General features: G+C 34.3%; 11 protein-coding genes and 2 long non-coding RNA genes across 22 annotated transcripts; 7 read left to right on the forward strand and 6 right to left on the reverse strand.

The window, feature by feature from the left end:
* The first annotated feature begins 513 nt into the window (after nt 1-513).
* Nucleotides 514-57,863, forward strand: LOC120338473 (uncharacterized). Its single transcript, XM_039406492.2, has 21 exons — nt 514-3,401; nt 4,388-4,467; nt 16,657-16,704; nt 17,955-18,075; nt 18,691-18,891; nt 23,444-23,631; nt 24,391-24,542; nt 25,393-25,477; nt 26,199-26,259; nt 26,651-26,727; nt 52,143-52,289; nt 53,252-53,441; nt 53,564-53,847; nt 53,933-54,018; nt 54,108-54,291; nt 54,374-54,556; nt 54,784-54,909; nt 55,076-55,254; nt 55,676-55,817; nt 56,264-56,416; nt 56,549-57,863. Exons 1-21 carry the CDS (start codon nt 626-628, stop codon nt 56,729-56,731), a joined length of 5,646 nt encoding a protein of 1,881 aa, XP_039262426.2. The 5' UTR covers nt 514-625; the 3' UTR covers nt 56,732-57,863.
* Nucleotides 39,580-108,702, forward strand: LOC120347319 (protein DD3-3-like). Its single transcript, XM_039417241.2, has 15 exons — nt 39,580-39,589; nt 99,404-99,576; nt 100,230-100,307; nt 100,754-100,937; nt 101,436-101,618; nt 101,706-101,880; nt 102,264-102,447; nt 103,492-103,617; nt 104,198-104,319; nt 104,430-104,480; nt 105,251-105,393; nt 105,763-105,933; nt 106,311-106,445; nt 106,977-107,064; nt 107,391-108,702. Exons 2-15 carry the CDS (start codon nt 99,427-99,429, stop codon nt 107,584-107,586), a joined length of 1,986 nt encoding a protein of 661 aa, XP_039273175.2. The 5' UTR covers nt 39,580-39,589; nt 99,404-99,426; the 3' UTR covers nt 107,587-108,702.
* Nucleotides 62,949-66,576, reverse strand: LOC144424552 (uncharacterized). The gene is made up of 4 exons (XR_013476755.1): nt 66,428-66,576; nt 66,032-66,124; nt 65,343-65,423; nt 62,949-63,902 (listed from the first exon to the last, which is right to left on the reverse strand). It is a non-coding gene; the product is annotated as an uncharacterized LOC144424552 (long non-coding RNA).
* LOC120348135 (uncharacterized) lies at nt 71,558-74,205 on the reverse strand. The gene is made up of 4 exons (XR_005570174.2): nt 74,052-74,205; nt 73,715-73,801; nt 73,223-73,285; nt 71,558-72,272 (listed from the first exon to the last, which is right to left on the reverse strand). It is a non-coding gene; the product is annotated as an uncharacterized LOC120348135 (long non-coding RNA).
* On the forward strand, nt 83,779-94,956 carry LOC120341230 (uncharacterized). The gene is made up of 18 exons (XM_078113994.1): nt 83,779-84,192; nt 84,525-84,674; nt 84,919-85,035; nt 85,822-85,913; nt 86,232-86,418; nt 86,928-87,016; nt 87,482-87,575; nt 88,394-88,495; nt 88,856-88,994; nt 89,200-89,353; nt 89,708-89,881; nt 90,296-90,428; nt 91,136-91,179; nt 91,599-91,689; nt 92,164-92,207; nt 92,580-92,689; nt 92,928-93,067; nt 93,844-94,956. The coding sequence occupies exons 1-18, from the start codon at nt 84,094-84,096 to the stop codon at nt 93,925-93,927; spliced, it is 2,043 nt and encodes a 680-aa protein (XP_077970120.1). The 5' UTR covers nt 83,779-84,093; the 3' UTR covers nt 93,928-94,956.
* A 2,633-nt stretch (nt 108,703-111,335) lies between the features above and the next one.
* On the forward strand, nt 111,336-149,858 carry LOC120325374 (RNA-binding motif, single-stranded-interacting protein 1-like). Of its 5 annotated transcripts, XR_013478806.1 has the most exons (15): nt 111,339-111,358; nt 115,161-115,264; nt 115,523-115,685; nt 137,427-137,529; nt 138,449-138,522; nt 138,784-138,923; nt 142,871-143,021; nt 143,289-143,517; nt 143,974-144,112; nt 144,205-144,340; nt 144,581-144,706; nt 146,942-147,010; nt 147,243-147,324; nt 147,774-148,461; nt 148,496-149,858. XR_013478806.1 is itself a non-coding variant. In XM_039391479.2 (14 exons), exons 3-13 carry the CDS (start codon nt 115,539-115,541, stop codon nt 147,315-147,317), a joined length of 1,383 nt encoding a protein of 460 aa, XP_039247413.1. In that variant the 5' UTR covers nt 111,336-111,358; nt 115,161-115,264; nt 115,523-115,538; the 3' UTR covers nt 147,318-147,324; nt 147,774-149,858. The 5 variants fall into 5 exon arrangements, 4 of the variants coding, with proteins under 4 accessions (XP_039247413.1, XP_039247411.1, XP_039247412.1 ...); XM_039391479.2 differs by having other exon boundaries at nt 111,336-111,358; nt 143,289-143,511; nt 147,774-149,858; XM_039391477.2 differs by having other exon boundaries at nt 147,774-149,858.
* A 3,022-nt stretch (nt 149,859-152,880) lies between these two features.
* On the forward strand, nt 152,881-155,199 carry LOC120345634 (uncharacterized). The gene is made up of 4 exons (XM_039415166.2): nt 152,881-153,038; nt 153,316-153,416; nt 153,652-153,819; nt 154,157-155,199. Exons 1-4 carry the CDS (start codon nt 152,966-152,968, stop codon nt 154,181-154,183), a joined length of 369 nt encoding a protein of 122 aa, XP_039271100.2. The 5' UTR covers nt 152,881-152,965; the 3' UTR covers nt 154,184-155,199.
* A 1,829-nt stretch (nt 155,200-157,028) lies between these two features.
* Nucleotides 157,029-167,541, reverse strand: LOC120343927 (uncharacterized). 4 transcript variants are annotated; one of them, XM_078117553.1, is made up of 7 exons: nt 165,931-167,525; nt 165,509-165,713; nt 161,448-161,479; nt 160,157-160,237; nt 159,820-159,907; nt 158,957-159,094; nt 157,029-158,155 (listed from the first exon to the last, which is right to left on the reverse strand). In XM_078117553.1, the coding sequence occupies exons 1-7, from the start codon at nt 167,355-167,357 to the stop codon at nt 158,144-158,146; spliced, it is 1,983 nt and encodes a 660-aa protein (XP_077973679.1). In that variant the 5' UTR covers nt 167,358-167,525; the 3' UTR covers nt 157,029-158,143. The 4 variants fall into 4 exon arrangements, 3 of the variants coding, with proteins under 3 accessions (XP_077973679.1, XP_077973680.1, XP_077973681.1); XM_078117554.1 differs by lacking the exons at nt 157,029-158,155; nt 158,957-159,094; nt 159,820-159,907 and adding an exon at nt 161,173-161,255 and having other exon boundaries at nt 165,931-167,541; XR_005569660.2 differs by lacking the exons at nt 157,029-158,155; nt 158,957-159,094; nt 159,820-159,907; nt 161,448-161,479 and adding an exon at nt 161,173-161,255 and having other exon boundaries at nt 165,931-167,541.
* A 14,918-nt stretch (nt 167,542-182,459) lies between these two features.
* On the reverse strand, nt 182,460-192,751 carry LOC120348296 (chloride channel protein C-like). Its single transcript, XM_039418416.2, has 19 exons — nt 192,436-192,751; nt 192,278-192,362; nt 191,878-191,949; nt 191,516-191,645; nt 191,237-191,314; nt 190,293-190,468; nt 189,729-189,821; nt 189,395-189,638; nt 188,634-188,828; nt 187,980-188,086; nt 187,603-187,739; nt 186,887-187,058; nt 186,044-186,230; nt 185,097-185,266; nt 184,599-184,784; nt 184,164-184,269; nt 183,751-183,846; nt 183,535-183,674; nt 182,460-182,654 (listed from the first exon to the last, which is right to left on the reverse strand). Exons 1-19 carry the CDS (start codon nt 192,659-192,661, stop codon nt 182,555-182,557), a joined length of 2,700 nt encoding a protein of 899 aa, XP_039274350.2. The 5' UTR covers nt 192,662-192,751; the 3' UTR covers nt 182,460-182,554.
* Nucleotides 192,752-194,573: 1,822 nt separating this feature from the next.
* On the forward strand, nt 194,574-203,355 carry LOC120342264 (uncharacterized). 3 transcript variants are annotated; one of them, XM_078117556.1, is made up of 7 exons: nt 194,574-195,031; nt 195,815-195,938; nt 197,041-197,298; nt 197,861-197,944; nt 198,615-198,704; nt 199,626-199,682; nt 200,361-203,355. In XM_078117556.1, exons 2-7 carry the CDS (start codon nt 195,854-195,856, stop codon nt 202,631-202,633), a joined length of 2,847 nt encoding a protein of 948 aa, XP_077973682.1. In that variant the 5' UTR covers nt 194,574-195,031; nt 195,815-195,853; the 3' UTR covers nt 202,634-203,355. The 3 variants fall into 3 exon arrangements, with proteins under 3 accessions (XP_077973682.1, XP_039266963.2, XP_077973683.1); XM_039411029.2 differs by having other exon boundaries at nt 194,576-195,031; nt 197,041-197,292; XM_078117557.1 differs by lacking the exon at nt 194,574-195,031 and adding an exon at nt 195,099-195,569.
* An 8,864-nt stretch (nt 203,356-212,219) lies between these two features.
* On the forward strand, nt 212,220-216,166 carry LOC120348446 (uncharacterized). Its single transcript, XM_039418566.2, has 3 exons — nt 212,220-212,464; nt 213,465-213,608; nt 214,361-216,166. Exons 1-3 carry the CDS (start codon nt 212,407-212,409, stop codon nt 214,876-214,878), a joined length of 720 nt encoding a protein of 239 aa, XP_039274500.2. The 5' UTR covers nt 212,220-212,406; the 3' UTR covers nt 214,879-216,166.
* A 1,945-nt stretch (nt 216,167-218,111) lies between these two features.
* On the reverse strand, nt 218,112-274,475 carry LOC120337276 (utrophin-like). Its single transcript, XM_039405014.2, has 74 exons — nt 274,322-274,475; nt 273,993-274,054; nt 273,280-273,369; nt 272,777-272,854; nt 272,094-272,186; nt 263,362-263,534; nt 262,628-262,805; nt 262,348-262,419; nt 261,553-261,738; nt 260,477-260,694; nt 259,947-260,097; nt 259,420-259,553; nt 258,482-258,569; nt 258,051-258,209; nt 257,386-257,483; nt 256,889-256,988; nt 256,256-256,373; nt 255,986-256,127; nt 255,496-255,649; nt 255,291-255,417; nt 255,042-255,174; nt 254,097-254,180; nt 253,550-253,667; nt 252,784-253,017; nt 252,179-252,346; nt 251,550-251,726; nt 250,996-251,127; nt 250,341-250,484; nt 249,762-249,916; nt 249,172-249,316; nt 248,473-248,649; nt 247,696-247,864; nt 246,869-247,065; nt 245,782-245,946; nt 245,041-245,169; nt 244,667-244,765; nt 243,926-244,017; nt 242,226-242,364; nt 241,691-241,813; nt 240,698-240,907; nt 240,176-240,348; nt 239,814-239,955; nt 239,301-239,476; nt 238,731-238,845; nt 238,433-238,543; nt 237,965-238,064; nt 237,561-237,664; nt 236,991-237,150; nt 236,453-236,658; nt 235,883-236,037; nt 234,911-235,100; nt 231,958-232,115; nt 229,883-230,042; nt 229,497-229,627; nt 229,194-229,335; nt 228,566-228,739; nt 227,934-228,017; nt 227,326-227,431; nt 226,908-226,968; nt 226,380-226,516; nt 225,648-225,843; nt 225,139-225,224; nt 224,502-224,659; nt 223,545-223,711; nt 223,198-223,309; nt 222,816-222,907; nt 222,549-222,722; nt 222,163-222,207; nt 221,238-221,310; nt 220,932-221,047; nt 220,256-220,349; nt 220,014-220,097; nt 219,724-219,772; nt 218,112-219,408 (listed from the first exon to the last, which is right to left on the reverse strand). The coding sequence occupies exons 1-74, from the start codon at nt 274,404-274,406 to the stop codon at nt 219,404-219,406; spliced, it is 9,732 nt and encodes a 3,243-aa protein (XP_039260948.2). The 5' UTR covers nt 274,407-274,475; the 3' UTR covers nt 218,112-219,403.
* Nucleotides 274,476-283,147: 8,672 nt separating this feature from the next.
* On the reverse strand, nt 283,148-287,292 carry LOC120347032 (ras-related protein Rab-18-B-like). Its single transcript, XM_039416841.2, has 5 exons — nt 286,721-287,292; nt 286,195-286,264; nt 285,829-285,949; nt 285,125-285,243; nt 283,148-284,772 (listed from the first exon to the last, which is right to left on the reverse strand). The coding sequence occupies exons 1-5, from the start codon at nt 286,786-286,788 to the stop codon at nt 284,545-284,547; spliced, it is 606 nt and encodes a 201-aa protein (XP_039272775.1). The 5' UTR covers nt 286,789-287,292; the 3' UTR covers nt 283,148-284,544.
* Nucleotides 287,293-288,358: the final 1,066 nt, after the last annotated feature.

A 288,358-nucleotide genomic window follows, 5' to 3' on the forward strand; every position in this document is an offset into this window, starting at 1 on the left:
GTAACATAATTGACAATATAAACCTGAAGCCAGGACACTTAGTTCAAACGTTGGAACAAAAATGCTTATTGATTATTAAAATGACGTAATGATACAGGAAGGTGGTGTCACGAGGCAGGTTTCTAAAGATCTTCTGTTATTTAACGTTCTTAGTCATCGTTGAAGTGATGTATAATATCTGCTTATAGTTTATGTATTCATCTGCTCAACCAGTGATATGCCTTACAGCAAATTAGTACGTGATAAAAGTGTGAGCGTAAGGAAGCTGAAATTTATAAAAAAAATATTGTGTAATTCCTATTGTTTAGGCGAAAAACAAATATTTTTATATCGATGAGAAAAGGAGCCTTTAGAAACCGCTATTAGGAGTCATGTTGCAATATGTAGAGCCTTATAATAAGAATGTCTTCTCGGGAAATATTATTTTCATAATGTAAACTGAAATCCTAATAAATATCGCTGCAGAATTTCCACCAGCCTTCTTGTTTAAAGCGGCTTTGCTAATTGTACCTTTTGCCTTAGCAATTATATAGTTGTAAAGTAATTTGATTGTTCCATGTTAAATTATTACCAACGTAATTAACTCGCTGAATATTACATAAGATTTTGGAATACAAACTTGGATATGACAGCTATGCCCACAAGTGGGCGGCACCATGTCGCTAATGGCAACAGTGCGATACCTGCTCACCCCTTTGACCGTGCAATAGAGAGCAAAAATGTCATGGCTACAAGCCGACCGTTTTCTGAAGAGAGAAGAGCTACTTCTCCAGATGCACAGATTGATATATTCTGCGGGGGATGGGACGATGACGACGACGATGACGATGATGATTATTGTGATATGGCACCCGTTCAACCGCAACGGCCTCGCTCCGCTACACATAGCCCATTATCAGTTGCAGTGCCACATAATCTGCGCGGTAAAGTAAGCAGCGCTTCCAATTCCCCACTGCGCTTCGGGATAACTGATGAAAACCCCGCAGTTGTTATAGTACCGGCTAGTCCATACGGATCCATAACAAGCAATGCGTCAGCTAGAGGTAACTCGCGTTCTCCATCCCCGATCGCATCAACGGATTCCGATTCAGCGCTAGAGACTGATGAAAATTCTGACAGTGAATTTACCGATGGACGTATTAGCAGCATCACGTCAGAAACTTTTGACATAGAACCACCGAAGCCCAATCCTTCCTCCAGAACAAGTATTCCCTCCGAAAGTGTAGTAATATCACCCCCTCCACATGCTCCTAAACGCCAACCTAGCAGTGCGGGTCAGGCTGCAAGAAAATACTTACAAATGCAACAGTCTACAAGGAGACAAGATCCGGATTCTCCACGACAAAAAATCGGTTTAGCACGATCTTCTTCAAGGGTTGGTTCTGGTGGCGTACTAAATCGTATAAGCAAAAATCGAGCTCAAAACAACTCCGCTCCCGCGAGATCAAAATCCGAGGACCGACTCGAATCTAGTGAAAGCTTTCAACGAGAAAAGGTTTTATCTGAATTCACTCATATGTCGGATACTAACATAAATGAAGCTAAGCGTAAAAGTAGAACTCTCGATCGAGGTCTTAGTGGCCTCACAAACGCAGATCAAGATTTTGAAAACGACGATGCAGAACTAGGCGATAGAACCAAGGGTCGAGATGGCGCCGCAGTGATGAAAATGATAACTGATCGCCATAGTAAAAGTCATAGCTTAGATTCAAAATATTTACAATATCTTGAAGGAATATCAAAGCACGCGTCTTCCCCGAATCTGGAATCTCCCGGTGCAATTTCAGATAAAGTTTTCTCAGGAGATAAAAAGAAAAAACAAGAAAAGAAAGAATCGATATATAAAAAGAAATCGACCAATGAACAAAATGACGAAGCGGATGACGAAGAAGAATTTAGAAAGTATGCTGCAACAATGGCGTCAAAAACAAGAACTTCATCAACATCGCCACATAGGTCACCTCTAAAATCTTCAACTCCGCCACGTACTGCCGTGACGACAGGTCCTAGTTTGGGTGACTTTGCAAGTTTGAGATCAATAGAGAAGGCAAAGATGGACAAACTTACCAAGAAGAAAAATCATGGAAGTTTATCCCATAAATTTTCGATCAGAAAATCAAAAACGCTTGGAAGGACTTCCATAGCTCCAAAAGCACAAGATAGTTTTGCGAATGCTGCGGAAGCATTTCACTTACAATTGGCAAATCAAGGAAGTGGGACACTACCAGGAAAAGTAGATCATGGTCAACGACAAGAGCCCGTTAAATCGAATAGCTTGAAAAGAGAAAAACGTAAAAGCTGGAAAAAGAAACATGGCCTTTCAATAAAGTCTCGTTCGAAAGAGAGACTAAATATGGGATCGTCGGATGATCTGCGTGCAAAATCGGCCCCTACGTCGCCGCACATTCAACCTACTATCGAATCAGTTAGTAGAAATACTCGTTCACCGCCTCTTATAAAACAATCATTGGGTTATAAAGCAAAAAATAGTTCAAACTTTCGAGTACTCAAGAATGCTTATAGTGGTGCACCAAGAGAGCGTACAACATCTTTTGAGCTTGATACGCCTCACAGTCCTAAAATAATGAGCCCAGCATCAACTCGGAGTATGACGTTGGACAATAGGAGAACCGGTCGTGATGGTAGAACTCTTGTAAGAGCTGGTAGTAGTGGGCAACTTGGAACACATCCAAAATTGAAGCATGTCAATAGTCTGAACTCTGAAAATTCAGGTTCAAATTCCGATATTAGTCTTATTTTAGATGACGAATTTGATGATTTCAAGGGGAAAATCGGACAGAAAGCTGGCACATTGTCCCGCTTATTAGGTCGCAAGATGAAAGAACGAAAATTCGATATCTTAGAGTTTGAAAGCGATGAGCAACGATCGGAATCGTACAGCACTTCAAGTTTAGGCAGGCGTCGACATAAGCGAGGAAAGTCTGCAACTCTTGGTTCGCCGTCAATGACTCTCCGTTCTCGTTACTCTAACAGTAGAGAAGCTCTTGCAGAAATAGAAGCTATGTCAGAAGCTGATTTATTCTTTGGATCTAAAAGATTTGTCCGTGGATTTATGGTGGAGGCTGACGAAAGCGATGAAGACTATGATGACACAGCAGCTGAAAATGACGACATAGCGTTACAGTTTGAGTCGGCCAGAGTTAATAAATATGCCACCATAACAGGTGTTAGATCCGGGTCAAACGGACGCTACGAAATGGGAAGTTTAAAGAAGCGCAGGTCTGACACTCTTCTGGAAACATCGAGTCGTAACAAGGAAGATTCTTCTCCTGTGCTCAGTCGCAGAAATCTAAGTTTACCGGTGATGGACGGTCAACAGAAATCGAAGACGACAAAAAATAAAGGGCTCGGATCCGCATTTTCTCGCACTATGCAGAAAGGTTATATAGATTTAAACTCTAAATTATTTACTAATAAAATCCTATTCATAAAAAATTTTATCGTCAATAAAATCACCCTCCCAATGTCTGACAAAATTCCACCAAATCGCGGGTCGAAGAAAAAAGTTTTACTTACGGTCGCCTGGTGTCGGTAGGGGCCGAGGAAGTTTGGTATTCAAAAATCTGTCATTCGATCGATAATATTTTAGTAATATAATACACATCTATATACACACTATACTTCAGGAATTCATTTCATTATCTTCTTAAATAAAAAATTTTCCATCCCGTCCAATAAACTATTTTTCGATTATTGAATCCTGTATTTATATGGAGTGGAATTGAACATATAGTTTTATTCATTTAAATGCCTTTACTCGAGGAGAGCTTCCATACAGACAGCAGGTTTGATATTCAGGGAAGTACTGCCAACCGAGTGGATTATTGGACACGTTTAGTGGACATAACGATCGTTTTGTTGTTATGTTGTTCTTGTTCTTGTTGTTCTTTGACACTTTTCGGACACCTAGTGGAAATATTAAAAAAACGCTTTTCTCTTGGATCAATGGACCAATTGCTTTGAAATTTTTAGTGGTTAAAGTTAAAATTTTTCCCCAGAAGGCTATTACTTTTATTCATTTTATATATTTCTGTTAGCTTTGTGAGATTTGTTTTTGTTTGCTATGACGTCATTAAATATTCTGCGGATATCGGACGCCATTTTGTGTCCTACTGAACTGCTTCGCTTGGTGTGAATATATTTGTAGACTGTGATCTGACGGTACGGTAAACCGTACTGTACTGCGAACAGACGTGTCCATATATTTGGGCGTAGCTCTCTTGTTTACATTAAAAATCGTTCCATATAAACTTACAACTCACTTTTGGATTCAAATCCTAATTGACTTGATTTCATCTAAGTCACGCGATCCGGATTAATTGCAATGTCATATTAGAAAAAACTTATTTTATTTCATATTTTTCAGGTCCGTCCAGTCATCTTGCTTTCAGTGAAGTTTTGACGGAGAATGAAGTTGTTGGGAATTCAACAGAACGACTTACAGCTGTGAGTTTTTTGCATGTGTTTCGTAAGCGTTTGAAAGTCTGTACTATTGCAACTAATGAGCTTCATTTATTTATCACACCACATACCATAGTTGTCAAAACAAATTACCGGTATTTACGATAAAAATAGTGAATCATATGTGAGAACGTCGTTTTTGAGAAAATGTCAGCTACAGGCATATGGCAGGCCAAACGCGAACTCATTAGTTAGATAGTTGTGTTTGATGAAATCATGACGGAAACTTAGTCGTTACAACAATTCCGCCTGTTATTATATTTTTATTTATTCTTTTGGTATCAAATGCTTCAAATATTAAACCCATTTACTTCCAATAATATGCCAGTAATCGGGCGGCAAAAGTTACAGTAAATGAGATCGAAACGAAATTCCCAGAATGCTACCGTGATGTTGCCAGTTTTTCTGCAGTATCAAGTAATTGCCAGTTTTCACGTTTTGAGAAAGATATACCATATTTGCATATTTTTAAAGGTAAATCGGTCAGCGGTTTCGATTTTAATATCTTGAATGCAATTAACGCAATAACGTGATTTATATTTGTCGCCGCAGACCAACTTCTAGAGGCTATCCATAGACATATTTCATTAAATGCCACTGAATGTTCTTGTCCCTGGAAGACCGGGTCTACTAAAAAAAATCGAAAAGTTCAAAAGAGTTTATCCCGGTGGTAGCAATTCCTATGATATGTCAACCATGTAAACGTGCTATGTTAGTAAACTAGTAGGAAAACGGAACGTATGACTCTGTGTTGAGTCAAATATGATCTATAGATTAGTCCCGGAATAAACACACATTTTCCTTTACCATTGAAACCAAAAGTAGATCCACCCTGAACCCGGAAATGGCAAGTTTCCGTTCAAAAGCCAATCTGCGTAGATGTTGATATTTCGTTAACGAAACCATATGGATTAAGTTAGGGTGTAAGATTTCGCATGCCCGTTGTGTTACGTCATCTCTCAACGTTGCATGGCGTGTTACCTTCCGTGACGTAAGCGATCCAGGAAGAGTGGTCGTTTATAATGTGACGCTCAATGGAATAGATTCAACGTAACGCGTGGGTTTAACCCAACACTTGTCTCATATTCGTACCCCGGTGTTTTTTTCATATATTCTCTACTTTGTGATCCACGGGTTAACCCATGGGTTTGTTAAACGTTTGTCACGCCGCATTAAATTAGTCACCGTTAGCCATAATAACATGAATTTACTAGACCATTACCCCATTTCACCCAAGCGATATTTATAGGGTTTGATTTTTTTATAAGATTTCGAAGTTTTTTGGAATGCCTCATAGCGTAGCAAGAGAACGGACAGACGGAATGTATTCGATTAGAGAACCTTTTTAACTATAATGAAAAGTTGGGGATAAATGTTAAATTCGTTTCAGGCGTTTCCGGTCTAGGGTCCAAGTCAAATCTAAAAATGAAATTCATTCTTGCAGATCATACATGTGAGATTAGAAACGTTATTTTGTACATTGTATCATTTCAGTTTTTTTTCTACGCGAGGTCCTCAAGACAATAAATCTTCTCGTTAGGCGGATTTTAGGCTTATGCACTTATATCGAGTTTTCTCGAAGCAAAGTCGTAGATAGTCAGTGTCTTGAGTCGCGCTTACTTAATTGAAAGTTAAAATTACAGAATGTTTTTGAATTGATTTCATGTGTTTATGCTCCATTTTTAAGAAATACGTTGTGAAAGTGCTTGAGAATACTAAAATTTAGAATAAAATACAGTAGATCTTTTTGATCCGGTATATTCTACCAATTCGTGGACAGCGGTCATGGTAACTTTGGTGACTAAATATGAAGCCTGAAAAAAGATCTCAAATAAGCAATTCAAAATCGTAATATTTTCCTATTATCGTACATTTTGTGTGTATTGGATTTTTCAGACCATTTTTATATTGAGATGTTATGATCTATCGACTTTTGACGATTACGTAATGTAATGTGTCTTAATGGGGCTATTTACGCTATGTTTAGAATCATATCAAATGACGTATATGAATTCAACCATGACAGTCTACGAAAAGAATAGTCTTTCCTATCGAACCATATTTGACCAAATGCAATTTAATGATGTGCTAGAATCATCATCATCATATGATTTAGCAATACATCATTGTCAATACATCAAGTCGGTATTTAATAATTGAAGAAGTGTTTTTTCTGGCTTTTAGGGAAATTCTCCCGTTTTAAAGCTTTTCGGTTGATTTATTGTATATACCGTAACATGACATTTGGAATAACTTCGGCTTCCTATTCATAAAATAATTTACAAATTTGAATTTCCCAAACATGGATTGTAAAAAAAATAGGTTGATTATACACGAATTATCAACGGCCCATAATTGTAAAACGCAACATTTTTAAATTTTGACGGACTATCAAAAGTTCGCAATAATTCCTTTTGATGAGATTAATTATGTCAATTTAAATCTACTCATAAATAAATATTTTATGGGTGAGGTACATAATTAAACAGACAGAATATAACACTTAATCAGTTTGAAGCTAATCTTTTTACACGCGCTGAAAATTATTTTAAGAAATATCTGAGGCATAGACGAATATAGAGAAAAGTTTTTGTGAAACAGAGTTATTTTATCAGATTTTCGTAACAGAAAAATATAATTCTGAATATAATGATGTATGTGAATAATGGAATGAGCTACAAAGGCATCTAATTAGTCATTTGGATTTATATAGCAAGAGATATCAACAAAGTTTTGTTGGCAAATGGCTTCAGGAACTAAATTTTATTAATTTGAATTTGACTAACACTAATAGACACAAGTGTTTAAAAATTGGATACAAAACAAAAAATAAGCAAACTCGAAACAAAAAATTTAATTTTACTCGCCTGCTAAAGTTTGTTTTCGATAATCGTGGGCAACCCTCTTTCTGTGACTGCTTATTGAGCGCTTAATCATATGTCATTGAATATAAATTAATAATTGATTTAAGTCTTCAAAATCTATAAAATCGGTTACGATCGGTTTACAGTCATCAATTTATGAAGGACATTTTAATCGTCTTCCAATTAAGTTTATTTTATTATCATAGTGCAGGTTCAAAAGAAAGTTCCTAATGGATTTTTTATTTTATATGTTTTACTAAGGCTCTTTAATAGCACAGTATTAATTTGAAATAGATAAGCTTGCGGTCAACTTTCATTGAGCATTTGAAATAAACACTCCAAACAAGGTTCCAGTCAAGCAAGAAAATAAGAAATCAAGACAGTTCTTTTCACAGGTGATTCATGAAAGATCTGTGCAGAAGTAGTTTAAATTTGCGCAAGGCAATCTCAATAACACTTGAACTATCGAAATTTTCAAAATCCCGGTAGCATATTATGCTTTATTAAGCATGAAGCAAAAACAAACTTCGCTCTTTTTTGGTGAATTGCCCAACTGGGAATGTATTGTTTGTCACAATTCTTAATCATCTTTAGCTGAGTTATAAATTGTCAAGTTATGATGGAGCAATAATTTTAAAGCTATAGTTACGTCATAAAGTGTGGATCGCTTTTGAGTCAAAATTGTTCTTCCTATAGTGAATGGAGTGCGATAACTAGGCAACATTTCTAATCACTCTCAAATCTCAGTTAATTATTTCAATTTTTGCAATTACGTATTGTTTTTATTCTAACATGGATAGAAAATACATTGGGCCATGTATGATATGACATAAAGCACGAAAGCGTTTGTTGGAACGATAAACAGATTTCCGTTCAGGTGGTCGGTGTCACGAGCACACTTGAGGCGTCGCTTGAGAAATAGAAGATAACAAAAGCCAGGAAACGTCTGGAAATTGAATTATTGATAAATTACTGAAATTCTGAAGTTTAAATGCTTTCAAAATTATTTAACGGTGATGGTAGGACTTCAGAACAAGAAATGATACAAACATTGGGACGTTTAAAAAAAGACAAGTAGCCTCCGTCAAGTAGTTTTCGAATCTATTTTGATCATAGTGAAGTCTAGACTTATATGATGTTTTCTGAGACAGAATGAAAGTAAAACTATAGGCATATAGGCAATCGTTAGGATAAGAATATGCATATGAACGGTAAAGTCAGTAATCATGGCAGAACAGATTACAAGCGCAAAAGAACTAATATTTTGTATCAAGCGAATTCAATACAGACAATATTAGATGTCGGAAGGATTTTTAGTGTGAGTAAATATAAAATGACATACGGCGGTACGTTTGTGTTTGAACTGAGCCCATAAAATGTATCGATTTAATAAATTTGCTGCCGTTCATATAACTGACTGTATTTGTGTTTTGTAAATATAACCATACGCAACAATCCTTGTTTGTGTAGGTAAAACATAGTTTTATAGTTCCCATCAGACTCTATTACAGGCAGGAGGTAAAATAAAACAGGTCATGTAGAATGAGCCATGGTCGTAGATTTTAATAATATGTTATTTTGTGCGGGATTCGCATTTTCACTTCTAGCTAGGCTTCGTACGAGAAGCAAACTTGATAGGATATTTCTAGCGGGTTAAAATAGTTGGATTGTTGAATTTCAGTAATTCCAATATACGAGTATGAACGGCAGGATCAGCTCCACAACAGCAGCTTCGGTGTGCAAGCTGGGGAAACATGAAATTTCATGCCAACCGTCAATTTATAGTAAAGCCTTTTAAAATGGCCTTTTTTATGTGATTGTGGTTCTCAAACAGCCAACTAATTTCAACCAAAAATTAATCGATCATAGAATAATATGCGATCACACCTACGCCGTATTTGATATGAATGTAAGAAAAACCCTCGAATGAGAAGTACCCTGAGTCAAATTAAGATTTATTATTACCTCTTGAGAAGTTAATAAACAAGTTTTCATTAACCAAAGGAGATTGCACAATGGCTCGCCAATAAATGTAGTCGATAGAGCAGTAGTTTGTAGGTTGTTGCAATGTATACGCTAGAGATTACGAAGTAGAATTTGTTTATCCGAGTGTGTCACCTGACACAGACTGTAGCAAGTTGTCAGCTTTGTATAACTCGGAAGATAAGTATTCTTACAAACTCATTAGGAGCTTGTACGAACTACTGCAAAGACTGGTTGGGAACGTCAAAATCATATTGTTATTTGACTATTTACAGAATTATTTGTATAAACTTTACTATAACTTGTTAATAATTTAGCGAGAAAAATGTAACGAAAAAATGAAACGACGTCTTAAAAAAAGTTAGACTTTGTTACAAAAATTGTTGTATGCAATATCCGGAAACGGAAATCCAATTTTATTGCAACCATTATCGTAACCAATCATGAGACATAGATTGCCTGGTAGTTTGGTTAAATGCTGGCTTTTAGCTTAAGCAAGGCATTACATTACAACCAAATGACAGGAAGTTGATTGAACACATGTGATAAATGACTAAATAATTGAGTTTACAAAACAGATTAATTTGTGGTGTTAGCATTGTTTTTGCTTTAGGCCTCTAACATAGCACAACAGATCCAGGTAAAAATACTTGCTTTTATCGACAGGTGAGTACGAGCTGAACCTTTTTAATTCCATTAACGCTATAGAATTTTTTTATAGTAACATGGGCATTTTGAAGCGCCAATTTATGCTTATTTATGTTTTTAACTGCTAAGAACGGTAGACGTTGCTCAATGTAATTAGTTATCCATCAACATCAATCGTTGTGTGTTCCATGTTATTGACAAAACGTATTTTAGCTTTGTTTCAATTTTTTGAATTTCATTCTCGCTACCATACGAGATGAATAGACCTTTAAGTTTCTTAATTTTCGAAATAGATCCTATACTAAAGGAATTATAGTAAGTTATATAGTAAGAAATAGCAATAAGAGGACATTATTGCCTAATGGTGATGCAAGACGTCATGCGGTGTAAAGTTGTAACGGCAATATAATTAGCATTTTACCCTGATAAAATCGAGAGTGTTTGCGAAAACACGATTGTTTATGAATGCAGACATAAAAATACAGATAGTTACAGTATTGTAGTTAAGTTTAGTTGCAATTTTGCAAAGTCGTCAATTATGAAATATTTAGTCACCAAAATTAAGTGTAAAATTTCCGGAGTGGGTGTATTTCGGCTTCACTTGGGAGACACTTGTATATATATCTCAATTACAAGGTATTTTTAAGTTTTTCTACTTAGTTTATTCACGCTACATGCGATCGAAAATAGATATATAAATCATTTACTTGCCGCCATATTACACGAATGTGGCCGTGATTTTCAAAGCCGCTAAACCAATATTGACAATGTCTGCTGGGTTGTATAGAATTTTGAAAGCTTTTGGGACTGATTGCACCATTCTGATTTTCGAACTAAAGACCGTAAAACTGGCAGCTGTTGTGATTTGTCATAAGTTTATGGTTCGAATATTTATATTTCATTTTCGACTTCTGAGTTCAGAAAGAATTATTTTCTCAAAATATCACACGCGGAAGAATTAGTGTAATCTTACTCGTCCGTTATCGTAAAATAATCGAGTCTTTGTTTGCTGATTCAAACCTTTACAAAGACACATCGCCACCAAATTAATCATGATAAGCTCTATAAATCATACAGGTTTAATACAGTGATTCCAAACTTATTCCTGCCATATTCAAGTGAAGTGTCCAATCGTTCCCTACTATGACTGCTATAAAGTGAGCAATTTCTAATAGTCATAACCGACGTGATGTAATCCCATTGTTCTGTCGCAATGATTATTTCTATTATATTCTGTATGTGGAACATTACACTAATATTATTACAGTATAGTTGAATGGCTAATATAAACAAATTGAAATAAGCACTTTCAAATATAGAAAAAACAAGACCCGAATTTCCCATGTTCAAGTCATGGGGCTGTGAGTAGTTGTTTGTTCCAAAAAAGGGTCACATAGACTAAACGGGTTTCTGCACTGTGGTATATGTAAAGAATACTTTATGTAAGTAAATAATATATTTCAAATGAAATTAAGCTAATGCGATAAGTTAGTATTTAATAAAACAGCTACCCTGACATAAATTTCGTAAAATTTAAAAAGTACCATGACAAATTGAAAAATTTGTAAAATTCAAACCGCCGCAGGAAGCATGCAACGTTGCAAATTTGCATATAAATAAACAAAAATTTGATTGTTTAAAATTATATTTAAGTTGCAGCTAGAGATCGTTATGTGTTTGAGATGAAATGTCGTATTTTCGTAATTTGCTCTTAATGAGTCTTTAAACGAGTTTGGACATTAGAAACTTGGGTAATCGGCTTGACTTTTTGGTTGTGCATGATATATTTTGAGTCAATATTATCTGATATTTACCGGATTTAGACATGTCATGGTCATTTACGCATGAGCATCTGAAAGTTAAATTAACCGCGATTTATACCATGCCTAACATAAATTCCATCATAATACGATTACCAGACCGTGAAATTAACAGCCTGGCCCATCGCGGGCCTTTGATATTTGCTATTTTATTATGTTGGATTTATCTTCAAACATGCTTGGTATGGTATTTCAGTAAATTGTCCGCGGGCAGATTCCAGAATAACTATATGGACCGTAAACTTGAGAAAATTAATTTCTTAATATCGCAATACAAGGTGGATTTATGGCTTAGTTTTTAGAATGGTTTTGACCTGGTCGTCCCGGAGGCAGTTTATTACTCATTTACCCCGGAATAAACTATAAACAATCTGATCTCATCATTTTGACTTGTGATGTAGGTAGCGTGCTGTGGAAAGATATGACTATAGGTTGCAAACAAGTTTTAGTTATGCTTCTATTATTTGGAATTTTTCATTGCAGCTTTAAGAGTATGATTCCTGGTCATTAAAAGAACACTTGCTAATGGTTAAAAAAGCATATTCGATGGCTTTCAAATTTTTATTTTCTATTTTGAGAATAGCGAGGGAGTAGTAAGTAGAGGAGTAAATTTTTTGATTTGAAGTAAAACTTATTTTTGAATAAAGTTGAAACATATTCTGTTACGAAAACGTACCAGTTTTTTAAAATTATTTTAGATCAGCGACCAGCTATTTTATTCATGTCTTCGTCTTGTTTGTAGAAGGCTACATAAAGCTTTATCTTTGTAGAGTTCACTTTTATTAAAAATGTCGGCATTTTAGACAGAAATTTTTTTGCGAAATGCTGGTAAGCATAGCAAAACTTCATTTTAAATTAGAAGTTTACATATGAGTATGTAGTAAACTAAAAGCAGTAACTCAAATCGTTTTGTCATGTAGGAATGTTGAAGCTATTACGTAAAATAATTATTCAGTATTTGCTTTGGCATAGCGTGCGGAATTTGACATCATGGTAGAAACAATATGTTGCGTTATGATGCGGTGTCGTTGAAAGTCCGCCAAACAGGGACTTTTTACTCAAAGGTATTTTTTTACGTTTCTACGCTATTGAACATCAAAAGCATTGTTTATTCTTTTTTGCTGTAGAAAAAAAAAATATGGTTCGTTTTTTTAAAATTTTTACTGGGATAAACTATGGTCAGTTTTGTCGAAGAAATAAACACTGACAGTCAACGATGTTCGGATCTTGTGATCCAGTTCAAAAACGAACTTGCACAATTTTTGTCCGCAAGTTGGCGTGCGTGCTTGATACTATCACTAAGCACAGAACAGATGGATTACCTGCGTCTAATGATCACCCTATGGTTCGAGGAATAAAATGGGTAAGATGAAATGTAACTTATTGATTCATGCATATGGAATCCAAATTAGTATAATTTTCGATATGCATTTGCTGAGCTTTAGTTAGCTTTCTGCTTGCTGTATGTTGCATATCGAATATATTTTCCAGCATTCTGGTATTCATATATGATTTTTGAAATATTCTATAGCGTTATTAGCTTTCGCTTTCAAATTACACTTGTGCTGAGAGAAAGTAACTCGGAGACTGTTTCATATCCGAAAAATTGTTTTCGAATAGAAATTTAGCTTAGGTTCGTAAAATTGAAATGTTGCGGTCCGAAGCAACAGCAATAGTTTTCGTGTTTTATCATATAAAATTAGCAAATCATTGCCATCTAGTTAGAGGGAACAAATCTCTAAATAAGCAGACATTTAGAACTGAAGGCTGCTATTTCATTGGAAAGATACTAGTCGTTATTGTTTGTCATAGAATAGATAATTTCTTCAACGATGGTCGTCGCCGAGAAATAATTGTTTGGGTTGATATGTCAGAGAGACTTCCACTTGGCGCAACTATTTTCAATGAGCCAGGATGTGCCATCCCACCATAGAGTAAAGAACAAAATAAAAGCATTTCAAGTTATACAATCGAAAATGACTTTTCCATGGTCATTACGATTCCCAGTGGACAGACGAAATGTACAACAGAGGAAATGCCTATGACGTCATAGTTCCAGTAAATTCTTGTCGTAGTTTCGTCATCGAAATTTTCGTTGCAATGAAATAAGCGATAAAAATAAATAAGGAAGATTTCCTCAGATAAAATTTTTTCGATAGAGCGATTACCGTTTTCAAATACGAGCGATTTCTACAATAAAGTAAGAAATTAGAATTAAAATGACATCTTACTGGATTGCTAACCGACACTGTGATATCAGACAAATAAAAGTTTTTCCATATTATAAATCTTATTTTGCAAATGTAATTAACATGCGAACGAGTGTTAACCATAGACTGACCATCCTTGGCAAACAAATATTTCGGCAGAAAATTTATGTATGATCCACGCCTAATCTGGGGAAAGAAATTTTCCAAAATCCGTTATAAGATGCGTGATATAGTATCGTGTGCAGGTGTCGTTGGCCTGGCATTGATTTCCAGTCCAGTTCCCTATTCGAGGTCTCAAAACTGCGTAGTATCGATCGAAAATGCATTAAGCATTACACTTTTAACAAAAGTGACTGAAATCACTTCAAAATCATTGAATTTTTCATTTCCATTGCTAAATTACACTCAATATCTAGAATAAGCCACTTGGATGACTTTATTTCGATCGGGACACTTTTCCAATTACGCGGAAAAATGTACAATTTGCTGATATTTTTACCGCGTGGAACTAAAAATTCGCAAAACCGCCATTTGTATATTGCCTCTCTCGTTAGACCACGGGACTTTGATCTCTTGAGACCGTTATGCTTAAAGCTATATATATTTCTTTCATTTTGTGTTTAAATCAGTCGTAGTATCGTAGAAGTTGCGTTTCCGTTTATATAATTCGCGTATCAAGCTACGATCGTTAATACGTGTGAAATACGGGATTCTGATGTTTTTGCACGTAAAAAGGTGAATAGTGCAAAAGAGAGACTGGCCTGTATGGAAAATTGTAACAGTTCGACAAAAGTATTAATATGTAATAATAGGAATCAGTTTTAGTAAAGAAAAAATATGGTTAGATTTTTAGAAAATATCCTAAAGTATGGAATATTTGGTAAACCGTCGAAATAATTTGATAAGTCTTTGAAAAATTCTTATTACCTAAATATTGATGGATATCAATAACTATGTTAAGATTATGATGTAAATCCCCCATTCCTTCTAAGTATTGATATTCTCATTTAATTTTCACAAACATAATCATATGCTAGCAATTTTAAAATGACACCTAGAAAATTAAAGCCGGTACCTAAGTCAGATGATCGCGATACAAGAGTAGATTTAGAGGGCGGTCACACTCATAGGTTCGGTCGAACTGGGTCGTTTTTCTGGAATACAATACCGAGAAGAAGCACAAGAAGGAAAAAGAGTGTTAATGTTAGTATTTGATAAATGACCCTCGGTTTCAACATTTGTATTTTTGTTTACTGCAACACGCGTCCTGCAATTTTAACAGTTTCATTTTTTTGAATGAAAATTTACGGATCTCCAAAATCCAAATGCTTTACATCAAAGTAATTGGTTGCGTTTGTACAGTATATTGTTCCGAGTAAAAATGTGACGCGCTTCATAAAAATAATGTTAATTAAAGTATGTTGTGGCCCTTTGGCCCGCCAAACTACAATAACCCGATCCCCATTTACCTTGCTTCCCCGAATTCAAAAACATGTATTTTACCCCATTTCGCTTTTTGTAATATTATTTCAACTTTATTTGTTTTAATTCGTGATAGACAGCTTCATTTCTAGATATGTGAACAAAAAAAAACTTTCGTAAACTACTTTTGTGCAAAGTCGTACAAATTACGATTATAAATCGCAACAGTTAGACGAGGTAATCATCATTTGTCATAGATAGCGAAATAATACTTGAATTGAACCGTCTTCAAATCCCACTTGGCCTTTCTGTATCATTACTTTGAATAGATTGTATTGATGTTTTGTAAAATAGCGTGTTATCGACTAAGTATTGTTACATAACATCTTATTTAGGCGGGAGGGCGTAGATGTGCTAACACCCGAAAACTATTCCCTTGTGTAGTGGTTATCTAATAGGCTGATTATTTGCGCCTTCAACTGTCACAAATATGCTACTACTATATGTATACTAGTAAGCCTTATTGTATAGTCTAAAAAAGAAGCGGTCTCGATTAAAAAGTCTGTGTTGTGCTATTCTATCTATACGAATATTTATATTGAATAAATAACCAACATATGTTTGATCTATTCATGTTGTAGTCTTGAATTTTCGAATTATGATCTTTTTTAGTTTTACGTGTGTTATCATAACCGTATGTTAAGAATTCATTGATGTTTTTAGTTTACGTTTGGAATTAGGTATACCAAAATCATATGATATCAATCTTGAACAGGGGTTTGGTTAATGTTAGGATGACCATATTTGGCCACGCTTAATAAGCGCTAATTCCCTATTTCAATTCAAACGCGTTCTGAGACTTTTTTTGCCTCAAATGCGGTGAGGAGTAGGGTGAACTAATGGTGTTCTCAATTAGCATGGAATAGTCCTTCTCTAAAATTGAAAAAAAAGTGTTCCGAATTACAATAGTAAAAATATTTCCAGTTTTGTATTATGGAATTCGATACCTTGCATTACCAAATGCAGTCATGTTGCCAGAAATTCCCAATTTCGGTTACGTAAACGTCATCACTCGGCATGATTTTTGATGTCTCGTCTGCCTGCCAAAGTTAAACAGAGTTGCTGCATGGTAATACCCGAATACAACTTATACTGGTGATGACCCCTGTAACTGTGTGTTTTATATACTTTTTTTTTTATTAATATTTTTTGTGATTTGTTTTACAGAGTCCACTACGAACCCGAAAGCTTCAACCAGTCGACCCTTTGAATGAGGTAAGAGTAATTTTAAGTGAAACGCAATTTTGAAGTGAAAATAAAACATTGAAAATTATTTTAAAACTCAACACTCGATTTTATCATCTATACCTACTATGCAATGAGCGCATGAATATATATCATCAAAATAAGCCACATTACAGTGAGAATTTCCATTTCGATATATTGTATGTTAACTTGCCTTGGGCTTACAATTAATTAGCTAATGGACTCAAACAAATGACAGACCTGTCATTTCTTGGTTAACCTATATCGATAAGAAAGGAACCATGTCAAGATTTGATTGCGAGTAAAGTTCATCATATTATCTTTGGTCGGGCTATAGTTACTATGAAAGGTTTCATCTCCTTAATGATGCAAAACTATTAATTCCATCTAGAGATGATATTTCAATCAATATTTAGCGATTTTTATTAGCATTGTCGTATATCACGTTCCAAAAGGACGTACTTGTATATCTGTCTTTTGTGACGCAATGGTCTGATGTAGGTCGTTCATTACGTGCCCCGTAACATTAATGTTGGCAAATTCCAATTCCCAATTATTAGATTGTGTAAAATGTGAAAAGTATGACCAATAAATTAATTATAATTAATTAATTAGTTGACTGTGCTTTTATTTCCTCTGAGTATTTTTATAGCAAAATTTATCATTTGTTTAGTTTGATTTAATGAGATATAAACCATTGAAGTTTTAGAACCATATATATATAGAAAATATATTGTTAAACAAGAATTCTAATATTATTTTGCTTAGTTTCTTTTACTTCTTAATGATTGCGTTCGATCTTATATAAAATTTATTTCTTAAAAATATCCTCTGAAACAGAAACTTGCCGAGAATACAAATTTTACTCACATTTCTTTTTAGTTGTACTTACTAATGATGAAGCAAGTCTAGACCAAAATTCTGTACGATTTTTTTTAATTATGTATATACATGCCAGACAATCATCAAAATTTCAATCTTATCTTAAATTAAAACATAATAAGAAGCATGAGTCCCAATTATACCGTTATTGCAAAATATCGCTCATACAAAATTTATAAGTTTGCCTATTAGTCATTAGTTTTGATATATTTTAACTGGCCATCGATCCCATTGCCATTTAATGTAGATAACATACATTTGGTGATGAAGCCTGGTTATTAACTACTTGTACTCTTTCGCTATCCGTCTTGATTATTACACATATATATCATTACTATACCGAAATTTCTTATTGTAATATGTGTTTCGTTTCACAGGAGCCTTCGCCTAAAATTCTGTCGTCAGCCAAGGTACTTCATCGACACCTAGTGGCGATTAGACCAGACTTGTTTTGTACACACAACGCAGAAGATGAACGAGATGGATATGGATCATACGGTAAATAGATGACATCATTATTTCCCGTATATGGAACAAAACTGAATTAAATATTTAGCTTTAGTGGGTGGTTTTTAACCGCTATAAGTAGTTTGCCTGCTGTTAGCCTAGTGATTTCGAATTTGTAGCTATTGTGTTTACGTCGCATGCTACAACATCGACCATGTTTGTGGTTAGCAAACCTAGGTCTTAGTTTTATAAGATACACCTTATAACAAAGAAGCTTTTCTAAATGTTTCAATAGCTACCCCCTGCTTTAATGGGGGGGAGGGGGGGGTGCAAATCATGACCCATTGTTTGTATTGCTTGAGTGTTCCACTATATTTTGTATTATCGTATTTACTCGCGCCAATCGGCATTGGTTTGGCACGTTATACACCATCATAAATATATATATAGTTTCAGCAGCTTTTAGCATTTGAGTAGTCTACCACAGCTTTGCTCAGAGCTTAGTCTTTTGTCTTTACGAGTTGGTGCACGTGTTCTCACTTTGATCCGATTCTCCTAAAAATATACTTTATTATCGCTTTTAATGTGATCACTTCACTTGATTTACCATCCCGAAATGAGTCGTTGCAACTTTTCTCTGTCATTACGTATTCCATTTTTGTACAGAATCTACAGCCCGAGACCAAGAGGTTCGATCGTATCCAAATAGCATTTTTGGACAAGACCTTGTCACGTGGTTAGTGACGTATTCAGCTACATCATCTAGTGCTCACGATTCCGATCTTTCGCCATCAACTACGCAGGAAAAGCGTAAAGATGCGTGCGGGATGTTACAAGCTCTACTAGAAGAAGGAGCGATATTTCATGGTAAGAGCTTCTCATACAAAAAAGTTTCCAGTCGGGCTGAGACAAGACTGGGGTCGATTGCCTTCATTTCATAACATTCAACGTACAGCAACCAACTCAATAATAAAGTTTGATAAATGCATACACGCACATATGGTATAAAAAATACAAAGGGTGTTTTGTCACAATAGACACACTGATTTCAACAAACACTAAAATTAGTCTGTCGTTGTTGGCATTAGTGAGCTTATTTTTCTGGTTGTCTTGCGGCTACATCCCAACCACCAGTCGTATTAGTCCAGCTCTGAGATTAAAAGTGCCTCTGTAAAATAGTAGTTACAATTAAGCGCCTTAACCATTTAAAGTTTTCCATTCTCACCATATATATCAAATTAAAAGGGAATTCATTTGCAAATCACACCGCACTAGAATTCATGACGAAGTTAAGTTATGCCTATTTTCCGAGCATTGCAGGGTTGCATCGGTTAATATGTGATCATTCACCCAAACAATATTATACGTTAGTCTTCACAATACCCGTCAATGAACAATAAAACCGGCAACTTCTAAGGATTATCACCGGATTATCCGGTGCGGCGCGAATTTCCGCGGCACAAATCTGACATTTTATTTGTAAAGTGAAGCCAAAAATGTCGCGCCACCACGCTAATTACGTCGCGTTGGTTGACATGCATAGGAGAGAAGCTGAACGAACAGAACGCACAGTAGAACATGTTTTGACTGTTAATTTAATCATGAAATCGGAAATGACAATTCTTCCTTATTCGATCGATATTCGAACGATTTTCATCATCATTGACTCATTTATCATAGAATTTGATACGATTCTTAATGAATTGCTTTCTTATCATCTAAGGATTCCAAACTAATGTAAATAATTTTTATTCCGGGTATTTGGATTTTGATTATCCGTCTGCGACATTGTTACGATTTAAACTAAAATAAAATTTAATATTGCATCTCCGAAACTTCGTCATTTTCAACATATTTGGATGAAAAATTGTTGAGGGAATTTCCCTTTAACGTCATAAACTGCTTCTCCCTGGAACAAGTGCAAACAATTCAATTTGGTGAATTGAGCGACTTGGGCACCTGATTTCCGAAGCGGAAATATTCATTGTCTCTTTTCAAGTTCTCTCGTTTCCCAATTTAATTCTCTCGCTTTGTTGACAACCTTGCAGCCTGAAATTGCCATCGTCGACAATTTTGTCAAAACCCTTGACCAAGCAGAAATCGCATGCACTTGGACTTCGAAACGTCATTTATGCGGGTTTACTTACTAGAATAGAAATCAGTGGATGAGTAATCGAACAGTGTAGTATGTTTATAAACAGACGAGATTGTAGTTTTTCAGAAATAGATAAGTTGAATGAAAATACTGGCGGATACATAAAATAAAATAATAAAAAACGATCTAAGCATCTGGCAGTTTTTATAGGGATCTAATTTAGGCAAAGATTCTTTAATTGCATTTCATGGCATTGAAGCTATCCTTGAATTACACTCAACGCATTGTGTAGGTTTATCTGAATAGCAATGGTATTGGACCAATTGGATCAATATTGGACTATGAACTCCGAATGATTATTGCAGAATATCAGTATTTTACTATTACTCATTTTTATTTTAACGGATGTCAGATTTAACAAGATAACTATTGATTGTCGAAAGGTTTTCTGCAAATGTACAAAATAGTAAAAATGAGGTAAATTACTTGCATTTGATAGTATTTGAAGCACATTTTCAGCGTCTTTGAGGATATAATTAAGTGAGTTGAAGTGTCACTATCCTTATCTATTAACCCACCGTGGTTAGTGAAAGATGTCTGTGAGCCGTTTTTTTTTTGGAGAACGGTTGTTAATTTTTTGACTTTTTGTATTATCAGTATTGAGCGTTCTACTAAAGTATGAAAATCTACTTCTCTAGCCCAGTTTTTTCTTCGCTTTACGATAACAGAAGGTGAATAATCGAATCTTCCTATAGATATAAAGGTTCAGGGCATAAGCAGTATGGTTTGTGTGAAGAGTGTTTTGTTGAACAATAGCTTAATATTCAATGATATGCAGCAGAGCCAAGTAGCAGTGAGTCTTAAATAGCAAATCATAAAAATGCAAAACTTTCAGTTTACGCAACGAATAATGCGTCCGTAGAAAGGGAATTAGATCACAGCATAAGCAGACGATTCTGCTCATCTGAGATGCTCTGCTCATCCATCGGTGGTAGGTGACGATGGTGCTCTAAAAATATTCAAAATATTTAATAACATGCTTGCTTACAAATGCAAGAAAATGTGTCAATTGTCTAAAAAAGTGCGTGAAAGTTTTTGAACGGTTTAAGATATCATTTTTATGATTAAAAATCTGGAGATAAACTTGTTCTTTCAATTCCTCCATGTTCTCTAGTTCTCATGAAACTAGTATTCTAGTTGCTTACCAAGTAACTGATACACAATCATTTTTTAAATTAGAAATTACATAACACCAATAATAGTTTGAAGTGGTTGTATGCGCGCTTACCCACTATTTACCTATTGATAAAAATATTTAGTTCATCCGGCCAGGCATTATCTAGGCTTAAAATTATAGCATGATCACACCGAATAAGCGTGCACATATCGTGCATCTCGAACTCGGTTTGCAGTGAAGTTAGATTAGTCGACAAGATCAACAATTCTTTGTAGACAATGCGCAATTAACACCAGGACATTGTGTTCATAATTAACAAACTTGTCAGAGCCAGCATCTCATTGCATTGTTTGTGCAACTCAAACAGATAGATCAAGGACAAAAAATGAGATAGCATTGTTGTGTTGTTAAGCTGTAGCATCGTAGATGTACAGAGAGTGAATGTAAGATAATTTTAATATGTCACGAAAGAATAGAAAATTTGGAGATATATGCATGATTTTATGATTGAAGCAATAAGACATTCACAGATAGCAGAAGTGTCGAATGTAGAAATATTATATATTAGTAATTGCGCTCACTTGGATTTGTAAAGCTGATTGATGACTTTCATAAAATGATTATGAAAAGTTCGATTCAACCCCAAGTTCCAACTTCAAGGAATCCATATCTATGTTTTATTCAAGTCACTTGTGTATTGTACATGGCTATATATCGTAGTTCTATTATCCCAAGAGCGAGATGGATCTATCTTTTCTTAGCTTGACGTCAATAATTTAATAATATAATCTAACTTTTTGTGTACTTTGGAATGATGTAATAATTTATTTAATGGGACTTTGTGTGGAACCCAGAAATGCAAAACCAACAGCAGGATAGATATTTTGGATGCGTGTATTACTTGACTTGAAAACTAGGTCTTTTATAGATTTATTAATACTAGGTTTGACAAGCTGAGTAAAATGGGGTTATTTACAACAGAATAGTACATATTATAGTAAACTCTCAATGTCGATTCATTTATTAAGACAGATTTCGAATTCAAAATCGAGAAATTGACGACATGCAGTTACATAGAAAGAGAGAGAGGGATCTTTTGACGGAAAGCTCAGTTTGTTATGCCCGATTTCCGCATTTTGCGGGCTCTGAATTTATCTAGATTTTGCCTTACTTGCATTGCATTAATGTTTCTTGTCGGTATGAAAAGCCCTGAAAGTGTCTGCAAAGTGTAAATGAATATCTTTTGATTGTCAAGTTGGGTTAAATTTTAGATAATAAACTTTATTCAAATAAATGACAACATGGTTGAATAACACTTGGAATACTCCAATGAATCTCTCCGAAGCCGCATATTTTTGGAAGGAGAGTAGAATGTGGAAGGATTTAATATCGTCTGCTAACGAGAAGAAAAAACGTTTGCGTCGTCGATCTATGCCGGTGATATTCCCGTTACGAATACCAAAGTTTACTTTTACCGACTCGTCCACTATTATCCCAACCGTTCCGGAAATATACGTCCCTCCTATCCTGGTAACTTGCGTCAAAGTCCGAATTTGTAAGTACACGCTAATACTGAGTTGGCAAACAATCGCTAAGATACACGTTGCGTCACGTTGCACCTCATTCGTCACTTTTTGCGTCAAAATTGGACAGACCATAAATCGCCATTTTCTCATGCTTCTGTGTGATCCAACGTGACCATATCTTATTATGTATATTTGGCACTTCCATGCTAACAGTCTAACACTTCTTTATGTGTTTAAAGTTGGCAATCCGCAATGTTGCAAGACATATTTATTACATGGCTTTCCTAATATTTTCTCCAAGTATGCGCGGATGGACGAGTTTATGGTTTGAGTAGAACAATATAAATGCGTTTAATTCAATTTTGCCCAAAAAGAGCCCCGGTATAATGATTCATTTGAATGTAGAAAACTACTACGATTTTAGGAATTACGAAATTTGGACACAAAATAGGCTTTTCAATTTATTTTGCCTCAATTAGAGATATTTGCTGAGAAATTAACACTGCATTTTAATATACTGCTTCGAGCATACATTTTGACAAAAACAAAATTATCTGCACGGACATTTTTCCACATTCAGTTTTACATAATTCCTAATAGTCCACATCATGTTCGTTTCAGTACGAAGAGAACATCATTTCCAAGACACGTATCTTTTGTACCAATTCCATGAAGCTGTTTCAAAAGCTGGCGAGAGTTCAAAGGTTAATGGTCGCCCTGTATCGACAGAAAGCACTTTCTCTTCCTCAACGATAAGCAGTGATTTCAATTCGACAACTAGCACCGAAACAAATGATACTGAAATTCAGGTAAATATAATGTATACTTTTTAATATATTCTAGTAAATAATTAATTAGCGTAGACCGCAGAGTCAAATTTATTCAGTGAAGGTGATACAGAAACCCACCCACGCGATGCAACAGAAACAGAGGCTTTTATAAAAGACTAATATTCAAAACCCCGGCAAATATATATGAACAGATGGCACAATTATCAATATTTTCATTTGAGATAGATATACTTGAAATCATCAATTTAACGATTCTCCATCTAAAACACTGCGACCACGTTCTTATTCCTAACTATCTTTTTATATAACTATAATTGGGTCTTCATTTACAAATTGGTTATCAATGAATAATGGGCCAAACATCAACCTAAAAGAGGAAACATCCTTGACCCTGCTGGATCTAAACCCAATAGCCGTATGTAATAACATATTCTTGTGCAAATTCTTATGCTAAATGAATAAGGGCAATGCCTTACAAAGCTGCATAATACTGAAATATTTCTCTTCTGTCAATAATCATAACTATACGTAATGAAGGGCTGATTATGCAGGGCCTTGCGCTGAGCAAAATTGAAAAAAAAATGATATTATAACTTTTTTTATGCGACTACAATGCAATATTAATAATGATTCAAAGTTTCCAAAATTCTTGGAGTAATAAGTCTATCATGTCATTTATACATATAAATATCGTAATTTCCTAACATAATATGATGTTATATTTTAAATGATTAATATTTCTTGTAATATTTTCAATATTTTCATACTTATTATCAGAATGATGACCCGGCCCCCCGACCACCAAGGCGACATAACGACACAGAACACTGGGTACCTTCATCTGTTGATGAACTAGAATTGAAGGAAGTGCTTTCTCATCTTCAGAATGTCGCACCTGATGCCATGTTTAGAATGGTGCTTCGAAAGCTGTAAGTATGATAGTTGTATGTACAATGGGCTGACTTTCCAGGTCCGCAATTAAAACACTTTGAATTGAAAATAACTTGAAAATTAATAAATTGTATGTGTGTATAGAAACTAATACGTTTGAGGTGTTCCATCTGAAAGCAGAGCCAATTCGAATATTTTCAAACACTTGAAAATTTTTCAAATTCCAAATACCAAAAAATAACCACAAATCCTATACTAATAGGATTTTTAAAGTATATCGATTGAAAAAATTTCATTAATAAATAATGAATGTTGTCACATCGAATGATATATAAACTTGGTGTGATTACAGCCCAAGCGAAATAATCGATACCCACGTACTACTTTCCAATACACCTTCGAGTTCAATTTTTGAACGAGCCAAAATTTTTTTAGTGAGTTTAAATAGTACATTTTGTTAAATATTAGATTTGAGTTTGGGTGTATCCATCTTAAAATTCTTTTCATTTGCGCTCTAGAATTTTTTTGGAATTGCCCTAAAAGTATTCCTCGTTTAGTTAGTGTTATACATGGTCTAAAACACCACATACTACAGTTTTGTCCTATATAACAAAATTTTAAACTTTACCATCCTTTTTATAAATTTTGTCTCTCGACGTTTAGAAGTTGCAATTCCCTTGCATATAATCTGAAAGTAAAAATTCGTCTCCCTTGCTAGTAGAATTCCCACTGCTATAATGCAATGAAATCTCCAACATTTTGGTTTTGAATTGATTGAAAAAAGAAATGTAATCAGTCTGTGTCGTGACAAAAGTAGGTTTGCTTATGTATGCATAGTTCTGTCCATGTTTGGTCGGATAACTATGTGTTAACCCTGTACATTTTTAGGCCAGAAGACAGAACGGCAGAAGAACTGATGATGATATATGAAGAAATTTTGCACATCAAGGCATTAGCACATCTCAGTGACTCCGTGAGTATAGTAGTTGTATTATTACTTATCGATCTTAAGATCGGTAAGTATGTTGATAGGTATTTGTCTGTCTGTCTGTTTGTCTGTTTGTTTGTCTGTTAGATGAACGCGATATCTCAAGAGAGCGAATCTGCTCCAAATTTTGCATGTGCATTCATCATATCTCGAACCAGAAGCCTATTGATTTTGGATGAATTATGTCGTATAATTAGCGAGTTATTATTTAATTAGTGATCGGACACGCGGTGTCACTATTGAGTCGTAAATCGAAACCGCACTTTCGATCGATAAGTCTTCGGTCTCCGATCGATATTCTCGTTTTCAATATTTAATGGGATAAGCGTTAACTCACTCAACTCAATATACGAGTATGTAAATTATCACTCTCAAAATCCTTCATTTATAATAAGGAACACATAGTCACATATACGATAATTTTAAAATATGTGTCCAATATGGTGACGTCTGAATTTTTTGACGTCATTTTCCTTTTGTGAGAATTTATTCTCTATTGTACGATCTCTATGTATAATCTACCGTGATGTGGCCATTTGACGATGGGCGTGCTTGAATTTTATGCAGTTAATATCTACATTTGGCAAACTGACTAATGTACTACCATGTGGAAACCTCGTTTCTATTACCGGGGAGAATTTCCGGTCACGTACAGCTGTATCTGTGACATAATTGTCCATTTGTCTAATTCTGTTTTCTTTTGCAGGTAAAAAGAGAGCTTGCTGGCGTTCTCAAATTTGAATTCCACAGAAATCGCGGCAAAACACGTAAGTACAATTTCCGCTAGGTTGTGATCGAGAGCCCTAAATTTTATCATCTGAACCATATACATGGCATAACAAAGACCCATCTCTAGTAATAAGTCAAAAAATCGATTCCCCGACTGATTTCTTTTAATCCACCAATATTGTTTATTATTACACAAAAAATTCAGAAAAATACAAGATAGGATTCGTGCTTTTAATGATATATCAAGTTTTGCGGTTAGGTTGATTGGAAGTAAATAATGACGAAATCGACATAGTACTAACCCGGACCAAATTATTGCACAATTACTTTCTGCCAAGTATGCACTATCTAAGGCACATGCTCGACCATGCAACTTTTTACCTAATATTTTAACAGATTTTAGACTATTATTATTGTTTTTGTGTTTAGTGTTCAGTCAAGGCGACGAAGGACGTTCGTGGTACATCATTGTAAAGGGTGCTGTTGACGTCGATATACAAGGACAGGTAAGTCAACATCCTTCTTTATAGAATACACTTAGGTGTCAATGACGTCAGAGCCTAGTTACGTCATCATCAGGAAATAATTGAAATGTTATTTGACGGATCCACAACAAAGGAATGTAGTGTTTACTTTGATAACACGGAAACAATTAAATACACATTCGCTAGCAAATTGAATTTAAAATCGATCAAGCATGGCTCGAAGTTAATCTATGTCTCAAAATGTTAAATTACAAACCGCCCATGTTTCACGAATCTAAAATAAGTCGCTGGATAGATTAAAATTTATGACATACAGACAGTGTCTAAGTTGAAAAGTACAATGTATGTAGAAGTCTGACGCCGGTACCGAGTTTTATTACCGTTGTTTTACGGTTTTCGGTAATCCGATGTTTTCCGCGGTATATTTTGACGCATATCATTTTAACAGTTTTTTTGAAAATACAATGACTAATGTAACTTGAATTTTAAAAACGCGGAACATTGTTGTAAATACTACACAAAACACATTATATTTGTGAACTGGTATTAGTAAGCCTGGTTTGGATTTTTACAGGCATAAGTCAACGAGTACAGTATTGTTGTATCTTTAATTAAAAGTATAAGATTGTAGTATTTAACAAAATATTAGTTAATGAGTATATGCACTTCCACTCGTTGCAAATATACTCCATGGGGCAGCACAATAACCCGCTTACCCTTTGGAGAAGAATAAAATGCCAGTTGGGGCCGTATTTCTATAATTCCTCCTAGCATATTTACACATTGTGAAGCCAAACTTCAGTGAACTCCAGTTTTTTTTCTTAGCGAAAAACATAATAAAGATCATATATTTCCTATTGCGTCATAATAGGGTAACTCATTACTCATCGTCCATTGTCTAAATGTCGTCTGCAAAAACTAAAATTTCGAAAGATAAATCCATGTAATGTCAAGACCACAGTTTGAATGCCAATCCTAGTTTTATAAATTATTGAGACAAATTAGGGCAAAAATTGTATTAATCAAACAAAATAACTTCATTTTCATCCAAATTTTAAAAGTTTCAACTTTTAGTAGTTTCTGCATTATTACAATATAATTATTTCCCTTGATAAAAAGTTGTGCCACTTCTTTTTTAATATTTTTCACATCTACTATATAAAATGTATACAAATATTATTACACATGAATCATCTATGTTTATGTATGAGAGTACTTTGGGTTTAAAAACCAGAACAATGAATAGGATTCCAGAACTTAAAATTTGTATGAATGAACCATTAAGCTCTTTATTGCGTCATCAGACGCAATATGGTTGCACGACTTCCTTATGTTATACGGGTACGTTCTGATCACAAAGGTTCACAATTTGGCAAACTTAGTCTTTGTGTTATTCATTGTACAAACTTGCATGCCTAATTGTCTTTATCGTGTCTTTAAATGCTCTGTTTTAAATAAAAATTTGCTAAATTGCCAAGCGTCATTATTCCTGAAATTTTTTAACGTGCGACGTCGTTTTTTGTTTCGAAACTGTCTAGCCAATTGAAGGATCTTGCTTTTTTGGAATCTAAAATAAGATAAAGTGTCTCATTGGCTATTCCGTATATCTATTAACGACCTGTCTTTGCGATTCGTAGGTCTCAAACTTTTGTATTTTATTGTCATGCAACCTACTCTACCAGACACCATTTTCAGTTCTATACTATACACTTACTCGGGTTGAAATTTGTTGGATTCATAGCTCGGAATTATAATTTTACTTCATATAGTCACACCACCAAATTGCAGCTTCTAATGTTATCAATGCTGCTTGTACATAACTTTATTAGCAGTGATGATGCGACAACAACTCATAATAAAGTGAATAACGTAATTCAAAAGAATCTAATTTTTGTGTTTTTTTTTAATTTGAGAGGGTAGAGATTTGGAGTTTGTATTTTACAAGTGAACCCACTTATAACCGACTTAACCTTTTTCATAAAATAAATATTAAATTTGTCGCGATATTCCAAATAGTAAGATAGTAGAAATGGTAGAAAGATTTCAGTTTTTTTATGTGTGTGATATATACTGCCTGCTATACTATCGTACATTAGGCCTTTGTCTTGAGCTGGTAGGAACTTTTGTGACCGTTTTACGTTTACAGTAAAAGTCTCTTTACAATTTAAAAAAAATTTGTAATTTGATTTTATGATAAATTTTGAGAATTGTGACGAGACTATGGGCACTCTGTATATTTATGTAACACTTAATTCTATTATTTGTCTGACAAATCACTCGTCACGTCATATTCCCTAATATATTTATGTTAACTTTTCACAAAAACACGTTTTGGTCATTATTTGTATAGACATAATCGGTCTAGTTATTAGTCATCAAATTATCAATAATCCTCGATCATGTGTGGACCAAAAAATATCTTTATTTTAAAATGTTATTACATCCTTCATTCGAACTTACTTCCGACAGGGATATTGCTGTTAGACATCGACAGTAATTTTATTTAGTTTTAATAGTCATTAATTTAATTTTTATCTCGGTCCTTATATGAAATGGATAATTTTGACATGTTTAAATGGTTGGATGTTTGTGAATTACGCTTTAATTCCGTTACATTGACAATTTTCTTTACATTAAAATTTGTTATTTCTACAAAATTCATAGCTTATTAAATCCATCCGGACTGGCCACGATGTCCAGTCCGATGTACATCCGGTCACGTATATTTTCAATCGGTTTTGTTAAAGTGTCATAAAGACTTCCTGGCCCTTTGTGTCGTCACAAACCCCTAACCACACCCAACCAATATCCAGGTACTTAAACACGTACTATTGGTCACAATGTTTATTTGCCGAAATCGAACGTGTTTCTATGAATTTACCCTGGACCATGTATGGCCAAATTTTACCTATCCCATTTTTGGGGACTATCCCACAATACTCATCTCGTGGGAAATATAAACTCACTCTATTTGTGTCTAAGGAAATTCATTGTGATTGCGATTGATGTGCCGCATAGTATCGTAAAGCTAAAATTTACCTTAGTTTAGGTAATATCCGTTAAAATTGAATAGACTGTTTGAAAACATTTTAAACGATTGAACATTGCAACGATTGAAACTTGCTTGCAACAAGATTTCTATCACCTTGTTAAATGTATAACCACGGTCATCTCAGTGCCATTGTATTTGTCGTAGTCCTACAATCCCACTTTCTATATGACATTCAAATAGGGAAGAGACTATTCAAATGACAATTGTGATCATATACACATCCCAATTCCAACTTTTGATGTAAGCAAATGGCTGCGCTGCAATGCTATATATTTCTATATTATTATATTCTAATTCGATACAAGCGATTTTGGACGTAAACATTCTTAGTATAATCAAATCTTTCGGTGCTCCCGAAGTATGAGAACCAAGATGGCGGACATCGGAACGTAACATGGGTAACAGGTTAGGGTCAGGCGATAATTTTTTTCCAATTTTCCCTATTTTAGTCCTATTATCAGTTCGAAGACTAGCCAAGAGCCCTCCGTAGTATTTATACCTAAAATTATGGCCTAACCCTAACCTAGTACACATATTACATTCCGATGTCCGCCATCTTGGTTCGCATACTTCGGGAGCCCCAATCTCTCAATACGAATGTGTGTTGCCATGCCATTTTTTCCAATATAAAAGAGTTTAGCTAGTTTACAACAGAATTTCAAATCAGCTATTCCGAGCTAGGGAGAAAAAATGCTGGCGGTGAGCTTTGTTTAGAGAGTCGTAAATAGAATTAATTTCGGGGAAAACTAAAGCTGAAATTATTATTTTTTTGTTATTCTTAACAATATGGCCATAATTATAACTATTAATATGTGTATGCAAAATACATGGATATGTTGTCTCGTTTCGTTTTCCATACGTCTCACTATAGCGCCCTCTGATATTAATCAAGCATGTGCCATTGATGGACCGCACCTTGACAGCGCGATCCATCAACAAACCATACTTGATTGAATATAAATCATCTATCGAAGCAAAGCACAAAAATTAACTGAAATGAACTCTATACCAGAGATAGACAGTTATATGAATTCAGACAATTCCATTACTTGAAATTTGATTATATATTAAAATATTTCCGGGTCAAAACATTCTTAATTTATATCCGGCTTAATTATTTACATAAATCGGAAACAAATTTGTTGGTAGATATCTTTGGCCGTACATAAAGCTTGGATTGCAATTATAGGAAGCATTTAATTAAAATGGAATCAGAATTTGTACCTCATTTGAAAAAGGTATTAATCTTTGCAATAGTCAATGTCTTATTTGACACGGAACATAACAAATTTTACTGTTAAAATACTGTAAGAAATGCTATTTTATTGGTGTTTATGAATGTGATTTTGATTAAAAAAAACTGCCTTTTGACAAAAATTTACCGTTTTTTTCAGTGACAGTAAAATGGCCATAAAACTTCCGGGTTTAAAAATTTTATTCTATGTTTAGGATAAAAGGGGAGTGGTTCCATGACCCCGCCCCCATCTGTAACATAGTGAATCATAATATTGCGTAGGTGAGACATGTTCCTACTTTCTTGTAAATAAGGATGTCTATTCGTCAGTTATGTCGCCGCCTATACTATGTTGTTTTCGGATAAGGTGTTATCATTAAATACTAATATTGCATCAATAAGCAGTGTTGGGCATGTCATAGGTGCCCATAAATTAGTAGTATTATTGGTACTAATTTTGACATTTCTGCCTAAACTTTTTTTAAATTATCAGAAAAATCAAACATTTTGGCACTTTTATGTACTTTAATGATTCATCCACACAATTTTTTTGCAAAAAATCACACAATTAACGTATTTTCGGTTATTTAGGCTCACGTTTTCGCACCTTGATTAATGGCCTAGTTTCTCATTCCTGTACTATATGATGTCACAATGCACATATATGAGCATATAACTCGATGGCAATGGTCGATCTTTCTCAGAAAAACATTGCTTTTACGATTTCCGAAAAACCAATGCAATCGCCAATCACTCTTATTCATATTTTTATTATGAAACTCAGTTTTTCTGTTATGGATTCAACTAGTATGAAGGTTATAGTAACAGGTTACATTTAAAATTTACCCTCTTCGGAATAGAATGCCTCCAGTCTCACTTTGCAAATTCGGCTTCAAATACCATCACCTCAACCTATTCCAGGGTATAATGAATCGGGTAGGCTATTTCGAACCAGAATGACACCGATCCTTTCAAATATAAAATTTCAGTGTGTGTTAACGTGGCTTATTCAGTGCCCTGTTTCGAGAAAAAATGATGTTATACTGTGTAAATGACTAAGCGGTGATTTATATACCCGTATGGTAACGACGATATCCAGAACAGTATTTACCCTAGAATTACCCATTTCCGATCAAAACTTATTTCGTCAAATCAAGCTCTGAGTTCCCTCATAGAAAGAAATGAAATCTCAAACCCCGTCAAAACATAGACAGGTCAACATAGAGCTGTGTTAGTTTACCGCCGGATGATAAAATCATTATTTGTCGTTAACCAAATACGGAAAATTTTCTTTTCATAAAAAATAGATATTTGAATCGATTACGAAGTAATTTTTGTCAAATCTGTACAGCTGTTCAAATATGGATAATATAAATATCGTTTTGATAAGAATTGTTCAAAAATCGTTTTTCCATATTAAAGTATGTTTAATTATTTTGACTTTTTACGTCGGTATACGGATGTTAGCGTGAAGATCAACACAGCACTGAATAGAAATGACCGGATTGTTCTTTTGCAAAATGGACTTTACATAAAACCATGAAAAAAACACAAAAAAATTGCAAACTCAAATTTCTAGGTCAATTCAAATTAAAAAATATACCTGAATATAGGGGTGCAGTAGTGTCGTCAAAAACGTGACTATGTCGTCACAAATACTTCAATATCAATTGTCCAATTTCAAATCCGATTAACTTCGCAAGTTAACCTTCTTTGTGACGTATGTTTAACTACAACAACATACTTAAAACTGTGACTGGACGCGTGCAATGGAATTTGTTTTTGGGTCGTTAAACCATACGTAATGAAAAAGGAAGGAGTCATTACTTCTCAACGTGAGACAAATGAGAATTGTTGATTTTAACAATAAGAGTAACGTTATGCTACGTGCTTGGAATTCTGTCAAATTGTAATTCGACAAATTAATGGCGGCGCTTCAAAGTTGCGCAACGTATTATTAATTTTCCAAGGCAATAATTTGGATAATTTCAATTATCGAGTTCTCAAACAACGTTTTAATTGTGCGAATGCAGATGGTATGAATAACATGTATTTCATATAAATCAAAAATTGGACTGTTTATCACATGAAACGATTCGATACAATCCAATTTTTTAATTGTATAAGTATTTCGGATAAAAAACAGCGAAAATTTGGGGAATTTACACTTCTATATCGTCACATTAGAAAGGTTGCAAGTGAAGATGGATTTACAATACTCAAATCAAAATTGGAATGTCTTATTGAAATATTTTTCAGTTAGGTTGCTATCTCTGGAACCTATGTATTATTAGATGTCTAAAAATTGGGCAATAATATTATAATTAAAATGTGGTTAAAATTAACTATTCATTTTTATTGCAAATATTGCGATCAAAATTTAAACTTTTAATTCTGGAGTTTATTGTTATTACAAGGAAAAAATTACATTCATGGAAGTGAAGTTTTTATTTCTTTCCTTTTTTTCTTCGCTCCATTTCACACTTTGCTTTTGTTGCAGTCATCAATCAAATGAGCGTACAAATTTTACATTGTCTTTAATCATTGTTCATTTGAACTTCGACACCTGCGAGAGAGTCGCAAGCGAGTCACACCTGTGTCGTCTGCTGAAGCTTTGCTGCTCGAGTGCAGAAGAGCCTTCAGGGTGTGCCATAAACTTTTTTATCACCGCGATGCCGTCACGCTAATTTTCGTGATACTGTTATCTTTATATCAAAATATTTTCGCGAGGAAAAGTTCGAAGTTAATCTAGTCATCGTCAAGGGGTTAAAATTTTTGTGTTTTACTACTTAGACGCGCCTTAGCAACAGAATAGTAAATTTTATGTCCTAAGCAACACTTTTTAGCTCTGTTTGTTGTATTTTATTGCTACAAATTACTGGTGATTTGGAAGTGCTCACTCCTTTTTTCCGTGTGGGAATAAATTCCCTTCATTTTTTAATTAATTGATAAACTAACCCGGTACGATTTTATACAGATTGTATATATCAAATACCAAGAAAATATAAAGTCATATCGCAGAACAAAAAATGATTCTTTGCTTTTTTTATGGGTCAAAGGGAACACTCATTTTCTGCAAGTTTATGACATTTCATAATCGCGTGTCCGATGTTAATTGCCATTCTTCAAGCAATTCATCATTTATTTTATTTGCGTCGTCCAAACACGTTGCTATCCCACTTCTACATCACGCACACCTGCATCATAATTGTGACGTCACAAAAAGGTGAAAAAGTCCATCATGGAGGCGTTGTCACCTATCTTTGTCTTTGACTATCTATTATTCACAAGTAAAATTCGCAAAATAAGAGCAAAATATTAATTGCCTCATTAAGATTGAAGGGTATGTATTGACAAAGGTCTTTTGCGTTGTTGTGTCGTTATTTTTGACATTTTTTCTTAGAAATAAGCAACTTGTCCTTCAATTTAACTTTTAGTTTATTGACTGTTTACTCTTGAGGTAGATTAGAGCTAGACAAGGCTTATTATGTAAGCAGATTGTGTATACAAGTTAGTTGAGCGTACATCTGTGCGGGCGATATTTGTCGGTTATATTTACATTGTTTGTATCACTAGGTTATCAATGGCCGTGTTTATATGGGTGATAAGTCTGGCCTATTCGAGGTAGATATACAGGAGTCCGGTTTACAACTCCGGAAGACAAATTAGCTTAGCGCTTGTGCGGTCTTTAACCCGGAAGAATTGTTACCGATAACTTCCTGCTGAGGATTTGTGTTTTAGCTACGATACAAGTAAATACTATGAATAATATGAGTAATTTTATTGATATTTTACTATTAATAAGCTATTTTGCATGTTGAGAAATGATCATATTATGAATTTTACAAATGTAACCCATAATGGTCAAATGTTTTGGAAGACATTTTTCAACGGTTTTTCCCAGTACCACTATTAGCATAAAAGCATATTTTTTTGCTGATGCATTTATTATAATAAATAAACTCATACTCGATTGAGTATGTTCCATGGATATATCGTACTGTTAAGGCACGACTCATCTATGGCTTCTGTTTGGCAGTGACAATTTTTATCTATCATTGTGCACGTATATATATATAATTTCCCAAATAAATACCCGAAGCGTTTTCCATGTGAAATTGAAAATAACATCAATTACAACGGTATTGGTTGTCAATTAGCAAATAAATGAAACCAAAAATATTGAATTTAAATTCCTACTTTCTGTTTTGATCAAACATATTTACATAATCAAAAATGATTTTCAGGAATAAAATGTATAGATAATACCGAACTAATTACGCTTCTATAAAATATAACGAAGCATTAATTAAATACTATAAGCTTAATTATTCAAGGCGATTTGTGATAAATTCTCGTTTCAAAAATATATTTCCAAAAATTTGACACACAGCAGGTTACAAATTTAATCACGCGAAATGTCAATCCATCAAAATATTCTAAAAATTATTGGTGTCGTAATGTTTTCACTTTTGATTATAATTTTTGCATTTTGAAAGATATTTCATATTGAATGTCACTTGATTTGGTTTTATTTGAAATATTTTACGTGTAATATTTTATTTTGTGGTGGTATGCGGACGTTATTGGAACTTATTTTCGGTGTGTCACAAAAATCTTCAAAAATAGGTAAATTTGATTTATCTGAATAACTATGCAAAAAAAAACTTGGATTTAAGAGTTTTGACGACATTTTCAAATGTTGATATTCAAATTGTATTTATTAAAAAGCGTTTATTTGCGAATATTCTAAAAATTGTATACACTTTCGGTTCACTTTTCGTGTACTAAAGTCACAATTTCGCTAATATCATACAGCAATAGAATATTCTCGGTATTTTTTTTAAATAAATTGTTTGTATTTCATTATTCTACAAAAAAACGACCATAGCTTCTAGAACTTGCTGATTCATCGTTAAAAAAACATCTTTATCTTAAAGAGGGATTATCATTGAAATTCGCGTTTCACTTCTATCTATCTTTTCAAGCATATATTTAAAAATTAAAAAGTATACATTAATGAAGTTACAATGCTGGGTACATCCATAAAGCTCGAACTTCAAAAACTACATTAGATTACATAAAGATATATCGACAAAAAAATGTGATTGAAATGCTCTGCCATTGTAAATCATACTTCATTTTTTACATCACCCACTTTTGCATTAAGATGATTCATATTCATCATGCATAATTCATAATTTTGAACGAAAATTGAAAATATTTTCAAAACTTTCCTTGATCTTGGTGTAAATTGAGGATTAAAACTGACAAGTAAATGTAAATCGTTACTGCCTATATCTCGAGTCTTGTTTTGAGCGAATATACAAAAAATTTTCATTTTTCCGTTTTTATTTTTGTCGCATCATTGTTTCGCTATAAATCCAGATTTCGTTTTGTATAATGACTATCATCTGACTACTTTTTGCCTTCGTCCTCATTATTTTTGTTCTTCAGGTACTACTATGACGTCACAATTATGTCATATGTCAAAAATAAACGGTGTTGCTAATTTAAAAGAAATTGTAGTAACATTTTACTAAGAAAAATATTTTTATAAATTAGGCTGAAACTATCTATTTTGCTGTAACATAATTTAACACAATTTAACGTAAAAACTCAAAAAAATAACTAATAAAATTTTCATTAAGGTATCGATTTAGTCATTTTTAACGTACCGCAGTTTTAAATAAAAAATCAAGTATGTGCAATGCATAAATCAATACAAAAATACTAAAGTTATCTACCCACCATGCATGATCACGTTTTTTCTATTATAAAAGGTTTCATTAGGGTAGTATCTCGCGGGTAATCGTGTTAGGCCAAATTAGCCCAAAATGTCGACGCGAAAATCGATAGGTAATTTGCGAGAAGCAAAAATAGCGTAACCACCGCAGTTATTAAACTACGGCAAAGAGAAAGGGGGTTCTATGCAGAAAATCGTGTTTTACGCTGTAATTTAGTTGTTAACCAGATTTAGTATTAGTTTTAAAAATAGATTTAAGAATTGGGTATCTGAGACCAAAACTGCGAAAATCCCGCGAATGCGCGGTAAGGTATACCTGTGTGGATTTCTCATATTATGTAACTTGTTGTTTTGTTTCACTGTTTAATTTGTTTCAAATTTTATGCTATATACATCCATTTTTCTTTGTAATATTCCTCCGAATAAGCAACCGAGGTGAATTTTGTTCAAATCGCTGTATTCACTATCCGGCATAGCGTATCCAATTTGTTGCACTTTTGTAAGGCGGTGGCATATATATACACATGTTTTATTTGAATCACTGCCTAAAACATGGCTCAGGACGAGCGGCATTTTAAATGTGGGTAAAGAAAGGCTGAGATCATTTTCAATGATATTAATATTATCCGCTTGTAATAGCTTACTCTAAACAATATACTGAACCCGGAGTAAAGCTTGGAATAAAACGACAATTTCCAATCTACACTATCAACATAGTAAAGCTAGCATAAGGCCACAAATCCGAATAAATTTTGTTGACGGTTTTCGAAATTGCGGCCGTGCGACCATTTCTTGCTGCGATTCTCATGGTTTATACCGTACTATAGGTTATATAATTCCTATGATGGTTTAAATTTAAACAGCATTTGATAAAGCGTGGCACATCTATAACCCGCGTTCAAATATCACGATTATCATTGTTTCATGCTTGATGACACGCGCTCAATTTACGACAACAGAACGGAAATCTTTATTTGCTGATCTATTCCTAAATATGTTAACAGAGGTCTTTGGTAGTGCGGTTTCGCGTTTGTCTTCGTGCTATAGGTAAACACTGTAGTCCGTTTACTATAAAACTAAAAAACAGGTTATGGGCGGAAGTGAGTTTAGATTGTATCCGGGTTTAGTGTGATTTATCTGTGGTTCATGTTAGGACGTTGTAACCCGATCTTCAGCATGGTTTGTAATTTGAAACGGAATAGCTGTAGCTAATCCAAATTGCAAAAAGGATTTCCGATTTCAATGCTACCTGAGTAAATACTTCAGGTGACCTTCCGAAGATTTAAAGTTGAGGATGTTAAGAAAAAACTTCCGTTCCCATTTTTTCAAGGACGTCCAAGGTTAGAGGTGCGCGGAATAAAAAAAGAATTTATTTTAAATGTAGTTTAAAAACTGTTCAGACCAAGTTGTATATAGAAGTATACTGAGAATAAAGAAAATAAGCTTTTTCAAAATTGTTGAGGTTTTGTTGAAAACTGCATTTTTGAATTAAAATGCACTCATTTTAACCCTCTATTACTGGATGCGGACAAAATTAGTGTTGTACCAGTCGGGTTAATGCATGCATAACCACCACGCGATGAAAATTAGATTAATCGTCACGGTACTCATAACTTAGTAGGTAGATCGTACTCGCTTACATCCATTTGCAGAAACGATATCTCGAAGGTTGGTCGATTTCGGCAAAGTTAAAATTACCGATTTTGAAACTTTGGGCCATGTATGGTCAAACATATTTTATCATTTTCCATGCGAAATTGGTGTTTTATTGAAATTTACATTTTTTGCCGAAAGATCTGATAAGGTAGCTGTAACATCAATGGGAATAGCCGCGGTAAGCCCAAGGCGAGCTACTTAAATATTTATATATATATATGTCATGTAGTATTGTATCCTTTAGTTGTTGACAAGCATAAGTAAACAGTGTTTGCAAAGAAAGTGTACTGCAGTACAGTCAGATTGGAATTTCGACGACATGAGAACTGAATTTAAAGCAAAGTACCGTAGGCGTAGACTATCGATAACGGGAGCTGAGTTTACCATTTCTCATATTATTTTCTCACTAAATTTACGATACTCGATATTTCAACTTTTATTGTTTTATAAAAATTACCACAATTAAAAATCATTTTTGAATTTTTGCAAAATTTCTAAATTGAACTTCTGTTTTGCCTGTATATTTTATCGTTTCCGTGCATTACCCCAGCGCACTTAGTATTGTGTGAAATGCGATAAAGAAGACGCTTTTAAAATAGAATATATAACAAGAAACGCAAATGGTGTTCTACGTCGTTTGGTCTGAAAAACTAGATTTCATCATTATTATTATATTGAATTAATTTAATTAAAGGGAGTTATTTCAATACATAATCCGTAAAACCAGAATACAAGTCTATCAGCGAGAGACTGCAATAGCACATAGGATGGGACATCAAATGGCGATTGATACTACACATTCAACCATATTCCTAATTGTTTTATACGATTATCAATATAAAATGAACTCAAGAAGGTATATTTAAACGACCAAGCTATAACGTAGTCAGCGTTATTAAAACAGTGCAATTAAGAACTCAATTGACCATTGGTCAGTTTGTCCACGTCTGGAGATTTCTTGTCGTCTTCATGGACATCTGATGCAGCAAATTTATTACAATACTAGTTGTAATAAATTCCAGGTCAATTGCGCGAAATATTTTCCCAATCAAATTGTACTTTGGACGGCATGCAATAAATGTCATGTGGTTTCGTTTTTCCAAAGGCAATTATTTATGATGTCATTAGTGAATTACGTCATAGAAACAACGGTGGAACATCCGAACTTGAATAAAAATGACGGTGTGTTGTATTAATACTATTGAAACTCTGATATTGTGAACGATAATATTATGTCTTATATAAACATCTTATAAATAAAGGAGTTACATTAAACTAAATCTATACGGTTTCATCATATGGCAGACGCAGAAAATCGCATTATCATACTCGATTAAGCATAGAAATCATATATTTCCAACTTAAAATTGCCAATATCGCACGAGAAAGGTACTTTCGAACTCTATATAGCGTAGAGGAAGAATTTGGTTCCGATATAATCTATATCGGCATATATCGTGTTGTATTTTGCTCGTTCGATTTCTCGAAACGTTATGACGTTTTCGCGCATACACGTGACCCGTATTGTGACGTTTATCCCAGAAGCCGTGAGCATAAGCGAAAACTTATTCTATTCTGAACTGTTTGTAACATTTCCATGATAATATGTAGGTCAATCATTTTTTACATATACATCATCTATTTTATGGAGTTTTGTTATATCAAGCATGAATTTGACTTATTCTCGCAATGTTTCAATCGCACATGCTTGATTTGGGATATTTTTCAGGGTTGTTAGTATTAAACTTGTCACCTTTTGGCAATTTGTCCTTGTTAATTTAAAATAACCCAGTCGCTCCTTATATGGAAAGAGGTCAAAACCAAATATGAAATATATTTCCTAAATGCTACCTCCATGTAGAATATCAAATAATCTTTTGAAAGTATGATTTTTAATAGTTTATTTAAAAAACGAATGCAAAAACGAAATATTTCGGAAAATTTTGCGTGTGAAGAATCGTGTCTTATAGTTATGAATCTCTTACTACTTCATGATAAGTTACGGTGACCGGCAATTACAGTTTTTTTGATATTTCAATTTGTTGCAAAAAATTCAAGATCATGGAGGGTCGTTTTTTTAATTTTTGGTCTTGCTCTCCAAGCTGTACCTATCCGTCACGAATGTGTCCCGACGTCGGTGACGTCATAACCGACCTCTATCTAATTAGTCTTTGATTCGTTGGCTCCAAAATCGAATTTATACATTTGGGGTGAAATTTGAACCAGACATTCGTCTTTGCCAGTACGGTACTGCTACTGCTACGGACTTGACGAAAGCACTGTTTTCTAAACTTGAATAGTAAAGCTGTATGTAAAAATGTAGTATCAAGAATAAACTGAAAGTGCGATCGGAAATTGATTAATATAATACACATCAGATGAAATATTATTGTCTGCTGACCGACGCTTTGTAATATATTCCATGAATAACAGTGTTCGTGATGGATTTAGTATTTTCGAAACGATAGACGAAGCCAGACGCTCATTAGGATTGCAATGTCGTTTCATAATGTTTCGATCGCCAAGCTGGTAGCATGACTTTCTAGTTGTAGCTGAAGGGCACATGTTTGTATATTTGATTTAGTGATATGTTTCGCGTATTGTTTGATGTATATTTTGGTATTGAACGAGTAAGGAGGCAGGTGTTAAGTAGCTGGCAGGGAATAGAGTAGAAATGAGATGTATTTAGATTTATGTTTTGCCATTTTGAGTAAGTTTGAGTAGAAATTTGTGAACAAAACCCGGAATTCTTAAAACAAAATTGTAAAAAAGTGAAAATTTGATATTGTGCTGTAATTGTCCTAGTAGTACCAAATTTTAATCATTGAAATTCCTAAAACATTTTTTGAAAAAAAAGCTCCAAAAATTTCAGAAACCAGCCCTCTGCAAAATTACGTAATAAGTGTCAGCCAAGGTTCAGGACTAAGACCTACATTTAAATCGAACGTACACAATGGGATATTTGTATTTTATATCAGTGAAAGGCTTCATGTCGGAAGTAGAAAATAACACATTTTACTGTTTCAAATTACAAAACAGAACATGCATTTTTCATTTGTTTCGTGAAATTTTCTCCAAACAAAACATGATAATTTGTGATAAGTGGCACTTCGCTACAACTTAACATAAAATCCTCAAAGGTTGGAATTCGACGCTTTAGTGTCGTTCAATAGTTTGAAAGCTAACCATATACCGGTAACTTATCATTATCATTGTTTTAAACATAGACTAAACACAATGCATTTTATATGGAACCTCTGTAATAGGCCAAGAATAATAACAGTTTTCTAATGAACCATGATTTGTAGATTTAAATTTGATTTTCCGGAATAAAAAAATAAAAAGAAACATCGCAAGGTGCGAATCAAATTTTCGGGAGACGAATCGTCTGTTGCAATCTTTAGGCGTCCTAGAATTACCGCATTCGACTATTATTATACCGTATATGTCGCATATTTGTGTGGATATACCATTCGGTGCTCTCGCAAAGCGCTAAACCGTGATACAAGCTATTTAAAAGAGATTATGACTTTTGTTTAACGTTCAATTATTATTATTATTAAATGAAAGCTCACTAGTAATTAGCTTGTAAATTATTTGTCGGATGTGTGACACGTCTGATGAGGCTTTGTGCTAATATAAATCCATAATCCGCTAAAAATATCCTTTTAATATCATTGATATGGATTTTGTCTACATTGATAGAATAAAGCTGACACTCGTCAAAATGAAAAAAAATATATATTAAGTTTTGAACACGTTTTACAGTAATGAAGATTGAAAATTAGATGTATATATAAAGGCGATCTTTGTCTATGAGTTGATTTTTTACAAAAAAATTTTTTTAATATGTATGTAAATAATTTATATTCATTACATATTTTCAGCATAACAACTATAATTCTGTTTTGCGGTATTTTAATATCGAAACTATGAATCAACTTTATATCTTTTTTATGTAAATCCGCTCAGAAAATTTGTTACTTGTGGAAATGATAATCTGCTTTATGTTTCGGTGAGAAACGCATCGGGAAAAATTTTGTCTACGTCATCATACGTCATATTTAAAAATTAGCGATGAATGCATAATATTTTTTGAAGTCGCGATATTCCTAGTCCTTGTTTTTCACCATATGTGATTTATCGACCTTTTTCGAATTTTGTTTATTGTTTACATGAATATGTTTATAATAAACATATCAAATTGTCGTAAACAGGCGTCAACGCACCTGAAACTATTTTCGATTGACGGGGTGATAATTTTAATACGATGTTTTCAAGTTTGGATTATTTTACGTAACAACTGTATGCCATAGATAAATCAAGTATAAATAATTTGATACACAGATTATTTTGAGCGATAAAAATCTACATCTAATCACTCTGTGTCAGTATTTGTTGCCAAATTCCCGACTTAGAGTGTCATTGCCTTCGGGCTTTTGTGTGTACCCGCAATTTATATCCGCTTCTCAAGCCTTTTTGTCGGTAAATTGTACAAATATCCCCCCAAATCTGATTCTTTAGTGTGTAATTTTTGATTACGAAACCAAAATTAAACCTCAATACAGGATTTACGGATGGGTTCTCATCTGTACCGTTTTTTAGGTCGTTTTATAGCAATTCAAGCGGCGTAAAATTATACATTTGTTTGCAATTGTCGGAAATTAGAGAGCCAACTTTGTCACATTATCTGAGAATCAAAGCGATTTCCAAATGTCTAATGTAGTTCGATTTGATGTGATGTCATAGCATTATTTACAATAAATTTAATATTAGGACAGTTATGATTAGTTACTTCTAATATTACGTACCAAGTCCACATAGGGAATTACTGCAATGTACAGTATTTCTAAAAACAAAATTTAATATATTGAAATTTTCGATGATAAACACACGTAAAAGTGTCGAAACAAATAGAAAAATGAAATTGATTATTTTATTGAGTGTAATTATTATTTTATTATTTCATTTTTGGGGCAAAATCATCATTTTTACCGAATTTTACGAGATGTAAATGTATAAAGCGTTGTATGGTCCTTCATAACATAATTACGGTATAAAGACAATTTACAAAGTTTTTAACACCTGTTAAGAAATTTCACAAGGTGAAAGAAAATCAAAAACAAATCCGATTTTAATGATTGTACTAATTAATTCGGTCTCTTATAGCAGTGAGGATAAACGCTCTATATAATTTTTAGTTTTTGTAACATTTTCAAGTGTTTTATTAGATTTTGCCAAAATAAAGTGATGTAATCTGTAATTTTCTACCAAAATTCACAACACAAGCGTGAGAGAATATTCCTATTTAAATTGGTCGACCGAACACGCTTCATCAAGCATGAACAATAAATGAATCGCGCTTTTCAGTTGTAGTTTAAGTACAGGCTATGCTTAAACGAATACGATAATATCGTCTCCCTCATTCAAACAAGCATTAATCTTAAATTATAAGGTTTTGAAGATAAATTATATGCTTTTTGCTTATTGAGCTTTGTTGGCTAAATTCCAAAATCGGTTTGATTGTGGGAACCTCGTTAAATCGTTATTCAATTTTGAATGTAACCGGTATAAAGTTATTGGGCCTGTGTCGGATATGATTCACCTCCGTTGACCCCAACGTGACGTAACCTTTGTAACCCAAGTCCAGACCAGATGTCTGTTATGCGGGGGCTATAAGTGTTCTGTTTGTGGGAAATATACGATTTTCGCAGATTTTGTCCCTAATTTGAGTATTATCCCATAAAAAGTGTTTTAAATTGTGACTCATAATGCAACCCATGAAAATGGGTTAGCTTCTGCGCTATTGTTGTCTCAATGCCCACGTGAGATTTGAATTCTTTCTCACTTTTCCCACAATTCAAATATTTTAGGGTGGTCATGTGTAAAAATCCAATAATTATAATAAAAAAAAACATTGCACAAACTCTAACATTCATTTTCCATTCCAATGGTTTAAATTGATAGGTCTAAAATTAGAGAAATATACAAGATTTATGAATAAATTTCGCAAAAATAATGCATGGCACTTACTATACTTTTGAAATGTTAATTTATCACCATTAGAGGATCTAGAACGACAGCTATTGAATATTTTAGGCATATCTCTTTAAAATATCTAGGTAAAGTTATAATTTTTTCTGTAAAGCCCAACTTTTTAAAAAAACACAAGTTTCAAATATTCCCAATCTATTTAGGATGAATTTTTTTGTAAAATTACATTTTTTGTAAAATTCCCCCGAACACCTTTTAAAGTTACTCATTCACAGTTATCTGGTATCTCAAAATCTAATGTTTTGACCAATTCCAATTTTGAGTAGATATCACCGTTTGGCCACTTTGAAAAATGATCAAAATTCACCCAAATTTTTAAATTATTCTCATTAATGAAACATTACAATACCGACTATAGTACTATCACTGTCTAATGCACGCGAATTACTGTAGATTTTTTACATTGAAGGAACGTTTTGCGGATATGACTAATCTACGATTTAATGTAAATAGTCCATTATCTCCCATTGTTATGCTATTTTTGTGTGAAATTATACCAAAAATAAAACAATAATATTCATACAAATTACGAAAATTTATATTAAAATAATTTTTATCAGATATTGTGCCATTTTGATACTATTCAATGCTTAAAATCACGATTGATTTTAATGACATTCCATGGGAAATGAAATATTTAGTTTGGATAAAATTGAGGTAAAAAATTATAGCTTGCCATTTATTGTAAATTGGTCCCAAATTTTGTTGTTGGAAAAATTGAAAATTGCGTTTGAAAGTTTGGATTTTGGGTCAAATATACAAGTGAGACAGACATTTTTTATATCTTATTTTTTTTTGTTTTTTTTTAACTGTCTGAGACAAGAGACAAGTCTTTCTTGCACATCGCACGATTTTGAAATTGATATTGAGGTTGGCTCTGTTGTATTTAAATTTAATTTGACAATAAAAATAGACCTAATCATATCGATAGTAATAAAACATCGATATTAGATACAGTTTAGGATAAACAATAATGCCAGTCTATTTTAAGTGAACGTACACACGAGTTTCGGTGTTTTTAATTTGCTAATATTTTTTGCAAAAAATAATAAAAATGATGTAATTGGTAATTCAAAAACAATAAAATTACGGTTGGACCATGCATAAAAAAGTAAAAAAACACGCTGGTAATTTAACCGTGGGTTGGACATGTTCAGTTCGAAACCTGTTCAATCCATCCTATCGAATCATTTATGAAGTGGCAATCCAACCCGAAACTAATTCAAAATCTAATAGTGCTTATAGTTATAGGGATTTCTTGTTCAAAGTCTTGTTTAAAGGACAATTGTAAAATATTTTTATATGTTCAACTTAGGGATGGTTCCAATCTCCATTGGGATGGCCTCCCCTTGTTGCGGCATATTTGAGCTGCCCAATACAAGCTATTTTATTTTCAAGTGCTACTAAACTAGAATATGATTCCGATATTCCTTAATCAAATAATTGTTTAATAATCTTCAACCCGAGTAAAAACGTGATAAGATAATAACTGCGTTTTCAAAGTTAACCATGTTCAAATATTTTAATTATGGTATAACGATTAAATATCAATTATTCGATCCGTGAGAATGACTTAACTTGATATTATTAATTTAATTTCAAACGAGGGACTGTTTGTATGAACGGATTGTTACGATGTATGCAAATATGCACGTTATAAACTATGGAGTTTGGATTGGATTTCATTGAAATTTACGTTAATTTCCTGAATATTGTTTGTAATAATTTTGGTTTTGTCAAATTCACAAGCTACCGCTGCGAGAATTTTGAAATTAGTTATGTGAATCTTGCACATTGAAGTATTCCCAAAATCACACCAATCTTTGTGATGTAATAGAGTCTTTGTTTGTCATGTGGTGTGATCGTTTGTGACATCACATACGATTAAAATAAGTTTTCACCTTCTATTTCATTGAGGTGTTTAGATTTTACTTTATTTAAAATTTTATTTACTCAAAAATATTAATACTTGTTTATTTTTAATCATGCCGTGTTAATTAAGGTTTACAATCAAATTCTAATTTAAAGTAAAATGTCACACAATTGTTACGTTGCATTAGCCTTTAATTCATAAGGTTAATGTAAAATAAATTATATCGCTTTATATCTCGCGGCTCTTGTGATCAGGCAATCAAAGTACTAACGCGACATCGCATTCTCGCTTATCTTCACCACGGTGCAAAATACCTTCGCTGATGAGAATCCCACGTGAGCACCTCGAATTATTTTAAAACCTGCTAAATACCGGCGCCATGTTTGAAGATAGGCTCACATAATAATATTTTTCTTATGGCAAATAAAAAAATTATATTTTAATCCCGTAAACTAAACAAACGTAATCTATATATTAGTAGGTGATATACAGTAAATATACCAAAAAATAACAAATTGATTCATAAAACACGAGCCATTTGTCTTTAAACAAATTATCACAGACCACGCATGAAACGATAAAAATAATTCCTATTTATCTATACATTAGGCTAGAATAGTATTTAACTTATTCAACATAGATCTATGGATTTAACTTTGATAAACAAACATATAAGCGTGTGTGTCTCTTTTATATAGTGACATATCTCAGATAATATGGGATTATAAGGCGACAGTCTCTCTATTATAATTACCTAATATAAACATTATTTTATTAAAAATGAAATTTGATTATTTAAATAAACAAACTGTTTCATTTGCTTGCATGTTGTCTCGTTTAGGCAAAGGGGTAATAAAATCCCTTGAATAATGATTTTACGTTATTTTTCGTAGTATTTCAGCGATCTTCTGCGTTTTAGTAGAACTTCATTCTAATTTACTTATTGTATGCAGTTAGGTTTGTTAACCTTCTTAACTATTACACGTTGTGGTGTGCCTTAAGTGCGTGGTTTTGTGGTCGCAATTAAGCCGTCACCAGCACCTGCCACCAGCTTTTACGCCGCCGGATCACGATTTTTAGTTAATTTTCTTCACGAAGCCGCGATTTTCAGCGAATTACATCGATTGCTTAATTCTTGTAATAACCATTATTAATTAACTTAGTCTGTGCTGTAGACATTATCGGTTTTCGAATTGTTTTTTGTACCTTTAGTTACATTTAGCTAAGCGTATAACGTAAATGCATCATAATATGCTTATAAGCAAGTGATAACAGCATTTATGCCTAATCATAGATGATCTAACCCCAATTGAGACCTTAAAAAATCAATTGTGACTGTTGCGATTCTGGGTCCGTAGGGATTTTTGATGCGTGTTTTGAAATCTACTGCACTTTGTTTACTTACTTTTGAAAGTGCGCGCGTTCAAAGGTTATACGGGAGCTTTGAAATCAAATACATATCGGTCAGGTACTTTGTTGATTACACTTCTCTTTATCTTAAAATGCAATTTTTGATATGATAGCAAATGGACTTTGATATTTGCTTGTTCTTACTTTACTTTGTTGTTGTTCACTTTATTTGCAACAAAGCAAAATGCCAATTTGTATTGCAAAAGCGGTATGATTGAAGTAAAAAATATCTCATCATAGATGTTGACATCAAAAAATACAGTAAACGCTTCAATTTAACGAATATTTAGTGATGCATCCTTATTTCCATATTCATTAAAATCGGGTATATCCTTACTTTCTATGACTCTTGTTTTTAACGAGACATCCATAATAAAAACATGAATAATGTTTTGAAACTACTAATATTTTCAATCGCATCACAGTCTAGACAATTTTCCTCGATGTATTTTTTTCGTTTTTATATTTTCATGTTTTGGATAGGTTTATGCATTTAGGCATAAATCGATCGATAAACAGAATGCTTATTGCTGAGGGACGCTTTAATCAGGCTTTTGGCGACGCAGCAAAACATATGTCGCGATTTGATTTAGCTTGAATCAATTTGCACGCTCTGTCTTCGAATGGTGCATATCTCCTCAAGGGACTTGAAGTACTTTTCTGTATGTGTCTAGGAGAATGTATTTTTGTATATATTTTGATATATCATTTATAATGGTTTGTAGTTGCCAATGTAGTCAATTTTAGGTCTTTATATGACATTCGTATTGGGCATACATTGATTTATGTTTAAATAAGTAAATGCGCAATCAAAAAATGTTGTTTCAAAGATGTTCAAACTGTGCAAAAATTAAAACCCGACTAGACCGAAATAAATATTGTTTGATAGTTATAATATAGCCTATCATAAATTAAAATTCAAAAGCTGGCGCGTATCCTGGGGAGTATGCATATTTAGTTTATAATTTATATGAATAAACGTTTGATTTGTCGCGAGTCTTGTAAAAATATTGATAAACAGCATCAGGCCGCCCGCTGATATGATATAATTTGTCTATCAGTTGTATATCTTGAAATAAAAACAGCTCCGCGCTGCTGGAAACTTTCATGACGGCAGAAGATACGAACGATAAGGCGGCGACACTGACGATTCTTACGTCACAGTCGCTTGTAAGACGAGAGAAGTTGATAAATCATTTTTTCTCTCTCTTATTTCCAAGATAGTAAAATTAAACATCGTAATAAATTTGTCGACATTATGTTGTGGGATTCGAATAAGCAGCAAGCGGATTCACCGCGTTTTGCCAGAAGTGTTAAAATTAAGCGAAGTGATATATCGGACAGTACTTTCACTGCTAACGAACTTGCGAGATTGGATTTACGTGACAGAAAGAAAAGTTTAAAGCTATTTAGCTGGGATAGATACTTTTTTGGAAATATGGTTATATCCACTTTCGACAGTCCGGTGCCACGACACCGCGACAAGGACGCCAGAGTCCGTCGGTCGAAATCTTTGCCGAAAAGGAACTCGGGCTTGCACAGAAGAAATAGCCTTGTTGGTGAATGTCACCCAAAACGATTCCGACAAGTAAATCAGGTGTGTAGTACATTCATTACTGCATTATGGAGATGTCAACATTCGATTTTCAATAAAAGGGCGATTTTTCTACTAAAAATTACTGAATAAATTCGATATTCTATTTTGATTATTCAATATTGAAATTTTTGGAGACGGGACGCCAATTTTTAACAAACTGACATGTTCCAATTTGAATAATCTTGGAGTTGTCAATCTGTCAATGGACTCGGCGTAGCTTGTTTTCTGGGATGACTGATTCACTGGAACTGAGAATCAGTAATGCGGGAATGTTAATTGCCATTTATTTCATGAATGTGACAGCCAAACTTGGCGAAAGCCATTAGTTCATTGAACATGTAGATTCAGTAGATTCAGATTTTCAATTGCGGCTACGACTCAAGTTAACTCTTTGCATGCATCGTGAAAATTTACATTAACATTTCTCGACCACAATGCAAAACGAGTTAAACAAACTTCAGCATAGGCGACAATATGGCTGTAGCCTAACCGCGTGAATTAGGCAGTTTGGTTTATAAATTTGCCTAATTAAAATTCAAAATTGGCTTATCCAATTTTAAATGGTCCTATGACACAATTCCCACACGGTTTTGCATTCACTGTCCAGTCTGTTGATATCTTATTAAGTTTGACAATTCGTATGAATAATTTGACTCTTATTTTGCGTTTTCCATCCCTTGGTCAATGATATTACGTGCGAAAACCTGGATTAATCTTTGCAGATAACGAAATTGTATTTTTGTAACACTCCGATAATGTTATTTGCCTTTCACCTGTAAACCTATGTACTTTATCTTAAGTCTGATATAAGCTGATTTATAATCTCGTACGTTAGTCCTAGTTAAGCCGCTTTAATCCCTGATAACAAAAAGGGAAATTTTATGGATATGACTGCATACTGTGATAATATTGTATGCATACCGTTATCTTAAACCGGATTAATGAAATTATTAGTAATGTTACGCACGAGTCTTGGAGGATTTTTGAAAGGCATCCCAGTGTGTATGATTTTGTCGATTTGCGATAACGCTGGACTTTGTTGACTGGAATCAGTTTGATAAGTGTCGCAAGATTATTTCAAGTCAACTTGAATATCAATCCTATTACGCAATTTTGAATGAATAATTCTTCCATGTTAAATCCACCTTCATTAGGAATTTGACCTTCGTAGTTTTTTACGCTTCCCTAATTCTTAGATATTTTTTGTTAATTTATGTCAAATGCCACTCTACCGGCATTTAAGGTTTATCGACTTTTTGGCAATTTACGCTTTTATGTCCGGTCCCACGACGCCGTTGTTTACAACGCATTTGTGATTTCATGCACTTCGATGTCATGATTCATTTTTGCCGCGGTAAATTTTTTAAATTCCATCTTCTATCGCCCTGACTTGGCTAGTATGTTTAATCGCGCTATCAAAGTGATACTTTACAACTGGCCAAACGTGGTTAATTATCTATGTTATACGATATTCCTAAGTATTTAAGAGCTCTTAAAAGTTGCTTAATATCAGTAAAAATACGATAAGGTGTTCGGTAATGGAAACACCCCTCCCGCCGGCCCATTTAATGTGACGTCACTATTATAAGGTCGGCGTCTTCTTCACTGTATATTTCCACACAATAATCAAAATCTTTGATGTTGAAATCTAAACTCAAGCTGCGTATAGAAAATCATATTTGTGCGATTTACGTCAAAGTATTTAGGTTTATGTCGAAGCAGAAAAGTAGTAAAAGAACTCCCATAGTGCCAAACCACCAGGGATGAAATTTAAACCCGTTACTTTTCTTTACCGTCGGTTTCAGAACTTTGATATTAACACCAAACCCTGTTGAGTCCACAGCGGGTTAGCTTCGCTCCTTCAGAAGTCTGGTAGTTTCCGAATCTCGCCAATTTTCCCGTGTCAGGATTTTAACTCGTAAATAACATTTTAGTGGCCATTAAAAAGTTTCATTCACAAAAACAGCTGCTTTATCCATTTTCCCATGCAGTTATTGATGATTAATACCAAATTGGGTCGACTCACTCCTTTTGGCCCGATTTAGAGATCAGGGAGGCGGCGAGTAACTTTCAAAAGAACTTTTTGCAAATTTGGCGGGAATATTTAGTAAGTGATTCCACTTAACAAAAATCGCCTTTTTTGCTAATCGTTTCAACATGGCAGCAATTTGGCTTAGTCAATAAGTCTGACGTATGTAAATACACAGATAATTTATAAAACATATCCTGTATGTAGTCATTTCACTGCGATAAGAGACCCAGATTTAGTAACTCACAATAAACAGATCCCTATTTTCCCCCACTTAAGCGCACGACTACTTTATAACATCACAATATGCCGCGCTCAAAAAGCTACAATAGTAACCCCATATCTATTGTCTTGAACGTGCGACGTCACTTACCCATTGTAATATCGAATTTTATATAAACATATCAAAATAGTTATTGCTGACGCTTTAGAGCGAATGTTATTTTGTTGACATACATGGCGCCTAAGGTCTTGTAATAACTTTTTTATCTAATGTTTAGTGGCATGGATTTATGTACGAAAAATGCTTGGTAAAGTTCAATATTGTTATTATTTGTTATGTCGATAGATTGTTACTTAAGTGGATTGTTTCGAGTGAAAAAAAATCGATGTGCGCCTGCGTCGCACATGCGCGCTTGATGGTATTTGCGTTACCAAGTCAAACGATTTTTTTGTTGTTTCTCCGTCAAATTTCACTCATTTTGGAATAATACTTCAATATTTGCGCAGAATTCTATATCAACATTCAACTAAATACTAAATATGGATCCTATTGTTATTTGCAGGGTGTGGTGTGTACTCTACACGAAGGAGATGACTTCGGAAATCTAGCGATCATCAATGACGCACCCAGAGCAGCTACCATAGTTCTAGCAGAAGACAATTGTCAGCTCTTGCGAGTAGACAAACACGATTTTGTTCGGATTTTAAAGGTACATGATCATGTATATTCAATCAAAGAAATTTCATTACCAAGCATGACTCAAACATGATCAGTAATATGTATATATATTTCCAAATAATCTTTCCATGAAATCAAGAAAAATGTCCAAAAACCACAACAAACACATCGGGTAACCATTTCAACTATATTTGCTGTTTGTATACCATGGAAGCGCCTTGAACAAATACTATTAAATTGTATTTAACATTAGGAAGATTTACAATGTTTGTTATCAACCGAAAATCTATTGTTTCCGTCGTTAAAAACTGTTGCTAAACCTAAAGCAAACTTTGAAAATTACCCTTTATAATTAACCGAGCTTTTATATGACCATTTGTACAAGATTTTGGTCTACACGATTCAGCAAACATTCAACATCACATATCGACATATCACAGTATCGACATATCCCAATTTTTTAATCAGCCTATTTCCTAATCAAAGTATACCATCTTTCAATACCATATGCCAGCTTAGTCAAACTGGGGTCAACTTAGTTGAACTGGGGTCAAAATTTTTAATTTGGCGATGTTTGCATATTGATGGCTAAGATGACAAATGCAATCTGATTGGTATTGGAACGTTAATTTTGAATAAGTCAGTTGATTCAAACACCGCAAAATATCAGTTAAATGTCACATTTTTTCAAGTGTACTTTGTTCTATAATAGAATAATCCCACAAGCATTTGACGACTAAGTCCCCCAATCAACAGTTGGCAAAACAAAGCATTGTTTACTATACTATCCGATCTTGATTACGGATACGGTACTCCCATGGGTGGAAATAACGTCACATGACCTAAAGTGGCGATGTGTAATGGGATATCGAAATTAGCTACACTCAGGGAAAGGCTAATTAGTGACCTAATTGCTAATAGCCATATGAATACGGGAACATCTGGAAGTTCTTAAATTATCCTTTTCATTGTATATGTTTATTTCGATTTTAGGACGTGGAAGCGAACACTGTGCGACTCAAGGAACACGAAAAAGACGTTCTAATTCTTCAAAAAATACACGCAAGATCTTCTTCACAAAACGGCAGAGAGAAATATATTAATAACAACACAAAGCCTAATAATAGAATACCGGTAGCAGCCACACCAACGAGACATAATCACCGATATGCTATTTCAGCAGGTAAGGATTTTTAGTCCAATTTCTTTTTATTTAGTTATGTATTATTTTAAAAGTAGTTTAAATATCAAACATTTGAATTATTTTTTGATTTAATTAAACATTTTTTAAACGTTTTCGCATAGGAACATCTTCAAAAATCGTCGAACATGTCGTGAAATCGTTACGTCCATGGGGAACAGCCCGACAAAGCGACGAAGCAATGGAAGACGTTATATTGATGTACCAGGTTTTTATGTCAACACAAGAACTCTGCAAGCAGTTGATGAACATTTACCAATCAGAAACATCAGAACAAATCGATGCCACAAAATCCATAAAACGAAAAGTGGTTTATTTCGTCGTTAGATGGAGCCATATCGCAACGCATATTTTCTACGACCAGCCCGCTGTGGGACCGTTTCTGAAGGTTTGTTATCAATAATTTGTCAATTATTAATGTTTTCTAAAATGCGTTATGATTGTTTTTGCTAACTTTTGTGATTTTCGTACAGGAATTGAAACAAGCGGTGACAGATGATAGCAAAATTTATCCAAACCTGAAGGAAGATTTCGCTCGAATTTATGAAATTGAGTCAGTGTAAGTTAATATTAACTGATCGGACTTCTTTCATTGTACGCCACAACAATAAATATCCCAAAATTAAAACGATTTTTCTATTTTTACAGTCCTGTTGATAGTCCAACACATCGTGGATGGATCACAGTGGAGTCCACAACAATACATAGGTACCCTCAGTCAGAAACAGCACGCAAGCCGCACCAAGCTGTTAAAGCAAGCGACGATGTTATGCTTAAAGTGTACAACGCAAACCGAACATACACCACTGTACGACTACCAGTCATATCGACGGTAAGGATTTTTTAATATGAAACTTGAAATTTTATTGTCATTTTCGACTAGATTATGACGTCATACTTTCTTGCATCTTCAGGTGAACGAAATTGTCAGTGCGGTTGCGGAAAAGCAAGGTCGAGAATCGGAGAATCTCCTACTTATCCAAGTGCAATCTGATGGTGATATGTACGTCCTACCCAAAAATATGACGTCAGCTGCAACGACAGTGGGCGTCAATGGCAGACTGTTTGTCTGCTCAGCCGACGAAAAAGACGATATAGTACGTATACAACTTCACTTATTGATAAAGCATAATACAATTTTCAAATACGAGAAATTTACAAATCTCAAAATCCTTTTGCATTCACGGTGCCTTGTCCGAGGCGACATTGTAAAAAATATCAACCTTTTTTATATATAATAGTATAATACTTCCTGGGTTAAATTAATATACTCACCATACCTACCAGTGAGGCAATCATTTATATTTTTCCATTCTGCTTTCAGGAACCATTGGCCGAACAACAAGTGGTACCATCCAACAATAGCACTGTTTTAGAACTTGTGGGATCTCAAGAAATTGCTGAGCACATCACACAACTTGACTGGGAACTTATAAACAGTATTCACGTGGTGCGTTCAATTAATTCATTAATTCATGTTCTATATGATTCAACATTAACAATATTCCGAAAAAATGCTAAAATATTTCAATTTGGAATAACGTAAGCATATTTTCTGTCTTAGTGATTTAAATCAAGCTAAAATTCATTTTTTTAAACAATATTTCACATTTCAGATGGAATTCGTTCACAAAGTTTTCGGTTCTCACAAGTTCCACAGTGTGACTTCAAATATTGATGTGTTTGCACGAAGATTCAATCAGTTGGCATATTGGGCACCTACTGAGATATGTGCTTGCAATAATTTGAACAAACGAGTCCACTTGCTAAGAAAATTCATCAAGATTGCCCAACAGTAAGTAGTTATTTATATATAATTCAATTTTCCACAAAAGCGTTCTTTACAGTTATTTAGGGAAGGCCTGCCATACCCCAAAGTTTTTGTTGTCAAAACTTGATTTTCCCGGAGCTGAAGTTGGAGTCAAAATCTTTTACAATCCGAATCAGCATAATAAGGAATATTTTTTGTAAATTTCGTCAAAAATGGACCGTTTGTGCAATTTTTCGTAGAAATCATTACATACAAAACACGGGGAATCGGAAAACGTACTAATAATAGCCGCGTTGGCCTTCGTACTTCGCACAGCGTTAAACTTGCCTATTCCCCTTCCCAGCCTTATTTTATTCTGTTGGCGTGTAGACCGATCCAACTTGGCAAAAACATAGTCAATAATCAATAAAATTGGCATTTCATGTAATTCTATTTGTATTTTTAGCCTCAAAGAACTTCAAAATATGAATGGATTCATGGCGGTAATGATCGGCCTTGGAAATCAAGCTTTGAGTCGTTTGCACGGAACTTGGGATAAACTACCAACGAAATACAAAAAAATGATGACTGAATTTGAAGCTATATTGGTAAATATATTTATTGAGTCGGTAAAGTTGAGTTATGCAAGCAGTTTCAAAACGTTATTGTGAAATGAAACCAAAACTTTGAAAATGTTATTTTTCATGTTTTTCACATTGGGAAAATCGTATAGTATAAGTTGTCTGTATTGCATTGATTACAATGAATTATGGTCAGTTTTACATTGGTATTATATTCATAATACATATGTTACTAAGATGATATCAATTTTTGGATACGAGATAATAAAAGATGATGACGTGTTTTATCAATCGGTATCGTATCATGTTGTCAAATTTGGATACTCGGGGACGTTTTTCCGCTTCGATACTTGGTTGTCGATTTTTTATCTTTGTCCGCTCGCTAGTGGTCTTATGCCCACTTGACAGTGGTACTTTCATGTCCATATATTTGAGAATTTTTCTCTTTTTAAAACTACATTATTTCAACGTAGGATCCCTCAAGAAATCATCGTGCGTACCGACTCCACGTCGCCGGCTTGCGGCCACCATTAATTCCGTACCTACCGCTTCTTATGAAAGATATGACGTTCCAACACGAAGGAAACGACAGTACCAGAAATGGACTCATCAACTTCGAAAAAATGGTAAATTTTTCAAACAATATATTCCTAACTAATACATGCTGTCTTGAAATCTTCATCCCAGAGTGGCTCGTTTTCTACTTCGTTTAAACCGAATCTTTCGTTAACTAATTATTTGTGTTTCTTTTGTTTCAGCATATGATGAGTAACAGCATTCGTGGTGTTGTACAAGCGTGCTCCAAACCCTTCGAAATGACCAATAATATCATCACTTCAAAAACATTCGACGAAACGCGACAGTATACAAGAAACTTTGGCGTCATGACAGACCAGAAACAACTAAATCAGCTGTCCGGCAGAGTTGAAACAAAACGTTGAGAGGTAACGTCATCATAATGACGTCATAATACTGGAGCATTCCGCCCAAAAAGTCGACTAAGCGAGTCGTGGCTGAGAGGAGTTGACGAATGAACAGAAGTGGCGACGGAGTATGCGAGAGAAAATTAGAGAGAAAGGCAAAACTTATATATTCGAGAGAAATATGTCGCGAAATTATGTCGTAACAAACAAACACTTGTGATTGACAGATTCAAAATTCTGTCAATTTGTGAACAAATGATTTCAATGTGCAATGGATTATTTATTATTCCTTCTCATTTTGTTTATCTATATTAATAAAAAATAAAAATAAAAACTTCATCAATTGCCCAGATGTTTCGCGAGATGAAATACTATACTATAATGTCACACTGTGTACATCGTGCATATTATTTAATTTCATCTAAAACTGAGCGAAATTATTATTTCAAGCTAATCTGGCAGGCTGCTTTATTTATGAAATTGCTTTATTCAATTTATCCAGCTTTGGATACCCAGAATGTCAACGAAATATGGCTTGATCTGTCTTTCAAATGGCTAAAATTCAAGCAAATCCATTGGTTTGTGTCATAGTATATTTGCTTTAATTCTTTGTTTCCCGGTTGTTCCGAATGAGTTTCTAGTTGTTGTTGTTTTTTTCGCTTTTTTCATTTTCATTAGACTAACTTGTTCCCCTTTAAACTGATGGCTAATAAATCACAAGGCAGATCTATAACAAAAAACTTGGCCATATATAAATTCAAATGTTTTTGAAATGGTCTTCTTCCATGATCAATAGCAACCCAAACTTGGACCGTTTAAAATTTGACGAGTGTTTTTTCAAATGCTTTATGTTCACTTTGGAAAACCCTCGACGTCCTTTTCGAGTAGCCATAACTCTATTTTATCACCAAATTTTACGTCAACGTTCAGATGCTGCTGATTTATAAAGAAAAAAATGATTTCAAGCAAATTTATTAAATGTTATTAATAATATTATTATCATTATATTTTTTGTTTTAATAATTTTTTACTTGTTTTATTTTTTATTTTTACTTGATTTCAATTTCTTCGTAAAAGTTTATTTCACTGATTTTTATCGGATTCGACTATTTCTGATTAGCAATAAAATGCCTTCGTCCTCAACAGTGAATTTGGTTTTGTTTGTTCAAAGTATGCAGATTTAGTTTGAGTGGAATTTCTTCATCCTCAACAGTGATCTCTGTTGATTCATTCAAAGTATGAAGATTTAGTTTGAGTGGAATTTCTTCATCCTCAACAGTGATCTCTGTTGATTCATTCAAAGTATGCAGATTTAGTTTGAGTGGAATTCCTTCATTCTCAACAGTAATCTTTGTTTGGTTTATTCAAAGTATGTAAATTTAGTTTGAGTGGAACTCCTTCATCCTCAACGGTAATCTTTGTTTGGTTTATTCAAAGTATGCAGATTTAGTTTTGTGTGGATTGCATTCATCCTCAACAGTAATCTTTGTTTGGTTTATTCAAAGTATGCAGATTTAGTTTGAGTGGAATTCCTTCATCCTCAACAGTAATCTCTATTGGGTTGATTCAAAGTATGCATATTAAGTTTGAGTGCAATAGCATCATCAACAGTGATCTCTGTGTGATTTATTTAAAGTATGCAGATTTAGTTTGAGTGGAATTCCTTCATCCTTAACAGTATTCTCTGTTGATTCTTTAAAAGTATGAATATTTAGTTTAAATGGAATACTTCATTCTCAATAGTAATCTTCGTTAGGTTTATTCGAAGTATGTAAATTTAGTTTGAGTGGAATTCCTTCATCCTCAACAGTAATCTCTGTTGATTCTTTAAAAGTATGAATATTTAGTTTAAATGGAATGCATCATTCTAAACTGTAATCTTCGTTAGGTTTATTCAAAGTATGTAAATTTAGTTTGAGTGGAACTCCTTCATCCTCAACGGTAATCTTTGTTTGGTTTATTCAAAGTATGCAGATTTGACTTGAGTGGAATGCCTTGATCTTCAACAGTAATATCTGTTGATTCATTCAAAGTATATATATTGAGTTTGAGTGGAATGCCCTCATCCTCAACAGTGATCGATGTTTGACTTATCCTAAGATTTAGTTTTTGAGTGTAACGTGTGAGCTAATTTGTGATTCATATCAACGCCTTCTTTTTCAACGGTGACCCCTTTTTTCTTCCTCAAAAGTATGTGCAGATTCATTTTGAGTGTAAACATGTAGGCTAATTTGTTTACAACAACCAGTCAATAGTCCAAAAATTTCCAGCCTATATTCAATAACTATAGGCAAGGTTTCAATCAGTTAGAATCTATAATCAAGGACGGTTGTATATTTATCGGTATACAATTTCTCATTGTTCAAATCAATTTTGAACAATTCCTAATCATTTTCCTTGCGACTCAAGCCCAGATTCAATTTTACTTGCAGGAGATATTGGCGGTTCAGGAGGTATTGTGGTGTAATTATCACCGTGTAGTTATTGGGTGCGCAATGTACACCTAATTACCCTAGTTCTGACGTACTGCATACTTTACTGATTACGCGTTATTGTACTGTTTACGTTTGTTATGTCGTGGTAACGGTGTTCTCATGTTCAATAAAGCTTGATGCATGAGCCAAACACATTGGAAAATGTCTTAAAGCTCGAGAAACAAGATGCAGATACCTCTAGCGCGGATGATAAATGGCTTCATTGGCGAAAAATGTTTAAAAATCTTTACCCACTGTAGAACTGGATAAATTGCGAGTAATGATGAACTATTTGTCTCCGAGGACTTCTAGATATATTAGAAATATCACAACTTCAATGAAGCGTAGAAAGGTATTTTTGCCAGAGAATGAAATATATACGGTCATGTGTTGCGCACGCGACCTCAACAAGTTTATGAATCAGTTACTGAATATTTGAGAGCATTGACGTAATTGAACAAAAACTGTAACTTTCAGAACGTAACGACGAATGGATACGCCAACGACTACGGGAGAATAAAAACAGACAATGGACGAAATGGTCGATCAAGACAGATCATTGGAAATCGCTTTTCAAAATTCACAATCTTATCGTGTTAACGAAAACAATTGGCCCCGGAGCAGCACCTTAAGTAATACAGCATTCTAACAGTTTCGACGTCTGATTTTTGCCAAGTAGTGCAGCTATGACTAGCAGAGGTAAATGTTTTTTCGCGGTAATAATAGACGTAGCTCAAAAATAATGAAACTTTTTACAAATAAGAAGGGTATGGAAGCCTGGACTATAGGTAAATATTGATACGCGAAAGAAAATTTGCGAATTGGAACATAATTTCTCAATGTAGTCAAATAGTACTATTTTTTGCATTCCCACAACGCAAGCCCCAAGAGGGTTGAAGTATGTTTTGCATACTTTGCATTATCAAATGAAACATAGCAAAAATATCACATCGAACTGAAACTTCCTATTCGTTTTCGGAATTTTCAAAAACGCACAGATGAAAATTTTTATTGTATATTCCTGTGTAATTTTTTTTATGAAAATTTCCAGGAAATTGCTTAGTTTCAGTTTCTAGTAAATGCACTGAAATGAACTGAATTTGCCACTTTGTATAGCAAAATTTGAATAGTTCTGAAACTACCCAACAAGTGTTACCAACACAATGAACTTTTTCAGAATTTTCCCCGACACTATTTGGATCAAAATACTCGTAATAAAATTTTGCAGTTTTTGAGACGATATTCATTTACTCAGGTAAATATTTAATTATGTTTGGTTGTTAATTATGGCCATAACATCCTGATTTATAGTTCTGAATGATTTTCACTTAAATTTGCGTGGTATATTTAAGCTTAGGCCTCACACATATCGCTTCAACTGCTTTATTTTTTAGTTTCCAGACACGATATGTATGGATCGTTTTGTTAATAACTACCGGACCAAGTGCTTTAAAGTTTTCTGTCGCTAGAAGGCTATTTTATTTATTTCCTAATTTTTTTGTGGTATCTAGTGTGCGAAAGTATCATCAAAATTAAAAATTGCGCACCTTGTGGCGGATCCGCGTTCGCGTTAGTGGTCAGGCCAAGTCGGTAAAACTGCAGTACCCGGTAGTCTACTGTGACAGATTGCATACCCGTACTACTTCGCTTTGGTCGTGTCCAAATATTTGAGCATCTCTCTCTTGTAAATTACTGAAAAATCGGCTGTCTTCATATTGAGTTATGCAGGCTTCTATTAATAAGTACTATACAGACGAACAAAAATTTCCAATACTTGAAAACGAGCAAGAGTGGTAGAATGACCCCATATAGGATTATCGGAAAATTTAATTTACAATTCAATGAAAAGGAAACACATTTGGATTGTGCAGTATTCCGTCCACAATAAAATATACTGACAGAGTCTTATTTTATTTTGAACAGATGAAAATGTTTTCCGAAAGTAGCACTACGCACGTAACGGGGGTATTTTGATTTTCAAAGAAAGAAATACCATGTCGACAAAAAACTGTCTACGTATTTTTATGACGTTTTCTGTGAAAGATTCCAGAAATCTAAACAATGAATAAAAATGACAGAGCATCATTTAATGGTACTCCCGGAGTATGTGAATCAAGATGGCGGACAGTATGTTCAGGTGTCCGCCATCTCGGTGCACATACTACGGGAGCGCTTATTTAATAACAACATGGAATTTCCAACATTTATTTTTTTCAAATGAAACTGCCAGTTGAAAGCTGGGTCGAGTAATAACGCAATTGTTTAAATGTTACCACATCTGATAAATTAACCGTTAAGAAACTTAAGATATAGAAAGAAACATAATATCAATGCCACAGTATATGGTCCCGTTAACGTAAGCCGTTAGTTGGGTGCTAGATTTCTGCCATCCGGCGAAGAAAAGGCGCATTTATTTTAAAAACCAGACGGAACTTTTAGATATATCCTATATATACGTCTTTTTTAAAATATATATATAAATTTCTCTGCTTCTATTGGAATCCGTTATTTTACCCCAAATATTGATTCCGAAATTTAAAAGTAAAAGTAACTATGTGTCCTAAAACGATAACATTATTTACGTATATCATATTTCAATTTTTCGGAAATAAAATCCAACTGTTTTCTGATACATTTAAGTAATATTTCATACCAATGTGATATTCAAAAATTTCATAATGACCGAGGACACGGCAAAATGTGTTGTGATCAAAAACAACAATGACATCATTAACCATGATTAAAATGCCAATATAAATAAAAAGGCTAAACCAGAGTTTTCGAATACCAAGGTGCAATTTGGATTCCATTATTTTTAAGGCCAATTTCATATTTAAAAGTTTACAGATGGACTGAATGTTGAAATGAAGAAATGCATTCGATAAATATCCCACTTCCTACATGTCACACTCAAAACAGCACGAATTGCGTTACTTTCTAAGTTGTCTGTATTTACTCCCCAAGTGTTAAAACTAGTGGGTGGTATGGTCAAGTGGACTGTTCGTTTCAAATGTGTTTGTGTCGCATGCTTTATATCTCTGGTGTAAATTTCAAACAGGGCGATAATGTGGATCTGAATTAAGTAATTATCAATTTCAAAATAAAAGTAAATAAAAGATCGATAACGTCACGAGAAGGCTATAACTTAGACATCTAATTCTTATGGAACTCTATGTTCCTTCCACCTAAATTCTGCAGTTTCATTTTAATAAATGATCACACCTTTTATGAAATTCGGGAACACTTCATTCAGTCACGCTTGTCCGCTGAATTTTTTCACCAAACACGGTGCTCAGCTAAGGCCTTGCAGTACCGGTGCCCATGAGCAACTTTATTGTTCAAATATTGGGTCATTGCTCTTTGCAACAGTACCGAAAAAAAATCGTAGAAAACTTAAAGGAATGAAGTATTCTCATACGCCTTAAAAAATTGCAACTATAAATTGGAGGATTTTGAAAAAGGGAATAGTCTTTTAACGACTTCTTCCATCACTAAGTAGGCTACTATAAGTTACTTAAGAAATCAATTGTTCCATTGGTTTCAGAGAAAAGCGATTTCTTCCTAACGACTACAATCACCCAACAACATAGGCTTATTTTGGATCGCTAAAACTTTTTAGTGTAACTCATTGAAAAGTAGAGCGAAGTTATGATATATATGCTGAAGTTTCTCCAAAAATATGAATCGTATTCTATATAGGTCATGTTCTCCTTGGCTCTAAGACACAAACCCAACAAATAAAAATACTGAAATACAGGAAACAGTTTATTTAAAATTATAATTTGGCATCCGTTATACATAACATCATCAATAGTACAATTTTTACAAATAAACTGTTCTCTGAATATTACATAAGACAAAAATTCAAAATTCAGGTTCGAAAATTCAAAATCTAAACTCTATTTTAGGACTTGAAATTTAAATTCCTGCCCAAAATATAAAAAAAATGGCTTTAACGATCTTGGTAAATAAACCTTTTATGTGTCATCGCTGCTATGAGCGGCCAGTCTTAACCAACTGAAAAGACACATTGCCCTTCTGCAATACCATACATTGCAAAAGTGAAAAAATATGTTGAATTTTGTGCATTGTCAAAATGTTTAAAGCGCGATACAACTTTTTGTCAAAAATTGGTAGGGTGACTAAAGAATAGAACCCTAGTCATTTTGTTTCTAGAGAAAAAATAACTTTCGTCAAAAGCGTCCTACTGAATTACTGAAGCTTTTGGGTACAATCACATCCAACAAAGATTTGAGTGTTGAATAATTTTTTTTCATTTTCTCAAAGGTAATTAAAAATTTCATGGGTTCTATTTTCGGGCCACCCTTCAATACTATATTGTAAAGTTGAACGAATATTACAGTTTCAAATCGGCTAAAGACATACCTACATATAATTTGTTGACTTTTACTTAATAATAACGGTCTAATAAAAGGCCATATAGTTAATTATATCCAAGTTTAGTTGTAAGAAATCATTTCAAACTTGTTTACTGATAAGAAAAAAAATGAATAATTTGAAATTGCAATTAATTTGACAAGCTTTTTGGTAAAATTTATATAGAATAATACAGTTTTTACAGAGTACAAATTCTACTATCTAAAAAATAAATGTGGTAACGACGAGACAGATGGTGGATCCGACAAGGATGCTTGCTTTTGTGGTCCCAGCACCACTTCGTGGACCATGTGGACCCCCACTTGGTGAACTTCCTCCTAGAGAAAAAAAAAATTTGAAATAATTTCAAACACAGGGACAACATGAAAATATATAGACATAAAATTCTCCGTTAGTGAAAGTAGGCCGTTTTTGCCGAAATCGGCAAATTGAAAATCCTCGATGTGGCGTAGTTTTGCTAAACTCTTAAAAGTCAATTCCATTTATCATCCATTGAACATGTGCAAGAAAAAAATGTTTTCCTAACCCCTGACCCCAGAATAATTTCAAATTTCCTATGCCTATTTTGAGAATGTGTACTTCTAAAGCTTTATATTTTCTGTTCTTAACCATCTTATTTATTCAGAATATTTGACCATCGGCCAGTTCAAAATACTGGTATGTAATTTTATTTTACTCTTCCGCAGCTTTTTCGGGACCAATTTTCAAAGCAACTTTAACAAAACTTCCCAGAAGACCAAATGACCATTGAATTAATTTTTATTTACACCAAAACCTTGGGGGGGGGGGGTGATAAAAGAGCGCCAAATCACATAATAAATAATCACAACCCCGTTATCAAATCTGTCTGTGTGAAGAATGTCTGCGAGGCCGCACAATTTTTAATTTTGAAATCACCGTTAACTTATTGTTAATTGGTCATTGTTAATGGAACAAACAAATAAATCGGTGCTCGGGGAAACATCCAAATTGACGGTACTTAAAGATGAATGAAGTCGTCAAAAAGCTATCATTATCATTTTCTTTTTTCAAATTTCCCCAGAATCATTTATGTTATTCGATATTTCATTGCAAATTTTGCTGTTTTTATTTTAAGTAATGAAACACTTCACATGTACCTATCTCGCTGATAATTGAAGCCCTCAAGCGCCTTCGGAATTTTAATTATCGACTTAGTTGACGAGAAATTGGAAATTTCCGAACGATGGGCGCATATTATCGCTGTTGCCACGGAAAAGAAACATCAACCTGGACTTACGTTGAAACGCACATTACTAAGGTGAAAAGACAACGGTAACTAGGGTGTTTTGAATACGATAACTGCTGTCAACTTCGTAGCCCAGGTGGACTCCAAATTCATATATTAATGTGTCAGTTCTCTTACACATGAGCAACCTTAATAGATTACATAAAACATCGGTATTTTGTTGCACGCCGTCACAATGTGATAAAACATGAAAGACAGTGTCAGGATGTCATAAAAACGTGTTCCGATAAATATAAAAAATAGCGAAATTTTAGATGAAATATCAGATCTCATAGGAAATTTAAGAAAAATAAACAAAGGTAATAATCGCCTTCTAGCAAACAATACAATCTTTAAGTACTGAAAATTTATAAGTAATTAGTCTGGTTTTTTCATGCGGCAACAACAAAAAGAAAACGACGAACAACAACATAATAACAAAACAATCCACATTTCGTGTCCAAAAATTAGTAATGTAGCAATATAGATTATAGTTTTAATGTAACGTTACCGACAGCAGAAGCGGCCGCGCCCAATAAATCCTTCACCATGCCACCTCCTAGTAAATCGATGAAAGCTTCGCTGCATTTATCTGAATGGAAAATGTATGGGATAATAATATATGACCTACTAGTCATAATATTGGTTGTCATATGTTTGCCCATTAGTCAATTCTTCATTAATTCAGGGTAATATAGATCTTATATGGCGAATAAGGTTCATCTAAATGCTGTAGTTAGGTATACCAATTGTAGCATATATTTCAAAATGCCTTGACATAGTAGAATTATTTACGTATGCGACCCACTGCCCATAAATTTGTAAAAAGAAATTTGCACTCAATGATTTTGTGTCTCGTAGAGGATTAAGCGCTAATTATAGCTAATTACTCCTAGTCTTAATGTTTTCTTGTGTAATTTAAAAAAAAAAGAACACCGAAACTGTTAATATATATAGCTAAAATTGTTGAAATTCACCATTGTATTTTAAGGAATTTGCAAATTCAGGAATTCGCTTGATAATTTCAATTATGTCACGTTCTAATTATTACTGCACAAAAGCTTCATAATGCGACGGATGTAATTATTCCCGATGATAAAGGCGCAACAAGTCAGAAAAACCTTAGAATCCAGTCTTGTTTTGAATTAATTATAATATATATAGCTATTAGTAGCTGAAAAAAGTTGTGAATCGCCCTACATAAAGATGCCAGCATTACAGCAAGGAATATAATTTTCAGCATCTTCATGTTCGTTGATAATTTTATTTCTGATGACAAAGATAATATTTGTTCTGAAAAGTATAGAAAAAATTATGAAACTTTATAAATTTTCAAGAGTAATGTTAAAGTATCCCATTTGAGAATAAAATAAAAACATTTTTTGATAGTTTTAAGGATATTTTAAAAAAAATCAGTACAGTAGCGTCTTCAAAAATTATTCATAGAATCTAAAATGAACTTCTTAATTTTGATTCCTTCGCTATCAATAACACTTTCATAATCATCGAATTTTGACACTTCTTTTCAAAAATATGGACATGATAATATATATTTAGTAAATATAGAAAATTTGTAAAGACACTTAATTCGTATACCTGAACACAAAACCAGCTTTCTTTGTGCGATACCTTGTATGCATGCACCAAACAGCGACCAATAACGCCTTTTTATTGCTCCATGTTATTTTACCACATTCTATTTTCTTGAAGAAATACCCGATAAAAGAGTAATCAGAAAAAGATTCCCGCATTATGTGACAATAAATAAAAGAACTCGTGTGCAAATGACTAATTGCTCATACGAGGAGAAAACAAGAAACAAAAAGCGAGTAAAAATGTGCAAAAAATGAGCAACATTGCTCTGATTACAATAGTGATAAATAAAAAACAAATGAAAAAACAAACAAACTAAAATTGAATTGAATGTGGGAAATCCATCATTAAAGAATGGTATTTTTCATATTTAGTTCATATCTAATAAAAACTGAAAAGTGGTAACTTATAGTTATACGGAGACGATACAGTATATTTAAAAAAAACGTAAATATGTGTTAAACAACAAAGACTACCCCAAATTTTTATAATCTGGGCTTCTGGACACCACAGAGGCCCACGTTTTTGGGGGGCTACGAAATCCTCCATTGAGTACCATTAGCAATTACTGCTTTGATTTTTAGTAAAGTGACGATGATTTCTTTAATTCTCTAAGGGTTGAGAGTCTCAAGAGAAAAACCGAAGGTCTTAAAAGTTTGAGAATCACTGGCCTGCACCAATCATTACATGAGGGTGGGATACAGGGTTTGTAACCGAAATCTACGTAGTTGAAACCAACACTCTCATATTCCATGTCACGCCATAATTTCGCAAATAAGATTTGGAGATGTATATCCGACATTTTCACATTCAAATTCGATATTGCAGATGTGTGATTCATAGCGAATCCATATTTTCTCAGCTTAATTAGTAAAAGTGCAATCGATATTATAGCAATGATAAATAGTTTGTATCACTATCGTTTCAGATCACATTCGTTGATAAAGTGTTTGGCGAATTCTGCTATATTTCAGTCATTACTAAATTGATATAATGTATTATTTTGGTACCAATAGTTACTATGAAAATTTCTGGATATTTTATAAAATAAAACTGAAATTAAAATTGAAAAAAAAATATTTTTGTTTTTGGACATATGGTAGGACAAATGAATCGATTCGTTAAAGTAGTTTTTGGGACGAAATACTTTTTATTATCTCTTTAAGTGCGATGTTTTCTCCATAATTTTATTAATTTTGAAAAAAAAGAAGGATATTTTTCGCTTCAAGCTTCTATTCGCCGCCTTGTTGGCGAACGGGTTTTCAACAAAACGGCGAATGTTCAGAGTAATGATGCATTGGAAACTTCATTGCAATGGGAAGTTATTGCCGAAATGTGCCGTTATGCATATTTGTTCATCATTTGATTATTATGAATTTTCCATAAAAAAAATTTCGTAATATACGTTGTTGACAGTTTTTATTCTGCAGGGTGATTTTAAATTTGGAAATAAAAAATTCCACTTTATATACATGGTATTTACATGATTTTATATATATGTAAACATAAAGAAGTTATGTAAATTTATTTTATTTTATGATGTGCGAACAATTGTGAAGCCCAAAAGTGTTTTGAAATTTGATTTTTCAAAATTTTTTCCAGTATTTGTCATTGTCAATTTATCACAAAAATTTTGAACGAATTCGAGGTTCGGGCGAAATCTTCAAGAATATCATGGTATTGGTTGTTTCATATTTGTATAAGGTTGGCTGCGCCCATATGCTGTTAAGGTAAAGAGTTCATTTGTACCGAGAATGTGCTTTGAGCAGAATCTGCAAGCGCGCAATTGTATGGAAAGTTTTAGGAAAATGTCCACAGAAGTACACAATTAACGCATTCAAAATTTACTTTACTCATTTTTATAACATGGATATACTCGATTGTTTCAAACCATATGTTTTTTGTTCTTAATATTTTTGATCTTACGCTTTCTTTCTGAACAACTAGAACGAGTTTTAACTTAATATTTTGCAAAAATATTTAGCAGAGTATAAAACGCAACGTAACACACGAAAATAAAATGAATCCAATGATTATTGCAAACTCCATATTCCAAATTAGGTATTTTTAATATTTTCCATGAGCACAAAATAGGGTAGTTCTACCACTGATTATGTTTTTTTAGTAGTTTTGCTCTTCATTGCAATTCTTATTCCACGCTTATTAAAATCATCCCTTCGCTTTATCTTTTGTGAAATTTTCTTGATTTTGTCTAATGTATAGTTGAATGATCGTCTCTGGTAGTCGACGGTTGGCTCGAGTGCACTACAAGAGCCATTCGATGACTTGCAAATTTCAAGGCATCCTTCAAGTTGAGGACTCCAACCAATGCATAAAATATCGAATCAGAAGTTATTATATAAATTATATAAATCGATCAAATACTTCGAATACTATTGAAATATTGTGCTATAAAAAAGGGTATGAACAACTGTAAAATTTGTATTCCAGATATCGGGATATGTAAATATCATAGAAAAAAAAGGTCGATTTGTAAGTAGACCATTAGCCACAGACATGAGACGTAACCTTGTATTCGCTCTGCAAAGAATAGTGAACGGTCGCCAATATTGAGTTTATAGGTACTTTAAATTCTACTAAATGAGTGCTAAGATTAATTCCGAAGTGTATATGACAGGGTAATGATTCAGTGAACTGTACTAATTACTGTACGGTCGTATATTAATTCATGAATAACTGCTATCTGTTCAGTTTTGTTCGATCAATCAATCTCGATATTTCCCAAAGTATCGTACACTTCCTCACAACCTACTACGTTTTGTTGAGTCTCTCTATGTTTCTTCAAAGAACTCGGCGTTCTGTTAATATTCCAAATCTCGAGATTTCTACATTGAGGTCTTCATAAGATGTCATGTGTTATCAAATCTTCTGACGATTCCCCGTTTCCGGAGCATCGCCTGTCGCGTTTGTATATTTTCAAATCTTGGGCCAATATTCATTATCCACTTGATGGTGAAGGTAATATTGATTCCAATCAACCGTATGTATAGGCTAACTTAACTTAGTGTTTTGTGATTTTTTTATGTTCGCATTGGAGCATTGTGCTTTGGCAAACGTTTATTTATTTTGTTTCCCCGGGTCAAAAAGGTTGGGAGGCACTGAACTACACAGTTACGCAGGCCTACAACAAAGTTAACGTCACACCAACGTCCCCCAAACTAACAATCGACATAAAGGCACATTGTTCCCAAGATAATTAAATAGAATTTAAATTGATTTTTGAAACTGCTGTTCTTATCTCGTTGCGGGGTCACGAGTATGTGTAGCCTTTGATTTTACGAAACTTGGGGTCGCGAAAAAAAGTTAGGGAACCACTGTCCTAGACCAACGTTTGATTCTCAAATATTTTTCTGCCAGTCTGCACACTCGTTTCACCCAAATTGGCAGATTTTAACAAATGCACTGTTTAAAAAAATTGACATATTGAAAAAGGACCCTACTGCAGTGCTCGTCAACCATTGTATAGAAAACCTCAGCAGGCACCAAAATTATTAGAGGGTAGATCACATGTATAGCATGTATTTTGGGATATAACTTTAATTCTTATACACGATGCGTTAGTTTAAAATTCATTTAGAAAAAATTGGCAGATTGTAATATAAAGAGCACAACGTATGTGTTTGAACTTATGCAAAACGTACGTCAATTTCGTTTATGCCAAATAGTGATGTGTTAGAATTTTTTGGGTGTTACACGGAACAATGAACGTCCGATTTCGTTTAAGCAAAATAATGACGCAATAAAAATTCCACCAAAAATAAGTGCTGTTATGCATTTTTATTCTTTCATTCAAACACCCCGAATATGAGCAAGGTAATTTTCAATAAAATTCAAATTATAGTTCGAAAATTTGGACTGGAATCGGCAGTTATAGTTTATGCAAAATAATGACGTGTTAGAAATTATATTGCCGTGTTACCGAAAATAAGTGCTGTTATGCATTTTTATTCTTCCATTCAAACACCCCGAATATGAGCAAGATAATTTTCGATGAAATTCAAATTATAGATCAAAAATTTGGACTGGTATCGGCAGTTATAGTTACTGAATTTTATACATTGTTGGGGAAATTCGATTCATTCCTATTTAAAAATAAATAATAGATATAAGTGAATTTTGGAAAAAAGGAGAGTAAAAAACATTCGAAAGGTAAAGAAGTACTAAGGCTAACTCTGACGTATTCAAAGTGCTATGATATAGCTACTGTCCCGGGGGTAATACAAAGGTGTGCCATCCCATCCCATCGTACTCCAACGTTAGAAGTAACGTATATATTCAAATAATGCAGATTTAGTAGTGCAATTCCTGATTTTTTTTTCTATGTGTCGAGTCCAACCGAGGTCTCGAGTCCTTTTGTGTATTTGCGGGATTTTTCCATCACAATGAACGTAACTTGAATATATTCATTTCGACATCATCTGTTCCCTTATTGGGGGCCGCTGCCAACCCTGTTATAATGCATTCATCAGACCAATAATTGTGCTAGCTTGACGCAGCTATATGCTGCGGTGTGCGCGGTAACAAATACCAAATAATTTTTATAGGACACGGGGTGGACCCATAGTTTGTTTTGTTAAATTTTTCTTTTGTATTTTGGCATTGTACTTCGCAACACTACCGAGAATATCGTAGAAAACTTGAAGTAATGAAATTTTCTTCTACGTCCTAAAAAGTTCTACTGTAAATTAAAATAAAATAGAGCAAAAATTCGGCTGAAATATCGGGTCCAATAAAACTCGAAAAGAATTTGCAAACGGTAATAGCGTCCTAGCGACTTCTCCCATCGTTAAGTAGGCTACTAATAGTTTGAAATCAATTTGCTCATTGGTTTCGAAGAAAAGCGATTTCTTCCTAACGACAACAACCTCCCTAACAACAACAATTTGGCATAGCGAGACGTATGCTCACTTTGTGATGGATTAAACTTTTTAGTGTAATTCATTGAAAAGTAGACCGTGCGACCCCCTGTACGTGACCCCACTTTTTCGGAGTTATGATATGTTGCAGTTTCTCCAAAAATATAAATCATATTTAATAGAGTTCATGTTCTCCTTGAGTCTAAGACACAAACACAAATAAAAATACCGAAGTACAGAAAACAGTTTATTCAAAACCATACTTTAATTAAGCATCCGTCATATAAAACATCATCAATAGTACAATTTTTACTAATAAACTGTTCTCTGAAAATTACATAATAAGAAAACACAAACTTAAAATTCAAATTCGGAAATTCAAAAATTTATATCCCATTTTAGGGCTTGAAATTTGAATTCCTGCCCAAAAGACAAAATGGCTTTAACGATCTTGGTTAAATAAACTTCTATATGTCATCGCTGCTATGAGGGCCAGTCTCACCAACTGGAAGGACATATAACCCTTCAGCAACACCAAACAGTGCCAAATTGAAAAAATATGTTGAATTTCATAGACTGCCAAAAAGTTTGAAGTGCGATACAAATTTTTGTCAAAAATTAGTAGGGGTGACCAAAAAATAGAACTCAATCACTTGGAATATATTCTAGAGAGAAAATAACTTTTGTCCAAAGCGCCTATAAATTACTGAAACTTTTGGGTACACTCACACACAAACAAAAGTATAAATGCTAAATAAATTTTCTTCATTTTCGTAAAAGTAATAATAAAATTTTGTAATAATAATTTGAGATTGCAATTAATTTGACAAGCTTTTTGGTAAAATTTATATTGAGTATACAGTTTTTACAGAGTACAAATTCTACTATCTAAAAAATAAATGTGGTAACAACGAGACAGATGATGGATCCGACAAGGATGCTTGCTTGTATGGTTCCAGCCCCATTTATTCCTAGAGAAAGAAATTGGAGAGATTTTAAACACAAGAACAACTTGAAAATATTTATATTGACCTGAAATTCTTCGTTAGGGAAAATAGGCCGTCTTTGCTGAAATCGGCAAACGAAAAAACCTCTATGTGGCGTAGTTTTAACAAATCAGCATAAATTTGGGATATATGGAACGACCACAGACAAAAAACAAACAGCAAATAAAATTGATGAATAGTGCACAAAATCAGAAAATGACCAAATAATCACCCCTCCTCCCCCGTTAAAAAATCTGTCTGTATGGAGAGTGAGTGTGCGACCGCACAATTTTTGATTTTTAAATAACCGTTAACTTATTGTTAATTGGTCATTGGTCCCAAAATAACCAAGGTAATCGGTAGACGGTGAAACATCCATTGATCCAATAGGTGAAAACCAAATATTTTTTTTTTACCTCACAACAAGTTCCTTCTATTTATAATTTTATAATTTTTAATGTATTATATTTTCAATTTATTGTGTTCTACAAACAGGAGCAAACCATTATTTCAACAATAAGTCTATTACACTGATTCGAGTTTTATTCTAGAATGTCAAAGGTCGGACAATAGTTCATAAATCCTCTTATTAAGTTATGCATTTTGATTCTCTGTACTCGGGAAGTCTCGGTATTTTGTTATGTGCGGCAAGTTGCGTGCCAATCGGCATTTACTGTCAGTTCTGATATGTCGAGCCCATAATCAGATCTTAAAAAGGACTCCTCATTCTATTTGTTTTTTGTTAAGAGCTCAAGATATTTTTCACCAACATATAAATTTACATTAATTCACATTAATAAATAATATTTACTATTTCACCACAATTTCTGTTTTGCATTCCAAAGATGAAAGACGCATTCCACTCTAAAGTGCTGTTAAACAGTTAACAAATTTCTGGAAGTAATATAGATAATAATTTTAAATTTTGAAGTTACCAAAGCCCATGCCGCCCGCTGCTCTCATTGCATCATCATACAGGTTAGCTTCGCAGCATTTATCTGAAAACAAAAATTCATGACGACACGCTTGATTTCAGTACGACGAGATGTTCACCTATAGTAGTTAAACCGTTAAAATTAACTATGTTGGTTTAGCATGTAAAAGTCTCCGGTTCAAGCTTATGCCAACTGCCTCAATCATGATGTCGGTGATTGGGTAGACAATGCCGACCTGAAAGATTCTGGTCCTTTTAAAATACAATATATGTAGCTGCTCGCACAGAGCTTTGTTTGCGTAAAAGCAGTTAAAAACGTTGCATAACAAATTTTTGATTTTGGTTTTGAGAATATTTTTTAATTGCAAAGGTTTTGTGAAATAAATTTGAGTTGGGGTTGCGCGAGACTAACTTCCTATTCTTAATACATTTGTGTTAGTGTGCAGCTGGACTCTTTAATTGTATAGTTTTGTGAAATGTTGGCATCACTTACATAGGGCCGCTATCACTACAACAGTGAATAGGATAGTCAGAGTCTTCATTATTGTTGATGTTCTTTTCCAATTTAAAAGACAATATTCTGAAAAATGAAATAAAAGAAATCGTTAAATATATAAAAAATAAAGTTGAAAATTATCCTTGATTTGATATGAAATATATTTTGAAAATATAGTTTTTCACTATTTTTGAGTTAAGTAAAAAAATCGTCCAATTGAACTTTTCAACACGACCGTTATTGAATAAATTCAAATCTTTGTTTAAACAAAGATTTTTACATAATAATGCTTTCTAGTCAATATAAAGTTGTAATTAGCTAAATAATTCCGAACCTTAACATAAAATCCAGTTGGATCGATCCTGCTGTGGTTTCTTTTGGATATTGAGCGTAGATGCACCGGACAACGACTAATAAAATTAATTCGCTCGTACCGCCTTTTGAATGCTTCAGATGATCTCATTTTTTTTTAAATGTAGGCCTCGACCCACCGATACTTACCTTTTTTCATGCTTACATTTTTTCATACTTGCGTTTTTTCAGGGAGAGGCTGTCAGATGCTTTTTCTTTTTCTATAAAACAAAATAAAGAGTTAACAAAAGTCCCGGTCCCAACAAAACATTCCCGTCATTGGGAAGACTCGGAGAAGTGCACCTTGATGCATACTCATTGAGCCCTCCAGTAACGAGTATTTCGTCTTTGCCAGGTAAGGAGAAAATAAGGAGTAAAAAGCCAAGATGACGTTGTGAAAGTATAGAAAGAGAGATGGAAAGACCTATAAGGAAGAAGAAAGAGAAGAAATACTTAACAAATAATAGAGAAAACAAATTTTACTAATCCAAAAGTTACCATATTCTTGGTGTATTTGGCGTTAATTTGTTGAATAGTGTTATTTGTCTTGCTATTATAATTTACTATGTTAATGAATAAATTATGTATTACAAGTTGTTTTATTTATTATATACAGGCAGATTTAGTGCTAATATTTGCGAATTAAATAGTTGACTCGGGGAGGTTATAGATCGTTATAACGGCGGCTAAATATTATTTTTCACAACGATGTAATTGTTTTAGGTGTAGGTTAATTGCTCGACTGTGGCTTCAGTGGGAATACCACGCACTCTAATGCGGGTTTTCTACAGTACTAAATAGATCAAAAAATTCCGAAACAGGCGAGATGTCTTTGGTTGTCATTATCGATCGACTCGACTGCTGAATTCCACACATTTTACGTTGGCTACCTTAGGAAATGAGGCAGCGACGTTAGAAAAAAGAGCCCTAAATGTTGAAGGCTGTGTAGTCGGCATGGCAGATGTTGCAATAGGAACCTGCATCGCGATTACACTCTTAACGCGAGTCATTGCCGAGAGGCATGTGTGTCCTGGCAGACATAAAAGAATATTTATAACTACGAAGTAAAATATTTTCTATTACAATGGGGTGTTACTATACAAGAAGATGTACCTATTTAAACTACCTTTTATGGTAGTACAAGAGAGTGGGGTTGGTAACGTGATATACATATACAGCCAAAAATATACATATAGCGCCAACTAAATATACATATAGCGCCAACTTAATATCCATATACAGCCAAGGTGATATCCATATACAGCCAATTAATATCCAAATACAGCCATTTAAGTTATGTACAAATACTGCCAAGTCATATGCATGTACAGCCAATTGAATATACATATGATATAATATGTGTGTTAGGGTTAGGGTTTTAAAAATACCTCTCAGAAACTCCAAAACGGCTTTTGATGAAGCTACTTACAATAAGTGTAAAATATATGTAATAAAATATTGTGATATTAGCATGATTTAGTCTCTAGTGACAAGTAAGTCTCTACATGTTATTTGTTCGAAGCTTACAATGCCAGCCTCTCGTGGTGCATGAATACATACAATAGGTTGCAATCCATAATGCCATAAGATAAAGCCCCACAACAGCTGATTGTGATAACATGCGAATTGTGTCGCTGCCAACGAAGACATTGAAAATCTCTTTTGGTTATTCGTTTTTTTTATTATTTGGTTTTTTTGGTTATTTTGTCAACAAACTAAGCATATTAAAGTTTGGTGCAAACTATCATTACTCACATTACATATTGATTATTCAAGAGAGCATCGCCAGATTTATGTTTATATGAGGAGACCATACTCGTTGACGCATTGGAGTAGTCTGCTTACGTTCACAGAAACTCCATAAAGGCTATTGATTGAAATATAAAAAATGACTTGCAACTAGCGTAAAGTAGATATAATATTGATATGAGCATTATTCCATGATATGAGAACATTACTCAGCGGTAAGCCGTTACAATTTGCCTGTGCATAATAAGACATGAAGTTGCCGGTGCATGTGGTATCTAGCTTATCCGGCTCCAAAATTAAAATTATGAATTTGTCCAGGTCGATTTTATACGTAACGCCCGTCGAAATTTTGGATGTGTTGCCGCTTAATTTGCAATATGTTTCATTGGAAACACATTCAATTTTATTGTCACCAGTGGGCAAGGAGAGATCCAAATGAAGACATTCCAACCAATGGTTACTAAGAAATGGATTTTTTTCCAACAGAGAATCCTCTGGGGGTTTATCTAATTTTGTGCGGTCAAATCCGTTATCGATGAAATTTAATAAATGTTTTTTAGTTGGTCTTCCTGTTCGTTTAGTTTCACCCAAAAGACTATCGTCGTCTGTTGAGTACATTTTTGTGTTGTTTTCAACTTCGTGTTTTTCTTGCTCGGTTGGAGACACATCGAATACACTGTTTGTCTTTTCCCGTGAAAGTTGTTTTCCTACTGCAACGTTCAAATATATGTCGTTAAATTGGTCATTTTTATCTTGTGACAACGAAAAATCCTCCATTGTGTTATCCGTAGATTGTGTCAAATTTGCCGTATTCAATCTAGATATATACATTTTGTAATATTTTTTCCTCATTGGTTTCAGTCGAAATTTTTTTTCCGTCACTTGCCATTTTTGCTTAATTCCAGCTTGATTTGATGTAATGTTATCATTTCTAAATGGGCACGTGTCATCTGTTTTTATTTTCGATTTCGTTTGACCGCTTCCACATGTATCGACAGTCTGGAGATACCATCTACCCAGACTATCCACATGTAAATCAATCTTGCTGTGTTTTTTCAAGCTGTTGGCCAATTTCATATTTATCAAATGATTATGGTTATCAATAATCGAACGGAACAGGTAAATATGATTCACCGGCTCCATTTGATTTAAAAATCTATTATCCTTATTAAATATCGCATTTAATTGTTCCACAACTTGTGTATTAATTAAGGAAACCATTCAGTTCCGGAACGAAGGTTATTCTACGTAATATTTCTTTCTTTTTAGTTACATTTTTTTCGTGCAGTCTGTCATATAAACACATATAGAGAGATTTACCACTAACAGGGTGCACGCCTTCGGTATTTTGCTCTTTTTGTGCACTGAGGCGTTGTGGGGTATTATGACATCATAGATTGGCGCCTATTGGATATTTCTCAAGAACTACACGAACTACACAGGCAGTTTTATGTTTCATATATTCCACCAAACATCAATTTGATTATTTTGTGGACAGATAATTGCCAATAGCCGAAGAATAGTTCTTTCAAATAAGATTTTCAGCCATCATATTTCTCGTATTATTAACGATCAGCTGTTGTGGGGCACTATGACATCATAGATTGGCGCCTATTGGATATTTCTGAAGAACTAAGTTGGGGCCTATTGGATATTTCTCAAAACTGCGCACCGGCGGTTATATGTCTTATGTTAAATGATGCTCATATCATGGTATTTTATTCCTTGTACTTTACGCGTGTCACAAGTCATTTCTCATATTTCAATCAAAAGTTGTTTTCGAGTTTCTGTAAGTGTAACGGTAGTAGTCTCATCCTACTAAATACAATGACGATTCATCTTAAATCGAAAAAATTGCGAGATGTGTAACGATAGTTTCCGCCAAACGTTAATTTGATTAATTTTTAGGCAGTTTATTGCCAATAGCCAAAGAATAGTTCACCGAAAAAAGATTTTCAGCCAGCACATTTCTCACGCTATCCAAGATGAGCAGCTGTGGGGTATTATGACATCATAGATTGGCGCCTATTGGATATTTATCAAGAACTACGTGCAGTGGCAGTTTTATGTTTCATATATTCCACCAAACATTAATTTGATTATTTTGTGGACAGAATATTGCCAATAGCCGAAGAATAGTTTTTTCAAATAAGATTTTCAGCCATCACATTTCTCGTATTATCCACGATCAGCTGTTGTGGGGCACTGTGACATCATAGATTAGCGCCTATTGGATATTTCTGAAGAGCTTAGTTGGGGCCTATTGGATATTTCTCAAAAACTCCTCACCGGCAGTTTTATGTCTTATGTTAAATGATGCTCATATCATGATATTTTATTCCTTATACTTCACGCTTGTTATAAGTCATTTCTCATGTTTTAATCAAAAGTTGTTTTCGAGTTTCTGTACGCGTAACGGTAGTAGTCTCATCCTACTAAATACAATGACGATTCGTCTTGAATTAAACAAACTGCAAGGTGTGCAATAATAGTTTTGGCCAAACGTTAATTTGATTAATTTCTATGCAGTTTATTGTCAATAGCCAAAGCATAATTCACCAAAAGAAGAATTTCAGCGAGCACATTTCTCACGCTATCCAAGATGAGCAGCTGTGGGGTATTATGACATCATAGATTGGCGCCTATTGGATATTTATCAAGAACTACGTGCACAGGCAGTTCTATGTTTCATATATTCCACCAAACATTGATTTGATTATTTTGTGGACAGATTATTGCCAATAGCCGAAGAATAGTTTTTTCAAATAAGATTTTCAGCCATCACATTTCTCATATTATCAACGATCAGCTGTTGTGGAGCACTGTGACATCATAGATTGACGCCTATTGGATATTTCTGAAGAGCCAAGTTGGGGCCTATTGGATATTTCTGAATGAACCAAGTTGGTGCCCATTGGATATTTCTGAGGAACTAAGTTGGCGCCTATTGGATATTTCTGAAGAATCAAGTTGGCGCCTATTGGATATTTCTTGAGAACTAAGTTGGCGCCTATTGGATATTTCTTAAGAACTAAGTTGGCGCTTATTGAATATTTCTGAAGAACTGAGTTGGCGCCTATTGGATATTTCTGAAGAACCAAGTTGGCGCTTATTGGATATTTCTGAAGAACTAGCGCACTGGCTTATGTTTATATTTCTTACCATGCGTTTATTTGATTATTTTGTGGACAATTTATTGCCAATAGCCAAAGAATAGTTCTCTAAAAATAGATTTTTATGCAGCATATTTCTTGTGTTTTCAACGATAAGCTGTCGTGTGGGGTATTGTGACATTATAAATTTAGCGCTTATTGGATATTTCTGAAGAACTGAGTTGGTGCATATTGGATATTTCTCAAGAACTACGCACATTGGCAGTTTTATATGTTTTATTTTCCACCAAGCGTTAATTCGATTAGGTGGCGAACAGTTTATTGCCATTAACCAAAGAATAGTTCACTGAAGAGCGATTTTCAGCCAGCACATTTCTTGTGTAATCAATGACCAGCTATTGTGGGGTATATATTATGATATTAACACTGGCAGTTTATGCGGGTGACTCATCGTACTAAGCGTTAGGAATACGCTCGCCACCGCATCTCTGATTAATGTGCGTGGGTTCGCAGTTTCGAATCCAAAGCAGGGATGGTTATGTGCGAAAGAATTTCTGGCCTCCTTGCTGCCGTAGGGTGGTTCAAGTAACCGCTTGTCGGTTACAGCTTCCTCTACCATCAAGTTCATGCTTCCGAAAACAAATAACTAGCTAATCCCATACTCGACATGAAATGGTAACCGGACGAGCGGCCGTGGTTCGCCATATGGTTAGGTCGTCTTATCGGCTTTCTTCTCTCCCGGTATCAATAGGTAAATCTATCTTATTTTGATTTTTTTTTTATATATTGATTTGGCTATATATGCATATGACTTGGCAGTAATTGTACATCACCAAAATGGCTGTATTTGGATATTAATTGGCTGTATATGGATATAACATTGGCTGTATATGGATATTCAGTTGGCGCTATATGTATGTTTTTGGCAGTATATGTATGGCACGTTACCAACCCTATCGGTACAAGACAGCAAAAAAAACTCAGGACTATATAAGTTAAATAATACAACACAAAGCTAGAACAAACAACAGCGGTAACGATTTGTAAAAGAAACGAAATAGAAATAGAAAAAAAATTGGACTGAAATCGGCAGTTATAGTTTATGCAAAATAATAGGGTGTTAGAAATTTATGGTGTGACATGGAACAATAAACGTCCAATTTCGCTTAAGCAAAATAATGACGCATTAGAAATTCCACAGAAAATAATTGTTGTTATGCAATTTTATTCATTCATTCAAAAACCTCAAATATGAGCAAGTTAATTTTTAATGGAATTCAAATTATTGATCGAAAACTTAAACAGTGTTGTCGATTCGTTTAAAAGTAGTTTTTAGTTACACAAATGTCTTCCTAACGTGATATTTCGTTTTTCCAGACTCCAGAGTAATGATGCATTGAAAACTTCATTGCATTTGAAAGTTATTGCTGAAAAGTGTCGTTATGCATTTTTGTTCATCATTTAATTTTTTTCAGGATTTTCCATAAAAAAATTTCCGTTTTCATTCTGCAAGGTGTTTATAAATTTGAAAATAAAAATTCCACTTTGTATACAAGGTATTTACATGATATTATATATATACAACATAAAATTGTTATGTAAATTTAGTTTATTTTATGATGAGCGAACTATTGTAGAGTTCGAAAGTATGTATTGCTTATCATTGAATTGTAAATTAAAATTTTCGAGGTTTCAAAAGTTTAAATTCTTTCATCTGTAATTTTCCTTGCCGTTAATGACCACAATAAAAATGCTAATATTTGATTTTCAAAAATATTTCCAGTATTTGTCATTGTCAATTTATCACAAAAATTTTGAATGAATTCTGTTTGGGGGAAATCTTCAAAAATATCATAGTATTGGTTGTTTCATATCTGTATGAGGTTGGCTTCGCCATTATGCTGTTAGTGTGAAGAGTTCATTTATGTGTTTGGGTAAAATCTGCAAGTGCTCAATTTTATGGGAAGTTTTATGAAAAGTTTCACAGAAATGCACAATCGACTCATTCAAAATTTACATTAATCATTTTTATAACAGCACCCTTGCGTTTTTGCACGCCTACATGAATGCACTCGATTGTTTCAACTCATATGTTCTTTGATGTTAATATTTTTGGTCCTACGCTTTCGTTCTCAATAACTAAAACAAATTTCAACTTAAAATTTCGCAAAAATCGTTAGCAGAATATAAAACGCAACGTGACACATGGAAACAAAAAGAGTCCAATGATTGTTACAAACTTCATATTTCATATCAAGTAATTTTAATATTTTCCGTGAGCACAAAATAGGGTAGTTCTACCAAAAGTTATGTCCTTTAGGAGTATTGTTCTGCGCAGCAATTCCTATTCCACGCATGAAATCATCCCTTCGCTTTATTGGATCTCCGCTCTATAGGAGACCCTTATTATCAGTCGTTCTGTCTGTCTGTCTGTCTGTCTGTCTGTCTGTCTGTCTGTCTGTCTGTCTGTCTGTCTGTCTGTCTGTCTGTCTGTCTGTCTGTCTGTCTGTCTGTCTGTCTGTCTGTCTGTCTGTCTGTCTGTCTGTCTGTCTGTCTGTCTGTCTGTCTGTCTGTCTGTCTGTCTGTCTGTCTGTCTGTCTGTCTGTCTGTCTGTCTGTTTAGATGTAGCGTCTTAATGGCTGGACCAATCTGGATGAAATTTTTCACATGGGTTATCCTGTCACCCTAGTAATGTGCGTTTTATAGAAAGTCCAGATAAATGTTTCGTTTCCATGGTAACAACGAAAAACGCTCTGATCGTTGTGAAATTTCTATTTTTTTCACAGTTTATCGCCGTTTTCTCGCCAACCAAGTCGAAAATTAAAATTCCAAGAGCGCTTCCTTCCGCATGGCAAAGTACTCTTTCCAATAAGTCGTCTTTGGTCTCGATACTTCATAAACTGGAGAAGCCTTAGGGATTTCAGTGAACATAATTTCCACATTTAGTCACAGTATATCAGTCACGTGAGTATGTCAACGGAACGCGCAGCGTTTGAAATGAACTCAACGGAACTGGTGAGCCGGTGCAGGTGTTCTTGATATACGGAATTATTATTTGCTTGAGATTTGATGTACTTCTCGCTGTTAGTGAGTGGTTCACCTAAACGCTGGCTACAGTTTCTTTAACTATTTAAGTCTATAAATTAGGATTGCTATATCCGAATCAAACTGGTAAGCAGACATCGTTGTATAAATATGATAAATAAATAATCCTATTAAACCGTAAAGTACCGAGAAAATGTTGAGTCTTGCATGTATATATGTTCCTTCAGCTTAAGTTGTAATAATCATAATGCCTAGGGGATTTCAGTGAACATCATTTTTTCATTCAGTCACGGTATATCAGTCACGTGAGTATGTCAACGGAACGCGCAGCGTTCGAAATGAACTCAACGGAACTGGTGAGCCGGTGCAGGTGTTCTTGATATACGGAATTATTATTTGCTTGAGATTTGATGTACTTCTCGCTGTTAGTGGGTGGTTCACCTAAACGCTGGCTACAGTTTTTTTTAACTATTTAAGTCTATAAATTAGGATTGCTATATCCGAATCAAACTGGTAAGCAGATATCGTTGTATAAATATGATAAATAAATAATCCTATGGACCTTTCCCCGAGCATCGACTTCCTTGTTTACTTCGTGACATTGGCCAATCAGCAAGATGAAAAAAGTGACGTAACAATGCCCCCTTTTTGCATCCGCTCAGACACTTTTCTCACTCAGACAGATTTTCAAGCGTGGTTGTAAACATTACCTCGTTTTCGCGTTTTTGAACTCTATTCGTTAGTTTTCAGTTGTGTTTCGGAAACTTAAATAAAAATCAGATAATTCAATGATTACTCTGTCTTCCTAGGAGTTTTAATTTAATTGTAGTAATATAAATTAGTGTAGAAATAGCTGTGATAGACTAGCCTGAAATTCTTTACCGGTACTTTGAAAAAACCGATTGTTGTGTGCAATGAATCATAATGATGGTTTGAAACACATACCCCATTTTACAGGCGCCAACTCGCAAAAGCACTCCTAAAATAGCACTGAAAATTTTGCAATGGTAAAGTATATGAAGAATTTTCCGGGGGTCAAAGGTCGGGGAAAGGTCCATTAAACCGTGAAGTACCGGGAAAAATGTTGAGTCTTGCATGTATATATGTTCCTTCAGCTTAAGTTGTAATCATAATGCCTAGGCGAAAGAAAACTATTAAGCGATTATTGGAAGCACAAACAAGCCAAACTCGCCTCTCGCCTATTTCTTGCGAGGAAATTTTCATGAATTCACTTCCAAGCGCACAAATTAAAGAGATTTAAATCTGAACGAAGTTAGGCCGACCACTAAAGTGCTACAGAGACTAAAATGGATTGGATCCTCGCGATATACTGTATGCCGCGGGCCTGGGTGTCAGCGGAGATCCTGGACGCCTACCGGCTTGTCTTTTAGGAAATTACCATGATTTTATCTAATGTATAATTAAATGGCCTTTCGGGTAGTCGACGGTTGGCTCGAGTGCACTACAAAAGCGATTCGATGACTTGCCAATTTCAAAGCATCTTTCAAGTTGAGGACTCCAACCAATCCATAAAATATTGAATCAGGCGTTATTAGATAATTAGTTTAAATACTTCAAGTAGTACTGAAATATCCTCCGATAAAAAAAGGGTATAAACAACCGTGAAATTTGTATTACAGATGTCGGAAATCATATGTAAATATGATAGGAAAAATAAATAAATAAAGCCGATTTGTAGGTAGACCATTAGCCATAGCCATTAGACATAATCTTATACTCTCTCGCAAAGAATAGTGGCCGGTCGCTAATATTGAGTTTATAGATACTTTAAATTTTACTAAATAAGTGATAAGGGTAATTCTGAAGAGTATATGACAGGGTAATGATTCAGTGAACTGTATTAATTATTGTACGGTCGTGTATTAATTCATCTATGGCTATCTGTTCAGTCTTGTTCGTAATGAAACAGAATTCAACACATTGTCATGCCTCGTAATCTGAATTTAAACTGGAAAATTGTCGATCTATATTTTAAATTTATTCTAAAACGTATTGATATATCAATATTTTGTACCGCTCAAAATTTTGAATATAAAAGCGGTAAGATATAGGTGTCATTGTAGTGTATGTAACATCTCAATTGATATAATAGTCGGTATGTCTGAATTAGAGTTTGCGGAAGCAAAAGTGACTTTAGATGCCAGAAATGGACATTCTCTCACAACGAAATATTACTGCCAAGTTACTAATAGTAAGGTAACATGATTGTTCATTCATACATATACATGTTGTTGTTGAAAGGTGGAAGTGCCTCCTAGAAGACCATTACAGCTAGTTTGGTCAAATCTTTTTAAGCCACTTGTGGCCCGTAAACTTTTGAAAAATCAAAAACGCGAGCCACCATTTTTTGCAAACTTATTTGCATTTAAAAGAATTTACCTTTTTAAGATATATATAATTAATTTATTCTTAGAACTTCAATGGCGCACAAGGTGGAAACATAAGTTTCTCAAGTCTATATCATTAATGAGTGAAAAATTAAGTGTTTTCGATAATATGTGTCGTTCAGTATTCTAATTCTTTTTCAGGCTGTTGAGGTTGTTATGGAATTATCCTCATTAGAGAAGACAAGGACACATCGTCTTCCCTTAAGATATGTTCTGGTGATTGATGTTAGTGGTAGCATGGATTGTAGCGTTGGGCATACCTGCTCTATATCACTGCTAGATAGAATCAAAGTAAGCAAAGCATAGTGAATTTTGAAAACAAAAAACGCAAATTTTTCAATGATATTCTGAAATTCCTTTCGGTTTTTGCTGCCGTGAGCAATAGCAATATGCAAAAAAAGCAATTGTCTGACGAGTCACTCTGCGTACGAGTTATACGGTTACAGCAGATATTTCTTAGCAACGACTTATTTTTGCGGAATTTGCCAATTTAATCGATCGTAAAGTGCTGACAAATATCAAATTTTCTCAACAGATATTTGCGAATCTTGTTGTACAAAAGATGATGAAACAAGATTTCCTAGCTATTGTAAGCTTTGCATGTGATGTTGTTGTAGATATGCCGTTGACTTTAATGGATGACAATGGGAAGGTAAAACGACCCTTACTCTTTAAAAATCTATATTAATATGAAGAAACTCACTTCAGCAAACTGAAAATCATATCCCAGTACGATAGTCCAATCAATAAAATTTATTCACACATAACCTTATAAACAGTCAGATTATATAAGCTAATTGAGACATGAGGTCTAAACCAAGGTATCTATTTCAAAATAACGGCTAGTTGCATAGTGTTAAATAAAAAAATGAATGTAAAAGTAAATCACCTTGTACATGACATAAATGTCTAGATTCTAGAATAAACCATCAAGTTGAAGAACTTTAAGGAGAAATTGCTGGATATATTTATGCCTAAAAACATAATTTTTGCAAATGCCCGGAATCTCAAAAAAGCGACTAATTTCTGATTTTGACAAAAAAAAATCTCTTTGTGTAGATTATTTATTCGTAGCCTCAATCTCGCCACAAGCTTTTTTCATATTTCATTTTGGGCGTAAAACCACCTTTTCAAACGTGCTTTTCAAAAAGTATTTTGGTATTCCCGTATTGTGTGTACCAGGTTAGGGTTAGGCCATAATTTCATTCCGATTTTCCTTATTTTAGTTCTATCACGAATTCGAGGACTGTCTGTTTTAGCCAAGTGAATGTCCCCCTGCCAATAGGTTTCAGTCCCTTCACACAACCTGATGTGAAGTAGGCGAACAAAATTTGTTACCTCCATATTGGTACACACACTTCTGGAGCGCCGGTATTTGAATAAGAAGATACAGACTGGGCAGTTTTAGTTATGCAAAGGTAACAAAGCCTTTATTTAGAACAATGCAACATACATCATCGAAAACCTCTACACAAGAGGAAGAACCGACTTGGGACTTGGATTGATGGAAGGACTTAGTGTATTGAACGAGTATGTTTGGATTTTTACGTATAATTTGATATAAGCAAAACGCTTCTTATTATGTCACGCCGGTGTTCTAACTCGACTCCAAGGTTTTTAGCTTAATTTTTTTGTTTTCCATTTATGTCGTGCCCGTCTCACTTTTCTCACTCATTTTCTCCTTCTCGCTGAACTTATTGAACACAAAGTAGACTTTTAGATCGCTTCAACATCAATCTTTACTGCAAAGCAAACTTGAAGCTAAAATGCTTTACCGCACGGATGCCGAAGCATTGTCTTCATATTTGAGCCTTGTTTTTATACTCTTTATAATTCTCTTTATACAAGCAAAGACAACAAACAATATCGGGATATGATTTTAATATTTACGGATGGAGAAGTGAATGAAGGAGAGAGAAATGCTTCGAAACTGGTAGAGAAATACAACGAGGCGACAAAGTCTCCAAATAGAGCCTCTTGTGTACCTATTGCTGCTTTCACTATAGGACAATACGTTCCAGATTTTCTCAGAGAAGTATTTTATTTTTAATATTGAAGACGCTTATTTAATGGTGTAGAATGATAAAAGTGTAACGTATATATATATATGAACGAATTTAATTATACCATACTGTTAAGCACAATCATATCAAATGCCTATCATCTCAAACGCGTCACACTGTCTAACCCAGTGGTTCTCAACATTTTTTCTTTCATGGCTCACTTTTGTTGCATAAAACAATCTGTGGCCCGTTAACTTTCTCATGCAAAGAAAAAGCTACGTAAAAAATCCTCCGTAAAAATAGACACTTGAAATGAGAATTACCAATTAGTAGCAAAAACAGCATCATCATTTGATGTTATTGCAACCAGAAGCTAATTCATCAATATTTATAACATTTTAATGTGTTTGTGGCTCAAAAATATTTTCCAATACACACATTTAAATCGATGGGTTTGTCAATTTTAGGAGATAAAATTTATGAAATGAGTAATAATCTACACGTAGATTACATTCTATAAAGTGTTTCTTTTTTCTCAAAGCTTTCTAGTCATCTTGGAAGTGATGCGTTTTATTGGTTAAATGAAGAAGAGGATTTTGAATCTGACATGCTGTTGCCGATCTTTCTCAGGTTTTTCGTATTGATATCGAATTAAAACATGGGGTTGTTAAAACCATTTAAAGTTTTACCATTTCATGCTCATTGTTTGCCTATTCTCCTCAATAAATATAATATTGGTACCTATATACATATATTGCTCAAAATCTGGCAACTTTATTGATAATATTAACGATTTGTGTCGACTATGTTACAATATATCTATCTAGAACACTAATGACGGGGTTTCGATTTTAAGATCCAATCACAACTGCCATAAAACACATGATTCAGGGCTAGATTTGACATACTGAACACTGAACATTAACTTCCAAATTGTAACATGAGGTCTGTCGTATATGCAGAAAGCGAAAATCAAGAAAATAAAACACTTTTAATAAATTCCAACTAAATCTTTCGTTTTCATAAAAATCTAAAGTAAATCTGTATTTATAACATGAATGTTATTTGTATAAAATGTCTTTCCTATAATTCCAGAGAGTCGACCCATGTTACTGACATTGCAATAAACATGGAAACACTAAACGGCGTTACGTTTAATCAACGTAGTCTATCCAGACCTCATATGAAGGTAGAAATGCTGTAAATTAATTCAGTAATTATAGCTATAGCTATTATTGAGTTAAAATTTCGAATGGGTGTGTGTACCAGGTTAAGGTTAGGCCATAATTTCATTCCGATTTTCCTCATTTTAGTTCTATTACAAGTTCGGGAACGTCTGTGTTAGCCATGTGAATATACCCCTTGCCCATAGGCTTCCGTTCCTTCACACAACTGGATGTGAAGTAGACGAACAAAATTAGTTACCTCCATATTAGTATACACACTTCTGGAGCGCCAAAAATTTCATCTACTGGTATATTGTTTAGAAAAATTCACTCAAAGCTAGGCCACGCGCACTCACTCAAAAATAAAGAAGGCTAATCTATGATCGAAGTTACGGATGACCACACTAAAGTACCAAAAAATTATAAAGATTTATATTAGCGGATCGGGCGTTAAGAGTTAGTAGTACAGTCCAATGCGATTGCAAATTCAGCTATGAAGTAGTGAATTCCATATAATTGAAGTTCTTAGAAAAGCCTTTCGGCATAAAAATTTATTTGACTGGTGAGCATTGATGAGTTCGCATTTGTTTTCGATACTATAAACCTAATTCTGCCGTAGATTACCGTTATTCGGATAATTTGTACATTTTTGAGTGGAAACATTTGTAAAAAATCACAATTCATGACAGTGTTTGATTTGCTGGAGAATATAATTTGATGTAGGTCAAGCGACATATAGTGCCGTTCATGCATTATTCAATTCCCATGTTAATAGATGTAAAATTATTTTCATGGATAAAAAAAATATTGTATGGAATATAAACTTAATTGTTTTTAATAGGAATCCTCTGACACAAACTTGAAGTATTTTATCCACGGACTGCCAGTTGCAATCAGAAAACATATTACGTTCTCTCTGATGTTGCCGCAGGACGATGTTGAGGTTATTGATAATAGTTAATTGCCCCGATTAAATATGTACGCCCCTTAAAATTAATCTTGATACGCCTAATTTTTACCACGCCGAAATTAAAACTTCACAAAACTATTTCACATTATACTAGATATAATTTTTTCAACGATTTCATTTTGTTCTATTGATTGCATTCGCTGATGAATATATTTCACAAAATCCTTAGATGTCATACAATTTGAGTATAACTTTTTTTAATTCGAGATAGAGTAACATAGATTCAAATATAACATGGTCATAGCTCTCTTAGTGCATTTCCATTCTGAAAGCTCCATTTTTTGCATTATATTTCTTACACACATTCAAGATTATTTTCATTATTTTTAACAGAATTTGCTTGGTCAAAAGATTTTGCACATTGAAGTAACATACTTGAATGAAAACATGAAATTTCAACAATTTAATGATTATATCAATTTATCGAACATCACGCTGAATGAATGTAAAATGGGACCTAAATATGGAAATGGTAAATCAAGATATCGAATTAATTGTGGCTATTTGTAATTCTGATTGATTCCTCTACTCCAATCTTTTTCCTAGGCATAGATGTTATCAATTTAGACATTGCACTGAAGTCGTTGAATCGTTGTTACAAACAAGACTATATACATTCATTAGGTATAGCTCATATGTCCAAATAAGAATAAATACCTACAAACAATGTTTATCAGACGAGCCAATGAATGAAATATCTGCGTATATGGTGGTTCAAGATACCATTTATCGAGTATGGGAGGACTCTCAGAGTGCCCTAATTGCCGTAGCGGATGAGAAATATAGAAGGGCAACTTTAAATGGAATCGACAACGCGGAGATTAAATTGAGGTATATATTGTCTCTAGATATTTCAATATGTATATGTTCCCATGTAATTTTAAAGTGTGCATTCATTTCTGAATGGGTGCTGTGTAAGAAGTAACATATCGGATAAAAACCCTTCTTAAAAGAATAGAGATTTGAATAGTTTTTTTTTAGATAAACGACTAATATTACTTTCCGTATACTTATTAGAGTCATATGTTTGCTACCACAAGAGTATTGACTTTGGATTTTGGAGATTTTACACAAATTTTGCGTTTTTGGACATACATTAAACGAAAAATACAAAAACAGCGACCCTGAATTTTAGAATCAGACGCTAAAAATGTTTAGTTTATGTCTGTTTATTTTCTTTTTCAGAAACGACGATCGAGAAGGACAAAAAATGGTGATTTTCCATGCTACAAATGAAATCGTTTCCATCAGAAAGACTTACATTGTATTGGTCAAGATTGATAGTTTTTATTCAAAACATTTGAGAGATGGAGCCAAACACTGGATTGCAAAACTTAATACAGTGGGAACATTAGAAAGGTAAATATTTTAATCCTTATCAAAATTTGTACATAAGATTAATGAAAATGGCACTCTAAATCAGATCTATGAAGTAGGGGAAATTACACTCAACTCTGACTCAAAACTTTCTAAAACAACTTCGACTCTCGACTCCGGGAGTTTGAGAGCACGACTTCTGCTTTGGATTGACTTCTGATCAAAACACCCTGATTCCGCCTCTTTCAGTTACATGAGTATTCACCATGATACAGTGTCAATTGATACCTATACTTTAAAACGAAATATTGATGAATGAAGAGGATATCGCACTAATTTTGAAATGGTTCTGTGATAACCTTCAAAATTGTATACGTTGCTTAATGACCAGAACAATTGTATGTAATGATATTTTGAACGACGGTAAAGGTGATACCTTTTACGAAATATTTTTAGTCTTGGACGCATTTTTGCTCTGAAATCATCGATAGAAACCGAAATGCCAACTTCAAAAGGAGTTTTTGAAGACGTGGAAAACCAGCTATATTTACCTGAGCAGATCGAAGAAAAACTAACTGAGATTGAATCGGTATACACAACTTTTTTAATTGAAATTATGCATCGGAAACATCGGTAAAGTTTTCAATTTGTTATCGTTGCTCACACGGGTGTCTCCAAAATGTCATGTTCCACGTGTCCCACTTGTACCACGTGTCCCACCTGAACCATGTGTCCCACTTGCCCCACGTGGCCCGCTTGTCCCACTTCCCCAACGTGTCCTATTTGTACCACGTGTCTTACTTGTCCCACTTGCCCAACGTGTCCCACTTGTACCACGTGTCTTACTTGTCCCACGTGCCCCACTTGTACTTGTCCAACGTGTTCCACTTGTACCACCTGTCCCACATGTGCCCCGGGACAGTGGGACAAGTGGGACACGACATTTTGAAGACACCGTTGCTCACACTACCATCCACGATCAGATATCTAACTATAGATAAAAATCAAATTCATCAAATTTGAATGTGTTTTGCTTGTGACAGCCAACAGAGCATGAAGTGAACCCAAATATTTCGATTTTTCGTTAGGACATCATATTTTTACAATATATATTTATTATAGTCAAAATAACTCATTACTGCTGGCCCCACTTTACATTCTGGTAATGCCAATAAAAATCCCTTAGGCTCCTTAAAGATCGAAAAGCATTTCAAAAATATGTATAATTCATTAAACATACAAACCTACTTTCAAATCATTTTGAAACCCATTATCAAATAAACTATCGCTTTTCAGGATGTCAAAGAAGAGAAGAAGAAAAGACAACTGAAGGGGAAAAAGTATTTGCATTCTGAAATATTTCAGTTGAAACCTACCATTCACAGAAATGATAGTTTGGTTTCACTCCTATCTTAGAATCCATGACATAATTTTCCTCAAGTTTCAAATATAACTTGACTTTAGAGCATTTTTCTTCTTACAAGTGAGTGTGTAGCCTTAACTATATGCTGGTGGAAAACTCGATTAAAAAAAATTTGTTGGTTATTACTTATTATAGGTTAGTTATACTCACAGCAACAATTTTACATACCTCCCCTCATAGCATTTTTACGATAAACTTAGTCTACCAAATTTTGTATACCTTGAATTATTAGATGACGAGGCGCTCACACGTAATAACTTTCCGACATTATCTACACTATTCATTACCACGCGAAAGAAGTTGTTGGCATGAAGGTTAAAGTGACGTTTTTTGCAGACTGTTTTCTTCAAAAGTTTCTCCTGGAGATGATCAAAATACTGAACACATTCTATCTCCACTTATCAACAACGCCCCAGAAGGTGTCAAGGTTAGATTGAGTAGCTTAAAATTACAATTAATTCAAGGATTTATGGTTTTGGAAAAATAATGTTTAAAGAAAATCTGAAAGTTGAACATACAAGTGCCGAATAATAATTTATTTATTGGAAAAAATCTTTCCGTACTGTTTTTGAGTGCATCGGTAAATAGTTTCGGTTTCAAGGTAATACATTCAGACGCCAGGTGGATCTTATCCAATCAAACGTCAAATTTGTCCAACAAGGTTTGTAATAAACCCGAAAATCAGAATAGATTTGTTTTGTGTATCTCAAATCTAGATTGAAATATTGTAGGTAACCCAATAATATAGTCATATTTATGTTGCATATAAAACCATGGCAGCAGCCCGTTTTGATTTGCGTACAATTGTTGTTCACTCGGCTTTAAAGGACTTTGAAATAAGATCATGTCTACTCATAACATAACCTATCCCAAATTGAGCTAATAACATATTTTTGTCAAGGTTACAAAGAAAATAAAGACGAAAGAACATTTTGGAACATCAAGGTTATTAGGAAATTTAAACATAATTTTACTTTCAACTTATTTTTTAATATTAATAGATCAAATCGAATATCGAATTTAAGAAATTTTTCAAATGTCAGCCCTTGGGATACGTTTGAAAAAAATCTCTTAATAGAAAAATCAAAATTTAATTGTGAAATAAAATTATTAATAAAATTATTAATAAAATTATTAACCCAGTTTTTCTTTGTGCGTTCTATGTGTTTTTCAAAAACGTTTCCAGCCTCAACCTCATTGTTTTTAATATATAAGATAGATAAAAATTTGTTAAGCATAAGTCGAATCATACTTACCTGGATATACATAACTATTACATCTTTAAACTCCTTGTTTCACAACAATACTTTATGACAGGGTATTTGAAGGCAAGACATTGGTTATATCCGAAGCATTGCGAGCTCACAAAGTCGGAGCATTGCAAGAATCCTACTCGGAAATAATAATCAGATGTGGCGGACGACCATGTATGTAAATATAGGACACAAAAATAGAATTTGTATGCATTGCAGGTTGGATGTGTACTGACATCAGATAATCTGGCTTGCTCCAGAAACGGTTGTAATTACATTATTTGATTGTCGACACTATTTATCAATTTGACATCAGATCATAATACGACAGGATTTAAGCTCAGACTCGCAGATACAATCAGTTCTTACAATTTTTGACTAACCTCCAAATACTCATTCTTCCTTTTTTAAGCTTACTTCATTATCACAAATCCATATGAGAAGCGACCGAAATGGTATGTCGATAAAACATTTGATGATCACGTTCTCATCTGTGGAAAGAAAGACTTCAAGAAGGACTCGTTGTCAGTTCATGAAGCTAAGAAAACACAGGTAGCCTATATTATTGAAGTTTTAAATTCATTACAATTGAAATCGTCAACCAATCAATAATAAAGCATTACAAACTAGGCTCGGATTAAACAGCCACGTAACCATAGAAAGCTTCCAGTCTCCAAAAACATAGATTTATACCGTTCGACATAGCTACCAATATTACCGGACCCTGGGTGGATTGGTAGCATTAAGGCTGGAACATGAAGAGTTCACTTCCTATGTTATCATATTCAAAACAGTTACTATCCTAACATGGGCAAAACTACGCCCGCGGGCCAATTCCTGCCCGTTAGGTAATTCAATATGGCCCTCCTGATGCTGCCTCAATCAAACTAAAACCAACTTTCGATGTTGTAGTATATAGCTCAAAAAATTTGTTAAGATTGCTATTAAATTTGGTTTGTCACGAGGCTTATTTCCACTCTTGCTGTTGGAACACTGTCAATATTGTTCATAGAGTGTTATTAATTTTTACGTCAAACTTACATGGCCCGCCAGCCTAGGTGGGCAAAATTATGGCCCCTCCTCCAAAAACCTTGTCCATCCCTGCATAGATCCTCAAGACCAAAATTTTTTTTAAAAATCACCGAAGTGAAATAACGCCGGCAATATTTTACGAAAAAAGCTATATATTAGCTTAATACAATTGTTCTGTGTGCATGTATGTAACCTATTAAATTTTGCTTACGAACTGAAGCTGTATCTCATTTTAAATAAAGTAAATAATTCTTGTTTTGTGAACAATAACTTGATTTATCATTCTATATTCTCAGATTCCGATAGTTCGTACGAAGTTTATGTTTGACTGCATCAGGAAGAAAGAATTTCTCAAAGTGGAAAATTATTCATTTACATAAATTTTATCAAGATCGTAGCAGAGTTGTAGACTGACATAAGTACATTTTTATAGCACTGTTGCTTCAAATTTCCTCACTACACTGCACATATAAAAATTGTGTAAATTTATAATGACAATTTTATATTCAATGCAAATTAGACTATATATTCAATTATTGCATCAGTGGCGTTTTCCCTAGCGCTTGCCACTTCATTCAACTACGTTTCTTTTCACCAATTAGATTTTCTGTTCAGGTGTGAGAATTAGCAGTCTGGCGTGCGGGTCCAGTCGCGAATTGAGTTGGTTACTCAAAAAAACTCGAAACTCAAAAACTTGAGACCCGAGTCCAGTCAATGAACTTTGCAGTCACATTTTAAATTGAGTCGCTACCGTTTCGAATTCTACCTATACAAAATATATATTAAACATCTGTGAAATGAAAAAATATGAGCCATATTGACACTAAGACTTGAAACTTCTATTTTGTATTAAACCAACGTTATGTTGAAAGTCAAACTAAGAATTTTTCAGGTATTGACAACATTCACATGGGTAGCATTTCAACCTATTTCGGTATATTTTTAATGCAACATTAATCGACGTGACTATCGTATTTTATGTGTGTTTTTCGAAGACTCATTCAAAATTATCTTCGAGTGTCCAGTCATTCACTGATGGTTAGTCGGGTCATTTAGTTCAGATGACTCTAGTCAATTCGAGTTTCTGCAATTTGTACTTGAGCTTTGGGTATGGACTCGCAAACTCATTCAAAATTGTCTTTGACTGACGCTTAGTCGAGTCAATTCGAGTCTCTGGAAATTTGTTCAGGTTTGAATTTGAAATCAGATGTACAAACAGTTTGAAACATCTTTCCAGGACAGAGATTTCAGCCTTGAGTGCATGCGCCTTCTAGTGGCATATTTAGTCCCATCGATGCATTGCAGTGTACAAGACCTGGATGGATTGATCATCCGTTACTATACATAAGTGTTATTCAGATTTTCACTAAATAAATAACATACACTGATTGTGCCAGAAAATGAAAGCAATGTATGATTTATAAATAACCCTACGCCAGTAGGCAGCGCACATGAGTAGTCATTTTAAGTGTCAAATCAGGTTTAATCGCCAAAACACAGGGTTAGGTGAAGTTTATAGTTTAGTTTTCGTTTCAATGTCATTCATATCGATACTACATTTTTGGTCAAGAACCAAAGTCTTGAAATTTCTCACATTTGATTTATTTATGCAACTTTCAGACACGTTTCCATATGTACTAAATGGAAAATCGTGCATACAACTTTATCATAAGCCGGGTGGTGGCCAACTAGTAGTTATCTGTACCAATACCAAAAAGATCAGCAATCTTTTTTAACGCAACCATCTCTTACAGGATTATATGTGGGCTTAAATGGCTTCTTGTGCACTGTAACCTATTATAATGGCATCATAACCTACCAACTAGCCCCCATTATTGTGTCTAAATGTTGCTCAAGGCCTAATGAGAACCAAATTGCCTATTACAAAAATATGCAATTTTTTGGAATCTCTCGAGAACACGGAATAGATTTAAGTTTCAAATTTGTGGAGGCGTCATAAAGTGTTTGGAACGACGTAGAAAAATGTTTGTTCAAATTTTTCAATAATAACCTTGCTTCATATTACACACACATAAGCATAAAAATTCTTCTGACTGAGACAGGATACAGATTTACGCATGAAAGCGACAACTATCACAAAGTAGGGATTTCCTTTAGTGAAGATATCTCAAGATATTTCAATAATTGTAGAATCCATTAGTAGCATTTTGAAATAGAGCGTCTTCAAATGACGTCCAACTGACTAAAACGCGGCGTACGTGAATACGCTATTAATTTTAGTCAGTTGCCTATTTTTATGCATTTAATTTATCACACATACTTATGTAAGATCGATTACGTAACATGTAACTCATTTTTAGTTCCATTCAATTTAGCATTACTGACTTTATGTGTCCATTTCCGTCTTAAATTTACGGTATATGAATAGCTAAGAGGACGTGAATTGCACAAACGAACATGGCCATGCATGGCAGAGGAATAATCTCTACCTAAACGACATATGTTATTCATTGCCCAAGTATGCCTATGTGTTATTTTGTAGTATCATATAACGCGTATATATTTTTAAAATCTAGCTTTGTGACAAATCATCCACAACTTAACGAATTGGCGGATATCTTTATGTTATAAAACGGGCGTGTAAAATTGTTATAAAGCCTTTTTTGCATTAATTTATACCATATACAAATATGATAAATATAATTCTAAATATTAAAGTCCTTATGAATACACTGCTCGGATCTTTAATTATGCAATTTCCAATTTCCGGCAATTGTGCTTGTGTTTTATTAAAGAGCTCTAATGTATTTATGAGTGTCGATTGTTTATTCAGATATATTCTGATGTGTATTTACGGATAAATATAAAACTAGGCGTGAAGTGGACACGTCACATTAAGACCCTTTTCCGCATTGCTATATAATATGTTTAAAAATAATTATGATAATATATAAAATTTGTCAAATGATATAATTTGAAAAAAATTAAGAAAATCTAATGTATGAGTTATAATTTATTGGAATATCACGACAAATGAGGCAATTTTCCATCATTGCATATTATAAATCACATAAAATATATCTTATATATTGATCAGGACCAATGAACTGTAACTACTTTCGATAGTTGTGTTCTTTCATTTGTTCTTAGATTGCCAATTTGTTACAAGTAGATTGTGAAAAAAAAGTTAAATCAAATGCATTTTATTTCAATTCAGTTGCACTCGTCTCTTAAATTCATATTTATTCCCAGATAAGCATTAACACCAACAACTTATATCACAATTGGGGCCTTATCCAACGTCAGCTTATTTGTCGTTCTACACGATCACCAATAAATATCAGTTGAGTTTCTGCTGATTTCTATCAATCATTGTATTGCATGTAATACTTGGTCACGAACTGAGTTTGAAAAAATGACGTCACGTTTAAGATCTCTGAAACGGGACAGCATTACAGCAACGCACAATGACACATCGTTCATATCAAGCTGAATAAGTTACCTCTGTGGCAGGTAAAGCAAGCTGACACAATTTGTTGAATTCGAGCAAAGCTTGGAGTGTTAGACATGAGAAGGTTTAAAGCGAATATAATGCGAAATAGAGTAATCAGTTTTTCGAATGTGACTGTAGGAATAACGAGTATTAAAATGTTTGAAGCTCAGGATATATATCTAGAAATCTTTTTGTTACAGACAAATACTGTTAAAGCGTTGCCTTCCAGGTATGAGCTCCCAATGAGCGTTTCAGCCACGCTATTTTGCTTGAACTCGGCCTGGGAATTTGTCACTTGAAATCATTCAAACAATCTCGAGTCTTTTTATGGCTTTAAGTTTGGGCTATGATCTGTAAAGTTCTATTTTGGATTTTAAATTATACCCCCTTTGGAAATTTGAGACTTTAGCTGTGAAGCGTTGTGTTTAGGGTTTTTAGGTTTTCAAAATCCATCCAGGTGGTGTTTGTAGACAGTCACGCCAAATGCCCTGATCGGTATTCGCCATTATGGTAACCGGCGTAGGGGGAAGGAAAAAATAAAATAGTCTGAGTAAATGTCAAAAATGATTTGAAGGACCATTGGCGAACCACAAAGACTTGACACTTCCGACAACCCCATGCTGGTGATTCGTTTCGTGACCCTACACAAATGTTGCGGGGCGCATATGCTTCCAGCGTAATGTTTTCGCCTGTTTTGAATAGTCCGTGGGTTTGGCGTATTATTAAACGTAAACCTTGCTGGTCATTTATACATATTAGCATCTAAATAATGATGATACTAATAAAAAAAAATTAAAAAAAATGGGCGATTAGGTGACACGATCCAGTACGAATATAAATCATACGCATGTCGATATCCTTAAATGGATTGGCTTGTGTTCAAACATTGACTTAATGTCAATATTATTTTTATGGCTCGACTGTATGGTGGTGTGTATACAGTGTCGTAATGGAGAAGGCTCATATGTAAAGCTACACATCGCATTACACAACTGTTTAAGAGGTAAAATTTAGATTATTCCGTTGCTTTTGTGTGCAGGCTTCTGTTTAGTCTCGTCCGATTTACACGTGTAAGAAAAGACATTTTACAGCGTTCAGTCATAGCTTAAGAACGAGTAAGCCAACCAATTTTGGCTTCCTAATTTGCCGGAAATAACCAGCAAATCAGCTAATCGGTGAGTTATAACTGTAATAAACCAGATATGTTTGCGACTTGAAACGGAAAGACATAGCTTGCGTATTAGTATAAAATGTATTGATCTCCATAAGTATATTTAGTTCAGTCTGGCCAATTTGGCAGACTGTGAATTGGTTCGCTTGGAAGATAGGATTTAGCCGAAATACAGATATACACTTTATATTCATCAGTGACAAATACAACAAAGCTTTCTGGTTATTAAAAACGCCAAACAACTGATGAACCAACTTAGCGTTAGTTGTTATGTCTATAGATAAGATATAACGTACGCTTGCCTCCTGAGACAGTAGTGTTGTAGAGCCTCAATGGACTTGTGCCTTGAATAATTCAATAAATAGTGTCTATGTGAGCCATTTTGTGCCATTGTGGCGCTGTGCGTTTCTTGCTTGAAGTCTGACTAAGCCTTAATTACTTAACAATGCCATCAAAACAACAATGTCAGTATTATTTCGACTTCCAGGCAATGAATTACTCAACCGTTTAATTTAGCCCGGAGCGATATGACGTACAGTTCACTCGTGATACGATGGCTCATTCAAAATGACGTTTTTATGCCTGGCACTTTGTACGAGTTATAATGATAAGCTACACAGAACAGTACTTTATTAAAAATGTAAAGCTATTTCCGTATTTGGCAACGCGTGAGAAACTTGAGTTGTGGGCTAACATAGCCTGCTATTAGTTCAGGTCATATGGCTTTACCAAGCTTTTTGTCACATTGTTTACCATTTGAATTTGATATCGCGCGTGAGGGACAAATGGCATGCCCAGCTTCGGCCTTCAATAACTTCAACTCAGTCGAGGAAAATCCAAATTGTGGAAATTGGTATCAAATTGTCGCTAAAATGTTGAGCCCGCAAGTATTGTGTGCACGTTTTCACGCTCTTATAACAGCGATAATGGCAGAGTTCATCAAATATAGAGCTGTCAACGACAAACAGGTCATTTTGCCAATTCAGCAATAATACGATACAGCGCTATATGGATCACTAATTTTTTTGTGAAAAATAAGTTTCTGAGAGAAGCCCCAAGTTATATTGAATTGAAGTACCCACAAGCCACGCATCAATTTTTTCATGATTGTTTTAAGTTTTTTTTTGATCCATATTGACTTACGATTCAGTAAGTGAGGAACTCGGGTAGTTCAAATTTCAGGTTAAGTTTATAACACTTTAATGTTTCATTCAAGTTATTGTGTATTTGCAGTGTAAAATACTAGAATAAACTATGCAATTGGCTTACTTTTTTACCCTGCTGTTGTGCATCGGCCGGTTGTGCAATGGAGACATGTATATGCATAATCCCAGAGGATGCAACAATCGACTAAACGAAGAGAGCGCGACTAGAACGAATAATAACAGAATATTTAACAGTCAGGTATGTGGATTTCTATGCAAACGCTAGGAAACTCAGGTTATTATATAGCTATTTGAAACTAACATTCAAGTCTTCCACAACTGCTATCAAAAGCAAAAAAAATATAAAAGTGTACCGTTGGGGAATGTAGTACAATGATAATGAACGCTTGTATTTCAGGATTTTAATCGTCCATATATGGTTAAAGCAATATTGAAAATCCACAGTTCTGCGTTGAATAAAATAGCATTCACTCTTTTTGCTTTTCTTTTTATAAAATGATTATTGAGAACAATGTTATCTAATCAAGGTGGAATTTCTCCCCGGGGATCAATTTTGCTCTGTATTTGCTTTGGTGTAACGGCACTAATATTATTTAATTATCCATTAATTAACTTGTTATAAACCACTCAAATGGTACAAAAGCGGGATTGCGTCTTGCGCATAACACTAGCTAGGTAAAATTTAGGATTGAACAAATGATGAAAAAATAGTTTTTACGGAGGGGGAAGGGGAGCTCAGGGAATGAAGTGATCCAAATAAGAGAAAAGGGGGATTTAACGAAAATGGTTGGGAACCACTGTGTTAGAATACCGATGGGTGATAAAATTTCATTTACACTGCGATATTACTATTGTATAATCACTTCAATAAGGAGATTTTCGATATTTTAGAACAACAACAGAGGTGGTTACAATGTTGGAGACAAAAATCCCGAAGCAGCTACCAATCAGGAACAACAATATAGTATGGTACGAATTTGTTATGTGTGAATACTAAATCATAAAGTTTACAATTGTTACGATTTGTTAAAATGCTGAAGATGGGTCGGTCGATGACGATTCGAGATGTATTCTTAACCATAGTGATATTTGCAAGATGTTTTTGATTTTGTCATAATTATTTGAATAGATTTTCATAGATAGAAAATAATTGACGCGGTTGTCGCGCATTCGATTCTTATATGAGTTAACTCTTCAAAATATAAAATAATTTGGTCCTAGTGTGGCCATTTCAATTCTAAGACCACCTACAGAAAGCCCACTTTTAGTCACGTCCTGTTTTTGTTTTTGTTTTTTTATGTCAGACGCGTCTCCTTAGATTTGCTTTTAAGGACTAGATATTTTTACTATCACAAAATAGCTTCCAAAAGAATGAGAATAACAATACTAACTTAGTCTTTTCCGAAAATTTTCAGGAATATTTTCAAAGTAGTGCAAATGTACGCCCGGGGACAGATTCACTGAGCGGGAGAAGTGAGCTAGTAGTTCAATGGACTAATCAACATGGTTGCGGAGGGAACGAAGACACTGATCCCCACAAGTTGAACTGCAATATTGTGCTTCAATATTTGTGTCAAGACGATGTCGACTCTGCGGCGCGTAAGTTCTTCATGTTTTTAAATATGAAAGTATTCTAACTACCCTTTGTGGGTTTGCAGGTTCGAATACTGTGGGGATAATTATTTGATTGGATTGCTAGACTCCTCACCCCTGTAGGGTGGTTACACCTGAAACAAATATCTGCTAACAAACACAATGCATAGAATAGCAAGCAGACAGAGGTCCGTGGTTCGCCATTCGATTATGCTGTCTTGTCGTCTTTCTTCTATTCTTAGGATGGGAGAAAAAGACTGGAGGATCGTATTTATCTTATTAAATTCAGTAAAATTTTATGTTTTGGTGACTCGATGTACTGAAGTTCTAAAATCTAAATATTGGCCCAGTATGGTGTATGTAATACATTGAACTGTAAGTGATTTTCTACACTTTTGGGTGAGTATTTATGCTTTTATTTCACATGGTTTTTCATTATAATATAAGATAATACAGCTAAAAATTGATTAACCATAAATCTATATTGGTATTTTTATTACACAGTTGATGATGGTTTTACGTTACGAAACGGAATCTCAACAGACAGTCAGAATTATAATAATATTGCCAGTACGTCAACCAAAGCTGATTTCGACGCCCGTAAAAATCAAGATGCAAAAGTCAACCGTGCCGTTCACGAACCATGGTGGTCGTATGACGCATGCAATAAGCGGGAAAGGAATAAGGGTAAGTAAGGTCATTTTTTTCTTCTTGCTCCCAGTTTCACTCATTTTCTCCTCAATCTCTCGAATTATTTTGCTCCTATATTCACAGGCCTGTTCGTCGCAACCCAGAATCTAGAACAACGTGGTGCCGTTTCAACAAGACAAAATCCAGGTGGAGATCGTTCGGGATGGGAATGTCCAGAAGATAGAGATTATTTTCCGTATTGGCACCCAACAGTTTTCACAGATGCTGCTATTTTGGCTCAAAATGAGTCGATGTGCGAGTGAGTAGTAAACAATATTGTGGAGTCAACTTGTAAAAGGTAGTTGGAGTCAAGTTAAATGTTGCCCTGTCAAACGCGTCCAGACTGATCCGTAGTTATTTTTTTATACCTGAAGTCGAAAACCGGAGTAAATCCGAAAATTTATTTCGACTTGAATCCGGGGCCGGAGTCCTGATTTTGAGTTACTCTGGGTAAAGAAAGACCAATGGAACTTCTTCAGGTAATCTAATGCTTCGCTAATCAAAATATGATATATTATTTCATCAAAATGGGCCACTTGAGTCAGGTGTGTATTTTACTTTGAAATAGCAAAAAAAAAATTATTTTTTTAAATAAGTAAACTTCTGCGAAACATCAAATATTCACGATTTATCCGTTTTCAGATATTACAAGCAACACAGCTTTAATCGTGCACCAAAGTCTCTGTGTGTAGAGGAATTCTCAGCTGGTGTACGAAAACATTTTTCAGACTACAGTACTAAAGAATCGTGTGAAGCAAACAGCCACTCTTGGGTAGAATATTATCAAATGCTGGAATTAGCTCCCAAATATACATCACAGGGAGACGTAAGTTGAAAATAATGTAAAATATATATATTTGAAAGTTATAATATGTAAATACCGATGGACTTTTTTAAAATTTTAGCAATCGTTTTTGGTCAGAATTAGGGGAAATGTGTGTTTCCCCTAAACATCTGCACACGGAGAGTAACGGCCAGTTTATTGCCAACAAACTAGAAAGACAAGTGATTTATTATTTTGCGTCCAGCAATGGATTTCAAATATACATGGTGATCCAAAAAGCATACCCAAAATTTTTTTTAAATACTCATACAAAAATGAAGAACGTTTTTTTAACCATTGCACCTCTGTTTTTGGGATGATTGTGCCCAAAAGTTCCAGTAACCCTTTGCACAAAATTTACGTTTTTCTAGTCCAGGATTTCCCAAACTCGGGTCCGTGATAACTGCACAGGGAGTCCACAACGATATGAAAATAGTCTGATCGATATTCAATGATTGATTTCAATTTTCAATCAAAACGAAATTGCATATTTTTGATTGAGAGTCGCGGACGAATATCCATTGCTGCCAGAAAAGGCAATTAAAAATTTTATTGCTTTCTGCAACGTTCATGTGTGAGGCAGCATTTTCAGCTCTTACCAATATGATGACAAAATACAGGTCGAGACTTGCCGTAGAGTCGGACTTACGAGTTTGCTTGTCACAAATTGCTCCGAGAATCGTTAAATTATGCAGTGAAAAGAACTTCATCCAACACATTGATGTCGTTGTGTTGTAAATGAAACATTAACCTTACTCGTTGGTTTGGAACAGAAATTGATACAACATAGGTCCGTCAAAACTCAGATTCACAAATAGGGGTCCGCGGCCTAAAAATTGTGGGAAACTCTGCTCTAAATCTAGACTAAATGTTCCGATTGACCTGCTTTCTATTTATGTTCGTGTCACTTTGTGCATATATGAAACATTATGCTATTGACTGACTCAAAACTTACTTTGTAATATTATCGACCACATAAGCTTTCTTGATTTTAAAAAATTCACCAGATTGGGATCAAACTGGAATTAAATCCCAAATATATTTCAGTGCGAAAAAGATCACGGTGATGGATTGTCATACAAGTGGGGCAAACCCTTCGATCCAAATAAAATTGAAAATCATCAACCTATTGTAGATACCTGCTTTGTTCAACCACCTGAGATTGACTGCAAGGTAAAACTATTTAAAAAAGTGTATTATTAATCATATATTTCATGGTATATATCTAATAGATTATATGTACTAGAAACTAGGTGAAATACTTACCATTATTATATGGATAATATAGCCACCCTCACTAGGAAAAAATGCAGTTAAATTACCTGTATGCAGACTTTTTGTAGTTCTTTATTCCAGCATATATATGAGTATATTACCTCATGTACAAAAAGATAAAGATAGAAGCTTTTAATCGGAAACCGTGGGCTGTTTGTTTAATGACTATAGTTTCCGTAAAACAATATTTATTCAACATGTTCAAACCAAAATAATAAAAAAATTTAAGTTTAATAAAGAAAATCATCCATATAAAATGCTTTCACACGCATGTAAAACACTTTGTAAAAATTGTAAATTCCACAGATGAATGGCTCATAATTTTGACAGTTTTATGTTCTTAGCGTCTCTGTGTTTACGCTGTAGTTATTCTCGATGATTTTAAAAGTTTGCAGCTTTTCTTTGACCTTGAAAGTAACAAAATTAGTTACAAAATAATTTCATAAATTTTAATATTTAATTAATTTACTTTGTTTAGGCTGCTGATTGGTCTCGTGTGAATCATCTTGGCAATGGAAGAGCGGGTCATCCATTAAATTACACTTGGGTCCTTCCTCATTACCCCAGTGGAAACAAGAAAAGATGCATACTTAGAGCAAGGTACAATTAGGCTTATTATTTATTTAATTTTTTTGAGGGGGGGGGGATTAATTTGGTTTTTATTTAAAATTATCTAAACCTGAATATTTCATATTGATTTTAATTTTCAGATACAACATTACCACTGATGACTACGATCCATGGAACACATTTGCATCCAAGTAATTTTTTCATTTTCTTTTGGATGGTCCTATTAATTTTGCTTCGCGTGCTTTTTGAAAGCAAACATGTTAGCGCAGATTATAATACTGAGTCTGGGAAAACTACAATATTTTTAGTTTGGAATATACTACACAATTCCTTACACGCTGGACGAGTTGGCAGGCTCGAATATCTAGAAGGCTCGATTAAACTTTCTAAACTCATAAAAAAAACGTTAGTGGCAATGCTTTGTATTATAATAGATCAATACATACATGGGCGGTCAATAAAACAGGTTATATTTTCTATGGCCGTGCTTAATATGTGATGGTGTGTAATGTGTATATTCACTTTCAATTTTATTTCATTTTACATTTCAATATTATTTTAGCAAAATCTACTCATTGAATAAACATCCGTTTGCGTCCCGTATCATTGTTATAATTGAGATACAGTATTACGCATTACGTAACCTGAAAATACGTTGCGTAAGTTTGTTACGCCGGTATTTAAATGGAATATAAGACCATAAAACGCCATTGAAAATGATTAATAGTTTCAATCGGTGTCCAATTATAAATAATTTTTTTTTTATTGTATTAAAGTAATTGCAATTAACAAACACAATCATAGTTACTTTATATACTTTTAAGAAAATAAAAAATAAAAACTCATAAAGTAAACATTACTCCAATAAAGAAAACACAGTTTTAACAAGATGGCTTGAAAGAGTTCCACAATATGCACTTGCATATATCGTCTTATATTTGTTCTCTTTTTTTAAATTCAGCGGCGAAGATAAAATTCAACAGAATCCGCTTGTGGATGTCGCCGAAGGGGCACAATCTTTACGATTGGCAATCAACACGGCACAATTCGGGAGAACATTCCAAGATCGCACTCATGTCTTCAAATTGGCACCTCGACCTTCAAGTAAGTTAGTTACCATTAAATTGCTATAAGTCATCTGGTGAATTTCAGGTAATATAGGTCAGGTAATATGATTAGGTAATTCAAGAAAGCTACTTCTTTTATTTGTCTTCAAATAGTTTTCGTATCTATGATTCGTTCTAACTTCTACCCCAATCAATGCTGATTTTGAGAAATTGCGCCTCCGAGCGGGGTTCATACTGCACGATTAAGGCTCGCTAGATGGCGCTATTCCAGTAATAAACTATGCGTGGTGGTGACTATTTGTCTCTAAATTTGTGATTTGTTTTCTTGTTATCATTAAAAACCTTTATCAGGCATCTTACCGGTGCTGAATTGTTTATTCAATACAATTTTATTTTCTATTGGCAGATTTCAACGCGGATGCCCGAGTTCTTAATCTAAATGTGAGAGGAAAACGCGGTAATATTGTTCAGACCTTCCCTGCTGTTGAATACGATTTCTATCCTACTCGTTTCAGTATAAGAAAGGGTCTAGATTATCTTCACGTTCAATGGACCGGATCTAACACACATAAGAATGGTAAGTTATAATCTCAAAATCGTAATTTTCGACTGAAAAGATACCGTGCTTTAATACAGTACAAAAATTTTCGTGGACCATTTTTTTTATACTTGGATAGAGTCAAATATTTTCTGATCCGGAGTCGAGTTTGGAAGTCGTGATTTTGTTCTGGATTGGTAATTTAGAGTCAAATATTTTTCTGATCAGTCGTGATTTCGTTGAGCGGGAGTTGGAGTCAACATATCTTTCAATCTGGAATTGAAGTTTGGTAGCAGCTCTTGGCACTTCCATGTGCTCTCCGTAACTTTACTCTAAAGTCCATTTTCTTCCATTTTTTTTATAAGAAATTTTTTATAAAAAATTGGACGTGAAAATATCACATATTTTGCGTTTAGGTGGGCCTGGTGGTGACGGACAAACTGGCAGTGCGGGAGAAGGAAAGGCAAACACAGATCGACATAATTTACTCCAAACTATAGACACAGATGTCAATTACCCTCTTCCTTGGGAAACAATGACCATGTTCAAAGGTTGGTTATGAATGGGACTCCAAGTCCATTATTACATCACAAACCAAACTTTTATTTCAATACTAGTACATCTTAGCGCATTTTATAGTTTAAAGGACTGTATTCTAATTTGGTTTTGGAATCGTCATAAAAGTGTAGTTACATTTTATTTGGTAGAAAAACTTTCAGACATTAAGCGGTCTCTTTTTGCGAAAACTGTTTGCGCGAATAGTGTTTGTGAAGCTTGATCCTCGACATTAAATAAGATTCGTTGGTATAATTTGAGTTAGTAAATATATGACGAATTTGAGAGTGGGAATTGTGCTTTGTTGCTAAAGTAATTTATTTATCGCGCTAATAGTTTTCTCACAAAGACTTCAAATTGCACTTAGTTATATCTTTAGCATTTATCATTTAAGCAAGACGGTGTAATTCGAAAACTGATATTGTATCAATAACCTTTAAATTATACGATAAGTAAATGCACTATCTATAGACTAGCACACTGGCATTTGCCTCTTCACTTAGGTTAGTATGCTATATGTTTTATAGATGCAACGGTTATGTGGGTTGATCACGGCGATATCACACTTGCTCAATCCAATATCGAAGTATTTTTGGCGACTGCGGGTTACTATCAGTAAGTACATTTTTCTTCAACTTGCCCCTATTTGCACGGACTTTTTTACTTTTTCTGTTTGTTCTTTTGCTAACAGTATATATGTAAGCTCTATATACCGACATATCGATTGCAAGGATACTTCTCAACCCAATCAGTTTCTCTATACTTTTAATTGAGATCGCTTTATCTTGCTTTTGAAATTGTGTAAAAAATAAAACCGAAGTTTAAATGTGACTGAGTGTCCAATTTATCATCAGTAAGAAAGCCTAAAAGCGAACGTTGCACATCAATGATGGACAACTCTCCATATAACCTAACTAACTCAAAGCATTTATACTATTTAGTTGCCTTGACGGTTGCTCTAAATCTTTGGACGGTGTGGGGACACCTCTTCAGCGTACACTTGACAACGCTAATCCATCATTCCATGGTATAGTCGTAAAATTCGAGTCAACTGGCGAATATTACTACATATGTACTCGCAACAACAATTTTACAAACCGCAGTCAGAAGGGAAAACTCACGATTAAAGAAGCCTGAATTTCCAGTCACCAATTAGAAAACATCAACTAACGACACAGAAATGTAAACACTGTATATTTGATATATATATATATATATATATGTTACTCTTTAGCCTGCTTTAATCAAGTATACACGTCAAATTTTATGTTGAATATAACCCATTTACTTATTTGAATGTTTCTGATTTGCTCGTAGTCATGTACGTTGACTTGAAGTTCTGTTTTATTTCAGTCAGAAACGGTTTGTCAAGTTATGATTAACAGATCACATCATTAAGTTTATATTGGTAACATGCGTTTTCAGCAGGACTAACCATTTTCTTCATACGCATTTCAACAATATAAAAGTATCGTTATATATTGCTTGTTCAAACCAACTTCGCAGGTACCCTGGCGAAATATGACATCAGTTCATATGACACCCGGATAATACTTCGTCAATCATAACTACAGAATTTTGCTGCATTTATCACGCTTGTATCATAAAATATTCCTCGCTGACTCTGTATTAACAACCTACATATATATATATATACCTACAGTACTCCATATTGTTAGTCTGCTAAATGTACCTATACTTACATCTTTTTACGTTTTTCATAATTTCACATAATCAGCACAGTGAAATCAAAGTAACTCGTGTCACATTTTCCAGAAATGGACTTTTTGGTCTTCTGTTATTATAGACCGGGGGTCATCCTTCGGTCTTGGTTTCATAACTGTACCTGTTTTGGCTTAAATTTCAGGCAGTGCCTGGTGTCCGTTTTTAGGTTTGGCTGTTCAGACTTAAAATTTACAAAAAATCTATTCTCTCAAAATCTTAAAAATGTGACAAAAGCTAATTCGGTTTTACTGCGACGATATATAGCCTTGAACTTGCTGAGATCATTTAGCTTTCGGGCAATGACTACAGTTGTAATGTTAACTCTCGTAAAATGAATATTCCGAGAGGTAGTGTGTCACGGAAGAAATATATTTCATTTCAAAAATATTTCAGTGAAAATTATGCAGTTGTGGGTCACTGAATTTCCTTTTACATGAAAGCCTAACTCTTCAAATATTATTGTAAATGTTGTTTTGTGCTACGTTTATGTCTCAGAATTTGACATAAATAAAGGAAACTTGTATCTCAGTTTGTTTTCTTTTATTCAAACCACTAAGACAGGAATGAGCAACCTTATTCGGCTCGCGTGCCAAAATCGGCTAAATTAACGACAAAATTCTTCCACGTGCAGAACAAAATTAAAAACATTTGCTACTTGCAAAGCAAAAATACACAATAATAAACCTTTTAAACATGTACAGACAGATTCACTATTCGAAAAAATATTATTGAGACTTCTGCTGTTGCATTACCGCTGATAGAGATTTTACATTGGGTTTATATTTTGTAACTGTCAAAAAATACACAAAATACTGGTTTCATCTTTCCAAATCACGCAATAGTTCGTTTTCTGCACTCCTCTCTTGTATTCCCTTCCCTATCGCCCTATTCCTTTCAAAATCAATTCATAACAGTAAGTTAGCAAGTAACTTTAACCAACATGAGCTTTACAACTTCATAAATCAAGCAGAAAAGAAGAAAAAGGGTGGCACAGATTATCTATATTCAGGGATTCCACACCGTCCTTATTTCTAGGATTTGTCCTTATTTTTGGCTTCGGTGTCCATATTTTGTCTTTTTTAAACTTCAAAAAGGAAGCTTTGTGTTGTTTGTTTTATCGCCAAAGCTTTATTGTGGCATCATAAAAGCAACACAAAGAGGCATGGCACAAATAGGCATGAAGCATTTTAGTGTGGCGATCTTTAGGTTTTGTCGTGGTGGTAGTTATTTTAGCCTAAATTAAAAAATGAGCAAATTTAAGAACGTTTTTTGTGATGAGTACGGGAAAGAATTCAAAGTTAAACGAAGCTTGAAGGGTGAGTGCTTCGCACACTGTGACGTCTGGTATTGTTACATTAACCCGGAGGCCATAGGAAAGCCAGCTATTTCTTCTCACAATGCAGACATTTTTCCAGTTATCCTTATTTTGGGTTCCAGATCGATGGAATCCCTGTCTATATTATATAAAAATGTAGCCAAATGAATGCTGTGCTCCTCTCGACAGCTCACTCATTTGTTACGTCATAATATATTTCTTTGTAGCCACATGTCATGAAAGGACTAAAAGAGTTTAAATAAATAACGGATTGTTAAACGATAATGAATAAATGAACACCGTTTTATTACATAATTCAGAGTCTTGAAACTTTTTATCAGAAGGAGAATGATCTCGTTTCCGAGTCCTCGCCCGCGTGCCAAGTTCGGCACGCGTGCCAGGGGTTGCCCACCCCTGCTCTAAGAGAAGGGTAACTGCTGGCAGATTAGAATTTTTTGGCGCTGCAATATTTTCGAAAACAAACGGGTCAACCACCACTATATATTGCTATTTGCATGTATGTAAGACTACCCATTTTCTTTAATGGGTAGAAATTATACGAACTCACTGTTAATAATCTCCACTAACTTCGCATTCGCGGTAATTCAAGTATTGAGAATATTCCTAGGAAAACTTTTTATTTAGGAGAAGAAATGGTGGCATAATTTCAATCGTCTTTATGTCTCGTCATGTATAAGTTCGCTCTCTGCCCATTTAGGCATTTAACGGTTCCAAACATACATGAATTTGTTTTGGATGGGTTCTCAATATTTATCATCAGAAATCATTTTTCTGAAGTTCCTTTAAGTGGTCCATTTTACCCAAGTTTGATAGAAGTGAGAGGAAAACGAAGGTTTGAACATAAACGCGTACTTAAAAAAGTTACCTTTTCCACGTTTATGGAGATTCAGAATAAAAATTATCGCAAGGACCAGGTGCCGATAAACCTCTTTGTCACTTAGAAATAAAAACACACTAAATTGTTTTGTTCTTGAAACCGCAGTGCTGGGAATCTGATATAGTTTGTAAATCAGATTGCTATTTAAAATTCAATCATATTTATTATCTGGTCAAATTTTTACCATCGTTGAATAATTTTTATGTAATCGCAAATGTAACGTTGTTCTTGATGACCAGGCATACTCAATTTCCATTCTGCTTGATTGTCTGTATCTTAGATTAGGTTAGATTATTTACCAACCCTGCTACGCTATCGCTGATTCTGTAGGAAATCAAACAGATCGGAAAATTTGTAGTAAATTAGTGGTGGGGTAATAACAGATTAGAATCACGAGTTTGTTCTACTGAACGTTCAGACTCGGTCTCTCAAATAAGAATTTCAATTCGTCATACTCTGCTGTCTGTCCGCTACAGAGATATTTTACACAACCCAAATTATGCAAAAATAAATACGGTTTACCTGGTTTGCTGATCATATTGATTTGAAATGCTCCAATATATGCGTAAACTTGCATCTACTGTTACGCAATACTGTACACCACAATAATTCCGTATGATTTCAGTAGCTTTTGATAATTTAGTGATAGACTCAAGGTTAGAGCTTCATTACTTCTGAGTTAGTGAGCGTGAACTTGGTTCGATAAATTCCTCATAAAAAAACGCTAAACCATCTTTTTCAATCTTCAGATTAAACGATTACAAAACTCTTTTAGCCAAAAAGTACATACAGTATTTCTGTCATTCAACCTATGGATGGTAGGTTGTATGATGACACCCGCTTGTTGGAGCTAGAGTGCATTTTGTTGTCATCCGGAACCAACCGAAGCTCCTGGGAACGCCCCTTGAGGGACGGGCTGAGCTTTTCTTGGGCCATTCGAATTGTTTTCTGCAATTGCAAATTTGCTGTGGGTGAGTATGGAAATGTTTTGACTTAAACTCTGTAATTATAAAGGGAGGATTTAATTTGGGTGTTTCCTGTCGGCGCTGGTTACTGGTATAGGCCTATGGCGAAGCTCAGATGTTTTGATTGTGTGGTTTTGATTTCGAATAGGAAAGGATTTTCATGTTTATTTCCATAAAAAATCTGGAAAGACCATATGGCTGTCGATTATGATTAGTCGGCAAACCAAGGCTTTCAGGTTTCTCATCGGTGCTGTCAACTAACGTCTGAACGTCATGGCAATATGGGGATATCAATACCGGTACGGTACTGAATCATTTTGCATGAACCAGCAGACCATGAACAGATACCGGTACAGAGATTAGGTCCATACCTCCGTTAGAAACCACTTTGCAGCGGCTATGTGCGCCGAAAAAGTAATCACAGAATCATTGCCCCTAGTCTATTGAAGATGATCATCTTACAATACTGCAATGTCTAGAATATCTGCACCATGCGTTGACTGCTCACTGCTGGACTGCCTGATAACAATCAGCAAGTTATATCAATGATATCTCTTATACCTGTATACTGAATACAGCACTATGATTTCTATCACACGCTGTGATTAGATATCGGTACCAGTAGGGGTTTAAATTTATTCTTTTAGCAAAACTGATTTACCTCCACTGCTGCTATGCTATAGTCTTTTTCACTATGCAGTTACAGAAGGTTCTGCCTAGGTACTCTGGTATCTTCTGAATTATGAAATGAATTTCACATAGTCTAATTATGTAAATTGGGCATCACAGAGTCAAAACTGCAATAACATTATTTTAACCATTCTCCTTCTATTATTCATGAAGTTCGAATTAGACTATATTGACATTTTTGTCACTTTCCTTAATTCACAAAAAGGACCTAAATAGTCGGATGAAGGAATATGGCTCAAATTCCAGAGCAATACTCCCTACCAGAATGATTTGATTTATAATACCTTCTGTGCGCAATAGAAACAAAAAACCTTATCATTGGATAGATAACATGGAGTAAATTCAAGAATACTTTAATACTATGGGTTGCATCTAAGTGGTGATTCAGCAGCTTAACAAGATCTTTTACTGCTAATCACTGAATCAAGTGCAATATTCCAATATGCTCTAAAAGTCTGGGTCTGTCATTTGCCATCTGTTAACTGAAAATGAACATGGAATGTAACACATATATACATCATAGCTGCGTTGCTTTCTAAATTTGCATTTTATAGATGAAATGAACGATTTTGTAATTAATAGTAGCAAAGTATCAAGGTATTCAAATGTCATATTTTTTAATTTGTTAGATTCTTTATGTTGCCCATACTGTAGTTAGGTATTGAGATGCATTATTGCTGCATTTGTCTGTGTTTACTCACCGGTAGTATTTTATTCAACATTGGCTCATTGTTTACCAAGTACTAAAATTGAAGAGATCTTGATAAAAAAACAATTTTTACCTCAAATTACTTTCAATTTGGTCTTCACAATATTTCATAATATGAATTATTGAGGTGTGTGATAGAGCGTTGTCATATGATTAAATTTCATACGTCAACTGTTTTAAGCAGTCTTGACTAAACAAGTATGAGTTAAACATTGCAATTTAAATATACAGTGGGTATAATGATTCAATACTTATTATTCAATACAAGTACGGTATATATTTACTATGAACATAAATCTGCATTGCATTCATTCTTTACCCCCTGTTATATTTATTTTTGTGGGGTCAATCAGAAAACATAATTTTTTATAAACGATTTTTTTAAATTGAATCACCTGATATTAGAGTAAATATTGAACTAAATTTGGTGGCTTTGTATGCATTACGTCGGAATTTCTTCCTTTTATGGGCAGATGTTTATCTACAGCATTGTATGCACAGCTTTATATTGTTTGATAATCCAGACTTGGGTCCAGCGTTATTATATATACTGCGATGATATCATTTACACCTAATTCAATTAATATTTTCTTAATGTGTGCAGTTGCTGCTTGTTTTAGCCATCGTTTATGTCAATTATAAGTAAGTAGGCTGACTACCTTTGTAATATGGGGAGGATTGTATGATAATTAAGATATTTAAAGATAAAAAAATGAATTAAAGTAATATTCACAAGTATCATAACAGTTCTTTTAAATGTAGAGATTTTTACATGAATAAGAGAGATACATTTGAATTTTTATATTTTGTCGAGTAACGTATTTAATAAATGTTTAAGCTTACTGGAGGGATATTCAACCATCCATGATCTTTTTTGTATTTTTAGATGAATGATTTCTCATTATTCATTGTTTGCAATAGAGAAAGATTCACTGATATTTTGCCATTGTTACTGATTACCTTTAATATGGTGGTTTCTAGTTACAATCTGGTTAATTTATATATTTTTTATACCACCCAAGTATGGTATTTTGATAATTTAATTTTATTAGTATCATTCAACAAAAGCCCATGTATGATCAACCATTAATTAACGCTGTTCCAAATCCACATCCTATGTTCGATATCACTTCCTTTTTTTAATAAGCATATTTTGATGATAGTTCTACCTTATGCTGGGCTACCGCTGATAATATTTACCGTACTGTATAACGTAAAGGACCGGGATATCCTTTTACGTATGCACACTCGTCAGATACTCATGAACTGTATGGTTTGTGATTGTGGGCGTGCTGTTGGCCTTTAGTTAGAAATTACTTGTTAGGCTGTTACTCATCCTAAATTCATCATTGGCTTATATATGTAATGTATATTAATAAAGGGACATTTACTGGCTCTGGATTCGGAAAAATTATATCTGATTAGGTCTTAGTGGAGTGAATTTTTTTGAAACCATAAGATTCTGGTTATTATCATTTAGGATCAAGGTTGGATCTAGATTTGAAATTGGATATTGCTTCCATTGTAATTTATGATAAGCATGCATCTTAAATTTGTCTTAAATAAAGGAGTGTCTGAGTATAAATTGTGTGAAGTACAGATTAATAATAAATTAATCCAAATCAAGCTTCTGAAATAACTTATCAAAGATTTTGCAGTTTTACAGAGATGTATTTTAGTTTTTCAAATAAATGAGTGTGAGGGGAATATTTGAGTATATTATTGGAAAATTTAGATTATCAGAAAATGAACAATTAGTCCATAATATACATTGAACACACAAATTGCACAATTAATAGCAATCATCGTAATAATATGGCTTAGTACGAACAACTCAAGTTTGAAATATTATTTATTCAAAATAGCAAATGTTCAGGTTATACTTTCCCAATTATGCCATAAGAAAGGAGATTTTCTCTATAAGTTATAAAGCGGCATACTTTTTTACAATAGATGCTTCAAGTTTGATAAGGGCTTAAAGTGGCTCTTGTGGGTAGAAAACGCCATCTGAAGCACTCTGATGGCCTCTCATCTGGAGCCTCAAATTAGCGCTCACTGGGTCACAAGCAGCTCGTTGAGGAGTTTAAAAGGCGAATAATATTGTTGAGTGGAAGTACTGAGCCTTCATTATGTTTGATGCTTTATTTTGAATAGCTCCGATTTGTCATTGGAACAATGTAGTATCAACTTTTCAATGCCAAATGATTTATTTGTTTCAATATTGGTCAACCAACCCTGGTTCATATTCTTTAGTCTTCGTTTGTTTGAACTTTGAATATATATTCAAATCAGATCTGTTTATTTGGATATATAAAATTCTGAAAGTTTTTTTTAATCTTATTATTTCCTCAATACATTTTTCCATAAACTTCATTCTGATGACTATACTATTATTATTTATTGTTGCAGGGGCAAGTAGCATAATCTAAATATTATCTATAGGACCCATCTCAAAAGAAGCATACCACCTACCTGACAAAATCAGCAAGGTCATCACTGTTGATAACTTGAAGGTGAGAGATATTTTTTAATCTGCATTTTTGATCTCACCACTGAGTTTCCCTCATTTTTACACAGAGAAATTTTTTTTTTCTGATTCTACCACTAATCCTGTGAAACAGCTATTCTGGGCCATCCATTTCATTGCAGGCCTTGGCCAGAGCCAGAGACTTAGTATTATATTAGTTTTGTGAAAATAGACTTCTCTGATAAATAGTCTTACGAATGAAATAATCACATTTACTTCTATTTATTTTTCATTTAAATTCCAGCCAAAGTGAAAAAGTGATGCCAAGCGTTCATCCACAATGGTCTGCTGGTTCCACCAGTGTTCAGCCTCACTTCCAGGCATACTCAATCATGCCACCGGGAATGAGGTTTCCAGTTTCACCTCCACTCATACCAATACCTCAACAACTTCATTGTGCTGTACCTGTGAGTTTTATTTATATTTTATTATAGCCAAGAACTATAGCCAATCTACCAATATTATCACCATTGGTGGATGGGTCATGTTTCACATTATCAGCTAAAGCTTGTGTGGATCCTTGTTTGGAGGGAAGTCATGAACCGCTCATAAAAAATATCTTCATGTATATATGCCTAACCATGAATGCAACAGCAATGGGTCGGGAAGCAAACTACCCAAAGTATCAATATTCTATAATGCTCTGAGATGGAGTATGAATATTTCTACACAACCTCAACTCATGGGAAAAGAGGTGTCTATTGTAAAACATACAAAATTGCATGCTTTTTGACCATTTTCTCGGTGAAAATTTTAACGATCTTGGAGCAATATATTAAAACTATTTAAACAGATGCAATTCCAGGAAAGAAAACTTTTTCAACGGGTTAATTACACTACTCAACTTGCCTTTCATTCAATCAAACAGTTATCTTATGCTTCTATCTCAGTCTAGACGAATTTAATCACCTTGAACTAGTGTAATAAAGCGAAAAAGAATATCATATTTCATCTACTTAACCATAGACTGGTTTCCCACTCTCACACATGACCTATAGTTGCTGACTGTCATTATGTGCATAATACATCTCCATTTGGTATTGATTCCTTTGAATCCCAATCCTGTGTGAATTGCTCACTGATAATAATGATAACGTAGTTACTTACTGCCCAATGTAAATATCCGGCTCCTTATTATCAATGCCACTTGACTTAATATTTGCAAATGTGCATAGCTTTTTATGGTAGCAAGGAATTACCTTACCAATTTTCGGAATATTTGTTTCCAAGTTATTGTATGAGGATAAAAAATGATGTCTCCAGGATAATAACGAACATTTTTTTTTTACAAGATTATAAGTCAATATTTGTATACCTGCCTTATAATGCAAGGAACTGTTCACTCTTATTCGCTCACGGTTTTTGGGGCTGTTTCAGAGATGAAAAAGCAATTCTTGAACTATTTTGTTCAGACTAAAATTTTTCTCTGTAATATCGAGGTTTTTTTTGAAATTTTAAAAAGTATCATGAGTTTGCTTCAAACATAAATCCATTTTGAACCCTTGAGATTTAAATTTTCATTTACAAATATATTGCTTGAAAATCTCATATATCAAATGATAATATTTTCGCAAGCCATATGAACAGTTTGGCCAATTCTCAATATGTTAGTAACCACTAAATGTACTAATATGTCATGGTATGTTACATTAAAGCAAGTATTTGTAATCTTACTATACAGTATACACACTTTGAATAGTAGGGCTTATTCAATATTAGTTGGTACATGTAACCAAGCCTTCGGATACAAGTTGACCAAAACCACACTTTTCACCATTACTCAACCACAACCCACAAAGTAATCAACGCCCTAGTACTGACATGCCCATGTAAATTATTGAGGAAATCTGAGACATGCTTGGGCCACAAGTAGCTCCAGACTTTCTTGCATGGTCTATCTATTCCTCATGTCCCCATAAAGCAACGGCAAAAATTATGATAGTAACGCTTGGATAGTTAATAAGTTGACGCCCAGTAGTAATATTTTCTTTACTTATCAAAAAACTCAATGGAATGCTGCCAATTGTCAAGAAGGGCGGACAGATATTGTCAGAATTTGTGTTCTGTATTTGCTTAGTCCCTAACGGATGTCCTGTCGTCAAAATATGAATTTATTGAGTTGTAATTAAAGGAGCTGACAGATAAATAACATCTTCTTGTGTAGTTGTACAGTGCCTTAGATTAAAATATTTCTGACATATTGAAAAAATATGTTATTCTTTCATTTAGCCCGATTTTCTCACTAATTGGTTGGGAGAAAGAAGACGCTTTTGTGGCGTGAAACACAGGCACCGGTTCGGAAAATGGCTAAATTTCAGCGCAGACACAGCCCATAGCGAGTCCAAATTGCCGGGCCCTTGATTTAAGCGTTTTCGTCTCGTTCTGCTCATACGCCCTGTTTTACGGTCACTTTGAAGCTTGCGGATAAATCGTCGCTTTAAGCAAAACAAAACTTTGTTGATTTAGTCGTACGTACGACCAACGGATTTTTCTCTTCACGTTGTCGTCGTCAAGGATTTTGCGTCGTTCTCTCAAACTTACGATCCTTATCTTACGTTTTGTTGATTTAGCCGGTTTATGTACGATTCTCCACGATATGCCCGTCAGTTGGTTTGTCCAAATGGCACCGTTTGAAAAAAAACGACTCATTCACTAACAATTTTGTGGCAATTTCGAGCGCTAAGTCACTGCAATATAAAAATCAAAGGAGGCGTAGATCTTAAAGGAAATGATTCCGGAGAGCAGTTTTCATTTGCTCTTTTCTTCAATGTTGTAATTTATGGCGGATGTTCTGGTACTTAGTATCAGAAGACAAGTCACTTCTGTGTTTTTTTAATAGTATACCTGCTTGGCAAAAAGTACGTTTTCGCTGGTCTAAGTTAACTTCACGACGTCAACCGCATTCTTTACTTTGGGTGTCGCCATTGCTATTGGGAGTCTCTTCTCCGCACTTATAATATGGATCGTAACCGTCATGTGTACCATGCAAACATGTCCGTTTTAAGACTATAAGATTTCCACAATGTTTGCAGTAAGGACATTTACGTTACTTTCAATTTGGTAAATATAGTATTTTGTGTGTGCTTTCGTACTAAAAAGGGAATTTCAAACGGGCGAATAAAGCGGTCGGAATTTAAATGTCTGATTTACGACCGAAGTAAGCAATGGACGTTGGCTCGTAATAGTATGAAATTTCTGAAATAATTTAGGTTTTTTCTAAAGGTATTATGTAACATTATAGGCAGTTATTTATTTAGCATATGATTTTTACATAAAGGAATCAAAAAACGACGAGAGGAAAAGGGCAGTTAGATTGTTTGAAGTCTTCGACGGACGGAATATTGATATTCAGCTGTTTTAAAAGTTTTGCGAAACTTTTAACCGATTTATTTTTTTAATAACCGATCTTTATTGCGATATTCTAGCAAATATGTTGTCATCAATATTGATGAATATTGCTTCTGAAAATTATGCCAGTCTCGCTTAGAATTTATAGGTAGCCAAGGTTAAGACGGTTAGATAAAATTGTTTCCCTACGACAGGGATATTTAGTATTGGGTTTTGTTACGCAATGAAAGTAAATAATAATGGAGTGCCGTAGTAAGACTTGGTATTACGACGGTCTCACTTGAGACAGAAGGGCAAATATTAATATTTTGAGAAATAGTTTTAATTTGGGTATTTCTGTTCAAATTTGGCTTCTTGTTGTGAAATTTTAACATCAGTCGTTATGAAAAGTTACAAAAACCCGTGAGGGAAAAAAATAAAACATTTCTTGAAATAGCTTTAAATTTTGCTGTTTTGGGTTAGCCCTCGACGTTCCTGTTTCAGGCCCAAATCAGGCTACAAATTGTAATTTTGTTTAAGCTAGTCGGCGTTAGGGCTTAGGATAGAGATAGAGCATTATAGTTACCATTTTACACCAAGATAAAGGAATATATTTTTCTTTAGGGTTGTTGAGAAAAGATTACATAAGTGCATATTGAATCACGGGGAAATAACTCATAAGTTCAAATAAAATACAAGGTATTGTAAATAGCATGAACACATACGCCCACATTTGTTCTATTCAATATCTGCTTCGAGAATATCACTTTTATGCCGCATGAATCTCGTATCAATAGAGAATTATATCTATTCTAGCCGTGCTTGGTGAGTAATCAGTGTGAGTATCACTTATTCAAGACGCTACAATTGAAGTTAATATTTTGTTTTTTATTGCTTGGGTTGGTTATTAGTCACGTATGATTTTACGGGTAATTTCTTTCGATTATTTGGCTAGACTTGAATTTGGTTAACCTCGTTTACTCGGCGAAATCTGAAACAAAAAATTGAATCACGACTGTGGTTAAACGTGATGGAATGCAACAACAACTACTAATGGGTAAACATAATATTACAAGATTTATCATCGTTCCTTTACAGTTAGTTATCAGCTTTCTTATACCCAAAACTACGAGAGGCTCTGGTTGTTTTAGTAAAACCTTTCTGGCGTCCATAATTTCATGGGATATGAATTGTATATCAAAAATTTCGCTATGTGTGGTGGAAAATGAACCTGTGTTTATTTGCCTCAAAATTTTACAATTTGCATAATAAGTAGGAAAAAATTATAACAGTGACAGGATACATATACAAGACCTTGCTTACACAAGACAGGATACACAGAAATGCTATGTTATAATAGGAAAATATAATAAGTATATGCAAGTAAAAATACTCTGCCAACTTAGATTGGGAAGTTCCAATCTGCATTCCCATCAGTGCATGTGTTGTCAAATTGTCTTTTTCTTAAACAGGGGAATTTCAGGAGTATTTAGTGATAACTTACTGATTTTTGGAATCAAAATTTTCCGTTTGACTAAAACTTACCGCGCGATGAATTTCAGTCCTGTGCGGGCACGAACGCACGCAGCGGAACTTGATGACGCATTGTACCCCGATCCTATTTCCCAAGTGAACCTAATGCGTACAATAGTCATGTTTATGTTGTAAATATTGAAAAGGCGAATTCTTTAATTCGTCACGATATAGTTGTTCATTTGATTGATAATTTTTAGGTAGGGAAGTGCCAAATTGGTCTTGACCTACAATCTTCCATTATAGCGAAGTTATATATATATTGCTATGATATAGTTTCCAAATGCAAAATAAGATTCCGAATATATATTTCACTCACAAATACAATACGATTAATTTTGTGGTTGGTATGGGATAATATAGGACTTTTTATATTCATTATGGGGAAGAAAAGCCGCCAAGTCGACCTAGTCACAAGACAAGTCGCAGCCACCACGGTTAACAGACCTGCGGCATTGGGGCGCATAAGAACAGCAAACCAGTTTATAGTTCCAGATTATTATATGTTTGGTTAATGTAATTACCTATATCCAAAATTGCAGGCAACATAAGTTAACTAAATTGCATTCAAATATCCACTCGGCATCTAACCACATAGTACAATTCCTTCATTCAATCAATACCGTATTTTTTCCGCATGGGTTAAAATTTCTTTCTCTTTGTTTACTCAAGTGCGATTCATCCAAGTGTGAAAACTCTTTCCCGGAATTCATATTAAACACTCTAATAACACTATAATCTTGTTGCTAGACTACACGATTCTAATTGAATAAGGTTTTCTTTACCTAGGCCACAAGGCTTAGACAGTATGCCAATAAATCTTGATTTTGCTTTTGATAAGCGATTCACATGATAGGTGGACCGTGATATTGTGGTGAAACTTCGAACAAATGTCGTGATCCGGCTTCTGTCACACTTCTCATCGTCAGCTTTGGAAGTTTAAATCCATAAAATTAATCGGTTCTAGAAATCTATATGGTAATGTCCAACAAATTAGCTACGGTAATTTAAATTTTGCCTTTAGGTGGTACTGTCGTTAAATTATCTATGAAACCTTTTTGTATTGCGTTACCCGGCTTGTGCCCTTATTTTGGACACGCCGAAAGAACGGAATCTTCTGGTTCTGCATAGCCTTCTATTTTCGAGGGGAAGCAGTGGGCATCGACTTTCAATTACCGTTGTGCAAACGGAAAATACCGTTGCTTTTTAGTCCGAGAAATTGCAGATCGAAAGACTTGCAGTAACCAGTTAATTTGACGCATAACAGAGCTACTATTCCATCCACGTATATTGTATAGGAATCGTTTGCGTCGTTAAATTTGCGAATTTTTGAACATTACCTATTTGTTTCGCCCGGAGATCGTCGGAGAGCAAAAAATTTTCTAGGCGTTCTTTTCAGTCAATTAAATGACTTGAAAACGCCAAAATTTTCGTTATTAAAAGTGTGATTTTTTTCAAGTCGTAGTCGAATCACAGACGTGTTCTCAAGTTGTTCAGTTCGTATTGGTGTGTATGTGTATTTCTCTCATTCGACTGGACGATTGCTTAAAGGTACACTCGGTGGCATCACGGGGTCAAATTCGTACGATTTTCATATGACATAGATTTTCACTCTCTCGAGTTTCGACTGCCCGTCGCATCGAGCATTGAATTTTTGAGTACACTAATCATATGAGAATTCTCTTCAGTCATTCTTACACTCTTTGTACTATGGAGCTAACGCACGTACCAGCTGTGTATTTGAACTCTCTTTGTCTCACATATCTCTTGTTGGTATTTGTTAATTGGATGCGGTTTGGACATGTTGGTTTGTATTGTCATTATTGAAATATTTTCAGAGGAAATATTTACATTTCAAGTGAATTTATATTTTGAGGATGATGACACAGTAACCCAGAAAGAAACTAAAATTGACTAAAAAAAAACATACTATTAGTTTTGTATCATTTGTTTTCGATTAATTAACTTTCAAAATTGGTGTGTGTTTTACCTTCTTCGTTATATTCTGTTTTCGCTTTTTCGTCTATTTACCATAAATGCCATATATCATTTTTTCATGTGTTAAATTCTTGATTGGCCCATTGATAATTACCATCTCGTGCTCTTTCTCATTATTCGATGAAGATTGTGAATAGATGGGGAAGTACCAGTCTTGTAACAATGGTACTAACTTGGAACTAGTTTTAGTTTAAATCCTTATTTGGGCATAATATTAAACTTTAAGAATAATAGAATACCATTGTTTCCCATGAAAAGTTTCCCATGTGGCATTACTCCTGGCTAAGCTGGTTCTTATGCAACAATGCAATATCCTATTTAAAGAACACAATCATGGACAAATAAGTCATCGATCGAGACCGACTAGATGTGAAAATGGTAAAGAAATGCATAGTTATATAAATGTAATAGATATTAATTAAAGTCTTCGGTCATTTTTAACATCCATTTTAGTTTATCGCAGAATCTTAATTTCTTTGTTCGCAATTATGAAGCCTATTTAACGCGGTAAACGCTGTACGTGTATATGTAAAATGCGTGTTCTTGTTGTGAATGTATGTAAATATATATCTTATCTCGCTGTCATTTGTGTGAAAGCCCTCCGCGCTATCAGAACTCTGATTTGGCAATTATATTCATACATAGTAAATCCCATGAATATTCAATCTTACCTAATACCAAGTAGCGTTCAAACTTCATTGTCATGTACATTGCTACTGTGTTTCATATTTTGAGTCATCGTCGATAATTTGGTCCTGATTCGTCCCACAGACATCCAGTCACATATCGAAGGGTTTTTACCAAGTATATTCATAGTAACGCATGCACAATTGCTTAGAAACAGACGATATAGTTTAGCCAATGGTCTCGATGTATATTTCATCAGGGTAATGAATAGAATATACAGTTGTGTATGTATATATCGTGAATTTTTTTTTTATTTATTGGCCCGATGAAATTTGTCTATATATAAATTCGAAACGTATTTTGTTTGTATTTCACCAGTACATACAATATTATTTATTATTAGGTCTTACAATTCACTCCCGCTAGACTAATATACTCCTGTAAACTCCATATTTAATGAATATTTATGTTTGATCTATCCTTGTATTTTTCTGCCTTCAAGCGTCATTTTTTCCCATGGCTCGCGAGCGACGTGGCCGTGTCTTCTATCTGACGTAGATCTCGAGAATCTCGATCTATAATTAATTATTTAGACTGCACAAGCGGGGAAATTCCTACATCAGGTCGCTCGAATGAAATATATAGCTTTACGTCATTGTTTTCCTCATAAGAAAAATAGCTTGGTTTATAAATATACTACTCCAAGAGGTATTAGCCTCACAAACGTGGCTGAAAAATGTTTGCCTTTGAAAGTTCACAGCTTTGAATTTCAATCGATGTTCGTATCAGAATATAACCAAAAATATATTCAAATACGGTACATCGCTTTTATTTTTGTAAATTTCCTTTCGTTTCATTGAGACTAAAATAGGAGATCCAGTGAAATATTCCATGGCCTTTGTGATTCCAATAAAAGCCTTTTAAATGGACATAATACCTGACCTATATAAGTATTCGATATCATATGCTCCCGATTTCATACAATTATTCCCATTTTTTAGTGGTCGGTAAACAGAAAATTTATTAGTATTAGAATTAATGACGTAATATATGGTATTTTAATACATTGCGGAAGTTTCACTCTCGAGTTAACCCTGGCTTGGACTTATTCCGGGGTTGAAATTCGAAGTTTTTCGTTGGATTTTTTTATCACGTATGTCTTTGTTGTACATTTATTCCTTTACCATACGATCGTACTTGATGTGCTGATAGATAGTGAATAACTAGTTCCATAATTAAACATTTGACAAATGGATATTGCTCTTCACGTTGGAAATTAGTGCCGACCCAAAACCTCAATAATCCATCCAATATCGATTCCTGCTTTCTTCTGCGGTATCGAGTCACGAGTTCGATGCCCTGAGCTTTGTCGTATGCAAATACTTGGCCCATTGGTCCTGGGGAAAAGGATTCGTTTGCTTTGTCCGGGAAATGAACCTATTTTCTACAAAATGTTTTGACCGTTCTGTCGATTGTACCTAACCCCGCGTAAATATTTTGCTGGCTTCTGTGATTTTTTATTAGACAGGTATTATTAGGGTTCTATAAGGGAAAATCCTACCTTTCCTATTTGAATACGAAGCGCTTGAAGATTCCGTCAATGTAAGTGCGAAAATTAGTTATAGATATCGATTGTGCCAAATAGCCTTCATCTTGCGTTCGATATTCCAATTAATATTTTTATCGATTAGTGTGAAGTTGCCAAGCGAGAGCGATAACTTCTGTTATCAAAGGCAACATATTTATCGAACAGAAAAAAAAATCGAATTGATGTTACTTTATGTTACATACATCCAAAAAAATGTGATAAATATATAAAATCTTCGCGTTATTAATGCTGAATTTTTTTAAATGGTTGCAACTTTTCTTTCAAATTGACCATTTTTGTAGCAGTGTCAAATCTAATACCGAAATTGCAAAAATGTAATCGATATCCAAGGACACGAGACTGACGTAATTGTCTTGCTTTTCGGTTTATATAGTAACACAAGTCATGTGCTTATGTTTGGTGATCCAAATACACTAACTCACGCGCATTACGTAATCAACAATTGGTGTCAGAATTTATATTTATTGCTTTATCTTTATATTAATTTACTAAAAGTAAGATGTTTTTAATGGAGACTAAAATGCACGAAGGTGGATTTTGAAACCACAAATAGAAAAAGAGGTGTTTATTTATGGAATACCGTGATATTTACTAGCCACCTTACAACAACCATCCATCAATATTTCTGAGAAAACAGACAGGAAAGCGATTGCGGTCTTTAAGATGTCATACTTGAGATTTAAAGAAGTACTTTCACCTAAATTTGGATATTTTTTATTTAGTCAATGGCGCTCTTACGAATTTATAGTATAGTACAGAGTGTATTTATTGCTTTCTTCATGTGTTGAGGCGTTCTCTTTTATTGACCTATACGTAAATCAATTTCCATTTTATGTATTTGGAAATTATGTTTAAATAGCATCAAATTGCATCGTTATCCCAAAACACTGAAATTTACGGTATATGTAGATATGTGAAACCCATAATGACGTTAAAATAGTTCCTTCACTACAAACTCAGCTTACACCTCTACCGCCATTTACGCAAAGAAAGCATTATTTAGTTTATATTAGAGATTGGTTTCGGGTTGTATACGAAATAAACTTTTCCATTTTTTTTCGTGGCGATCTTAAATAGAATAGTCAAGATATTGCCGTCACCGCCCCAAATTCAATTACCAATGATCGCAAGACGCACACGACGCGTTGTGCAGGAGCAATGCAAATTTTTGAAAATATTTTCACTTACGCCTAATCAAATGCCAATTTGCCACAAGGATCTTTCTAATAGGATTTGATCAGTGTGTTTTCGTTGTTCCCTTCCAAGCGTTTTGACTTTTTTTCTGCTTGTACTTTTTAGAGAGAGGTTCGTTTTTCTTTCTCATGTACTTGGAAAAAATGGAAGTAATATTCAACTTGTTAACTTTTTGCGACGGAAAAGGATGATGTCGACGCATATCTATATAAAATCGTGCGTTAACTAAGTCAATTTTAGTGAAAGTTGCTAGGAAAACGTGCCTGCCGGATGGATATGACGCGGAGTTGTCAAATGTCTATTATAGTTTAGTGAGATTTGCCTAAAACGTGATTTTAGCGCATCATGTTCGTTGGTGCTTTTTAGCGTCACAAGTTAGAAAATTTCTGCCATTGTGCCCATCGCCATTCAAGAGACTGCTTCGTGGAGGGATATTGGACTGTCATTTAGACAGCTGGTTTGATTTTAAGCGCAGATACTATATGTGTGAAATGGAAAGCCTATATTTCGCAAGAGTAGTGGAATGAAGTTGAGGAATTTATTTCAGGCTTCGATCTAGTTGATTTCGGGTAGTTTTTATATATGATAGTGCAGTGTTCTTTTTGTTAATTGTCTTCATTATTTCTAATCCTGACTAGTACAACTTAATATCGAACATCGAGATTGTTTATATTCATTAAAAGAAAATTGGTTGCTACCATGGGTTTGTTATATTACTACAACATGTGCGTTCGATCAAACTTCGTTGAAAAAACTCTCAAAGTAATCTTAACTGTCGATTTCAGATAGTTTACTTTGTGCCTTAGTCGGATATACACGGTTCATGTTTGGGCCTGCCTCCGAACTTCTTTATATTAGTTGTAATATCTTGTAGCATGTACAACTTTGCTCCGCCAGCCTCGAAATGCGTTGAACGCTTGCTATCCAGGAAACCCTTGGGCTTCGCACTCGACTACTGATTTCCGCTGCCGGTCCATATTCAATCCTATACAGCTGCTACTCGATTTGAATTGACCCAACAGGATATTTTTAGGCCATAACGATTTTGAAATGCTATTTTTCTATTCAAAATTAGAGCGACGACGATTATTGCACTTGGCACGGACGAGCTACGCGCCTATTCTATAATAGTGCAATGAATTAGAAAAAATGACGTTACAGTTTGAAAACTTACTGAGTGATTTTTTCCCACTTTGGATCTTGCAATATTGCAACATTATCGCCGAATTTTTAACCATTTTCAAACACCATGTGACTTCATTTTACGGCCAAAACGACTTTGTGTTTAAATATAAGTTTGCCGTTTATTTTAGTACAGTGGTTTCTGAAATCAGTTTCACCATGTTACTCGAATTCGTTTCTTCTTTGTTCGTGACCGATCGAAAACAAAATTCATTGTACTCCCATATAAAATATGAAAATTAAACATTGTGTCGTGTTTTACTAGTTTGCCTCGTAACAATAACGGTTGTATTCAAACTTTTATTTCCAAGCTTTGAGATAAAAATAAATTATGTTCACAAACCCATTGTCACATTCTGGTTTAGTGACTACGGAATAGTTCTAAATTTTACCCGATTTGTCAAATTGTATCAACAACGAGATGATTACGTCATGTCTCGAGCAACCTTTTAGGAGCAAAACCTGAAAATCCTCCCTTGCTACACGAATAAGACGAGGCGCCCGGCTTCTTCTATTGATTACTTGATGGATTTTTCTTTCAGGAAAATATAATTTTTATTTTCGCTTTTCATTTTATTTTACCACCGGGCGAAATTGCGCGTCAATTTAGGCAATTTGGAGTCTTTGTTCTCAGAACGCGTCGCGTATAGTCACACTATAAATGTTGGTACGTTTGCCGTTACCTCGGTTTTTAGTATCAGATATGTATGATATTAGGTTGTCATTGAGTAGTCGCATACCCCATCATCCCAACCCCAAGTACGCTCAATGTACAATCTAACCAGAGAAGATTCACTGGCGTATATCGTTTCCTACGCTCCCCGTACATTGCATGTACAGTCACAGATAACCAAGCCGTTATTAAAATATTTTAAATCTATGTTGCAATGCTCTAATTGTTCTTTCGATTATTGTGTAGTGCTTTTCCGACTTTACCGGGTTGGCACTGGCAGTACAGGTTGAGAGAACGTTTTATTAACAATGCATTTAAATTTAGATCGTTGCACCGATTCGTTTTAAATTTAAAAGCCATTAAATCGTCTCTCACGTTTGTAGTTTCGTACTCGATAGTATTGTTAATTTTAATAGCCGCTTTCTCGTGTTCAATGACTTGGATAGACTGAACTATATTGGAGAATATTGCCCCAGGGCCCGGTGTTGGCGCTGTAATGTAGTACACGTTATTTTCGACCATAATCTGGCATTTCACATCGATGCAGTACCGCTTTCTTGATTGAGTAGACTAGAGGAATTTTGCGTAGTAAGCTGTTTCAGATCAATTGTTTTGCCCAATTGCGAGGTCGTTCATGAGGTATAAATGAATGTTTCTGTTAGAATAGATGGTCAGCATTTCACGATGAAACTGAATAACTGCGAAAATTATCAGAAAAAGGCGGCAGCATTCGCCATGACGATTTTCGCATATGCCTTTCGGAGCAATGACGCGGTTGCATTAATTATTGTTTTTGTCTTCCTGACGTAAATTGTCTGAGATACGAGAATGTCAAATCCAGTTAAAATCAGATTTACTGAGGATATTCTTCACATATTGGATCTTTCAGGACCGCAGATAGTTACCAGGCCATACTGAAGTGTAGATAAATATGGAGTTCTGCTGTTTGGGGCACATTTCTTCAACGATTCTTGCGTAGCTATGATTATTAAATTTCTGGCAAAGATAGCAGACATGGTAAGAATACTCTCTTCGAAGTGACGTATGTACGTGCCGGCATGCGGCCCTCGTTCAGCTCTTACTACGCCACACAGCTGTCTGGCTTTCGGAGATTGTTGTAGACTAGCAGAACCGCCGACAGTTGTTTCGTTGCGAATTGTAGCGAAAGCATTGTCACAAATGAACCGCTGGGGAAAGAAAGAACAGCACTTAGAGATTTTAGCTCAGACGAGAGTAAGATTTTGACTGAAGCCATTAGAGGCCTTATTAAAGCAGCACTACAATATTGAAAATCTATACTATTCAGACAATCTCCTTCTTGAGAAATAAAACTTGCATATATTTAGATAAAAGTTGTACATTTTATTAATGCATTACATAGCCTCCGTCAATAAATATTGTCGAAAGTACTTCATACTATTCACCGACAGTTTTTGAAATTAATGAGAAAAGGGATTTATTGTATATTTTTTATAACATTCTACACTCGACACGTTGATATAATCTGATAAAATTTTCACGGGTTCCGATTACGTTTTAATAACATTTGATGAAATTTTTGACTGGTTTCATAAAGAGCTTCGATATTCAAAATCCCAGTCATTGATTATTTGTTGAAAGCTTGTTTTTTAGCACAGTGGTCCTTATTTTTTCTTTAATATAATTATCTAGGGATTTTATGCCTTTGCTTTGATTAAATTTACCGTAAAAGGTCGATGTGTTTTAACATATGTGGATGCCAGCTAGGTGTGATCATAATCTCTCATCGCATAAAAAAAAACTAAAAACAATGTCTTGCCGCGATTTTAGGGCTTTATAACTATAGGCTGGCCGAAGTGTAATAAAGCATTTTCATAGTGATTTTCATACAATCGCTTTGTCTTTGATTAATTATCTAATACCCGACTTGGAGTGGGGGCGTCAACCATCTCGGTTTCTGCAGATATCTAATGAAATTGGAGAGGTTTTTATTTTTTATATCTACCAAGTCCACAATCGTGAGAAAACGCTAATATGTCGTCGCGCCAGTCAATGTGACTTCTTGCGTCTTATATTTTTATGTGTAAGTGTCATTGTGTGAATGTCCATGATTGATTAAAAGTAATTTTCCCTTTTTCAACTTGTCTGAAAATCTATTGTAAAGTTCTTTTAGTGCTTTTCAAGATTTATTCATATTTTTAAAGCACTGTGAAATGAAAGTGGACTAGATAACAGTACAAATGTATTTCGAATGCGTGGGCACCAACCGTTAACCAAATAATAAAAAACTTCAGCACTTTTTGTTGTGTTTCATTACTTGTGTTATCTTAAAATATCAAATCATTGTTTGGTCAGCGTGTGTTGTGATTTGGTTTGCCAAACTTTAAAGCTCCTTCGTTTATAGTTTCATTACAAATTGCGGTTGGTCGAGTGTAACAATAACATAACTAAGAACAACACATCCTATTTCTAGCTCAGCGAATCCTTGTCCGATGAAACTTGTTTTCGTGACCTGTGACCCGTTCCAATGCGTGTCAAAATATAATAACAGTTATTACAGCGTTTTACTCTCTACGATATCAAGATCAACTGGCGTTAACAAGACCTTGGTGATACTAATCGCTAGCGCATTTTCGACCCGTTTTTCATATACGTTCTACGGCATTGTCGTAAAATTGGGAGGTTACTTTTCTTACTTTTGCGATCTAGATGGTTCCATTATAAGCAATAATATGTCTTGTTCGCCAAAAGTTCATCTGTGTATTTATGAATGTGTCGTGAATATGTCGAGAATTTTTGAAAACCAATGTAAGATTTGACAAGGCAATGATAAGATATCACATTGATCAATCGAAAACTTTTTGCATATATATTTTAATTTAAATTCTACTGTATACTCAAAGATGTGTTGTTTCACAACCCACTGCCTTACAACACACCGGAAATAAGACCCGGAAGTGACTCACAGGTCGCATTGAGACTAATGTTATGCAAAATAAATGCCACCCGTAAGAGCCTGAACGAGGTATCAATACTTTTGCATCGAGTTGGGCCTGGCCATGTTAGAAGCATGTGTTGGAGTGTTGCTTTTCTATATGCATTGATCATCTTGGCGTGGCTGTGTTCCAGACTAAAACCGTTCCTGCGTGGTGCTTGAGAAACGCAATTAAGTGCGAGATATCAATCGAGTTACACTCTGTACCTGTTTTACTGTTGATTCATCGCTAGCTCGTTCGGCAATCAGATCCGACAGGCAGTGCCTTGCACCGCTGCAAATCTAGTTTTTTTAATAAAAACATACATAACTAAAAATCCTGCAATGTTGTCATAATCACATGCCTTTCGCATGAACCATGCGTAGTCATCAAATAAAAAATCATACGCTTCTCCAAATAGGGAATGTTTGCTGCTCTACCGCGACATGCCATAGTAAGGGATTTAAATTCGACTCAGTATGCAAAGCATTGTTGTATCGGCATTTTTATTTAGTCAACGTTTATGATATGTACTCTACTCAAATTGTAGCGGTTATAGTATTTTGTAGGTTACGTAATTAAATAATGCAACAACACTACTTCACTACTTCAAAATTTCAGTCCTGGCGTCAGAATGAGCCTACGAATGGCAGTGTGAAATCTTTACATTTGGTTTTGTTGATATTGAATTTATTTATATATACATTTAGTTCAAATGTAATTTTGTATTCTTTCAGGTTTCATTTTGACGAGTATACTGCCTTTATTCACGAAAGGTCATATGCTAATTAGCTGTATATGCGCAACCCAAATTCACCAAATTTTGTTGAGGATAATAATTTCGTATTACTTGTGTAACATATAGGTATTGACGATTATGGTCAAATATAACGCGGAACTATATGGAAAGATATATTAGACGTTGTTTTATATTCCATTTGTACCCAAATTGCGGCTTTGCATGCTTGTACAATGTCGTATATTTTACACAAGTTTCATTTCTAATGGCATACGCTAATCTCCATTTGCGTTAACGTATGTGTCATTGTCTTGATATGCTAAGTTTAATAGCAATTTCTCCTCCGCTATTTCGTTTCTCTCAATTCCAATACGTATCTATGCGTCAATTTATACCAAGCACCCCGATTATCCCTGATTTGTTTGCCTCATAATACGGAAAAGATTATTTATATTTATAAAATAGATTTCCTAAGCTGGATGTTCTTTAACTTTAAGATTTCCCTTTCCCACTTTATTTTTTCAACCGGTTACTATATCTCAGATTACAATATTTCCAGCTTTTCCTGCCGGCAGGTTTGTATGTAGTTGAAATAAATGTGTTACTTTCTTTGGACTTTTGTGGTAGTTTGAGTTTTTCTTTCCGAATTTAACCATATCCTGAAAACGTCCACTCCGTTTATACCGCATTACCTAGTCATTACTTACTTATTTGTCGTAAGCGTACCCATTACCGTGCGTTATTATTTACTGTGTAGTTTTATGTTAATTTATTTTCATTTTTGGGGACTTGCATTCTGGGTGTGTTAAGTGCATTCTGGGTGTGTTAAATATATAACTTGTTGAATTAATCGCCACACTTGTACATTAGTATAATTTTCGTGTTTTTTGCCTGGGCCAGGCTTGACTCTGTGATATTTACTCCACGTAAATATTTAATTACATGTTGTCAGCAATGCGATTTCAAGTGATCTCTTGCCCTTTTCTGCAGTTTTGGGAAAACGAACTGTGATTCAAATTGATAGTGGTCGCCTCGGGCTAGGTATCGCACTGCCGCTCACGAGTGTTGTTATTTAAATTTAAAAAAGTTTGAAACGGTTCTAACCTTTAGTCATACGCACGAGTAAGTCACAGGAAGCATTGCTTACTTGGCCTGCCTTTTTCTTTTTTTCTCTTTCTTTTATCAAAATTTATAAGCTACACCTTAAGAAGTGATTTTCTCGGCTTTTGTAGTTTTTTATTATGTGCGTTGTTTTTGGTTGTAGTCGTTTCCTGATAGCTCTGACCACCTTATGACGAATAGGATTCAGTCATTTTTGGTAGTGTTGCCACAGTGGTTTTATGTACTTTTGAATATAAGTGCCGGGACGTAGTATTCAAACGGTTTAGTGAAGTAGGAAAGATACTATAAAATAACTGCACGGTTTGGGATATTTTCGTAATTTTGTGCGTCGAATTGGAATAGTTTTGGGCCAACTTTTGGTAAATGGGAACTCTGGTTATGGTCTCCGATCATGAGCTGCGTAATATCATCGCGTGTCGATCCCCGACCGATCATCCGTGTAACGTGCGTTCAACTTGGCTGCCTTCTCAGCCGCCCACAAATTTGCTCAGAACAAGCGTAGTTGTATTTTATTCAAGTTAGTTGATCCCACGTAGCCGAGATACGATTTACTATTTCGTGTTTTTAGGTTTAGATTTAGGCGTTTCCTATATAAAGTTAAATACTTTGGGACATATTGACTGTGTGTACTTTTTGTAACTAGATCGTTTTTAGGGATGGACCGTACATGAAGTATGAGTTTTTCTGACTGTGCTTTCCATTGTTTACTAAAGATATCTATGTTGGTTTTAGTAAGGAGATTTTCGCTTTTGGTATCTCGAGTGTGCGGTACGTAAAACGAGCTTTCAAATTGGGTGTGGCCGTCATCTGGGCAAATGGCGAAATTTGCCTCGTCTTTTAGTCTTTTCTGCCTTAGTTTCTTAGAGTGTGCTAAAAGGTTAGAACAAATTGCGTAGCTTTATTCCTAATCCGCGCTATTTGTTAGCCGAACGGCGTTGGGGATTAAAATATCTCACGTCAAAATTTTATATCTTTTATTTTTAATTAGACGTTTCAAAAGCGAAAGAAATCAGCGAGAGTAACAAATGGTTTCGCGAGTCCGACTGATACATTATATTATTAATTTATTTCATTAGCCATAAGATGAAATAAGCATTCTCTACTTTTGTCAATTTGTGATTGGATTTCTTCGGCGTCATCGATCATAAAGTATCGTCGATGCCGTTCCTTTTTCGCTTCCCAGATGACACAAACTTGACATGTTGTGTCTCGTTCTATCGCAGAGTTGTTATTTCGCTCTTGAAGTCTGATGGAATTGGTGGGTTGCTGCGTGTGACTCAGAAGTTTTCGTGAACGATAGCCTTCCCAGACGAACTATTGTACTGTTGGCTACTGATGGATGAATTTGTCATACGCTGATGATACGTTATGCCTCGGGACGTTTAGCAAGTAAAAATTTATATCTCGTGATATTTTAAAAACGGAACCAATGTCTGTACTTTGATTTAGAAAGTGTTAAGTGTATACACAGCTTGGACCAGCCGAATGTACGAGCTCTAATAAGATAAGTAAACATTTGAAGCGTAGGCGAATTTAAATTTTGTTGGTGGTTTGCCGTGTGTAAACTTTCGCTATGCAACCTTGTGTCTCCATACTCCATTGATGCTTTACCTAGAAATGACTAATACAGGCCTAAAGCAAGAGTCGACTTAGGTAAATATTTCATAATATTTTAGATATATGTTTGACTGTATAGGCAAGATGTGAATTATGATTGATTTGATGAAAGCCTTCTTCGTTTGCGTGGCGTGTTTCTCCGGAAGAATGTCACTTCCTTGATTTCAGATTGATTCGTGTAAACTGTCTTTCTATAGCATCAAGCATCGCGTGAAGAAGCACCGGCTTAGCTTGTTTAGCGCTTAGGGTTGCGTCGGTTGCTGTTTAAATGCCCAACCGGCCCGCGTATTTATTATTTCACAAATGCAATGTTTGTCCAGCGTAAGCCGCGAAGTCACGCGGCGCTCGCCCGCTCATAACAAAAGCCGTATGTAGCAACTGGTTATTGTTAAGTTTATTTCTCCGTGTGGTACGAGAAAGCGCAAACATTAAATCTAGTAAGCTGTGGTGAAGCACATACATGATGATATTTCGTTATTTCGACGACCGCCTCAATTGTATTCCTATTGTGTTTTAGTTTACAAAGGCGTTGTTGCTACGTTTTTCCTTTTGTTTTACGCAAGGCAATGTATCAAATATTGTATCTAAGTTTATAGGCAGACAATAGGCAGATATTGTAGCACACAGGTTGGATCATCGAGTACATATGTTTCATTATGTTTGATCTATATTAGCTTTATATGAAAAAGAAAAGTATAGGATAGAGTCGGTATATGCAGCTGTCAGTGACGTTTATCGTATTGCCTATTTTTGGTTTCAGTTTATATGTAATTTTTCCCAGACTCCTAATCTTGTCTTTATTTACTACTCTTTGCTGAACAATAATTTCAAAATTTTCACATATTTTGCAGCTTATATATTCTACATATATATACATATATTATATATATTCTGTATAGCCTAATCAGTATTTAACCGCTTATAACCAAAATTAACTTGGAGTTATAGAAACACGCAACTCTTCGCCTGCCTATTATTATATTCTATCATTAAACGCCCTCGTTGGAATTTCCAAGGAAGTGTATCATATATACATATTCATAGTGTGTCGCGTATCGTTCCCATATCTACTCATACTTTTACCAATCAGCGTGAAAATTGTATCTTGTACTCGAAAGACATAATCTGCCATAACGTAATCAAGGCAGATCAATTTACCCAAGAAAAAAGACGAAAAAAAACTGCTCTAGCTTCCATCTCATTGAAGATATATCATTGACTGGTGCTACTAATATTTTCCACTCCGGAACGCTCAAATATTACATACGAAGTTTTTCAAAGCATGTACGTCTGGGCATCCAATCCTCTCCCAGTTTGGGTAAGTTTATGAATTCTCTTATTAGCCAAGAATAGCCAATTTCGTACTGGGTGAGTCAAAGTGGTTGAAGATTGCCGTTTTTCATAGGGGAACCACGTATGTCCCGCGTTTACTTGAAACCATCGGGCATCGAATGACGTCTTTTTGACGCGAAATATATATTTAGATGCCGAGCCAGACAGAAGGAAGAATTCTTTACGTGCCGTAGGGTCGATAATCGAGATATATAAATGACACACAACTAATTAATTCATATCTGCATTACATCTTAAAGAGGCGCTATTTAATAGAATGATTTTTGACTATAGTTATTGACTCAACTATAGAAATTTATTAAATATGTGTAGTAAAAAAAATGCACATTAAATTTCGATATTTGGAAAAATTTAGAGAAAGAATTAGTGAACACAAGTCTTTAGATGTAATATTCGTAATTTTGGACTGCGCATTTCGATCAAACTGCCGTACGTGCGGTCATTTCGCGTTATCTGACCCTTTTCTTTGTTTAAAAGATTATGTTTGCATCCACAGATTACATATTTGATGCTTCTGGTTTGATCTTTGACCTATTGTGGCTATAATGTAATGATAGTTTGATATGCATTATTACAGTAAATTAAATTTTGACTAGAGGATGATAATTAGGTATAATCTTACTTGGACCGCTTCTGAAATACACCACTCTAAGCTAGTTCTTGCTTGTAAATAGCGTTCTCTGTGCAAACGAAAATTTATTGGTGTTTTTTTGTTTTAGCAAACAGTAATCGGAATGTTAGAATGTAATATTAGTTTACAGAAGAGAAACGCACATTTAAATGGCATATAATAATGTTTTATATCCCATCTAAGAATATTATTTTTCATTAAATTTACAGGTCGAATATAATATATATGCAATTCACTGTTTTACTACTGATATCGTTTTATTGTGAATGCCACCCGGCTGTTTTTTTTTTTTTTTTTCTTCAATAAACTATTTTAAAAATTATTTTCCTGGTTAGAATTTCGGTTCTTTCCATCAATACATGTTCATCTGATAAAAAAATTGAAACTATTTTCACACAACATTGAAAGCCACTGTCGTGAGGCAGTTAGTTGGATGCGAGAAATTACTTATTGGTGGATTGAAGAAAAATATTGACAAAAATTGTCATTTTGTAAGAAAATTATATAGTTGCGGCAGAAGTTGAATTTTTTTTTTACAAACTCTGGGTTTAAAAAAGTTCCACAGATGTTAAAACTTCCAGTTTTTTGTTTATCGAAAGAGACTTAATTCTGATATCATCTTGTATGACCAAATGTGGCTACTACAAAACAGCACGTCTCCATGTTGCGAAGTGTAATTAGTCGCCCCCATTTGTTACAATTGTCTGTTTCGCGTCAGACAACTCGGTGTGAAACTTTTCTCGCCGTATGTTCACACTATCCAGATTGCCGTAAGCGTAGATGTGTGGGAAAACGAAAATGAGAAATGCTTCCTAATTAACACAGATTTGGCACTGATCGTGATTATTTTATCTAGACACTTAAGGTGACGAAGTTTAAGCCAAATGTCTACTTTCCTCATTAGTCGATGCAAGTATTGAAAAAAATCCTATCTTTAAATACTTTTAAATCTATATTTTGTTCCCCGGGTAAACTCGGCTCTAATAATATGTTTCGTAATATAGTCATAGAGGTACTAAATTCGTCATATCTCTTCCTTGTATTGTATATGTGGATCTCACACCGGCTGAATGACGGTATCCGGTGATTATATATCGTTCTATCCGTATAATATCTAGATAATAATAATTAACGCTGTAATGCGGGATTAAAACTATTCCTGCTTCACTTCATTTTGCATAACAGTACTTAGTAAGCTTATATTTTTCAACACTATAGTTCTCTTTATCATATAGTTTTATGCATTGGGTGACTTAGTTGAAAACATATGCGTGAACGATTTTTACCGTTGGGTAGAATTTAGAAGTGTTTATACGCTGTTACATTCAGTAAAGTATGTTCCATAGTTGGTACATACATTTCATCATTTTTATATTTTTTTTTATATATAAGTTAAACTTGCAATGTGACACCGGAAAGGCTCTTACATCATAACATCCTGGCTGCCATCATTTCCGTAATACTTTGAAATCTTAGTCAAGAGTAAATTTGCATATTTAAATTTCACTTTGATGAGGTCATCTTTTGCCCTGGTCAATAAAATGTGGTCACGTAGTCATTTATAGTAATCATTTTCTTTTCTTTTTCAGCCTTACGCTCACGCTACTGCCCCTCATCACGGTCGTAACATGCCTCCCCCATCTCCTTCTACCGTTAGTAACACATCATCTTCGCAACATTCCAACAGCACAGGTAATAATAACATTGAGATTTTCATAACAATGTAACTTCAACAGATCAACATTTGCTTTATAGATTTTAGGCAAATTGTAATGGTGCTCACTGATACGTTTTTGTGTATTTTGGGGCATAGCGAATTTTGGAATAAATCCAGACGCCATTATAAGCAATTTTCTGTTCATTATTCTTGTTCGCTCTCTGCTGTTCACTGTTTGACTGTATATTCGATTGACACATTTTTGTTTATGTCACTGTCAAAATGACGGAAAAGTCTTGCTTGTATTTTTTATGAAGTTATTTTTATAAAGTTGTTGCGAGATTATTGGCTTTATTGACTGCCAAATGAAAGTATTTTACTGTCAAATGTTCGATACAAAAATACGACATATGGAGGGCACGCGTTCTTGTTTTACTATCACGCTCTGTACAAGAATTTTCTTTGGAAAAACGAACTACTTAGTCTAGCTTATCTACGGTTTATGCATGTTTAAATCACCATATTCAACGTCATTTTAATGTCACTAATGTGTGCACTGTGCAGGAATGCCCGTCACGGTATTCCACATTAATATTTTAAGACGAGGGCGGCCTTGATCGCCTTCTTAACCGCGCCAACATGGTCGGACTTTACGATTTAGAGTTAAATCAATTAGTGAGACGCTAGTCCCCCGTTCGCCCGCACTATTTGGCGTAACCGTCCGGAAAAGATTATATTATATAAAAAATAATATTATTGGCAGCGCATATGAAACCATTAAAGTCAAAGCTGTTCCGCAAAATTGAGATTTCATGTCTCCGCTAATCAAAATTATCGATTTTATGTCTTTAGTCGTACTTTTCGCCGAACTTATTTGAATATGGTTGGAGCAGTTGTCTCTGACTTTTATAGCATCGCACATTTACTAAATTGTTGTTTGTTTCATTTTTTCAGGTAGCCCGTCCAGTGGCTCAGGAAGTCCACAGAACATGACCCTCCAAGGTCCAATACTTCAGTCGATGCCACAGGTAAATTACACTTCTTTGTGGTTACCGTCGAGACAAAGTTTTCCTACTGCTTGATTCGGGACACACGGATTAGATATGCCACTTGGCAAGCAATGTACTACTTTATTCTGGTTAACATACCTTCCAAGAGTTTGCTTGCGAAAGCAGTTAGGCCTAAACATAAATAGCTTTAACAATTATGTCCATTTTTGTAGGCTCGTTGATATTCCAAGCGACATGTAGGTATGGCAATATGTATGACTCCAATTTTTTGCATTTTAGGGTATCTTGATCAACAACCCTGCGCCAACCCAGACGATGAACGGTCACTCCGGATCGGGCGATCTTAGCAAAACAAACTTATACATTCGAGGACTGACTCCAAACACCACCGACGAAGATCTCGTCGAGCTATGCAAATCGTAAGTCAAGAAACCATTCAGCAGTTTTCGATTAGTGTATGCCCATCTTGATCCTATTTCCGGTCCCACAACCTTTCTTCCAGTTTTAATACTTGATCAGTGACCTCGACTAATTAGCTGGGAGATATTCAACCATTCATTTTTCATTTCCGTATACCAATAATTCAAATACAAATATTAAATGGACTAAAATATATTACTGATACAATCAAGTTGACATTATCTTGCGGTTTACTTGATTTTCATCAGAGTTCCGCAATTCAAATGCATTTTTGTTGGATTATTACTGCATTTTCACGGTCACGGAACGTTATGAGTTCTATCATAAAGTCAGTGAATTATGGAATAACTAGTTCTACAAAATTTCTAAATATGACCTTTGCGTGGTTAACCAATATCTCAACGAAGGATTTCCTACGCAAAGTTTTGGTTTCAATTCTTCGGTCCCTTTCTGAGGATATAACAGACTTGAAGACTTTGATTGAAACTTTTGATTTTGACTTTTGATTGAAGTCATGCACTTGACTTTGGTATTAGTCATACCATTTTTATCATCGTTTCAATTATTTTTTTCAATATCGGTTTCCGTGTTTTTGGAAAGCTCAAGTCCAAATTTCCCATCAATAACATGGCTCATGTCTGGATTTCATATATTTGTTATGATATAACCTTACCCGTGTTTGTTCGAAGATATTATTCTTTGATTGTTGTGGTTTGAAATAAATATTTACCACTGCTTTATTGACTTCAGTACTTCATGTCCCACGCCAAATAGAACGAATCATATTTGAATAAGGTATGGCAGAAGTCAAAATTTGAATCACATTTTACCAGTTGGGATTCGACTATTATCTTCGCGTATGAATAATCTTTATCAGGCATAGTATATTATTGCATTCCAATTACGTATTTTCACGTCATGTCCAAGATTAGCGAATGGTTATGTAATTAGAGCGTGAATGGCATTATAAGTCTGGAAATTTTGTGAATAAACAAAGTTGATGATTTTGATCTGGACTAATGTAGCCACAAATGCTAATGAAAACGCCTGTCGAACTTTCACTTTGGTGTTTCTACTAGACGGGATATTTTGATGTCGACTAATCTAGCCACAAATGCTAATAAAAACGTCTTTCGGATTTACCCTTTGGGAAGTATGTTATAAATATACATTTATGCGTAAAACAAGAATCGATGTAAACAATTCACAGGTAAATTAAATTTGTATAAGAACTGCGCACCTCGGAAGCCTCCCTCGACCGCGCAAGTTTCTCGGGGATTTCAGACGAACGACATTCAGTCAATTTCAAAAACCACAGTTTGTGGCGTAGACTCGACCTGACGTGTTTAGTCAATGGCTCATTGTTGTCACTAAAAATACCTACTCAAACTAAAATAAGCATTCACCTTACGATTTAAAGGCTAAAATTGATTCGAGTTTGCCTTGAAGAAAAATTCTTATCGCGATCCGCCGGAATTTACACCGCATTGTATTGAAGCCAACACAGGGTGTCTTGTTACAGGACAAAAGTAAACGTTGGTCTGAAAGGTTTTCAGTAGGTCGTGGAATAACTGTGGCCCACAGATGGCCAAAAATGTCCATATTATTGAAAGGACACGCGTTGAAGCGAGGTAAAACATATGTTTTTTCATGTTTTTCGACTGTTGGGATGGACAATTTGAATTCGCCTTTTTGACAATCATTTTTTAGCATTGTCGTAATCTTTAAATGACCCCACAACGACAATAGATACATATTCTTTTTTTAGCTGTATGTTGCATCTTTATTGTTGAAATACATTCTGGATATTTTCCTGGTCTCAGAAATCCTTAAAAATTCATTGGATATTAAATTCGGTTCATTCGTAATAAGAAAGCATTATTGCTTTCGATACGTTTCTGCGTCATATAAAAATAACTTTGCCAGATGGTGACTTTCCAAAACGCGTGTTGAATATCGTCTTGAGACTATATCGATACCGTTTTATTATCTTTTTATGGCCTCTCACAAAATACCATAAAATTAGCCTCGACGGCCTTATACGTCGTTAATTACGCATGAACTTTGTAGGTTTTTGTTAAATATCATCCCCGCAGAATTCACAATAGCTGTTTATAACGCTAAAAAATACCAATCACATCGTGTCATTATTTATGCTACTGACTTTAGTTTCTACTTGGCCCGTGATAGGGCATATCCTGATATTGCGTATTCGTAATTTGACTACCCCAAGGGCGTGTCTTGGCCCACTGCTATTCATATATATAATATATCGGGAATCTGGATTATTAATTATAGGTATTCATGCCTTGTCTTTCCTCAACCAACATTATTGGCAGGGCAGCACCATTTTATTCACAGCCTATTTTGTACCAGGATTCTATATGAAAAATATATTTTTTAAGTTAACTAATAAAAACAATACTTCTTTTATCTGTGCATTGTCATTTCTTAACTGGGTGGTGTCCTTTTAATTATTGACACAAAATCAAGATCTTTCATGCTTGGTATATTTATAACAATGAAATTATAGGCAATTTCAAATCAGAGGCCACTGGGATTGTTCCCTATAATCATATAATACCACCACAGCCACCCTCTATTATACTTAGATTTTGACTTCATCCTGTTTATGCATTGTCAACCAAGCGTATAAATTGATACACGCCTTCTCCAGAACTGTACTTAGTTACTTACATTTTTTATTTTTCATTTTGAAACCTGAATAGACCTTTTAGGTGTGGTATATTGTTGCTTGGTTACCATAAATATTATAGAGTTGTCATGCTACCTAATGTGCCATGCAAAAATAAGTCCATAAGAAGAGAAGACTTTCTGTGGATTTATTTCATCAATATTGTAGAATGAAATCCAACAAACCAATTAAGATGATTGGTATTGTTACTGTTAAAATGGTGATTGTGTTGTATTTGTTTTTTTGGTCAATTTTTTATACAATCTTTTGCCAGCCCATATGGACTTTTGTCATATTTTTGGGTTTTAGTTCAAGAAATGAAACCTTGGTTCTAAACTTTGGTTCTCAAGTCTCAAATCTATTGTGTCAGTTATATTGCTAAAGTAGGCTTAGTATTTATCTCCCTAACTTTCTTCGAACAACATAGAAGTCACGTTTTACCCACAGTGGGTATGAAATAATCTGATTAAAATATTTGAGGCCTTGTAACTAACTCATGCATGAGAACTCCATCCAATTATGAAATAAGATGCATGTGATTGAATGAAATGACCTTATGAGCCTACTATAGATAAAGATAAATGAAGTGATACCCCAATCTATCTCTATGTTTTGTACACAAAGTTCGGCGATTTGTATTTACCAGTCAAATATGATGATTATATAACTAGTACAACACAGTATTAATAGATGTAAAATATTCGGATTCAGAAAATAAAATATTATGATTGGTTTGAAAAGCTGTAATACTCCGATAATAGGTGTTCCACTGAGCTACTAGCCTTTGTAGAAAAATTTGCCAAATTATATTGTTTACATAGTAAGTAGTTAGATTGTTGTCATTTCTCTGTCTTGAGGAATGATATAGTTCCAAACGGTATGAAAGCACTTGTTCACTCCTCTACTTTTATTTACTTTGTCAAGGACCCAAACACAATAGATAGTCGTTCGTCAATTGCATCTTACTAAAACCAACAACGCTAACACAGATCCATTGTCCTTAGTCTTATTGTATCAAATTCCATTTAAAGAAGATTAATAAAGTGTTTGCGTTGTGCGTCTACTCGGAATGTAAAAGGGCAGAATCTGTTTACTTTCAAGTGAATTTGAATACTCGAATAAATTTGTGCCCGTGCCATTTATCAAGCTGGATGAGATTGTGAAAGCTCTGCGTTTTACACATCAGAAAATTTGTTCAAATATATTCCGCAAAATACTATTTTCTCATTTTGAATTTCCTATTTTTTTCAGTTACGGCAAAATTGTATCAACGAAAGCTATCATTGATCCACAAACTAATTTATGTAAAGGATATGGATTTGTAGATTTTGATAGATTTGACTCAGCAAATCATGCAGTCCAACAATTAAAAGCAAAGGGGATTCAAGCTCAAATGGCAAAGGTAAAAAGAACATACACGACCATAAACAGAATAGGTCTAAATTTTTTTCCTGTAAATAAAAATTCTAGATATTTAGATGAATATATGAGCTTTTATACTTGTTACTATAATATCAAGATCTTTCTAGCCAAACTGACCTTGTCTTCCTGGGATACTTAGTTGTGTTCATTAGTTTATCGTGACTGAATGTTCCTATAAAAGTTATCAAAACGTGACCAAATACACTTACTTTCTATTATTTATCAAAACAATTTATGTTTTTTTTAGCAACAAGAGCAAGATCCAACTAATCTATATCTTTCAAACCTCCCTCCTAACTTCAATGAACACGATTTGGAACAAATGCTGCTACCTTTCGGACAAGTGATCTCCACAAGAATTTTGCGAGATAATAATGGCGTCAGCAAGGGTGTTGGTTTCGCCAGGATGGAATCAAAAGAAAAATGCGAGCTCATTATAGAAAAATTCAATGGAAAATATCTCGCTAATGGTACTAGTAAGTATATATTAGTAATTTAACAATGGAAAGTAGTGAATATATAGAAAACGCGTTTCACTTTGTTTGTCTGTATAATACCATTGTTTTCACCCTGTTGCAGCTAAGAATTTTGAACTGAACAGAATATGAAATAATTGGGCCACCATAGGATGCTGTTTATTTTTTCCACTCCTTTCAAAATACCATTTTACGTATATCACAAGTTTGTGTGAATTCACACCCGCTTGTATATTTAGAAGATAATTTCCTGTTTCACCAAACAGGATGAAGAAATTTCTACTTTTCTCTACCTAATGTTATTGTGTATATAGTCGTATTTACTATTCGGAGATGTGTATGTAAATTTTGAAAATCCTATGTGTATATATAAAATAGTTGGGGAAAAAAGATTTGTTCCCAGTATTTATATTTTTTACGATATGGTTTTTTATAAATGGTTATATTTCATTTCAGATCATAGCAGTGATCCTCTGCTGTGCAAATTTGCAGATGGAGGCCCAAAGAAAAACAAACAACATCAAAAATTCATGGGTAACGGTCGAAGCTGGGGTAATGACCTGCCATTTCAGTATGACCCCATCACCCACAATGGGTAAGTTATCGAGTATTATCATTTATATTCCATAAGGCATTTTCGTTTGTACTGACGATTTCTTTGAATAATATTATTATGTATTTTTTCAGGATGGGTGTTAGCCCCAACAGAATAATGATGCAGCCTTACTTAGCTGGACCAGGAAACCCAGCGTACCAAATTCAAGCCCCACCGGCATGGGTACAACCCCCGCCTTATGTGGTTCAATCCCATGCCACCAATTCTGTAAGTAAAATATTGAATGATATGTGAACAGCCTGTGTGTGTGAGTGATTGTAAAAGCAAATTGATATAATATTTTTCCCTACTATTCTTATAACGAAACCAGATGTAAAAATCATGGTTTTGTATATCATCTTATATTATTATTACTGCTTTATAAACTATTCTGGGTTCGGCCACATTTTTTTGCTGTGTAGATTTAATATGAACAGTCACAGTCATGTTTTTTTATTCTATCTACAGGGCACTGTGATATCATCAGTAGATCCCAACGCAATGCACATGCACCCAAGTGTGATGCCTCAACTTGGACATCTTACAGCTCAAATGACGCAGCTTCAACTTTCACACAATCCTGGCGCCGTTTCGGTAAATACAATCAATGAAAATTCGGCTGTTATTGTACATGCAGTCCAAAATATTTCTCCAGTTTTACAAGACACTCCGAGAGCAGAAAGTGCCCCACAAGGACAGATTATGAGCGAAACTCCGAAAAGCAGTAGACCCAGTAAAACAGAAGTAGTACAGCAAGTTATATATCCCACACAACCTGTTTGTACCATACCAATCACCAATTCTCCTGACGACCTTTCCCCTCCACCACCCCCAGGATTTACCCTCGCTGATAAAATACACCCAGTTGAGAGTTTTCCTTTGAAAAAGATTCCGTTCGAAGTTGAACCGTGTTTCCCACCTGCCATACACAAACAGGGAGCACCGCAATGCGAATTGTGTGAACTGTCTATGAAGTGTATTCCCCCGCCTGACACTCTTCAACCAGTACCTACAGCCCCAATACAGTATGGGGTTCCATATGTAACGACTTATTCTGATACTAATTGCCCTGCTCCTTTTCAAGGGGTTTTCCCCATTCCCTTTTCTAACAGCTTCAGTGGTAGTATAGTGCTAAACCCCATATCAGCGAATCAAATTCAAGGATGAGAAATTTTTGGAATATAGCCTTCATCCAGAGATAGCAAGCACACGTTATACAGGAAGTTGGTTAAAATGAATATTTGTGGAGTTAGTTAGCAATTTTTCAAAAAATAATGTGGTAAGGTCAACATGGTGGAGTTTACATCCAGTTGAGTTATACAGTAGACTTCTTGAGGGTTTCTAGTCAAAGCGATCAATTTTGATAGATACTAGTGTTTTTGTGGAAAATGATATCTGTAACTTTACCTATGATAGTGATGCAGTTTGTAATCTTTCTTATCAGTGGATCCCAACTTAATGTTGTCGGAATGTCCAGTTGTATATTTTTCACCATTTACATTCAAAAAGTCGTTTTTAGCAGGTGGATAGACATCCCATTGGTACTTTACCATACCCACATCCTGATTATGCAGGGCATCGATGTCGTTCTTAAGTGAGGTGACTCATTTACGTGGGATAGTGCAGGGTTCACCCATGTCGCCTTAAATTTAATATTGTTGATCAGATTTCAGTTAGTAAATAAATATTAACGAAATTGCCTTCGAAATAGTTTTATATAGTATTCTGTCAGAATATACGTGAAATTACCTTATTTTTGCCTGATAGCAGTCACAACCTAGAAAATAAATATTTTACAAAAATTTTATGGAATGGAATTGCGTTTATTCCACACAATTCTGTATGCTTTGTTTAAAAATCGAATGTTTATGGGGAAAATGAGAATTACATACTTCACATATCTACTGACAGTATACATACCTTTTTGCCTAATGAAATGCAAATATTACACCTAATGAAATGTGTTCAATTTAACTTCAATTATTTTTTTAATTTTTGTTGTTCAATCTAATGGAATTCGTTAATTGTTACAAGTTTTTATTAGTTCGATTTCTTTGGTTTTGAAAGTTTTTTTTTAGCATTTGCGTTCTTGGTATTGTATATAAGTTTGTTTGAGTTTAGTTCAGTTTGGTTTTCTTTGTTCTTAACAGTTAGCTTGAGTTCAATGTTGAGGTTTTGAAAATAAATTGGAGTTTGTTATTGTAATAATGGTATGCGATTTCCATGAATAGGAGACAGTGAGATTGTCAGATCCAGCAGTCTTTCAGTTTGATTCTAACCAGAAAGTTAAAATAAAGAACCTTAGACAGTCGTTAGGTGAGCAAATGAGTGAGTAAATTGAGACAAAAATTGCTACGAGACTTCTGCAGATTACATTTCCTAATTCCTATTGTAGGGGTTAGTTTTTTTTCATGAAATGAAGTGAGTGGAAAAGTCAGTTATGGGCTTAAGGCTATTGGATTGCTAAATCGGGCGAAGACGTAACATATACAAAGGAAGACTGTACAAGATTTTCAGTAAAGTTTTACTGGAAAAGGAAAGTGAAATTTCGTGTGAGTGATACTCATCAAAAGATAGGTTGATGCTATGTTGTAAAATGTACATACTTGTATGAGTGCAGCTTACAGGTAAATATTTACGACATATTTCAGTAGCAAACAGTTTACAGCGTAGTTCAAGTTCTCAATATTCCTATACAGTATACACCACACCATTCATGTACTTTGCCATATTTTTCTAAATTTTCTACTATTATTCAAACTAATCATCTAAGCCTATTCTGAGACATTTTTGTTCTCTGTGTGTAATTGTACAACTCTTTGTTTTCAGTATGGACCCAATGGAGTGCCCGGATCATACATTCCTCATTATACTGCAGCTCCAAATATGCCTTTGCAGGTAACTGAGATGATATGATATATTTAAATTCTAATTTAATCTATACAGACATAGGAACCTTTGACGATTGTAGTAAGAACATTCAAGTTGACTGCCTTGTCATAGTTATCTTACTAAATTGCATGAATCTTCTGATGTAGCACAGAAACATAATAAACTTTTCTGTCGTACACCGTTTTATTGTAGGCTAAAATTACTCTATAGTTAATGAATATACCAAATTCTTTGCCAGATTGAAGAAGCTCTAGGTCATGGAGTCAACCATCAACCAGTTGTTAGTGCAAATGAGGAGCAGTATAGCACATAAAAGTAAGGTAATGAAATACTACTGTCCTCATTCGTTAAACATTTTCATCTGGTGCAAGTCCCACTAGCATAACTTTTATGTATACATTGAATAATACTGTTTGCACAGTAGGAACACAAATTAAACTACCGTTACCGGTAGTATGTACCGATTCTTCCCGCTATTTGTTGACCACGAGCTTGGTGAAATATTCACGCAGTAGCTCACCTATTTTATCCAATTAGCATAATGGGTCAAACGATCGGTACCAGATAATACAAAAGCAATAAACCAAGCACCTCGCGAGACATATATTCTATATTCAACTACTGACGATTCGAAAGCCATCGGTTCGATGATTAAAGAGAAAGGCGATTCTTTGTTCCTTCATATTAATCAAAATGTTGCGTTGACGTATCAGTATGTTTTCAGTTTCTGTTTGATTCAAACATTCATTTATATTTATATCATTTACAGGGTGTTTGTGCAATGTTGTTGAGAGCCACATCGTTCAACAATGATGTTGCTGATTCCAGTGACAATAGATTCGAGGAAAAAAGACTGATTCAAATTGATTTTGATAGAATTAAATAACAAACAGAAGTGATCTTCACCAGAGTTTTGTTTTAACGAAATACGTCACGGTGGGGATCCATCGTTGGCTTTCGTGTCGATATTTCAAGAAGCGTTTCTCGATTTTTGCGTTTCAAATGAAAAGAGAAAAATTATTGTTTGTTCGATTCTTTTCATGCCTTTTTCTTTTTTTTTTACAAAATGTTTGTGCCGTTTTCAAGTGATGGTTGTTTATATATGTTTTTCGTCAAATGTCTTTGTCTCGTCACTTCATTAGGTTTTTTTTATGATGGGAGACAATCCCACTTGTAAATAGTAAAGTTTTATCTGAAAATATGAAAGAAATAGAAAAATAGTATAGGATTATGTTTTTGTTTATGATGAATGATAAAGCAATAATAAGATTGATTTTTGATAGAGTTACGATTACTCTAATAATCATTTTGCAAAATTTTTTAAATTTGAGATATTGGTCTGTTACAATGTGATGATCAAATTTTTCCTGTTTTTGAGTTTTTTCTATAAAGTTTAGACGTTATTTAAATTACCAGAGAAGTTTTATCAAAATCTAAAATCGTTTGTGTTGACTTAGGCTACTTATTTTTTTGTTGAATGCCGAAACTTAGATAGATATTTTTTTACTGTTTATTCAATAATGATTTTGACTTGGATTTTATTTGTTATTAAAGAAATTGATTCTCTCACCCTGTAATAAGAGTAAAATATTTATTTTGCTACCGTAATTTTACTCATAAAGCGTTTTGGGGGTATTGTGACTGGATGGGGAACGCAAGTTCAATTATGATACATTGCGCCGGCACCTATTGTCTCTTTCTCCTTCAGGTCATAATCCTATAACATTCGCTCTTGTAAATAATAACTTACTTGATTAACACTTGAAAATAATTTTTATTAAAAAGGAATATAAAGTGTTTATATTTTAGTAAAGATGTTTTCAGTGATAAAATTTGTTATGATGATGAAACGTTTTTTTTTCTTTATTTCCTTGTTTTAATTATTTGTCTTAATTGTTGAAAGTCTACTCCACTCCCCAACTAATGTTAATAGTTTAACATTTCCGTCCTTTCAACTGCTTACCGACATCAAAACTATAGAGGAATATTAACCATCCAAAGTGCTAAATTTTTGTTTAATGAAACTGTGTTCAAGTAATCGCATTACTATTTCTACGTCATTCGGTGCTTTGTGACGTCATATTTGCATGTGCTGCTTAAAATCGTATAGGTAATGCGCGAATAATTTCGAATTTCGACAAAAAAAAATTAAAATGACCAAACTTCTGTGTATGGCGATTTTGTTTTTATTACGCGCCCTTTTTACAGCCTAGAGTTATATATTATGCACTTTAAATCAAGTGTACGTTCATACCGTTTTGGTGTTTACGAAGTTGAATGATTTCTTTATGAGTGTTCGTTCGTAAGTGATTGCTTGCCAAATTGAACAAAAGTCTTCAAATTTGTTACTCTATAGTCAGTTTTGTGCTTTTACTTTGTAAAATACCAAATTTCAGACTGTTTTAAATGTGAATTATGCTTTTCAGACACTAATTCGTACATATATTAATAATAGACTTTTGTCAACTTATGCGCCTCATTTGAAAAATGTGATCTTCCCTTTTTATATGAAAAAAACGTGTAAATTCCGATTTTTACAAAAATTACGACATTTTTACTGTGATTTTATCCATATTCTGTGACTAAATCTTCACAGGCGCAAAACTGTTCTTACCGGCATTCCCGACGAGAGATCTCTCCCGCCCTTCTTGGCCGAGAAAAACGGATAGAAGAGAAAATCTCGTTGGGCGTGGTTTTTATTCTCCCCCAATCAATTACAATTATCTCGTCACAGATTCTCTCTTTTTACTTCTTTTTGTTGCTTTTAATAGCAATCACGGACGACGGTTTTGAAAGCCATCTCCGTCCGTAAAAATGTTGGTTTTCATTTGTAAATAAATGAAAGCAATCTTGAGGTGTTTGTGTTGGTCATCCGAAGAGTGCCAGCGAGCTTTAGAAAATGTTATGTGGGATATGTGCGATATTGTGTGGGCACATAAGTGGAAAAAGATGAGCGTAAACAAAATCTCTGAACTGGGAGTTATTTGAAAGGAATTCTCATGAGCGTGATGAAGACACAAATCTCACAAAAAGGACGCCATTAAAAGCTACCTAGTCGCTTCAAGTAGGCTACAGATCGAGAAAATCGGGCGTGGATTCGTATAGTAAACTTGATTTGCGAATAGTTGGTTAGTTGCCTTTGTGACAGGACTTGTCTTTTACCGTTTTGCCTGTTTATACCATCTTAATTAAGATCGTGAACACGGTACTGGAGATGTTCCGATACCACTTTTTCCGACGATATCGATACGCCGATATTTCAAAAACCGGATGGGATTCCATCCTACCTTTTTGATCAATCCCAAAAATCATGCATGCGCTGTTTCAATGACGTCTCCATATTGAGAATACTATTTAATAATTACGACAGCTCGTTCAGTTTAATTGAGAAATATATTTTTATCGGGCATCGCCAGAATAATGAAGTTCAAACTTGAAATTCTAATTCTATAATTATTTCTTTAATATATTTACTTTAACATTAAATATGGAGAGGGTGCGAATTCATACTTCCTTTTATTAGTAGTTTGAAATTAAAAGAAAGATCCTCACTAATTTTGTCAGTGATCATCAGATTAGATGTTTGGGCCGTGTATATCGAAATGATTACTAGAGCATAGTTTGACAAGAAAAAGTTTCATATCTACTATGCAATTCAATGTAAAAATTTCGATAATTTCAATACGGCGATTTGAGCTCAATTTGTGGAATTCCGCATAAAGCAATTAAACTAATTTAGCCACATCAGTCGTTTCATTAATCAAATAAAACGTCGCGAGAAATTTTCTAGAAGTGTTGTGATCCCAGTTCCCATGAAATTAGTTCAATATAATATATACAATATATAGAAGCACCTAAACTCCTTTGTTATAATCCCTATTATCTAAATCGATTAATCACATTACAATGAGAGATTAAACATGGAAATAATATAAATATTGGTATTTTGCAAAGCTGTATTCAGTTATAAGCAGTAATCAGTAGTTTTTTTTTTACCGCCATATCAAAACAACAGGAAAGTATATAAATAACACAATTCATAACACAAAAAACGATTCTAGAAAATCAAATGTGGTTATCCAATGATGACATCCAGATTTGCACAAACAAAATAAATGCCATCTATATATATATTACGATTTATTTTAAAAAATTTGTACTCTACGCAAAATCAAAACATCTTGCTCGGATGTCAAAAACCTCACCCAAACGCAGCTCACAGGGACAGAGGTATGTAAATTTGTACTCAAAGTAAAGTCAAAATACCTCGAACAGAAGTCGAACAAAATCACTAAAAAGCAGTAACTCACAGCTCACAAGTACCGATATCAAAGAGGTTAATCAACATTTTGAAAATATACGCTCCATAATTCATATTTATTCTTCTCTTTGCGTCAATGCAGAGTTTTATCGTTGAGAATTAGATAGTTGAATAATATTTCATTTTTTAAGTGGTTTTAAGAAACTTCACCTTTTGTGGTCTTCTCTGTAAATACAATTACCGGTAATCTATTTTTGCCCATCAATTCTCGGAATTCATTATTCTTACATCCTTTTAAGTACGATTTATATTGTACCAAAATAACCATTGTCTGAAACATATCAATTATAGGCTACCTAAATTTATTTGAACTGGTGATCACCATTTATTTCTAATTACTAATGAAATCAGTTTGAGTTTCTAAATCGGAAAATTCTAGAAATTGGTAAAGACAGTCTGGCGATTTTGTAACGTTTTTGGTCGTTTATAAATCCCTGGTGACAAAATTTTAAATTAGAATTGCCCGGTGTAAGAAATTAGAGTCAAAACTTTGAATTTGATGGAGTCAAACAAAATATTTCGGAGTCAGTACTCCGATTTAAGGTCAGACTGGTTCACAGCGTTAAATTAATCCTAAATGATCAAAGTCACAACATTATATGCACTCGCACTGTTTTTGCCACACGACTCTCTGAAATTGCCTTAAATATGTATATATGGTAATATCAAATGATGAAAAGCTCGTACGATATCTTGTTGGTGACATCCTGAAGTAACAATATTTTAACGAGATAGCGATCAGAGACCGCCGACCGATCGATCTAGCGGTGTTTATCCTTCACTCTAACTCAATAGCGACACCACGTGCCCCATCACCAATTAATTAATAACTCGCTAATTATACGACACAGTTCATCTAAAATTAATAGGCTTCTGGTTCGAGATATGATGAATGCACATGCAAAATTTGGAGCAGATTCAACCACGCTTTCGTGAGATATCGCGTGTATCTAACAGACAGACAGACAAATAAACAAACAAACAGACCGATAAACATCGATAAGTATTGTTGTTAGTTTCTTAAATTCAACTTCTGATTCCACATTTTAAACTGTACAATGGCCAGGATGTAAATTGAGTGTAATACTATCTAAGCATCCTCCAAAGATTGAACAAATAACGGAAATATAATTTATAAGCATAGTGAAGGAGGAATGTGAAAAAAATCGGAAATATAGATAACGAGAGGAATATGTCAAAAAAGGTTGGGAAACACATAGACAGACATTAAATTGATATATCGCCAGTTTCCAATCGAACCAAATTAATTTCCTGGCAATTACAATTTAATCCTTTCTTTGGGCATTGTTAGGAGAAATAATTTGAACCTATGCATTTGTCGTGTTTGGCCGAAGAAAATAATCTGCGTGAGGTTCAACATTTTTTTCGAAATTATAAAAAAATTTATGTAAGTATTTAAATACTAGACTTATCAAATGTCATGCGTTCTATGATATGTCCGTTATTATATCAAAGTTATTAATTTCATAATTATAGCCTGACTAAAAAATAATGAACAATTGAATTAAAACCGATCGTATAAAAACGGAATAAAATGATATTTTGGTTACTTGGTTACTGGCCTTCAATAGGAACAGAACTTGTGATACATAGACCTTTTAAAGGTTTGTTGAATCAAAATGGAGTTCTACAACATGAAATATGGAATCATACTTTTCCTGATGCTGAGTTCCGGTATACCTTCATGTATAGGTAACACAGAATTTATGAGTAACAATTATCATAACTCGTTGATATTCTACTCGTTGATTATCATACTTTGTTGATAAAATTGGATTTAAAGATGTTCGAAAAGTCGAATATTCTTCAGTATACTGGATACTCACGAATTTCGTCGTTGGTAGTCTTAATCTTCGAGTAAATGGTAAACTAGCATGTTATACAACTAAAATGACAAGTCATTGTGCACTAAATGCTCATTAACTAATAATTATTACATGCGAATTCTATTTATAATTTCATTTTGCAGGTTGCCATTCTCCAATACCACCAAGTGGCGGTCACTCTCATTTATTATCGCAGCTTCTCGGACTGACAACGTCTTACATCGATTATTGTTCGAAATACGCAGTAAGTCATTTTAGTACCGGTATCTTCAGCTCTTCCGTGATTCACCTTACGATAATAAGGAGTAATAGCAACAGAATTCGAACCTGAAAACGACTTGCCAGGATAGCCAGAGGCATGAGCGTTGTTTCTGACACTTAGTCCGATGAACCAAGCATCCAATTTTTAATTGTTTCGGCCATTTTGTAACGTTGGGTTATTTATAACAGCTAATATCATATAAAAATGATTTGTTTAGTTGGATTTTGATGATGAGTTACTGTATGAAATTGCCGAAAATGATCCGGAACTGGTGGAAACATTGGAAGCAGGACAAAATCAATGGTACGCAATAATGTTGGACAATTTATGGGAAACAGAGACCTGCCAAGATCCTTCACTTGAGGATTTTTGCGAAAAGTTTGAGGTGAGAATAATCCGTTGCTAAAATTAACTATATATATTATATATATTATTTACAAATTTTGTACTCTATCTGTATATTAGTTGGATTCGAACTCAAAGTCTATAATCACTCACCAAATGTTCGATACAGAGTTTCACAGAGAGGTTAGCAGTTACCAATTAATAATTTGATTAATTAATTTAATTTCTGTTAACCTCATTCTGTCCATTCTGCAAATTTTCAAGGCAACGGGTTACATGAGTAAAAATCAACAATACATGATATGTTACAGTTCGTAACTTTACTCTAGATTTATTAATAATCTTTATTAAATACTGATTTTCATTTTATTTTTCAGGAATGTATAATCGATTTAAATACGTGATTTCAAATGGTATGAAATGACAATGATGAAATATCTATAATTTTCTTTATTGAAATATGTACTTCAAAATCAGAAAATCTCTGCTGCAGAGAGAAATGACACCTGTTCCGCGAGTTCACGATTGTTTTCAACAAATTGGGAAACTATAATCGACAAACTCGAGCGATTTATGTCAGTTTTGTGGTGCTTTGTATGCTGGTAAACAATGCAATGCTTTTAAACACGTAATGATTCAACAGCCTAATATCACAAAATGAAATTTAAAATTTCTGTGTGGTTGCGGAAACACGGTGAAAAAATAAAATTACAGACCAATTTGTTGGTTGGATTAATTAAATTTCGCTATCCCAAAGATACGCTGTGATTGATTATTTCTATCCAATGAACCCCAAGAAAACATAAATATTCGAAATTTTCACCGTAAAGCAAGACAGCATATATTCTGTAATAAGTGGACTTATCTGACGACGAAGCAGTCCGTCTATTGAAGCAAATCTGTTATTTGAAAAAATATTAAAATATCATGAATCGGAAAAAAGACACTAGAACGCTATTACTTTTACCTACGGGCCAAATTTTTTATTCGTAAATTTTTCTATTTTTTTTTATAATTCATTGGCACACTTTTAAATAACATCTGGTACATTCATTTAATATTTAATTGGAATTACTGACATCGCGGGTGTTATTTGACCTCCGTTGCCATATATTTAAGAATTTCTTTATTGTAATTCTATATTATTTACACTTATTGACTTTTATCTAACTATCTAATTTATTTGAAACTGTATGTTCAGCTAATACTTCACTGTGCTTTATTTAAATAAAATAATTTATGTGAAAATGGTCGACTACTCATTTACTAAAACTTTTTTAAAAAAATTTGGGGAAATCGAATCTTGGTTAGAACAATCAACTGAAATTGAGATTATAAGACGACGTGAGAGTTCAATACACAACCAATTAATTAGAAACGTTGGCGCCACAAACGCGCATATCCGTTGACGTTTTTCAGAGAAGACTTTGTGACTAATGTAATTAGAAGGTAGTTAGTAAATATATAATGGGATATACTGTATTGTACTGGTTACGTCACGAGGGTGAAATAGATAGAAGTCACAACTTCCGTTACAAATTTAGTGAAACGCAATCGAATATCGTGAAAAACATTGAAATTGTTTCAAACGTTCTTAACAGTCGTTTAGTAAGTGATGGTGTTGGGGAATACAGAGCTATCGTTTTTAAAAAAGTAAGGGGCAACAAAAATCCTTAGTTGAGACATGAGGAGTTATTGTTTATTTGTTTTATGATTCTACACTACAGGGTTGCATAATATGTTGTCTTCTACAAATGGATTTCTGACGCAATAATGATGAACTGTGACGCGTCGCTTGAATTCTCTTGCGCGATGTTCTTGCTGTATACTTTTTGATTTATAAATGGCATTTGTTCAGCTCATAATTATTTGGATCAGATTTATTGTGAATTTGTAACATTGGCTTGACAAGATCAACTTACTTTGATAGTTATTTGAGAAAGTACGTTGAACAGAATGTAATTTTATATGGAAATGATAAGGGTTTGATAAGCCAATGGGCACTTTTTAATTGAAATTATTTGTCGGGTCAGCTCGATTAGTGGAAATAATCAGGCGATAATTAACTTTATATAATGATAGGGTATTAGAAAATTTAATTTGAAAGAAACCAAATTCAAATAACATTAAAATAATTGATTCTAAGAAACAGAATTGATAACTAACGGGCACGTGCGGACTGGTAAATTTGCCAAAACAATTTACCCGATCGTAGAAGTCTTGGTTCGAAAACGGGCTCCAACTAGGTCGCATTCTCTTGATTTACACTCAATATACCAGAGCCGTGATCTCGAGGGGAATTTACAATCGTCGTCTGGCTGAAAACAAGTTTGCTACTCCCGTAGTGTATGTACAAGGTTACGGTTAGGCCATAATTTTATTCCGATTTTAGTTCTATTACGAGTTTCGGAGACTGGCTGTGTTAGCCAAGTGAATATACCCCCTCTCCATAGGTTTCGGTCACTTTATACAACTTGATGTAAAGTGGGCGAACAAAATAAAACTAGTTACATTCATATTGGTACATTTTTGTGGCGCCGAAATTTCAACCTCCCGCGGAAATCAAGAGTACAAAAACTTTGGCGTAAGCAAGCACTATTTAATAGAATGTCCGAACCGCTAAGTCGACTTAATATCTGAAGATTATCACAATTAAAGATCTGAAATTTTGACCCCTACTCCCGAGAGTTGAAAATACGACCCAGACTGCAATAGAAATTTCTATTCCTCAGCCCTTCGGGAATTGTCCTATTAAACTAAGTGCATCTGTGACAGCTATAGAGATGGACGATTGTGAGAAAAACGAGTAATAAAAAAACTTTTTGTTTGAAAATGGACTAGATATTTAGTTTCGGTCTGCCCGTCGTTATACATTTAAAAAACTATCCATCAGCATGGTGATTTGTATATAACGTACTTAATTTTTAAATATATATATAGCGAGAGTAAAAATATTGGACCTGTCACTTATTTATTCATATATTTTGTAGGGAGTGGTAACAGACTCTGATGACCTCATTTTGCGTATGTTTGTTTCCTAGTCTGACGAAAGTAATAAATTGTTTCCCCGCTATATTCATTCATTGTAACCTTCTGGAAACGTTAGTTAACACCCCCCAAAAATATTCTAGTAATGATCTTTTTCTGCTTTAATAAAACATCATTTCAAAACTCTCATGTACCTCATTTATTCAAGTAATTTTTTTCTCAAAAGAAATAAAATTGAATGTACCCTCGTTTCTGTATGTTATGTTCTGCATTGTGTTATCAAACTTCCCTCCTCTGGAGTATTAAAAAAATAAAATATCAGTCGGGATAGAAAGCATCCTCCATTTAAGATTTAGCACAACGATTAATATATGAACTTAAGCGTTCAAAAAAGATTTTTTTCATGCTTAGTTACGACATTGACTCGAATTCCCCTCATAGTGCTTCAGGCCATTGCCAACTCCCAAGTTATTCCAACTCAGTAACGGTTTTATTTACACATGCTCGAATTTCTAATGCAAATGATACAGCATAAAGACAAATATATGCATGCAATCCATGCATGTATTAGTAATAAATCCAATTACATTCAAATCAAGTATTATACAAATTTTCATTAAAATGCTGTAACTGCGATATTGAAAAAAAATCATGACAAGTTGATTAAAACAATATCTGACACTGGCATAGTCATGCTAACAATGAAGTTGGAACAATTATATTGATGCTAATACCTATAAAATTAATAATATGCGTGCAACTGGAATAATAAATGAGATAACTGTCTTAATCTATCATATATTGTAATATGAACTTACTGCATTTCCACCAAAGACTCCTAAGTAAGAAATAATCAATAACAGGTAAGAAGTGCGATCGAAATTTGAACTATATGGAATTTCGAACATTATGAACTTATTGCATTCTAACCAAACTAGGAAACAAATTACATAGTTCAAGAAATGCTAGGAAATAAGTGCACAGTTTTATGCTTTTCGATTTGAACAGATATACTGATTGCCAGTTGCCACAAACAGGTAATGAACTTTATAGAATTTTGAACATTAACAAGGTACAATATATGGAGAATTGAAGGCAAAATTGATATTCAGAAATTGAATGGCACAAAACAGGCAACATGGCTTTCAATAATTTAATTCTAATTTGACTTTTTTAGAGTATCATAATTTTTTTAGTTGGAAAAAGTCAAGATATCACTATTCTTCAGTAACCTATATATTAAAATGAATTTCAAGCATTTATATGACTTTTTTCACAAAGCATAAGTTAAAACAGTTCTAGTTGAAGGTCCAAAACATGAAGATTTTTCGAAGATTACATTAGTAGATGTCTCCCAGTATGACGGGTCATTTCAACTAAAACCATCGCTAAAATACAAAAAAGTATGAAGTCAAAATATTGAGCTTTTAACCGACGAAAGATAAGTTGGAATTGGGTAATAGAAAAACTTTGAGGCATAAGCAAAAATGCATGCTTTATAACAGGGTGCGGAATATTTTTGAAATGGGGAGTCTTCAAAAATGTAGCATGGTCAGCAGAAAGTGGAAAAACTCGAATACTTAAGAAATAAAAAATAGCATGTTTAGAATGAGATACTGTATATAAAATAACTAAACTGATTTTGCTTGCCCTTTTTAAATATATATCTTCTCTATAAAGTGGAAAACAGCTATTTTTTCGTTTACGAATTCGAACCCACAGCCCAATAATCTATATATGGAAGATCGACAACCAACAAGTCACAGAGACCAAGACTCGCCCAATGTGTTGTATTTCTGATTATAATATTAGGGTTTCTCTTCGGCCCAAGCAACCACTAAATAGCATTTCAGTCAATTCATAACACAATATGTTTTCTAATTTCAGTCTGATCCGATACAAGATTAGTTTTCATAGGCCTAATTAATATGATTTCAAAATGTTCTCATATTTTCTCTACATCAAAGATTTAAACAAACCTTAAGAACTCTCTTCTCAAAACAGCCTACCAATTTCGCAAAATTTTCATTACTAACCCAGGACCACACATTTCAGAAAAGTTGGAACCACGAGATGCCTATGATGACCCATCACGTAAGGTGTTATGAACTGGAAATGATGATTACAGACTACAAAAGCCACAATTTATATATATATTTTAATGGAAGCCTTGTCATAATTATACTTACCTGACAGTCATGACTTATCCAGCACAATCCACAGATATGTCTAGCACAATTACGACAATAGGTGAATATGCCCAATATTTCTTCGTTGCAATCAGGACAACGCCTTGACTCCCTCATGTCAGCCCTTCCAGGTCGTTCCTTAATTTAATGTTAAATTAGAAAATGAAATGCTTCATTTTTTTTTAGTACAAGATTCAACCGAAACAACATCCCACTGAATACACAATGATTAACTCGGAACTGATTTTCACTATAAACATCATAATGTGAAAGTAAGAAACATGGTGCATACATGTACCAGAGAATGCTAAATTTTTCAAAAACCAATATGTTAATCAAATAGCAAAGCATTCACATCATTTTAGTCATGATTTTTAAATCACCGCATTATCTTTGACTTGTGTTCCCTGTCATAAATGCTATGTTATGCTTTTAATGGCAGTTCATAACATTTTCAACATGCTTTGAAAATGTCTATTCATTTGAATAAATTACCATAATGTACTTCAGAAATTATAGCTGAACCATTTTTTTGTTGGAAACGTTAGATATTCATTTTTAAAATGAGGAGATACTATTAAGTTATTTAGTAATTGGAACCCTGGTTTTAGTTTCAAAGCAATAAAAATCGAGTGTGAGCAGGGGCCTTCTTGAAAACTTCGCTTTGCTGAACAAGGTCAGTTCAGAATATTTCTCGATAATCTGTATTCATAAATATTATATTAGAATGTGATCAAAATAAAAAATTATTTGGTTTTAACCATCTGTGAATGTAAGACAAATTTTAGAAGGCAATCATTAGAACACACTGCTGATTATACAGAATGCAAGATTGATTTGCAGATGTAACAATTGTAGGCTACCTGTCTGTTGGGATGGATAGAAGCTATACCGCAGGCAGAAGTCGTGGGAATCCATCTCCAAGTTTCAATCCTGTTACCATTTTCTTGTCTGAATAGAAAATGCATAATTTTATACAATGTTGGGTGTGTAGGTGTGGGTGGCTATATGGCCCTAAATCCTAATAGCCACTCTGATGGCCTCTTCCATCAAGGACAAGGACATCATTTTAAATTTTGTAAGGGTAGTTAAACAAGACCTGTACAACCATTAAAATGCAACATTCATGTAGTAAAGAATTCCAACTTTATAAAATATATGAGCATGTATATGAGGACACAGATACTAAAGCAGACTCACCTCTCAGAACGGAGAATGAAAGTGTAATCACGACTTTGTGGGCCCAGCTGTAATCTGTCAGGCTGAGATGTCGGCTGCAATCTGAGTATAAATATGTAATTGTCAATTTCTCAACACATCAAACTGTAACAGTGAATACCATCACATCATGCAGTGATTGCAGTCATTTGTTTAGTTTGCTATAAATGCGTATAAACAAGTAGCAACAGTCCAGATACCAGAGTACAATGCTATCACTACACATTAATATCAAAACACACATTTTTCAGACTTGGTAATTTTGGAGATGTTACTAAAATAAATATGTCATAAGGTTGTTAGTATGAATCTAAGTTTTTCCATTATTCTACATAAAAGGACACCACAATCTAAAAATATGATAAACCGCCGGTTTAAAACCGGGTCTCATGTTCGATTGGGTGTTAAATGAAGATAACTTTGCCATAAAATACACATATCTATAAGCTTAGCACTTAGCAGCCGAGATGATTTAAGCTAATTAGCCAGCATTATTAGGAAATTGTCAATAAAATACTACAAGGTGTTAAAAAGTTATGCAAAATTAGAGTAAAATTTTTCGTAATGGCAATGTTAAAAAAAAAGTAACTGATAGAAAGCGTCAGTTGTGAAATGTTTGAATGGCATTTCACTATAATTTAATACTGTTAAAAGGTGTCAGTCGTTGAATGTTTTAAGTAGCATTTTATCTTAACGTCTGTTAATTTTGCGTTACTTTTTTAAAACCCTGTATTATATACTGTGTAAACATAAGACAAAAATCACTGGCAGACTACAGAATTCTCAATATTAAATACAATTTTAAATTAGAGAATAATTGAAAAAACATTGAGTTGTAATTTACAGCACATGCATGAATTTAGAAAAAATCATGATTTGTCAAATTAGGCATTTTTCGTATCAAATTTTCAAAGTTGACAATAACAATATGCTTGAAAATTGGATCTGAATATGAACACTACAGAAAAAATATGTTGGATTTGATGTTACTAATTTACCTTAGTTTAATCAAGTTGAGTTTGGGCATAAGTGCAGAGATCAGCACAACACATCCAGGGACTGTCTAAATTGCTGGAACATTCTGATGAACATCAAAAATAGTTGAAAAATAAATAAATAAAATAAATATTATTTCTAAGATGCATAACATTGTTATTATTTTTAGTAAAATCATAAAACAATCAGTTATTGCTATCATGATGAATCATTGTTAATTAAGCAGCTGATGAATTAATAGCAACCAACATGCTGATAGCACATGCATAAATATCACCTTTCATCTTCATTTCTGGATGTCCATGGAAGCTACAACATAAGAATACAATAACTATAACAGCATAGTAGGTCTAGGCCTCGGGTAAAAGCTATTCAACATATACAGGGAATTATTGAATTTTTTTTTAAAAAAAATCTATTTTAAAAATTAGTTGAAAAAAAAATTGTTCAAGAAAAATTGAATATTGAAATCAAATCACAATTTCAATCTTCATTTTCTAATCAAATCATGATATTAATGCTTATTTACGGATGAATTTACAATATTTGAAATAAATAGTAATAAAAGAATAGGTTCAACGCCTTGGAGTCTTTAAAGATAATCTCTTAATGTCAAATATTGATAAATATTATAGTTACAATACTTCACAACGTAAAAAAAATGATACGAAGACCACATAAGATCTCTCCCGTCTAATGTGTTCCATTAATTGGAGAATTCCATTCATTTAAAAGCTAGCAGTATATACACACCTCGTGTGTAGGTGTGCAGTGGAGTGTGAATGATTTTACATTTCATCATCCATTTGCACAATACATGATGGCGAGAAAATAAAATACTTATTACTGATCCACACAACACTTTCCAAGTGTTTCATTACATCTTGAGTGTCTAATTCTGAAAAACGACACATGCTGGTCGGCACAACAATGGTAACTTAAAATTCAAAAATAAAAATATGGAGTGTGTTGTATGACATTTTTATCACCTTTACAGGATTGAAAGGTTTAATTATTTTGTTTTTCTCACATGCGTTCAGTGTAAAAATTGATAAATTTAAATGAGATAATTTGTGGTTTTGAGTATAATGCAATACCTAGAATGCTCAGGGCCAAAATATGTGCGTTTATGACTTTGTTCCTTGCGTACTCCCGTAGTATGTGTACCATGTTAGGGTTAGGCAACAGTTTAATTCTGAATTTTCCTTATTTTAGTTTTATTAAGAAAGTGGGGACTGTCTGTGTTAGAAAAGTGAATATCCATGCCCATAGGTTTCAGTCATTTTACACAACTTGATGTATAGAAGACAAACAAAATTATTTACTTCCATAGTGATACGCATACTTCTGGTGCGCTATTGCTTACATTGTATAATACAGGATATATAATCATTAATCAAATATGCCAATATGATTGAAGCCCGAACAAGTATATCATAATCGTGGTACTTTTCCCAAAATATCATCCCAACACTTACAAGCTTGAATTACAAATAATCATTATATCATGAACAGTACAGTACTAATTCCACTTACTTTCTCTATGCTCAAGAGTTTAGAGCCCAATTAGGGATTTTATCAAAGTGCTTTGCACACATATATTCATTTATTATAATGATGTCCACAAGCTTATTTCAGGAGAGATGTTATGGCGGCAATTTTCCCAGAAGCGATGGCATGGGGAAATTACGATTTTGTATCCCCACTTGAAAATCCTGGGTGCGTGTGCGCCCTGTATTTGAGTATTGCTCTAATATATTTGATGAAGTAATTGACACCCAGAGATGGAAGTCTACAGGATGTTTTGTTTGTGTCATTTATATTTACACAACAATGTACTCACAGCTAACAACAACAATTGATAAGTGTGCTTAATAAAGATAAGGGTTACACAGGAAATTTATTACTTATTTTTTTTTATTTACCTTCAAACTTATTTCTAATACCATGGCCCGTGGGGTAATACCATTTTACATGTGCAGTGATATTAAGAGTTAATAAGCTGCTAAGAATAAGACAACCTGATATTGGATATGGTGAGTTGTTGGCAATGCACAAAGTTATAATGACCTGTCACAAAATGATCTCAGACAAGCTTGACATCGACGGTTTGGCAATATTATGGAATATGTTAAGTCGATAATTACTAAGTGGTGATTGTTTGGTATGAAAAGTTGGGTTTGAAAATGTCTGTTGTTCTTTTAAACCTTATTAACAATTCATTTTCATTGATTGATTTCACATGAGTGTGAAGATAATAATTATTTAGCTACTGATCATAAAGCTACAACATAAGAATACAATAACTATAACAGCATAGTAGGTCTAGGCCTCGGGTGAAAGCTATTCAACATATACAGGTAATTATTGAATGATATTTAAAAAAAATTCTATTTTTAAAATTAGTTGAAAAAAAAATTGAATATTGAAATCAAATCACAATTTCAATCTTCATTTTCTAATCAAATCATGATATTAATGCTTATTTACGGATGAATTTACAATATTTGAAAGAAATAGTAATAAAAGAATAGGTTCAACGCCTTGGAGTCTTTAAAGATAATCTCTTAATGTCAAATATTGATAAATATTATAGTTACAATACTTCACAACGTAAAAAAAATGATACGAAGACCACATAAGATCTCTCCCGTCTAATGTGTTCCATTAATTGGAGAATTCCATTCATTTAAAAGCTACCAGTATGTATAGTCAATTCGTGTGTAGGTGTGCAGTGGAGTGTGAATGATTTTACATTTCATCATCCATTTGCGCAATACATGATGGCGAAAAAATAAAATACTTATTACTGATCCACACAACACTTTCCAAGTGTTTCATTACATCTTGAGTGTCTAATTCTGAAAAACGACACATGCTGGTCGGCACAACAATGGTAACTTGAAATTCAAAAATAAAAATATGGGTGTGTTGTATGACATTTTTATCACCTTTACAGGATTGAAAGGTTTAATTATTTTGTTTTTCTTACATGCATTCAGTGTAAAAATTGATAAATTTAAATGAGATAATTTGTGGTTTTGAATATAATGCAATACCTAGAATGCTCAGGGCCAAAATATGTGCGTTTATGACTTTGTTCCTTGCGTAGGGTTAGGCAACAGTTTTTTTCCGAATTTTCCTTATTTTAGTTTTATTAGGAAAGTGGGGACTGTCTGTGTTAGAAAAGTGAATATCCATGCCCATAGGTTTCAGTCATTTTACACAACTTGATGTATAGAAGACAAACAAAATTATTTACCTCCATAGTGATACGCATACTTCTGGCGCGCTATTGCTTACATTGTATAATACAGGATATATAATCATTAATCAAATATGCCAATATGATTGAAGCCCGAACAAGTATATCATAATCGTGGTACTTTTCCCAAAATATCATCCCAACACTTACAAGCTTGAATTACAAATAATCATTATATCATGAACAGTACAGTACTAATTCCACTTACTTTCTCTATGCTCAAGAGTTTAGAGCCCAATTAGGGATTTTATCAAAGTGCTTTGCACACATATATTCATTTATTATAATGATGTCCACAAGCTTATTTCAGGAGAGATGTTATGGCGGCAATTTTCCCAGAAGCGATGGCATGGGGAAATTACGATTTTGTATCCCCACTTGAAAATCCTGGGTGCGTGTGCGCCCTGTATTTGAGTATTGCTCTAATATATTTGATGAAGTAATTGACACCCAGAGATGGAAGTCCACAGGATGTTTTGTTTGTGTCATTTATATTTACACAACAATGTACTCACAGCTACAACAACAATTGATAAGTGTGTTTAAAGATAATGGTTACACAGGAAATTTATTACTTATTTTTTTTTATTTACCTTCAAACTTATTTCTAATACCATGGCCCGTGGGGTAATACCATTTTACATGTGCAGTGATATTAAGAGTTAATAAGCTTCTAGGAATAAGACGACCTCATATTGGATATGGTGAGTTGTTGGCAATGCACAAAGTTATAATGACCTGTCACAAAATGGTCTCAGACAAGCTTGACATCGACGGTTTGGCAATATTATGGAATATGTTACTAAGTGGTGATTGTTTGGTATGAAAAGTTGGGTTTGAAAATGTGTGTTGTTCTTTTAAACCTTAACAATTCATTTTCATTGATTGATTTCATTGATCAATTTCACATGGATGTGAAGATAATAACTATTTAGCTACGAATCCTAAATTTATTCCATATTAGAAAATATTTCATGGAGAATAGAAAAGTTTTTTGGCAATCTTCTGCAATTAAAAAGCATGCCAAATTTCCTCCAATTTTTTTGAAAATATTAGAATTCAAATATGCTAACCTCTGCAAATAGCCCATGAACACCAGGCAAAGTTCCTAACATTTGCTGTTCAAAATCAGGCAATTCATTTCTCCTTACTGATGTCCCATTACTTCCATTGACACGATTCGTAGGTGGTGATTGTACTGGGGGAGGAGGTGGAGGTTGTGGTCCATCCGATTCAACAGTACGAACATCTGGAATAAATCTTGTCTTGTGGCCAAATCTGGAACATAGAAGATCCAATGAATGGTATTAGAATGAAAATATCCCCAATCAATAAGAGAAAATTGGATAACATAAATATCCCAGAAAAAGCTTTTGAAACATCTTTGGTGAGATATCGGGTTCGTAGTGATTTTCCCTTACAACACCAATTATTATATAAGTAGTTAGAAATGTATGTAGCCTATTATAAAAGCAATATATTGTAATGCACTTACGTATTCAAGGATCCATTTGGTTGATCCGGGTTCGCTTGACGTTGAACCTGAATACTTGATGGATGTTCAGAAATTTGATTTACTTCCTCAATTGGTATTTCAGCATTGGTACCTCTTGATGTTGAGGCCCCATCATTAATTTCATTAGCATGCAGCCCAAGATGAATTGGTGAAGGAGTATTATCAGCAGAATCGGGAATTTGAGGATTCTCAGAGCTTGAAGCAGATTTTTCTTCATCTCTTGAATTCAACCCAGGGTTTGAAGTTTCTACTCTCTCCTCTTCTTCTTCATCGCTGTCATCATTATCGGAATCATCATCACTAGAATCATGATTCTGGATTCTACGCCGCTTCCTTCCATCCTCATCTTCATCATCTCCTCCACCTCCTCCAGCAGTGCTAGATGCGGAGGTTCCATAGGAAAATGATCCATTTGTCTGTTGTGGTTGTTTTTGTTTGCTGCCTGATTGTTGACCTTTCGATCCAGATTGTTTTTTCGTTTCATTCGTGTCATTCCCATCAACAAGTGGTTGCAAAGTGTAAGGAACAAGGCTTGATAGCTGTAACATCACTTTCCCAGCAGGACCAGAAACTCCAATCTTTCTCAGAATTCTTTCATTGGCGAGATCCAGTTGTTTGTTGTCCTTATGCTTGAACATGAATAATGTATTATTCACATCAGGATGATGGAACCCATACTTCAAAGCATTACGAGTAGAAGAATCTGATGATGTAGCTTTAAATGATTCACCAATCAGAAAAGTGATACCCTCAAATTTTCCTTTGCTCACAGCCATATCTGCTAATCTAACATCATACAATTCTTCCAATGGCAAGATGATACTGTGAGAACCCTTATATTCTGAGACCAAGGGGGCTGTCACCGACATGGTGGAAGTTGACAGTGGTAAACCCAGCCATTCACTGATTTCCAAGGCGAATGAAGACAACATTGCCGTGATGGAATCCACTGCTCGTCGATTAAACCAATACGTCACAGCCATACGTGCATTAGCACATGATATTGTATCATCATCCAATTCTTTCAATAGTGAATTTTTACTGAAAGATGGCAATATGAAAATGGCAAAACAATTTGAGCGATCATCATGCTTTTCTTTTCTTTGTGACAAGAGAGCATTTGTCTTTTCGCTACATTCTCTTTTTTCATCATGAGCTCTTGTTGAAATCACATCCAATTTTTTATCATCCCTGAAGTCATCTTCTGCATAGGTTTCATTTGATTCATTGAAATCAGAATGAGCATTTGAATTGTAAAGCACATCATCTGAAGGATTAGGCAACTGCCAATATTGGTCTTTTACACAATCCGTTTCAACAAAACTCTTTGGCCCATCCTTCATAAATTCATTTCCCATATCCCAACTGGCAGGACGAATAACCTGTGCTTTTTCACTGGAATCCATTTTTTCGATGTCTTGAGTGTACTCTACAACGTCATTCGCGAAATAGTATTTATAGCAGGTCAAAAACAATAATTTATACAGTATATTGATAATAAACTGATAAACTAATAAACTGAAACGACCACAATATCCAAAGTTACTTCAATGAAAATAAAAAAGTATGCATCATGTGCTAAGTACCGTATGCAGTGTAGGAATACTGCTCATAAAAATGACTCCAGATTGCATGCGGAAGCTTAGATTCCATGAAAATTTTGACTTCACTCAGACAAAATACATGACTATGACCTTGTATTCAATTTTTTTCCATAGCGCATATGGTAAATTTTCCAACATTCGGGCTCCTAAAATTCGCTCAATACTTTTGACACTTATAATTTATATTGACAGTGTAATTCTTTCTCAACTTGATACTTACCAATATTTATGAAGTTTGTTTGATTAGAACATCGTTAATTATTATGGTACTCGGAAAGAACGTGAACGACTGTCAAAACAATATGCCCCATTACAACGCTGATTTGTGACAATCCAGCGGCGGCATCAATGACCGCTGCCAGAATAAAACAATTCTAAAATAGATGCAACATTTCATAGATGAGAAACATATCAAGAGATTAGTGATTGATATCTTTTTTCGCATTTGATAAAATTCTTATTAATAAAAGTTTCCCCCACAGAGTTTTACGAAACACTACAAAATGTTTCAAGGCATTGGCAATATGATCTTAGCCAGAGTCTCTCGTCTCCACTCGTACCAATTATCGATCGAAAGTCGACATTTACCCCTGTGACATTTTTTTGTGTTTTGCGTTCCGGTAAATCGGATAAATAATAAATATCTTGGTAAATATATTATTCATCAATGAATGAGGTCGAATATGAAAAGTGCTAAATTCTATGATTTTCACATAGGCGTAAACATGCACAGTGGAGACTGGAGAGGTAGTTCAGGCCATAGATTATATGAAGTTGGAGAAGTTCAGAGACTTCCTCGAACATACCGTAACTAAATTGAAAAGCAGAATATTTTATTGGAAAGAATTTATAAACTTCGTTTCATTAGATTCTTCTATTCACATTATCTTTTCGTTCCAAATTTGATCCTATTATCTTCAAAAATGGGGAAAATATAACCTGTAGTTTATTGGTCCCACATTCGCGCGGTCACAGTTTTTGAGTCAGCTTAAACCTTATAGAGAAAAATTTAGATCTTGGGCAGTACTGAAATGCCTATATCTCCGCCATTTTTGAATGTTCTCCACAACCTTGGTTTTGTTTTTTATTGTGACTAAGACCTATCCACTGGCAAAGTCTTTGTTTAAATCAGATAGTAATAATAATCAAACAAGAAATAAAAAATAAATAACTCAAGCACATATAAATATTGGGTAGCAGAGGAAGTATCATAAATGCAATATAAGATGAAATTTTGGTTCTAGAGTAAAAAAGCACAATTTGCAATATGTAACTTTGGTGAATATAGCTAAAGATGGCAAACATAAAAAATACCCAATAATCCCCTAAATCACGATAAGAAAAAGATCAACAACAATTCACTCAGAATACACAAGTCAAGCATATTGGAAACACAGATGCAAGGGGTCTTACTACTTACTGAATACAGCGCGAAACACCGCAAAGAGCGCAGAACAGCGCGAAACAGAGGGAAACAGCGCAAAACAGGAGACGCAGTCATTACCACCTCCTGCCACGAAAAAACCACGGCGCCTCTCGCCATTGTTTTATGGCGCTATTTCCGGTATATTTACAAGGTTATGTACCGGATTATAAGTCACCATGCGAAATTTTATCTACGGTACCTTTTTGGTGCTCCAGAAGTATGTGCACCAATATGTCGCACAACCTGAATCCGCTACACACACATACACACATACTATTTTCAGGTTGTGCGCCATCTTGGTGCACATACTTCAGGAGGTCCCTTTTTACCTAACCCTAAAGCCAACCATATTCATATGGAAAATGTTCTAAATTATGGTACCTGCCATTACAGCATTACTGGCTACATACGTTGGTTTGTGTTTTTAATTCGCTGCCGTGGTACTCCAACTCAGAACAAGATGCCCCGAACTCATTGCAAAAATTTTTTCTGCTTCACACTGTTTCCCTATGTTTTGCGCTCTTTCGCGCTGTTTCCTCACTGTTTTGTGCTGTTTCCCTCTGTTTCGCGCTCTTTGCGGTGTTTTGCGCTGTATTCAGTAAGTAGTAAGACCGGATGCAAGTCAAGTGTATATGGAATTAAGCATACAGTATATATTTAGACCTGACTAGGCTAAATAGATGATTATCAAACTATAATATAAAATTTTAATTGCATCAAAGATTGTTTTATAGCCTTTAATGGCCTTTATACTTGAACCAAATAAATGTAATTCCGGAATCTGGACCAACAGATAATCCATATTTATAGAATTAATTTCATTTCAAAATGGCAAAAGCTCCATTCTTATTATATGTTCATCAAAACTATGGTATACTGTATATCAGCAATGCAACGTAGTAAGGTTAACTTGAATAGGTCTAGGTAAAGGGTAACTGATACTCAGAGTTAAAGCGTGAGAAACTGAAGTTATGGAACATAGGTATAGTCACAAACCACAGACCGGCCATAATAAAAGTTATTTCATAATGCACAATAACATGGAGATTTTTATATCATGGAGATGAGCTGCTCAGTTTCACCCTCAATTAGGGCTTACTGGCTTATAATAAAATTTCATCAGATATTATTAAAAGAAGGCATTCGCAAAACAACAAGAACAGCATAAATCAGAAATGAAGCTCTTGATACACTTTTTATGAAAAAGATTCACGAGTTCCCAAATATAAGTGTTTTGCAAAGATTTCTCCCATTTTCAGACTTTATTAATAAAGAAAGACGAGTATTATACTTTAATAGGGAAGGTACTTAGTCCAGTGGTTTCTATAACAAGAAGAAAACACAATGAATTTGATGAAGTTTAAATAGAATATACTTTTTCTTGTTTACACTATCAAACGCCAATTTCTGAAAACTATCTTTCGGGTCTACTAGTGTAGTTTAGCACCACAAGTATTTCTGGTGGGCATAGCATAACGAATTTTGCATATGTCATTCCTGTAATAAATATTGTTTTCGATACCTATGTTATATTCAATATGTTAATTTTTATATGAAATAAATTTTCATACAAGCAATGCCTTCCATCGTGCATTTTCATAGAAGCGATGGACCAACTGATGAATACCCTGACCCCATAACAGATTCTTGTCGCCCAAAGCACCATCAAATAGTGAGGTAAGGATTACTTATACCATAATTTAACTTTGGATCATAATTTAACAGGATCTGTCACCAGATACTTCATTTGATACAGAGACATGCGAATCTGACGAAAGTGAGGAAAGATTGTCAGGGATCCAACCAGATTTGCCCCCAGACTCTTCAGTTGAAACTACCTCAAGTGCCGCTAATGAAAATGACAGTGCTTTGTCAGACAGCAGAAAAATGTAAGCAAGCATCATCATCATTTTATTTTGGTTCTCTGGCATAAAACAACACAAAAGTCAACATACAAACAAAACGCAGAGAAAACTTGAAGTCGAGCATAACTTTGATATAGATTTCACCTACAAGAAAACGAAATAATAATAATACAAGGGCACGAAAGCATTAACAAGATTCAGAATCAGGCAACACTTTTAACGTAATTCAAAATGAGAAAGCACACTTCTTCCAGCATTGGTGTCATATTTGCTAACTGTAAAAATGATGAATAAAGAAGGAAAATTAATATTGAAGACTTGGGACTTCATGCTGAATTTTTTACAATCTATTGGTGATAAAATGATGTTACTTTATGGAGGATGCTTCGCATGCAAGCCATGTCCGGTGTGACCCTGGTGATTGCAATATCATTTTTATGCGGACTGCAAAGTCACACCAAGCTGCTTTTGATACCAGAAGTTGGCCCTGCACTTGGTAGTAACTGTGGTGTGTGATAAATATCCTTATTTTGTTAGGTTGTTTTGCATTTATCACTGTCATATAAATTACAACTTGTTCATAATCACCTGATAACTTTAGAACAGAACCAAGTGGTGGGTGTTTGCCCATCTGACTATGGGCTCAGTGAGCGCAATTCTCCCATATTATCAGGAGATGAAACCAGTCAGCTTTAATAAAATAACTCAGCTGTAAAATCTTTGTGATGCATTATGTCTGTGAATGGAATTGTGAAATGAATTTAATTCTATTATTTTGACGTTCCATTGCTTCCATGGTTTCAGTTTGTTGTGCCTAAAAGCATATATCTGGTGTGTATTTTTATCCTATACAACACAATATCTGGAAAACTATATAATTTGTAGTAATTTTTTTGGATATTTTTTCTTGCTCGTTTTTTCATCATATATTTTTTATAATCTGTTATATTCTATTTTTACACTGAATGAATAAACTATATTGTGAAACCTATCAGATACCCGACTGTTTTTGGTTGAACCGGTATGATCGGAACTATGGCTCGATCTAACTTTGTGGGCTTAGCACAAACTACAGACGACAAAACTGTTGGATCTATTTTGTTCCCTCCAAATAGGTTGTTACCAATGCTGGTAACAGCTTGTACATGCTTGGCTCGGCGTAAAATCTTTTATCCCCTCAATTTCATCTGTTGGATAGTCTTGGTTAGTCCAACGATATGGCAACAAGCACCAGTAGTTCTGATTAATATGTAACAATTTTCAAACCATGTTTACCACTATAACATTATTGGTCTTGTAATTTTATGTGGTATGTAATCGATCATAATACCTCAATAAACCTGTTGAATCTAATCTTTCGATAATTTGCACCCATCTTACTGAGCTAATAAATCTGTGTTTCTATGATATGGCATAAACTTAAGTGCCCTCACCGTGCCTAGCATGTACAAATTGCATCAGAGACTTGGTGACTATCCAGCGACACCCCTTTTTTGAAGATGATGTGGTGGCAGAGCCTCCTGAACTTATCTATAGCACTTGGCTTTGAACTCCAGCGTTGAACCAAGATTGACGACTGAACCATCATGAACGTATCTGAAAAAAATATTCATCTGTTCATAATTACAGATTGCTGTAGTTTGTGCAAAAAAGACTTTTTAAACTGCCCCTGCATTTCTATACTAAACCCACCACTTTAGTCCTAACTTGGACGCTATCTATTAGTCTATAAACCATGGGATACCGGTACGGTACCGGTACCGGTAGTCACACAGTCCTCTGACATTCTTCAACCATATAAGTTAAATAGGCTATCACCTTTCAATGAAAAGTTTTGTATCCTTCTCCAGCTGGTGGAAAGAAAAGTTCTTGGAGAACAAAGTCATAGAAAAGTCATCTCTGAGTCTGAGTGATTCCATTTTTGTATGTTAATGAAGCTTTTGGAACTAAGTTAGGTACGGTGACGGCAATGTGAAGGCGGAATAACGTTAATAATAGATCACTTGACAATATCTTATAACTTTAGAAGCACGAAAATACCGCCATCACTCTGTCACTAGTGAAATTCCATTCGAAGGCCTTTAAAGCGAGCAACGTACCACTCTATCGCCCTACACACGGTCTTACTACTTACTGAATACAGCGCGAAACACCGCAAAGAGCGCAAAACAGCGCGAAACAGCGCAAAACAGCGCGAAACAGCGCAAAACAGAGGGAAACAGCGCAAAACAGTGTGAAAACAGCGCGAAAGAGCGCAAAACAGAGGGAAACAGTGTGAAGCAGAAAAAAAATTTGCAATGAGTTCGGGGCACCTTGTTTTGAGTTGGAGTACCACGGCAGCAAATTAAAAACACAAACCAACGTATGTAGCCAGTAATGCTGTAATGGCAGGTCTGCCCCTGCTGGAGACACATTTTGGGTACCATAATTTAGAACATTTTTCATATGGATATGGTTGGCTTTAGGGTTAGGGTTAGGTAAAAAGGGATCTCCAGAAGTATGTGCACCAAGATGGCGCACAACCTGAAAATAGTATGTGTGTGTGTGTGTGTGTAGCGGATTCAGGTTGTGCGACATATTGCTGCACATACTTCTGGAGCACCAAAAAGGTAGATAAAATTTCGCATGATGACCTATAATCCGGTACATAACCTTGTAAATATGCCGGAAATAGCGCCATAAAACCATGGCGAGAGGCGCCGTGATTCTTTCGTGGCAGGAGGTGGTAATGACTGCGTCTCCTGTTTTGCGCTGTTTCCCTCTGTTTTGCGCTGGTTTCCTTCTGTTTCGCGCTGTTTTCCTCTGTTTTGCGCTGTTTCGCGCTATTTTGCGCTGTTTCGCGCTCTTTTGCGCTGTTTCGCGCTGTTTTGCGCTCTTTGCGGTGTTTCGCGCTGTATTCAGTAAGTAGTAAGACCCCCCTACACAAGCCTAGGTCCATTTTTGCAATGCATAACAACAAGACGTGAAGCTGCCTTTGTTTATTTATTATATTTCAACGTGAATCTGTTGGCCACGATCTGACACCTAGTGGTAGTTTACTACTTACCGTCGTCTGCACAACTTTTTCGCAGCGAAACGCGGGTAGACGGGTCTTACTACTTACTGAATACAGCGCGAAACACCGCAAAAAGCGCGAAACAGCGCAAAAGAGCGCGAAACAGCGCAAAATAGCGCGAAACAGAGAAAAACAGCGCGAAACAGAAGGAAACCAGCGCAAAACAGAGGGAAACAGCGCAAAACAGGAGACGCAGTCATTACCACCTCCTGCCACGAAAGAACCACGGCGCCTCTCGCCATGGTTTTATGGCGCTATTTCCGGTATATTTACAAGGTTATGTACCGGATTATAGGTCATCATGCGAAATTTTATCTACCTTTTTGGTGCTCCAGAAGTATGTGCAGCAATATGTCGCACAACCTGAATCCGCTACACACACACACACACACACATACTATTTTCAGGCTGTGCGCCATCTTGGTGCACATACTTCTGGAGGTCCCTTTTTACCTAACCCTAACCCTAAAGCCAACCATATCCACATGGAAAATGTTCTAAATTATGGTACCCAAAATGTGTCACCAGCAGGGGCAGACCTGCCATTACAGCATTACTGGCTACATACGTTGGTTTGTGTTTTTAATTTGCTGCCGTGGTAATCCAACTCAAAACAAGGTGCCCCGAACTCATTGCAAAATTTTTTTCTGCTTCACACTGTTTCCCTCTGTTTTGCGCTCTTTCGCGCTGTTTTGCGCTGTTTCCCCACTATTTTGCGCTGTTTCCCTCTGTTTTGCGCTGTTTCGCGCTCTTTTGCGCTGTTTCGCGCTCTTTGCGGTGTTTCGCGCTTTATTCAGTAAGTAGTAAGACCGCGGGTAGACTGGCGTTTTTAGTAAGAAAACCTTGTTGAATCTTTGCAATAATGGAGAACAAGTATGCGGGAAGTGGTAGAGAAAGGCGTTAATGGTAAGATATACCGGAATATCATCACACGAAAAGCATCTGTTCAAAATATCATAAAGGAAAGCCTCAAATGGTGAGGCACTGTACCGGTATCAATGGACCTAGCCTATGCCAGAAACAGCCGTGGACCAAATTACCAATAGCGATCAATTCGTTTGCCGTAAGTAGTTTTGCGTCTAAATTAATTTAGTTACCGATGTTTTTGTATCATATAGTTTGCTCATTCGGTATTCATATCCAGCTGCACCAGGACATTAAATTACTCCATACGGTATGTTAACGCAGCTGGTTTACAAATAAGTAATATAGTTGTTTTGCAGATATTCATCATTCGGGTTTAGTGAACCAGAGTAACTGTTCAAAACGCTGCGGTACAGTTAGTCTGCATGTTCAGTTTTTCAAAAAAATGGGGAAACTGAACATCAGATATATTCATAACAGGTGTAAAGTTTTAAGAGTTGTATTTGTATCCTTTTTGCTCTTAGAAATTGGTGAGATTGAAGGACAGCCTGCTTGGTTAACAAAAATAGCAAAATATAAAGACATGATCAAACATTTTAAGATATATATGTACAATAATTGACTGTCGATGCATGTGTATTGTACTGGTAAAATGTTTTATAATATATTCCAATGAAAAAATAGTTTTCGGTAATAAACCGAAAAAGGTTGTTTTTCATAATTGCAAAATTGATGCAAGCAGTTATTGACTTTTCCCCAATTTTTGTTTACAGAGACTGCTGTTGATATTTGATCTTCAATATGCCAAAAAAGAATGCACTCTATGCTGTGGCAGTATGCTGTCTTTGTGATTGAGGTATTGCTCGATGCCTTTTTTGTGCATGCCTCAACATTTATACTGCTATACACTACCAGGCCAGCGGTTCCCAACCAAAGGCCCGTGGCACATAAAGTATTTGGAGGGGGCCATCAGTAGGTTATTTCAGTGTGTCTTCCCTTTGTTGAGCATGTAGTGTTTGAACATAATAGGATTAGGAATCTACCAATGAAAATAACACTATAAATACCACTGAAATATTAAACAATGCCATGGGAAGGGAATTATATTTTATTACTGGCATCGCACAAATTCATAGGCTTTACTTTTTTTTTTTTTTAAATTCCAATACACAGCTAAGACACAGCTAAAATACAAGATTTAAAATTTTTTTTCAAAATATCACAATTCACCTAATTTTATACTGGAAAACATTTGGTGCTTCTAACCAACTTCTATTGTAGATAGAAGTCAATTTAGTCTTGAACCAATTTCTTGTTTTTGTTTAGCAGGTGTTCTCATTGTTGATTAAGCTTCCATCAATGTAATGAGATGTCTACGGTTTAGGAAATAGCCATTTTCATGTCAATGTTGTGCAGTCGATAGTGTCCTGTTTGGCGTGGAATAAACACCTGCATCGAGATAATATTTTCATGTGAAGAACACTCTCATAGCAGAGGAATTTGCAAAATGTGAGCCGTCTATGTTTTCTTGTAACAGATTGTCTTCACTTTTACGACATTAAAAATATAATGGACCACTCCCTTGTCAATTGTGATCTTGACAATCAAATGTAAATTCGTTATAATTCTGCCACTTGTTCATCTTGCACCACCAAATTTGACCAGGATCTCTTCCAGTCCCTAAATTAATGTGTAAAATATTTACTCATAAAAAGTAATGACAAAAAATCTTTGGAAGTTGGAAAATACTGTACAATTTCTGTACAATATTTCTAATGGAACAATCGTCAATAATATCATAAAACTTGCTATATAGTCTATTATATAGTAGATTCTTGAGACTTATTCATTTATTTTGTTATATCATCTGCCAGCAATTCAATGAGATGTGTTTTTAATAATCCCATAATACAGTATTATGAGAAAAGTTCGCATGTTCCAGTTTCGATATTTTGACAACAAGATTTGTAGAAGAGCATGGACTAATAGATCAAAGCGACTAATTTTGGTATAGACTGGGAGATCGTGATAAGATCGAAGTCACCCGCTATCAAAATGAACATAATTACTTAATTTTCAGGCGCATTGGGACCGTGTTTATTTAAATATGATTATCAGTATGTAAAAAGTATATACCGGTATGTATGCTCAATTTTCAGTTTTTATTGAAAGTTGCTAATTACTATTCTGACAAACTGTCAGATGAACTCTTATGCACAAGTTTGAACTGGAATATTCAATTTCTATAAAGTTTTGTTGTAATGGGGTATTTCAAATAGTCTTAACATCCCTTTCATAAGTATTTTTTGTTAGATTCTAACAAATATGATGATATATTTGATATTGTTAAAATATTTAAATCATAAAAATAAATTGTTGTAAAGAACGGGCTATAATATAATTTTCGCAATGCCAAAAGATTTCAAGTAATGAACACAATTTTATGCTGGTTTATTTGCTCAAGATTTCAAAATAATAACTTCAAAATTTTATTTACATAGGCTACCTAAGCTATGTTATATCGAGTATATAGAAGTTTTTTATTCATATCATCTCCAAGGTTTCCAAATTTGAGAAGAATATGTTATACAATTGTTATGTAAAATCTATGGTCTGAGCGACCAAAATCAAAACAATAAAGGTCAAAGGTCGGGGAAAGGTCCATTACTCTGCGTGGGTTCGCAGGTTAGAATCCCATGCAGGGATGGTTATGTGCGAGAGGATTGTTGGACTCCTTGCCGTCGTTGGGTGGTTTACGTAACCGCTGGTCGGTTACGGCTTCCTCCACCACCAAGTCCATGCTTCCGAAAACAAACAATACAGTAAAACTAATCCCATACCCGACTTGGAATGGTAACCGGACGAGAGACCGTGGTTCGCCATACGGATAGGCCGTCTTATCAGCTTTCCTCTCCCCCGGGATAAATATTTAAATCCTATCCTATCCACTAACGTCAGCGATCTCTCTCATATCTGCATATTGGGATCGGTGCGAGTGTGACGAAAAAGCGAGAGAAATGGACCTTTCCCCGACCTTTAATCCCTGGAAATTCTTCCTATACTTTACCATTGCAAAATTTTCAGTGCTATTTTAGGAGTGCTTTTGCGAGTTGGCGCCTGTAAAATAGGGTATGTGTTTCAAACCATCATTATGATTCATCGCACACAACAATCTGTTTTTTAAAAGTACCGATAAAGAATTTCAGGCTAGTCTATCACAGCTATTTCTACACTAATTTTTATTACTGCAAATAAATTAAAACTCCTAGGAAGACAGAGTGATCATTGAATTATCTGATTTTTTATTTAAGTTTCCGAAACACAACTGAAAACTAACGAATAGAGTTCAAAAACGAGGTAATGTTTACAACCACGCTTAAAAATCTGTCTGAGTGAGAAAAGTGTCTGAGCGGATGTGAAAAGGGGGCATTGTTACGTCACTTTTTGCATCTTGCTGATCGGCCAATGTCACGAAGTAAACAAGGAAGTCGATGCTCGGGGAAAGTAGTAGTAGTAGTAGTATTTTATTTCGTCAACAATGTCAAATAGTATACATACAACATTTCAAAATTATTTTCAAGGCATTGTGACGAGGATGTGACGAAGCGACCGTTAGGTCATCGAGTCAGTCCCAACCTTTAAAAAAATATAAAATTACCATTTTGTCAACGAATTTGAGTTAAAATAACACACACTGAAAATAAATTAACACACAAGAAAAACAAAACTCAATTGAATAAGTTAAAATCATACTATGTCGGATGGCATATGCACAGTATAATTCATGCCTAGTCCAACTCTAAAAGGGAATAATGGTCTTTTACAGTTAATGTTCTATAGTAGAGTCGTATATTTCACGAAAATAGGATTCCAAATTTGCTGATAATGCCAGTTCTATAAATATCATCGATTTCGACATTTAAAATCGTTGATGTGATTCAGACAGGAAATGAACTAACAATAAACTCCCTTATAATGGCTTAGTATTAGTTTATCATGTACTTTCAGTCATACATTCCATCCCTGGCCCTGTGATTTTATTGAAAAATATGATATGACTGCACCATACTTGGAGTAGGTATAGAGAAATTTTAAACGTGAAAAAAAAATGTAAAATTAATGGTAATTTTCACACGTAAAGGCGCGCATTAGAATGTTTACGTCTTTCTACGCGCATTTCCGTCGAAAAAATAACATTTTTTGCATTGAGGGGGACTGTGAAGAAATAATTAGAGGTGTGACATCATCAAAATTGTCAATTGAAGCCTTGAACTTGAAAATTCTGTAAATACAATCATGAATTTTAGAGTTACCATTCTTGCTATAATAGTGGTTTTGGTGTTCTGTTGGAAAATAACACAAGAAAACGTTGAAATAAAAATTAATTAATTAGGAATAATTATTAACCCTCTACTAGACACAAAATCTTGCAAGTTCAAGGTTGTTCAATAGAAATTTTGTCGCATAGAAAAAATATTATTAGAAGCAAGTGTTTTAAACATATATAGCTGAATAGAACTCTAAAAAGTCATTTAGGGCTTGATGGTTGACAATAAAAATATTTTAAAAAAACCCATGTAAAATGGCCCCAAATGTACAAGCACCTTTAGGATAGGATTTATCTGGGGGGTGGGGGCCAGTTATTCGTTTTCAGAAGCATGGTGGGGGATGGTCGTAACCGATCAGCGGTCGTGTGAACCACCCTCAGTGGGAGGAGAGCTGCAATCCTCTCGCACATAACTATCCCCGCATGAGATTGGAACCTGTGAAACTACCAGGGTGATCAGAGATGCGGGGGCGAGCGTATTCCTAGATGGCGAATTCAATTGAATTCTGGTTATTTTTTGCATGACCACTGGTGTTAAACTTTAGTTATCTGTTCAACCTTCCACACCTAGTAATAGATTACCTGCTAATTAGGGAAACAATACCTTATGGCAATTGATAATTGATTTCTTACCGCCTTACACAAGCATAATGGTGGTTTGAAACCATTGAGGTGTACCTGTTTCGAACCATCATTATGATTCGTCGCATACAACAATCTGTTTTTTAAAAGTACCGGTAAAATTTTTTAGCCTAGTCTATCACAGCTATTTCCAGACTAATTTTTTATTACTGCAATTAAATTAAAACTCCTAGGAAGACAAAGTGATCATTGAATTATCTGATTTATATTGAAGTTTCCGAAACACAACTGAAAACTAACGAATATGGTTTAAAAACGCGAAAACGAGGTAATGTTTACGACCACGCTTGAAAATCTGTCTGGGTAGGAAAAATGTTTGAGCGGATGCGAAAAGGGAGCATTGTTACGTCACTTTTTGCATCTTGCTGATTAGCCAATGTAACGAAGTAAACAAAGAAGTCGATGCTCGGGGGGAAGGTCCGTAGTTTGCAATTTTCCACGTCATTCACGATGTAAATGACGAAAACCAATGAGCCTAAAGCACTGATTTTCTTGATCACAATGATCCAGTTTAAGGGCTTGGATATTACAGTACAGTATTATTTTTTATGGAGTGCGTTCGTAACCTCTAAACAGCGTTATGGAGGGCGCGTTCGTAACCTCGAAACAGCGTAAGTCGCGACCGTCGTAACCCGAGGAAATCCTGTTTAAAATTATCAGCTCTTAAAAAGGACAAGATTATTGCTAGTATTTATTGCCATAATTCACCAGAAAATTTTTTGTTTTGTTTCAATTTTGGGAATACTTTGTATTATACTTTGGCTGGCAAATCAGAAAAAGGAAATATCAGTTTTCCATAATGTTGGGAGATGGTCACGCTATTTATTTCGTTTTGTGAGGACGCGTATATTACATCTACCGTCAATTATTAGCGCATCGCTGCAGACTTTTCAGCCATGTTGATTATTTTGACTTGGTCTTGAGGACAACAAATGAATGCCCGTGCTAATATGTGTTCGTGTTCAAAACTTTATTATTTTTAATTTAAGAGCTGAAATCACAAATTTGGCAATTCGGCAAAATGACAATCGACCTATTTCGTACCCGAGAAGTAAACATTGCCTTGAGGTTCAATTCTGCCTGAAACAATTTGTTGAAACATAGAAATAACCAATATTCAAATCCGATAACGGAATTTACATCGAGTCTGCGTCATTATTACAGAGTCCTTCAGTTTTTTCGAATTGGCACGTACGTTACATATTTCCACAACTATAAAGCACACTACAACTCTCTCTTGACTACTTTCTGTCATTTATAAAGCTATCGTAACTCTGTGGCTGAAATTATCAGAATTCACGTGGACATATCGGACAATTTTGCTGTACCTGACCCAGAATTAACGAAAGTCGGTGAGGAAGAAAGCAAGCTTACAAATTGGCAAACATAGTATAGCTTGACAACATTGCCGTATTGAGAGCATAAAATAGAAAAAAAATTATGGAAATGCTGCTTCAAAATAGATTAGCTAACTACGACACAATTTCACAAGGAGGTAGGTTATGCGTGTAAGGTGATGCTGCAGCGACCATCGTTACCAGGGGCATAGTCAGGAATTTTCAAAGGGGGGGTTTCTGAAATTTACGTGTGTACGAAATGTCGCACAACCTGAAAATAGTATGGGTGCCAGGTTAGGGTTCAGGTTGTGCGTCATCTTGGTACGAAGACTTTCGGAGCGCCGAAATTTATAATTGCCAAGTTTGACAGCAACAGGTGGTCTGGCCGGAGGCCGCAAAACGCGAGTTTCTAAGAGAACTGATGTTCTAAAAATTGCTATGTGTGATACAGAATGTTTCTAGAAATCGAAACTGAATATGTCAGGATTTGCCAGGAATAAGGGCATCAAATGGAAATCGCGGACTGAATGTATGTTTCCCCGAGCATCGACTTCTTTGTTTACTTCGGGACATTGGCCAATCAGATGCAAGATGCAAAGAGTGACGTGGTTTCGCATCCGCTCAGACACTTTTCTCGCTCAGACTGATTTTCAGGCGTCGTCGTGAACATTACCTCGTTTTCGCGTTTTTGAAATCTATTCGTTAATTTTTAGTTCTGTTTCGGATATTTAAATGTAAATCAAATAATTCAATGATCACTTTGTCTTCTTAGAAGTTTCAGTTTAACTGCAGTAATAAAAAATTAGTGTAGAAATAGCTGCAATAGACTAGGCTAAAATTCTTCACCGGTACTTTTACAAAACAGATTGTTGAAGGCTATGAATCAGAATAATGGTTTGAAGCAAAATACCCCGTTTTACAGGCGCCAACTCGCAAAACCACTCTTTAAATAGGCACCGAAAATTTTGCGGTGGTAAAGTATAGGAAGAAATTTACGGGGGTCAAAAGTCGGGGAAAGGTCCATAAATCGCCTTATTAAGTCACGATCACGTCGCTTCTACTTGACGGCATCCGGAGCCATAAAGTTTTATGCGCTTATTCGGCGCGTGGCAAGTCGCGCCTTTTAGTCCTCGTTTTTACACATTCCAAAAAGGGGGGGGGGGGAGTTCGACCCCTTCTTGAAATATTATTACCCGGATTCGTCGTCGGAATACTTGCCGTCCATCACGAGTGAAACAAAGTCTCGAGTTTGTATTCAATTGTAACATAATGAGTAGTTGAGTACCAGTTTTATTTGACTAGTTGAAGAAAATGAAACTAATATAAATTGCACCATGGGTAGAATTGATATGTTCTAAATGAATTCATATATATATATATATATATATATATATATTGCACTGATAATATTAAAATATACAACCTCAAGCGATAGGGTTTACAAAAGTATATTTGTATAAGTTCATAGTTTAATTAACTGATTTTAAGCTGTTGATGTATTCGATAAGTAGGCGGCCTCTTCTCTATCGTGCTCGGCAATATGATTTAAACGTTCTTCAAGTTTGAATCCCATCAGATCCTTTCTGTAAAATGTATAAAACAACTTACTGCTTGCTATACATTGAGGACAGGGGCATGTCTAGAGGGAGGCCCAGTGGCGTATCTAGGGTGTGGCAGCCATGACTTGTGCCATGGGCGCCGTTTGACCAGGGGCGCAAAACGACGAAAAGTATTAATAATAAAACGTTTCAAAGAAATAACTACAAATTGGAAATAATTGAAACTCGTATTTTTACTCAGATAATAACGTAGGTCGCATAAGTATCCTACTAGAACTATCAAGGGGGGCATATTTTAGACTTTGCCATGGGCGCCATTTCAAGTAGATACGCCAATGGGGAAGCCGCCCCAGACAGCACGTTCTAGGGGTGAGTTTGTAGCTTAATTTGATGATTTGAATAATAATACACATACTTCACACTTACTTGGCCTTTACTTTATTTATTCTCATGTATAAAAACATCTATAACTTGGTTACCCTCCAAATTATTTTTGAAGTTAGATATAAGGAGCACCATAGTCAGAAATTCGCCCCAGGCAGCAGAAAATATTGACATGCCACTTATTGTCACATTTGACTGAAATTATATTAGACAGTGTCCTTCTGAACATTCAGAACTTGTCTTTCTAAAGAAAAATTCTAGCCCTTATATTCGGCTGGCTGTCACTACCTTCCTGTCAGTGCACCACAAGTTTATGGCCAGAGTTTTTTTTCAAGAACTTCAATCATGTATTTGGAATTCCTATCTTATAGCTGTTTCCTGATCATATTGTCATGAACTACTGCGAGTATCGCGGCAATTGGTATTTACTAACAAGCAATTGTACACTCTGATTATTATCACAAATAATTATTTATATTCTCAGTAGCTCTTGGTACTTTAGTGATCCTTTTGTAGTTACCTTGTTATTATTCCAACTACTTCATTGGTTTCGTTCACGACCGGTAGATGTCGGAGTCCCAATGTTCGAAATATTATGTATGTTCGATGGAGAGAAAATGTATCCGGAATAGTAGGACAAGAACGGTTCAAATATGGGGTCTGCAATGAAAGAATTGTATTTCGAATCAGTTAAATTAAAATAAATTTTTAAAAACTCATCTTGAGAATGCCTTACCAAATCAATACTCATATCAGCCATATTTCCATCTTTTAAGTATTTTTCTAAAACTTGATAAACTTGTTTTCCGTTGAGCAGTCGGTCAATGTGAACCTGGATACAGGAAATACATCACAACTGGAGAATATTTTAAGAAGATTTAAGGTGGTATTACAGCATCATCAGGTTTTAAAAACCGATTCTGAAATGATGAACATTCAGTCTCAATTTGGCTCCAATAGCGAAATACAAAATTAACAACAAAAACATTTGGAATTTAAAACCTATATTAGTTTCAATCAAAAAATTTGGACTCCCCATACTCGATGTAGATGTCTGAGATAATACTGTATAACTTTTGGGTGATCTACAGGAAAATGAGAATTGTCTGTGTTAGATATCTGTTGGATAATTATAAATGCAAAACCTACCTTTTGGTAGTCAAGTTGGGATTTCACTTCTCTGTTATCTGCTGCTATCTCCTTAGAAGTGTTCACGAAAATATCAGAATTTTGCAGCAACATCAGCAATTCTAATCTACAATGGTAAATTCGATAGCGAACTGTTTTGATTATACACAATGTAATGCAATTTGGCTGTGCTTGATGCCAGACAACATACAATATTATCTCATTAATAACACTTTACTTTGGTTTGCTCATTGCAATTCTGTTAACCAAGTGAAGCTAAAATTGAATATTGAGATATACTTGTTGGACACGGTGTGTACCTAATTTGAAAATTAGACCAAAATGAAATCAGCAAGATTTAAATTTTTGCAACGTTTTAAGTTTTATTTCGGACCTGTAAACACGTAAAGAATAAAATAGCAGAATCAAATGTCGATTTGAATTCTGTTGATATACCTTGTAATTATTCCGTAGTATACTGGTGCACCGCTGGAATTACTCATAGGAGGCTTGCAGACAGGGAATCCTCCATGCTCTGTTTCCAACAATAAATGACAAACATGCTCCACTGGTTCTACAGGTGTTAGAGTTTTAACTGATTTTGTCATGACGTCTTTTGCACTGAAGAGCTCTAGATTTAACCTAATCCGATGAAAAATGTTTACAGTTTACGTCAAATTATAAATATCCTTTGCATAACAAACATTCATAAATCGGCTGAAACTTCATTATATTGTGAATAATTTAACGAAACGCCGTGGTATATTTTTGTGTACTCCCGAAGTATTGATCAACTTGATTTATAAACAAATTATATTATAGATCGGATTTGGACCGAAATAAATGATTATGTTTGCTTTTTATCTTTCTCTCCCACTCCTTCTTTATACATCTAGTAACCTTTACTCCAGCATGATCGAGCTTGCAATATTTAGTGATAAAAACTCTGCTTACAACTTTGTTCCATCCATGTATACTACTGGCTCTGAATCGAGGAAAGGTATACATTTCAATTCCAAGTTTGCGTGATAAAACGGGTGAGTAAAATAATCTCCTATCCATTTCGCAAACATGATAGCGGTCATTAATGGAAGAAGAAAAGTGATGTCATTTGTTATTTCCATCTGCAATAAAACATCAATTTTATCATTCAGCGATAATGCCATTTAAATCCGGATCCGCGCTGACAAAAATTACGACTCTGGTTTTACAGCTTAGGCGAAAAACGTCTCCAGTCCACGACTACCATAGAGTAAAACAAGACTACAGAAGGTTTGGTATTTATTCGCATGTTTTTGTGTTATTTTCAACTCTAACTCCAACTCGAAGGTCTGCTGATTCGAATTGCGTCTCCGTGCTGGTGCTTAAAATTGCCACTTGGGATTTAAAAAAGGGCGTTGGCCCCGACAGCAAAAGTAACAAACAGGCGCAGCTTATATTAGAGATTTAACAAATTACGCCCATTAAAAGTTTCATCTTAGTGCTCGCAGAAAATGAAACCTTTTCGATTAAAAATGATGTTGCTGTCTTATTTTGCCATGTCTATTTAACACCATTTGGAGTAGAATTCTGGTGTTCATTTATATTACTTGGGAAAATTTTTTTGGAGTAAAATGGTATGAACAAGTAGCCAGCAATGTGCTGCAATGTAGACGGCCACTATGTTCTGTGAAGAACTGGAATTTTTTGCCCAGCTCATATCATTGTTTGGAATATATTTGTTGTGGTGGGCATGGGTCCTGTGCTTGAAATTTTTTAACGGAGAATCCCCACCGCCCAATGGAATGACATTATAAAACGTCCGCCCATGTTAACAAGTTAAATATTGTTCAGTTGTTGATGCAAAGCTTTTAATACCAAAACCAACTTTTTGAAAAATATTCAATGTTATGAAATATTACCATAATAACTGTAAGAGACATCGTTAGTCTTGAAACGCCACCAAAGAACGAAGCTGCTCCAATAAGAGCAAATGCACCAGGATCGATCCACGCCCAATACAGGTCGTTGTCATCGTACGGATTCTTTATTCCGAACCAGTTAACCATAGCTTGTCCAATAATACGACCATACAGTCCACCAATGAGCCTGTAGAAGATTTAATATTGTCCCATTTTTGAATAATGAACACTTCATAAAATCAATTGTGTTTGAGGAAAGGTCGCAGCGAGAAATAAGAGGAGGGCCGAGATTAACTTTACATTAGTCTATACTTGTCAGAAACACATTCAAGTTGATACAATTGAGGAAAAATAATTTGGGTAAAAGCAAAAAAGTTCAATAAATCAGGTTAAAAAGTTAATTGTGTGTAATTCATTGTGTGATTTTATTACTATTTTGTATACACGTTAATTTTCTACTTATTTCGTTATTTGATTGGCTTTATAAAATGATCAGAATCAGTTTTACTAATCTGTCAATATCGGGAAAAATTGCCATTAAATTATAATGCCAGTTGCAAAACAATATACGCTACTTACTGGCTTATGGTTTATTTTGAATATTGTCATCAATTGCAAATTCCATCACTTATGAAACGAATACTTTGAAATTTATATCAGTATTTTGGCCATAGTTATCTAAACTTATTTGGCTTTGAAAGCCTAATAGAGAATTGGAATCAAATGTGAAAGTCTATTCTATTATTCCAGACCATTTCTGTGGTCGCTCGTAAGTCTGTCTCTTTGTGAGTGCGCGTGGCATTGCTTCGATCTTAACAAAAACGCTATGAAACATCAACTTACAACATGGGTACCACAAGTCCACTAGACATAGAGGTTCCAGCTGCCCAACAAGCGAGAAAATAATAAAACACCAACACAGTGATTAGACTTGGTATTGAAAATTCATGATGAGTTCCTCGAGAAAACAAATGTCTGATTGCTTGTTCCCCGGTAACAAACAGTAAAGTTGCAACTGCATGTGCAATATGTGTCATGTTAGAGGGTATTTGTTTTATGCTATAGTATATTCACAAGGGTTCGTTATGAAGGTATGGAACACCGTGAGAATCAAAATATATACCAAAAATGCAAATTAAATTTTATAATACCTCCAGTAATGTGAATATTATTCAAATTTTTTTTTATAGACGAAGTAATTGTCGTCAAAGTCGTCACTCCAACTGACTTATTCTCATTTTGGTCCAAATCGTTAACATTAAATGCAAAAATAATCATAAATATGGTGAATAAAGTGGACGTTGACAGTGGGATCGGGTGATTCCAGTTACGAATTTCATGCCTGCAGACAACCAACCCCAAAACCCAGTTTGGAAGAGGGTTGTGAACTTCTAACGTAATCCGAATGCAATCAGTTATTGCTCTCTAGCAAAGAGGAGAATTTCGGTTTCACGATGAAAACATTGCTAACTAGATAGACATGGTTTTCAACTTCAAGATCACACAAGAAGGCATTTTTTTACAGAAAACTAATGAGAAATTGAAGACAGCCTTAATACCTTCATTGTAAGACTTGTTAGATACAGTGACATCTCCCGTTTCCCAGTAATATCCCTTTGAACAAGTATATCTCTCTACAGAATCCTCAGTTCTTGGTGGAATATTATCGTCGAGGGTGACAGTGAGACATTCTGGACTAAACATAACGTTTCAATTGAAGTACTTTAGAAAAGGCAACACGAACGCTGTATTCTAACAAAAACGACAATTGTGTCTTTTACTTCACTTAATATTACGATGCTATGTCGACAGCGATTTCGAATATTCCAATGTATCAGTAAAGCGGTTTGTATTGCGCTATTCAGATAACACAAAAGATATCTAAATATTACATTGAAAACTATTATCTACTAGGCATTAGGAAAAATGAGTTTACTGTTCGCTAGATATAATTGTTGATTGCTGTTTTGATTCCTCATAACATTGATATTTCGTGCAAGGAAATGCAGCTGGAAGTAACGTTGAAATTGTCACCATAAGTAACTGCAAAACAAAACAACAAAAAAAAACTCGAAACAAAACCAAATCGCATACATAAGGTTCGATTAATTAATTATGATATTTTCGATCTGTCAAATTACAGTTCATGAGATATTAAGCTTAAGACTTCCACGTTTCAAATCTGTTTGAGAAAAAGGGGCAAAGGATCAAGGAGTTTCTAATATATTCACTACAAGCAATGTCGCGTGGTTTGCTTGTCATTGGATTTTACACGAAGGTTTTATATTGATCAGCAAATCGCATCAACTGGAGGTCGTTACTAAACATCAAAAACCGTGTTGGTCTTAGGCATGTGCCCTGGCCAACTCAATAGGAAATGTTTGAAAGCACCGGGCGACAAAAACAATTTGATTTTTCTGATCGAAATATGCTAGTTAATGTATCATAATTTATCGTAATTAACGATTAAAATGTATCGAATTATGAGTGTCGTACATACCAAGCTTTTGGGCAAAATCGGCATTAGCGTATTAACAGTATGGGTTCATTTTTTTAAATAATATAATATCCATAAGTCTCTACTACTTACTAGAATAATGCAAGGTTCGACGCATCGGAGAACTTTTTTCTTCCAAACCGTTTGAATTTTACTCAATAAAACCCTTCTTGCTCGAGCAATTTTTAGGTTCAAAAATGTAAAAAGAGCTCCTAATATGCCCCCGAGACATCCAAGTATGGCACTCGGCAGAAATGCTATTATGTTCGTGGATAACGTTGAGTCAACCTGAAAGCAAAAATCTCCAGTGAAGTAGCCTGCATTACAGCTTAAAGGTCACGACTTTTAAATCCCATGCCGGCCACGACAAACAGGGTATAACAAATTGGGTTGGCTATGTCAAACCGCAAAGATTCCGGTCTTACAAAAACAAGATGATATCTTGCTATTTACCGTGTTTCCCCGAAAATAAGACCTACCCTGAAAATAAGACCTACCCTAAATTTTAAAAATGATTTTATTATTCGATATCGCGACTATTTTATTTGACCTAGTCGATAGCAAGAAATTTCTCCTACACGTTTTAAATGATTGATAATCTATGTTTAACAGCTATTTTAACAGGTAAGTAAATAGATATCGGTTTTCATATTTTGTATGTTCGAAAATCTCGTGATTCTCTACTTTGTAACTTTGTTTTTGATAAATAAAAATAAAAGACATTCACCCAAAATAAGCAATTGTTTAAATTCAAAAGTTAGTGTTCTCACAATATATTAACGAAAAATAATTTTTGGGAACGAGGAAAAACCCAAATTTAACCAATGTAACGCACCAATTAATATAATTCTCACCTGAAAGAGTATATTTGCTTCTGCTGTAAATAGTCCAAATGTGTTTTGATAGCTGAAAGCACTGAATGCAGAATTAAACAGATCTGTGGTGATTGTAGCGACCATGCAACAGAAAAAAGTCTGCCAGGATAATTTCATGTTCCAAAATGATGAAACTTCTTCCATAGAAAATAGAAGGCCGCCAACAGGAGCTCCGAAAGCTGAGGCGACACCCGCTGCTACTCCAGCGGAAATGAAATTTCGTCTAGATATTTAAAAACGATATATATTTAAACATGGTAAGCACTAAGCAGCACAGTCACCTCATTACTAGTGCCAATTGCTAAAAAGGTACCTGTCTTCGGAGTTACGAAATCTTTGAAAGTACTGAGGACGGATATTCAATGAATCCGACTTGAACTGACTCAATCCGGCACCGATTAATCCGCTAAAAATATGAAAAAAATAAGAGATCGGACAAGCAAATTCTATGGGGATTCGATAACAGGCCTTATTCCATATATATTTCTCTTTCCCAACTCGAAATCCACGGACACCAAACGTTGTTTTAATTTTTTTATGCGTTTATGACTTCCTATGGACGGTCGAGACCGAGGTTTTTTGATATCAAAATCACTAACAACTGGCTCCTTCATCACGATTAGAGCTCAAAAAATATATCTGAAACGTTATCCACAAATTTCACATTGACTAAAGGCCGTGATTCAGCCACCACTACATGCAAATCATAGTCCAATATTACCCCTCATCTTCGAGGAGAAATCCCTAGTCTGCAAGTGATTTTACAAACAGAGTCGCCAGTTTATTTTTTTTGCGCATAAGGAGTCGAAGATGATCAGTTTGTCAATCAATAAACATTGAGATTTAAAACTGAAATAAATCAAAATTGGTACTTTACCCCAAGTGAATCATTGGACCTTCAGGACCAACAGGCATTCCCGCTCCTACTGCACAAACACATGACACAAATTTTACAACCATCGTTCTAATGTTGAAAATGTGACGAATAATTGTTCCGTTTAAGAATCCTATCAACTCTGGAATTCCCGACCCGGCTGCTGATGGCCTGTACCACTGTAAACAATAATCATATGAGATTTTCAATAAGGCTGATGACAGAATACATTTATACTACATTTATACATTAGTAAAATTATGCTTTTATAAGGGATTTTCAGTAACTATTTGAGCAGTGCTTCTGAAACAGCATGAAAATAAATAGCAAATAAAATACGCTGTCGTATAGATTTATCTCGATGGAATGGCACTTCATCTATTTGAATTCGAGTCGAGTAATAACGTTTGAGTTAGAGCCTATTGCCGTGGGTCACAAAGTGGGCGTCGCGACGCCCAAGTGCGTCGTTTCAATTTTGCTAAGGCGTCGCAAAACTTTTTTTTTCTTTGCGGAATTGTATCTATTTTGCAGCGCATAGAAAAAGTATTAATACAAGCGTAAAATTGATAGTGAATAAGAAAAGTCTAAAAACGCAAGTATGACGAAAACTTCATTGACTTTGGAACGTTCAAGTTTTTTCGAGTAAAGAAGCTCCATGGTTTTTGTTGCAATTAAGGATGCGATGTTACTAAACGCCGTTTGGGCTTATTAGATAACATGCTTTCACTGGCCAAAATCTTGCTTCAACAATACATTGCTGCTTTTCTTCGCCGTTTTTGAACGAAATCGATATAAAAAGAAATTTTAATTCTGAAAATGTAATGAGTTTTTGGATTTCTTTGGGGAGTCGCAACTTGAGCATATTTTATGGAGGGCGTCACAATACGAAGAATTTTGAGAACCACTGGCCTACAGGATATATATATGTGCAACTACAACAATCTTACCACAACAAGTGCTACTCCTGGTAGAAGAAATGCTAAACTATATCCCAGTGAAAATATCCAGGCTACTCCTAGACCTTGCTGTAAAAAGAATATTAGCTGTCAGATTATAGTAGGCGCGGAATATTTCACTTTTTTTTTTTGAAAAGATTAAATATCGCAGAATAGTGATAACGACTATGTTCAGTTTAGACTTACTTTATAAAGTATAGCTTTTGTCCAATGTGACATAATACTCGATCGTTTTCTGTACTTTCATACCAAATAATATTTGAATCTTACCTCTAATAATTTTGTTGCTGTTTGCCACTTAGTATTCGATATCAAATCAATGAATTGATGTAGCAAGAACCCGACAAACCCAACAGTAAACCCGATGAGACCCATCATCACCCATCTATCCCAATCAAGCCTGAGACGAAAATAGTAGTCAAAGGTTTAAAGATTAGACTCTATGATATTGTTGACTTTGTCCAATTGCTCAAAAACCACGAATTATCTCGTGTAAGACTATGTCGCGTACATCTTGTCCCTCTCCAGGTAGAGATAGTCACCAATCTGCATGCCTACTAGTGTAAAATATTCCCAAAATTGAATAAACAATTGATCGATGTAGATAAAGGTGAATAAAAACAAAACTATACCTTCTTGGCTGTTGCCTAAGCCATTCTTTGTAAGCGTCACTCCATGGTGGAAGATAATCCAAACTGTCATATCTGCAGAAAGTTAAAAGAATATATTTCAATAAATGTCTTGCATACGTTGAATCACAAATTATATTCAACATGGACAGAGGGGAATGCATAGAGCAGAATAAAAAACGTCCAATTCGGGCGGGCATAGCAAGACAATCCGTATCTCCATACTTATGTACATCTAGACTAGAGGATTTTGGTACTGACTTGACATTATGCGTGAACCCACCCTGAAGCCGGAAGTACAGAAATCTCAACATAGTTATATGAACATTCTAAGCTCGATGTTAATTCTTGGTACAGTAACGAGCGTATCTTATAGCTCTGGTGAGATTCGCGCAATACTTACTTTTGTAATTCTTCTTTTTCTTGTTCTGTGTATTTGTGATTTACGAACGCACTCTCGTAATCTCGACCGGAAGCGAAAAATTGGTCTGGTGAAATAAAAAATAATACTTTTGTTTGTGTAAATATAGAACTAAGCCTCTCTAAAATTAGTGAACTTACTGTATATTTCACTTGTAGCCAAGTGGGAATCATCTATATCTTCATGCAGTATTTTATCATAAACACTCTTGTTTCTTTGTTTTGGCACATTTGCCTTGGTGATCCTTATATCATCTTTATTGGTTTCTCCTTGGAACTCCACTGCGTCAAACACGTTATCAACATCGCTTTTGACGCCATCATTATTACTTGTAGTAGTGACGTCAGCAAGTACGACGTTCTCCATATCCTTCGCTTCGATGTGTTTATATCTACTCCTGCAGCGCACTGATAACAATTTATTTATCGATATGCTATCATGCTAGTACTATACCATTTCTAGATTTATTCTGAAATATGAAGGAAAGTTTAACGAGCGTTTATCTGAAAGACTAGTAACAGCATTATTGATACGATATCTGCTTATGTGCATTATGTCGTTCGTTGCAAGTTATTTGTTTAGTAGTACATTGTCGTGCGGTGAAATTCTATATAACTGACAAAGAGCTCTGGCTAAATATTAACTATTCAGAATGCATTATGCCGGCATACCAAACAGTTTAATTTTATTTGTTCATCAAACCGTTTGTTGCCAAAGCTGAGTACTTGGTTTCATAAATGTCACGAAAGTGATTGGACAACTTTGATTTTCAATGATTTCCCCTCCTGAAATAAATATTGTATAAACATTCTATTTTCAAATTAATTCTCAAGAAATAACGATTTCAGTGTGGCATTTTGGCACACCTAGAGAATTTGCAATCCAGAAAATATAGACTACAATGCTCATTATCCACCGTAGCTATTTTAGAGGAATGTGTTTTGGCATCGCACGTTACCAACCCTAACGATTTAACAGGTGTGCAAAGTGCGTCCCGCGAGCCAAATGCGGCCCGCGGAGGGAACTGGAGAGCAGTTAATAAAAAAATTATTAATAAAAGATTTAAAAGCTAAATGAGTGTTGGATCCAGCTTATCAGTTGATTTTGTCTAAATCTAACCTCAAATAGGATTTGAGAGCAAAAAATTTGGAAACGAAATTTGGTGTATTTTACTGATAACATCTCAACCAAGATAATTTTCCACATTTGAAAAAAGTCATGGCTCCAAATATGGCACTTTTCGGTAACATATATTTTTTTTAAATGGGCGTCATATCGAATTGCTAGCACTTCCATTTAAGCAATTTTGGACGTAAGAAGTCGGGAAAAGAATCAAGCAGCAAATTGCTCACTGAATTCCCTTAAATTGGGGTGACAATATATTTGAATTACAGACCCCTAATGATGACATGAGATCAATAACAAAAAGACACTATTTTGTGCATGCAACTAATAGAAAGCCTGCATTGAATGTAGGCGCGGCCCGCGGTTTCAATCGGGTATTGATATTTGGCCCGCCTGTGAAAAAGGTTGCACACCCCTAATTTAAATCATGTATTTTGTGAGAAACCTTCTTGTATGTACGATTAGGATCTTCACGATTCCTAATTTCATATGTTAATTCTTTTTCATACGCTAATGATCACCTGCATTAGATTCTATTTCAAACTACATCCCATCGAATTCTTCGTGGCATGAACGATCCGAATCATTCATTAACATTCCTTGCTTTGCAACCATTTTAATACAGTGTGATCACTGCTACGTGATGTGCAAATATTTTAAATAGAAGTATAAATCTGCATTTTCCCGTCTATAATTTCCAATAACACGATTACTATTGAAAAATGAACATATAACGTCCGTACCTTTGTTGTCCTCGAAAAATCTTTTTTCTGCCTTTCACTCCAAACAAGGCACTGTATGTATTGTCACAAATAAAAAGCGTTATATCATGTTAAATGCTTGCTTCTTCAGAAGACTTTCAAAGATATCTCAGACGCAGACCGGAGCATTTCTTTAACAAATGGTTTTCTTGTTTAATATGATTTCGATGTACGCTGCAGATCGTTACTGGGTGGGCGAAACCTTCCGACTTCAATTCTGTACGCTACAAACTTTACTTACAGTTTTTTTTTCTGATTTTACCTATAATTAGTTTTCATTTATTTGCTTTCATCAATCATTTTATAGTCTGCATTAGTATTTATTCACGTTTTTTTAATGCTGATCATGGAATTAAAATGAACGTACAGTATACTTATTTGTTTGTATCATATCATATATGACGGGCCAAATACACGAGACGCAATCAAACCTCGAGGATATCACGTTATCAGTAGTAGTTCGATCGGCTGTGGGGTGAATCTGGTAACCCGGCGAACGCTGAGCGTCCACATTCGTTCGCAAGGTTGCACAGATAGGAATACAATAATTGGCATGTCTTTATAATATAGGGGAATCGAATTTGATTACTGAGTGAATGGAGAACCACAGCACTGATAACTTCATCAAAGACACAGAGCGAACGGAGCTTTCCTTTCCACCCGGCGTCATAGTATCACGAGCCTGCAAAATGGCACACCAGAATGCTAGACAAATCGAATCTGCAACACGTGTTACGTCACATCAAATTATCTTAGGTCGATGGTCACGTGACTTAGCTCACAACACTACTAGTGGCAGCAATGTACACCGCTCAGCCAATGCAGAGTGGCAAAGCAATATTAGCAAAGGGTAAGTTTGTTTTTTATCAGTTTATTGAAGTGGATGTGTTGCCTATTTTATCTAAAAAATTCACTCTTTAGTCTATCTATAGGCTTCATATATGTTTCTAAATTAATGTATTAAAATCAGAAAATTGTCTAGTTCTGTTCAGTCTTTTTACTATCATAACTGTCTCCTGGCAGTGGGGCTTTATAATTTGAATGCAAATCGGTCTAAGATTTCGGCTGCATTTTTATTCGATTTTCTATGTCAACATAAACAAACCTTAACGATTAGTCGATCTACTGTAACTTTTCGAATAAGCAGTCACTGCGCTGAAATGCAATTTTCCAGTAATCAAACTGTGACGTGAACTTTTGGTTGCAACACATTTTAACTCGTATTAATGATTAGTGTATTCAGGTATTTAATGTACGGGTGCATATACGTATAGACACTTTTGTTGAACGTACACACTTCTTACTTGTAGTAGTCGTAGACTAGTTTCTGTTTCACAGTCTTCGGGCCATCCAATACCGAATTCAACTGATTGCGCTTAGTATAACAGGTATATCAAAAGATTAATATGTCTGTAACTCAATACTGCAATATAGAAAGCTAGCTAGCTAAAATTAACTACTTGATCCTGAAAGTAGAATTGCATCTGCTATTAAGCTACATGAAACAATCTATTTAATATTTCAGATGTGACTCAAAAAATATTTTTCAAAGATAAAAATACCAAGCATTTTATTGGAACAGTTATTATAATATTACAAATTCTAAAAAATGATAATTTTTTTTGATTTGCAGGGATTGATTTTATATCCTTGGTTCCACATTATTCAAAACATGAGTGACCAAAATGGGTCAATTATGGAATCACAGGAAAAAAAGAATTCGTCAGTAACTGGAGCAGCATTAGTGGCAAGCAAGGGTGAGTGAAACTAAATGTTTGCCTAATAGAACCAGAAATATTAAAAATTATACATCTTGTACTGGGATATTGTGTGTTGAACTAATGGTCCTTTCTCCTTGTTCACTGCCTTTATCGAATCTTTATGTGGCCCTTGCAACATGTTCAGATATAACCTGTCAAAAATACCTTTTGTGTAAAATAAACTACGTCAAACTGCTCTATTGACAAATTTCATTTGAATATATATTAACTTTTTCTTTAATGTCTGATAGAAACAATACGGTATCTATTCATGGTTTGCCTATGTCAAATTAAAATTGTAAAATCAAATATATCTTTTGAGGCTATTTTGATATGTAAGGAGTGACTACCCTATTACAGGTGTGTACTCCCAGACGGAAATTGCTCTAATTTCTCCTTATATTTGATTGAATGTGTCAATGTAATAATGTATTTGATTATACCCGAGTTCTTTGCCCATGTTTACATGAGCCATTTTGTTCATTGCGATTGAACAAGATAAAAATTGTTGACACATTTCATTCTGTATAATACTTATTTTCGGTTGTTAAAGGCCATATGTTCCAGTGTTTTCCAATGTGTGGGCGCGACCCAGAGTTGTCAGATTTTTTATATAAAACTTCAAAACTCCGCTGTGTTACTCTCAAGTTAAGTTAGCTATGAATTCAAAGATATTCTTGGGTCACAAGATCTCTAAAATTTAATTAGAAAAAAAATCAGGGTAGAGTATACTTTTGTTCGAGAAATAGCAACTTATTGCTGATTTGTAAAAAATTACCGTACAAAAAAATTGAAGTGATACTGCGAATGAGTAATTTCTACAACTGAAATTTTCATTCAGTATCTTCAAGACGGAGTTAAGGCTGTTCCCTTCTTATTTTTGTGTCCGAGTGGCCTTGTGTCATTAATTTTTCATATGTGGTTTACATTATTTCTATTTGAACTCATTCACTACCAATATTTAATGAAGAAAAACTGGTCGGAATATTTTTATCCTACGTAGCAGTACAATACTGCTGTGTTATGCTTCATTACTTCCTTGGTTAAGGTTAGTTATTTCTTGCTTTTTTACATGCTTTTGCTAAAATTTTCTTTACAGATAAACCTGAAGCATGTACTGAAGAAGACGGCAACGGAAACAAAGAAAAAACAAGTCTTGAATCGATTGATGTTTCAAAACACTCAGATGCTGAAATTGATAAAAATAATTCAGTAGCTAAATTGAAACATGATTCAAAAGAACCTTGCATAAATTCAAATAGTTTTCCAACAGCTTGTGAAGAACTCAAGAAAACATTACTTAAGAATTCTAGTGCTACAAAGTCTTCTTTGGATATACATGGAAATGAAGGTAAAGGTAATGATCCTTTTTGATAGTTACTCACAGAGCTGCAAAGACAGGACAGGTTGTTTTTTTGCTTGTAATGGAGGCAATTTCGAACTCAATCCTTTATTTTAACTTGAGTCTAAATGGAAGTTATTGACTTGGTCAGGGGAGAAAGGACCTACAGTCAAGGGAGGGTATGATGTCACAGACATTTATTAATTCAATATGTCTGTTTTACATCAATTAGCCATCAAATATATCAGGATATTATTTTTCATGTCATCGCCTTCTCATCCTTAAATATTTCTGACAATTTATTATTAAATTCAATTTGATTAATTTTTCGGCATTTCATTAGAATTTGTAATATGTAGTTGAATGATAAAAATAGCTTGGAAAGGGATGTGCAGTAAAATGAATAAATAATTTATAAACCATTTGCATATAAAATTAGATTTCTCTTGAATTGCCTAGGTAAGAATTTATTGTTATGTTCCCCCCTCCTTTTGTGCAATAAAAACATGTTACCTTCAGGAGATATTCACAAAGCACTTTGTCTCTGAGATGAAATGTGCAATATTTAATATTTCAGATGTAAAACCAGAATCGAAGAAGACCGAAAGAGTTGTTGAGAATGGCGTCATGGAGTCCGATGTTCATATGGCTGATACAGAAGGTAACTGTTTTTTACAATTTGGATAGGATAGGATTCACATATTTATCCAGGGGGAGAGGAAAGCCGACAAGACAGCTTAAATATATGGCGAACCACGGCCTCTCGTCCGGTTACCATTCCATGTCGGGTACGGGATTAGTTATTTGTTTTCAGAAGTATGGACTTGATGGTGGAGGAGGCTGTAACCAACCAGCGGTCACATGAACCACCCTACAGCGGCGAGGAGTCCTAACATCAGAGATACTATAGTTGAAATATTGATCTTCATTAAGATTTTTAATATCACTTCCTCGAAGGGAAATGAGGCTTGAACCACTAATGTAAACGAGTTTCCATGGATGAGGCTGTTTAAAGCACCTAACTGTTGGGAAGGAATGTCCAGGTTTCTTATAATGATGCTTTTCGGCTGAGACTGCACAATGTTCCTGATATCCATTTGTATTCTGGCTGTTGAAGTGTTCAACCACGAGTCTCAATGTTTTTTCGTTTCCGACCTTGACTCCGAACAAGGTTCTTTACAATAGCTACTGATTGCGGTTTCTACCGATTTCAGCATGGGTGTGCAAACCGGGGCCCAAATGCGCCACAAAGAGAACAAGTTTGCCCTCCTATATTAAAAGTTGCACACCCCTGGATTACAGTATTTTCATATTTGTTTTTTTTACAACAGAAACATATGAGATTGAGGGGATGAAGGACAGGGAGGAAGGTTTGGTAAATCAAAGCCAGAAGGAGACAAACGATACCACAGTTATCAAAGGTAACTTATTTTGTATTGATTATTCGTTCGTTTGTCCAAATTAAGCTCCACACAAGCTACAACTAGATATTTGACCAGGGGTGGGCCGGATCCGGCCAGCAAAGAGTTTTTGACCGGCCCGCTGACTGTATCCAACAGTCTGTAATGTGGTCCAACGCATCATTCTTGAAAGTTACCGATCGCTCTACTCTCACCGTAATGTCAGTGCGAGCTGGTGAAATAAACAATTGTCTTAGTGAATAAACAATATAAGGTCAAAGCAGAGCGCGTTGTAAACATTCCCAACTACTGTTATCAGTTATATTTAGATTCTAAATATAAATCGATTTTAGAAATTAGATTTTATATTGAGTTTTATTAACCATGGAATATCCCAAGAATCGTAAAGTTGACAGAGTGTCGAGCAAAACATTTAACAGAGATTGATTACCGAAGTATCTTTTGTAATGATCCGGCCCGCCGAGGACTTCATTTTCCCCACATCTGGCTCGCCACTGGAGAAGTTGCCCACCCCTGTATTATTAGACTGTTAATTTAGATGGTTGTCACACGGGTAATGCAAAGATTGTGACGTCACTTCGAATACAGTATCGTATGCAAAGATCATTCCATAATACTCAGAAGCGTAAGCAATCCAGTTCCAAAATCAGGGCTTGAAGTTGAATCCTCACCTGGTTAGATACCCAGACTGCCAAATTTGCGTTGACTATGTATAGGATTGAAAAAATATGTTAAGATAGCTTAATGATATGGTGAACTCCGATCATCAACTACCAATGTGTGAGGATTGAATGAACATAAAAGATTTCAGTTTTCTTCAAATTGTAGCTTCTACACACGTGTGTTGCCTCTTGTACATAGTCTGTGTGATGTTTTCCATTTTGATATAAAATTAGTATTTTTTGTTTTTGTAAATTACAGATGAATCTTCAGAAACTGCGGATTGCAGTAACGATACAAAATCAGAACCAACAACAGGTAAGTCAATCTTGAATACTTTCAGTTCATGGTCAATTTTATAACAAATCACATCAGTCATCACTCGTTTTTTTTTATTGAATGGGAAGCATCGAACCGAATCTAATCAAAGATATTTTCACCTCTCCTAATTAAAGTACATTGCTTTGAAATGCCATTAATTTCTATTTTTTTATAGGATGTTTTTTACATTCACTTTAATCAACCCAAGGCAACAACTGCTGCATTTAGCAGGGTTTGAATCATTCCGATTCAGAATTGGGTACTGTGGGAAGTATGTGAACGAAGATGGCGGACACCAGAACGTATTATGTGTACTGAGATAGGGTTAGGCCATAATTCCAGGTACAAATACTGAGGGAGTCACTTGGCTAGTCCCGCCATCTTGGTTCACATACTTCGGGAGTACCCAGCAATGTGCTCTCAATTTATTACACTCTGGGTGAAGTGATAGCTCTTGGGGCTAGACCCATGCACTTTAGCCTCAACGGCCAGCATAGTTCCAAAACTAACTTAATTAAACAGAAACCAAATTTTTTTGTAGTTCCCTAGCCACGATTTTTAAACTGTGATGATAGCATATTTAACCACTAGTTTGGTTAGTCATTGCCTTATTGATCAATGCAAATCGATATTTTTTCAATTTTGTGTATTTATTTTAAAATTTTAATTTTTCAGGCACAACACATCCTAATGACAAAGTAGAAAAATCCAATGAAGACACAGGATTGAAGCAATTGACTGCTAAATACACACGTGTTGGTTCTGCACAACTAATAACAAGACCTGTATCGACCGCAGCTAATGACCGTGTTGAACCAAAATATTTCAAAACCTGTGCTGAACCATATGAAAGTACTGCAAATTTCAAAACCAAATCCTTGTCCGCAAAATCCGAAAGTAAAGCTGCTAATGACAAAAGTAAAATTGCAGAAAAACGAACAGAAAAATTTGTAGTGCGAAATATTAGCAAGGTTTCAAAATTATATAAAGTGTCGAATTTAAATTACAGAATCAAACCAGTGCGACATATGACTCCTAAAAACTTGGTTTGTCCTGTTATTTACGTTGGTGAGCCCGCGTTTGTTGATCCCGAAGATTTTTGTGATGGTGATGCTAACAACTCGTCTTCGCCACTGATTTCTTCATCTTTTACAGAAGAAATACTTAATGACGTAAACGAAAACAATCTCTACGATATAGATTCATTGAAACAGGTTTTTATTCCAAATGAAACTTCAAAAACAATAACCACTATTAAGATGCCATTACATTTTCCAAGTGCTGCTCAGCCGTCCTTCATTCCAAAAACTGAGATCTTGCCGGTAATGAGCGTACCGAACTACAAGCCTGCCAGTGTGCTTATAAATACTGTAACACCGAACTCAAACCAGGGCTATAAAATCGTGGCACGAACTGTTCCGTCCGCCACTTTGGCTCAATCGAATTCAATTCAAGCCAGTAAACTAGGAGGAGCAAATTATAGCACATTTACAGTTCCATTCTCAGCAATGAAAAAGCTTATTTCATTTAATGCCAGGCAAATTTCAAATGAAGTTAAAGTGAAGGCCAAACAGACGCCAACGAAGCAACCAACAGTTGTTGTGGCACCAAAATCTCCTATTACATTTTCTTCACCAGGGCTTGCAAGCACAGAAACCTCCATTGTATCCAAAGTAAAGACGTTTACAATACCACCAGCTATCAGAACAAAATCAAAGTCTGACCAATCTCTCAATATTAGTGCAGCCAAACCTACAATCAAGCCATTGCCTGTTATAAGTCCTCTATCCGCTCAAAAAGTTCCTAAAACTGCCATACACCCATTGCCTGCTCTGAATCTCCCGTCTGCACAGGTTATCACTATTAAACCTGGCAACACTGGAGCTGTCATTCAGACGACACAGTGTAATAAAACTATCATTGTTTCAGCATCGCAAGCTAATCAAGTCATACGTATTGATGATAAAGCAAAAGTAAGTATCAGTAAATTTGTGACTGCGAGTAAAGCAAACATTACAAAAACTGTGGTTGCAAAACCTGAAAATATGACATCGAGTCCTCCAAAGTTTGCACCTTTGCGAGAAGGTGTTGAAGTCGCATTTGAAGATGGCGTCAAACATTTTATTACAAGTTTACGACAATTGACGTTTCTTGATGACGAACTAGTAAAATCCTGGTCTCAACTGAAAAAAGGAACCAAAGTTGCTGCTAAATGGAAGGATGGTTTTGTATACGATGCCACTGTAGTTGCGTGTTATTTTAACACAAAAAAAAATGACGCAGAACCAAAGAAAGTAGAAATTACAAAAACAACGCAACCAGTAGTGAAACTTATTAAAATATCCGATCAAAAAATACCAAATTTAAAAGGAAAGGAGGATCAAAAGTCCAACATAGGTTGTACTGGATGTAAAAAAATATTTTCATCCGTGATATTATTCCGCAAACATCAAAAGTTACTTTGTAAAAGTCCTGGCGTTATCATAGAAGATAAAAACGCAGGACTTACTGATGCTGTCCTTGAAGCAGTAAAAAAATGCGAAAAAAATAGTAACAAAAATTTAAAAAAAACTGCTAAAATTGAGAATACTGCTACAAAACCAGCAAATAAAGCATCAAAGAGATCAGCGAGTGATGAAAGCGTACAAGTCTCGAACAAACGTCGCAAAATTGAAGATGTCTGTTCTCCTAAATCTTCAAACACTAAATCATTCATCAGTAAAGATGAAGGCGCTTTATTCAAAAACGGCACGAAATTTTTACACAGATGGCAGTTGGATGATGGCGAAAGTAAGTGGTACCAGGGAGAAGTTATAAGAGTAATTCCACCATTCAAAGCTTTTCTTGATCAAGAATTCGAGGTGAAGTACAAGGGTGAAAAGGAGATCTATATACTTAAACTTTATGAAGATTACCCAACTGATATAAGACTGATGGGCAAAAGTTAAGCGATGGCTTTTCATATTATTACTTTTTTATTATCATTTTTATCCTTTTTTTTACGTTTAAAACTTCAAAATATTATTTCATAACATTTTTCCATATTTCTATCCTGTTATGGTTTTGGGCATTAGTGCTGCCTGCAAAGTACATCCATGAACTGTATTAAATACACGTTTCCATAGACATACTTTGATAAGCTTAATTGGAATGGCCATAAAAATTATTGCCATACTTATACTTGTGGGCTTGATTCGTTCGTTGCGCAGTGGCATATGTCACTATAAAATTTTGTTTTTTTTTGTGAAATGTTGATTCATTTTCGGACAAACCGAAAAATTCTGTTTGGCTAATTTTTCATGAGCATAGTCGCTTTTATACATATGGTATGTTGTTCTCATTTAACAAAATTCCAAAATTTATATTGTTGAAGTTATCATGAACAGTATGGGGGAAAAACTTTCAAGTAATTTGTTCTATTTCAGCTTTTACTTGTTGTATACCATTGTATGTAGAATTACTGGATTCTCTTCTTTTATTAACAAGTTATTTCAATTAGTAGTAACTAATGGAGTTAGTTGCGAATGGGGTTGAAAATTTGTCATATTATGTCAACATGTAAAGCATGTTTGGTTTTCTGTCACTTACTTTTTCTTGTTCAATTTATTTTCACACATATTTTCTACTGCCATGCCACTGCCTTGTTCTCGAATAAATGTTTCCATGTGAAGTTTGGTATGCTTATTATTATATGATTGGTGCAAGCAAGATTGTATGTAATTGTACAAGACAAGTTGATGTCTTGTGAACGACTGTCATAACTCGTACGACTAAGCTGCTGCCTTGTTGTTTTTCCTTACCTTACCAATCAATGGTGATGATAAATCATGTCCTGAATTAGGATTCAGGAATGGCTTAATCATACGGCGGACAGTGGCCTCTTCGTTTAGTGTTCCATGTTGCGGACAGTTTTTTGTCCCAGCAGCATGGATTATTTTGTCTAAGATTCACTTAATTGCTGTTCATTTTTGTCAGACAGGATTTGGACGCCTCAATACAAGTACGGTAGCTTCCATTTCTAATGTTTCGACGGGACCGGTTCTATGTTTACATTGGATACCTACTTATATTTTGCATAATATACATCCTGCACGTTTTTAATGGCTTGTACTCTTAGTCCGGGAAACGCACCAACAATACAAGATAATGTTGGTTCGATCTCAACTTCGTGGAATCGAGCTTGAGTATCGTGGTCACGACGAAATCCAAGGAGGAAACAACGTATAATATACCCCAAGGCACGTCCAAAAAAAGGGAATAGATAATTTGTACGACAGCCAGGGGAGTCTTGCACTTTTAAGTCGTCCAATCAGTTTACTGTGACATGAGGGATGCGCTCGGTGAATATATGCATATACTGTATTAAATATATGTTTTCACCCACATGTTTTCAGATTATTGCTGTTATTAAGTTTGCAGATGTTATTGTAATCTTTGGTTAGACTGAAAGTACGATAGCCTACTACCTTCTGTACTATTTTTGTACGTGGATCTTACTGGATATACTATCTGCATACCTACCTAATTTCACCTTGCAATCAATCACACTACTGCACTAACGTTACTTCAAGATGAACAAGGAAGTCAAAACCCAGATTCTGGCAGCTATCTCATCTCTCCAAGCCAAGCAAGAAGAGCTAATGTCGCATGCAACTCTATTGTCTGCCTCTAAAGACCATGGCAACCAGTCCCAGGATATCATTAAGTTCCAGAATGACGTGGCTCAAATCTCCTCCAAGATCCAGGAGATTATTAGCAGGCTGGAGACTTGTGAAAAGCAGCAGGACGAATTGGAACAATACAGCCGAAGAAACTGTGTGATTCTCCATGGCTGTAGTTCTGTGCCAGAAACTGAATGCCATAAGTTCGAAGACTTCGTAGTGAAAACTCTCAACGACAGCCTTAAGCCCAACCATCCTATTGTGAACACTGACATTGATATTACTCACAAATTAAAATCAAGATCTCCGAAGAACCCCATCATCATCAAATTCGTCAGAAGATCAACGAAGAATATGGTGTATGGTAGAAAAAAGAACTCAAAGGCAGCGGACTGTCCATCACTGAGTCCTTGACCCGTAGAAGGCTCAAGCTACTCAACGCTGCCAAGGAAGCCTTCGGAAAACAAAAAGTGTGCACAATGAATGGGATTCTATACGCTTACCTAGATAAAAGGCGAGTAATATCTTCTTTAAATGATATCACTACTCTCTCTCGTCCCCTCTACTCCAAGCAGAGGCGTAGCCAGCATATTTTGCGCCCGGGGCAAACTATAAAATTTGCGCCCCGACCTCCACGTTTAATCATATTTTCCATTACATTTAATTGTACAGTATATGTAAAAACAAATTATATATGTAAATTCAAATTTATATGTATTTATATATTTTATTATTTATTCAAAAATTTATGTATATGTGTATTCAAATTTTAATGGAACATTTTATTTGAAGAAGAAGCAAAGCTATACAAAATATAGCATATGTTCAAGATGTCCCACTCAGTTACTGTCAAAGATGAATTACATAGTCTACAATAAATTTATTTTTCTCGATTTCACTGTCGCAAACTGGTTAATAACACGCCATCAAAATCTGTTTTTTTTTCAATGTTTCTCTTTCAACAGTTAGAAGTGCAAAATCACTGAGACGATCCTGTCCCATTGATGCACGCGAATACGACAAAATAAGTTCCAATTTGCTGAAAGACCGTTCACAGCTTGCAATTCAAACTGGTATTGTTAACAAAATTTGTAGAGAAATTCGCAGATTGGGTAAAACGTCGTCTCCAAATGACACAATAAAATTAAAAAGAGCCAAAGAAGTTTCTAGTTGACCTTCAGTTCTGTTACTGAGCAGCATTCTGCAATCTCCAATTTCGGTAAAAAGTTCGTGGCCATTGATGTCCGTGTCGTAGAAATTTGCAAAATATGTGCAGTCTCGACGAATTGTCGAAAACGGCATTGGGGTCTCTTAGCACAGTATAATATATATATTTTATGTAACTCTGCTGTAAAGTACGGCACTCTGACAACCACGAAATACAAAACCACGTATTACTCAAAACATGTAGCCTATTAACATCATTCAACCAAATTCCGTTGCCATTTGTCTCCAGCACAGAACTAATATCAACATACATCGGAGTGCGCAGGCAAGAACTTAACGATACAGAACCACGTAATTAACCCGGTGCATATTGTTACCTAACGTTACCAAATCAAATTTTTCTTTTTCCGGCCAGATTTTTTTGGCCATGTAGTTACGATGGAAATCTGACCGTGCGCGAGCTATGGGCGTGATGACGTCGGCAGTCGACGTAAGTAGTCTGACCAAGTGTGCAGTTTGCCATGTACTAAGACTAGATTCTGCCGCCGGTGCGATCTTGCTTGTGACCGTTTTTTTACCCTTTTGGCGCCCGGGGACATATGTACCCCATTGCCCCCCTAAGCTACGCCTCTGACTCCAAGGCTGCTGCCCGTTCAGTGGGGCCAACCTCAAGACGTGGCGGTAGCCTATGAGCAGAGGGGAACGATTAACTCATTCCTAATCTCCATATTTCTTATTTGAATAGGCTAGTGATGTGTAATCAATGGTTCTCCATCTTTTAAACATCTGGAAACCTATATAGCCAGACTAGATATTTGACTTTTTTATTTCATTACATTTTTATTTTTTACTTTTGATTTGTTGTGCCACTGCCATGAAAACTAATTTAAAATACCCATGTAGAAATTGCCACAAATCAGGTCGAACCAATCAAAAAGCTCTTTATTGTGACATTTGTTCTTCTTGGATACACTTAAAATGTACCAATATTTCTGGACAACAATATGAAAATCTTGAATCTGAAGCTGATGAAATACCTTGGTGCTGTTTTCTTTGTGAAATAGATTGTATGCCATTCTCTTGTCTCTCTGATTCTGAAATATCTGAGTTATTTGTTCCCCTTCATACAGAAAAAGCTGAAGCCCAGGCACTTACCAAAATTTTTGATCCTGAATACCTCAACAAAATGTTTCTTGAATCAGCCAATACTGATACTGGCGAATTCAACAACATTGATAGTGTATCTTGTACAATTGCTCAAATAAATATATCTGTCAATGCCCTTAAATTCAACGATAGCCTCAAACTAAGTGGTTTCATGACTCTTTCAATCAATATCATTTCTTTAGCCTCTTTCAAAAACTTCACAAAATTTAATTTGAAGCACTAGTTAATTCACTGAATTGTAAGCCTCATGCAATTGCTGTAAATGAAACATGGATTGTATCTGGTACAAATGGCCATTTCAATGCACTGGATGGCTATGTTTTTATCTCTAATATAATAGTAGATCTCATCACCGAGGTGGTGGTGTTGGTATCTACATTCGGAATGATTGGTAATACATTGTCCGCAAAGATATTACCATAATGTGCGAAAAGGTTTTTGAATCTATATTCATTAACATTTCATTGGAAAATAAAACATAACCTGCGGTACTATTTATAGATCACCACTAACTGATGAATTGAACAATGCTAACTTTCGGAATCTCTTGTCCCAGGTTCTCTCAAAGATGAACAGGTTAAATTATAATTATATAATGGGTGACTTCAACTATAATCTTATTGATGAGTCCAATATGAATACCAGCCTATTTGTTGATATTATGCACAACCTGGCCTATTATTCTCTGATAAACTGCCCCACCAGGATAACTTCAAGTTCTGCTACCTGTATAGACCCCATCTGGACAAGCGTATATGATAAAAAAAAATTAACAGTGCTGTTTTAGCAGAGTGTGTTTCTGATCATCTGCCAATTGTACAATGCTCTCTTCTAGAAAAGCAAATTCAGATCAGAATTGAAACGCTTTATCGCCAGTTTACTTTGTCCAACTTTTATGAATGAACTGAATTCTATTGATATTGATGGCTTCAGCAGCATCCAAGATCCCAACACTTGCTTTGAAAATTTTTTTGAAAAATTCTCCACTGCTTACTCTCAATCTTTTCCTTACGAAAAACAGACAAACAAACCTTGGTATGATACTGAGTTACGGAAACTCAACAAAGTCAAACAAAACTTTATAAGAAATTAATAAACAATAAAAACATAAATGACAAGCACAAATTACAGTTCAATGAATGCAGGAACCATTATACTCGATCTAAATTTGCTTCTCACAAAGGCAACATCAAGGCAGTGTGGAAAACAATTAATGAACTTATTGGTAAAAACAAAACAAATGCTTTTCCTTTGATTGGACTGGATTGCAGTAATACACAAATTGCAAATACATTTAATGAACACTTTGCCCAAGTGGCACAAAGCCTGCTCGACTGTATGCCACAACTTGCTGGCTGTGACAAAAATTACATTTCATATCTTGGGAAACAAGATTCCTCATCCATGTTCTTAAGGCCAATAACATCATTAGAAATAAAAAATATCATACGCGATATGAAGCCCAAGTCAAGTTTTGGACTCGATGGTATTCCATTCAAAATATTGAAATATGTTCCAGAACATATTATTGATATCCTGACATATATATTTAAACTTCCACTATCCAGTGGATTATTCATTGAAAGCTTCAAGACATCCAAAGTTCTTCCTCTCTTTAAAAAAGGTAGTGTTTCAGATCTTGGAAACTCTAGACTTATTAGTCTTTTACCATCATTTTCTAAGATTTATGAAAAAATAATGTATAGTAGAATGTCAAACTACTTTGAAACTAACAATGTTTTCCACTCGCATCAATTTGGTTTCCGCAAGCATCACTCCACTGCTATGGCTGCTAATGTTTTGGTACACAAACTGACCAAGGCGTTTGAATGCAAACAACATGCAATTGGAATATTTCTTGATATCTCGAAAGCTTTTGACACTATTGACCATTCCATCCTCTTAAGCTCTATCGCTATGGAATTAGATGCGTCCTATTCAATTGGATCAGGAGCTACCTTCAAGACAGGAAGCAAATTGTGCAATATGACAACTCATTCTCTACAAATATTTTTGTCATGAAGCACGGAGTTCCACAAGGATCTTTACTTGGCCCATTATTTTTTCTAGCTTACATTAATGACATGTCCAGATGTCTGAAATCCTCTGAGTCGATCATGTTTGCTGATGACACTGACTTGATTCTTCATGGGAAAAACCTTGAAGGTCTATTTACAGTTGCAAACCAAGAACTAACCAACATTCATAGCTGGATGTTGGTTAATAAATTATCTCTTAATGCTAACAAAACTAAATTTGTATTATTCCATCCAAGCAAGCAAAAAAGTGCGAGTTGTTCAAAAAACTACTGCTCAATGGCAATGAAATTGAAAGAGTGAAAGAAATAAAATTTTTAGGAGTTATCTTTGATGAAAATCTGTCATGGAAATCACAAATAATGCATGTTATTGGTAAAGTATCCTAGTGTGTTGATCAATCTGCTCTACTGGCAATGTTTCAATCATTACTACTTAGCCATATTTGATATTGTTGTTCAATCTGGCTTCATGGTAATAAAACACTTGTCTCAAAACTGCAGAGTATTTGTAATAATTTTTTAAGAATAGTTTTTGGTAAAAGAAAACGTGAAAGTGTAGACCCTTACTTCAAATCACTAAATATACTTAAGGTTGAAGATATGATGAAGTTTGAAATATTATCCCTAGCTTACGACTTCCATAATAATGCGCTGCCCAATCGCTTTAACGACATACTTGTCAAAAATACCTCCAACCGAAGAAGTAGTTCTGATTTATTCGTACCTTTCATGAGTAAATCTGGGAGTCAGCATTCCTTGTCTTTTACTGGACCCAAACTTTGGAACTTAAAATTTGAAGACGTTAAAGTCCAAAAAATCTTTTCAAAAACAAGTTAAGTCTCATTTAGTTTCCAAATATTAAAAATTAGTATTGGTGGTATTCGATGACAAAAACTTGGGACACTCCACACTTGCACATTATTGTTTTAATGAAAATGTTGAACAGCTATAATAATATTGTTATATCTCGCCATGACTTGGCCAGACCTAGTTCAGCACCAAAGAAATGGTATTGTGACATGCATGAGTATATATTTTTTAAATATATAAGTAGCTGTCATACCCGGATGATATTATCTTTAAATAACTGCACACATTCTATCATTTCCCGCTCGTGTTTCTACTTTTTTCTAGCTGTGATGTCCTTATCATACACGCATGGTCTTATGTTGGAGTGGTGGTGTAAGGGTTGTAGATAGTATAATATAGTTCCTGCAAGGTTACTAAGTATTGCAACTAGGCGAGTAGTAGAGTCATGTTGGATTCTCCCCCTCAGATTTTAATTTGCTGTGGGTCATTGTAATTGGATGTGGTTTATATATCATTTATGTATGCATGCATTTTATGTTAAGGCATGGTATTGGTGTTTGAGTTGACTTGTTGGCCAAGGTATAGATAGTAAAATTTTGTGTGTTTTTTGCATGGTGTGATAAATTTTTCTCTGTCCTAAGCAGAATGTCATCATAGATCATCTATCCATCGCTATATAATGACAATACATCCCATTTAATTAAACAATTATTTTTTGCCTGTAATAAATAGTTCAGCGCATTCCCCTTCACCCAATCATTGAAACATCTACTCACAGTTTTATTTTTTGTTTTCCAGGTTACTTCAAAGTAATTAAATGAAGTAAAACACATAAGAAAAAAATCAAACAAAGACTCCGATATCCTGTGAAATAACAATCTTATTTCTATATCCTTGTCTGAAATCGCGGCGGTGTGGCTCAACGGGCTAAGCGTTAGGAATACGCTCGCCACCGCACCTCTAATTACTCTGCGTGGGTTCGAAGGTTCGAATCCCATGTAGGGATGGTTATGTGCGAGAGGATTGCTGGACTCCTCGCCGTCGTTGGGTGGTTCGCGTAACCTCTGGTCGGTTACGGCTTCCTCCACCACGAAGTCCATGCTTCCTAAAACAAACAATACAGTAAAACTAATCCCATACCCGACTTGGAATGGTAACCGGACGAGAGGCCGTGGTTCGCCATATGGATAAGCCGTCTTATCGGCTTTCCTCTCCCCCGGGATAAATATGTAAATCCTGTCCTATCCTATCCTCGCTTACACCTTTTGTAACCAATTTATTTCCATGTCCTACTTTACTTAATTATAGTAGTTTTACTGTTACCGGTAACTTTATTTACTTATTACAATCTGGACTCTAATTTGGCAATAATGGCTCTAATTTGGAAATGGTCTCGCCCACCTCTTCATGCACCCAATTCTGGCAACTTTGGTTGGGCAACTTGGCATTTGACTCCAACTATAATCAGCTTGGCAATATGTTTTCAATATAATCTTTCTTTTATATTTTAATTAACGATTAGAAGATCGATCGATTTGGCAATGGCAACTATTACAAAATTATCAATATGATGTGGCAAATAATTTTTTTCTTTTTCTAGTATTTACTTTCATTTTTTTTGTTTAATGTATAGTATACCCTAAATTTATCGCGTTTTATACTTACTTAAATAACTTCTCAGTGGTTGGGTGTGTATGTGTGTGTGTGGCTGGTGGGTGCATGTAAGCGTGTGTGAAATAACTTAATAATTTTAGGTGAGTAAATACGTACCACTTCCTCTTGACAAAACCTTCCATCTTATATTTTGTACATTATAAACCTTATCTAAGGTTCCGTTTGCTCTTCTGATTTCCTAATCAGTTCTTATTTATTTGTTTTTATCTATTAAATGTATTGTTATGCTGATTATGGAGTCGAAATAAACTTATACTTATATTATACTTATATACCCACCAAACTAGGAGGGTTAAAACGAAGCCGATTGAAATTTAAACGAGGGGGAAATATTTTGTGCTGTGGTCGGCCCAACAACATGAAATTTATTTGCAAATCGTCCGATATTCATCCGACTTGAAGCTATCTCAGCGAAAAAGTATATTTGTGTTGTTCCGATCTCGATCGGTAAGCATGTTGCTAGGTATTTGTCTGTTTGTTAGACACTCTCGTATGTTACGCGATATCTCACAAAAGCGAGGTTGAATGCTCCAAATTTCGCATGTGAAGTCATTATATCTCGGACCAGAAGCCTATTGATATTGATTGAATTATGTCGTATAATTAGCGAGTTATTAATTATTTAGTGATGGGACACGCGGTGTCGCTATGGAGTGAGAGCGAAAGAAGCGAAACCGCACTTCTCTGTTTTGGGGGATTCCATAACTTTCGTTGCTGCTAACGAATAACGATTCAATGCCCTGTCTGCGATGTGGAGCGTTTATGTATATTGGTAAATGGACCTTTCCCCGACCTTTGACCCCCGAAAAATTCTTCCTATACTTTACCATTATAAAATTTTCGGGGCCAATTTTAAGAATGGTTTCGCTAGTTGGCGCATGTAAAATGGGGTATTTGTTTCAAACCATCATTATGATTCATCGCATACACCAATCTGTTTTTTAAAAGTACCTGTAAAGAATTTTAGCCTAGTCTATCACAGCTATTTCTACAATAATTTTTTATTACTGCAATTAAATTGACATAAAATGTAGGAAGAATTTTTCGGAGGTCAAAGGTCGGTGAAAGGTCCATTGGCTGAAAACAAATCGAAACAATCCAGTTCGGATCTGCAGAATTCTTCACGAAAGTATTTCCTCGAGAAGTATTTCGACGACGACGTGGGGAGTTGGCTACTGTTTCCTATATATTTTGATATAACGCTATGCCAAAGATGAAGAAAAAAAGTTTAGAGGTTAAAAAGAGGGCGAGAAAGGCAAAAAGTAAGGCCGAACAAACTTAAAAAAGATATGCGGAAGATCGATAAGCAAGCGGTCTCCCATCGCTATCTAGTTAGGTATATCTTTATAACCTGTCTTATTAGTTTTTCATTTTAAAAATATCTTATGTGAAAAATCACGAACTTATGTCAAACTAATTTCATTTGGATATATATTAACTTTTTCTTCAATAGAAACAATACCGGTCATTAAGTACCGTATCTATTCATAGTTTTCCTATGTCAAATTGAAATTGTAAAAGCAGATATCTCTTGTCAGGCTATTTTGATTTGTAATGAGTGACTTTTCTATTGCGTGTTAAAAGCCCCATATGTTCCTGTGTTTTCCAACGTGTGAGAATGACCCAAAGTCAGAATGTGGGTCGCGTGGTTTTTAATATGAAACATCAAAACTTGTCATGATCCATCATGCTATGTGTAACTGAAACTTTGCCATGAATTTAAAAATATATTCAGATCACAAGATTTCACAAAATTTAATTTTTAAGAAATTCAGGAATTTTTGAAAAATGGTTGGAAACTACTGTTCTATCCGATATGCGGCTATGCCCAAACATTTTTTTGAGAACTTTTATTTATGATCCTTTTTTTATATTGCTTTGTTTAAGAAATAGCAACTTAATGCTGATTTGTGAAATATTACATAAATTTTGAAGTCAATTGTACAACTGAGGTTTTTATTCAGAATCTTCGAGACAGATTTGAGATTGTTCCTTCACATGTCTTTGTGTTCGACTCCTCTATCCTAACTAAATTTCTTTTGCTGAAGTGATGTTTTCTTACATAAAAGACATTCTTACTAGAAGTTTCAAATTTTTAGGACATTGTGTCATCAATTTTTTATATGTACCAATATTCAATGAAGCAAAACTAGTCGGAATATTTCAATCCTACGCAGCAATACAATGCTGCTGCATTATGCTCCATGACCTCTGGGTTAAGGTCATTTTTTTTATATGCTTATGCTAAAATTTGCTTTACAGAGAAACTCGAAACATTGAAACATGCTTTAAAAGAACCTAGCGTGAATTCAAATAGTTTTCCAACAGCTTGTGAAGAACTCAAGAAAACATTACCTAACAAGTCTGATGCTACGAAGTCTTCTTTGGATATACATGGAAATGGAGGTAATAATAATAATTTATTTGTACTCGCAGAGTTGTGAACAGGTTATTTCTTTGCTTGTAATGGAGATAAAGTCAACTCAATCCTCAACTTAAATTTAGATGAAAGTTCTAGCACCCCTTGGTATTTTAAACATAAGGGAGGGGTATAGGCCCCCTGTCATTCGCATCATAAAACTGATTCAAGCCAATTTTTTGAGGTATGTTATTAAACTCACTCAACATCAGACGGGATCGGCTACTCTGGACGTGGCGATCGACCGGCCAATCGCGATCGACGTGTTGCATTGCAAATACTTAATCTTCATTAACTAAGTCCAGTGCTTCTATTTGAAATGGAATAAATAACTGTACCAAAAAATCAAACACTTTTTGTTACGAGTTATCACAAAAAATGTCAATTATATCAAAATTTCTATATTTCAGGCCATTATGAAAAAACTAATAAAAACCTGGGTGAAATTTTGACTTTTTCCATGCAATGAATGCAGTCCAATAAAATTAAAGTGTCCTTTGATACATATAAATACGAAACAATTACTTTAATGCACAAAAAAATTGATGAAATTCAACATTTGCTTGGAATGGCCCATGTGTGTGGGTTCTTGTACCTAGTCTGTGTAATGATGTTTTCAGTCTTGATTCAGAATTAGTATTTTTTGTTTTTGTAATTGACAGATGAAACTATGGGTTGCAGTAACGATTTAAAACGATTCCCTTTTTCATGTGTTGATTTTGAAATTATCATTTTCCAGGCGCAACACATTCTAACGACAAAGTAGGAAAATCCAATGAAGACACAGTATTAAAGCAATTGACGACCAAATACACATGTGTTGGTTCCACTCAAGTAATACCAAAACCGATATCGAACACGGCTAATGACCGTGTTGAACCTAAATATTTCAAAACCTGTGCTGAACCATATAAAAGTGCTGCAAAGTTCAAAAACAAATCTTCGTCCGCAAAATCCGAAAGTAAAGCTGCTAATGACAAAAGTAAAATTTCAGATAAACAAACGGAAAAATTTATAGTGCGAAATATCAGCAAAGTTTTAAGACTATATAAAGTGTCGAATTTAAATTATAGAATCAAACCAGTGCGACATATGACTCCTAAAAACTTGGTTTGTCCTGTTATTTACATTGGTGAGCCCGCGTTTCTTGATCCAGAAGATTTTTCTGAGTGTGACACTAACACCTCGTCTCTGCCTCCGATTTCTTCATCATTTATAGTGGAAATACTTAATGGCGTAAATGAAAACCATCTTTAAGACAGGTTTTGAAACTTCGAATACAATAAATACTGGTAAGATGTTGTTAATATTCCCAAATCGAGTGGACACTCTTATTAGTGTTCCATTTCGGGGACAGTTTAACCAGTTTTTCGTCCCAGGAGCCTGGATCATTTTGTCTAAGATTCTCTGTTGTTCCTATTTTTTAATGGAAGGTATTTCGCCGATTAGATATAGCCTAATTTGGACGCCCCAATATAAGTAGCTTCCATTTCTGATGTACCATCCGGACCGGTAAGCATCTAAGTTTGCTTTGGATATTCTGCATAATATACAATTCTGCATAATATACACCCTGCGCAAGTTTAAACCAACTTTACTCCCATTCCAGTCAAACATAAGTCTGGGATACGTACCAACAACACAAGATAATGTTGGTTTGCTTTCAACATGTTCGCCGATCGATACCTTTGCCAGAAGAATTAATGGCAAGCTTGAGTATCACAGTCTCAGCGAGATCACCTTCCTCCGCGGAGGAAACAACATATAATATACACAACTGCAGGTCTAAAGAAGAAAAAGATAAGTTGTGCGACAGCCGAGGTTATTCCTACACTTTTGAAGGCTCCAATCAGTTTAATGTGACATGGAGATGTTCAGTTCGAGGTGCCAACACAGCTCAAGGTTTGAAAGAACCTAAGCTTGTCACAACCACGAACATGCCAAGTTAATAGCAAAAGGAAAGAGGAAGCCAAGAAAAAATCCATTCGTTGGTGCAACACTTTCAGATATCTGGTCCTTGTCCGAAACTATCAAAAATAACGTCATTGGAAGGAATGGCAAATTGTTTCAGACAAGCAAACAGACCGGAACAGCAGGATTTGATTCAAATTGAATTGGGTATCAACCACTTACCTGAAAACTCCGTACAAAATAAACTTAAAACACTTGATAGTGGCCACAGAGCAACAGATTAATCCTTTGAAAAAGTACAAGTGAAGTCTCTAAAAAATGCAGTCAATTTGAAGGTGCTTTGATCAAAAAAGGCACATTATTTTCACACATATGGCAGTTTGACAACGGTTCCATGGAGAGCCACAGTTTAAAGTTTTTCTTGACCAAAAGTTGGAAAGGGTGAAGAGGAGACCTGTATTATACTTGAAATTTATAAAGCTTACTCAACAAACATAAAAAGAAGGGATAAATGTTGAATGATTGATTATGTCTCTTGCCAGGTTATTATCATTTCTATGCATTTTTAAAGCTCAATGGTAAATGTATGTTTTCACCCACCATACTGGAATTAAACCATTTGAATGTGGGGAAATGTGTTGTTGAATTTTTTATTTAATTGAGGGCAATTTTTTTCGTATTTTGATTCCATTGAGGCCGTAGGGATGGGCAATATAGAATACCGAATCCGGAGGATCCGAATCTCAATGTATTCGAATCCAACGGGATTCGGTTACCGCCCCTCCAGCGCCAAGCGTCAATTTTTGTATTTCGGGTTTCTAATTTATCAATTAAAGACGAGCGTTTTTTCTCGCGTGGAAATCTCTCTCGTTTAATATAACTTGCGTCTGCTCGTAAAATCGGTAAACATCAAAGCACTGTTATCTCAATCGGCATGTTCAGGACAAGAAGTCGGCGAAGTACACCTCACGGCGAAGACTCGTTATTGCACCATTTTTGCGTTTTACTGATTTGCTAAAAGCTAACGTATAATATTAATAAATATATGTGCCGACTTACTAGCAATATTCCGATAATCTAATTGCAACAATCTTTAATTGTCTACAGACGTGCCTTGCTTCATTTTACATTAAATGATATCTCGCGACTTGCGAGTTTTCCCAAAAAAGGAGGCATGTAAACCAAAAGCCAGGCGTTAAGTGTTATAACATTGCTTGCGAATAATTTAGATCAAATATTATTTACGAATAATTTTATTACACCATTTTCCGAAATACAAAAGTTATATCGCAATACGTGAAAATCTGTCACATTTAAATTTCACGCTCAAACATTCCATTTTTTTTTCAGTCCGTTTCTATCGTTCAAGATAGACGCACGTTTGATCCGGTGCCTGTAGTATTTTCGTCTCTGATAAATTTAAAAAAAAAGTTGCGGCATCTGGCGAAAATAGTGACGTATTGAGCTTAATTAGGGCCAAGTCTGTGTAGATAATGATATGTAACGATAATCATAGAAAATGAATTCGTCTTAATTAGGGCCAAGTCTGTGTAGATAATGATATGTAACGATAATCATAGAAAATGAATTCGTCTTTAGATGGTATTGTCTAATAACTAAGTACACCATTTTCCGAAATACAAAGTTATATTGCAATACGTGAAAATCTGTCACATTCGAATTTCACTCTCAAAAGATTACATATTTTCCCGTCCGTTCAAGATAAAGGCACGTTTGATCGAGTGTCTGTAGTATTTCAGTCGCCGATAAACTTAAAATAAGTTGCCGCATCTGGCGAAGATGTGACGTATTGAGTTTAAATAGGGCCAAGTCTGGGTAGATAATGCTATGTAATGATAATCATAGAAGAGGAATTAGTCTTTAGATGTTATTACCTAACTACGAAATCGCCATTACAGGAACTTGTTTTGCAAATCTTGCTCGCACAGAAATAAAAAAGTTGATTTTGATTTATAGTGGTTAAATTTGTAATTTACAACGGCCTCGTAGGTTGCAGTGGCCACACGCTGGTCCTGCATCTAATTATTCTCAGAGGGTATGTTTCAGTACACTCGGCAGACTAACATTGAAAATGATTGGTCTCATTATCTATTTTTGTATTTAACCGCTTACTATGAAAGTGTGTAGAGCGTGTCTTAATTTAGCATTTCAGTATTTAGGGATTATTTGAAGGAAAAAAATATTGTAATATTCCTAAATTTTATTGTCCTGGGAAATGCCTGTTTAGTATCAAATGAAATCCAATGTTCAGGACATTTCCAAATAAATAATACATTTATAGTCATATATTTACAATTTTTTAACATCAAAATCCAGCATTGTGGTATCCAGCAGCAAGTATGAAAATAGAATAGGATTCGGTATTCTGGTTTCGATTTAACTATTTTAGAATAATAAATTATTCTACATTGCCCATCCCTAATTAAGGGCTTTTTCTCACGCGCTGAGTATCGAATACACACAAAGTGCCAATCGACGATCCTGGAGGTAGATAAACTAAATTACACTTACATGGTAGATGGTGGTTTTCCCACACCATAGTGAGCCGACAACACAGATAGTGGTTCTACCATTTTATTATATTAAAAAGGCCGTTTTTAACACTATGTAAATTTCAAATAATAATCATAGGTAGAAGATAAAACTTTGTGGGCGATTAATATTTTAATAACAATGAAATAAAACTAAATCACTATCAATATATACAACATAGCCAAGGGAGTGAGTATTAGAATACGCTCAAACATGCATGGCCAATGACTAAAGATTGTCCAGGCATGATCAGTTATCATGAAACATGCTTGGTTTTTATATACTACAATCAAAGAAACTATTTTAGAATAAAAAAACACCAAAAAAGTATAAAAAAAAATTCAAATTTGATCACAAATTCATCCCTGAATATCTGAAATAAAGCTAGAAGCCAGGCAGGAATTATCCTTTTTGAGCATGGGCAATACATAAATTGTGCCTTGAAAGCATCACCCAATAATTGTCATGCTTGGATGTATATATACGATTTTCCAACTATAAACAAAACATCAATAAATACAAATAGTAAATTCAAAAGCCAATTATGGCTTAAATATGGTCCCAAAACCAGGCAAAACAATTATACTGAAGACATGGTACCCAAAACAACGTCAAATCATGTGTTATTATATTCGTAAATATTAAATTTTTAACAATGAGACTGAAAAAATCTGTTAATATAATGGATGCGCTAACCATGAGGGACAATGTATTGATGCAATAAAGTTCATTGATAGTCAAAATCAGAAAAGAAAAATTTGGAAAAGGATTACGTTATACCGAGGGTTCCCAAACTTTATGCTTATAAATTCACCTTGGAAATTTAAAACAAATTTTCCAACTGCAACCCCGAAAATAGCTTATTAGTTTTACTAAGAGCAAAAATAACATCAGACTATCTACCCAAATCACAAAACAACACAGGGTACAGTACCGACCCTTGAGGTGGACCTTGACATTAATAATCACATTTTAGAGAATTTGAAACCCCACAGGTTGAGGACCCCGGCTTCATATTATCTACATCTAATATTCTACTTCTATAAAACATGTGTATCGAACACTGGAACACTTATTACTATGAGAAGTCGAAAAAAGAAAAACTAGTCATAGTACGAAATTTTTTTCCATGTATATTTTTTAATATGAGTTAAGTTAAAACTAATCGTTGTAACGTGCATATTCATTTCTTGCAAAACTGTAACAAAAGGCAACTTGGTGGATGTTTGGCAGGTTTATATAGTATTGATGAAGCGGTCTTTCAATGCAGGTAAGCGATTATTGACCACTAATTCAAATGGATCTGTCGCTTCTAGAATCATTCTGTGAAGATGAACAAAAGTAAAATGACATTTGATTTTCGTAACACGAGAGATTAATTATCAATAAAACAGATAGGTGTAATAGTCATTATAAGTTGAAGGCAAGTAAGTATATATTACAACTGTTTAACAGCATGATAAGAAATGTGATGAACAGCGAGACCAACTTTCAAGTGCTCTATTCAGCAAAGCTTGGTCTTTGAAATCAATGGGTCTCTGTACGAAAAGTAATTGAAGTCTCTTGATTCAGGCAATAAAGTTAAGCAAGGGTAACTAAATTTTGCCTCCGAATCATAAAAAAAATACAACCACATACCAACAGAAGACTGACTGAGAGAACCTCCATCATTTGAATTTGATTCGCCCTGTAAAATAGAAATAAGATGATAAACAATTTACTATGTTTCGCATATGATATCAGGAATAACCAAAATTTTTAAACTCCAGTTACGCAAAGTGACAACATTTCAAATCAAAAACTTAAAATATTGAATATAATTAATCTGGAATTTATCTCTGATATCAGTCTGAAATAGATTAGGTTGATGGTCCCATCGACCTAACCAAAGTAAGAAAGACAAAATAAAAATATTACTGTTTACTTACAATTATTGATTTGATATGACCTAACTGTTGTTGAATCTGTTGATTGTGTTCCACTAACATCTGCATTCTGCCTTCCAATCGATTCTAAAATCAAAAAACAATATCATTGAAAAATGCTTAGATTGTTTCTTCGCTGGGAAGTTAAGTAACCAGAGGTGCGAGTTAGGTTTAGTATTCAAGAATTCAATTTAATATTTATTTTTGTCAATTTTGCTAATATAAATTTAAAAAAAATTTCCAACCTTGTGTTCATTAAGTTTTTGTGCCTCTTCAATCAATTCCTGATTTTCGTGAGTAATTTGGACTTTTGCAATGTATTCAGTGTTATGTGGAGACCTGGTTAAAAGAATTTAGATATTGAAATTATGATAATAGTTTGGTTCACTGGGATAAGCAACTCTTAAATTCACTGGTGGTAGCACTGTTCCTCGTACAATTATGGCTGAATTTTGCCTCTTCCAAGCCTCACAGGTGTAAGAAATTTGAATGTTCTACAAACATACTGAACGAGTAAAATAGTTGATTGAATTATAAATGAAAGGATACACCAAATGTGGGACGTTCATAGAACATGTCTCGTCAATGCATGACTTGGTTGGATATAATACTACGAAGTAATGGAACTCAACCAAAACCCTGTCCCTCCTCCTTGAAAAAGCTTTCAGCTGTCATACTCCGTCAAACTCATACTGTCAGACACTCACCCACTAAATTTCAAAGTTTTACCCAGAAACTTCAGATATTTGAGATAATAATGCACAATCACAATTTTATTAGCTTCATAAGATCTTGCCATTCTAGTGGCATTACTCCTGGAGATGAGCCACAGAGTGCATGCTACCTTTCCTTTAACACAGAGAACTTCATAACCTCGCCAATATCATATAATGAAACGAATAGAGATTAATTGAATCTTACATTAAACGTGATTGGTTATGGTGATAATGGTCATCTTCAAATTCTTGAATGACGGCATCAAGATCAAGACCATCTCCATTCAGACCTTGGTAGTCAGGATTATCGGCATGATGACTCTAAAGTACACAAGTTGTAGTTTTAACACATTTTACTATTGAGGAGCATACAACAGGTTCAAATTTACTCAAGTACGACTATGTGCGGGAGGACTGTTGAATTTCGTTTCGTTGAATTCGTTTACTTCTCCCTCTTCCCTTTTTCACTACATTATTATGAAATCTAAATTTTGGAAAAAATAAAACTTACTCCTTGAGTGCTTAAAGATGTAACTTCTCCCATTGTTTGGCAGTATTGCAATATCAAATTATGTTCTTCATCACTAAAAATAAAACGAGAATATCGGTTGAAAACAGAAGATAGTTAGGGAATCCCCCAAAACAGAAACTGCAGTTTCGATTCATCCGCTCTTGTAACTTGCGCACCGCACACACACACTCGGCGGGTCTCAAAATTCTCTCGCTTTACAAAAATCTAGATCACTCAATCAATAATTGATTGATAACTCGCTAATTATTCGACATAATTCGCCCAAAATCAATAGGCTTCTGGTCCGAGATAAGATGAATGCACATGCAAAATCTGGAGCAGATTCAATCTCGCTTTCGTGAGATATCGCTTGCATCTAACAGACAAACAGACATACATACCTATCAACATACTTACCGATTAAAATCGATAAGTAACAAATGATTAGGATTTTCAACAAGACTTAGATAATGGGCCGGCTGGAGGCTAAAAACTCAATATGAAAAACTATGAATAAGGAACAGTTTATTCACAAGCTCGCCCAACATAGGCTAACGCTTATATAATAATAAAAAGCACAATGTAACAATTGGGGTAATTATGACGTTATTTTCATTTATATTTCCAAATAAAATTTATATCCATAAAAAGAATAGTCGTAATTTTATCAGATACAAGTGGGCTGGATGGAAAACTTCGATGGGCCAGATCTGGCCCTGCGTGCAGTAATTTGCCCACCCATGGTATAATACTTCAATCATTTTATATGTATAGAAGTACATGATAATGAAACAAAGTTCCTTATATTTTGGTCAATGTTTACTATTCTATTATTATAATTGCATCAGCAGACAGGTCACATACACAAACCCATTTAAGCTCTGACATGTTATTGAATATTTATCATAAATCATTGCAAACTCACTTTGTTCCTCTCAATGATTCTCCCAAATCTTTGTTAAACAAATGACTGCAAAAGAACAAAAATTATATGAATGGTGTATATTAGGAAATAGAAGAATTAGGGAGTTAAATAAAATTTTGATTTTATCAACAAAAATTGAATCAGAAAAAATTACTAATTGAAAAAATTCTGATATGTATACCAAAGTCAGGTTAAAGTCAAAACTCAATATATTTCTAATTTTGAGGTGATATTGACATTATTTGTTGCAAAAAAATCTAGAATTGCAAATATTCTAATATAAAAGATACCCTACTACTGCATGCTAGTTTTCAAACATAACAAAAAACAGCCATAATCAAACAGTATTACATTTTTCAAATTAAGTTGTCACATCGTCATTTTACCTTTCTGCATATTTATCTAACTTGGTGTGAGAATCCTCTGTAAAAACACTGTGAGCTTGCGAAGCTGATAATATAAGCGAAGTATTTATATCTCCTGATTTATTTAAAGTACTATCGGGTGATGACATCCATTGTTGAGTGTCTCCATCTTCTCTTGATTGTACCGGAAGATATCTAATGAGAAATTTTATTAATTAACGAGAATGACTTTGTTTGTAATTTGTTAATTTGTAAGTAAGTTCGAAAGTTTCAAACGAATTTATTTACCCAATTTTTTGATATTTTTTCAGCAACCTTTTCCGTCGGAGTTTGTTTTTTAAAACTTTTGTGAAATCCCTCAGTTTTTCACTTGAAGTCGTCTGTAGGAAGGAAAAATTAAAAATAAAATCAGTTTAAATAAAATGTGAAAATTTTTCAAATAATTCAAGGATTTAAATAGTAAAAAGTAAAGTTTTTTGTAACATTTGTATAAATATTATTTCTGCAAAATTTGGCACAAATATCATAATTTTGCTAAAAAATAAATTCCCAAATCAATCAATCAAGTTTATATGAAATAAGAAGGCAAATATGAATCCTAGTATACTATATTTACTTGCCCAGAGCTTTGTTCTGAGGGAAGGTATAAAATAAACAATTCCACACTTACTGGTGTGCAATATTCAACCATCGGATAATAAAACTTATATCCTCTTGCAACTCGGCCAGAGAAAAAACAACTTTGACAAATATCGTAACTGAAATGACGAAGGCTTCGATACCTGAAAAAGAATAACAAATAGGTATTATCTACATCGGGGGTTTGCAGCCTGCAGCCCGCGTGACACATTCAGCCCGCGGTAAAGTGCCAATTTTAGTAGTAAGTAAAAAACTTAAACGCAGTTTCGTTTATCCGAAAAACCACAGTATCTGCCTATGAATCAGTGACTTCTTGTCCAAAGCTTTGTTTAGAGCAAAATAAGTAAAACAGCCATTCTATTCTCAACAAAGATTTACCTAAATCCAACAATTGGATATTCTCTGCAAATAGAACATCTCGCAGGATGTGTGACAGTTTCTGCGGCAACTAATCGATGAAGTACGGGAAGCCATACTAAGGATTGTGGTTCTAACTTCATCCAATCTAAAAATTGTGCTGCGTCAATTTCTGGTCTGTCTCCAGCCTGTTTAGCATCGAGAAAATAAAAAAATTCAATAATGTAATTGAAAATTATTTTTTATGACAATCACGGTGACAAACAAAATGAGTACGATAATCAATTGTAGCATTCATTAAAAGTGACTTGGGAATATTTCTTATTTTATTGGCTACAATTACAAAGAATAAAATGGCCAGTTTATGTTCTATTTTATCATTTGTCTGGCCTTTAAGCTTATAGTGCCAAGACTGTAGGGTTAAGTCTGGCATTCAAGGTTCTATTACTAGTGCAGCAGTCCAAGCCAGAGACATCATGGAATGGGCAGCTAAAGTAAAGTAAATTTTTACGAAACTCAAGATTTGAGAGTTTAGGTAGATAGATTTTTCAAGCAAAGGTAAAACGGATAGGATTTACCTATTTATCCCGGGGGTGAGGAAAGCCAATAAGACGGCTCAATCATATGGTGAACCACAGCCTCTCGTCCAGCTACCAGTCCGTGTCGGGAATGGGTTATTTATTTATTTTCTAGATGAACGGACCTGATGGTGGAGGAAGCTGCAACCAGCCAGCGGTTACATGAACCACCCTGCGGCAGCGAGGAGTCCAGCAACCCTCTCACACATAATTAAACCTGCATGTGATCCGAACCTGTAAACCCTCGCAGTGTAATCAGAATGCGGTGGCAAGCTTATTCCTAACGCTTAGCACAATGCACCAAACTGCTGAGCTGAGATTAGAATGGAAAATATCACAAAATTTGCAGCACAATACCAATAACCATATTACTACTCATCTTACAATAAATCATACTAACCAGTTTGAAACAGCTTTTAACACTTGGTTCAACCTGGCTACCACCAAATGCTGAAGCTTCACCAAGTTGGAATGGAATCTGCATACATGTGTGTAAGAGTTTACCAAGTTGCAAATGATCACTGAATCCTGTGTGTGCTGAGATTTGTCGGAATATATCTGTTGAAAAAATTATAATGAAGATTGATGTTGATTGCTTTTATTACCAAATATACAAATAAAAATATTTGAACAGCAATAAAAATTATGTATCATTTTTGATATTACAAGGGTCAAAATTATCATGAAGATTTGTAACTGAAATTCGGTGTTGATAGAGCCAAAATATTTGTAATATTAACTGAAATAGATGTTAAATTGACTTTAGAAGTTGTTGAGGAGTTTATTAGTCTGGTCTTCTGCTTACAAGCTAACACATCTTAACATGAGGATCAACTTGAAATTGAGTGTGTGTATGTCCTAACAAAAAAGCATCAGTAAATTGCAGTCAACACAATAATATAAAAAATGTTCAGTTGTCCAGGGAATAAAATAAAAGTTGGAAACCAGATCAGTTCATTCCAAGTATGTTTTGGAAATGATTATTAATTTATTATCATTAAAAATGATCAAGCAAAAATGAAAATAAATAAACTCACATCTGTGTTTGTCTTCCAATGGTGCTTTGCATAAACAAACCAATCCAACTTTGAATGAAAGGGTTGGAATGAAACCACCTCGACCACTAAAAATAAATTGTAATTTCAAATTGTATTCCAATAAAACAATGACGGTACAAAAAATTAGCTAGAACATTTTGCCATTAATTTGATTTATTTCATTATAGAAATTTCTGTGAACTCTTCATGGAAATCACAGAATTTTACTATTCATTAAATAACATTAAAAGATTTACGATGAGAAATTGCTGTTGTTTATAAAATTCACAACCATTTTATAGTTTCAGTGGCTTTACGGTGGTTTCTTATAACTTAGCTTAATGATGAGTCTCCTTCACTTCCAAGTGAGGTCTCATGATCTCGTTACAGCACTATTTTTCCAATTGATTTTTCAAGAGATCATTTTACCATCCCTAATATATTACCATATGACCATATAAACACAGGTAATAAATACAATAAAAATATACAGTAATCAAAAATCTTACGTGTCATAGACATTTAAAAGCCAATTCAGGCACATATCGACGCATAATGGTACATTTACGAGAGTACAAAATTGTTTTTCAAGAATATTATATACAGTTGTGAGACATCCAATGAGAGGTAGAATTCCGATATTTTCATCGTTAAGATTGTGTTGCTCGAAAGCTTCAATTATCGTCTGGAGTTTGAGGAGATCCACTGAAAATGGAAAGTTTAGGATAATCAAACATAGCTCATAATAAGGCACAGAACGTGTAGAAATAGGCCATCGTACACACATCTAGTCAACCATCTAAATTGTGTACTGTATGCCAGGGCTACTCAACTGGCGGACCGCGGTCCGAATCCGGACCTTTCGAGTATTGGATTTGGACCGCACCTAATTATTTATTTTGGATCATTAGCCCCACTTTTTGAATTTCCTATTATAAAATGACTTTCATAGTTTTAAATATATACGAAAAGAACAATAACCCCATAATGAACAATTTTAATTTGCTACTAATCATTAGTCGGCCGAGGAAGTGCTCGTTTAAGGATGACGAAATATCATTTATGGAATGACCGGACCGAAATAATTTTGAAGTTTTGTTTGCGGACCTTCGATAAAATAGTTGAGTAGCCCTGCTGTATGCTATGCCATACTTGATATTTGAATTTTTGCTATGTTCAAGTGGAATGAAAAAAGTAGAAAAATCCGTTTGAAATCATAGAAAAAAATTTTTTTTACTTACAGCAAAGACCTTTTTGCAATCTTCGTAATTTCATTGCCGTCCTATAAGCTGAAAATCTGACATCATTCAAATCTAACATAGATTGCATTAACTCGATCATTTTCGGATGATCCCAACCTGTATTTTGCTTGTTGTGACTTGAAAAAAGAAAAAATCTTTGTTAGGTATCGCATTTAAAAATAAGAGTAATGGACAATGAAGGTACCAGTATGACTTGAGAGTTAAGCACAAGAGTTCGCTTAAAAAAGTTGCGTACAAGTGTAAAATGATGAATTGTTTTCATATATCGTGAGAAAAGAGTTTCCCCATAAATCAATAAATAGAACAGCAGACTTTTGGGTAAGCAAACTTTCAATAATAGAAAATAAGTTGAACACATATTTCAGCTCAAAATTGGGAGATATTACATAAAAATAAAAAATGTTCATTTTATGGTCTTATTAAAGTAATTACATTAAATATGTGTTCCAATTACGCGGAGATAATCGAATGGAAAAAATTGTGTACAATAACCATTTATATACTCACTTTATATAGTATGGTATATTATTACTGGCCACAGCTCTTTCCCACGGATCATCAACGGAATCTAAAAAGATAAATTAAAAGTAATTTTATTTAAATGCAGACATGTTATGTGTAAAACGTCTGCATATAAAGACACGGCCTGAGTAAACTATTACACTTTGAAAATTACCAAAAATGTGATATAAGTCGCTGTTCAGTGCATGACTGCGTAAGAAGTTTTTGAATGGGTGAGAGAGTGAAACTAAATTTCACTCACGAGTATGGAGTGGATGAGTGAGTTTGAGCAGATGGCAATATTCCATTAATGTTTGTTGAAAGTCGCTAACATAAAAGCCTTAAATGTTACATACAAAGTGTCATTTGAATTGGATTAAATAAATTTAGAAACAAACAAAATTTATCACAAAAAATTTCTTACTAGACAAGAAAAGTTGTGAATTTGGACCGAAATCTCTCATAGCTTCCACTAATTGTTTCATTCTTTCTTCTGTCGATACCTGAAGTAACTTCAACCTCATTCTCAACTGTAAATTTGAACAATCAAAATTTTATAATAAGTTCTCTCTGAATAAGGCTTCAGACATGCAGCCACATATAATAAATGATTCTTAATAGTATGTAGGAGGTTTGAATAATGAATCTCAAACCTGTGATGTCAAATTAGGTGGCATAAACCTAGTTAGTTATTGTTCACATTTTTAGTTAAAATTTTAGGATTTTAGAGTGTGCTAATAGTATTGTTTATATTTCGCTGTTAGTAGAACCACTAACAGAAATAGTGATTTGCATTTTTATGATGAATGAATATATGTAATAATTGTAATTAATTCGACAGAATGAAATTGTTTTGAGAGAGACCAACAGATTGTACCTTAGGATGAATACAGCTTGCTTATTTGATAATAGTTTTCAACATGAATAGCAAACTCGAACTAACTGTTTTCTAAATAAGAGTTTGGTAGATCCATACTGTCGATCACAAAATTTAAAGAAACAATACTTTTTTTTGTAATATATAACACTTACATCATCGGCACGATTCAAAACATCTGACGAAAGTTCAATTTTTTGTTCATCAATAAATTTCAAGTGTTCTTCAATTTCATTCATCTTAAAAAATTGTTAAAGAAAGAGTTAGAAAACGCATATTATTGCTCGGACACAAAAAAGACATGACACTGATGAACCACAGAAACAAACCAATCCTACATACTATTTTTAGGCTATCAATGCCAATGGACACAAAACAGACGACAGACACAGAAGAAGTTATTATTTTATATTTTCAATGGTTACCAAGGTAGTTTTTTTAACATTCTAAGTCCTTTTATGAAGCTTGATAAAAAGTTAGCATTAATATCCAAGGAGAAATGCAATCAGCAAAATTTAATGATTACATTAAATTTCCATCAGTCAAACGAACGAATCCGTCCAGCTATAATATACAGTCAGTATGGCACTAATTTATTGCCAAAAATAAATAGGTTGGTCGAAGAAAGAGTTTTCAACAGTAATTGAGGATATCACAAATATGTTTCTCAAGAAAATTTGAAGGAAAGTCAGGTAGAGATAATTTATGATAGAATATCTGAATTTTAAAATACTATTTGAAATGTATAAACTCAAATTCATTGGAAGACAGCATTGATAAATTATACCTTCCCGCTGATATCTTGAATAGAAACTGTCTGAAATCGTTTCAGTTCCGTTATCTGATCCTGTAACGCTTCACTCGGAAGGTCGCTAACTAGTGAGAAATTTTCGTATTGAGCTTCCGCATTTTGTAATACTATTCCACATTTTTCCAATTGTTGAGATATTAATTGCAATTTCTGAATTTTAAAAAACATGAAAAAAAGTTTTAGAAAGCTATTATATATACTGATATTTTTTAGTATATTAAATTGATGAAAAGAGATCATTATGCAGAAAAAAAGTCTATAGCAAGGAATATTTTTTTTTTTATACAAGCCAATTGCTCCGAACAAAGCTCTGTCCAAGCAACTACTGATATCTATCGATTTGTAAAGTGCTACTAATTAACATTTTAGACTTCAGAAAAATTTGGAAAAAATGGCAAAATATACTGAGTAACATTTTATCGAATAACTTTTTTGTTGGCATGGCGATATAAAAATTTTCACCGAGACAGAACTTCAATAATTTTTCAAAAACAAAAATTAAGTGGACACTTTGCTGAAATTCTGTCTTCTGTGTGATGTCATAATATGTATCATGGCGGAGATCCAAAATCATTATCCAATCTCTATAATTAATAGGACATACCGGTAGGAGAGTCTCAATCTTAGTTTTCCATTCTTCCAAATTAGAATTAACTTTTGTCCATTTTTCTTCTAATTCGTTGTGTAATTGTTGAAGATTTTCCAATACTTTACTTGCTTCCTCATCAAGTTGATACTGCTGAGTGCTGTAGGGAGTATTTGGTTGTATTAAATCAAGTAGAAAAGGTCAGATTTATATCCAAGATTTTGAAAGATGTTTTATTATCGTATATGTATTGATGTATAATATCTAAAAAAAATATTATAAATATTCAGTTTATACAACAATCGAAAAAATTGCACCCACCCATTAACCATTTTACTATGCCCGTTAATTTTCGGAGGTTTTGCTTTATTGTGTTTCGTTAAAATATCTGAAGAAGTCAGCAATGTCGTTTTGATCAGAAGTTCTTTAGCTTTGATTTCCATCGCAAACAACTAAAAAAAAATAAAAATAAACATAATTCATATTATAAATCTGACATGGGCCAAATCCGGCCCGTTGGGTAATTCAATCTGGCTCGCGTAATGCTTGCACAACCAAACTTAAACCAAATTTTGATGTTTTAGCTTTTGCTTTTGTAACACTGTAAATATTGTTCATAAAATGTAATTTTTCCGCCAAACTTACTTGGCCCGCCAGTCCAGGCAGTCAAAAAATTTCAGAATTTCTAGGAAAATTAGCAATATTACCGTTTGGTCTGACTGTTGTTGCTGTAATTGTTGAAGATCTCCAGAAAGTTGTAGAAAATATCCAACTAATTCTTCTTCTTTTACTTTCAACCAATCGAATAATCCTTGCATAACGGAAATCAAACTTCTCCATTTTTCAACATTCATTTCTAGTCTTTGTCTAATTTTTATGAGAAAAAATAAATAAATTAAAATAGTAAATAAAGTAAATAATAAATTGGTCAGACATTTCAGAACAAAAAAAAACGTCGCTCCCAAAGTACGTGCACCAAGATGGCGCACAACCTGAACCCTAAGCTGGTACAACTGCTATGTTGAGCCATAAACTACAAACAACTATCTAAATCTAACCATTCACTCACTCTTACATTCAACTATCTCACATTTGGCCTGATCCTTCCGCTAAACAACAATACTTTTTACAGTTCCAATTAAACTCCGACATAACTATGATACACTGCATGCTCTCCCCAGAGAATAGCTTTCATCACTGTGGTATTCAATACAGTATGACCTATAGTAGGAACTATTATGGGATGTATGGCATTTAAAGTAATATACATTTGGGAAAACCTCATTTAAAATTGGCAAACCCACAAAAAGATATATATACTATTATGGCTCTTGTTATTAATGCTCTACCTCAGAAACAAATATTGTTTCAAATAATTCAATTTGGAACAAGAGAGAAATGCCCGAACATATGTACACGGAAGTCAAATGACTATCACAACGTCATCAAAATTCGCGCCAAATGTCATATGAAGGTGTCCTATGAACATAAAAAACAAAATTAAGAATGAAATACCGGGGCCCACACAAAAAAAGTAATGGCCTTCTAACGACTTCCATTTTTGAGTACTGGAAATTTGAAATAATTGTTCCATTACACAAGTGGAAAATGCGTTTTCATGACAACAACAACAACAACCCTAACGAAACAACCATTATCAGGCAAAAATATTGATGAGTAAACTCCATATCCTATAAATTTTTGATGCAATTCTGAAATTAAAAAATAGCTTTACCACACATAAGGCACAATTGAATTTTGCAAAAATCATATGGCCAATTATAGCAACAGAAAATAAAATTCTAAACTATCTATAACTTTATAAAGTGCCCCCTCTAATCCATAAGGTCCTGATTTATCACCTATTAAGCTCTCTTCAATCTAACTGACTTAGATATTGTCATTCAACTAATTTCACTGTGTTTGATTGAACTAATCAAGCACTGAAGCGTGGAGGTTGACCCTGGAATGCAATTAGCACTTAATACCAAACTGTGAATTTCTCTTTCCTGATTTCACAGGATTCTTTATCAAATAAAAAGTGAAATGAACTGTAATTCACATGTAAATAAAGATCAATATCACACTCTGAGACAGGGTTGGCAAGATTGGGATAATATACTAATGAAATTGTAAGTAATTACAAAGTTTTACAGAGCGATGGAAGTAAAATTTTCAGCATTTTGAAGTATCATTAAAATATTATTCCAGTATAATATTCCGTTCAGGTCCAAAATGGTCGTGAATTCCAAAGTTTGGTATATTTGTTTGTATATTTAAAAACTTGGGCAGACAAGCTCGATGTCAGAAGTTTTAAGGCCAACCGAGAAAATAAGTTGCACACCCCTGATTCAGTCCATTTCTGACACCTCCACCATAATTAGAATGCGGTTACAATAAATTAATTAATCCACAGTCCCATCATATTTTCGAATTTTAGCCTCGTCATTTTTAGCCAAGTGGGGCACTGGATCCATGCTGGCGTCGCAAGTAAATATTCCCATTGAAACCCCATCATTTAACCCAAGGGTGATGCTAGTTTGGATAGCCCACGATAAACTGTATGGATTTGGGTCTTTCCAAAATAGTAATTCAATGTGTATCAGTACTCAGACATAGCCTTGAACAGAGTTGAAGTATGTGAATGGTTCAAAAAATGGTATTATGATGTCATATTTCAGTAACATTTACAGCAAATTTTTATTACGACATCACATTTCACTTTTTTACTTCGTCTGCATGTATTTGAAAATGAAAGTAAAAAAAATCAAGATACACTTACTGTATTTGTGCTAGTTGCCAGGTGATATGTTTCCATTTTACAGCCATATCTTTCAATCTGTCAGACATAACTGTGTCCTCACTATACATTTTCTGAGCACCAGTGTCGGCTAACCGATGAAACATGGTTTCGTGTGAATCAAAATCTTCTTGGTAAGACTAGAATAAGAAATATAGAAAGTATATATTAAGTAAGAGATTTCTATAAAAATTAATTTACATGTGTTACTTTAATTAACGAATTGTTTTTAATAACACAGCCAACACAATGATATTTTGACAATTGTGCACCTTCAAAATTAGACTCTATGAAAATATAACTATTTGTATAATTATGATATAAAACTCAACATCGAATCATCTATTCGTGTATATTCAAAAAAATTCTTTTCAAAACTCATCTTTAGTAGTAACTAGTAATACTCAACCAGCGGTAAATATCAATACATAGAATGTAACTTAACTTATTAGTATTCAATTCCAAAGTCATAAAAAATTAAAAAAATCTTAAATAACAAAAATTGAAACACAATGTAACTGCTTTTAACTAACTGGAATTTTTCATCAACTATGTGGCAGTCAGAAAAACACATTTTCTTTCACTCGGAATACAATACAAAATAGCAAACCAATAAAAGTTTGAGGTTTTTATTTTGCTACATTATCAAATTCAACTACATTGTACATTCACCAAATAAAACAATTTCTGAATTAAACATGTCTCGCTCTTAAATAACTAGCTTGGAAAATTTCAGAATTTAATCAAAATAGCGTATTCCGCTCTGGTCTTCTCTCACCCTCGCCCAATATTTCAAAATGAAAAAATACAGAGATATCCCAACATTCTGACCAAAAACTAAAGTTAACATATTCACACTACAGCCTACCACAAAGACTTCTAGAAGTAAGGTCTTTTGCTTCTCTAAACTCATTGGCAAAGAGAGCAAGTAAACAAGACAGAAGATTAATGAGGATTGACCGACTGACCATAGTAAAATGACCTCTTACAAATGTTGGACAAATGTTTGCAGTGTAATTTAAGTCGTAAAACCACTTTGAAACCAGGGGTGGCCAAAATTTAATTATTTTTTATTCAAAGATATTTCAAAATATTTTTTCATATGGTTTATTGATTTAGCAGTGCATCAGAAAAATTGCAAAATCCCGTATATTTTTCACCAGAGTATGTTAAATAAAAGCTTACCATATTTTATAAGTAATATTACAAATTAATGTTGTTGGATGAAGCTTAAAATTTCGTCCAATCAAGGCATAATAGATTTAAAAATTGTGGCCATATTATATATATAAAAGAATTCGAATTGAATTGAATAGAAAATTGAAGACAATGAAATTGCTGAATTTTGCAGAAGTAAAAACTCAATTTAATTCAACAACATGAAAAAATATATAAAGGATAAATTAACAACAACCAATAATGGTGATTTTGGAGCGATTTAAATATCCAGAGTTATTATTTTTTGTGAAGATTTTGTTCTCATTGCCAAAATGAAATTGATGTTTATTGTTTGCTTACCCCGTGATTATACTCATTGAAATTTGACACCATTGAGACAATTCAATGACTTTTACCACTTAAAACTTTTAGTATTTCTCCTTGATAAATTTGAGCAGGAAAAAACATAAAAAAATTTACTCACTAGTTCAACTATTAGCAAGGACTGACTGAAACTATTTAATTTAAAACAAATCAAAATATAACATGCTTTGAAAAAGTCACCTATATGATAGTCAAAATGAAAAAGAAGCGAGTTCAGTAAACTCCCCCTATTTTGCAGTAAAGTCACAATTTAAGTCTTAAAATTCAACATATATGCATGATTTCACAACAAACACATTCATCAACTTGTTAGAATGTTAAAAAAAAATTAAATGCAATAGAAAAATCTAGAATACCTTACTTTTCCAGATAGATTGTTACAAACATCAAGTCAATTCTTCAAGTCTAACCACTATACAACACTGAATCTTCAATGCACATAAGCTACTAACCACCTTACGCTATTAAAGACAATTAGATAATGCACTGATTGCTAAGTGGTCAAAGCTACTAATTCTGTTAATTACATTTGGCAAAGTGATTCACACAAATAAAGGTGTCAATTGTCTCTCGTTTGATTTAGGAGAAAAGGGTGAAAACACTGGGTGATAGGATTACAGGTATGGGTTTCCGGTACATCCGTTTCCTATAGTAAACCGTTGGACCCCGAAATCAAAACAGAAAAACAATCAACGTGGGGTCTTGTTTGGTAACAAATTATAGTCGATGAGAGAGACAGCCGAAAAGGTTACTGGGAGGTTTGTTTTGATTGATTTTCAGCATTGAGTGTGAAGGTTTAACTCACTCAAATTGTTTCGATTGCTAAGTATAAATCAAAGATGAACAATGCCTTTATGGCATGGTCAATCACATTTGGCCAAGCTACAACATAGCAAGAATGTAAAAGATGATCAATGCCATTATGGTATGGTCGATCATATTTGGACGAGCTAAAATTTAGCAAGAATGTATCTGTTGTCTCGAGTCTGAAACTATATTTTGGGCTCATGGTCTGCCTCATTATACACTGCGTTGTTAAACAAGCATAAAATTATCTGATATTCATTCGTCTGTTGCCCAAGAAATGATTAGAGATGTGATTAGTGAGGCGAAAGTATGTTTAATTTAAAAAACACATTGAAAATATGTGGATGAAACGTAAATAATGAAATAAATGAAAAGTTTGAGGAACAAACAAGGCGGGCAAGATCAAATCTAACAAATATTTTTATTATTAATTAACTTCACGTCCCCTCAAAAAATGGTCTACAGCCTCCTTGTGGAACGCATCCCACCTTTTGAGAACCACTGCCATAGAATGTATTCAAAAAAGTAGATTATATTTGGTTTTGGTCATCCCCAAATATTTTGCAAGAATTTCTAAGTTTCTCACCTTCAATTTTTCTTCCAAAGATGATTTGTAAACTTCATCATCGACTAATGCGGGATCTTTGCAATTTTCTTGTAAATTTGTTAAATTATCTGAAATATCGCTTTCCCATGTAACGAACGTTTCAACATCGATAGATAGTTGTCGTAAATTCGTCAAAGTTTCATCGATGTTTTCCATTTTTGTTTTTGCACTGAAATAGGAAAAAATGACAATTATAAAAGAAAATAACCTTTTATTTTAGTTTTGTACATAAAAATATTAGTGTTACAATGACACACAGCTCTGTAGACCCAGAGAGAAAATTGTGCGGCCTGTGAAGAAGTGCCTATTTTGAATGATGTGAGAAAATTACATGTGAATAATACCAATTCCTTTCCATAGGGTATACCTGAGCTTGTGCATGTCATAGGATCAATAACCAAAATTTTTGTTGCAACTATTAGAAAGCCTACATTAAATAAAGGTGCGGACCGCAGTTTCACCCAGTTATTTCTATCTAGCCCTCCTGTTTTAAAGGTTGCACACTCCTGCTGTAGACTATGAAATATAATGTCTACTCTGGACTTAATATCTCAAAAATTCTATGTGCTCTTTGTAGCACATCTTCCCTGCCCACAATAGCCCTACTTACTCCACATTTGTCAGACTTTTACCATTTCTTCTTCTGTTCTGAATGAGGTAGAAAGAAATTTTGGGGCTAATGGTTAAATGAGCATATGAAGTGGGTCATCCTATTTTGTGTGTCAGGGTGGATATAATACTGTGGTCAGAAGATAAAAGTAAGCCTATGAAGTGAAATTCATACAATAAGCGAGACAAGTTGGACATAACATTTTTAAGATACCCCCCTCCAAGATTAAAAAAAAAATTTCATCATGTAAAAGTATGGTGAATTTTCTGGTTTTGGTCACTCTGTTTTGCCAATCATAGGTGACATTTCGACAGAATAATATAGTAAAGATTAGTACTTACTCGTTCTGTAATTGTTGATACAAGTTCTTTAAATCCGTTGTATAGAAATTAACGCTGTTACAATTATCGTTTGTATATTTTTCAACAATATTTGATGATAAGTTACAAGTTGTCTCAACAGCTAACTCAACAGCATGAAGCGATGATAAATGTGTCTAAATGCGAAATGAATAATTTGAGGCGAATAGAGTTGAAAACAATTTTTAAGCACTTTCATGCCTCCAATCCGAACAAGCATCTTTACAAGTATTTACTGATATGTATGGAGGTTCTAAACCCAAGATTAGTCATTGAAGATGCAAAAGACTCATTTAAAAATATTACATATACTTTTTCGTACTAATTTTGGAGGTTTGGTTCTAATGGGTTTCAAAATTAGAGGTTATGAACCCAGGAAGGAAGTGACTATTTGAAGAATCGTACGTATTTTAAAATACTATTTCTGCTCTAGCTTTTACTCTAGTTTGAAGACAATAAAAATTAGACAAAAAAATCCCAATATATCAAAAACTCAATCTCAAAAAAGAATTCTGCATAATCAAAAAAATCACCCAAGTATGTTCAACTCACATTATAAAGTGTCTTCTGTGCTTCCAATGAATCAATAGTTTGATTTGTCTCGGAATTATCTTCCATATTTTCTTGAATACCAGTTAACATTGCCTTTGTTTCATCATAAACGTCTTGCCATTGTTTCAAATCTTTTTGCATTGATGACAAAACTGCAAGTCGACTTTCCGTTTCCGTTGCTAACTTTGTAAATGTGGTCTTGCATTCTACCATAAAGATTAGTTTTATTTTAAAGAATAGGTCAAAGCTAGGGTTGGAGATTGGAAAGTTTTCAATGGTGTTGGAGTTGGAGACAGGGACAACTTTTTAAATCCCTGTATTCGTGACAAATTTTCGCGGACAACACAGATGTTGAATAAAAAAAATTTTGATAAATGTAACATATTGTATTACAGTATATCATGTTTGATATTGAACATCAGTGGCTGCTCAGACAATGCCTCCTTCTGAGTGAACATGCCGGTCCTTCCATAAATCGTACCTCCTTAGTGGTGACTTGTACGGAGTTCATATTAAAATTCACACAAAAAAGACTAACCATCGAACAATTCTTTAGATTTCTTGTCTTCGTTATCTTCCTCCTCATATTCGTCTTGAAGTTGCGTTAACTTTGGTTCACGTTCAATAACAGAATGCATTAAATTACGAATCTGAATTTCTGATTTTGACATATCTTCTGTATCACCGACAAGTACAATCTGTAAAGAATAAATAAAAAAATCCTGTTACAAAAACCATAAAACAAGAAATGTAGAAAAATGAATCAAATATCGAATACATTAGAAATTGGAACCAAATAATCATGAATACATTCTAAAACAAGGGTGGGCAAATTACAGCCTGCGGCCCAGATCCGGCCCACCAAAGTGTTTCATCCGGCCCATAGATATTAATTTCCGTTGAAAATATCAATGAAAATAACGTTTCTTATAGCGCTTCTTATGTAAATTAGCAGTTTTTTATTCACAGTTTTTCATATTGAGTTTTGAGCTCTGGCCAAGTGTCTATTATCTGTAACTGGCTATGAAATTTTTAAACGAGTAATGTTCAACAACAAGTCGATGGATATTTAATGAGTTGAATTAGGAAAATACGTTGAAAAACTTACGATAGAATCAAGTTTCTCTGATAAAGATTTGAGACTTTTTCTCAACGCATGTGCTCTGTATCTAACACCTTTTACATCAGAAGAGTCTTGTGCTTCTCCCGTTTCTGAAAAAAAGAAAAATGTGAGAACAGCAAATTGTTGATTTGATGTATATGACAGGGATGAGGTGTCAGAGTCTAACTGTTCTTATTGTATCACAGTCATATATCACAAATTCAATTAAAAAAAAGATAATAATGGAACAGATTTTGGTCAATCCCCTAAACTTTTTGTTAAAATTTTGCTGGAATCCTAACCCTCATTCTATGTTTATTCCACAAAGTACGGCTCCTGACACAATTTTTGAGCTAAATCCTAGAACTCCATTTTCTTGTTTATGATTGTAATATTGCAAAAAATTAAACCTGATGGAGCTTTCTCTTCTGTGGCTGCAGAAGTTTGATTTTCTTCAGTAATTATTTTCGTTTCTTTGATCACTTCACTTTCTTCTTTTTCAATTGTTTTCTGTAACAATAAAAATAGTTTGAAAAATGATATGGTCTAACCCCCATTTAAACGAGTGGTAAAAAGAAAATTAGCAGCCACCACCTTAGACGCAAAATAACTGTTTCTAAGACCTAAGCCACTTTTGAATTTCGACACACAATTGTAAGAAAAAAATGTTCACACATTTCATTTTTTCAGACATTTGAGGATGCCAATTTTGCCAAAACGCTTTGATAAAGCCTCACTAAAATTGACATAATTCATACAAATTTACGAAAGTTATATATTTGCCATGAAAAAAAAAACGGGACGATCAAACTAAAGGGAGACAGGCATGGCAGACCTACAATGGACCTATATTGTTACTTTATATCGAAATTATTTACCTCTGATATAGCTGTTTTGGTGGCATAAATTGTATCTCTCAATTCTTCTAAAGCAAATTGTTCTTCGCGTGATATACGTTTGTTTTCACTGAGGAAGCCATCGATTCGGACCTTGAAAGAAGAATATTAAAAAGATAATGACGAGTGACAATTGAAAATAAACTATATATTTTAAAGATGTAGAGCTGTAACACAATCCACAAATAAGATCACAATCCAAAAAATGCTTATTTCAAAGCTTTTCTCAAAGCAAAAATAAAAAACCATAAAAAATAAAGAAAAGTGTGTAATATCGTACAACAATTCCTTCCATATCTGGCATGTTATTTTCATCTTTAACTCGTTCTTCTTTGTTCGCGATCCATGTTGTTACTTGCATTGCATCCATCATTAATTTCTTCATTTCTTCATGCCTGAAGTAGATATTCCGTTGAATTAAAGAAAGGAAATTTGTTGGATTTTTACGCGATTATAATATTCGTTTATTTATCAAAATGTTTTAAGCTTCATACCAATTGCTATTTACCAATGCGTAATGCAACACCATAATGCTATATTGTTTTAAAGGCTCCTCCTGGTTTAAAAAGTTTTTTTTTACCAGATCCAGCTCCGGACTTTAAAAAACAAGCCTTCTTCAATTGTCCGCTGCTTTTTTTTAGTTTCCATCGGACTTTGACTTCCATTATGACCCAAAATAGGAGTATGTTATTCGGACTCAGACTTGAACTTCCGACTCCCCAGAAGTTTAAAAATATGATTTCAGCTCCGAATTCAATATGAATAAATTCATACAAAACTCTGGCTCCACAAGCTTGGTTTAAACGTTAATTTCAAAGACCATATCAATCCCTAACACCAATATCCCCACCTTTTCTCAATATCCTTTGTTTCCTTGACAATCCTTTCCCAATCATTTTCAAGTTTGGTAGCTTTAGATGCTGCTGAACTATCAGGTAATAACATAGACATATCGATAAGATACATGTGATTTTTTGTTAATCGTTTTACACTCGGCCGATATCGATTCATGTCTTCTTTTATTTGCTGAAATATATAATATTATAGATGTTTTCAAAATTAAAAAAAAAATAGTGCGTTTCCATCAATTATTATCAGTGCCATCAGTATTATGTTATCACATTCAATTCACTTTAAATTACTGTTTTTTATCGTGAATGGTATGGTACCTGGGGAATGCATTTGCACACAGTGCCCAGTCAACTGTTCGGAGCCCCCAAGTGTGTTGAGAGCAGAGTTATGAAAACCCTGGCTCAAATACTTAGACACATAAATCAAATTACCAATATGAGACTGAAAAGAAGGCAAATTGGGCAATATTTAACATCTTGGAGTCCAAAATTTAAGAAAAAAAGTTTCTTACTGTAACAGCCTCTTGCTGATCATCAGTGCTTGTTGTGTCATTGATGCTCGACAAAGATGCGTTTAAATGAGAAATACATTGTTGTACGTCATTAGTATCGTTCAAAAATTCAGTCCAAAGTTTTTCTTTATCCGCGTGGGCTCTTAAAATTAGAAATTTATAAATACAATCAGTACGAGAATTTCATATTATTTACGAACAAAGGAATGTTGACAAGACGGCTTATGACGTTTTTGAACCTTTCAAACGCTATGCCAATGCAATGCCAAATGTGTTGCTGACATACTATGACAAGTCAATTAAAAAATTTGTTTTTGCAAAAAGGTGAACTATTAATTCAACAAAATTACATTCATTTTTACCTCTGCTTTTCAGAGAAATCCTTTTTAATTTTTTCCCATTCATATTTTAACGTCATTATTAGTTTTCCAATGACAATATTTTCATCGTTACTCGCCAGTTCGCTACATTCTTTCTGCGCTTCCAGTGTTTTGGCAACCGTACTCGTCTCATCATCAAGAGATTGTTTAATTTTCTGAAAATTTAACAACAAAAAAAGAGGTTAACTCTAAACAAAGCCTGAACAAGCAAATACTAGTACATGCTTTAATTAGTGCTTCAATTGAATTTGAGCTTAGAATTACATGAATATTAATTTAATGAACATTATTTAATCATTTGAATTAAAATAAGGCAATTTGTATAATAATATGCTATTTTTCGGGTTTGACTATCCAACTTATCATAGACTGGTGATGTGATTAGCATAGGATTCAAACCCAAAGTTTTCGATAATGACGTCAACATTGTAAAGGTCCCAGTAGTTAAATACTTTACCATCTCTAACTCTGAACAGATAAATATTACGAAAATATTCTCAATACCTGAAGCAATGTCATTTGAGATTCCAATTTATCAGATAAAGTTGAATTGAGATCAGGATGTGCGAGCATCAATTCAATATCCGCTAATTTATGAAGAAGCTTGTTCAAAGACTCAATATAAAATGGTGGATCAGTAAAAGCAGTTCTCTCTTCATCTGTTTTGCAATCTTCTTCGTCGACAACAACTTCGACAACTTTTATTTCGGGTTGCTAATGGTAACGGTGATGTTGTTAAAAACAAATTGTAATCATACTATGAATAACCATTGGGTAAAAGTCTCTGAACCCCGAATCATGCGTCAACTCGAGTAATCAGTCATCTGAATCTCGAGTTGAGTCCAGGTCATGCCAATCACAGCGTCCCACTGATTAATATTTGATGGCGAGTTCGAGTTATTCCATCTAGATTACCTACTTCAAGTCTTTGTTAAATAGTCGCTCGAGTCAAACTCAAGTCGAGTCTATGACTTGAGCATGTCCAAGTGCAATAATAGTAATAGGAATTCCCTCCGTAAAAAATGCACCCGAAAAGTCTCTTAGTTGAGTTTGAGTTGAATTTTGTCTGGGTGGAATATTCCACGGGTCTCACTCAGAGAAGAATATTCTGAGTGATTTTTTGGATGAGGAATTCAGCCAAATTATCAATGCTCATTACTACTTTTGTCAAATTCTACAGGAAAATTTCAGGAACAGTTTTATTATCAGAAAACTGCTATTCCATGAGAACCTGATATCAAGAAAGATTACTAATAGATTATTGTAGAATATTGTCCTTAAATAAAAACTGGAGAATTCTCGAGACAAATACCATACTGATATCATAAAAACATCAACTGTGGCACTCGCAAAAACGTCAAATGGGCCATTAGTCTCCTTTTACTGGGAGATTTATACCATTTTCAGGAAATACCATCTAAGCTATACTCTAAATATGCCCACTGTACTTTGCCATAAGATACAATTTGAATAATTCAGATGTAAGTTATTCAGTACCTTTATTGTTATCCTTTCTTCATCACTTGAAGATGAAGATTTGCTGCTTTGAATTGATCGCAATCTTGTTCCCGACGTCATTAAAAAACTATCAGGTTGCAAGTCTTTATCAAGAGATTTATCCTGAAGACAAGGTATAAATTTAAATTGATTTGGCAGATTTTTTCATCTGAAAGACGTGACCAAGACATTGATGGTATTTGAGTATGCAAACCAAAATTTTTCACATCACAGGTAAAATATATCGAGAAAGCAATAAATAGTATGTGAGCTGCTAGCCAACTGCCACAAAATGTGCATGCTGAACTGGATACATAAACAATCTCAACTTTCGATGGACTATGGTACATCAGGTGCTGTCATATACTGCATAATTTCTGTGCCATAATTGAGCTTGTCTGCATTTAGCCATTTACACAATTGAATATTTGGTTCGGACAACCTTGCTCAATATTCAAAAATTTTGTTTTAGTAAATGAAATTGTAGATTAATGCTGTGTGCTGGAAACATGAATCAAAATTAAAATAAACTTACATTTAGCACAGGATTAGTAAGAATTAAAGTATTTTGATCTATATTGTCGTTCTCATTTTCATCTGACGATAACGATGAATTTGAAGAAGACGAATCTGATGACGAAGTTGACGAACTTTCACTAGAAGAAGATCTCGATCTAGAATTTGTAAACAATATAATAATATAAAATTGAAATGTCAAGTCAATCCTGTGAAAATATAGCCTGCTTGTATTTTTATAAAGGTTGCACACCATTTTTGTAATTTTATTTGTAATTTGTACATTTTTACATAGGACGTTCAAAACTTTATTCTAAAAATCTCCTGAAAAGAAGCGGTTGATATATAATTACTATAAACAGTATCACTATAAAATTACGCAGAGCTGATATTTGAAATGAGTTTAGGACAAACGAAAAAATATTTACAAAACAAATACCAAATGATTCCAATAACGGACAAACAACCCACAGACAGACAAAACATCAAACAGAGGGTGAGGAGACAAATGAACATAAATTTCATACATTAAACGAAATCCATTCAATCATATAACTTATCCATGCCTGTTTTGAGGACACTCAAGTGACTGACTCAACTCGAGTCACCTACTCAAACACTCAAGTCACCTAAATAAAAACACTCCACTAGCCTCAAACAGAAATTTGAACCAAGACATGGCAATCATTTTGTCTTGAAAACTGCAAAAAAATGCTAGTTTGCTTTACTGCAAAATTTTGTTGATCAAAAAAGTAGTTTGAAGATTTTCACCATCTATTTTGGTGAGTTGAAGTTTAGCGGACATAGAATACACAAGATGAAATGCCACAACCTAAGAATGCATATACTTGAGTGCTGTTTGCATTGCTTGTTTATCACATATTACCAAAAATCGTAACAGTATGTAGGTATCCAGATATAGCAATCCATAAAAATACAACATAATATAATTGCTGGCAAAATAAAGTTTTTCAACCCAAAACAGAGACAAAATAAAACGAAATGGGTGAAATCAACAAAAACTGAATGAATATGTGTGAATTACCAGTCGTTTCGTGGACAAAAGTATTTCTGAAAAGTAAATTTTAGTAGTAATATAGAAAGTTAATAAGAGCACAGACCAGCAATAAATAGGTACACTGAAAAAAAATTTTTAATACTGTTTTCATCGTTCACTTCATCGTTTCTACCTTTCTAAGTCAAAGTTTTATTTTAAGAGAATGTGCTCAAGCAAGTTCCCCAACACTTATTCAGAAGTAAAAGAGACTCATCTCTGAAGGAATTCATAGGCAACCACCGGAATGCCAAAAGCTACCAAAACTGTGTAGATTTATAGTGGAGCGTTAGCACACATAAATGCTAAATCCCACGCAAGACTTGTAGTTCACGACAAATTGAAAATGAGATATACTGAATAGTAACAAGATTGCAGTATCATAAAATTATGGTAACTACATTAATCGGAGTGAATATCTTCCTTAGAATAATTTCCAAAGCAAATGAGTAAATAAAAAATCTCATATGATACCAATGTTTGCAAAAGTTCAATAGTCAAACTCCAAATTTACGAATAAACTATGATAGAATATTCGAGCTTATATAACGTCCGAGTCCTAATTCTATTGCACTGACATACCAACAGCTAAGTTAACTTGATGAGGCAGATTTTTTGAAGCTTTTGGGTCTTTCAGTACAATAAATGATATTTCAGGTACGAACCTATTTGATTGTTTTATCTGAGTTGTGAATTTGTTTAACCTTTTTTCCACTGAATCCCATTCGTCTAATAACTTAACAAATTCATCTTTGATCTGAGAAAATAGGATTTTTGTTTATTACATGAATAGTCAAAATAAGGGATTAAATGAGGGAATAAGGGCTTAAATGAAATAAAATAAAACTTGATAATATGAAATCTATAGATGTTTCCGCGAGTATCGCTCTTCTCGTTTACTTCCATAACATTGGCTAATCCGCAAAATGCAAAAAGTGACGTTTTGTCACCCAGGCCAATTTCAGACATGGTTGTAAACATAACCTCATTTTTTTGATTTTGCAAGCTATTTGTTGGTTTTTGGTTGTGTTTCGAAAATTTACGTATAAATCAAATAACTCAATGATTATTCAGTCTTCCTAAAAGATTTGTTTTCAATTACAGTAATCAAAAATTAGTTCGGAAATAGCTGTGATAGAGTAGGCTAAACTTTCCTACCCGTACTTTTAAATGGCAGATGGTTGAATATTTCGAATCAAAGTGATGGCAATTTATAGACAACATTTCTCAAAACCAAAATAGGTACCAAAAGTTTTGCTTTAGTAAAGTATAGGAAGAATTTTTCCTGAGTCAGGGAAATATCCATTGTATTGTGTCTTGCAAGCAATATGATAAATTGAATTGACAAGGCACAAACTTTAATATAACATTAGGCAGAATTTTTTTACCAGTAAGTTTAAACTTACTGGTATTCTGGCATCATCCCCAGCTTTCAACATAATATTAGTTTTAATTTGAATATTCTCAACCACTGAAGCCATTTCATCACATTCTTCAATCAGTCTCTGAAAAAATAATTTATTTTAAAGAAATATTGAATTTAGAAATAGGATATTTTTCTTGGAGCTTCTGCTAAGCCAGTAGTCGGCAAACTTTATGCAATGATGGGTCTATACATATTTCCGCAGTGTGTGTGATATATTCCACATTCCGACCATAAACAATCGACACATTAAACCTCACCTTATAACACACTCATGACTGGTTTGGCTGATCAAACAACAAAGTAATATTTTCCTATTTTCCTAATTAAGTTTAACAGCAAACAACAAAAACAAACCTTGTGAACTTGTACTTGTTCATGACTGGGCTGTTGCTTTAATGTATTTATTGTTTCATCTGTGGTTTTCAACCAGATTAAAACCCTCTGCATAGATGATCGATACTCAGGGTAATGATTTTTGCATTCCTAAAAAAAATTAAATTGAATAAAAAAAATGACGAATAAACCCTAAACAAGTTTCTGTAGAAGAAAATACCAAAGCAACTATTTTGGGGGGGATCAAAATCTTTCTGGTTCCAGATTGCCTACCCGATTTATTACACCATTGTCGAAGTGGTGAACTTGATTTCGAAACACAGATCCTTAATTTGCCAATACCAATATAATTAGGCCCATAACCAGGGATTCTCAAACTCAAGATCATTTCCATCCCAGGGGAGAAAAAAACCGATAAGGCGATTTAATCATATAACTAACCACAGCTTTTTGTCCAGTTAGCAGTTGGGTATGGCATTAGTTAGACAGTTATTTCTTCCAGATGTATAGACATGATGGTGAAGAAGGGCGTAACAGACTAGCGGTTACATGTACCACCCTACGACAGTGAGGAGTCGAGCAATCCTATTGCATATAATTATTCCGCATAGGATACGAACCGGCAAACTCACACAAGGTAATCAGAGGTTCTATGGCGAGCATATTCCTGAAGCTTAGCACAACAGGACCAGCTGTGCCTCAATCAACCTACCTTGCAACATACAAACACATGCACATACAGTTTCACATAAAATAGTTCACCTTAAGCGTGGATTCGTAATCTTCAAGACATTGGATAAAGTTATCACAACGATTTCTTTGTTGTTTATAAATTTCTTCACCCTCACTCACATCGAACGTTTTCTCGAGTGAATCGAGGAGTACTTGAGCAGATTGCAGGAGAGTTTCTTGGTCCGCAAGATCCTCCTAAATTAGAAATATCAAATAATTTAATTCCTCCTCGAAACTATTCAAGAATCTACTCAGTGCTATAGTATGTGAAAAAGTTTCTTCAGCAGTTTCAGTTAGAGTCCAGCGTTTTCCCATGAAGGAGTTTTAATGTTCTTGGAGCGGAAATTAGAAAATATTACTTTGCATTTGGTGTGGCTCCACAAAGATTATTTAGTGTTATAGTATCACATATTCATAGACACATTACAAACTATTGAATCTCTGTATGTGGAAGTCAGAGTGCCACGTTAAAATTCTTTGAGTGAAACAAACAATGGAATGAAAAAACAACGGAGGAAGATGTCGAAAAAGGTTGGGAACCACTGAGTTAGACAGAATCATCTCAATTTTTTTTACTCTGGTTGAGATGGATTGTATTGTATAAAGGTTTTACCATGTTTCTTAACTGGCTAATAATTCCCACTTATGTTAGTTATTTTGGCAATTTTATTGGGCAAAGTCTGATAAAGTCATGCTTTTTTCGGTGGAAGCATATCAAATCCCACAAAAATTTAGTGTTAACGAAGGTAATAATCATACTGAACAACTCAGTAACACGAGCAGTGGAAAAACAGTGAATTAAAATTGATGAGAATGCATGGTCCAATAAATGCTGTCATTGTCTCGTCTGATATCGTTCCTCTGGTTTCGCCATATTGGCAAAACTATAAGGTCATTAATCACCGTTTGTCACTCAGATTAGTGACTGTCAGATTTTACATTTAGGATGTGGGAAAAACACTACTTGGCATATTTTATTCCATAACATTAGGTTTTACTACACTAGGAAAGAAATGATGGCGATAAAAGCTAAGATATACCAAAGTCCTACAATAGTTAGAACCAACGGGCCAAAAACATAAAAAATCTGACTCTGACAGTTCAAAATAGCACATACCATAACATCTCCAATCCAAATTTCTTGCTCTCTCATATCTTCGTCAGTCAATTCACCATTTTTAAATATAGATCGACTTTTAACTTGGTTTTTCATGTTCCAAGTCCATTCAGATATCGACGCCATTTCTTCTTCAAACTTTGCAACTGTCTTCATTGAGCTTTCCAATGAATTTTTTGTAAGTGTAACATTCTTTCCTGAAGACAAGTGAGAAATAAATATAAAGAATGAAAGAATTCCTGGGATAATAAATATATCACAGGTTGAGTGAGCAGTTCGTGTGGAGAGTGAGTGAGTAATCAGATATATGAAGTATGAAATTAGAGTTTAAGGCATATTTTCAAATTCACAATAGTTGGCAATGTTGCAAAAGATTTGAGCAATCAACTCAATTTTTGGAGTAATAAATATATCCCAGAGTACCTTGAGTAGGTAGAGAGTGAGTAGTTAGGCATGCAAAGTTAGAGATTGTAAGTAAAATATTTAAATCCATCATAGTCAGTCAGTTGCAAAACACTCTAGGTACTCACACTCAAGTAAACTTCTTCAGAGTTGCAAATTGACTTGATTCATTGAAATAAACTCAAATAACTACTTTAGAGACTTGACTTGGGAGATAATTCGGAATTAAAAACTCATGAAATTCCCTTTTCTCAACTACCCAATCTTAGCATGGAAAGTAATTTCAGAGAAGTCAACAATTGAAATTTTTAACTGGAGCTAAAAAAGCCTTTCAAACGATAAATTTATGATGGTCATAAATTGTTAGTTTGGAGCTAATTGAGAATCTACGTTTCAATTTCACTGAAAAATATAACTCCACCTACCTAGAGAATTGAATCTCCCTTTAAGCAATGTAATGTCCTCATCCATGTATTCTTTGAAAACTCGAGTCGGTGCATCTTCCTGCTGTTCTAGATTTCGGGTAAATTCTCTTCCTTGTTTAATTAAAGACTCGACACGGCCTTTGACCTCACTGACTGATGAGTAGAGATGCTGTCGAAAATTAGAAAACAATGTAAGTCGTTGAAAACATAACTGGAAACGGTCTTTCCAAAACATAACTCCCTAAATATCATCGTTTGCTTATTCATGGGATTGTTTGGGGGGAAGGTTGTGAGACATTGTGATAAGAAAAGCAAAAAATAAATACAAGATACATAATGAAGAATTGATAAAAATCAAAAATAATATAGTGGGAATATAAAAATCAACTTTTCATCATTGTGCAAGAGTATTTTTCAGTTAATTATAAAAGAAGATACAATTCAAGTGTTTCATATTAGCTATTAGAGCACCGCTTCGTTTTTCCTAAAGATGTTGGGTTTGAAACAACCAGAATCTCATGGATAGGGCGCAGTTCATCCTACTTCTTATATTCTGTTACCAAAGTTTTTCCTTCATCACACTCAAAACAAGGCACTGTACAAGCAATTTCAAATGCTTTCAAATATTTGATCGGTTTGAACATCAAGTCCATTTATCTGAAAACAACTGGCTCACTATTCCCATGTACTGGTAACCGGACAAAAGGCTGCTTAAGCCGTCTTCTCATCTTTCCTATCCCCCACCAACAACTAACATATTTTTACATTAATACACACCACATATTTTTGTAGTCTATCTTGCATTTGTGAGAATTTGCAAGGTTTCAGGTCATCGAGATCTTGCATGTGACCGGTCAACTGTCCCAAGCTTTCAAATGCCTCTTCCAAATTGTTCTTGAAGTCGACGTACGTTGAACATTTTTCAAAATCGTTCTTCGTAGATTCCAGTGATTTCTAGAACAAGATTTGATTTGAGTGAACATTTTGAACATACTGAATTGGATTGAGCAACAGCTGAGTGTCGCAGAGTATAAGATTAATATTGTTTGAGTGGAGTCATATCATCACTTTCTCAAAAATTTATTCGAGAAGAATTAAGAAATTTGGACAAATAAATTTTTTTTCTGGTGAAACTCGCAATTTTTAAAATAAAAATATGAAATGTGTCCATATAATTGGCATATGTATGAGATGGCTTTCATTCGATATTTAAAAAAAAGGCAGCAATAGCCATTTAATCATAGACGTTACAAATAAGTTTTACTCATTTCTATTATATTATTCTCGCACAAAAAAAAATCAGCTTATTTGTTACCCAGATCTGGAAAAATACTAAAATGCATCATTTCAAAAATCTGGTCTAAAAACTCTTTGCCACTAGAAATATCAGCAAATGTTATTTTCTTTTTTTTCACAAAACACAAAAGAACTAATTTTCATATCAGAAATAATATTCTACAAAATAAAACTACCAACCGAAGTTTCTTCACAATCTTTAGATAAGTTTTCGATTTCTTCAAGTTGTGAATACAATAGGAGACGTTTCAATCCACTGGCAGAATTGTTTAATAAATTGACAGAAGAATCCACTTTACTTCTTGCTGTTTCCAATTCCGTTTTACTGAACAAGATTTTACAAAATAATAAACAGTGCCAAAATTGGGGAAGTCTAAACCAAACGATGAGTTCAAACAAAAGTTTGAAAGATTTTTGCAAATTCATAGTTTTAGCAAGTCAGGTGGTAATTCTCGACACAAAACATGATTAAAATTCCAGATTAAAAGGAAGTCTTGACATTGGTCACAAGAAACTATTTTAGAAATATACTTGTGTTTGTGTGCAGCAAGACTCTTGAATCATTTAATCAAGTTATCTTCACTCTTGCATTATATGCATACAGAACATAAAAGAAAAAAAAGTATGTTGTATATTCGGTATATTCGTTATTCATTTAAAATCTATAACTTTCAGGAAAATCAGACATGTCCATAGCATTGGAATAGTTATGAAGCAATGAAGTAACATTGGAAAGAATTTACGAAACCAAAAAATCCCTATTATCATACCTTGGAAGGTTATGCCAATTTTCATAAAATGAATTAGTGACGGAGTGCAAGTCATTTAACAAAATTTTAGCGTTTTCAACTGCGTCTGATGCAGAGTCATATGGTTGCTGCATTTCATCAAATGATTCAATTCCTTTCCATCCTGATGATGTTGCCTGTAAAAATGAGATTAGTAATTAGGCTCATATTTCCTTATATATAAAATATAATTGTTTGAACTCGTTTGCTCAGAACAAAACCCTGTATTGGGGCCGTTGCCGAGGTTGTATTTTCAAAAACTTTGTAGTCAGAACTTCAGACTAATAGTGGTGAAAATCAGAGTCGCATCTTCGGTAGAAAACTAAAAAGTATCAATGCCAACTAAGCTTTCTCAGCAGATAATTGAAAAATGGTTCTGTGGTCAAAATGAGATTTTCTCTCTATAACTTTCCCTCAATCTGGTGTCGAAGGCAAAACTTTCCTCCGTCGAAAGTGGCGAATATCAAGAAAACCACTATATTATATTTACCATTTTCTTGGTATTATTGGCTTTATTAGAAATACATTCAGGTATTTAATTAACTTCTAACCATACTTTACCTCATTCCATCTGGTTTCAATGGCTTCGGATCTTCCTAGTATAACATCACATAAAATATCACCATCTAACATAGTTTGAGACATTTGATCGACTTGATCTTTCAATCGTACAAATTGCGATTCCTCCATTTGATTTTCAAAATCCTAAATAGAAAAAAAAACAATAAAATCTGTTTGGCTGCACTCAGCGAAAAAAAATACACAAGGTTTATCACCGGTAATGCTATTTAAAACCTGTTTTTTCCTTTCATTTACTTAGGTATAACTGTTTACCGTACAAAATTGAACATTTACAATTAATATTATTATCGACTATCGGTTGCTGTTGAGCTATTGTTATGTTTATTGTTGAAAAATATCGTTTTTTACCACAATGCCCCAATCAATTTCCAATTTCTGTGGAACCCAATCCTTCACCCATCATTTTATTTTCAACACTTATTTATTTCCATTCATAGAACTTTAATTCAAGGAAAGAATTTTTATCGAAATATGGAGATAATTTATTTAGTCATGCATGTCTGCTCACCCTTCCAAGCACCAGGGCCACCGAACCAGCGTCGTTACAAAACCCTAAGATTTATACCTTGTATGAACTGGTATCATTACTCAAAAAAAAAGATAGATCATAAACAAACAGAAACCATTAATTTACCTGGATAGTTTGTTTCATTTCTGAAATGTTGTCCGAATTTTTCAATTTTTCAACAATTTGTTCAATTTTTTCTACTTCATTTTCTTCAGCATAAAACAGACCATCTATATCTTCCCACAATAGATTGAGTTCCTGTGACCAAATAAAATATATTTGTAATTTTGCAATTTCACTTCAATGCATAACAAATGATATAAAAAATTTTTTATAATTGTATCAATTTCCACACACTGAACTTGAACAAAGTTTAAATTTTAAAATGGCTTTTTTTTATTTCGGATCACTTCAAAAAAAAAACATTAATTACATTTTAGTATCAAATAATGCCTATATTAAATACAGACATTCTTTATAGGAGACATCCTCCGAGCGTCAGTTGGTGCATGATGCTAAGTAATAGAAATACACTGCTGTCGCATCTCTGATTGTCCTGTGCAAGTTCGTTCGTAGGCATAAATCTTGTGGAGGGTTATTATGCACAAGAGGATTGCTTAGACTCCTTGCGAAATATAAGAGGATTCCTCATCGAGCACCATTAGTTCAGGCATGCTTACATGTAATATAGTTCTCTTTGTGCTCATCCTTTGATTAAACTGTTTCCATCCATCTTTAACATCAGACAGAAGATCTTCAATGTGATCTGGCATGCTTGATTTTGCAGATAACGACATCGCTTTATCGTGAAGTATTTTTACTTTTACTTCGTGTTGGTCAATTTCAGATTCTAATTTCTGGATAATGGTATAAAAAGGAAAAAAAATTTCTAGTTTGCCTTGAAATTATAGACAAACAACAAAATTTTTGGATGAAATATTGCTCTCTGTGGGAGTCTAAGGAAAGTTTAGAATAAGATTTCATGCTTATAGAAGATGAGTACACGACATGAAACTGGGAAGATTCTTTTTATAAACTATAATATTAGGAAAGCTACTTACATATCAAAAATTAACAATTTATTACAATAACAGCATCAGAATTTGTTTATCATTTTTACTCCGAATAACGCCCTGTTACAAGCACCACTGATACAAGAAAGGATCGAAATAATTTGGAGTTAGACATGTCTACCCATTGTCTGGCATGGAATTTGAACCCAAGGATTCTAACCTGCGATGTCAACATACTTGAGTCTAACGATTTAAAACTAGGTCATCAAATCCAACTACAGAAAACAGCAAAATACCTGAATTTCTTCCCACTGTATTTTAAGATCATCAACAGTCTGTATGCTGGGCTCAGTCTCAATTATATTTTCACGTACATGGGTAATCCATTCCAAAAATTTGGTCATTTCTGCTGCTAAGTTGTTCCAACTCATATCTTTGGATTGGGTATCATTCATTCTTGAAATCTAATAACAGAAAACGAATGGTCACAATATTTTGATGCTGTTATGTACCAATTACAAAGAAGAGTCCACATGAACAATCAGTGTAAATGGGAAAATCGAAGACCACTGTAATGTCAAGAACTACTAAAACTGAAACTGTATAGAAATATAGTGGTTAATTATGCACTGGTAAATGCCAATTAACGCAAGATTTGAAGCGGTTCAAATCCATACTATTCAGGAAAAATCTACGAGGTAGTGAATTCTAATAGCTGGAATTATATAGAAATTGTTATGATGTAATGGTATACTGACGGTGGACAAATGAGATGTACAAACGGACATGGGTGTCTATGAACTATGTTTGTCAAAATGGTATCACATCCAAAATAATGCTCAAATATATTGCCCTGTTGAACAGTTTCTGTTCAATGGACAAGTGAGAGGTCAAAACTCACTTCGGATTTAGCGGATGTCCAACGCTTGGACAACACTTCCATCTGCTCAGCCATACATTTCTTACAATCTTCATTTGCTTTGTTTGATAATTCGTTTGAGAAGACTTTCATTTTTTGATACTCTTTTTCTTTTGCAATTAATTCTTCTGACAAATTGTTTGAATTCGTTGTATCTTTCCGTAATGATACATCGTCAACTTTGTCAAGCCAGATTGAAAGATTTTCATGCATTTCCTGTGAAAAATTGAGATGGATGTTCAAAAAATAAACTCAAAACCACGAGTTTATCTTTTTCCAGCATTTTACACAGATAAATCTATGCAAATTGTGTTTATCAGGAAATCTGGACTCAGTTTTGTGTTGTGGGCTTGGGGTTAGCATGTCTTCATTAATACTCGAGTTGAAATCATAATTCCAACCACCCCAGAGTCAAACAAATAATTATGGCAGAGGGTTATTTTTCATATTTCTAATGGTGGAAATCAAGGATAATTTCTGACAAAAACTAAAAATCTACAAGTTGGCAAAGCATCTCAACAATGATTAAAGAAGATTTTCACATGATAAACATCTTTACATCTTGTTGTGAAGATTTGATTTTCTCAGAGTTGAATAAGGTTGGAGCTGAGTATATATTTTAACAGACTTCCCTGTCTTGCCCAGTTTTAGGCACACATGGTAGTACTAGTTGATATAAAGTAAACTTCAGGATAGTAACCCTTAATTAAAGAATTTACATACAACTTTGGCTGTTTGTGAAAAATACCTTGAAATCGGCTTGTAGTTCCATACATTTTTCAAGTGATACAATTCTATCTTCCACATACTTGGTGATTGCGTCCCATCGTTTTCTCACAGAACGTAGATCTTCAGCATGTGTTCGTCTAAAATAACCCAGTATATTTATCATTTGATATGAATAACACAGAAAAATGTCATTCACAGTACATGCTTTCACTAGAGCATAGTCTAGCTTTGTGTATATTTTATATTTTGTATATTTGTAAGAAATTGGATTATGAAGAATGTGATTTTGCTCATTTACCGGCAACCGGCGGCTCTTTGTTCTCGGAGCTTTGGCTCACGTGAATTAAAGTGGCTACAGCAGTTTTTTGTTAGAATCAGAGGGGAATCAATGAAGGTCGGAGCATAAAGTCGATTACTACTCACTAATTACACATCACAGCAGCTATAAGTCAAAAGCAGTAAAAATGGTTTGCATTAGGGTGATTCAAACAAATCAAAACTTTTCTTTTCCATATAGCTAAAATGTAAATAATGAATTTATTAGTAAGGTAGTAAATTGAACATACTTTGATGTTATTTGTTCATTTGTGTTCATCACAAAATCCACATTGCTCTGTTGTACAGAAAGTGCTTCTCTCAATTCTTGGTATCTAGAAAATTCAAAAATTTATCTTATAACACTTATCTTATTTATCAGTAGATAAGCAAAATAGCAAAAATTGATGATGTTTAATTTCGAACATTCAAACTGAAGTGTATTAAATCGGTAGACTTAGTTATGTTGCCTTCGAGTAAATTGAATAACTTTTAAGCCACCATTGTAAAATTTTATCAATGCTGTCCACAAAATTAGCCAAGTCAGTGTTTTAATTGAATAGCTTGCGGTGCCCCTCAGTTTTTGTCACTCTGTATCGAGCACTTTGAGAACCTATGACGCAATAAATTGTGCATCGGCTACTACTACTGCTGCTTAGTGACAGCACAAAAAAAATTTGAGGTTTACTCAGAAAATTCTCTTGAAATACGCAGGGCAAAAATTTTTCACCCTATAGTTTAAACCATGGCAGTGGGGTTTGGTATTTCAAAATTTAAAATTTCGGAGAAGCAGTCGCAGTCAAAATTTTTGTCAACCCCGAATCAGGGTCTTTTGTTAGAAGGCTTGGAGTTTGGTATCTGGTGTAAATTATCACAGACTCCAAATCAACATTTGGTGCACCCGTAGTATGTGTACCAGGTTGGGGTTGGCCGATAATTTTTTTTCCGTTTTTTCTTATTTTAGTCATGTTCGGGTCAGTTCGGGTACTGTCTGTGTTAGCCAAGTGAATATACACTCCCTTGCCCACAGGCTTCCGTCCCTTTACACAACTTGAGGTAAAGTAGGCAAACAAAATTAGTTATCTCCATATTAGTACACACACTTCTGGAGTGCCCAACATTTTGCCTCAAAGTACTAAGCTTAAATTCCTTTGTTAGATCAGAGGATGTGTCCACATGACAGAAACAAAAATCACCTTGCATATTCTTCTTTCATTGTTTTTTCATCGGATACTTGTATTGTTTCAGAATCCAACGTTCTTTCAGCTTGTGACAACCAATTCTTCAAATGTATCAGAGCAATGTCAAAATCAGATTGCGGAGAATCCTCTGCAAATAGATTTAATTTTACAAAAAATAAATTTGTAAAATGAATTTTACGAAAATAACCTACACCAAACCATCACTTATTTGAATTGGTAATAAAAACTCTTTTAATTTCTTACCCTGTTGCACATCTTCATTCATCCATGCAGACAATCTTTCACAAATTTCATCACAATCATTGTGAAGTGAAACAAGTTTTTCAGAATTTGCCGGCACTTTCAAGTATTGTTGTACACTTGGATTTTGCTGTAAATTTAAAAAAGTTATTGTTGATAATAATCTTTAAAAAATGGATGATGTTATAAACTTTTACAAAGACTTTACCTCACAAAATGTTGTTAAAAACTTTCCAGAAGATCTCACAGATTTAATTCTTGCTTCAATCTCATCATGAATGCCGTCGTCCTGTGGTGATGAACCATCATTTTGCATTTCTGTTAACCAGTCTGAACTCTGATTCACTTTTTTATGAAGTTCACTAAATTATATTGAAAAGAAGTTAATTTGTGAGTTTTAGCTTTTTGAGTGAATTTTAGTTGAGAGCTTTCTCAAAAACCAATTTCAGCCATTACTAGATCTTGCACAGTATTTTATTTCCAATTCAAACAAAAAATTTTCAAAAATCCAGGCTTCAAAACATCCACTCAGTTGAATAAAATAAAAAAAAAACAATAATCACGATTTTGTTGAAAAAAAAACACAAATTTTGTAACTACAATTAATCAAATTAATAAAAGAATTTTCTGGTTCATCATGTGATACAAAATTTGAAAGATAATATTCAAAATAGCAAAAATTGAGTTTACTATATTACCTGTGCAATCCTTTATAATTGATGACATTTGCAATTAGTCTAACATTATGAAATGTCGTAGCATATCGTTCGTTAAATTCCTTCCAACTATCATCAACGTCTTTTATATCATCAGACATTTTAGACAATGTTTGATTTTTACCTAAATAAAAAAAAATTCACAAATTAAATTTGACTTGAATGGAAAAAGTAAATTGATTCAACGAAAAATCTATTATTACATCAATTTTTGAACAATTGAAAATCTAAAAATAAAAAGCACATTCCAACCTTTCAATAACTTTACAACTCTTGAATTAATGTTATGCAATTCATCAATTTTCGTGTTACACATTTCCTTATCTTGTCCTATGTTATCAAGTGAACATATAACTTCTTCCACTTCGTCCTGGAAAACAAATTCCAGGTTAGAACAGGAATAACAAACCTTTTTTATTTAATTGTTTACATATTATAAAAGAATGTGAAAAAATGTGTGTCATATATTTAATCAATAAGAAAGTGATGTATTTTTCCACATGCTTTATTATACTAGTTTGGCATTAGGAGTTTTAAGCTTTAGCTTTACAAATGCATCAATTGTATCAGGACTGAGGTAGTTCCATAAAAAGCATTAAAACAACAGCTCTAGTGTATTGTAATCAACGTCATAACTGGATTGTTGCTACTTACTGCATATTGGTATACCATAATTTCTAAAGCATAGTTAACTTGTTAATTTTAGTTATAAATCACTTTTATTATCGCTTTTAGAGATAATTTGTCACATGACGGGTCACTTTTTGACCCGCAGGTCAGTGGTACCCCATCCCTGGGATAGAATCATTTCTGGATCATGCGACAAATTATTATAAATTCAATTTGTTGTTATTATTAAAACAGTTAAATAGATGAACAACATACAATATGAGCATCCTCATTCAATGCTTTAGTTTGAGGTGAACAAACAACATCTTCCATTTTTTTGATCAAAGATCGAACATCGATAAGATTTGCAGAAAACCTTCAAAAATAATATAAAAAATAAATATGAAATAATAACAAATATTTAAGGAATCGCTGTTCATAATTTTTGAATTAAAGGTTTTTTTACAGAAAAAGATCAAAAATCGATAAAATAATATTATTTGGAAACATATGTCACAAAAACAAACCATGTTATGTGATCAGAATTGGCTAAAATCAGAATTTGCCAATTCCAAATACATACCAAAAAATGTTTTCAAATACAGAACATTAAATACATTCTACACCGGGAACAAATAGAAAGCACTTTATGTTCAATGGAATTGAAACTGGAAATGCAGAAAGCAGTGATTTGGTTTTCTCTTCATTGAGTTTCCAAAAATGCATTATCGTCAGAATTCTTTTGCTCTGATCAAAAATATATGAATAAACACCTTCTTAACATGTCATCACATTTATCTGTTGAAGATTTTTGTAACAAAGCATTTGTCTTCAACATGCTGTATTGCACTTCTAATTTGCCAAGAATATCCTGAAATAGTTAAATCAAAAGTTTTACGTTTACAGTAATTTTCTCCGTTTCTCTATAAAAGACTTCAATCCTAAAACTAAAAGTCTCACATATCACAAAGAATTGCGGAAACCAATTTTAAACCCTCGGAAGGTTTACTTTACTAAATTTCACACTGAAGAGATTGAGTTATTAGTAGAAAGAAAATCTTCATAAAAAACTCGGGATCGAATACTGAACCCACCAGCTCACCCAGAGGGTACTTTCGTAGAATATGAATCAAGATGGCGGACACCGGAATGTAGTATGTGTCTCAGGTTAGGGTTAGGCCATAATTTCAGGTACAAATACTATGAGAGTCACATGGCTATTCCCCGAACTCGTAATAGAACTAAAATAACTAAAATTGGAATAAAATTATGACCTCACCCTAACATGGTACACATACTACGTTCCGGTGTCTCTCATCATGGTTTGCATACTACAGGAGTACCACCCAGAGTGTAGTAAATAATTGGGTAGGGTAGTGCCAAACCATACTGTAACAAGAGCATTTATATGGTTTCAATGCAGAGAAACAAAGATTACCTTGATTTTTTTCCTCTGTTCGTCATCCTGATCAGGATAAAGCATCAATAAAATATTTCCTTCTTCCTGGGTTTCTTTCAGTTGTTGTCCCAGTTCCTGTATTTGATCATCTGTAACAGACGCCTCGTTGATGTCTTCATTAATTTCATTGAATTCATCCTGATAATGCAAAGGGTAGAATACGAAAGATAAACATGTGCAAATTAATTTAGGTTTCAGGTGAATATACATTAGAAAAGGGAGTACCACCTGGAATAACAAAAGGGACAGAATTAATTACAAATGCTCACTATCTGAAGTTGTTTGACCACTTAACTGGCTGACCATTTCCAGTCCTAGATGTGGTCTAGTATGGGCCTAACAATGTTGCCATTAAATGTTTAATTTCTGATATTTTAATATATGATTAATTTTCAATATGTAATACTAACCACAAATAAATTAAATTTCTTCCAACATAGTAATGCTTTATTTAACTGACCGCTTCTCTCCTCTGTCCACTGGCAAATTGATGACCACCTTGAATTAAAAAAAAAAAATCAAAAGTGCCTAATGCTACTAAGCATGCAATCCGCATTAAGTTCAAGTATACCATGTTTCCCCAATAATAAGACTGGGTCTTATTTCATTTTTTTGAAAAATAACACTAGAGTACGAGATTTTCAAATATACAAAATATGAAAACCTATATCTATTTACTTATAAATAACACGTTTTTATTTAAAATAACTGCTAAACATAGATCATTAATCATTTGAAAAGTGTAAGAGAAAAAAAATTCCCGCTATCGGCTGTGTCTTAGTTTAAGGGGAGGGCTTATATTAACATCGTTTTTAAATTCAGGCTAGGACTTATTTTCGAGGAAACACGATAGATATAAAATAGGTGAAATCATGGTAAACTATATAGTCATCAAGAGGTTGACAAAAATGTATTATAATACAGAATTTGTGTTACCAGGTTTAAAACCTTCCAATCACAGGTTGGTACAATAACAGTCTCTGGCACACTATCAATTTTCTATTCAGAAATGTAAAGTTGGCGTTTTTGTGGGTAATAAATCGTGTCTTAGCTGCTTTTTTGAATGGTTCGAAGTGCATTAAAACTGCATATACAGACATGAAATGTTTTTTAAAAATGGCTAAACAGTATTATTTTTAGACCACTTTATTCAGTCCAGCATCAATTTTCATTATTATGCTTCTTTTTTTGTTTTTGTTTTTCGTTTTACTTCAAATCTGGAGAAGAAGCACGGTGGCAATCTCAAGTCGAATATATCATGGGGGGCTGGGGGCTCAATAAATATTTAGCCCCTTAGTCTGTTACCTGAATAGTGAATCCCCTTATTGACAAAAAATCTACTACCAACCTGTCACTTAGATTCTGTAATTTTTCTTCGAGATTTTTCATAAAATCATCTTCCGATTTGTCATCAACAATGATAACGATTTGTGATAATTTATTAACTTCTATCATTTTATCATTCACAGATTCTTGCAAGACCTAGACATAAATGTTTAAGATTTTTGAGAAAGTTTTCACAAGTCTGCTCATAACAAGGCAATGAAAGTGAACTTCGGGTTGATATTGTGCCAAATTTCAATTGTTACAACTCTGAAAACAAAACGAAACACTGAATGGAAGGACATAGGAATATAAGCTTGGAAAGATATGGAAAACGTATCTTTTTGCTTTTTACCTTTTACTGAAATTCTTTGGTGAATACTGTTTCAAACTACAATCAGGAGACTTAATAAAGATCGCCTATTTCTTTGTGATATTTTCAATTAAAAATTTTTCGAAATTTTAACATTCACTATTTGCCTTGAAATCCTGTATTGAGGTAACACTGAAAAAGTGTATAATTCTCAAAAATTATGAATTTTATAGACTTACGTTGTGTTGTATGACTTTATTTTTTACGTCATCAAAACTTCCTAGAGAATTATTACTTTTCTCATTTTTAATTTTTTCTTCAACCGACTTCAGCCATTCTTCCAATGATTTAATTTGATTCTTTTGAACCTCAACCAATCTCGTATGAAGACTGATAAAATAGAAATAATTTATTTTCTATTGTGTGGGCCATAGATTATTAATATAAAAATTCGAGAATAGTCAATTCAAGGGCACTCCAGAAGTGTGTGTATCAATATGGAGGTAACTAATTTTGTTTGCCTACTTTACATCAAGTTGTGTAAAGGGACTGAAACCCATTAGCATGTGGTATATTTACTTGCTAACACAGACAGTCCCGAACTCGTAACAGTACTAAAATAAGGAAAATCGAAATAAAATTATGGCCTAACCCTAACCTGGTACACACACTACGGGAGTACCAACAAAACTTTACAGCAACATATGGACAGATATTATCAAAACACTCAACAACAAATCGACCATCATTAGTTAATTATGTCACTCACTTTGATTGTCTTTCCATACTCCTCTTGCGTAGATTTTCCCATCTAGAATTTAAAGATTCCATTTGTTTTGAAATTTGATGTTTCTCTTTTTCTGGGAGCGAACCAGATTCAGTTTTTGCATTCCCTTGTGTAGACATTTTGGTATCAAGTAATTTTTGACCAGTGGATAACACTGTACCAATTCTTTCTTGATTTGACATGAGTTCGAGCATAAAGGCCTGTACGAGAAAAAAAATCTTCAGGTTGCACTTTATTCTTAAAGCAAATTCTTATCAACCATGTTGGTATTTCAGGTCAGATACGATCTAGCCTACATATTAATCCCAGGGAAGCTGATGAAATACCTTAATCATATTTATTACCTGTATATCCAATACCTAAAACCTTATTTTTTTAAATATTTTAACATAGTTTCATATTATTATAATGTTTTTCTCAGAATGCGTTTCAAATAGTAGAAAATTCTTCACAGAAGTAATTATTTACAGAAAAAAAGAAATGTTACAAACTAGGGCAGCAGGACTAAAACTTCCTGACGTTACTCGTTTTATGTTTGATTAAGAGTAGATGGTTACAGAATTCAAATATTTGCTGAAGATAAGTGGTGAGGAGAGCTAGCATGCTTAGGACCGATATGTAAACATTGAAAATTCCACAATATACTAGACTACATTGATAGAACAGACATAATGCTTATTCAATGGGTTAGCGAATTTGCAAAGACTCTGAACAACTGTTTGCTTTATATATCAAAAATTTCAAAGATTCTATATTTTATTGATAAATTGTAATTCGAAAATTGTGATTTTTAATGTAATAGAGCAGGTGACGCCTACTTTTTTACAAGAAAATCTGCTCAAAGCAAGCTCATGCGCACTCACTCAAAACAAAAAGAAAAGGAGGTGATTTGAGACTGTGGGGGTTGCAGAAGACATAACCCCCGTTTTGATTTTTTTCAGACTGTTCTATAAAACTTATACTGATTTGGAAAATACCCCACCCCATATAGTTTTTTATTTTCATATAAAGTAAACAAATTTGTAGAATACTGGTTCTAACTACCCACTGACCATTACCTCATGTTGATGAAACTGTTCTGATATCGGACAATCTTCTTCCGTTTTTTGTGATTTTGTTTGCAAAACATTTTCTGATTTCGTTAACCAGTCATTAACAATGTCTAGTTGTCTCTTGTATTCTCCAATTAAATCACGAAGTTGAGATTCGGATAAAGATCCATCGTCATCTGCTGATTCCGCAGACTAGAACAAGAAAACAGAATTTTGTAACAGTCAAAAAATGATACTCGTTGTCTGGTACCTAATTACTTATCGATCTTTAGATCGGTAAGTATGTTGATAGGTATTTGTCTGTTTGTCTGTTAGATGCACGCTATATCTCACGAAAGCGAGGTTGAATCTGCTCCAAATTTTGCATGTGCATTCATCATATCTCGAAACAGAAGCCTATTGATTTTGGATAAATTATGTCGAATAATTAGCTAGGACGCTCCGCACAAAGTCATGTTCTTTTCGAATATGTTTACATAGGGTAAACCATGTACGTTAGTTTTTAAATGAGTCAACACGGGAAAATTTAGAACACTGAATTGTGGGGCAAACGAAATACAACTCTCAGCAAAGAAGTCAAGCAATTTATTTAATAATATATATATAAGCACACAAAGTAGTCTGTTTTGTAGTCGATTTTGAAATGTTTTAATTGATATTAGAAATGAGCCATCATTGGGAAGATGAGCGATCAACAGGTAATTAATGAAAAATCGACTCAGAGTTGAGTGTAATCTTATCCAGACTTCAAGGAATTAAGTCAAATATATTCATGAACACTAATGATAAATACCAACTGACCTCGTGATGACTTTGTTGTCCAATCTTTTTCACTTCTTCAATGTCTTCTAGCGTTATTTGTTGCGGCAAAACCTGTTTTACAGATAAAAAAATATATAAAATCAATACGAAATTCACAGTTAGTGTATAAATTCTTTGAAGAATAATTTGATAATACTCACTGTGAAACGAAATTGGCTTATTTCACACAATATACTATGTTATACAAATACTAAAGAGCTGTGCGAGGATAGATATAACAGTATTAGAATCAGACATGCAAATAATTGATTATACTTACTCGGAATAATGATGTGACGTACATGATGATCGATTTTTTATCTGGGCTTTTACAATTAACATCCTCAGGATCCAACAACATTTCGATACCGAGATGTTTATACGCATCTTTGAAAACTTTGTCCAATTTGTCATCTGCAGAAAGCTTTTCTGTGTCTTCAAATTCAAAGAAATCGGGCCTGAAGTATTGAAAAAAAATTAATTGTAATAATACCAATGAAAGATGAAATAAAAACTATATATAAGAAAAGGCTATGATTGATAAGCAAAAACAATACATTTTGGCATTCCAAATTATGTTTTGAATTTCTAAATTGCTGCAGACCATAGTATGTGTATGGAGACATACTCCAATACCAAAATAAAATTTTGCGCAATTCTCAATTCAGAAATTTTGCCTATCGGAAAAGAATTATGTATGCTGGACATCCCATTTATTTGTAAGACATTTGATGATATGATAAGAAGAATGGATCAATGCATAAATCAGCTTTTATTTACAGCAACATATGTGTATCTTCCCAAAAATGTTAACATTCTAGGGTCTGCTTGTGAAGAGATTCGTTTGGAGCTATGTGAAATCTAATAAAATTAGATTAGTAAAAAAATACAGTAACAATATTAAAATTCCCTCTTACGAAAACTGAAAAAAAAATTAAATATTCTAGCACATCCATCATAACCAGAACGTAAATCAGAATTGTTATACAAGTTACAACATGAAACAATAAAAACCTGTATCTATGCAGCAGTGCACATAATGCTCTCCCATCAGACCAACTTGATGTAAAATTGATTACGTTGACATTTTTATAACCACGAGTTGATTGACGAACCCAACCTAACAATGTATTCTCAAAACTAGTTTGCTGTAAAGATTCCATAACTTCCGCCATGACGTCTTTAACCTGAGAAAAACAAAATATTTGATAAAAGAAGCTCAAATATATAGACAAGAAGGCCATACATAGGTACTGGTATGGTAAGGCCAGAGAGCACACTGTTTGATGAAAAAATTGAATAAGCAACATAGGGAGGGAGGTGGATTATTACAAAATGGAATCTTTTTGAAAGAAAATAAAAACCGCAAAATTTTTAGTATATTAGTTTGTGACCAGAGAAAACCTAAAAATAAAAAAAGTAATAGTTTTCTCGCAAGTTTTTCTAGCATTAAATACAGAATTTGAAAGCTGTTGGCGCTTTTGAAGGTTGTGGAGATTTTCTCCTAATACCAACCAAAATCCCAACAACAACAAAAATTTACCAGAACAATTTGCCAAACCACTTTGGGTTCAAAAATTGAATAAATATAGAATATTTTTTCTGCTCAATACTAAGATCGACCATACCTAAATATTATGGCTTTGCAATTTGAATTAATATATTTATTTCTGCTGTAAAATACTGATTTATGCCCTATTTTATATGAACAACATTCAAAATAAATTGTGGTTTCGATACGTAACAAACATTTTGCAAAAATCCAGCGATCTAATCTTTATTTCAATCAAAAAGCACCTCTTTCATGTAACACCAATTACAAAATTCAATAAATCTAAATATTATTTGATATCTTCATGTACTATATTACCGGTAAATTCTATATAATTTGAAAATTATCATTAATATTAAATACAGGGAAGCAGGGGCGCAGCCAGGATTTTTTCAAGGGGGGGGTTACGGTGAAATAAAAACACGTTTATAGGTCTTTAAAAAGATGTTCCGACGATGGCAAAACAACATGTGCGTCGCTGTGTCTCATTAGCCTTTCTTTGCATGTCCTACTTTCAGCAATCGCCGACCATTCTCTTTGGTCAAAAAAAAATCAATCAACTTTTCATTTCAATGCGCCGTTAACTATATTACTGAAAGTGAATTCGTCGCAAATTCAAATTCCTGTGATATTTGCACATAACGCTTCTCTACTTTTAGCGGCGATTTATCAACATATTATTACCAGTTTGTTAATAAAACATGCTATTACTTTTGGCAACAGGGTTAAATTGGTTTATCGTTGTTTCAAGCAAGAAAATAAGCATTTGTTTTTTTCGTTTATTCAGCAATCGTAATTCAAATATTTCCCTATGCGAAAGAAAGTCTTCACTCCGCGGGGTGTCCTTGCGTTTTAGAGTTTCAAAGTGATGCCGAAAATGCCGATGATAGAGAAACACCGACACATGTGGCTAATTGTCGCCAGACCCTGACCCCTTTGACAGCCGTCAATTCGTTTATTTTGTTTTGGCATGTCCCATTTCAACCTTTTAGTAATCGCCGATTATTACCCCATTGTCAACAGTTAAATAAAATGCCATCGTCATGGTTTTAATTGAAATACCGCAAAAAATGTAAAATAAGAATAGAATGAAATATTAGCAATCATGAAACATTAAGAAATAGCATAAATTAATGATATTTGCCAAATGCCAGTGGTTCATAAACTATTTTTGAGTGCGTCACGAAATATCAATCCATTTCCAAAATAAATATATTTGATGTTCCCGTATTTATAACTTCATAAAACGATTACAATCATTTAAAAACAAGCTCATGTATTGTACTGATTGGGAACGTCTTTCAATGTAAAACTCTTGCTTGTTGCAATTAACTGTTAATAAATTCTAATTTTTATTGCAATGCATCGAGACCTATATTACTGAAAGTGAAATCGTCGCGAATTTGAAATCCCGCGCCCGTGATAGCTGCATTCTGCGCATAGCGCTTCTTCACTTTCAGCGATAATTTAACTATAATAATTTAATTATAATTTAATAACAGATTGTTACCAGTTTATTGAAAAGATTTGGAAGACAACGCATGTAACTGCTTTTCGCAGACAGACGATTCCAAACGAGTCTTGGACGAGTTTGCTACCCAAAAATCTCGAAGATTGAACATTATTCTTTAAAAAAAAATTTCCCGAAGATTGAACATTATATTACGATACTTTTTACTCGAAGATTGAACATTATTTTGCAATGCTTTGTTTTCGAAGATTGAATATTATTTTATGACACCTTTTTACGATGCTGCCACATTTGGCAATCCTTTGTTAATGAACCATACATTTCCAATAATTCATTTTGTCTGTTATTTGCTTATGATCCTGGTGCCTTCGCTTGTTAAAGATGCACTACATAACTAAAATTCGTAATTAGCGATAAGCCGATAACCAACGATAACGTATGTGATTAAAAGTATGGATGCGTTGAATGTGGCGAGGCGAGAGCGCGCTTGTGGAATAGTTTTGACGGCAATAGTGTGATACGTCCGTTGCTATTTGTGTCAAGTGAAAGGTAGTACAATTGTATTTAAAAACGTTTAGTGTAGATTGTCACTTCCGTGACCCCCCGCTGGCAGCTAGATCCACTGCCGCGTAACAGCGATAACGAATCGTAAACATAAATAATAAATTAGGACGCTGGGCGAAAGTGATAACGCAAAGAATAAAATTATTGCAAGTAAACGTAACGCTATTAAAAAAAAAAAGATTCCAAAGGGGGGGGGGGGGGGGGGGGGTTACGACCCATGTAACCTCCCCCCTGGCTGCGCCCCTGCAGGGAAGGCATGAAAATGATTTGAAAGAATAATAAGCTACCAATGCTATTTTAAATATAATTAGATTCATTATGGTGAATTTTGTATCTGTTTAATGTCAGGGCAGTGGGTTACTTGCATACCTTACAATGTTAAAACTGTTTACTGTTTTTATAGAAGTCTGTATTTTGAATAGTATTATATGACTGAATTTTTTCATATTAGATTTTAAATAAAAAAAGTTTTACCAAAATAAAATATAATTTCAAAATCAAAATTTTTCAATTTTAAAAATACTAACTTTAATTAATACTAATAGTGACTCATTTGACTAGCCTATATGGAATGTATTTACTTCGAAACATGCAAGAATTTCGAACTAGTGGCATTCAAAAAAGTTACTTCAAAAAAGACCTGAAATTATTATATATAATGCAGTGAAAATGTAATGTGATTATATTTGAAGTACATGCAATGTGATAGCAATATAGAATTTTGCGATAAATATATATGTACATTTCTGAAGTCGGAATATATTTATTAACAACATATGAATAATCAATGAAAAAAACATTGAAAATCCTAGTATACATAATATATGGCCATCCATAATAAAAGTGAAAATAATATTAAAAACTGTTATTTATTTACTCCACAGACCTACACACCCATATGATTTATGAAGTATGCGATACATCTGTGTATGACTCAAACTGACATTTCCTAAATTGTTATGTTGTCTGACCACAGATTTTAAAATATAGCATTATAGTCTCATTCTGCCATCCTGAAGTATTGGTATATTAGGAAAATAATTATGTATGATCAAGCATGGGATGATAATGTGGTAATTAAATATTCTTAGGCCATACTTGTTTCGATTATGAACTTCAAAACCACTCATCAAAAAATTCATGAATGACCAATCTCAAGTGTTTCGAATAGGTCACGCACCATGAAGCACAACTTATGAAGATGGAGAACAGACAGCACTTAGATTCCGCAACTACGACATTATATACGCAATCAGTAATCGTAATCACACAATACGGAAATCTTACAAAATGTGCAGATCCATCAAACACTCTAATCCGATTTTAGTGGAGGAATCCAATTACGATATAACCCCAATAGGATAAAACTTAAGAAGCAGAAAATTCCTTCCAGGTTACGACATCATAAACGTGGTGATAAATTTTGATTTTACGAGTCGCAATTAGTATGACATATTACCAATCTGCAGTCATCTGTCTTCAAAATATATTTGCCAAGTCCAAAATAAATAGTTTACTATGATGTAATAATACTATACTGTACAATAAATTTTTTACTGTTTCGAACCATTTAATCTGATAATATGTTTTATTTGTAGTAAGACTTTCAGCTCGCAGTAATAAAAAATAATCATTAGCGAACTCTTGTTGCTCTAATGCTAGCTATGTTCATATCCAAATAGCTGGGAATGCTAGAATTAAATCTTGAAATTCATTTTGATTTGCATCTTCTAGTTAAATTTTAATTTTAAATGACCAAAATGAATTTATTTGACAGTAAAATGAGGATATCTGCTAAATGTAGGCCTACTCCACAAAAATTTCCCCAAATCATTTTGGATTATATTCAAACAGAAACGTTTCTATATTCTCCTATAAAATACCTTTCTATGAATAATATATTCTGGAGAAAACTTTCAAATAAACCAAAATATTTGTATAAATGAATAAATATTTTAGAATTTTGAAATGTAGAAACAGGTGGACATTTATAATCAAATTAACAGAAATGAAATAAAGTAAATTTTGGGGGAAATAATCTGAAATATTTTTGAATATTCATTATTCATTTTGATTTTTGATTGAATATATCTACTCTCGATTGTATTTGAAAATTTCATTGTCATTATTGATGTCTCATCTCTTACATATTTAAAAAATATATATATATGAATAAAATTTTATAGCATTCGACAGTAATTTATTATTAATAGTTTAAAATCAATGCTCTTATTAAATATATGTTACTTATTAATAAAATCTAAGCACACATTATTATGAAGAAATATATTTATTCATGTGTTAGAAAATAAGTTTCAAAGACGATCTGACGAAACCGCTTCAACATAGAAATACAGATCAATCACTCAATCATAACAGGTCTATGAAGAATTATTACCTCATCCATCAATCTAAATAACTAAAACTCATCCTAATAAACAGAAGCAATGCCTAAACAGAGTTAGTTCAACAATTCTATCAGTAGGGAAGTCCAACATGAATAAACTATTCAAATGCATCCAAAGCTGTATATATTCAATAATTTGAAACACAGATAGTTTCATTTGAAAATTTGTCATTTTGAGCATTTAATATTCGATGTTCAAGACAAAAAATACAACTTCTGATAGCGCAAAAATAAAAAAAAAATCATTCAAAACAACATTTATCTAACTTTTTAGCATGATCAAACTAACTTTCTAAAATTTTACTTCACTAAACTTAAATTTATCTGTTGAACATACCCCCAATTTAGAATATATTCTGCATTCCATGTTTTTAAAAACAATATTTCAAAATGTATGCTAAATAATGAATTATTCAATTCAGGCCATCCTGGCCAATTCAGGCCAAAAACAATTTCACAGTTATTTAAAACCTAAAAATGCTTCACCTGTATTGAGCACTGACAAACTAATATTGGGAGTGTCTATTCATAGGCTATGTGTAAGTAAGATAAAACTTGACCTTCTAATTACTAGTTTCGAATTAAGATAGTTAATTACAGTGTGATAATTAAAAACTAGAAAAGCGAATTTCAGTACTATAATTTCGCAACGTTGCCCAGTAATTGATAACTAGAAAGCACATTCAAAAATCACGACAAATCAAGCTTGGTAATGGGATATCTAACGAAAATAAGCCTTGGAAGGCGAAATTATATATTGCCCAATTATGATCTGATTATGATGTACTTGAGAAAAAAAAATATATGCTATTTGCATAAACATTTAAAAAATTTCAATTTTACAAGTTGATAATCCAACAACAGGTAGACCAAAATTTTATGGAGTTTATTAATTATCATATTAGGCCTGCCACATATTTTTATAACAATCATCTAGTTATTAATGAAGATGAAAACTTGATATTAAACTTGGTTGGTCAAGTTAGAGTTTTCATCATTTACTAAGAATATGGTGTGGATAAATAGTGTTTCAGTGTCACTATTATACACCCGTAGAGGGAGAATAAAATCAAATATAGAAAATAATATCAAGATTTGAGGTTGCAATGAAGATAGCCTAATACAGAAATTTGTTGATAAAATATATCGATGGTGAGTAAAAAAAATGTGTAGCGCTTCAAAAATCAATTGTATTGAATGGATCAGCGTTTTAATAATTACTGAATCAAAACAGTTACCATATATTCTTAAAAAAAAATCGAAAAACTTAATACAATATTGATTCATAACTCACGTTGGCTATATCTGGCCCATGCCCAATTGTAAAATCAATTCATGCTGAACTTTAGTCATAAATGGACCATGCCTAACTAGTCCATTCCATCACCAGATCAAGATTGGTTATATATAACCCCAAAAAGAGATTTCCTGATTGGCTATTTCCTATCTATTATCACACTGTTAAACTATATACAGCAAAGTAAAGATACTATCTGTTTGTTTATACCTACAGCATGTGATTTATGACATAGTTTCAGGTTTACAAGGACAACACCGTTTTTGTTTTAATTAACTAAGGAAACATTTGTATATAATTACTATGCAATCTTGTCTCTCAGTGCATAGATAATATGATAATAATAGAAACAAATGCCACTGGCAAAGAATGTTACTGTAAACAAAAGAGCAAAATATAGTATATAATAAGATGAATGAGTGGAAAATTAATATGAGAAAATGAAAACAATATTTTCAACAATATAGCCTAGAATATATTATTATCTATATACAAGTAAGTTGTATCATACGAAGCCAAAGTAAGATTTCTAGGAATAAATGAAACCACGATTCCTTCAACTATTATGCTGAGAAAAGCTGTGTGGCCTATTGTGTGATAATTTCAGCTGTGTTGCAAAATATTAATCCATTTATTAGAATATATATCTTATATGTCTGCATTCAGGATATTAAAAATGGTTAAAACCACTTATTATCAAAATTATAGAGAATTATGACTGCCGATATTAAAAATTCAGCATCTGCCTTATGATGGTTTATTTCCATGAAAACAAGCTGATGTAACGCGTTGACAAAATAAGCATATATTATAGGCAATTTTCCTGTAGTTATTTATTAATGTTAATTTAGTGAAATGAATGTTTCCAGTGTGCCATGATTTGTACTACAGAAAGTAAATGCAATAGGAGTTTGAAAAGTTTCGAAATGGCCTAGAAAAGTGATTTCCCATTCCTAATATACTCTGAAAACATAATTTAAAACAAAAAATGTAAATTTGTGTCATGTTAAACATAGTAAGGTAAGAAACATATCAATATGATTGTTTTATTTCATATTACTTCTTCCTACCTAATCTTAATAAGAGACTAAGTGAAATTCATTTTTTTTTTGCGAATTTTTTTTAAATTACCTCCATACCTGAGTATCAACTGTTTTTCGAATGAAACGTTGAAAGCATATATTCATACATGGTATTTTTATTGTTTCAGAGTAAAAAAATAATGTATGCCCAACATTTGTTGATAGATAAACTAAAAGTATTCAATACCCTAATAAATTGAAAATATCAACTTATACCGAAAAAAAACATAATAAAAACTGCAAAACTTAATCATAACACTTCCTCAGAAAACTTTAAAAAAATCAAGGATATTGTTATTAACAGTCACCAAATCAGTTTTAAACACTAAAGCGGATATCAGCAGAAAAGCAGATAAATCTTAATACATCTTATGGCGTTACGCCAAAGACATCTCTGATGCTTTCCAGACGATTGGCATAACAAAAGTCACTTATGCCATCTTAAAGAGCATTTCAAAGTCACTCTCGAGAGGGCATAACATTTCAAAACAATTCAACTCCCATTTGTGAATGCTTATATGCAGAGATGAACTACTTTAGAAATGAAAGTTTTTCCTTAATCAGTAATTATTTTACAGGTACAAAGTGTTTTTACAGAGTCATTCATTTGTAAATATACTTCATATATTTATTTTTTAAATTTGGGGAATTGTTAAATATAAAACCAAGAAAAGATTGAATCCGAATATATATATTTAACAAATAAAGAGTGTTTGGCAACTTTACTCTGAATAAGACTTGTCATGAGAATGAAGTGAGGTTGGATTTCGAAAAAATAACATGTTTTAAAATTTTGTTCATTTCGGCGAAATTTTTCTAATTTTTAATAAAAATCATCGTAGGATGTTAGATTTATATTGAACTATGGACTTCAACAGGATTCGAAAGCAAGATCTCTAGCATATGCGGAATAGCACACTGTGACAACAAACATTCAATCATGAATGTTTTGAAAGAAAGTTTCTAAGAATTGAGATAACTTAAACCAGCAGTTTATAGGAGAATATCACTACCAAAATAACAATGTTCTTCATTAAAATAAAAGTTCAAATAATCCAGTATTTAAAATTATGATCTATCCATACACTTAAAATTTTAAGCCTCTGAGTAAGAAAATTAAAACAAAGTATATATTTGTGTTTATTCATCATAATATGATGCATTACAATCAGGTTTATTCACTTGCCTATAACTAATCATGATAAGTTAGCACAAATCAAACATTGAAAATTCTCGAGTCCTGATTTAAGTGAAAAGTTTGCAATGTATATTTATATATTGGGATAGCAATATGAAGTCCCACTGTTAAAACGAATTTCTGGAAACAAGACCAACATTTTTGAATTATCGTTATTCATCACTTTTGCACTAACCTGCCAATGATAGATGATGGTCCATATAAGTCCAAGCATAATTTTTTCATTGCAGTTTACAATGTCTTCAGGATGAATATTAACAATCCGGATCTGAATATCAAAAATATAGAAGTATTAGAGCTAGCTATTCTTATTTGGTTGGAGCTCCTACACGAATTTAAAGGAAACCAAATTAGACTGTTGGAACTTTAGGAAGTAACACTCTGTATATAATCAAAAGACACATTGTAAATATTACATATACCACATATTACAAAATATAAAGTTGCTTGCAGGGATGTCTAAATCGCATTATAATTGATTTAAAATTACGGAGATTTTATTTTATAGTATTTACACTAAATTCTTGATTGAGAAATTATTCATAATCATTCAACCATTTTTAACAATTTGAAGTCTCACAGTATGACTTCATTTTATTTCAGAAAACTACAAAAAATGTAAAAATGAATCCTTTCTAATCTTAATTTTATTCATTTTTTCAAATTCAATATTGACTTCTAAGTGTTTGTCATTGAACAGACCCAATTTAGGATAAATTCCATGTTTCCAATTCTAAAATATTATCTTAGAATGTCTTCAGAACAGTAGATTAATTGGTATTGACCATCCCTGATCACTTGTATGAAAAAAACTGTCGCATATCGTATCTGATTATAAATAAAGAGAGGTCAGCAAACCTGATGTTTCTTTAGTACTTCCAATGCTTTATTGACATTGTTTATCTTGTGCAATTTCATTGTGCCCTTCTCGCATACCTGGATAGTTAAATAAAATAAACAATAGAGCTATTATATGGTCACACCACATAACATGAAAGGCCTCGCCTACTAAAATTTGAGCCTATTGAAGCAGATGTCAAAATTATGTCAAGAAGCAAACCTTGTTATAATCTGCGCTGGCAGTCAAAGTATTATGCTGCAATCAGTTCAAATGAATAAAAACAATTTGATTGATATATTTAACAGAACTTCTTTGCAAAATTATTATAATAAAATCATAACAACTTTGATTGAATAAAATTTAAACAGAATTCTATTCAAAAAAATGAACAAATAAATTATGTTTATTAGGTATGTTTTCGCAATATTTCGCAGTTGAAATATATCTAATTAAATTAGACTACTAGGCATAATATTTCTATTCATTTCACAAATTCCATCAAATTCTTACTCAAACTTACCAATTTATCTCCAGAAAGAATTTCCAGTACATCAAGAAGTATTTTTCCATCAGAAAGATCAATAAGATGCTTTATCACTGGTTTTCCAACCTGATTAAAATAAAAATTAATCCAGAAATTATATTCTGCCGTTGGAAAATTGAGATTATACAGTAACACTACCAGAACACAAATATTGCAGATATCATAATAAAATCAGCATGCTGGAACTTCTCTCCTTATGCTGATATTGATATAAAAATATCACTCATTAGATAGAATTTGCGGAAACCTATATCGCAGACATAACTTTTTTAACAACGTCTTAATAATAATATCGCTTCATATTTCAAAAGTTGCTTATAAATTAGCTCTCAGGCCAATTGCGATTGGTCTGATGGAATGCTCAACGGCAGCAGATCATTCAAAATTTTGGATAGATATTGAGCCCCGCAGGACTTGGTGGAAATTCGAAAACAATAAAAAGCAATGATTCACCAATCTTAAATTACTGAAAAAAATGGTCTACAAGTTTCAAAAAAATAATAATTTTCCAACAACAACACTAACAATTTAATAAATGATCTTTGAGGAAACTTTGTACTCAAGGAACCTTCTAATACAAATATACTTTTTAGTGCCACTGTATGGAAGCATAATAAAAAAATTTTTGATGTGACTGACAGCTAATAACTTTACCTTCATGTAAGAATTTGTATCAGTATTTCACTAACCTTGGAAAGTTGAGAATTTATCCATTTCAAGAATGTCTTCTTTTGTATTCTGTCATGTTCATCTTGAATTAGAAAAAATTTAATTTTTATATTGCACTGCATCATATCTATATAGTTTTTAGTAGAATTTGGCATTTTAGTAGTTGTTCATACCATTGAATAGATGAATCACCTTTACTTCTTAGTGAATGCAAATAACCTTGCTTTTAGCCAAATCTTTTAAAAAAAAAATCAGTTTGACTCAAAGCAAGGAATCTTGTTGCCTCTAACTATTCCAATATGAAATATTCATTAGCAATGACATAAATAATATTCCCACAATAACTCACTTGAAGACGTTTTCATCCGTACAGAATAAGAGGTGGCTGAGGAACGCCCTCTTAATCCTGAAGTATATTGAACCTTTGATGACATTATTCCAACTCTTGTATCACATTATGTAGGATGCATTAATTCAATTCACTATTATGCTGTGTGTTAATAAATGACAAGTTAATGTTTAATAGAGAAATGTAGGAAGTAATCAAATATCCAATTGACAATGGAATATGAGTCACAATAGGAGGTATGTTTGTAGAATGACAGCATCGGTTCGGTTCCTCTTTTCGCATCTGAAAACATGATACTCTCCGGATTGCATATTAATTTCATTGCATTCCAAACATCTAACTTAGCCAATAAGACTGATAAAGATAGTCTCCTAACAAAATAACTGGGTTAAGTAGTAACTAGAAGTCAACCACACCTCATGATATGAAACCCTGCTCTTTTAAAAGATGATCACACTCTCGCCAGATAAAACAATGTTACTGTCACTTACTGATGTAACAAAATTATCTCTGCTTTTTGGATAACTTGTGGGTGCGATGCGATGGCCTAGCAGTTAGAAGCATTAGGCTCTGATTCGAATAACATTCCCACCACCTCATCTAGGGCAACGCTTCCCAACTGCCGGGTCGCATAAATATTTTCTGGGGTCGCCTAATTTCTGTCAAACATGCGCAAACAAGTGAATAGGATTTGTAAGTTGAAGCGTGAAATTGGTGGTGATCGGCAGGTACCGTAAAAGTGTCTAACTTCAGATTTTTCAGCAATAACTCGACATTTTATTGCCAATCGGCGCCAAAAATGCTCGGTAAAACTTTCATGTGACTCTTAACTTTTCCAGCTGGTCGGCAGGTACCGATATTAGTAAATGTAATTGAGTGTTTGACAAGTCTCGTAATTACACTTTAGGTTTTCGGTTGCAAAAGTTGTCAGTTGCAAAAGCGCTTTGTTACGTCGCGCACATGTCTTAAATCTACGAGTGGCTACGTGTTTTGTCCACATCGCCTCCACATTAAAGTGAACATTTTTTTATTGCAATATTACGTTTTTCAACGTCTCATACATAATTATGAAGCGTTTTGAGCAGTCACACACAAAACCACAACAAATTCTAGCATAATTAAGGGGGTACTTAAAAGATGTGATTCCGTACATGTTTTTTCCTATCTTACTTTCATGCTCTGTTTTACTTTCGAATTAATAATGGAGCAATCTGTAATATGTTAACATTGGACTAAAAATAATAAAGATACTGTTGGAATATACTACCTAAATAAGATTTTAAATTTATGTATATTCAGAAACAATCTTACTATTTGCGAAGTATCGTACGATTCCTTACAATCTACCACATTCGCCGTCTATGTTTCGCCAAAGAACCCTTATAATTCTGATCGAAGACATTTTTACAACATGGTTTTCATACGAAGCTATTTGTTATCAAAGCTTCTGCGGTTTTTCCAGCACATTGCCGAACTCGTTCATATATATTTTTGGGCCAATATTCACCGTCAATGTTCACTTGCAGACGATATAAAGGTATATTGTTCCAATTGAGATAAATAAACTGATATACAGTACTGACTCTTGAAGTTGCTTAACGTCTCTAGTTGTGGGGTCGCGAGTATCTGTAGGCTTTGCAATTTAACATCACATATAAATAATGTGTCTCTGTTGTCTAGGGATAAAGAAATAAACAGTATAACTAGCGTACTTAGATATTATGGATAAGATTATTACTAGTTGAGGAAATGAGAAGATATATGTAATTGTTTATTGATTACCAGTACAGAATCATTTTAGAAGTTGTGAAGTCATCATTAGCGAAAATTTATAGCGACTTGCGCAGGCATACTACTTTGCGGCAATGGTCAAAATAACAACGATATATCCACATATTCATGCAAAGATGAATACTCTTATGAAGTAACTCTCCTAAGAACAAAGAGGAGAAATTTTCAAAGAATTGGTATCACAATGTAAATCCTAGATTAAAACACGGAATTACACTGCTATATACTTCCAGACTCCAATGATGATTAGAAGATGTGACAGTAGCTTAATTAGTAATCAGTCGGTGGTTACATTTTCATCAAAGCCCTTCTGAGACATTTTTGGAAACACCTTCCAACTTGAAGCAACACACTAAACGAGAATATCGGTCAGAGACCGAAGACTTATCGATCGAAAGTTAGGGGATCCCCCAAAACAGAAACTGCGGTTTCGATTCGAAAAATTCTGCAAACCCGAACTGGATTGTTTTGATTAGTTTTCAGCCAATATCAGAAATGTAGGAAACAATAGCCAACTCCCCATGTCGTCGAAATACTACTCGAGGAAATACTTTTATGAAGAATTCTGCAAATCCGAACTGGATTGTTTCGATTAGTTTCCAGCCAATAGCCTATTTCTGTAATTACCAATCCTATAGTTTGTGTTAAATACAACGGCGCTAACCCAGGTTGCGACGGCTATTCAAACACAGCCTAGCGATATTTTGGTGAGGAATTCTGCAACCCCGAACCTGATTTAGGGATATGGACATTGCTTAAACTTTAAGGAGTAATTATAAGTAACGAGATACGATCTCGCGGCGTGTATCCTTCGCTCTGACTCAATAGTGTGGAAAATTTATCGAAGGAAACTTGCGCATCGCGACGACGTCAAAGTTACAAGAGAGATATAGACAAGGCTCAAAGATTAATCACGAGATACGATCTAGCGGTGTGTATCCTTCGCTCTGGCTCACTAGCGTGAAAACTTGCGCATCTGATACGCACACACACATTCAGCCCGTCTCGAAAATCTCTCGATTTGTGAAAATCCAGATCTCTTCATCACTAATTAATTAATAACTCGCTAATTATACGACATAATTCAACCAAAATCAATAGGCTTCTGGTCCGAGATATGATGAATGCACATGCAAAATTTGGAGCAGATTCAACCACGCCTTCGTGAGATATCGCATGCATCTAACAGACAGACATACACACATACAGACAAATACCTATCAATATACTTACCGATCTTAAGATCGATAAGTAACAACCTAGCATAACAATGGTTTCCAGTTATAATGCATGTAACTTATGCATTGAATATTAGGGCTGTAGGGTGAACACCACAAAAGCTATCTACACACACAAAACAATCATCAATGAAGTGAAATTTAAAAACAATCAAAATATTTTTTTCATCTATAAGTAGCCTACAGAGGCCATGTTTTTTTTTAAATACTAGACTCAGAAGCCAAATTGGGAAATCATATAATGTGCCTAAAAAGGGATAATCACAGCACCCAGCATAATTAACATATTATAACATAATATCAATTACATATCATAATATCATTAACTAGCTCATACTTCTGTACTTATATCTGTACGGGTGTGATATATTGACATTAATCAATCATTTATTTTTGCCCCTCCACCATGAAACTTGACAACATTTACCAACTTAACAAATAAAAATTGTAAACAAATCTACAAGGTGCTGAGGAAACATGAACGATGTTGCAGGAGGCAAAGTTTCAGCGCAGACCAGTGAGACTACCTTCAGCAAAAACGCAGCAACAGTTGGGATATTGCAGTTCTTAAGCATAAGACATTTGATCGAATCTGCAAAATGCAGTAATGATGACTGTGTTTGTCATTTTGTGACCCGTCCTTCAGACACCAAGGTTACCCGGGTCTAGTATAGTTTAGTACCACAAGTACTTCCAGTGGGCGTAGCATAACGATTTTTGCATATGTTATTCCTAACCCTCACCTGACTACGCCATCCAAAAATTACGTCACTACGACATCACCATCACGTCATAGGGATTGCCAAAGTATAATTACGATCGCCCGAAATGGCATCTGCGCTGCCGATAAGAACTTGCTAAAGCCGGCGATCTCTCTCCTATCGTGATCGTTGCGACGAGAAAACGAGAGAAATAGCTTGCTCGATTTCGGGTTATCGTCTGCGCGTTTTGGACGACCATCCGCATACTTCGGTGGGCCTTATTACGCCACTGTGACGTCGGAATGACGTAATTTTTCGGTGACGTAGTCAGGTGGGGGTTAGGATTGACATATGCAAAAATTGTTGAGCCAGGCCAACTAGAAGTGGATGTGGTACTGTACTATACCAGACCCGACATTTGATCGAATCTGCAAAATGCAGTAATGATGACTGTGTTCGTCATTTTGTGACCCGTCCTTCAGACACCAAGGTTACCCGGGTCTAGTATAGTTTAGTACCACAAGTACTTCCAGTGGGCGTAGCATAACGATTTTTGCATATGTTATTCCTAACCCTCACCTGACTATGCCATCCAAAAATTACGTCACTACGACGTCACCATCATGTCATAGGGATTGCCAAAGTATAATTACGATCGCCCGAAATGGCATTTGCGCTGCCGATAAGAACTTGCTAAAGCCGGCGATCTATCTCCTATCGTGATCGTTGCGACGAGAAAACGAGAGAAATAGCTTGCTCGATTTCGGGTTATCGTCTGCGCGTTTTGGACGACCATCGCATACTTCGGTGGGTCTTATTACGCCACTGGGACGTCGGAATGACATAATTTTTCGGTGACGTAGTCAGGTGGGGGTTAGGATTGACATATGCAAAAATTGTTGAGCCAGGCCAACTAGAAGTGGATGTGGTACTAAACCATACCAGACCCAGTTACCCCACCCCAGCCCACACTCACCCTGCTGCCCTGCCAGACTGAGGTCCAGTACCGGTACCGGTACCGGTACCGTACTTCGTGTCAGTACTGCAGTATGTAGGAACCAATTGTAGGATTGCGGTAAATAAATACTGAAATAAGTAACCGGTAGTAGACTACCGTAATTAAATTCAAACATGTACCGGTACTGATAAATTTATAGTAGCTAGAAAATGTTTCTCCAACAACAAAACCAAACCTTCCTAAATCGTTCGAACGCGCGAAGTACCGTATTTTCCTGCAAAATGACCATTAAAATATTCTGCTCCATAGCGCGAGCCAGCGGTTCAGGTAAACTGCTCGTTTTTAAGATAGGATATTTCAACGCGTTCACGACTGGATTTTCCGTTTTTTGTCAAGATTCTTGGGATTTTTCGGAATTGCGGACATTATGAACTCTGATTTTATGTCAAAAGTAGCCACAAAGCCTGAAAGAGTATGCTCATCCTCAATCAATGTATGTTGTTTGATAGTTTTATGTGATTCATAGGAATTTTTTAGTTTTTTATATAGTATGTTCATCCTCGAACCAATGTATGTTGTTTGGCTCAAAGTGTCAGGTGGGTCAATCCCATGGTCAGTCCCCACATAGAATGAAATACTGATCCGCGAAACCAGAAAAAATATTCATCATATAAAATAAAAAATTCTTATTAATCACATAAAACTATCAAACAACATACATTGGTTCGAGAATGAACATACTATATAAAAAACTAAAAAATTGGCAACATACGGCCCGCGGGCCGGGTCCGTTCCGCGACGAGATTTTGACGGGCCTGCCGACTGTATCCAACCACACTCTGTGATGTGGTCCGACCAACGACTCCGACGCATCATTCCTGAAAGTTGCCGATCGCTCTACTCTCACCGCACTGGGGAAATAAACGATTGTCTTAGTGCACAAACAATGCATCTTTCCCCGACCTTTGACCCCCGAAGAAGTCTTCTTATACTTTACCATTGCACAATTGTCGGGGCTTATTTTAAGAGTGGTTTCGCGAGTTGGCGCATGTGAAATGGGATATGTGTTTAAAACCATCATTATGATTCATCGCATACAACAATATGTTTTTGGACACGTAGTGGACATAGCGATCGTTTCAATATTATGTTGTTGTTCTTGTTCTTTGACACGTTTTTAAAAAGTCGCTTTTCTCTTTGATTATTTCCGAATTTCCGAAACACAACTGAAAATACGAGTAACGAATACGAGTTTCAAAAACGCGAAAACGAGGTAATGTTTACGACTACGCCTGAAAATCTGTCTGAGTGAAAAAAGTGTCTGAGCGCATGCGAAAAGAGAGCATTGTTACGTCACTTTTGCATCTTGCTGATTGGCCAATGTCACGAATTGAACAAGGAAGTCGATGCGCAGAGAAAGGTCCATTGCGTTAACACACTTGTTAAACAAACGCAGAGAGCGTTGTAAACATTCCCCGCTACTGTTTTCAGTCATATTTATATTCAGATTCTAAATATAAATAGATTTTAGAAATTAGATTTTATATTAATATTAGGTTTTATTAACCATGAAATATCCCAAGTAAAGTAAAATTGACAGAGAGTGTCGAGCATTGAACAAAGATTGGATACTGAAGTCTTTTTTGTAATAATCCGGCCCGCCGAGGACTTCATTTTCCCACATCTGGCCCGCCGACTAGAGAAGTTGCCCACCCCTGCTTTGGCTGGTTTTCTTCGTTTTGATTTACTCTTGACGTCGTTACAGGTTTTTTTCTGCCCCTCCTGCCTCTTCCATTCTGCTCCCCTAAGCTCAGTCTCGATTATTTTAACTGCCCCTCCTGCCTCTTCCATTCTCGATTATTTAATACTCTCAATCTCTATCTGGAACCGGATATTTCTCCCCGTCTCTGGGCTCTGCTCCTTCCTGAGTATTCTGTCCCACAGCCGTCCTGATTGCTTCGGATTTCTCACAGCCTCTGCTGCCCCGCTCCCGTTGTGGCGTCTCTATGGGATTATTCCTGTCTCCATCTTTTCCATTCACCCCGTTCATCGTCTTGACCCACCCCTGCTTTCCTTCCGCAGATTCCTCTACACTTCCTTTCCTCCCCGTGCAGACGGCTCGATTTTTTTTTACCCCGCGCTAGACCGTCATGACCACCCGTCTTCCCTTCAACCTCCAGCCTGTCTGACTACTCTGGATAGCTCACAACGCTTTCCGCCCCATTATCTCCCCCCGACAGCTCTGGCTGACTCTCAACTTATATACCTAATATATATACTACTCATTCTACACTCGCTATGGGATTCGAAGTTCGAACCCCTGGCCCGGTGTTTCACCATGTCTCTCCGCTTCCACTACGCCACCGCTGCCGACGAGAGTTATGCGTATCAAGATTATACTTGATTACTAAATTTGAATCAACGTCTCGCTTGGCAACGCTGATTAGTATCACGTGCATTTAACTATAGAATACGCGCTAGATTCGTTGTGTTTCCACATATGCGCTGTAACTGTATTAAAGATGAATGTATGTTTCGAAGAGTCGAAATACAAAAACATAGTTTCATACGACATACATAGATATTAGATATGCGAAGGAGGACGTGTGACGACCAGACTTGTGGATAAGCAACCACCTTTTATATTTGGAGGCCGGAGTCAAAATTGTTTCAAATTGTTGCAGATTCGGAGCCGGATTTCATGTGATTCCGGGCTACTGAGGAGGCGAACTATTAACATAACTCAGAAACTACTGGTTATAACATTCTTTCCAGTACTATTGACATTATTTTGGGGTGATCTCCCTGCGTTGTGCATCCCTTCAAATAAAATGAACCAGGACATCTTAGTTATACATTTTCATTCCGCTCGCTTGCCGTGCGTTGGTACAATTGAATCGTGCCGGATGAAGTCGTACGGTATTGGCTTTTAAAATATTTGTTTAGAAGGCTGACATTCTCATTTCAACAAGGTGGTAATGGGTGATGGAATTACTGGAATATGAAATATTTCAGACTCCAGTGAATCTGATTTAAGAACTGTACCGGTAACTGGATGGAGCCAAAAAGAGATGGTGTAAATTTGGACAAAAATAAGAATGTTGAACTTTTGTACAAACCATTAGATTTGCCGTAGTGGACTACTTATGTTGGGGTTCTCAAACGGCGGTGTGGCTCAACGGGCTAAGCGTTAGGAATACGCTCGCCACCGCACCTCTAACTACTCTGCGTGGGTTCGCAGGTTCGAATCCCATGCAGGGATGGTTATGTGCGAGAGGATTGCTGGACTCCTCGCCGTCGTTGGGTGGTTCACGTAACCGCTGGTCGGTTACGGCTTCCTCCACCACCAAGTCCATGCTTCCGAAAACAAACAATACAGTAAATCTAATCCCATACCCGACTTGGAATGGTAACCGGACGAGAGGCCGTGGTTCGCCATATGGATAAGCCGTCTTATCGGCTTTCCTCTCCCCCGGGATAAATATGTAAATACTATCCTATCCTACTAAATGGTCAAAATAATGAAGAAGCATGTGGCAGTAGTAAACCAATATATGATTCTATTCAATGTAAAGAATGATTCATCCGAAATCTATAGAAACTTTGACTGTTCATTGCCTCCAAATTTTGGTATCTGCACATATGCGTGTTCTAGATTTTTATTGGTTGTGTTGTTTGTTTTGCACTCTCTTTAATCACATGTAATTATTACCCAAATACGTTATTTGGCTGAAACGTGTTCGTGTCCGACACACTATCAATTTTATTATTATTTTTTTTCAACTTGTATTTGTGACTAACTTTTTTACATGAAATGCCGTGGAGGCTTCTACTGCTGCTCATCAAGTTTTTTGTTATTATTTATAAATATATTATTTGTGTAACTTTTGATAAACGAGCACGTTCATTGTGCACTATAAACTTTGTTTTCAAGTTTTGGGGCATTTCTGTTATGTTTTGCCCGTTTCATCGAGTTTTGTGTTTTCAAGATGCCAAAATGAACTGTATTTTATAAGCGAGGGGTATTTATATTTGCACCCCTCGCAAAAATGCTTCACACATACACATACATCTTGCACTAAGTGTTGCCATTTTGATGCCTTCTTAACCCTTTGCAGGCAACATAAAAACAGTACTGTACAAGAAATAATCTTTATTTGAAATGATCAAAACAACGCTTGAGCAACGGAAGAAATAAATATTCCTTATGTTCAATATATATATATAAATACAATTTTTATGTTCTGTCACTCACATATCGGTACCAGAAGCAAGGCTCGAGCCCCATTGAGCAAGCTATTGGCAAAAAATTAAAATATAGAAATTTAAATAACTGTGAAATTTAGTATTTTTGCAGTTCAATCACCCCCGATGTTAACTTTCAAAAAACTAAATTAGGAATTTTGCTTAGAATAATTTCTAAAGTGAAATAAACTTGGGAAAAATGGATATATAACAAATTTCTCAATTAGATTGTAATTCAAAGTGTGACAGTAATTGACAGTGTGTTTAAAAGCATTGCTTGTTGCTGAGAAACATAAACCAGGCCACTAAGTATGTATTTCAGATCAATTCACGGTGGCAGCCAATTGAAAGGTTCGTTTCAGTACACATGTCATATATAAAACGTATACATGATATTGAGATCAATATATCTCTTGTATGACTAATGAAATGTTATCGAAATTAGAGACTGTATAGAGCAGGCAGTATATATTCCACTCAAAAGGGTCGCAAAGGGGCAAAATAAAGGCAAACAATTGAAAGCTTGTTCAAATCAGAACTGAAATGTATATACAAGGCTCACAGAAATAATAATATAAAATTGGTTAAAATCACCAAAACTGAACAAAAAAATAATAATTCACTCAAATATATCGGATTTAGCACAGAATTCTATAGTGAAAATTATCACAGAGCTTGCTAGATGAGATAAAATAAATGTGGCATCCCTAAAAATAAATTTATGAAGCGAACTAATTTTCCAACGATCTGATTGAACTTTTTGCAGTAAGAATTACTCAGAAAATTTGTCTAACTAAACAGAACTTATTCATAGAAAAATTTGATAATGGAAAGCAATACCCTTTTTTCATATTTTGGGATTCATTATTTCCCTTACCATCCACAAAAAAACTCTGAATGAAGTCAATGGGATCTACTGAATTACCAGAATTTTTTGAGAAACAATTCAAAATTATCCTGAAACCAAAGTGTGTAAAAATTATAGGTTGACATGCATTAGTTCAGGACAATCTGGCTAGTCATAAGGCAATGCACGAATCAGTTAATTAGAGGGGTATTTATATTTGTTGCGATCGTATTGGCTTATATTAACAAATACCAAATGCTATAATTAGTCAGTAACAAGCCACATGATTTACGAAGTTAAATGGAGACAACACTATTGCATCGAACAATGATGGTTGGCATGTGATCAGAATATCCTTGTTGAAAGGCTCATGCATGGTATTGGTCATAATACTATTATTAATAACAATAACCCTTATGGGAATGTTGGCAGGATCACATTCACTAACATGAGCATGCACCTTGCTGCTCTGAACCTTGAGAAGTAACATTTACAGTACCACCCTTTTGTCCATCTTTATCCCATAGTCCTGGAGTTTGTATAATTTTCTCAACAAGTTCCTCAAAGGCACATTGTACTCCATCTTTCGTTTTAGCACTGGCTTCTATAAAAAGCATAGCATGTTTCCTTGCAAACTTTAAACCATCTGATCTGTCAACCACTCTGTCTTCCTAATTTGTTAAAAAGAAGGAAATTATAAAAAAAAAACTCAAAATTTAAAAAAATTTGCAGGACAAATTTAAAAAGCATTCATGAAACTCGAATACAATTAAAGTCCTGATAATAAAAAAATAATTTTTACCCAATCAGAAAAAATTAGACAGAGTTTTGATTTAATTGAGCAAATATGGCAAATTGTATGGCAAAATTCTCATTTTATGTGAGAAAAAGGAAAACAGAATCTGCAGAAAATATGTCTAGTCTGAAGTGAAATGCATTTACAATCTATAAAGCATCACTCCAGATAATATTAGTAATTAAATGCCATGTACTTAAATTGAATTTTTGATGTTTCTTTCTTACTTTGTCAATTTTATTTCCGACGAGCATCTTCACTATATTTGCTTTTGTAGCATATGTATCGAGTTCAGTTAGCCACGCACCTATTCTTGAAAACGTATCCGGCCTTGTGCAATCATAAACTATAAACAAAATTAAAATTGAAAAAATAACTTAAATATTAAAAATTTAAATGGATTTTCTGTGCCGTAGAAATTTATAGGTAAAGCATGCTAACTTGAAAAATTTTCATGACAGATTTCCACAACTTAACCTATTTATTTGAGGGGGAAGTGAATCTTATGTTCGGCATTGCCTGCCAAATAATTACACCCCAGGTTATATGAGATCTTCAAGCATAGTCGAGTCCAAAGCTCTGGCCACAAAAGGTCAACATAACCCTGAGAACACGAGGAAAAAAAACTATATAAAAATGATAAACAATGTTATGTATAAATTGTTAAAACCCAAATAAAAGCTTTTCAAGTAGATGATATAAAATGAGATTTGACAAATAGCATAATGAACTAAAAATGAAATGGAAAAATGGAGTTGGAAAGAAATTTGAATATCAAGCTATTTGGAAATCTTAAACCTATCTTAAAAATTAAATTATGACCAGTTCAAATTTTATGACAATACAACCTTTTTGTTAAAAATGTGTCTCTCTGGGATAATTGAAAAATATTAACAAGAAGATCTCAGAATGTAACCATAAGCAAACCCACCAAATATAACCCCTTGTGCGCCTCGATAATAACTTGGTGTGAGTGTTCGAAATCTTTCTTGACCGGCTGTGTCCCATATTGCTAATTTCACTGTGTTTCCATCAACAGTAAGAGCTTTCACCTGAAACATATACATACTTTTTTTTAAATTGACTTTGCACCATACAAGGCGTACTGGGAGTTATTGGATGATTATTGGACCATACTTTACTTGAAATGCTGAACCAATTGAAAAAGAACCTTGGCTCCAAGGTAAGGAACAATCTCAAAATTCCATTCACATATTTGGCATCAATTTTTTTTAGTTTTTCATGTGACCATACATGTAAAACCAGACAAGAACATGAATCTAAAAAACCAACAAACCTTAAAATCAACACCAATTGTAGCAGGTTGATCTGGGTCAAATTTGTCATCTGTGAATCGTAGGAGAAGGCTGAAATGAAAAGATAAAAATGAATTAAGGCTTCACAAATTGTCGCACAAATGAATACACTCATAAATACTTTTTATCCTATCGGGTTTCAGCAATATTTCAGTTTATTAAGTTTAGTTACAGTTCTTCTTTCCTGAATTTTGGTCTAAGTTATATGAAATGTTATTGTATTGCAATGTTGAATATCGCAAAATACAGAAATAAGGTAAAGTCTGAAAGAAAAAACTTTTTTGTATATACAAAATAAGCATCAGTACAGCTGTAGCAACCAACAGACAAATCGATTCAACGTGTTACAGATGCATGAGATCTAGATATGTTAGTGACATTAGTCGATTTGTTATTCTTATATTTCTGTATTTAGAAATCCTAAAATCACTGAATCTAGAGACATTATAGTAATTTTCACATTGACATTCCTGTACCCGTATTTTAGAATTGTACAGTGTTTCTCACCTGGATTTGCCAACACCACTCTCTCCGATTATTAGTATTTTCAAAGTTGTGAGTATGTCCCCATCCATCTCTACAATCCGTACCGGTATTCAAGCTCTGCGATATCTGGATATTGCTGTCAGATTCTCTTTAGCGTTGAAAAAAAAGGACAGCAAACTGCATTGAATTGAGGTATTTATAATTTTCCAATACTGTAAGCAGTCGTTTCGGTATTTCAGATTAACTAGGGGCAAATAACTTCAGAAATTAGCTATATCCTCGAGCGACACGTCCTCCACTGTGACAGACAAATTTTGCAAGAGATAAACAAAGAAATGTTCCTGCACTTGCGGCGCTAGTGATCAATAAGCGATGCATGGAAACTGTTGCAAAAGAATGACAAAACCGAAACGGTTAGATATTCTTTAGCACTTTAAGTGAAAATACATATTTTGAGTAAGACATTCAATATTGACTGTATCATTTTAATCGTATGTACGGGTTTATTTCTCTTCCATGAGCTCTACCTCCGCAATTCTATTTCTTGTTAGATGAAATACGGCAACTGATTACCTCTATTACCGAGCTGTATATATGCTCATTGTACCGCGTCACTACAACTTGCTCAAACTACATGATTGGATGTAATTGCATGATTTGAGCACTCCCGTATGGTATAATTCAGTAAATATCCCTACATTTTAAAGTGAGAATGCCAAATTGTGAGAAAATCGCACGTTCGATAGAGGGCGCGAAATTTATGTGCAAGAACAGGCGTGTTGACGTTGCACTTTTAAGCGCCATCGTTTTCGAATGTCAGATTGTAGATATAGATTCAATATGTTGCAAAAAGCGAACGAGTTTTACTGGAAAAAGCACCGAGACTGATATATCAAGGACTTTTTATCATTGCGTCTGAGGAAACCGACGGAGTATCAAATACTCGTCTTAAAGCATCTCCCTACAAGCTCACGTAACTCAGACAGCAAAAGAGATGACCTGGGAAATTTTTATTATGAAAAGGTTTGTGTGTCTAGCAAAGATAGCATGCTCACTTTGACTCGTATTATTTGAATTGACTTACCGAAGAGCGGATGGTGAATGGTGTTTGATGATATATTGAATATGATGAGAAAATGACTGCTTGTAAATAACCCCGTATTTCGAAATGCCCAAATCAAAAAGTAGATTGCGTTCGTGGTGATAAATCTGTTGAGGTGACATTGGGCAAAATGCTACAAATAAATTTTCATTTGAAACAGATGTTTGACGAGTTAGGTTCAATTTTAGTAGTGCTGCTGTAGTATTTTAATTAAACCGAATCAACGTTCAACTATTTCCGACTCGTTTGCATTTTGAAACAATGTGGGCAATTTTGTTGGAATTTCTTAAATGATAATTTTAAAAGAAAATTGCATACGAAAGAGGCAATTACGACATTTATAAAGTAAAACAAACCTCGAGGTTTGTTTACGAATGAAACAGCAGTTTTTAATTATATATTGCTCAAAATCGTAACTATAGCTACGAGCAAATTCGAAAGCAATGTATTTTAGCGCGTACACAAAAGCCTTCAAACCTAACATACAAATATAAACAGTACATTGACTGTTTCTTCGTATTCACTCTACAACAACGAAAAGCAGACATTTAAAGAGA

This window comes from Styela clava, chromosome 1 (genome assembly GCF_964204865.1).
Source record: "Styela clava chromosome 1, kaStyClav1.hap1.2, whole genome shotgun sequence".
NCBI lineage: Eukaryota > Metazoa > Chordata > Ascidiacea > Stolidobranchia > Styelidae > Styela > Styela clava.

What these genes read in the sequence shown, in the direction of transcription:
- LOC120342264 (XM_078117556.1), top strand. Translation starts at nt 195,854, where the DNA reads ATGAGTGACCAAAATGGGTCAATTATGGAATCACAGGAAAAAAAGAAT. An exon ending in AGCATTAGTGGCAAGCAAGG is followed by an intron (nt 195,939 to 197,040) that starts GTGAGTGAAACT and finishes TTTTCTTTACAG; the next exon opens with ATAAACCTGAAGCATGTACT. An exon ending in AAAATCAGAACCAACAACAG is followed by an intron (nt 199,683 to 200,360) that starts GTAAGTCAATCT and finishes TTAATTTTTCAG; the next exon opens with GCACAACACATCCTAATGAC.
- LOC120348296 (XM_039418416.2), bottom strand. Translation starts at nt 192,661, where the DNA reads ATGGAGAACGTCGTACTTGCTGACGTCACTACTACAAGTAATAATGAT. An exon ending in GGCTACAAGTGAAATATACA is followed by an intron (nt 192,363 to 192,435) that starts GTAAGTTCACTA and finishes TTATTTCACCAG; the next exon opens with ACCAATTTTTCGCTTCCGGT. An exon ending in GGTCCAATGATTCACTTGGG is followed by an intron (nt 189,822 to 190,292) that starts GTAAAGTACCAA and finishes TCATATTTTTAG; the next exon opens with CGGATTAATCGGTGCCGGAT.
- LOC120348446 (XM_039418566.2), top strand. Translation starts at nt 212,407, where the DNA reads ATGCCAAAGATGAAGAAAAAAAGTTTAGAGGTTAAAAAGAGGGCGAGA. An exon ending in GAGGGCGAGAAAGGCAAAAA is followed by an intron (nt 212,465 to 213,464) that starts GTAAGGCCGAAC and finishes TTTGCTTTACAG; the next exon opens with AGAAACTCGAAACATTGAAA. An exon ending in GGATATACATGGAAATGGAG is followed by an intron (nt 213,609 to 214,360) that starts GTAATAATAATA and finishes ATCATTTTCCAG; the next exon opens with GCGCAACACATTCTAACGAC.
- LOC120338473 (XM_039406492.2), top strand. Translation starts at nt 626, where the DNA reads ATGACAGCTATGCCCACAAGTGGGCGGCACCATGTCGCTAATGGCAAC. An exon ending in CTGTGGGACCGTTTCTGAAG is followed by an intron (nt 53,848 to 53,932) that starts GTTTGTTATCAA and finishes ATTTTCGTACAG; the next exon opens with GAATTGAAACAAGCGGTGAC. An exon ending in TCATCAACTTCGAAAAAATG is followed by an intron (nt 56,417 to 56,548) that starts GTAAATTTTTCA and finishes CTTTTGTTTCAG; the next exon opens with CATATGATGAGTAACAGCAT.
- LOC120343927 (XM_078117553.1), bottom strand. Translation starts at nt 167,357, where the DNA reads ATGGATTCCAGTGAAAAAGCACAGGTTATTCGTCCTGCCAGTTGGGAT. An exon ending in TCCAGAAATGAAGATGAAAG is followed by an intron (nt 160,238 to 161,447) that starts GTGATATTTATG and finishes ATTTATACTCAG; the next exon opens with ATTGCAGCCGACATCTCAGC. An exon ending in CTATCCATCCCAACAGACAG is followed by an intron (nt 159,095 to 159,819) that starts GTAGCCTACAAT and finishes CATTAAATTAAG; the next exon opens with GAACGACCTGGAAGGGCTGA.
- LOC120337276 (XM_039405014.2), bottom strand. Translation starts at nt 274,406, where the DNA reads ATGTCATCAAAGGTTCAATATACTTCAGGATTAAGAGGGCGTTCCTCA. An exon ending in CAGAGAAACTTGATTCTATC is followed by an intron (nt 237,151 to 237,560) that starts GTAAGTTTTTCA and finishes TATTCTTTACAG; the next exon opens with ATTGTACTTGTCGGTGATAC. An exon ending in CACAGAAGACACTTTATAAT is followed by an intron (nt 236,038 to 236,452) that starts GTGAGTTGAACA and finishes TTTCGCATTTAG; the next exon opens with ACACATTTATCATCGCTTCA.
- LOC120325374 (XM_039391477.2), top strand. Translation starts at nt 115,539, where the DNA reads ATGCCAAGCGTTCATCCACAATGGTCTGCTGGTTCCACCAGTGTTCAG. An exon ending in AATCCCATGCCACCAATTCT is followed by an intron (nt 144,341 to 144,580) that starts GTAAGTAAAATA and finishes TTCTATCTACAG; the next exon opens with GGCACTGTGATATCATCAGT. An exon ending in CTCCAAATATGCCTTTGCAG is followed by an intron (nt 147,011 to 147,242) that starts GTAACTGAGATG and finishes ATTCTTTGCCAG; the next exon opens with ATTGAAGAAGCTCTAGGTCA.
- LOC120341230 (XM_078113994.1), top strand. Translation starts at nt 84,094, where the DNA reads ATGTCTGAATTAGAGTTTGCGGAAGCAAAAGTGACTTTAGATGCCAGA. An exon ending in TTCCAGATTTTCTCAGAGAA is followed by an intron (nt 86,419 to 86,927) that starts GTATTTTATTTT and finishes TTTTTCTCAAAG; the next exon opens with CTTTCTAGTCATCTTGGAAG. An exon ending in AGACAACTGAAGGGGAAAAA is followed by an intron (nt 91,180 to 91,598) that starts GTATTTGCATTC and finishes CGTTTTTTGCAG; the next exon opens with ACTGTTTTCTTCAAAAGTTT.
- LOC120347319 (XM_039417241.2), top strand. Translation starts at nt 99,427, where the DNA reads ATGCAATTGGCTTACTTTTTTACCCTGCTGTTGTGCATCGGCCGGTTG. An exon ending in TAAGCGGGAAAGGAATAAGG is followed by an intron (nt 101,619 to 101,705) that starts GTAAGTAAGGTC and finishes CTATATTCACAG; the next exon opens with GCCTGTTCGTCGCAACCCAG. An exon ending in ATTGGCACCTCGACCTTCAA is followed by an intron (nt 105,394 to 105,762) that starts GTAAGTTAGTTA and finishes TTCTATTGGCAG; the next exon opens with ATTTCAACGCGGATGCCCGA.
- LOC120345634 (XM_039415166.2), top strand. Translation starts at nt 152,966, where the DNA reads ATGGAGTTCTACAACATGAAATATGGAATCATACTTTTCCTGATGCTG. An exon ending in CGGTATACCTTCATGTATAG is followed by an intron (nt 153,039 to 153,315) that starts GTAACACAGAAT and finishes TTCATTTTGCAG; the next exon opens with GTTGCCATTCTCCAATACCA. An exon ending in ATTTTTGCGAAAAGTTTGAG is followed by an intron (nt 153,820 to 154,156) that starts GTGAGAATAATC and finishes TTTATTTTTCAG; the next exon opens with GAATGTATAATCGATTTAAA.
- LOC120347032 (XM_039416841.2), bottom strand. Translation starts at nt 286,788, where the DNA reads ATGGATGGGGACATACTCACAACTTTGAAAATACTAATAATCGGAGAG. An exon ending in CAATTGGTGTTGATTTTAAG is followed by an intron (nt 285,950 to 286,194) that starts GTTTGTTGGTTT and finishes TATATGTTTCAG; the next exon opens with GTGAAAGCTCTTACTGTTGA. An exon ending in TCGGAAATAAAATTGACAAA is followed by an intron (nt 284,773 to 285,124) that starts GTAAGAAAGAAA and finishes TTAACAAATTAG; the next exon opens with GAAGACAGAGTGGTTGACAG.